The sequence below is a fragment of the Perissodus microlepis genome, chromosome 14 (assembly GCF_051167445.1).
Source record: "Perissodus microlepis isolate ML-2025 ecotype Zambia chromosome 14, ASM5116744v1, whole genome shotgun sequence".
Classification (NCBI taxonomy): Eukaryota; Metazoa; Chordata; class Actinopteri; order Cichliformes; family Cichlidae; genus Perissodus; species Perissodus microlepis.
Genome location: NC_140474.1, coordinates 12,407,818 through 12,651,610, shown reverse-complemented (window position 1 = coordinate 12,651,610; position 243,793 = coordinate 12,407,818). Strand labels below are relative to the sequence as shown.

The 243,793-nt window shown below is 39.1% G+C and overlaps 5 protein-coding genes across 9 annotated transcripts; 3 read left to right on the top strand and 2 right to left on the bottom strand.

The window, feature by feature from the left end:
• The first annotated feature begins 1,501 nt into the window (after positions 1 to 1,501).
• tmprss5 (transmembrane serine protease 5) lies at positions 1,502 to 10,661 on the top strand. Of its 2 annotated transcripts, XM_084950534.1 has the most exons (13): positions 1,502 to 1,646; positions 2,748 to 2,886; positions 3,229 to 3,309; positions 5,100 to 5,213; positions 7,151 to 7,286; positions 7,506 to 7,619; positions 7,727 to 7,770; positions 7,935 to 8,097; positions 8,232 to 8,416; positions 9,322 to 9,420; positions 9,552 to 9,694; positions 9,778 to 9,930; positions 10,456 to 10,661. In XM_084950534.1, exons 1-13 carry the CDS (start codon positions 1,644 to 1,646, stop codon positions 10,462 to 10,464), a joined length of 1,383 nt encoding a protein of 460 aa, XP_084806660.1. In that variant the 5' UTR covers positions 1,502 to 1,643; the 3' UTR covers positions 10,465 to 10,661. The 2 variants fall into 2 exon arrangements, with proteins under 2 accessions (XP_084806660.1, XP_084806661.1); XM_084950535.1 differs by lacking the exon at positions 3,229 to 3,309.
• A 52-nt stretch (positions 10,662 to 10,713) lies between these two features.
• On the top strand, positions 10,714 to 14,279 carry pih1d2 (PIH1 domain containing 2). The gene is made up of 5 exons (XM_084950537.1): positions 10,714 to 11,161; positions 12,742 to 12,868; positions 12,943 to 13,182; positions 13,324 to 13,595; positions 13,741 to 14,279. Exons 1-5 carry the CDS (start codon positions 10,979 to 10,981, stop codon positions 13,873 to 13,875), a joined length of 957 nt encoding a protein of 318 aa, XP_084806663.1. The 5' UTR covers positions 10,714 to 10,978; the 3' UTR covers positions 13,876 to 14,279.
• A 78-nt stretch (positions 14,280 to 14,357) lies between these two features.
• Positions 14,358 to 26,340, bottom strand: dixdc1a (DIX domain containing 1a). Of its 2 annotated transcripts, none has more exons than XM_084950533.1 (16): positions 26,094 to 26,340; positions 25,802 to 25,980; positions 22,049 to 22,206; positions 21,806 to 21,951; positions 18,174 to 18,263; positions 17,868 to 17,921; positions 17,717 to 17,767; positions 17,348 to 17,452; positions 17,173 to 17,226; positions 16,987 to 17,076; positions 16,254 to 16,331; positions 15,977 to 16,138; positions 15,778 to 15,844; positions 15,481 to 15,589; positions 15,195 to 15,303; positions 14,358 to 14,936 (listed from the first exon to the last, which is right to left on the bottom strand). In XM_084950533.1, exons 2-16 carry the CDS (start codon positions 25,822 to 25,824, stop codon positions 14,853 to 14,855), a joined length of 1,380 nt encoding a protein of 459 aa, XP_084806659.1. In that variant the 5' UTR covers positions 25,825 to 25,980; positions 26,094 to 26,340; the 3' UTR covers positions 14,358 to 14,852. The 2 variants fall into 2 exon arrangements, with proteins under 2 accessions (XP_084806659.1, XP_084806658.1); XM_084950532.1 differs by having other exon boundaries at positions 16,987 to 17,079; positions 26,094 to 26,338.
• A 5,713-nt stretch (positions 26,341 to 32,053) lies between these two features.
• nkapd1 (NKAP domain containing 1) lies at positions 32,054 to 41,076 on the top strand. Its single transcript, XM_084950014.1, has 6 exons — positions 32,054 to 32,164; positions 32,427 to 32,503; positions 33,053 to 33,141; positions 33,272 to 33,412; positions 33,536 to 33,589; positions 35,633 to 41,076. The coding sequence occupies exons 2-6, from the start codon at positions 32,435 to 32,437 to the stop codon at positions 36,084 to 36,086; spliced, it is 807 nt and encodes a 268-aa protein (XP_084806140.1). The 5' UTR covers positions 32,054 to 32,164; positions 32,427 to 32,434; the 3' UTR covers positions 36,087 to 41,076.
• Positions 41,077 to 41,626: 550 nt separating this feature from the next.
• Positions 41,627 to 179,521, bottom strand: lrfn1 (leucine rich repeat and fibronectin type III domain containing 1). Of its 3 annotated transcripts, XM_084950011.1 has the most exons (6): positions 179,028 to 179,521; positions 178,280 to 178,853; positions 112,022 to 112,073; positions 71,089 to 71,194; positions 46,908 to 48,303; positions 41,627 to 43,556 (listed from the first exon to the last, which is right to left on the bottom strand). In XM_084950011.1, exons 5-6 carry the CDS (start codon positions 48,281 to 48,283, stop codon positions 42,656 to 42,658), a joined length of 2,277 nt encoding a protein of 758 aa, XP_084806137.1. In that variant the 5' UTR covers positions 48,284 to 48,303; positions 71,089 to 71,194; positions 112,022 to 112,073; positions 178,280 to 178,853; positions 179,028 to 179,521; the 3' UTR covers positions 41,627 to 42,655. The 3 variants fall into 3 exon arrangements, with proteins under 3 accessions (XP_084806137.1, XP_084806136.1, XP_084806138.1); XM_084950010.1 differs by having other exon boundaries at positions 178,280 to 179,521; XM_084950012.1 differs by lacking the exon at positions 112,022 to 112,073 and having other exon boundaries at positions 178,280 to 179,521.
• Positions 179,522 to 243,793: the final 64,272 nt, after the last annotated feature.

Sequence of the window (243,793 nt, the reverse complement as noted above, 5' to 3'; positions counted from 1 at the left end):
CAATATCGCTCTAATTCACTTTTCTTCCCATCCCTTGAGCTACTGTAACAAGTGAATTTCCCCACTTTGGGATTAAATAAACTCTATGTGTCTATTACTTTCAAACATGGAAAAACAGAACAATGGAAAACTTCCATTAAATGATATGTTATATTGTTATATTAGGTTAGAAGAGAGTATAAAGAAAACCATAAAACACGTGGAGAATTTCTGCAAAATATGAAAGCAGAAGCTATTTTCGTACTGTAGCTAATTCATAGACTGCATATTGTAGCACCAGAAGAAGCAAAAAAACAAAAAGGAGGATGCATGCAAGAAAATAAAACACATAAACAAATGCAGGTGCATATCCCTGACTGAAAATGGCTTCATTCATCTTCGCAAACAGTTTCTCACAAGTGAATGGCAGCTATATAAATCACTGTTTACTCAGCTGTCTGAGAAAACAAATTTCACCAGAAGAGGGAGACATGAAATCCCTGTGAAAATGACCAAACAGCAGCTACGCTCTCCTCGCTCTTGTTTGAGTCTGCAATAGAACAATTCAGCTCAATGCTAATATCATCAAATATTATTAACCTCACAGCCCTACCAATATGAATTTCAGACGCGGTTCCATTACATGCAATTTACGGTGCTGCCGCTGTGCTCATTTCTCTGTGTTTGATTTCCAAATAATTCCTTATGACACCTGTTAGATGAGCCGAGTAGATGTGGGTCATCTTTTGGATTTGGCCTTGACAGTCAGACGAGGAGGAATTTTCTTCCTGGCAGTCGTTCGCTTCACCTGGACTCTAATCCCATACCATCCATATGACAGAAATAAGTAATCCTGTATCAAATGCTCTTTTAGCTACACAAGTCTAATTCACCGTATCCTCGGAATAGGAATTTAATGTCTCTTCAGGAAATGAATTAATGGCGGACTGTGAGCTCCTCTCCGAGAGAGTTCGAGATATTTTATCACCCTCTTCAAACAGTTCACGCCTTCTTCATCTCCGCTGTTAATTATTTCGTCTATTTTTGGAATAAACGAGTCATTGGGGTCACTTACAATCACCTAATAACACAAAGAAGATGTTTAAAATACAGAAAAACAAGGAAAAAAATTGACGGCGTGTCAGTTAAAAAGTGAAGAGAGAAGAGAAAGTCTAATCTGTCAGCAGGCAGACAGAACAGACTTCATTTTGTTCTTGAGTGCTGAGATGATAGCTTTGGATTTCAAATCATGCGGATTGACGTGATGTGAGACTTTTCAACAATCTCCAATAATGACCTTTTCTCAGAACCTACAAACTGCCAAGTAATAACGTGTCTCGGGTGAAAATAGACAATCTTTTGGCACAGGTGAAAAGTGTTACCTCGCATCTCGCTGGAGATGCTCCCCTCCTACAAAGACCCGTTTCAGCTTGCTTCCACAGGCCCCACGACCCCCACCTCCCCCGGACAAACAACAGCTTCATTCTGTGCCACCGCTGCTGACCTCATTGTCTCTTTGTGAAGGGAAAATCCAGAGTTGCATTCTGTTAAATGGCAAATGGTGCATCGACTGCAAGCGGGACAGACCTTTGCACCACGAGCGCAGGCTTACAGATGAACACGGACACTGCTGACTCTTCTGCAGGACCGTATGCAAGGAAAACATGGTAAGAAAAGGGGAACTCGACATTCACTACACCTTTCCTAATGTACGTCTAATGTATGCATGCCTGACAACAACATAACTGTTACCTCCTCTTTACACCTAGACCCTTCTCTTCAAACTACTCAAACAGCAGTTTGTCCCCTTCTAATGCTTCCTCTCTTTCGAAATAATGTGTCTGTTGACCTAATGCTGAGTGAAATTTCTCACACAGATACTTTCTGAAACCAGTCTTGTTTACTCATAGATTAGTCTAACTGAAATGACACCTTAGCCGCAGGTAAACATAAGCCCAACACTAACACCATGGTATCAATCAGGGGCATCAGTGGTAAAACGTCTGTTTGATCCAAACATTTTCTGCCGGGGTAAACGGAGCTGATCGTTGCTTGATAAAAGTTTTAATTTAACCAGAATTCACTGTGCCACAGTCATGCTTAAAATAGACAACGCTTCTTTGCACAGCACAGGCTTACCTAAATCTATATTTCTGAAACCGCCCCCAGTCCTGGACTACAAAAACTACATATCCAAAAATCACATGTTTAGCTTGCGTCAAACACCACAGTGTTACATGACAGCAGATGGTATGGGATTTATTTAGACTGACTGCGTGCTGTAATTGTATAATTCCAAGTCTGCATCTCACATTTATGGAGAGCTTTATTATAATTACTGCAGTGCTCTCAATATGTTGCTTTTAGAAGCAGATGCTACTTCCACAATCACACACAGACGCTCAGACATCAAAGTAATAAAGAAAATCTCTGAAAATACAAACAGAAAACACAGCCTCATATTATTAAGTGTAGTTCAATGCATAGAAAAATAACTTGAACGAGCTCATTATACTTTAATCACCCAGGAAGAAAGGTGACACGCACCTGTACAAATCTGACTCCATACATCTGGACCGGTCGGTGTTAAAAAAAAAAAAAACACCTGTCCCTTAATTAAACCTGACAGAGCGTGACAGGCAGACTCTTGCTGATGAGCGAATGGTCAGAACACAGTTTTTGTCCTGAGTAAGCAAACTTAGCAAAACTTTATGAAACAAGAATAGAATGGAAGTTGAGGTCTGACATGTCCACTGGGGTTCTTGCAGAGTCTTGATGGAGACACATTATCAGTGATTGAAAACCCAGTGGCTGTCAGTCATCCTTTTCACTCTGAGAAAACAGCAGGAGTTGCAGGGGCCAAAGGAGTGCAAGGCTGGTTAAAAGGATTTCAGTCTACTACTCAAGGTAAGCTCTAGCAGTGCACCGCCCGATGGGCATCAGACATCAGACTTCAATAACAATCTTGCTCCATTTGTGCAAAAAAGAAAAAAAAAAAACAACACTAACACGTTGCTTTAAATGGAATAATGAGACTTTGTACTGTTGCACAACATCTGCAATGCAGTGCCAAGATGTACAGCAGCGCTTTCTTGTGAAAGCTTAGCCTGTAGATTTAGTGTTGAATAAATCTAACTGTCTCTGTGCTGTGCATCTGTGTGCAATATCTAACGGCTGACATTTAACGGTTTCTCTCGGCTCCCATTGGAGCTCAACAAGCATTAACTCCAGTATTAACTGTTGCTTTAGCTCACAGGCTGGTGAGGCTGCTGGCAGCGGTGTGCGCAGTCGGACTTCTCGGAGGATTAGTTGTAGGTGTCTGGTTTCTAGGTGAGTCATTGTGTCTGTGAAAGAATCTCTAAATGAGCTCAGTAAGACACAGGAAGTGGAAATGAATGCGCAAACGGCCCAGTTTGAGATACTTAAACGCCTGTGAATCTTAAGGTCAATGTAAATTTAGACAGAGCTTATTGAATCCCATATTAGCATTTAAAAGGTTCAATTATTTTCTTGATACATATACAGCAGGAGCTGCTTGTCAAAGTTTTGAAAACTAGTTGGAATGCTGCAGTTTAAATTAGTACATGCCAGCATGTTTCAGAAAATTTGGGATCAGGCTGCATCATTTTTTTTGTGTTAACAACACCAAGGAGACCAATAGCTTTAGTCCTGGTACCTAAATGCTTTTCTAAGTGATTTAATTGGCTGACAAGTCTGCACTCATATCACAGAACCATGAGGTTATAATATGTGTAGAATGTGGGTTGGCATCGTCTTGCTGAAACACCCATAAATCTGACCTGAAAACCACATTGTTGCATTGTTATGCTGCATGACAGCATATGCTACTCTAAAACCTCTTCTCTGCATGCAGCAATAACGGTGCCTTTTACGCACGTCATGTCCACTAATGGATCCCCATACCATTACAGATGCTGGCATTTTAGCTGTGCATTGATGTGCATTGGTCCCTCTCCTCTTTAGCTCAGAGGAAAATGTTTTTTAGAAACAATCTCAGATTTTTAATTAGTCAGACTACAAAAGAGTTTTCCACAGAATTTGCCTCAGTCCATCTCGAATGAGCTCGGGCCCAGAGAACCGTGAGGCATTTCTTCATCTTTTAGCTTGCACTTGCGGATACCCGAGTGTTACTGAGCCCTTTCACTGATTTTTATTTTAACCAGCTTTTAATGCAGTTCAAGCAACTCAAGATTGTTTTTGTTTAACCCTTTTCCATACATTTATTTAGATTCTCTGAATATTATGTGCAGCAGATACCTCATTCCTTAAGTCCTTTGCAGTTTTAGACTGAGAATCATTACACTGAAGTTGTTGAACCATTTGCCCACAGAGTTGTGAACCCGTCTCTCTTCTTCTGAAAGAGTCAGCCTCTCTGGAATGCTCTTTTATCCCCAATCATGTTACTCATTAAACTAATCAGCTGTGAGATCTTCCTCTCAAGTTTTTTTTTTCTCATCTAGTCTTACACAACCTTTCCAGGGTTTTGTTGCTCTCATCAGAACTTTTAAAATCAAGTGAGAATATATTTTAAGAAAATATAAACTTTTCACATGTCTTTGTATAGCTAGTAGTTAAACACACATTTTTATTGTTTGGCAAATCATTGCATTAAAATGATATTTCCCTGATTCAGACTTCTGGTGTAAGTAAACTGATACTTTTTTTAATGGACTGTCAAACAATTTTAATGGACAACATGAAAAGTTGATTATTCATTAAATGGTTTGTGTTTTTGGAGCCTTACTATAATCACCAGCTAAAAATCAGGGCAATGTTGGGCTCAGCTGCCCCAATTTAGATTTTTTTATTCACTGCATTGAAGTCTCTCAAATTTGATGGAAACACGCGACAACATTCAAGTTAAGATAGAGAAAACGCATTTTGAAAAATGAATAATTTTTTTTAATTAGCTGTTTTCTAATTAGCTGGATTTGCAGATAGAAATGAACAATATTTAATGACATTTTATTGCTGTCCCAGACGCTGGTCTGTTTTGGGTTCTCATTCAGATAATCTGGTAATATTAGGAAAAATCAACAATGTTTTGCTGCCCATTTTGCAGCCTGATTAAAAGATTATCTCTTTTAATCCACTTTTAGTCAAACTTTTGCTGAGGCCATCGTCCTCCCAAAGTCCAGTGGGGCTCGGGGACACAAAGGAGACATCCTTCTGCAATGTGACGGAGGATATTTCCGTATCTGACTCGCGGAAAGGTCTGTGTGTACTCCCTCGTGGTAGCGTTTCTTTCACTGTTTTATGAATTATAATGCAGCACGTTAATGTGTGGCTGCTTAGCTTATTGTATGTACTTCATTATACCAGGTCATGGGTCACCTCTGAAGTGTTTCTTAATTGAATAGTAACAAAAATTAAAATTCAGCAGCTGCTACTTGTTGTCTTCTCTTCACTCCTGAGAGATGCCCATTGACCGACATGAAAACATCACACATAATGATCTGTTTCTACTGACTACATTAGCATAGATACTTGTGTTTTCCCTAATCAATTCCCACTCATACAGGGAGTGCAGAATTATTAGGCAAGTTGTATTTTTGAGGAATAATTTTATTATTGAACAACAACAATGTTCTCAATGAACCCAAAAAACTCATTAATATCAAAGCTGAATGTTTTTGGAAGTAGTTTTTAGTTTGTTTTTAGTTTTAGCTATTTTAGGGGGATATCTGTGTGTGCAGGTGACTATTACTGTGCATAATTATTAGGCAACTTAACAAAAAACAAATATATACCCATTTCAATTATTTAGTTTTACCAGTGAAACCAATATAACATCTCCACATTCACAAATATACATTTCTGACATTCAAAAACAAAACAAAAACAAATCAGCGACCAATATAGCCACCTTTCTTTGCAAGGACACTCAAAAGCCTGCCATCCATGGATTCTGTCAGTGTTTTGATCTGTTCACCATCAACATTGCGTGCAGCAGCAACCACAGCCTCCCAGACACTGTTCAGAGAGGTGTACTGTTTTCCCTCCTTGTAAATCACATTTGATGATGGACCACAGGTTCTCAATGGGGTTCAGATCAGGTGAACAAGGAGGCCATGTCATTAGTTTTTCTTCTTTTATACCCTTTCTTGCCAGCCACGCTGTGGAGTACTTGGACGCGTGTGATGGAGCATTGTCCTGCATGAAAATCATGTTTTTCTTGAAGGATGCAGACTTCTTCCTGTACCACTGCTTGAAGAAGGTGTCTTCCAGAAACTGGCAGTAGGACTGGGAGTTGAGCTTGACTCCATCCTCAACCCGAAAAGGCCCCACAAGCTCATCTTTGATGATACCAGCCCAAACCAGTACTCCACCTCCACCTTGCTGGCGTCTGAGTCGGACTGGAGCTCTCTGCCCTTTACCAATCCAGCCACGGGCCCATCCATCTGGCCCATCAAGACTCACTCTCATTTCATCAGTCCATAAAACCTTAGGAAAATCAGTCTTGAGATATTTCTTGGCCCAGTCTTGACGTTTCAGCTTGTGTGTCTTGTTCAGTGGTGGTCGTCTTTCAGCCTTTCTTACCTTGGCCATGTCTCTGAGTATTGCACACCTTGTGCTTTTGGGCACTCCAGTGATGTTGCAGCTCTGAAATATGGCCAAACTGGTGGCAAGTGGCATCTTGGCAGCTGCACGCTTGACTTTTCTCAGTTCATGGGCAGTTATTTTGCGCCTTGGTTTTTCCACACGCTTCTTGCGACCCTGTTGACTATTTTGAATGAAACGCTTGATTGTTCGATGATCACGCTTCAGAAGCTTTGCAATTTTGAGACTGCTGCATCCCTCTGCAAGATATCTCACTATTTTTGACTTTTCTGAGCCTGTCAAGTCCTTCTTTTGACCCATTTTGCCAAAGGAAAGGACATTGCCTAATAATTATGCACACCTGATATAGGGTGTTGATGTCATTAGACCACACCCCTTCTCATTACAGAGATGCACATCACCTAATATGCTTAACTGGTAGTAGGCTTTCGAGCCTATACAGCTTGGAGTAAGACAACATGCATGAAGAGGATGATGTGGACAAAGTACTCATTTGCCTAATAATTCTGCACTCCCTGTAGAAGAGGCTTGATCATAAACGTTGACTGAGAGCTTGTCTCTGGAGGGATTTTCAATCAATCAGGTTCAGTGTTTTACAGAATCAGTCCCGAGAACTCCCTCCTGGAGATCCAGCTGGGGAAGCTGCCCACCTGGCTTCCAGTGTGCTATGAGAGGTGGAACTCTTCGCTGGGAACACTGGTCTGCAGACAGCTGGGTTATCTGAGGTGATGCTTTTCCGCAGTCTGCGAGGATCACACGCTGCTTCTTTATAGCACCATTTAAAAAAGCTGAGAGCCCATTCTCTAACTTGGTTTAATTTTAGGTTGAAGGCTCGCCTTATTTATGATCTATTAATACCTCATTTACAATCTTGCTTCACACCTCATGAGACTAAATTATTGCAATACTCACTCCCACCCATTTTTCAAATGTTCCCTTACCAGACTGACCAAGCATAAAGGAGTGAACCTTACTGATATCGGGCCAAACTACACTGACGGCTTCATACAAATTACCTCAGAACAAAAGAGCAGCCTAGAAAATATGTGGCAGTTCAGGTAAGGCAATCTGTCAGAGGACATCACACTCATAATGGTGCAGGGAAAATTGCGTCCGCTAATACATTAATTATGCATCATTAGTTACCCAACTTATTTTCATTTAGGAGGAGTTGTATCACAGGGAAGGTTATCGCTTTGCAGTGTTTTGGTGAGCAAATTAAACTTAACTTTTAATTTGAGTTTGCGCCTCGCACAAAGGCCAGTAGTGTTTTTGTACAAAAGCTTTATATGGGAGCAGGATGAATGATGGCGTCTGCTGCTGCTCTTTCTGACCAACCCAATTCCGTTTCATTTTGATGAATGGATCTCTAGAGTGTGGCACACGAGCAAAGCTACCCAGGATAATCGGGGGCGTGGAGGCCACGCTGGGCAGGTGGCCCTGGCAGGTCAGCCTTTACTACAGCAACCGTCACACCTGCGGAGGCTCCATCATCACCAGTCAATGGGTAGTCACAGCTGCCCACTGTGTACACAAGTAAGACTGCTGACCTGACAAGTACTAAAGGTCAGAGGTTGGAGCCACGATGAAGGATAAAAATCAGTCATTAACAGCTGTACCGGTGTAGCAGTATCAGGATCTACTCTCTCTTTTCTTTTCCCAAATGTCAGCTACAGGCTACCTCAGATATCCAGCTGGGTGGTCTATGCTGGCATTGTGACTCGCAGCTCTGCTAAAACAGCTCAGCATGCAGGATACGCGGTGGAGAAGATCATCTACAACAAGAACTACAACCACAGGACCCACGACAGCGATATAGCACTGATGAAGCTGCGGACCCCGTTCAATTTCTCAGGTCAGTCTTATCGCAGCACTCTTAAAAAAAAAACCCACACACACACACACACAAAAAAAAGTACTTTGGCTTCAGTTTACCTTTTTACATGCTAATAACAATTTATCATAAACAATATAAGTGGTATTGCTAGTGATATACACTTCAAATGAAAAGGCTCCCAATATCTTTAACATCTCACAGAATCAGCTGTTCACACATAAGCTTACGGTCTCAGCAACAATTAAAGCACCGCCTCCAGATGTTTTGAGACATTGAAATTTATTCTCCTTCCTGGCTGCTGAGGGATCTTTAGGTCTGTCTTTGTCATTTTATTTCTTCTTTACCTTACAACATAAGGAGCCTTGAAATGACTATTGTTTTGAATTTACATAAATAAAAATGAACCGAATTACAGATGTAGCTTCCAAAGGACAGAATACATAAATAAGCAAAATACTGTACAGTGTAAAAAAAAACCCCAAAAAAACAAAAAACCAGGCCATCATATAGAATCCAATGAGAGAGACGCAGGGCTATTTTTGTACACGATGCATTTTATGTAGATTCGGTTATATTTAAGTTATTCTGTGAGTTTGTATGGCTGCTACCTTTTTGTTTGCTCTGATCTCAGTGGGAGACAACTTTCTTTATGTTGTATACAGGACCACAGTTGGCTTCTCTATCATAAAAGCTTCCTTGTTTTTCAGCTGTGATTTGATATGAGCGTAGAGACTAAAGAGAAAACAGCTTTCTTGTGATAAACACTGAAGTCTAAACGTGGTAAAAACCACCCTTCTCAGTGAAGGGTGGTTTTATAACACTCCTTAACATGACTTATGAATCCAACCATATTCGCAGTACAACTTAATGTCTCTTGTAACTATTTAAATGTATTAAGAGGCAAAATTCCTCCTTTTGACTAGACACAATCAGGCCCATCTGCCTGCCTCAGTACGACTATGACCTTCTAGGAGGAACACAATGCTGGATTTCTGGATGGGGATACACACAACCCGACGGGGGTAAGATGTTACTACACTGCTCTGCTCTTAAACAATGCATCTCTACTACAAATCTAATCCATACTCAGATGGTGACAGAGTGAGCCAAGTGTGTTAGTGGAGCAGTCCTAAATTGAAACTTTCACCCGTAGTTCATTCACCCGACACCCTGAAAGAGGCGCCAGTCCCAATAATAAGCACAAAGAAATGTAACAGCTCCTGCATGTACAATGGAGAGATCACAGCACGGATGCTATGTGCCGGCTACACAGAGGGAAAAGTGGACGCATGTCAGGTCAGAGGCTTGTTTTGACCACTAGATTTAGCTTCTCTTTTATGAGTAGATGCAGTGAACAGTGTTTGGGTCTACCTCTCCAGGGGGACAGTGGGGGCCCTCTGGTTTGCCAGGATGACAATGTATGGAGGCTGGTGGGAGTCGTCAGCTGGGGAACAGGCTGTGCTGAGCCCAATCATCCTGGAGTTTACACCAAAGTGGCCAAATTCTTGGGCTGGATCTACGAGATGATAGAGGTAAACAGCATTTTTAAATTCTACAGTGGACAATAACTAACTATTTACAGGACAGCACAGAGGTTTAGTATCATTCCATACTTCTTTATTGATCTCGATAGTTAAAAAATACATGCAAAACACATGATCGGCTTAATTATAATTTCATTATATATATATTTTTTTAAAGTTAGCTCCACTTTTGCCAGTTTTAAAACATTATGTAGAAAGAAATGCATCAAAGCAAGCCTGTGAAATAGGTCATTTGTTTTTGTAGAAGTACCCTGCTAGTAACAGCTCTTTGAACGGAGGATATTTACATATCATGGAATACTTTTTTTTTTTTTTTTTTTTACAGGGATAATACTTTTACTTATCTAAAATATTACAATAAATTCTTACATCACTACACTGCAGAAAGCGCTAATTAGATTCATCCATGCCGCTATTTGAATTTCTTTCTTTTTGTATTTTCAGCCGGATTGAGATGGAAACTGTAAAACAGAACAGTGATTTCTAATATTAATTCTTTCCTTATTTTTGCAGAATTACTGAGGAGGGCTCATGAAATACAACAAAAAGAAGGAAGCTTCTGATGAAACTGTTGGAAACGTTAGAAAACTACAGTTATACATGATACTTTTTATTTTACATGTCAGTTATATAATGTACACATAAAGACAGACTGAAAACATCAACATGCATTTTTACGTTATGTTTTTCATGTATTGAAAATAAATTATGCTTCTTATTGTCATGTGTGGTTTCTGAGCCGCAGTTCCGCATCTCACCGCCTGGTGGCAACAGTGTTATGTTTCTATGGCAACTGACAACATTGGCCTAGCTAGTGTTAGCGATTACAACTAATGAGCTACAGAACGTAATTAGTTGAGGGTTTTTTTTATTAATAATTGTGTGATACTGCTCCATATTTGTCGGCTATTTAAGGTGTTTCTATAACACATGCTCCTCTATAACACTGCTGACCGGCTGGTTTTCTGACGCACAAACTTTTTCTGCTAACTAGCTAGAGTTAGCTAGGTAATAAAAGTACGACAGTTACCTTAACATGTGCTCCACTGGCAGTACAGAGGATGTTTTGCAGCAGATGGGCAAACTGTGGTCCATGCTGGATGATCTCTCTGAAAATGACCCTGCAGCCTACCGTACGCTTATAGAGAAACAGATGAAGGAAGGAGCTGAATTCAGAGCGCCGCCCGAGCTGGACACCTGCCTCTGCACTGAAATACTGGTGAGTTTCATTCGTCAAGGCTCCTTCCTGTGTAGGCCCCAGTCCATACAGGTGTTACTCATCACATTCTTTGGTTCAGCTAGAAAGGAAGCCCACCTTTATTCCTCCAATCATAAATGAATACTCTAAATTCAAACATAAATTAGGGAAAGTTAACTGTCATATCAGAAAATGTAGGTAGGTAGGATACAACTCAGTACCCATCATCAAAAAAAAAAAAAAGATTCAGTGTCTCAGGTCCTGTCATTGGTACAAGAAATTACATTACATGAGAATTTGGATTTCGAACAGCACCTACTCCGCAAAAGGCTCACCCAAGTAATGCAGGCATCTGATGGTGGAGGAGGGGGACTGCCAGGAATCAACTAGATGTGCAACAGTAGTCCCCTAACCTCAACAAGGCCGGTGAATGATGCGGGAAGGCATAAAACAAAGAACAATCAAATGTAGTGAGCTATGGAATATGAAAACAAAACAGCCCACATATGATGTACTGCTCACTCCAGCAGTCTGTTACTTGTTTGCAACCCTCAAACACATCCTGGTGGGCTGCAAAAGCAGTCTAACACATGGAGGATATACTTGGTGACATAACCAACTAACTTGTCGGTAGCTATTAGTCAGGAGAGTATAGACGAACTGCAGCTCATTAGAAGTTAAAGCCACCTTTCTGCAACAAACAACCTTCATCTGGGAAGGTGAGAAATAGCATGTCAACCCCAAATTTCTGAAATACCTTTACACTTGAAATCAACCTGCACCCAGGTCTGGTTCTCTGGTCCAGTTGCTGCCAGTCTGTCTTCACTGTAGAACTGATTGTCCCTTGGGAGGATGCAATCAATAAGGCATATGACAAGAAGAAAGCGTGAGCAAGCTGAGGAAGAGGACCAAGGCTGGAAAGTGGAAGTCCGTTCAGTGTAAGTGGCCTGTAGGGGCTTTGCAGCCAGCTCCACAGTAAGACTGACGAAGGAAGTAGGCATCAGGTAGGGAAGCCTAGTACAAGTTAATCAAAAAGCTTGCCACTCTTGTCAAAAGAAAGTAGTCACAGGGGCTGGCTGAAGCAGAAGGAGACCGTGTGGCCTGCCAAATTACTGGTGGGTGCCATGTGAAATACACCCAGGTCTGATCACCCTGTGGTGGGTCTGCTTTGGCTGAGGGCATCTTGTGAGAAATTACGGAAATGCACTATGAAGCTGGGGTACAAAGCTGATGATGTGTCGCACTGACAGATACATACCCATATGGTCAGCAGCAAACACCCCATCTAGAAGGCTTCTCCAACCCACTCAGGTCTGTGTTATACTGATAGGGATTATAACTTCTAGTCCTATTAATTAGTATAGTCCATTACAAGCTGTGAAAGCTTTGTCATCAAATTTCTTGTTTTTATCCAACCAAGAGTAAAGTAATAACCTAAAATATTTCTGCTGAGGAGCTGTAAGCTGTTCTTGCTTTATATATCCTAAAATACACAGGCTTTTTCTTCACTCTGCAAAGATGCTAGACTTTTATCCACTTAGAACTTTGAAATTGAGTTTGTTTTGACAGATCCTTTTGACAGCACTGTGTTTCTGTGACAGAAACCAAAGAAAGGCCTGCTGTACATCAACATATGCGGCTGGAAACGTGTGCCTGCGCCTCAGGATCCCAGCAGGCCCCTACCAGTGTACACTGGAAAACTGGAAACAGGCACAAATGAAGATCAAGGTGTGTGTCAAGCTGCAGACCTACCATTTGTATTACATGACACAAGCAAGAAAGTCATACTTTTTCCTTTACAGGCTGGTATACTGTGCTGGATGTGGCATTAAATCCTGTGTTGCTGCAGGAAAGAAGGGAGAACAAAGCAGAGATTAACCAGGTCTATATGCTGGCCCTGAGCTTTGCCCAGAAGCAGCTTGGGATGACGTTATCACAGCAGTACAGAGTTGTCAACAGTAGCCCAAATAGTAGCCCAGATGAGTTGCACCGCCGGCTTGGATTTCAGAAGTTGTCCAGTGCCCCCAAACAACCCAACACAGGTAATGCAATAAGTCTGTCAACCCTGACAAGCTTTGATAAGCACTTTATGTTGAACCCATGCTCTTTACCCACTCTCCTTTCACCTCCTAAAACAATTTTCCTGATAATCCATAGTCCTTTTTTTTTTTTTTTTTTTACAGCCGGTCAGACACCAGCTGCCCTCCTGCAGCACATCTCCTCCCTACGATCAGAAAACCAAGAGGACTCTGCTCCTCAAATTATCTGTAGGCCTGCAGAGAAAATAAAGAAGGATTTGATCCAGGTCATCTCAGCCACTTCTGTAGAGCCTCAGAAGCCAGAGTATCGACTCGAGGTGAAGACCGATGCAGCAGGAGTTCCTGACAGCGTGGAACTGACGGTGGAGCTGCCAATGGTTTGTTCCATGTCAGAGTGCCAGCTGAGCATGTCCAAGGTTAGTGGTTACACACTCCCTTGAACAGTTATAACGAAGCACTTTAGAATCTAGTGTGTGTCAGTTTGTAGCTGGATGTCATAAGAAATACATAATCGACCTGTAGCGAGCCTTAGTAGCACACTGGATGTATTTTTCTCTGCAGGATGACGTCTTACTGGAGGTGGAGGATCTTTACTATTTGCTTGTGGACTTCCCAAAAACTGTAAACGAAGACACCGCGTCTGCCATCTTTAATAAGAAGAAACGAAGACTTACATTGAAAGTGAATGTCTTGTGATCATTTTCCTTAATTAAGAAACAAATGCGCAGTGTTTGTTAAGCTAGCTAAACACTGGCATTGAAAATGCCTCAAACAAAAACAACAAAACTCCTGTTGTGCAATGTACAAATTTAAAAAAAAAAAAGGGAAAAAAGCACTGAGAGCGCATTGTGCTGTGGAGGGACTCGTATTCTGCCTCAGAATTCAAGTTAACAAGTTAACTAACAATAAACAGCTTGCGTGTAAATTGATCCATTTCCAAGAGCAACATGTTTGTGAAACAAATATGTAACAGTGTCCCTTTGTGCTGTGTGGGCTGAGGCTCAGCAGCAAATTTAATTCTACCCCCCCCCAAAAAAAACAAAAAAATTAATTGACTTTAATGACAATCTGTGGATTTTGTTTATTAATGTGTGGGCGCGTGAGTGGAGGTGTTTAATGGCTACGAGCTGGTGTCATTACCGGATGCAGGGGGGAATAATTGACGACAAAACGAACCATGCAATAATTTATGTTTATTAAAACATCAAAATTGATGCAGAACAACAACATCAGTGTTTGGCAATCTGGAACACGTGGAAAATGTCAGTAAACACTTCTTTCTTTTTTTTTGAGGTTTGCATACTATGCACTGATTACAGCTTTTTAAAGCACAGCGTAGCTTGTTATTTCATATAAAGCTAACATTATTTTATTATTCAAGTATGACTTTACTGACCATTACGTGGTAGTCCCACAAACTTATTTATGAGCTGCAAACAATGTGCGACATGCGGTCCGTAAACGAAAAAAACATTGTATCCAAATGTTTAGATTCTTCATATGAAACATTCACTTTTAAAACATGGTTTTGTACCTTAATGGTGTTAGCTCCATTGGTCCCAGTTTTGTGTCGTAACACTATTCTTTCTTATGGCATCAGAAGTATTTTCAGTAGCTTCCTGGTCCAGTGGGAACAGCTGAGGTTTGTAGTGACGATCTCTAGTTTTTTGGCTCTATCTCCGCTCTCCGTGATCCTCCTCAACCCACGCAACAATCTTCCCCTCCCAGCCAGGGACAACGGCTCCATCCTGAAACACCTGAAAAGCCAGCATCCAGTGTTTACATATCTGAGAGACCCATATCTATACTATAAAAGGTTTGGATAGAAAGTAAAAATGAATACTTGAGGTTATCCAATTCTTTTGGATGGAAATAAGTCTCCCCATGGTGTTTTGAAGTGCACAGTAGGCACAGCTATTATTAGCATATCTTACTCTATAACTGCCGTTTTACATTTGCCAGCTGAAGCCCAATGTGAAGAGAAATAGGGGCTGTAATTTTACTCCCACGCCTACCTCCTCTTTCACTGTGCCAAACTCTGGGTCAAGGGCCTTGAAGTGGTATCTGAAACTGCCTTGTCTGTCTACAGCTGCCTTGAAGTCTCGCAGTGTCACCTCTCCCAGCCTGGAAGCACACATATATCCACACAGACGTTATGCTTTGGATAAACCAGCCCAGGCATCCATATGCGGCTATGGTCAACCGAAACCCAACTAACAATTTGCTTAGAAAATAAAGAATGCTCCAGTGAAGCAACACACAGCACTGTATCAAGCCACCATAAAGTGTTTATATACTCACCTTTTTGGGATGTTAATCAGAAATGGAGTGAGCGAGCGATCTGTGAAGTAGAGCACTTTAGTGGAGACGGCAGTATCCAGTCCTGGGCTGCTGTGTGAGTGCGCCATTTCTGCAAAAAAACCCAGCAAACATTGTTTTTCCACAACCAAAGTCTGAAAGGGTTCTAGCCTCACACTCAGTCATGCCCTCTCTTTGCAGCGCAGTGTAATTGAATGGCACAATTTGATTTAACAGCCAGTAGAGATGTTGTGGGGGATGACAAATCCTAAACAAAAACGAGCATTTTGTTTGTCTCACTCGAGCTCGGCGGCCAGGAGTCACGGTCTGTCGAGTTGGCTCTGCGTCCTGGCGATTTGAATTCCTCCTAGAAGAAGAACCAATTACTCATAGCAAACAGTCGGATGTTATCAGTTGCTGAGTCATCATTTAGCAAGTGACAGACGAGCTACTACATTTTAAAATTTCCTCTTTGAGTTGTGAGAGCGAGAGTGTGTACCCCTCTGTCCTGTCTTCGCTGGGTGTCCAGAGAGTGCAGTCTGTCCATGAGAGTGGCCACGCCCTGCTCCAGAGTGTCCAGGGTGTGATGTTGGGGGTCATGGCCGGAAAAACTGTCCCTCAAACTGCGAAGTGCTTCCCTGACGACCTGCAGCTCTTCACCCTGTGAAAAACAGTCCTCTGATACTTAAAAAGAATTGGAAAAAAAATCGAAATCATTTTGAACTATGGACATTTACAGACATTATTAGTTAATGAGCGAATTAAAGAGTGCATACTGGTGCGCTGTGCTGGAACACTGGAGGAGATGTCGAAGCCACTGAGTTACTGTACCCGCTGCCCTCGCTCCTGAACGCCTATCAGAGACAGAGACAGTATAGACCAAGGTGAAGAGTGTTCTGAATGAAAAGTGTGATAATATTTACAAAATGTGCTCAAACTGCAATACAAAGAGCAAACACTGGGCCTGTGTAGCTAAAAAAAAAACAGCCAGAAAGCTTATTCATCTAAATAAGAGCTTCACTTTTGTCCAAAAACTATAAAAAAAACAAACATCACAACCGTAGTGGGTGACATGTTTTTTTCCTATCATGATGAACACCGTGCACAGGAGTCTATTTTGAGTCGATTTCATATACAGCATCCTGCTGCAAGGGATACTCACCGGTGCAAAAAATATGTATTAATCTGCCACTGAAAATAGTCTCCAACAAATGCACCATTTACTCTGATCTGAGTAACAATTTATAAAGACCACACCGCTGAGATGTACTGGGAAATGTAATGTTTTCTTCAAGCATCCTGCTGCCTTAATATATTTATAGTTTTTGGTCTTATTGAGTAATGTTTCTCGTAAGAAGAAATATATGGGCTATCTTGCGGCAAGTACAATGTAATCACAGACCGATGTGCGATTAAAAAAAAACAAACAAACATTGGTGTTATATATGAGTCCTGCATTCAAACATATGTTATTTAGCACGTATATGTGAAACCTGTCATGCTGCATACCCGTCCCAGGCTGACTTCATGTGCCTTGTGCTGAGCTTCATCAAGCTTTTGCTGCTGCTGCTGCAGCATTCTGTCCTTCCTCCCGAGCTGCTGCTATTGTGACAAGACAGATGGATGGCACGAGGCTTTATTTGCATCTCTATGGCTAAAAGAATGCACTGACGTGTATGTAATAAAAGACAATACCTCATATTCGCTAAGTAATTTGTTCCTTTCACTCAGCTTGCGTTTGAGCTCTGCCTGCAAACAGTTATATCAAGGTGATACATGAGTGCTATAGTTCTCTTACTTAAACCTGCAGCCACGAGTCAAAGAGGTCGAATATTTCATCGTGTCAAAGGGAAATCATCACTTGTCTCACATTTTCCCCCTCCAGCTGATCTTTGGCCATGTTGCACCTCAGTAGTTCCTGCTTTAGCTGCAGCACAGCATCCTCCTGCACTGCCAAGCGCTGCTGCAGAGCATCCTAATGAGAAGCAGGAGGGAGATCAAAGAATTGTCCAGAAAAGACCTGAATACTAATGAACTGCATCCACCTGCCTCATCGACAGGATCCACCCAGCTCTAAACTTTTTTTGATCTTTGTAAAGAAATGATAAATGTATAATGTATGTGATAAAACTTATAGAATCATCAGTTTGGGAGGGCGCAATAGTCAAAAAGGTTAAATATAATCCTTTAATCCATTTTACTTCACAGATAAAGCCCAAAACTAGAGTAAGAGGTTTACCTTGATGGCCTGAATGTGACGTGTCTCCTGTTTGTGCCTCAGAAGTTCCCTCTAAGAGCCACACAAAGGAACAACAAAAACATTAGACAAAAGGACTCTGCCCCTAAGACAGCTCATCTATGTTAAACCTAATTACATTTACTTACTGTACCTTGAGATCAAGGGCTTCCTCCATGCTTTGGTCCAGACGACTGCGGATGAGAACCTTCAAAGGGAGAGGGTACAAGCAGGGTAATTAGAGAATGGAAAAATGTCAGAACGTATGAGGAGGCATTGGGCCTCCATGACAGTGCGCTGGCAGATCAGAGAGATTCATTTGTGCTCTATAGTGGCCACTCGTGAAACGAGTAATGGCTACAAACATCATCAGAACAGAAGGGCTGACACGGACACTTCAAGCTCGGTGGCGAGCAAGTGTTGTTTGTTTTCTCAAGTTAGCAGAGAGAGGGCACTGTACCAGCTGCTGCTCGGTGTTAGCCCGGTTATCTCCAAAGCTCACGGATCCATCCTGGTCTTCCTCAGGGAGGGAGCCATGGAGCAGCAGAGCCTAAAAACAAAAACACATACAGATCTGAAGAAAACTTGCAAGCAATGATAGTTGCGACGCATGATAGAGAAACCAGGTTTCTGTGGTTGTAAATGCCTCCGTTTTTGCACTGCAGCTAATAAAGTCAGTGAACTGAACCAAATTAAATTAAAATTACACTGACAAGTCTGTGTAAATATACAGACTGTAATGTAATATAGAGACTCTAAAAGTGAAAACATAAAGGCTATTACTGTAAAAGTCACCAAAACATCTATTTTTAATTTATGAACAGTATGTGGACGTGCTGTCGCTGCACCAATATTTGTAGCTGAATACTATAAATGACCCCAAACATACCAATTAAATACCATGTGCCAAACTTATTTATTTGCACAAATTAATGAAGCTGGCAAAGATTAGCAAATTTTGTAGGATTAGCTTTGTCTTTCATATTTTTATTCTTAATTATCCTAATAATCTGGGGCTCTCTTCCACACCGTGTCTTTGTTCTGTTTCCCTTACCTCACTCCCAAACGCTTGCAGCAGTCTGTCCCTCCCTGAGCCTGATTTTGACAGAGGTTTCTTCCAGTTGAAAAGGAGTTTTTGCTTCCCACTGTTGCCAAAGGGCTTGCTTATAGGGGGTTATCTCATGCTGGTTTTCTCTGTTTTCTTTGTATTATTGTAGGGTCTTTATCTTACAATGTAACGCTCCTTGAGGTGACTGCTGTTGTGATTTGGCGCTATATAAATGAAATTGAATTGAATTGAATGTATTGATGTCTGAATAAGACCCATTATACTGTAAGGATCTTGCTCATGGAAGGTATGTTGTAACATGGCAAAGACTCAATGCTTTTCACAACCTTCTGAAATTCAAATCAAGCATCAGAATTGGAAGAGAAAGGTCCTTTTATTGACTTTGAAAGTGACATGGTTGTTGTTGCCTGTCAGGCTAGTATTAAAACAAAAGTATGCAGAAGAGCATTCATAAATGCTCAACATGTTGAACCTTGAAGCAGATCAATTCATCATTCACAGAAGCACCAACATTAGACAATAGAAGATCTCAATGTCTGCTGCAACATTCAGACGGTAGGCTCACAATTTGGCATAAACAACATGAAAGCATTGGTCTATATTGCCTTGTATCAACAGTTCAGTCTGATGGTGGTGTATTGGTGTGAGGGATATTTTTGATGGCTGCACCCAGCTGTATAACGCGCCTCGTCACAGAGCTCAAATCATCCCAAACTGGTTTCTTGAACATAACAGTGTATTCACTGTACTCAGATGACCTCCACAGTCACCAAATCTCACTCCAATAAAGCACCTTTGTGATGCGGTGGACCAGATTTAAATTGTGTATGTGCAATTGAGAAATCTGCAGCAACTGTGTTATGGTATCACATCAATATGGACCAAAATCTCTGAGGAATGTTTCCAGCACCTTGTTGAATGTGTGCCATGAAGAATTAAGACAGTTCTGAATCTAAAAACCAGTACTACCAGGTATTAATGCCTAATAAAGTGGCAAGTGAGTTTATGTTTTATATGTATTATAAGCCTAACAAGCCTCATTTTATGATTTTCTTATAAAAGCGCCCCCTTTCACATTTTTTCATGCAACATAATTTTAATCATTTCATATAAATTATAATAGATCAGTGACTTATCCACAGTGCATTCTGCTATTCACCCTGTGACTACTGGGATAGGCTCCGACCCTTCTACGACCCCGATTGGATAAACGGAAGTAACAGAATGGACTCAAAGTATAAATCAGGTAAGAAATGTTTTCATCTTTGTCTGTTTATCTGTCAAAACACATGTTATTCTTTCTAGTGGATGGCTTTATCATGCTTAGTGTGTTACATCTGGTCTATCTGTTTGGGTTTCTTTTTAATTACTTCATTTAAAAATATATTTCCATTTTTAGCATGTAGCATTTGGATCTTGTCATTTCTTTTGTCATTTCTAAGTCTTTCCAAAATCTTGTAATCTTACTGACTGCTGGTGACACTCTGGTACAATTTTATTTAGCAATTTAACTTGGAAAGTGCTGTATAATTGCAAATTAACTAAATATGCCAGAATACATGTCTATAATTAACTAAACTGAGGCATGTATTTATTTCCAATCCTCTGATGAGATTTCAGTTATACAGTCTTCATTACATGCACTTGGTTTACAATGTGAACTCCCTCATGAACAGAGTGTAAGCAGATTATAAAACGTTGATATGACGACCTTTCTTTAGCAGTCCTTTGTCATCGATACTTTAGTAGGAATCTGTGGGGATCTAGTGAGTAAATAATGTTGATGTGCTGCAGAAAATAACAGTGTTTTCTTTTCAGATTAGATTCTTGCTTCAGTTCTTCAGTGCGCATAATAATACAAGAGTTTGGATCTTTTGAACTCCTTGAGAAGCCCGATTTCAAATGCACAATCTGCTGTGCCTTGTGAAAGCAAACCAGCTACCCCATACTGAACTACAGGTAGCTTTGGATTCGAAAACAACCAAGGTGTGATTAATGAAAGTGAAAGTGCAGACTTTCAGCTTTAATGCATGGGGTTTAACAAAAGTATTCCTTTTGTTAGCCATTTTTATACAAACTAACATAGTATTAAATATACACATTGATTTTAAAAATTACAGAAAATGTTTGCAGTCAGTGGCTCCCTGAAATTTAGAACCCATGCACACCACCAAGTGCTTTGTTTCATCCCTTGAGGTGCCCTGCAGGCCCTTTCTGCAGCCACCTTCAGCCGCTGCTTCAGTGTTTGGTGTTGCAGTCCATGTGCATCCCTTTTTTTTTTTTTAAAGAATGTACCAGATTGTTGGTTTGGCCACTGCTAGAATTTAGTCATCTCTTTGATAGTTTTATTTTGTTTTTGCATGTTTTACAACCTAATGATGGAGTCCTTCACTTTTATTAGCTAATCCTTTGGACCCCACATTGAGAGTTCCAGTGAAAAGCTCTAAATCAACTCCCAGTCTTTTTTCTGCTCAGTTTGTCATAAAATAACATCAGAACAGGCATCACTTAACCATGGAGCTGCTTGTCAGTTAATTATTTAACTACTTGTGAGCATCTGATAAGGCAAGATTACATAGAAAGCGGCTACAGACATGCAAACATTTTTTAAAAACTTACGCTAGCACTGGATGCTAACAATTTTTAAGGTTTCTTCAAACAGTTTAGTTGCATTAGGACCAACTACATGGTGATTTTTGTTTTTCACTATGGCTCTAATTTAACAACCCAGTGCCCTGATTTTATTGTAAGGACAGATAATAAATAGCCTCCTTTTTAAAATGTTTCAGTGACTCAAAACAGAGAAACAATAAAGTCAGCAAACAGAGGTATGGTGGGTTTACCTGCTGATAAAAACTGAGCTGAAAACGTTTACATGCCCTGACCAAACTTTCATCCTTCTTTCTCAGAATCTATTTTTTTACTACTTACTCCTTACTCTGTGAATTTGTTGCAAATAGGGCAGCGACCCTGTTGCTTATATCCCTTGGCCCAGAGCAGCAGTTTCTTTTGAAGTGCATTACCTGTAACCGGAACACCATCCTTCTAGCTTCTTGCATCTCCTTTTCCAGCTGCTCCTGATGGGCATCCAGCTGCTCCTCCCAGGACTTCTCTTCCTCCTGCACATCGTGCCCCAGGGAAGGACACAATCCACAGAGAGCCACCTCCTCTAAAAGCGGCAGAGGGACAGGGGAAATGAGGCAAGGCACCTTTTTTTTCACTGCATCATATCTGGCTCTACAAGAGTTGATGTGCAGCCAACCAACCTGTGACAGATTTCTTCTCTGTCAGCTCAGATTTGTCATCCTGAGGTTCCCCCTGGTTCTCAGGGTGATCATGGACTGTTTCTTCTTTAGGGGTGTCAGTGAGCTGGGTGATAACATACTCCTCTTTGGGGGAGTGAGCTGGGCTGGCTGAGCTGAGACTGAAACAGATGGTGGGCACAGGCAGGAATGAATATGCTTGTATGCTGCCAAATGAGCAGCAATAAAGAAACCTAACTACATAAAATGGCAATTTGAAATTTTAAAAATTCCCAGAGGAGCACAATAATGTAAATTAATCCCATTTGGGATAGATATTTTAACTAAATCCATTTTTGAACTCATAATGCCAATATGATGCATGATATTCCAAACAGCATTGTCTGCATCACGGGTTCACAGATTATTTTGTAGATAACAGAACTATTAGAAAAGGGGGAAAAAAGAAGAAAAGACTGAATGAACAGATTTTCAACTCATTCAAAAAATACACAGCAGGAGCAGGAATGCCTGCAAGACTGTCATTTTCTAACAGGAAATTCTTTACATATTTTGCTCCCCCTTCGGCCATAATTTCATAACATAGTGCTGGCATGGTTTCTGAACAGCTTGTTTCCTTGCAGTTTCATGAATATAGTGTTTTCTGAGAGCATCTCCAGCAGCCTGAGGTTCAGACCAGCTGTCATCTTCACTCTCCTGTGTTTGTGGACATTGGATACAGCTACTATGACCTGTGACCTATAGCATTATGCACAGTCCCTAACAGGGTAGTTTCCCTGTGTTTTTCCCTCTGAGTCTGCATGTGAAGACAAGCCTGCGACTGCATGAACAGATCTAAACGCTGTGCAAGCATGCCATAGAAAAGCATCACTACTCATCACCCTGCTCCCTAGGCTAACTAGCTGAGAATGAAGGAAAGAAAGCAAAGAATGTCCTGCTGAATTTGCTTCATATGTATGGTGGTAAGATTTTCTTATGTAATAGTTAACACTAGCTAATAGCACAGCAAAGTACTCTCTGAGGATTAAAGGACATATTCCTTTGATTAATCATAGTTAATGTCTGCTTATCAGCCACTGATCGAATCAGAAACACACCTCAAAGAATCTAATGTTAAGCAGACTTAGTGAAGCATTTCCACCATTATAGCATGCAAGTTAGCATGCTAATATTTGCATATGATGGGGCTGAGAGAAATGTCTTTCAGGTAAAGAGTCATGAACAAATGCACCAGACATGTAAATTTTGTCTTGATGATGGTGCTCGATCGGAAATCAGTGAATAGCAGAGTTGTTACAATCCAAATGTATAAGGGCATACACTCCACAGCTGCTTTATTAGGTATACATGTTCAGCTGCTTGATAATATAAATACATAATCAACCAACCACATGGCAGCAGCTCAGTAAATTAGGCATGTGTACAAGGTCATGCCTTGTATAAGGAGCATTAGGAAGCTGAGAAAAAAGATGATTTAAGTGATTTAAGTGGTTTGTTAGTGCCAAATGTGCTGGTCTGACTGTCTCAGAAACTGACAATCAACTGGGATTTTCCCACACATCTCTAGGGTTTATAGAGAATGGTCCAAAAAAGTGCAAATATCAGGTGAGCAGCAGTTCTCTGGGCAAAAATGCCCTGTTGGACATCTCCTCTGCCAGAGGTCAGAGGAGAATGGACAGACTGTTTCAAGCTGATAGGGGTGTCTGTAGCTCAGGAGGTAGAGCAGGTTGCCTACTAATGCTCAAGTCTGCAGGCCAAATATCCTTGGGCAAGGTCCTAACCCCAAATTGGTCTACAGTGCATCCATCTGAGTATAAATGTGTGAGAATGTTAGATAAGAAGCACTTACATTGAACGAGCACAGAAATTTAGTTTATAGGAAAGCAACAGTAACTCCTGTTACAACCAAAGTATGCAGAAGAGCATCTTTGAATGCACAACTTGTGAAACCTTGAAGCAGAACACCACACTAAATGCCACTTCTTTCAGGTTAGAACAGGAATCTGAGGCTGCTTTTTGCATAGGGTTACCAAAATTAGACAACAGAAGATTGAAAAAATGTTTTCTGGTCTGATGAGTCTCGATTTCTGCTTCTGGTAGATTTCTCCTTACCCATCTGACATTCAGATGGGTTGGGTCTCTTTGGTATAAATAACATGGAAGCATGGATCCAACCTGCTTTGTATAAATGGTTCAGACTGGTGGAAATATATTGGTTTGAGGAATGTTGGATCTCAATTCAATAGAGCACCACTGGGATGCTAAAATGGTTAAACATGGTTTAATGTATTATTCTTTTTATATATCAAACCATACTGAGAAACTTATGATTAGTTTCGTCTTTCCAACTTCCCAGAAAGAGTCTCTGCACTACTGTAGGTCACATAAAAACATGAACTAAGCCTCTTATCAGAAACTGCTGTAATTATCCTTAAGTGTTTTTCAAAAAGGGATCAAAGAAGCACCTCCTACTAATCTAGTCACTGCAGATAAGTACACTATCGGGATACCCTCTATCATTGTCTCTAAGAGTAGTTCAATAACACATTTATTGTAAATGCTCTTTGCCGATCTCTCGCTACAAGAGAACACGTACAATCCGACAGATTTGGAAGATATGGGTTTAGCAAAGATTAAGCATTGGGATTTGCAAAAGATGAGCTTCTGTGCAATAGATTAACATAATTTGATCAGCGGTGGTGGCCTGAGTGGGCCTCCATTTACTCCAATTTTTAGATACTTTGCTTTAGTATTTATACTTTTTTTGGCTACTTTGTATTCATAACTGCTACAAACTGCTAAAACTTATTATTTCTCAGTATTTATCCAACTGTTGCTTGTCATATTAGCTTTCGTAGATTAGTAGATTTAGTTGATAGCATTTTAATAGATTTTAGTCAGTGCAAGTACTTAGTCAATCCATCAAAGAAGGATTTTCTCTAAATGTTTCTTTGATTTTTTTAAAAGAAAGAAAACTTGTAAAACCAAACCTTTCACAAAAATTATCAGATGAAAAAAAGCCGTTGTGTCTTCTTTCTTTTTTTCACGTTCACCACTTTTAAAAAACCCTCAAATGCTGTGGTTCAGCGGTCAAGTCCAAACACCCATTTTGGGAACTACTAAATTATAGATGACAGTGTCTTAAATAATCCAAACTACTTTCACCTAATTTTTCTACAACAGTAAAGTGCAGCTTATTCATCTTTTATCCACTGTCATATCAGTGACAGTTTGTGTCATCATCAATCTTTTTGACTGATGTGTTCAGCACTGACCTTAAAGGACCGGTTAAATAAAGTAGGTCATTGTAAACATGGTGCAAAGTGTGTGAAAAAGAAGATAAAGTTATCAGATTAAAGTAAAGAATAATGTAAATCAGTCTAATCAATTTAAACTTATATCTGAATTGTGGCACGGCATACACAGAAATAGCTGTTAGAGAGAGGTTGCTAGGCAATAGCAGCTCGGCTCACACAGACACACACAGGGACACACCCACACCTACTGCACTGTAAACATCGAACAATAACCTGCACAGCTTGGCTTTCAAGATCAAGCTGTTCGGATGAAACGCAATTCCATGACTAAGACTGAGATTCACATGCGGATGAAGTGATAAATCTGTTTTATAGTGTTGTGATTGTAGACTTACATATACATATAGATATATATATATCTGCCACTGATGCATCCCTGCATTGTCAACAATAGCAGTAGCCTGAATTGCCGTACTGTTCATATTAAAATAGCACTTACCATTTCATCTGTTTGGCTCCCATGCTGGTGATTATAGGCTTAACCTCCCATACAGTCCGCGCCCCACATCTGGGTGATGCCCTGCGTCTCAGTCAGGACCATAGCCCAAACACAGCCAGAGGCAGCAGGGAGGGGAACAGCCCTGAAAGCCGCAAGCAGAGGAGTCTCCACGTCGCACACTGTGTTCAATCAGAAATAACAGCACGTTTAAATCCTCTCCAACAGCATATTCCTAAAACATAAAGCTCAAAATCCTAATCAAAAGCCCCCAAACCCTTCCCCTAAATCATACCAAGGCTCAGTCGTTGCTGGCAGGGAGAGATAGGGAGAGACAGACAGAGAGAGGATTGGAGCTCAGCAGCACCAGTGACTGAAATCTGCCTGGTTTCTCATTGCACTCGCCTTGTGGTGGAGCTCACCAGCTCCCATTCACGAACACAATGTTTTTTGTTCCTTACGGACAAGAACTGATGCAGCTCTTGTGCATCTTTTTCACCCTTTTTGCATTCATTCTCCTGTTCCCTCCCTCCCTCCCTCTCCTTCCCCTCTTTTCTCTTCTGCTTGGCCGAACTGGCTTTGTATCACTCCTTCCTTCGTTCGGTGAGAGAGAGGATGTCAGACATGGCTCTGTCTGGGTGTGTTCACCCTCCCCCGCTCCCTTATTCCTCCTCCCTGCTTTCCCTACAGCTCTCCCCTTTCAGAAGGAGGAAGAGGTGGGAGTTGTTCTCCTTCTCCTTTTCTCTCCATGTACTGCATATACCTGCAGCTAAAATGAGAAATGACATTCTGATTTTTAAAAACAGGAAAATTATCAGACTTTTGTTTGTTGATAAAACCACAGGCTTGTATAACAACATACCATACAGGCCAAGCCATTACCAGAGGGTAATTATATATTTACAGAGTCAGGGGAAATAGGGAGGTACTTAAGGAGAAAATGGTATTTATAGAGTGGACCCATCAGCCTGAAAAACCAGCTCTTCTCACTTCTGTGTCTTGTATGTACTGAAAAGCATTTCGATGCTAATGCGCTACAACATCAGAGGCATCAGATTAAACTCAAATTTTTAAAAAGTGTCAGCTTCGTAATTTGAACACCAGGCAGCAGAAACAAAAGAATTTCTTTGACATGTACAGCCAGTGTTAAGTATTCCTTTGAAAGGCGTTTTTGGCAGAGTACGCTGTCATTAAGTTGTTAGAAGTGTTGGCAGTGTCATCAGCAGGAAGAAAAAAAAAGCAACCAAAAAACGTGAAGTAGGTCTCAACGTGGCAGCTTGCAGTTCTGCCCATAACAAAATGACAGCGTCTTAAATTCCCTATGAGCACCATCGATGCATGCTTCAATGAGCTACTTTACTGTAGAGCCATGAATATGTATGTAACCCACCATACAAATGCCGCATTCGATTTATGCAGAGAAACAGCAGAGGCAAAAGCAAGCTGTCATGCCGACAGCTATTTGTGCTAAATCAAAATGAGAAAAATATTTAAATTTGTTGGGATACCTACAATAAGTGAAAAATGTTTGAATCACACACAAAATATATTTTTGTAATTTCAAAAATATAAAGTGTTATTAGTCCCACATTCCGTGTATTCCTTTATTACGACTGCCATGTGCGGTTATCTTTTTCTAGTGTATATTTGAAAAAAACCTTTTAATACTTTAGTAGCTTTTGAAAGAAGACCTATTTTGCTCATTTTCCAGCTCCATATTTTTGTTCTACTAGAGTAGCTTTGCACAATTTAGAGTTCAGAATAATCCCTATTTATCTGATACTGGGCTTTAGGGCAGCCCTCTTACTTTAAGGCTCATTATTTGGCATTTTGGAAACGTAATCAATCCACGGTATATAACAGAAAGTAAGGAAATGCATAATAGGTCACCTTTTAGAAGAATGTGATGCTCATACAAACTAAAGTTTGTTACACTCTCCGTTCCTAAAAGCATCTGCATGCAAGGAATGAGCAGATAAGGTGTCAGAAGCTTGTGAGAAACCACTTTATGGAGGTCACAAAAGGTCAAATTATGTATTTGTTCTTATTAAATACTGATGGGGTGGGGAGGTTAATATTTTCTTATAAGCCCTTTCAAAAGAAAATGTATTTTTCAACTCAACCCTATGTCTTCAAAAATAACTCCAATATACATTATTGAACAGTCCTTGACTCTTTGAAGATTTTACCCCTCCACGAACCATGAACACTGTTTACACATCCTCACAGCTCAAACATGACCACCAAGCCCTGCAAATCAAATTCTATCGTAATGACGCTCATAATAAGTCATCTGAACCTCACCTAATCGGCCAAAGCTACACAATCAAACATCAAATGAGCTTCGTGCTACAGGTCAGAAGGAAGGTCAGCGTCCACTTATGGGCTAATCAGTGGCTGTAATTTTGAATCTGCGCACGGTTTCCTTCACAGCAGCAATATGTGGACTAAATGAGACATCTCAGTGCATTTAAAATCAAGAGTCAGCAAAAACACCTAACGGCTGGATCATGTGGGATTTCATTCAAATCAGTCGTAGGCTGACATCTGTTTGTCTATCTTACAACAGTATTTGTTGTAAGACAGACAAACAGATGAATAAAATTCTGGTGAGCACTGTTTGGGTCTTTCAGTTATTTAAGATGCATTATTTGACCGTCCTCTACCTTGATTTTGCAAGCAGGAAGACTTCCTACCAGGTAAATAAAAAACACACTGAAAATCCACCCACACCCATCTATCCACAGGCTTAAATAACTAAATTCAAAAGTAGCTTTGTCAACAAGGATGAAAAAATGGAATTGTTTACAAATAATAATAATAACACTAGGAGGCTCCAATATTATGCAGAAAGTGCACTGATTAGTTTGGCGACTTCAATAACTTCATGGAAACCTTTTTCTTGAAACAGCCTTATAAGGTTGTTTGTGTTCCATCATGAGCTGATTCCTTTTTTTCTCGGCATTACTTTGAATATTTTTTCCCCAATATTGAAAAAACAAGGACAAACTCAGGTGCCCTAAAGGCAGACAATGATGATTTGGCAGAGCAAGACGTGACTGAGGGAAGTGTTTTTATCAGGCACTGTTGGATTCATGTACGGATGATATATAAACAACGACTTTGCTGTTCAAAGTGTGGTGCCAAAGTCATTCCACCACTGGGGATCCAGGCAATGAGAAGAAAGCCAGTTTGCCACAGAGACAGCATGCAGTCAGCCTATTTGTAAATCAAATGAGTTGCTAAAATAGAGCGTGCTTGCATGGTCACTATGGGTTTTTGTATCAAATTACTAACATACCTTAAACAAAAGTTATCTATGTTTTCCCCCCTTCATTTCAGTGACCTTCAAACAGATAACCATGAAGCTGATAAGAGTTTCCCCCTAGGATGTTGATGCATTTTTGTAGTCAATTTAGAAGGAAGTATTTTTGTTTGGGAGATAACATTGGAGAGCGAAAACAAAGCCAGCATCTTTTAGATTAAACCACTTGTGTACATATTGACTACATAACTGAAACCAATGTGAAAAATGATTTGCTCTTTAAATAAATAATTATTTAAAGAATATACACCAAGCATTCAAAATTTGTACTCAGCCAAGGCTGGACCCTTAAAAGTTGTTATCCTTGTAAAAAGGAAAAGTTTGGAAGGGTTTAACCTTCAAGTAGTTTTTAATTTGTGTTGCATTCAGTCAAGTGCAACTTCTAAATCTAAAGTAAACACCAAACACTTGGTTTTGAGACATCAGATGAACACAGATCTATAAATCAAACATTTCTATAAAATGTATTCATATAGGCAGCAGATGCTGCCCATATCATACCAATCAGGCATTAACAAAGATGACTGAAAAGCATGACCTCAGTTTAATTAAAGCAGTGACAGAAAAGCTGTCCAGAAACCACAGATGTTTAATTTGTAGATGAGAAACACTAATATGTACAGTTTTTTGATCAGTGTAGTTCAGTACTGTATCAATCTAAAGAAACATTTTGCATATTCATTTTGCACAAGTATTCGAAACTGATACTTGTACATTTGTAAGAGTTTGTGACTCACTGGTAAATGTAGACTAGTTTTCAGCACCTTTTTTCACTTTTCAAAGCATCACAGGTTGGATATTAAATTATTCTGACACAATTGTTTCAAATCTGGTTTGACTTGAACAAAGTCTAAAAGCCCTGCTTTTAGGTTTGAACAGGAGACCTTTTTTTGTCAAAGTGGTATTAAAGTGCAAGGTGCTCATTCATGTAAAAATGTAGCCTAGTTCATGTGCATTTCAGAGTTTGTCAGATATAGTGCACAAATTCACATAACACAATTCTTATGAACAATGTGTCATAATGATGATAGAATTTACTTTCTATCACCTTTATGGCCTTTATAGTAGTTTGATTTTTCTGCGCTATATCTTACAAACACCATAATTAGGTCTAATTGAATATGCAAGAAATACACTTTGATTCCCAAAATTTACTATACCCACTATGCAATGAGAGCAGCTTAATACATCCAACCAAGCAGATAACATCTACTAACTGAATGTGCCTTTGAAGTACTGGCTTACACACTGTGGCAGCATTTAAATTAGACATAAGGCTAATTTATTTGCAGAAAGTGATCCATCTTGTTTGAAAGTTGTGCAGGCCTTATATTGGTACAGAGACTTTAGGAAGATCCCAAGGGCCAAATGTACAACTTGGGGCTATGAAGTCTTCAGTGAAAACTGGGTTATGCAGAGTGTAGCTATTTTTATTCATTTATTTATTTGTTTATTTTTTTGGTCAGATACAGGTCAGTACAAAACATTAGTAGCCTGGCTATATATGTTCACATTTTCTAAAAAATAAGATATAGCCATCCTTAACATAAAATTAATCATTGCAATTGTAATTGCAATTACAATGACCTAAATAGGTGAACTGGCTTTTGAAAGTTAAACCAGCAGATATAACCTATACATTCTGCTTTGTCACATATTCTTGTTGCTTTGTTTTGTTGTCTGCACAACAAAGAATAAGTGGTAAGTTCTGCAGGAACAGTGGATGGTAACAATGATGGAATCACTACATCTTTCAGCTGCTCCCTTCAGGGGTCACGAGGGCTACCTCTATCCCATCTTTATCCCTAGCATCCTCTTCTGTCACACCAACCCTCTGCATGTCCTCCATCACTACATCCATGAATCCTCTCCTCCACGTGCCTGGCAGCCCCATCTTCAACTTCCTTTGTCCAATATAGCCACTATCACTCCTCTGCACATGTCCAAACTGTCTCAGCCTTGCTTCTAAAACTCCAAAGTGCTCAATATGAGCTGTCCCTCTGATTTACTCATTTCTAATCCTGTGCATCATTGTCACTACCAACAAAAATCTTAAATTCTTAAGCTCTCCCACTTCTTCCTCTTCTTCCTGTCTTTTTGTCAGTTCTATTGTCTCCAAACCATACAACACAGCAGGTCTCTCTGCGATCTTGTAAATCTTCACTCTGGCTGCTATCCTTCTGTCACAAACCACCCTGACACCCGTCTCCACCCAGTCCATCCTCGTTGCACTCTCTTTTTTACTTCTCTTGAAGATGGGGATGCACTGTCTGTTGCTTTGGATGCCTGACCCCAGGTATTTAAACTCATCCACCTTTGCTCCTTCCAAGTTCACCGTTACACCTGCAACTATTCTGTCTCACTTCTACTGAAATCCACTCTTATTCTCTTCGGTGCATACCTCCACCTTTTCAGGCTGTTTTCCACCTGCTCCATACGCTCACCACAGATTACAATGTCATCTGTGAGCATCACAGTCCACAGAGACTCCTGCCTGACCTCATCTGTCTGCCTGTCTATCAAAATGACAAGCAAGAAGGAGCTCAGAGGCAGTCCCTGATGTAATCCCACACTAACCTGAACCCATCTGTCACTTCTACTGTCTCGCTGTCCTCACAAATGACCTGCAACATGCTCACATACTTCCCTACTACTGTACCACTGTTCCTTTCTTGGCACCCAGTCATAAGCTTTTTCTAGAGCCACAAAGACAGTGCAAAGCAAAAAATCACAGATATGACATGGAAATATTTTAGGTATTGAAAGTACTCAGTGGGTGTGACCAGTCATACTCAGTACAAAAAATAACGTTTTATAAAGAAAATAATTCTTACTTTACTTAATTTTGCCGTTAATAAGTTGCAGTTCTCACCGTTTAGCAGCAGCTGCTGAGATGACTGACAAACACTTGGACCAATCACGGCTGAGTTCCTCAAAGTGCAATGACGTAGATTGCGCGACGCCATTACGTAACTTGGTAGAGCGGAAGCGCTAGTAGACGCTGTATTTTCTTCTTCTTGAATGGTGCTCTGTTTTGAAAGGTACAGTTTGGACATAATTTAAAAAAAATAAATCACAGTAAACGTGTAGTAATGCAGACACTTGTATACAGTTAAGCGAAGCCGAGGGGAGTGGACTTTAGAACATGTTTTGCTGTTTAAACATTATTCTTAAGCTATTAGCAACGAGCTAAGCTAACAGAGGATATTGAGTGTTCGAGGGATAACAGTTATTCAGATTATTGGTAGCCCTTCTCTTGCTTTCGGTTTCTACTGCCCATCACTTACATGTTTCTTATGTCAGGTATCATCATGTCAAAGCAGCCGTTGGGAAAAACGCTGCTGAGGAATGTAATCCGACACACGGATGCCCACAACAAGGTGCGTTTAGACTCAACAAGTGTTTGTAAGATGAAGGTGGAGGGTTTTTTTATGTGCACTAATCTACTGATTAATTACTTAAAGCTTAAAGTTGAGCTGAGTTGATGATTTGTTTAAATGAATGCATTGCTTCTGTTTGGTCCTTTAGGATTCCTTTCCACAACAATTTAGCAGGAAATGTTATAATTTTATGTATTTTATTCAGTTGTAGTCAGTTGTGTATAGACGCTGTCACAGTCTGTATGAGGTAGGACAAAATAACTGACTGTACACTGCAGCTATAGTTTATCTTTAACCTGTCTAGGAACAAAATTATAAAGCTTGTACGAGAGCGATACATCAAGCCCAGTCTCTGCTTGCTCAGATTAAACTCTTATACAGCAGGTATAAAATACCAAAACAAACCAACTATGTTGAAGTAGGTAGGTTAGCCCACTGATTGGCAGGATTTCTTCTTTACCCACACACAGGAAGGATAACATTTGTAAATATTTGTATCATGTGTACACTAATGCATCTCTGTGTTGTCTTTGTGTGCATCTTGTGCAGATCCAGGAGGAAATTGAAATGTGGAAAATGCGAGACTGGGAGATCCAAACATCCCAACAAAAAGATTTTTCAGATGCAGAGTTTGTGAGGTAAATACCTCAATTTAATTTGATCTACCTAAACACAAATGAAATCACAGCACTTTTGAATCTTTGTAATGCAGCTGTCATTTTGATTATACATTGACTTGATGATTTAAGGATAATGGTTGTATTTCAGAGGACATATGCACTGCGACCGAGTGTCAGATCAACGTAGAGACTTTAACCGAAGCAGAGAGCGTGCCTCAGAACATGATGACAGAGAGGCTCGATACTGGACTCGAAAACTGTATGAATTTGAGTCCAATGATCCTGACAGGTACTGTACAAAAAAACAAAACATAATGAAGTGGCTGTGGTCATGTTTCCAGTGTGTAATGGAAATGCTGGAGTGCTACATCAGATGAAGTAATATATGTGATTTCATATATTTCCATCACAGATGGGGACATAGTGGGTTCAAGGAGCTTTATCCCGAGGAGTTTGAAAGTGATGGGTAAGCAGAAATTTCATACATACCAAATGGGTTATTATATATTCAAATAGATATTCAGACTTTAAAAGGGCACTCATGCAATTTACCGCATTTCCATGGAGTTAACCTCCCAACCCTGAATCTTGTAGTAATGCAAGACCAACTGATACCAGGCTGAAGTCTGTTACATAATTTCATTGTTAACAAAGTAGCAGAAGTAAGAAGAGACTCTATTATGAGACTTGCCCCCTGCACTGAAAAAAGGGTACACCCATTAGATCAGGGGTGGGCAACTCCAGGCCTCGAGGGCCGGTGTTCTGGGAATCCATCCTACCTGGAAAAACATCCTACCCAATGTTTGCATGCGCACAAAACCAACGCCGAATTAACTTCTTTTTCTCTCACCCATCCGGAATACTTCTTATGGTTATGGTTATGGTTAGGGGTAGGCTTAGGTTTAGTCGCAACTCACCGTCAAATTATAATACGGGTAGGACGTTTTGTCAGAGTAGGATGGTTTCTCAGAACACCGGTGTCCCTGTAGGTTTTAGATGTGTCCTTGAACCAACACAGCTGATTTAAATGGCTAAATTAGCTCCTCAACATGTCCTGAAGTTCTCCAGAGGCCTGGTAACGAACTAATCATGTGATTCAGGTGTGTTGACCCAGGGTGAGATCTAAAACCTGCAGGACACCGGCCCTCGAGGCCTGGAATTGCCCACCCCTGCATTAGGTAGTTCATTAACTATTTCGATTTTATTAATTACCTCAACATTTGTAAAAATAATTGTAATTATGAGTTGTAAATAGTGTTAAAATCAGGTTCTGACTTTGATTCCAGCACTTTCCTATGCTACAGTATTGTTTGGTGTGTGATTTTTAGATGATGATAATGTGTCATTCTTAAAAAAAATTTGTGCATATAAATTACATGTTGTTGTCATGAAATTAAAACGTTTTTATGTGGTGTTACAGGTGCATAAACACTACAAATGAGTCATTTTGTCTGTTTTTAAGCAGTTGCTAGGCCATTATGATGGCATACCTCTGAAACAGATAATAGCCTTCGAGGACCTGAGCTGTAACTGTGCAAATTTTGATTGCTCCTGATTGTGTAAGAGGAGCTCACAAACAAAGATTTCATGTATTACTGTAAAATACTATATGCACCTGGTCAGATGATATTAGCATCCCAGCATCATTGTTTTTGGGATAAAATATTCCATCTAGTCATTTAACAAAGCTGGATATTTCAGGCAGAAATACTGTGACCATAGCTGTGCTAGATTTATGACATGCAAGCTTCATTTCATTTGTATTTGTAAAGATTTTACCCTGAACTGTCTGACCACTTTAGTTTGGTGAAGTATGTTGCTGATATTTGTACACTGGCATCAAGCACTTTTTAAACACTTGGTCTTCTAATTTTGTTGTTTAATAGTGGTTTCCAAACAGCTCATGGTTTTGCTGATATTTGTAGGAGTATTACTGGTAATAAATGAGGGGAAATGTGCAAGAAATAGTCAGATAAAGTATTTTTAAAAAGTTGAGAATTTGAAAATTATACAAATCCCTATAATTTACACCCATGTTGATATAGCTGAGTGAGGGGGCCCAGTGTAAATAGCTGCTGTGTAACTGTTCTCACCTGGGTGCAAATAGTCACTCTAGTAATAATGGGTTATTATCCAGATTTAATGGATGATGAACACACAGTATTTTAATCTTCACACAGCCTCAAACATTCACACCTCCATGATGTTAACATTCTGGTTATTAACGAGCTTCCTTGTTAATGAATCTCTACCGCTCATACTTTCTTTTAAAAACGAAGAGGTCTTCAAGTCAAAGCTGAAATAAACTCTAGGATTACATCGTAAACATTATGTTTCTAAGACTTTACAGAGAGCTTCTTTATAGTAAGCCACAGAAGAGATGGTTCTCTTTGCTTGACTGATCTCCACGTCAAAAACCAGTGTATTTCCCCTTTAAGCCATTAGATCATACTTCTATTCATACTAGTGGTGTCTTTATATTTATTCTTCTGACTTTGTTTTACTTTAGTGAAGAAAACAGTGCCAAAAAGAAGATGAGCCATCACAAAATGAAAAAGTCCAAGTCTGACACAGAGGCATGCTTACCAAAATGGTCCAAAAAATCCTCACGGAAGAAGAAGAAAAAAAAGAAGAAAGGTGAGGACGGAAAGCGTAAGAAAGTGGACAGTTCGAGCAGTGACTACAGCAGCGATGACAGCGGTGCTACAAAAGACAAGCAGAAGAGAAAAAGGACTAAAAGTCGACATAAAAACAAGAAAGCTTCAAAAGCCAGAGGAAAAGACGTGGACATCAGCACAGAGGACAGTAATGATCAGATAAAAAGGGAGAGGCTGTCACACAGTCGCAAAAAGCGAAAGCACGATTCGCACAAAGACTCCGACTCAGGGCCAAACTCAAAAAAGAAGAAGAGGAAAAACTGGAAAGCAATGGGTGAGGAGAGCTCGGACAGCTCTGCCGACTGAGGCGCGCTGCTAAAAACTGATGCACAGTTCAGGTAACGGCCACTGAAACTGCTACAGATTCCTTTGTTGTCCCCAACTCTGCTGAGGGCTTTTCACTGCAGGCATCTTCTAAATTGCACTTTGTTTAACATCAACAAACCTGTGGTTACGGGTCTCTCCCTGGGCGTCCTGCGTGGCAGAAGTTCATCACCTCTGCAGAGATTCGAAGCATACTGTACAGCAGTACAGACAGCAGGGAGCATGAAGAAGGATGATAGGGTAGCAACCATCTGTCTCAATAGGTATCCTGTGAGCTGCAGGCACATTGATTGATCGACTCACCTCTGACTGTCTGCCTCACATAGTGACCTTCTGTCCTCAGACGACCAGTGTTTTCATTTTATTTATAAGGAAATGCGATTTGAATAATTATTTCCAATGGAATATGTATTTTATTTTTTTCATGTTTTGCAATTTTCACTCTTTGTATAAAGCGTGTTGTCATAAAATAAACATCTATTTTGCATTTTTTTAAAAAATTATATTTAGTGTTTAAAATGGTGTATTATCTGTTTTTAAAAGAACAAGAAATGATCATCTCCGTATTTCTCTAAAACCTTTAATCCATTTAAACTAACAAGTACTGCCTATCCACTTAAAAGCTGACATGGTTCTGACAGTACAAGCCTAAAGGTTTATAGATCTGGGCAGAAAAGCGTGAGGGTATTTGTCTTTCTGTCTAACTTTTCTGGAAATGTTCACATTCTTTTCTTATTAGTTACAGCAAAAACTGTATCTGTGTGAATGATATTGTGGTGGGGTCATAAATATGCGATCCGGAGAGCAGTTCTAACTCAGGGTTTTAATAACATACACACTGATTGTCTTGCATCCACGAGGGTTTAAATGAGTTGTAACAGATACATTATTTATAATGCCGTGGGTGGTTCCTGTTCTTTTTTTTTTCTTCTTCTGAAAGTAAAGACCAGAATAAGGACATAAACCTTACACTTAAAAACGCATCAAGTTGGCCTCCCTCCCCACCCCAGCAATTTCCATATAGCACTTTATTTTCCTCTGTCACAGAGCTCCACTTTTATACTATTAAAAACACATCAGTGAGCCACACCGTCACTGGCAGACACCTCCTTTCATTGCACTGAACGCTGGCATCGTCGTTTATTCTGAATCATTCCCACATGCACTATTTTGCTGTAATAAATACTCATTAGATAAACAATTCGCTGCTGAAAATAGTCCCCAACATATATACTGCTTCCTCTGGTTTCAGTAACATTAGCAAAAACTCCACCGATGAATTGTTCTCAGAAAACGATTTACCGTTTTTAAAAAATGAAAATAAATTTTCATTATACAAGAGCTACAGATAAAGCAATAGAGGTTGTTGCCATGGGATCTGTAACAACAGCCTTAAATTAGGAAATTATTCTTTAACTTGAAGGCACGTGCATGTACGTATGTTGAATCTAAGCAGGCTGCAGTATAAAGGTAAGCACAACCATTGCTCTGTGTGCAACATGTTTGAAGCCCAAAACAGAAAAATAATGAGATGGCAGTGTAAAAGTAGCTGGCTTGTGTTAATAATTCTTACTTCAATACTTTGAAATAGCCGCTGGCATATATATATATATGTATATAAAATTTTTGCATTTCCGATGAAGAGGTCTTGTGATTCTCTTGATTTGTTGTGTTGTTTGTCAGGAGAGAAACAGGGTGGCTTGGTCTCCATGGACTAACATGGATCAAAGACCTCGCCACAGTCCTGTTGTTTTTTCATGATACCAAAGACAGATTTTCAGACACTGCTGCTGCTGATCAAAGTGAGTAAGTCTAGTGTTTGTAGAGCTACTTTTTGACTGCTATAGAAGTCTTGTCTGTGATACTGTTGAACACAGATTGTCCTGTGTGGTCTTATTGTTTCTGTAACGTTAAGACGGCACCTGAATGTAAAAGAAAAATGCAAAGATTAAAAAAGGACGACTCACTAATGCCGTACACAGCTGACACCACTTTCATACATCACTCCTGAAAACTACCGTTCTATCAACACCAGTCTGTGTCCAGACTGGTAAGAAAGAGTAAGCCTGTGCCATCTGTGTATTTATAGATAATCTGATGCCAAGGGAGATGTTGGTAAACTGTTTTGAAAGTGTGTGTACTGGAAAAGCCTGAAGCACTTCGCTGAGTCTGTGTCAATAGGCTAAGTGTTCTCTCTAAGCAGCAGAGAGTGAGCTGTGTTCGGCTTGGCTGCAACTGCCTGAATCTTGGAAATGGAAGAAAGCAAGTGAAATTCAGCAAGTCAAATCAGTTTTGACGGCGGTTTTTAAACACGTTGCCACGGTTTATAAGCATTTTGGCAAAAGGGCAGAATCCAAAAATGACTGTCTATTACAACCGAACATTTGCATGATAGTTAAGACAATCTGTTTTTAGAATGGGGGAAAAAAAAGCTTGTTTTTGCTGTTATCATTGTAATAATTATAGAAATTAATGTCAACCCTACGTTTTTTTTTTAAGTCAAATTTGTGCTGCTGCATGTTACTGCAGACCTCTGGATGGTTTAGTGTTTTGAAAATGATCAAAACCCTTGTGAAAACCTTTTAATTCATGCGAGTGGCATAATTCTAGATAGGACAAAGCTATTCTGTTAGTCCACTCCGGTCCAGAGATATCTTTATTGCCCCGATCCCCTGAACATGTGCAAACAGTGGAGACATAGCACCGAAAAAAGGACAGGGGCGAAAATAAGTATTTAGTTAAAACCACAAGTGGAGTTTCACATAAGAACACAAAAGCATGACTGCGGTCTTGAACAGAAATAGTGTAAATTAAAAAATATATAAATATGTACTAAACTATGCTAAGATTGGACTTTTCAAAAACACATATTATATGGTTTGAAAACGGAATGGGGAAACTATTAAATAAAAATAAACCTGGATCAAGTCTTGGTCTTTTTTTGCAGTTATTCAGAACTGCTGATGAGAAACAACCCACCCCCCTGGTGTTCACTAGTTTGACTGTCCAGGCCAATTTTTTAAAGGCAGGGTGATGTCTCAGCCTCATCCTCCTACCTAAGCAGATTTTTGTGTCGAATAGTGGTTACTGGTGTGAGCACACACACAAACACTTCTCCTGTTTAAAGAGCCGGCCGGCCTCGCAGCTCAAGACAGTTAAGCATCAGTAGTTACTGTAATAAGGAGATGGATTCAGCTCAAAAGGTTTGTGCACGACAAACTGACAGCTGAGCATTCACACCCCAAAAGTTAAATCCCCCTTCTTGAAGCTATGTAAAATGTGAATGTTTGCGCTGTAAATTGGTTAAGTGTGATGAGGAAGGATGAAGGGATGACCTCGTTCTCGGATTCAATCCTCTCCGTCACCGAGGATGCAAATAGGAGACTCGGGAGGATTGGAAAAACCCCCAGCGCGACTTATCTTTCTGCTCCATGTTTTATCTCTCTGCTGTCCACGCAGCTCGGTTTCATCTCAGCCTGTTCTGAGTAGCTGTAATCAGAGGGAGAGGGTGTTTACCATTTCAACAAGCAAATACCCCTCATCTGCTCTGATCATATCTTTTCCTGTTGTCCGATCTTTTTTCTTTTTTTTTGCCTGCTGTATCATGCATTTGTATGCACTACATAAACAACTGGTTTAAAATACAATATATTGCCGTTGTAAGCAGATGTTTTGACATTTCAGGTGTTTGTATAAATTCTTGGCATATCTAAATTTTTAATGTAACAGTTAATTATTATTACATATTTCACAATGGCACTTGGGTAATAGAAAAATCCGCTGATGTTTACCGGCAGTTTAAACCTGCCCGAGTGATTTTTTTTTAAATATGTATAAACACTTAATGAATTTTTCATAACTCAATTTGAGGATTTGTTAAACATATTTCATTAAATATGACTATAGTCTACTGCTGTCTTATTTTGTGTTACTGATTTTATGTTTGGTAAATGCATTGAGGAAATTAATGACTGGTTGTGCCACAATTTTCTCCAGCTAAACAAAAACAAAACTGAGGTAATAGTCTTTGGCGCCAAAGAAAAACGATTACAGGTCACCAGAGAACTTCAATCTATACATCTAAAAACCACAAACCAGGCGAGAAACTTGGGTGTAGTGGTGGATGCAGACCTAAACTTAGAAAAACACATTAAGACAATAACAAAATCAGCTTACTATCACCTCAAGAATATTTCAAGGATAAAAGATCTGATGTCTCAACAGGACCTGGAAAAACTAGTCCATGCATTCATCTTTAGTAGGCTTGACTACTGTAACAGCATCTTTACAGGTCTACCTAAAAAATCAGTCAGACAACTACAGCTCATTCAGAACTCTGCTGCTCGAGTCCTCACTAAGACCAAAAAAGTGGACCACATCAGTCCAGCTCTGAGGTCTTTACACTGGCTGCCTGTCCGTCAGAGGATAGACTTTAAAGTCCTGATGCTGGTCTATAAAGCTCTGAATGGTTTAGGACCAAAATACATCAGTGACCTCCTGACCCAGTATGAACCTTCCAGATCCCTCAGGTCATCTGGATCCGGTCTTTTATCAGTTCCCAGAGTCAGAACCAGACACGGAGAAGCTGCATTCAGCTTTTATGCTCCTTATATCTGGAACAAACTCCCAGAAAGCCTCAGATCAGCTGAAACACTCAGTTTATTTAAATCCAGGTTGAAGACTCACCTATTCTCAGCTGCATTTGAATAAAACACCAAATCCACACTTTTAAGCTTAAATTTCAAAACTTACATTTAACTACTGATTTTATCTACTGTTCTGATTTTATCTGTTTTGATTTTATATACTGTTTTGTTTGTTTGTTTGTTAATTAGTTAGTTTGTATGTTTGCTTGTTTTAATCAATTTTAAATCATGCTTTTTATTTGTTTTTGTTTCTAATGTCTCTGTAAAGCACTTTGAATCACCTTGTTGTTGAATTGTGCTATACAAATAAACTTGCCTTGCCTTGCCTTATGTTTCCACTCCAGCTATAGATGCTGATAATTACATTAACAAGCACTTAAAAGCGTCCTGATAACTGCTCACAACTGCATTATAATGATTTATTAAGTGATACGTACAGTACTGCTTTTACATGTTTGAAAGTAAATTCCCCTCCTGCTGTTTAATATATAAGTTAAAAACAGGATGCTACACAGGCCGTGTTCAAATGGTTATTAATATATCCTCACAGCAGTATGCAATTAATTAGGAACCTTGCAGAGCTTTGTTTCCCCCTAGTGGCACACCTCAGATCTTACACCCTTGATAATAACAGCTGGCTGCATTTGAATTCAGCACCACGTCCAGTTATCGTGTCCCCTCCTCGTCCCACTACCACTCTGCTCAGTGGTCATAGAGGAGCTTTCACAGAAGCCTTATAAATAGCACAGAGAAATCAAATATTTATCTTCTGAATTTGTGTGTCCCTTCCTGCAGTGGAGAGACACGCATACTCACGCACACAAACACACACGTGCACCCTTCTACTGCTGCAGCACAAGAAGGAAACGCCACTGATACAGTTAACCCACACAAAAAAATTTAATACCCTTCGTGAGGGAGTAGATGGTCCAAACCTTGACATACTAAATAGGGAGAGGTGTGATGACACAGGTTTTTAATGTAAAAACTTGCAGCCAACACCCAAATGCTTTGTAAAAAGTCATGTGACATATGACTTACTTACTTACATAGTTAGTACACATACACCAATGTTTTAATATACTTATATATGTCTTTTTTGTTTGTTGTCTTTTATCCAGACCAGCCAGATACAGTACCCATTAATATACAGTCACATCTGCAACAATACCGATTTTAATATCATACAGTCCGACCGTCAGAGAGGAATCCATGGCAGGTTTCCAGGTCCATCTTCTCTATGCAAACACACAAGAAATCAGCCATTGTAAAATTCCGCTCTCTTTTAATAATCATTATTGTATAGACTGGTGGTGATACTTGTCATTGTATCTCGTGTCTTCTGTGCAAAAGTTTTTTTTTTTGTTGGTTTTTTTAATTTTATGAACCCAAAACATGATTGACATAACAGGATACCTGGCTGTTCACTTTACAGTTATGATGAAGTTTTTTTTCTTTCTTCTTTTTTTTTTTTTTTTTTTTACAATTAAACAGTTACATCCTAACGCCACACCCCCTTGGCATATCACAGAAAAAGGAGAAAATTAAAAATCCAACACAATGCTTCCCGTTCTCAGTATTGGAAAGCAGTGGTAGAGAGGACGGTTTATGACTACAGTGAGCAGCATCCTCCATTCGTACATTTTTTTTTTTAGAATAAGGCACTGCTGCATAAAGAAAGGACATGGTCAACTGACTTCTGTGGGAGCATGACGGGGAGGCAGGATGAACGAGACCGTGTTCTTCTCCAGCAACTCGCAGAAAGCTCGTCTCAGTATGTGTGCTTGTGTTTATCTCTTGCTGTGTGCTGGGAAAGTGTGTCATATGGCATGTAGACATATTTGTGTTTTTACATGTGTGTGTTTGTATGTGGCTGAGCCATTTCTTTTGGCTACACTACTTTACTCAGACTGTGCTCTCTAGCATCCACTCAGTGCTGCTGAATGTAACTCTCCTGTTGGCGAGCGGCGAGGACTCCATGTTGAGCTGGTTGGTGGATTTGTGCCACCTCGTCCTCGCTCTGCGTGGGTAACTATGACTCTGAAAAATGGAGTAATCCCCGCCGTCAAACGAGAATCTGTGCCTAGTTCGTGCTAGCTCATTAGGGAGCAACCCCATGTTGGCCAGGGTACTCTTCTTGTCCTTGAGCCTGGGAGCCTCCTTGGTGCCAGCATTGGGGCCTATGAGACACAGGGACATGGTGGAGCCTGTCAGGCTATTGTCCATCTGCGTGTCGTCAGATGGGGGACCAGAGCGCTCTCCATCCAGGCTGGTTCTTCTCTTCATCTTGTCTACAGTCATGGGAGGCAGCTCCACCTCCAGTATGGCAGTTGTGGCTGCTGAATCCTCCTTTTTCTCACCGTCCACCCTCAGCACCAGTGCCATGCACTCTTTGGGTGCTAGGGCTTCATGCTGGCCTTCGTCAGAAGGTTGCTTGGAGGCAGAACGCTGGAGCCGGTGCTGGCTTCCATTGGTCTGGGAGTGCATGCTACAGCTGACCTTGGTCTTGCTGTCCTCCGGGCTGCTGTAGGCCTTGTAACGAATCATCAGGATGATGATGAACACTAACACCGAAGCAACAATTATACCACCAATAATGATGATCATAGTGCCTCCCAGGAACTGGCTGTGCATGAAACGGCACTGGCTGACCTCACTGGCTGTGTGGAACTGTACGCAGCCGACCACACGGGTAGCTGTTAACGAAGTGATGCCGTCATCGTAAACCGCCAGCACACAAAGGTCGTATTCCCGTCCTGCAGCCAGATCATTGATTAAGAAGTTCTTGCTGGTAGATGGGATCATTCTGCGGAGAAAAGAAACAGCGCAGTGGTGAAGATGTGGAGGAGTAATCTTAAGAATTACAACACCCACATGCAGTGATTTGCACAAGGTGTATTAAATCACACAGAGGTGTCAGTTCTGCATCAGAATAAGGTAACAGTGCCATTACCACAAACTTTAAATATCACTCTGGTAGACAGACATAAAAAACATCACACTTCAATACAGGTGACTTCTAAGTGCATATGTTGTATTATATTGTAAAAAGGCTGTGAGAAGTTGCTCGATTTGGTTTGTGTCTAACAAAGTGACAGCGAAGGTGATAAAAAAGGCAGGAGAGGCTCACTGTCTCGAGTATATGCCACAACAGCTGCAGGCTGGAGGACAAGTGACGCATGATGTGAAGACAGTTTGGATGTGTGAATACCTAAGGTCACAGTTTGTTGGCAACTGTAAGATTACACGACTCTAAGTACGAAGGAGAAAGGCATTGTCTTCAGGTCAACATTGGAGTTAATATAATTAGAAGCTTGTTCCTTTTCCCTAAGGGAAGACTTTGATGGTTATCATTTGTAGGTAATAATGTACCACCTAAAGACAAAACAACACTCAGCTCCATGCTAAAACGGGATGAGAAAATTATACAGGAGAGCAACTCATTATATCTGATAAAACCTAGAAAAAAAGAAAGAAAGAAAGTCAACCACTATTATTAACTTACTCTGTGAATACATAAATCCTGGGATGCTTTTCAGTAAAATAGATTCAGTTAATTTGTGTCACGTTTTGCATAATAAACACGTGAAACTTCAGATTCTCACACTTTAACAGTGTTTGCAAATGGTAATTTTTATCCATTATTCTAAAGAGTAAGCTCATCCAGTGTAACCATGCAAAACGTTTTAATTGCTGCAACTTTTTTATATTAATTTTTTAAACTAGTGGTATTTGGGAATTTTATCAGAATTCTGAAAAAATGATGAATCGCCCAAGAAATCTTAACGCTACTATGCTGAAACGTGGAAAACTTCTCCATGTACTGGTGCTTTATGCTTGAAATAAAATCAAGACCATCTGTAAGCAACAGTGATTCTCAAACAACTATTTTTATAGTTTACTTCAAATTTTAAACACTTTGTTGGAAGATAATAAGGTAGATTTCCTCAAGTGCTGTTCTGTCCTGGGATTCCTTACAAAAAAGAAAGGTAGAACTCCAAACTGAGTGTAAGGAGCTTGGAAAGAAAAGTGTCTGGACTTCTCTAGGTTTCCTTGAAGATGTTTCACCTCTCATCCGAGAAGCTTCTTCAGTTGTAAGAGCAATTGGTGGAGGTTCCCAGGTTTTAAGCCCTACGGGAGTGTCCCCAAGAGGGTCATGGACCCTCTATCCTCTACGTCTATGATCCTCTACCTAATCACACAAGCCAAGGTGTGAAAATGGGTGTGGGTCACAATCAGCCAAGGTTTGATTTCCTGAGGTTATGTGGCCCAGGGTGTGAGTGGGCGATAAGGCGTCTGGGAAGGGATCTTTCCGAGCTCCTTAGACTACAATGACCTGGATGACTGAGAACCCTCACAGACAACTCCAAACTGTTGACCATGAACATTATCCATATGTTCAATTTCAGATATCATGAATATTTTTTCTGTAATTAGTCAAATCTGGTTTGCAAACACCTATTGTTGCTAGACATACTTTCCATACTTTTTCTGGTCTTTTACATGAGCTCTTAATAAAACAGGGGGAAGAGAGGATTTGTGAGTTTATGCATAATTTTTCTTTTTGTGGATGGGTTCAAATTACCTCAAACTAGTGGACCAAAACAAACTCATTCATTGCAATCACTCCCCTGTACACAAAGCCATCTTGCTGACATTATTTATGATAATTGGCCACAACATCTCACAAACTGTCTGTGCTACAAATTAGAAACTTGGCAGAAAGCTGAATTTTTCACATTTTCAAAAAAACTGCTTTGATGGCATCACCACATGGTTAGTTACAAAGGGTAATCCTGCATAACCTACATGTACACACAAGATTTCGATTCCAAGTTGCTCAGCTAGTTAAGTCTTAAGCTTCTAGTTCCAGCAGCTACAAACAAGCTGCAAAAGATTTTAGCAGTTACATTTCATTTCAGTATCATATATCTAACACTTGTCATCTATACTCCAGTCCAAACTCTGCAAAATTCTTACATATACAACTGAGAAGTGTTAAATAAGTATCCCCCTGAAACCCACAGGTAGATTCTGGGGTGATGGATGGGTTGCAGGCGCTGTGGCACTGACAAAATTGTAGCAGCAGCTGCAGTTTATCTTATACTTTATAATGTAACTCACTGTTAACAATTTGCCTGCGCTGACAATGTTCTTTGTGTAACCAAGACACAACAAAAGCAAATGCAATAAAGTTTGAAATCATTTTCACATTTCATACACTCCACTTCATTCTGTTTACAGTTACCAGCTAATTATTTTTCACTTTAGATACAAAACAATATGAGTATCTAAAATATGATACACTGTTACAGACTTATGGATCTAAAGGTTTAGGCAGGGGGTATGACTAGCTCTATTTCAACTTTCTATAACATCTAAATATGCCATTCCATGTTATCACATCAGCTATGAGGTCAATAATGATATGAATGATATATAAACCGCTGACTTTTCTCATTTTTGGCTCATAAAAACAGCATAAAATCCCAAACTGCTTACAATGTTTTGAGGAAAAGCATATTAATCCTCTCATGACACCTCAGATGTATGCTGTTACTGTGGGCAGCCCTGAGGACTTTCATCTGTAAACAAATATTTTTGTAGTGCTCGTACTGGTACTTTTAACTTACAGTAAGTAAATGATCTGACTCCTTCCACCGCTATAACCAAGCCTATCATTAGACAACCACATGTAATCACACTTTGTGTTGCAACCAATTAATGCAGACACTTGCTAATGAAACAAACAGTTACATGCAGTGAAATAGTTAGCCTCAGTGTTATTGTTGTTGTCATATTATGTTTTAATGATGCTGAAAAGACTATTTAGTCCTTTAGGGTGCTGGGCTCATAAGCAGTTCAACTGCTTGAGTGCTCTGTCATAATGTAACAAGCAATTACAGAAAATATAAATATCTTAAGTGTACTGTACAATTTCGGCACAGTAAAATTTTCATTTATGTATAACTCTCTCTCCTGACTGCACTAGAGGAGTTGCTTGTTTTTGGACGCACTTAATCATTTTGCTTCCTTGGGATATGTCAATCTCCCATAATGGACAGCTGTGTCATTCAGCAGATGGTCAATCCAGATGTCTCACCTTTCCTCATATCCCTATCTACCCTCGTTCATCCATCCCGGCTTCATAGCTTACCTGTACACCAAAGTATCATCTGCTGTGCTGTTGTACTGAATCTGGTACATTCTGATGCCAGGGATATGGCGCTCAGATGGCCAGCGGATCACAGCGGAGGAGGAGGTCAGTTCAGTGACCATCACCCTTCTGTCCTGCTTGTCATAGCCCTTGGTGTCATTGCCAGATTTGGAGGAGGTGGTGATGTCTGAGAGTCCAGGGTCCTCACGCATGTGGCCTGTGTTGTTAACAAACAAGGGTAAGGGGATCATGTTGATCTCAACAGCAGCTGTAGCGATGCCTGCGGCATTGGATGCCACACAATTAAATGACCCACTGTCCTTCAGAGTGGTGATGAGAATATCAAGGGTGCCATTATCATACAAGACAGTGCGGGAATTGTTATGCACCAGCTTGCCGTCTGGTGACCGCCAGTGAATATCTGGTTCCGGATCACCCACAGCTTTGCATTTAAGAGTCACTCCTTGCCCTTCCATCACAAAAGGCTTACTGGTAAGATGTTTGGTGATTAGCGGTGGCTCACAGATAAACTCCTCCTCTTGAATAGACCAGAAGTATTTGTCCATGAGGTGCTCTGGGGAGGCACAGGTCTCCAAGTCATCCTCTCTTGTTAGCCTGCGCAGCCACAGCAGCTCACAGTTACAGTGTAGGGGGTTTCCCCCAAAACTCACGGTCAGAGTAGACGAGCTGGAGTCCTTGGCATCAGACAGGACCTGAGCGTGCTGGAACAGGCTGTCTGGCGGCAACTTCTGCAGCCTGTTAGAGGTCATGTCCAGGCGGACTAGCTTAGTGAGCAGTGTAAAGGTCCCTGCTCCAATGTGGTCAATTAGGTTGTGGTCCAGTGTGAGGGTGTTAATGTTGGTCATTTTGGCTATAGCTTCCCAGGGAAGGGTGCGCAGGTTGTTATTGGAAAGATCCAAGTCCTCTATTGTGGAAACAAACTCATCAAACGAGGTGGGGGCCACCTGGTGGATCTGGTTGTTTCCGAGGATGAGGTGCCGCAGGTTGACGAGGCCTTTAAAGTGTTCGCTTTTTATAGCACTGAGACGGTTTCCATCCATGTGGAGCGCCCGCAAGGCTCGCAGGCCGAGAAAGGCATGGGGTGTGATCTGACTGATGGTGTTGCGGGACAAAGTGAGGTGAACTAAACTAGTCATGTTGTAAAAGTCTTTCCTGCGGATGATGGTGATAAAGTTGTCAGTGAGTCGCAGCTCGACAGTCTTGCGGTCGATGGTGGGGGGCACGAACAACAGACCGGTTTTAGCACAGAGCAGAGTCAGAGTAGGGGAGAGGTGCTGGCAGATGCAGCGGCCGGGGCAGCTGTATCCCTTCACCAGGGCTGCAGACAGCAACATGCAAAGAACCAGCCGCTCCATTGTTGATCGGTTTCCAGATCCTGTGTGTGAGATAGACAAAGGGAAACAGGGGAAACAGAGTCAAAAAAACAGAAATCTTTGAATGAATAAATAGTACCAGGCTTTATGAGAGCCTGCTGCAAAAAACCCAGAGTCTGACCAAGGTTGCTGAGACTGCCAGCAAGGTATCAATCACAAAATGAAATGGAGCTTTTCTGAAATAATGGCACCTGGGATGATGAAAGGCTGCGCCAACCCTGTCAGAAGCCCGTGTCTCTGGAGCTTTTTAATGGAAATAACAGAATGGGTTTTTTTGTGCCACCAGGCTGCATCACCACTGGGCCATATAATTTCCTGAATGATCACAGGGCAGTTTTCCTGTATTAGGTAACCATGCCATATACATGTCCATCATGGAACAAGGCTTGTGTGTTTTTCTTGCTCTGAATTCCACATCAGGGAGGAGAATTAAAGGTAGAAAGGGCGCTTGTCAAGAGTACTCAATGTTTTCTGTAACCTTTTCATACTCTCTGCCCTCGCTATGCCTCTGAGATGTACAACAAAATTAGACAGAAACCTGTCATGTAAATTTTGGCAAGGAAAAATAAAACTGGAAAAAGTAGAAATGCAGCCTGTTTTCATTGTTCATCCGATGGAAACATTATTGAGTGATTCCCAGGTTTTGAGGATGTTCAGATTCTCTGATTCCCATTTAGAAATATTGATTTCAGTCTTTGAGAGAACACGCCTGTGGTGACAGGAGTAAAAAGAAGTCCTTGGCAGTAATAACCATAAAAAGCCCACTGGAGCACACTAGCTACGTACTGATTTTATATTGCCAGTGGTTTTACCCTTTTTGGCATTCATCTTGACTACTAATACCTTGCGTTTCACTGTTGATGAGAGCCTTTTAATGCTGCTAAAGTAGAGGGATGGCAACTCACTTTTCCCAGCAAGGTTTAGAGATTGACACATGGGTTACTGCAACCCAGCACTCTCCAAACCCACAGGGAAACGCTTCTTCCCAGCCAGATCCAGTGTGTCAATCAACAGCAATGTTTCTTTTTATTGGGTCCAGCATAATTATCTTAATTCATCCTAAAAAAGCTGGCTGTGGATTTTAAACACAAATGATGTCTCTTTTTTCACAATTTGTGATGCTTTATCCAATTTGTCACAGCTAATTTTAGAGTCCCTTTTTCTACATTCCACTATGTTGAGGTGGTGCTGACGGCCTTAACACCACAGATTTTTGTTCCCCCATTGTGCCCAAAGCAAAAGCATCTAGTGCTAACAGAACAAACAACCCTAAATTAAATTTGATTCATAATGCCTGCGGTGAAATTCACAGAATATTTTAAATGCCACATGTCAAATTTCATTAAAAAAAAGAAAGCAGAGTGTTCTTTCTCTACCTTTCAAGCTTTCCCTTACGCTTTACACAAACACTCCCTTTTTCTTAAAAGCGATCAAACCTGATCTGATGAGAGTTATGTTCTGATAGTTCTATGTAAATACTGATAGGAGTAAGAAATTGTGCGTGCAATGATGTCTTTTTACATCAACCTGTGGCACACTGGCCAGACACCAGCAGACATTCTCAGTTGCTTTTCCTTTTCGGTCTGTTGCACACGCACAGACACACGTGCACAGACACACGTGCACAGACACACGCGCACTGCTGGCCGGGTGGCTGGCAACTGTCTGACAGCGAACACGACACCTCGTTAACTATGAGAAAGTGCTGCACAATCAGAGCACTCATAAAATCTGGATTTGTGTGATGTCATTATCTGAGGGAAGTAGAACAGTTTGAAGCACAAGTTCAAACCAGTGGGATAGTTTATCAAAGATAAACTGTTGATCAAATTAACCCAGCAGTGACAGCTGTGCTGCTACTTTAGACTACATTTCAGTAGACCAGTAGACTGTATTTAAGTGAGATACTAAACCAAGACCTTTGGTCCATTTGTGTTTACACCTCCTTTTCTCGTTGCTTCGACTCTGCAGGCGTAGCTGTTACCTCTAATTCTAAGACAGAGTCGCTAAAGTACAGCACGCACACAGTTATTTTCTGCTATCTGTCACATTTATACTGAGGTTAGTCCGCATTCCTGGAGAAAAAACACACGTACTCTGTGTGGACATTTCCAAGTCTTCAAGAGAGAATTTATATAGTAATGTTCTTTTGTGCGACTCCCTCGTCTAAATTAATTCTCCAAATTTTCTCTTTTTAAGCACAGTGGGGAAAGCTGAAACTATGCAGTAGGTTACAACAGGGAACGCCGTGTAAATTCTTATGTGGGAGCTTGTCACACTCGTTTGTTAAATTTCAATATAGTGGTGACCTTGCTTGATTGTGTTAGTATTCAGATGCTAACTAGGCCACAAAGCTCACAGTTTCTCAGAGGACCATCTGTGTCTGAGCACTTCCTGCCACACCGTCGAGGATACTCTATTGATCTTTCAGCATCTCAGGGAGGGGGAAAACTTTGTTGCCACGGCAACTCTGGTGTAGAATGTAGGTCTTTGAATTGCATTAAGATGATGTTAAGCTGCCCGATAAGCGAGGCTTCGATCTTAATGGTTGCCGCTAAGAAGGTTGGACGGGACGTGAACAGATGTATGAATGGCAATGTAAATTGAAAGAAAAGGGCAGCTCTGCTTCGCATTTCTATCTTTGGTTTATTGCTTAATAAAAGTGCCGGTCACCAAATCGATATGCAGACAGCAGCAGAGAGCACAAGGTGAACCGGACTTTAGATTTGCTATGTCCAGCCATGATGCAATACAACCTTTCACAGCGAATTAGCTAGCTGTGTTACTAAGAAAAAGAAATTGAAGAGGCTATACTTTGAATTGGTAAAGGAAAATAAGGCTGCTGGACACCAAAACAAACACAATAAAAAGAGAGAATGTTATGTAATTGAATAAGCAGTTAACAAAAAAGTGTATAGCTCTAAAAAAAGAATAAAGAAAAATTAGACCACTCCCATTGCCTAAAATCCAGAAATCGTCTAAAATCCATAAAAAATGCCTTGACATTCATTGCCTTGGCCACAAATTTAAGCTACTACATGTCTAAATGGCAGGATTGTGGAAAACCAATCAGAGATCCTAACAGGGAACTACATGAAATACAGATAAAATTTTAGCCTGTGCTCAGAAATAACAATTTAAATGCATATCGAATACAGGAACCACTCAGAGAGCTTGGACCTCCACTAAGGCAGATCACTCTCTGAGCAGTATTTACTAAATGCTGTATTTTGTATACATTAATTGTTCTTTTTTAAAAACATACCTTAAAAAGTTTAGTAATAAATATCAAGTTGAAAATTTCTAATGACAAGTTTGGGGTTTTTTTGTACAGGAACATTGTACATGTATTCAAAATGTTATGTAATTAAATTATTATAATCTTACTGTAATATACATACTAAAGTCATAATGACATAAATGTTGCCAATACAAAGAGACTAGAATGTCCAAAATAATAACATGTGACCTTTTCTGACTTCCACTGATGGTAATGCGATGTTTAGAACCCCCATATATCATTCCCTATCATTCTACATAGCTTTATTATCACTTTGACCTTCAGATCTTTATATTTCACTTTCAATATGTTCACAATACACACCACACCAGGCTAGTTCTGAGGCTTTTTGTCACTTTTTCACCAATAAATTATTAAGTTACCCCTGAAGACCTCGGTGGTTGTAAGCCAAATTTGACTGGATTGTTAACACGACCCCACTCTACACCCCTACATACCAGAATTCACTCAAAACTTGAGAATGACACACGCTACTAAAAACACTACCTTCTTGGCAGAGGCAATAAATAATTTTGTTCTAATTTACATAAAATGTACAAGTTTTGTTTTAATCGTGACTGTGTTAAATTTTACATCTTAAAATACAGTGCACACCAGTTTTGAAGAAAATTCAGTACAGCCTAGTAGCCCTCCACACGGAGACTAATGACTGATGAATCATCTGTATTAGAGGTGTATTTGAGTGGGTGGTAAAAACAGGCATAAAAAACCCAACTTTATTTTAATGCTCGAGGATGTGTGAGATTACATTCTGCTTTGTTGATGACGCTCAAGCAGGAGGGACCTGTTTGCAACTTGTGTTGTTGCCAGCAGTGACAGCAGTTACCCAGGGAAAGCATTTCAGCATCAGGAAATCTGATGACTCCTCTAGGTGAAGATAAAGGGTTTTAATTTTATATCCTAAAATGCTTATGTAATGTTTTGACAGTTAATTCTGGTATTTTCTGCTTCAGATTTCAATGTATATAAAGATGTCATTAAACTATGAGTTTATTCAGAAGCATTATCAAACCACCAGTTTTTGCCTTTCATGTCGGTGGAGATGCTAATGACTGACCTGAGTGTTTTTAGGTTTCTTTTATCTTCTTGTGTAAGCATATATTCTGGGTCTGGGGGTGGGTAACCTGTGTAGCAGTGAGAAATGTTCTTTGTGATGGTTGTTGCTTCTTCATCCTGATTTGCAGGATGAAGAAGCAACAACATAAATTAATTGTCTGTCTTGAATAAAGCATATTGAGGTTCTACAGAGTGCATGTGGGCTGATTTTTCTCTTGCCGCTGGCACTACATTAAAGCAGATGGCAGCTGGGGTCAAATGGATTTGTCAGTTAATTGATTAGTCATCAAGTTTTTTGATCACTAAATTCTTTTTCTAAATTCAGTTATCAAATGATAATTATGAAAACTGTTTCCATCTTTCAAAAATAAGCAAAATGCAGTATATTTAACAAACTTGTTACCGTTTCATGTTCATATGTAACTTTTTCCCTTGATGTTTTTTCTTCCTGTTGGCTGCAAACCATTTCACAACAATTTTATTGTCCCTATAAAACTTAATGTGTCATTTTGGACCTTTTATCAAATTCATATTCATATACTAAGCGTGCATATGAATTATGTTTTTGCTTTTATTCTCCACTCTCAGCCTGTTAAACACCACCAGGGCTGCAGCTAAAAGACTAAAATCTGGTCATCAGTACGTCTAAATATTAATGTTACTGAAAATTAATCGGAATCTCTCAGATCCCCTCGTGTCCTGATGATTGAGTTATAATATTTATAATTCTGTGAATGGGTATAGCCGGTTTTCCTTCCTGGCTTCAAATAGGCAAGACTTTATAACTATAGTAGGCCTTTTACAGTTTTATCGACCAAAGCGATTCAAGCGCACACACATTTATATGGCACATACACATTAATGCAGCACTTCTAATGCTATACAACTGCAGGAAGCTTTTTCTATTACCGACACTCACACCGCTGATTTGTCTGTGAAACTCTCTTTCAGCCTGTATTATATGTTTAACCTCTTCATATTTTTATAATATCATAGTTCAACCTTTCTTTGTAAAAGCAGTCACTCTACTGTCAGTCGACTTGTTCATGTTTCTGACTGGTTATATCCTGTCACTGCCACCCCTTTCATGTGAACACGCTCATACCTAGATCGTGAAACCCTGAGTTAACTCACTGAATTGATAACAACCTCTGTGTGATGACTTAGCTTGAGTGCCAATGTTCGGCCCAGAGTAAGCAAATTATGGAAAGATATCCTGGGTATGCTGAACTTGCTTTGTAGTACAGGGTCATGTATGCATAGATAAACAGAAACACACTGAGAACACTGAATAACCAGCATGAAAACCCAGTGGCACAAAGAATTTAAAATTAAAGAATTAAATATATTAGAATTAAAGCAACCACAGACAGACATTCAGATCTGCACGAAGAATTCTGCAAATTTTTAGTTGTTAGATTTATATTAGAAGCAGCCAACCATCCATTCGCTTCCACTTATCCTTTTCAGGGTCGCAGGGGGTGCTGGAGCCTAACCCAGCTGTCTCAGGGCGAGAGGCAGGGTATATCCTGGAAAGATCGCCAGTCTGTTGCAGGGCTAACTCATAGACAGAGACAACCATTCGTGCTCACATTCACTTATGGCTTATGGTTTAAGACAACTGGTCTACTGCAAACACAGTAGAAGCAGTGGTTAAGGGTTTAACCACCTATCCAGCCACCCATTAAAAACATGGGACGTTTGGAAAGATGCTGTACCTGTACCTCTGTTCTGATCTTAATAACTCATACCTTACTGTAGCAAAAGTGAGCTATAAGGCTTTTCCCACCATTTGGGAATCACGAAGCTGTCATACTGTCTTGTTGCTGACCTGTAAATCTTATTGGACAGATTTAGTCTTATTGAGCTTGTTCTTATTAGCTAACAGACTAATAAAGACACCAGATAATAAAGCAGAAGGTCAGAATACATTCCACATATGAATGATAAAAAGAACCAGTGGTGTATCTATCCACATCAAATTGTCACATCTTCTGTTTATTTGTTATAAAAGTGAGTATAATTTTTGTACTCTACGCCTGTAAATGACACGTTTGTTTGACTCCCCTGACAGTTTTTGATCAATGTTCCTAAATATTTATAATTACTTACAACCTCAACAGCTATTTGTTGGCGTGCCCTACTCACTATAAGATCCAAAATAATTACCTTAATTATTTTGGCATTTAACTGAAGAAAATAGCATGACACTAAGTAACAAACTCAGCCAGATATGCACAATAATTAGTTTCATCTTCTGTGTTCACGCAAACAATCATTGTATCGCTGTAAACATCAGACATGCAAGTTAGCCTTGCATACAATAACATACATCTGTTACTGCCACTAAACAAATACACCCATCGTTATATATCATTCACAAGCAAGCATAATTCTGCACCAGGCACGCACACGTGAGTACACTACAACACACAGCCACCCACGCACAGTTACAGGACACTGCATTCAAAAACACAACTACATGTCTTCACATCCATGCATTTACACGTTAACACAAAGATCAGCATACTGAACAACAACAACAACAACGAAAAGCAGTAAGTGCTCAAGAGGAATAAAGAAAGAGGAGAAACGATTATCAACAAATGTGCCATTTTCAGCTTGGTTTTCTGGCTCAGACTAGTACTGGAGTAAATGTCGCTCTGTATGAACAACAGATAAAATCTGTTGCTTCTTAAAAATGCTCTAAATTCTTCACACATTCACATCACAGATCTGTTAAAGCCCAAATAGTGACATTTTCTTAAACATTCAGATGCTTGCTTAAAAAATGGCTAAAAATAAGAGTGCAGAGATTGCTGTGAAAATGAAGCAGAAATGAGGTAGAATCTTAAACAGCATCTCCTATTGATGACTGCGTAGCTCGTCCCCACTGCTGCCTACTTAATGCTTACACCCAGGTTTACATATTCAGTAAAACAGCTGCAAGGATCATAGTGCATCTTGGCAACTTTGAAGAAAGTCATAAAACTTGAAAACTGTGCTGTGAATCTTAATTTTAGCAGCCATGGGAGGAACAGTTTGCTTCTTCACCTGCTTGTATACACCCACATGTTGTATGTCCACGATAACACAGCTGGAAATTTTAATTAAGGACTTCCATGAATTCTCGTTACATTACATAAATTGCCAGAAAGAGGTACAGGCTTTAAGAACTCGGAGCTGTTAATAAATCACAGAACAGTCATATGAGGTGAACGCACCTTCTAGTTTCACGAAAATTTAATATACTGATCAAGTATAGCTCCAATAATACTTGTCCTCTGTGACTATAATGTAGGTTTTAACTACTAACATTAAATCTTGCAGAAACACGCTATTGCCTATTGGTTATATAGAATGTTCTGATGTTTTATAGCCGAAAAGATAAGAAAAATTGTATTAATCATCATTAAATTTGTTACTAAACCATTTAAATCTTTTTACGATGTTTCTGGGCAATTATGGTTGTAATTTTTCAGCATTTTGAAACATTTCCTAAAGGGCAAATCGGCTGTTAAGGTTGTATTTGTGGCAGCAGTGCATTTCAATAACAATAGTAGTTAGTTGTAGCATTTTTGTCAATGTGACATTGAAGCAACGGTATACAAACAATGCATTAGTGTGTCCTTACCTCAGAAAAACATTTGCCCAGAGACAGTGCATTGTAAGGACATTTCCTGGACATGACTTTGTCAGGAAACCGTAAATGCCAATTAGACGATATAGACAGTGAACTACTGGCTGACCTTGTGTGACTCTTGTCAGGATGCAGGCATAATTATTGACAGCCGGAGTTCATTGGTGCCAGCTCTGTCTCCACCAGTGGACGCCGAAACCGAGGCTGCGTAGCCCCGGGGATTTCTGGTCACATCTCATCAATGGGAGTGTGGGGGTTGTGGGTGTTGTCGCAAACAGGAGGAGCATTTGCATATTATAATTACGTCTGCACGCAGAAGCAGTTTTCTCAATTACATCCCATTTAAAACTTTCAATGAAGAAGAACTGAGAAGCACAAGCTACTGCAGCTTCATGAACTAATTGTAACCGCCTCCCTAAACAAGACAGCAAACATGATTATTACACCAGGAGTGAACAAGTATAGTCATAGATGCCACTTACTGATGGAACGCTTGGGTGATTGATTGTTACCCTTTACCTGCTACCTGTTCTTTTCAATTTGAATACCTCCCCTCAGAGATGTAATCAACTCTCAATAGCTGCTCCTGTAATTACAACATACTTTATTGATAATAAATATGCTTTAAAATATTAAACTTTCAAAGTTAAAAAGCAAAACAAAAAACAACTAATTATGAAAGTAGGTGGGGCATTATTTTTGACTGCAAATTGATAATAGCCTATATTTACATGTGAAAAGAGTAATCTAATGTATTGGAGGGGACGCCTTTTAATTATTGTTAATTAGGGTTTTAATTAATGTTTTCACATAATATCTACTTAAGTAATTTGTGGACAATCTCAGTGTAGCAGTAAACACTGAAAATCATTGTCAGGTTAGTAAAATTGTATTTTTTAACAGTAGTCTGTTAAAAAAGAGTAGAGTACAAAAGGGAAAAATGTTCATATTTACATTTCAGAAATGGAAATCAGTTTTTAATTTGACAATTTTGAAATAACTGATTGATTCAAATAGTTGATTAATTGCAATTTGGGATTATCCACAAATAATCTCCAAGTCCTCGTTAAGCATTTCTTTATATTAGAGAATCCCTCAAACAACCAAAGGGTAAGTGATCTCCAGTGACACGTTCCTGTGATCATGTCAGTTAAGTAGACCTTTACCGCAGCAGACATTTGATATTTCGACATTTGACCAGTCAAAGTAGAGAAAGCACAGGCTGTAATCATGAACCAGCAGGTGAAAAAAGCAGGACCTTCCTCAGTGGAATGCAACCAATCATTAACATGCTTGGGGTTATATTCTTTCACAGACCCAATAGTTGATCCATTTATCGAAGCTGGAGGTTCGATCCCCAGCTCCTTCAGTTTGCATGGCTGCTTGACATGCATCTTGGGCAATACCCTGCAAAACTACAATTCATCCCTCATGCCTCCAGCATTGTTTATGTGTGTGCGAGACAGATAAAACCTTAAAGTGCACAGAATAATGGCATGGGTGAATTGGTGAACCTGGCTTGTAAAAGTGCATCATCATTAATGAGAGAAAAGCATTACATAAATACTAAACAATCAATTTACTATAATAGATTTCTTCACAGAATGCTTAAATACATACTCGCTAATTATTTGACTACATGATGCATAATGAAATGATTAAATATGGTGCTGTTCTAGTCAATTCACTTTTTGTATGAAATGCTTTTTTGTACAAATTGACCCCCCCCCAAATAAAAAGCAAAAAATCCTGTGATTGCATCTGTTAGCTGTCATGACTAATAGAATAAACAGCGACAACTGATTGCCCTCTGATATAGAATGGCCACTTGCCTACTTTAGATGTAATGATGGGGAGATCTCACAGATCTTCACACCCAGATAAGAAGCCACGCTTTCTGTTCATGCTTTAGATTAGGAAAATGATGAACTGTTTGAAGCAGCAATACTAAGATACAAAAAAAAAATACTGTATTAAATGAAAGCTAAAATCCCAAGTACAAGTACATGAACGCAAACTATGTCATCAGTAAGTTATCATATATAGTACATTTGGTGCTTTAATTTAGTTTTGTTTGGTGTACTCAGAGTGACATAAAAGATATATGAACATACACACACCTTGTTACTATAGGGGCTCAGCCTACATTTGTTTCTGTTTTTTTAGGAGATAGCATGTCCTGACATCCACAAACAGCTTGACAATAAACAGAGTGGCTGTTACTCTTTTCTCCATGTTGCAGTTTCACTGACACCTTCCAAGAGATTTCTAAAGTATTTGTCAAGAAAAAGGTGGAGAAAAAGAAAGAGCACAGAGAAATATGCCATTATAAAAGCAGAAGCTGCTAGCAAGCAATAAGAGGACTGACTGAGAATCTGAACGACATCCATCTTATGGGATTTCTATATCTAGGCTTAGTTATTTTGAAATCCAACGTGGGTCAGTGACAAGCATTGGTGATTTACTAAAGCTCTACCAGCAAGGCTGTCTCTCTGATATGCATTTTCTGCATGTGGTGACAGGTTTATTTCCTCATTCGTGTGTGTTTGTTCCCCGCACTTGATTTTATTCCTATCTTGTTGTTCTTTAACATAGAAGCTCCATACCTTCTTCCTGCTGTGTAGAAGAGCTGAGCAGACCCTCTGAATTGGCCCCTTGTGATGCCACTTTGTGCTCGGGTGATGCAGAGGAATCCACACTTGATTTGAAATCCTCCTCCCAAGGCTGCTATATTGCATTGATCCTGCTCTGTATGTACCCTTGCAAGGTATTATGTATGCCTGTTATATGCTTTACTGCCACAGCAGACTCTTGCAAAAAGCCGATTTACACTCCGCAGAGAAAATGTACCAAATGGCTGAACTTAAACCTTTCGTGGTAGAAATAAACTCTATTCGTTTTGCAAAAAAGGTAGTCGTGCACAGATCTATCATTACATAAGCTATTTCACATATTGAAGCTGGATGTTCTATACTAAAAGAACCATTTCCGAATGAAATAATGGAAACCATCATTTAAACACATGCTAGAATCACAGAAAATTCCCTTAAATCAAATGTGGAGAGATCTGAACACTGTTAAAATACAAAAGTAACTCACATACACTGTCACAGCAGAGTGCCACTAAGGATAAAACTACTTCATTTTACAACACAGCTTGGGTCTTTGGGGGATGGAATTTTCTCCCAATTTTAAACATTCCAACAACTACTGGGTGGATTACCAAGAAGTTTTGTACTGACATTCATGGACAGGGGATGTTAATGATTTTGACTCCTCCCACAGAGACACCATAAGTTTGACATTTGTGGTTTTGAGCGACATGTTTCAAAAACGATTAGATGAATAACCATGAAATTCGCTACAGACATTAGTATACCTTCTGGAGGGACTGTAATGACTCTGGAGATGCTTTAATTCGACCCTAGTGAACTCATTTCAAATTTAGCATGACATTTCCATTAGCCTCTGCATTGCTTTGTTCTTTGTGTTAATTAGCAAATTGTGAGCATGCTAACATTAGCGCAATGCAGCCCAGTTCACACTTTAAGTCTAAGAGAGATTTTTGTTGCTTCTCAATTAGACTCCAGTAGATGTAGATGACCCCATTCATCACTTTTGCAAGTTGAATATTAAGTAAATTTCCACCGTGTACATTCCCCTTTCTGACTACAGTATAATTCAATTAACAAAAACAATCGAGATTTATTACCAACAGGATCCACCTGAATAAATCTACTGTAATAACTGGACGCAATAATCGGAAATTCATGCAGCTCTAATTGATATAGAGGACAGTGTCCCAAAATCACTCAGGGCTGTAATGAGTGTGTGCTAGACCTCGGCTGAGGCAGCTATGACTGCATGTCCCCACAAATAATGGACTGCGCATCTTCAGTTTGACACGCTTCCTAGAAAAGCCAGAGGAAAGCAGGTTTAGGCAGAACTTTTGTCAAATATATTGAAGGTATCACTAATCCTGTCGGTGTCAAATAAAACACCTTGCAGTGTCAATACACAGAGAGTGGCAGTTCACACAAGATGTGGATTTATCTGCTGTTGGCTTTGTGCCAAGAAAATAAGTTTAAGTGAACAATTGCTGCACTTACTACTGATCAGTCAATATGTCGCATTATAGGTTTGCTGAGACTCAGAGAAACGAAACAAAACAAAAGCAACCAACACCTGAATTCCATATATCGGCTCCTTTTTGCACTAGTATCACACGGCCATATGCACATTTGTGTATTTGCATGCTTTTCATCCTCCATATCTTTTCTGACTTTGTTTGGGGTTGGTTGCAGTGTGACAAAGTAGTGAAATGTTAATGCTTTTCTCTTATGTATTCCTCAAACTGAACAGTCATTTGTCCTCTCCGTTAGCTACAGCTAGAGGTTAACACAGTGCTACACTCTGTGTAAAGACTTCCAAGTAAAGTTTACATTTTCAAATGTAAACAGTTATGTAATTGCCACATAGACAACCTCAGAGTTTTTTGTGCTCACCCCCTGGGGCAGTTTAACATGTTATGCCTGGTTGCTAATACATCCTTTCTTTAATTATACAATCAAGTAAAAGAGACCTCTGGGAGGTTTTTTTAAACTGTGTGCACTCTAACACTTAGTTTACTTCCTTCCTACATAAAAAATGTGCAAAGATGAAGCAGAAAACTTAAAAACTTGCAACTCCCATGCTATATACAAGGATGGAGTACATATAAAATTCATCATTTATATACAGTCCATGAATGTAAGCCACAGAACGTACATGAATAGGCCAAACAGGTAAGAAACAGGTTGGGTCTTATACATTTTTTTCCTGTTGCAGTTTCCTGCCAGTTCACCACATTGTTTAATGCAACCAACAAATTCACAGAGAATGCTTTGACTTATGGGTTTGTCACAGAACACGAAACTTCTTTCAAACAAATAAAAAGTTGGAAAAGCATTATTTCTATCCTCAACATAAAGGCCAATTTAAACCTACAGTATGAGCTCCAGCAGGTAAAATTTAACAGAACAAGGAACAAGGTAATTTTTCTATTATTGATTCTGCACATTTAGATACACATTTTTAGCTACAGAATGGCAACAGCTTTCCTTTACTGGTATGCACAACAGAGCTGTGCCATAAATCATAGCCAACCTTCAATATGGACACAAGAAGCAGATTTCTGAATGTAAATCAAGCATACTCGCTTAATGCACGAAGCGTTTTCAAGACTCAGTGATGTTTTATAAAGTGATAAAATGCAGACATAGAAATGTGCATTTCTTACTCTGTGATTACCTTGTTATAAGTAAATTTCTATATAAATAAAGCTCTGTTATTTATTCATTATTTTGTGAAGTAACTATAGCAAACCATTAATGATACAACCTGAAGTTACAGAATAATAATTGAATGATTGATGGAGCTTGAAAATCAATGTTAATACAGTGAGTAAATTTTACCCATTGGCGGTTTAAGGTATACAGCAATCCCCGAACAAATGAGTTCACATGACAGTGACACAATGACAATAAATTATTTGCATTTTAATGCATTAGTAAAAGAATGAAAATAATTATGATCCATGCCAATCCTGTAAGTGTAGCCAGTGATTTAAGCAGGGGCAAGTCTGATGTGTATTCTCTGAGCAAGTCCTTGTTTGACTTTTTCCTCCAATTACATTTGTTTGAGTTAGATCAGGTCACTGTGTTTCATTCGTGACATATTAGAATAATTAGTAATAATATGAGTGAAATGTTTAGTATGATTGCAGACAAAGTCATGCTTCACTTTCTGAGTCCCTAATCAAAAACCTTTCGGGCCTGTTATTCGAGACTGAAAGGCATATTTAGTTCTTTCCTATCATTTACGTAATTATTTTTTATCTATATTCTTTTTTCATGGAAGTTCACAGAGTTAATGTGACTGAATCCCCGTATAACTGTCATTGACATTCTCTATAATGAAAAGCCACTGTTACATAAAACTGATTACCTGCTGTGTAAAATTGCCAATTTTTATAGACTTCCCAAAGGCAATTAAACTGATAAAAACTGTTCTTAAATTTGAACTTTAATTTTTACATTTTTTTACAATACAATTCACAATTAGCCACTAAGCTATACGTTCAATTTAACTTGTTTAATTTTTTTAACCTTCAAAATACACTCACGGCATTAGGTGCACTGTGCTAGTACCGGGTTAAACCTCCTTTTGCCTTGAGAACTGACTCAATTTTTTGTGGCATAGATTCAACAAGGTGGCATCAAACAGTTGCTGCAGATTTATCAGCTGCACAGCACCGATGTGAATATCACGTTCCAACACATCCCAAAGATGCTCTATTGGACTGAGACCGTGGTGACTGTGAAGACCATCTGAGTACATCGTCATGTTCAAGAAACCAATATGAGATGATTTGAGGTTTTCAATGTGGCAGTTATCCTGCTGGAAGCAGCCATCAGAAGATGGGTACACTGCGGTCATAAAGGGCTGGGCATGGTCAGCAATAACACTCGGGTAGGTTGTAGCATTTAAACGATGTTCAACTGCCACTAAAGGGCCCCAAGTGAGCCAAGAAAATATCCCCCACACTATTACACCACCAGCAGCAACTACCCGAATTGCTGATACAAGCCAGGATGGATCCATTCTTTCATGTTACTTATGGCCTATTCTGACACTTTTGTCTAAATGTTGCAGTAGAAATGGAGACTCATCAGACCAGGCAATGTTTTTCTAGTCTTCTAGATTTTGGTGTACCCTGGTTTCCTGTTCTTACCTGTTTAGAGTGGTCTTTGTGCTACTGTATCCCATCTGTTGCTCTTGTGCAAACCTTGGTTGTAATGAGTGGTTATTTGAGTTACTGTTGCCTTTGTATCAGCTCAAACCAGTCTGGCCAATCTCCTTTGACCTTGGGCATTAACAGAGCGACTTTCCCCCTACTGGATATTTTAATTTTTTGACCATCCCTGGAGATGGTTGTGTGGGAAAATCTCAGTAGATCACGAGTTTCTGAAATACTCAGGCCAGCCAGTCTGGCACCAAGAACCATACCACATTCAAAGTCACTTATATCACTTTTCTTCTTATTTGTGATGCTAGGTTTGAAATTCTATGGGTCATCATGTCCACATGCCTAAATGCATTGGAGTGCTGCCATGATACTGGCTGATTAGATACGTGCAGCTGAACAGTAGTTCCTAATGATTTGGGGATGATTGTTGATATTTCCTGTTAATATTACAAAATAGACTGATGGAAATAATTGTAAGGTACAGGAAGCATTACATACTGTACATGTAGTAACTTTGCCACCAGCTACAGTCAGTTCATTACTGGTCATTGCAGTTGTGGCTGTACCATAAGTAATTAGCTCACAACCTATTTGATGAAAGAGGAAATTGCCCTTTTTTCTGCCTCTAGTTAATTAGTAAAATTGATAAATTAGGTGCTGAACCAAATTGCAGTCCAAAAGCTATCACATTAGGAACAAATTAAGGCTGAGAAAGCAGGACATTGGGATGCATGGATTTTTTTTTTTGTTCCATTTTATCAGAAAAAATGTGCATTTACAATCCCACCGTAAGAAATTTTTACACATGAATAAGCCACTCTCCCAAATGGATGCTGAATAAACACCAATTTATTCTGAAAACCACAGCAAAACAAATGTAACAAAGAAGAAGAAAAAGCAAAAGGAAATTATGTAAACAAAGAAGCTGCCTTAGATTTATATTCTCATAGACGAATTTATGATCACATCCCAGGTTTGATGCATGATCTTAAAAATGTGTAGCTGTAAAAAATACGACACCATTAGTGAATGCGACTGAGGTAGTTCCCAACACTGCATTTCTATAATTTACTTCATGCACTAACACAGACTATAATCTTGGACAGCAGAGGCAACCTGCTCAATCCCATTATTGAACTTTAATATAGCTCCATCCATGCCAGTTGTCCATAATACTACACCCAAGCAAGCTTATTGTGCTGCCAGGTCCACTTATAACATCCCTGCCTCATGTGCAGCTCCTCCTCCTCCTTCTCACTCTCCTCTGCCTATGAGCCAATGCAAATTACAGTAACAGCTTGGACGTGAGTATAATCTCAAGTGGTGCGAGCTGGGCTCCATGGCAAGGCATGCAGGCAGATGGAAGCAGAGACTCTGCCAGGCCTCTTTAGGGGCTCCCACTCTCTCTCCAGCATGGTAGACAATGGAGGAGCTGTGGCTCGCAACCAGCTTCTCGTCTGCCACTATCACGCAGCCTCCTCCCATCCGCTGTATTTGGTAAATGATATGAAACGAAGGGGGACGCCTTGTTTAGACCAATGTGCAGATGGACAGCAAAACTGGCAACATTATATCACAAGCCACTTACGGTATGTAGCAGAGGGTAAAACTCAAGGAAAGATGTTCACATTTATGATGACAGAGAGGGAAAGGAGAGCATTAGGGTTTGTATCTTTGTCTGTTTCTGCACAGGAAGTGGCAGAGATCTTTCCCTTGAGCTGTCGTAGATATTTATAGATAGCACTTTAGATAAACAGCCTTATCCATTTGCATAAAAGATGTAACCAAAACAAAAAATTTAAAGAAAAGGCATTATTTTCCAATCAGCGCAGCGTATTATGTATAAAAGCAGTTCCAGTGAGAATGCCACAACTTCCCAAAGTTTCCTGGTGTGTAAATAGACATCTGTATAATAATATTTATATCATATATATATATATATATATATATATATATATATATATATATATATATATATATATACACACACACTCTAAAGCATAATTAACTTGAGCCTGGTTGAGATGTGTTTTGAGACCGAGTTCCCTCAAAGAAACCAATTTAACTTCAAAAAGGTTTTCCTAATACTTGAGCATGCCTCTGTCTGCATTACTGAACTTTTATCCACTGTTTCTAATTTCAGCATCTTCTGCCAAGAATGAACAGAAGAGTTTGTCTTGCTCCATTTCTCGTGATGCTCTGCTGATTTCCGCAACAGTGAAAGAAAAATCTTTCTTTTTTTCCATGAAAGAGAACCATGAAGAGAGAAATTGTCTGTAGTTACAGATACCTTTTTAGGTTAAGAGCCTGCCTGTTTGGATCCAGGCACTGCAAAAAGAGTTCCATCAAAGTGTAATGCACCTTTTATTTTGAATGAATGAGCTCCAGGGTTTACACTTGCATGACAACAGAGATCAGAGTTTCTCTTGTTTTGCTGCTCTGGGAGACAGGCTTGTTTATGCTCACAAACACTGATTGTGCTATTCTTGGCCATTAATGTAAATTGATTCTTCTACTCAGTTACGCTCCTTGTAATGAGCACGTTTATATGATAGGGTTGTACTTCCATGTCTCATTTAAAGATGCCTCTCGTTTTCTGATCACATAATAGCGCAAAGGAGGAAGCTTTAAGACAGACATATGTGCCTGCAGAAGCTCACAGAATGCCCTCTCTGCTGTATGCATGCATAACAACAAACAAAAGAACAAAAGAATCTGATGTATGAAGAAATCAATAGACTATGAATCAGCCGTGTGCCAAAATGAGGATGTTTAAGTGACTCAGTCTTCAATGTGTTTGCCAACCCTGACTGCATCTGCACTAACAAAAAGAGAAAGCGAAGCACAGAGAAAACACCAAGACGCTGAGCACAACTCCCCTGGAGCGACGCGTCTATTTTATCTGCCTTGTGCTCGCACGCATGCAGGTGTGTTTGATTTTTACTGTATTTTCTCTATTATTTTTTAAAAGAACAGCAACAAAAAAAGCTTCAGCTGCACCACCTCAAATTTCCCTTATAATTTCAAGATGTGCTTGACACAGGGTGTATGGCTTAATTTGTGCAAATGATTACAGATGCAGTAACAAGAATCAGGTGCAGAGGAGGATATCTCAGCATGGTAATATGTGCTGTAAACATTCAGAATACCCTGAGCTGCTACTTGACACTGCCTGTCACTGCTTTGAATGCTCAATATTCCAGGAAACACTCACTGCAAGCCTCACATTACCTTGAAAAGAGAAACAGACCACCAGACACAAGACAGGGAAGATGTGCACTGGAATTTTGAATATGGGATTCACTACCTACTTTCAGAACACTCAGTTTGTAGTGCCATAATTTTGTGCAAGCAGAGATGAGCTGGTGGGGAATCCTGTTGTTCCGCCTCTTAATGGCCTCAAACTTGACAACCGGGATTAAACTGCACTCAAAAGAGCAGCTGGGAGAAGATGTCAAAAGAAAACATACGGGCCAGATTACTGTACTTTTACAACACAAATTGCTTTTATTTGACAGGAAAGGGGTGAATTCAAATCTCTCAAAAAGGATTAATTAAACTATGGGAATTATTTGCTTTTTTTGGGACACAAAACAGAACAGGATGTCTGGCGGTGCACAAAATATGGAGAGTTATGCAGGGTGTCTGCTGTAGATGCTGCTTGTTAGGAGTACAACGCAGGGTGGGGGGTGGGGGCACTGAAGGGAACAGCACTTATGTTCAATTCTGTAACACAAGCTGGCTAATTGGCATTGCCATGCCATTCCCTTTGAACCCACGGAGGACAAGTGGGAGCCATTATATTTCTTTGTTCTCAGCACTGTGCGATACCCCCTGACCACTGAAACCACAGGAGTTCTGACCACAGAGGGTCAAAGGCAGGCAATATCATTCCACCTCCCTCTCCTCACCTTAATGAATTCCGCCAGGATCATAAACCAGACTTTCACCTAAAACTAGGCCCTCAGCAGAGTTCACTTACCGGCAGCAAGCCGGATCAGATATCATATGCCTTGATGTAGTTCTATGACATTTTCAGGATGAACACCTACTTGAGTCTACCAAACAGTTGCTAAGGGGATACTGGTACCTTCTGCACTTCAGATGCACACGATTATTTTCAAATGACTGCCCTCTGAACATGGAGCACACACCATTAACTCTATCCTCTTGTGTGTTGGGTTTTAATTAATAGTTTCATGCTATATAATGTACAGCCGTAACACGAAACTGTGTTCATGTCCTGCTGCAGCATTTTGAAGAGTTAGTTAGAGCTGCAGTCAATTACACTACGACTCCAGACAGAGCCTTCTTTTGTACTACACATGGGTCACATTATTTGAAATATTGGGCAGAGTTATATAAAGACCACAGAAACTGCTTTTAAGTCTCTGAGAGAATAATGATAATCGGCACAGCCCCACCCCATTCCAATTTCCATTTTATTTTCTTTCTAAACTAAATTTATACTATCATGTTTCCTTTCTGGCTAGACATATAGAATGTTTCTATCATAGCTAAAAATGGTACTTTGGCCATTAACCTCTTAAAACCTGTCAATTACTAAGTTTCTATTTAAGCTTTTATTTGCAATTTTCTAACTGCCATTAGCATGGAAAGACTGAATGACTTCCTAACTCTTAAAACTTTGCACTTCTTAGTATTCCAAGTCCAGACTTGTGAACAGTTAAAACACCCACTGTGCTTATCAGTTACATATGGCAGTTTAGCATTCAGACTCTGCGCTAACATGTACATTATATCCATTAATGTCAAATGTAGATCAATGCAAGCTCTACAGACTGTCTATAAACCTCCTACTGTGTGAAAAGGTTACTCACCAATTAGTAACTTTAACGCTCATCCTACTGTGCAGACCCCAGAGGTATACTTTTTTCATAGTAGTTTTATGCTACCATTTCAGGTTATGTGACTTTTGTGACTTCTGTGACTTTTTTCAATACATTTTTGCCATGAGCCCTGAATTAAAGTATCATATAATATCAAGAGGAATAGTGGTGCTCTGTCAGTCAATTTAAAGAAGAATGACTCCATTGCTGCATTCATCATCTGGACGATAACTCGCCAAAGTGGAAGTTATTAGAATATTGGTAGAACAGATCAGGGCCGTGCCCTGGTGATGCCACACATGAAAAAGGAGAGCTGATTCTGCCAGATTGTGAACCCCTTAATCCAAGCAGAAATGACCCTCCTGGGAGTGAGGGGAGCTCCACCCGCTGATGCAACTGTTTAATGCTTGAAAATGGTGTTACCTTTGCTCATGAACCACAGACAGGAAGGGCACAACTGTTTGTTGCTCCTGTCATAAGCCAGCATGCCCTGAGAATAGCATGAGGGAAATTGTGTGCTAGAACTGCCTTTAGTGTGTGTTTAGCTTTAATTGGTTTTAGTTGTTTCTTGTCCCTATACAACCACATTGAGAGCTTGGTTTGCACTGCCAATAATAATCTTCGCCAGGGCTGCCCTTAGTCATGATACTTTTCAGAACATTTATAGACAAATTTTCTAGCTACGGCAAATGGGTGGAGAGGATCTGGTAAGGTGGTCCCTGATTTCTGTGGATTTTATTATTAACTCTTCATTTATCCAGGTATAAATCTAATTGCGATTCAAATCTCATTTCCAAGAGAGACCTGGCAAAACCGCATCAGATGATGAGGTTTTCTTAGCTTCATCAGGTGGTGATCTCCAGCTTGCACTGAGTGTGAAGCATCTGGGATGAGTCTGGTCAGAATCTGGGTCGGAGATGAGTTGCTTCCCCAAGTGGAGGACTTTAAGTGTCTCGGGATCTTGTTGACGTGTAAGGAAAGTAGAGTAGAGTAGAGTGGGAGAATGACAGACAGATTGGTGCCTCATCTGTAGTGATTTAGAAGCTGTTCTGGTCTGATTTGGTGAACAGAGAGCTGGGCAAGAAAGCGAAGCTGTCGATTTACAAGTCGATCAGTGCTTCAGTCCTCGTTTTTGGTCACGAGCTAAGCTGTGAGCAGTGGCCAAAAGAATAAGATCGTGGATACCAGCGGCGGAAATGAGTTTCCTCCAACGCGTGTCTGGGCTCAGCCGTAGAGATAGGGTGTGGAGCTCAGTTATTCAGGAGGAGCTCAGATTAGAGCCACTATTGTTCTTCTTCAATAGGAGCCAGCTGAGGTGTTACGGCCATGTGACCAGGATGCCTCCTGGGTGAGGTGTTTTGGGCTTGTTTTGGGTCCCTGAGCAGACCCAGGACACACTGGAGGGATTACATCCCAAGGCTGCCTGGCGTTTTTTGTATTTATTTCGATATTTTGTATTGGGGTCAAAATGACTCCAATTGGCTTCATCAGAAAAATACATTAAGAGCTGAGACTACAATCAAAGTTTGGTAAATAGGCTTTCAGATAATAATGTGGCTTGTAGTTAAGATAAAAACTGTAAGTCGTATTAAAGAAAAGCATACATTTCGATTACAAATACACAAAATATTGTTAACTTTACAAAAATAATGCTAGACATTTTTAGATGACATTACATAAATAATAAAGCTCTCTCTGAGAACAAATATTTTTCTTTTATTATTATTTATTATTATAGCTGCTATATTTATACGCATGTTGAATATGCTGGATAAGAGCTTCTTGACTAAGCAATATTTATCCAGCAATCTTTTTACTTTCTCTCACACATTTCTGCACTGATGGCAACCCTGTAGACATTGCACTTGTTGTGTAAAGTGCAAAACCTACATTTCTTTATCATCATCATCACCTTTTTATCGTCATTCTCAAGTCCTCCAGCTAACCGACTGTACCGGCCGTTTGTTAGTGTCATCTACTAGGGCTGCACGATTTTGCATAAAATGAGACTCACGATTTTTTGCTTAGAATTGAGATCACGATTCTCTCACGATTTTCTTTTCCAATATAAATATTTATTGCACTTATTAACTGCACATCAACTTCGTAACAGCTGAGATTGAACATAAAAACAATAAATGTCTCACATTTTGTCGTTGCCGCAAAATGTTGTACTGCTTGTAATTCCGTCTCCACCGTTGCTCGACACTGCGTGTATAGAGCAGGTAGTGCAACATTTTTAAAATAGTTGCGGGACGGCACTGTGTAGCGTTTGTCTAGGATGTTGATCATTTTCCTAAGTCCCTTGTTTTGAACAGTGTTGATGGGAGCCATATCTTTGGTCAGGTGATAAGTAATAGCCTCCGTAATTTCTTTGTGCCTGCGGAAGTTCGACGGGTATGGGGAAGCGCTGTATAAGGTTCCCGTTATTGATGTTTGGGTGGTTGACCGGGACGGATTTTCTCCTGTCACTTTCTTGGCCTTTACAGCTTCGTCATCTCTCACGTGCTCTCCGTTGTTTTTCCCTGCCAGCTGACGTCTGTATCACGTGGTATAAGGCTCCGCCCTTGTCATTTGCTGAGCAGGAAGAGTGAGCGCTTGTTTTCATGCAGCTTATGTCCCGGATCAAAATGCGGTACAATCGTCATCTTTTTTTCTTTTTCTTTTTAAATCGTTGTCATTTCGAAATGAGATCGCACATAAGTATGAATTGAGATCGCGATTTTCTAACGATTAATTGTGCAGCCCTATCATCTACGTTAACAGGTCATGTTATTTAAAAAATGACCAGTCTGACCATTTTCTGGGAGAAGACAATTTTGTGTCGTTGCCCAAGTACACTGGAAATAGACAAATAAGATAAAGCCAAAAAAGAAGATTCAGAGTCAACAGACTCCATGCATATGGTTGTTGCCTAACTGTGTAAATCAAATGCTGCCGAACAGTAGGAGACAAGAGGAGAATAAATATTAATATTTTACTCAGTTATCCTCTGGCCCTGTAGTGCCACTGAATTTTCTGACATAGCACTCCCTTTAAATCTGCTGATGTATCACTGCTAACAACATTTTCAGCATAGTTAAAGCTGCTCCTACTAAGCAGGGAGCTGCTTTGAGTCAATATGCAGTGACTTGGAAAACATGGCAAACTCACCAGATATCAAGCCCTGGTCTCCATTACAGGTTCCACATCAGCATCCTGATCAGCTAACAGTCAGAGACTCAGGGCCGAGGCAGGCGACTCCCACGGGAAAACACCGCTGGGGAATAAGGAAGATGCTTTAGCATTTTGTTAGAATTAGGACACAATACAGCTGTAGGTGAGTTAGAAAGCTTTAGTAAAAAGCCTGCCAGAGAAGTGGTTGTTGTAACACATTTTGGAATGTTTATCATGTACTTCTAGACAATATTCCAGTGAAGGAGGCAATGTTTCTCAACACACTAGAGAGGCAGTCATACATTCATAATCTCATTGACTGAGCTTGCTCCTTTTTCCACTTGGCAGCTTTGGGTGCGATATGAACGCTGATCTGATTATGAAACAACAGGAAAGAAACATAAGCAGCAGAAAAAGGCACCAGAAAAACAGAGTTGGAGATACCATGACTATGAATGTGTGTCCTGTCATTAATATTTCACTGCATCATTGTAGCTCAAGGAGAACAAAGTGTAAAGGGGAGCATAATGAAAAATTTATCCTATTTTGACACAACTTGGAATTTATCTGTACTAAACACAGACTGGGTTCAGGATGAAAAAAATAAGGTGATAAATGCCTCCAAAAAAATTACTGGATGCTTAAATGCAAGGTTATTGCTGCACTCTGCAATATCTGATGAAGACGCATGGGGGTTTGTAACTCACTTAAGAGGCTATTTTTACCCAAACATTCACTTTTTTTTCCACACTGGAGAGAGATGAATACCAAGGTCACAGGCCTTCAGTTTCTCACTTGTCCCAAAAATTTAAAACAAGCTATGTGACATGTCACAGCTCTGCTTGCAGTACAGCGGCACGCAATCCAAGAGAGATTACCGTATCGCTCGCATTTGTCTGCAGCGAGCTTTCATGCATGAAAATACAGAACTCTCCACTCAGGTTTTTCTTCCAGCTTTACTGTACATCAATTTGTATTCAGGGGAGGACTTTAGACTTGTCACCTTCAGCTATTCATCCAGCCAATGAAGTATTTATGACGCAAGCTTTTGCTTTTTGATACGTCATTTCAATCCTCTTCCAACTCCAGTTCAAATAAGGCTGGATGTGTACTGTCATGTCAGAGTTCAAGAAATGAAGAAAAGAAATAAAGAGCGTAGGTGTCACACATTTCATAGGCTGTCATTCCAAGCATATTCTGTGCGGGGCGGTAACACGGGCCACTCCTCCCCCACTTCACAGCCAGTGTGTCAGAGAGTAATGTCACTGCAGTGACAGCGAGAAACCAATGGGACTCGTAAATTTGCTTTAAAAAATGTCTTTCATCAATGACTTTTCAATTTTATCCTCACTTTCAAGTATACCATCACCTGGCCCAGAATGAGAAGTCTAGTGTTGGAACACCCCAGCCTCACATTGTCTCCAACATGGCTCTTCTTCACTGTATCAAACACTCCACTCCACTGATCCATTTTCCTTTCACAGCTGCAACACTTTACCTCTCTGTTCCACTTTCTATTTGGCCCCAGGCCTTTATTTGGTCCAATGGGCATTCTCAGTCAAGTCATTATCCATCACTGTGATTCCTTCCTATCCGTGCAAGACAAAGACAGTTGGTAGGGAGACCGTTGTCCTCCTGTATTGCCAGCTTTACTACTTACAATACTCAAAATGGCAACAGGGGCAACTTAGACTTCCCTTTTTACCTCTTTGTGGTTATCACTCACTCACACAGAGATGACCCAATGTGAGTGGCATAAAAAACAAACTACCCCCCCCAAAAAAAAGGACATACATATACAAGAAGGATTGAAAAACCAACATTTAACCGCAAATTTTTTTTTAAAAAGAGCAGGCCTAATATGTACTGATGTGGAAGCATTAGTAAATATCAATAACCTTGCTAAGAAAATCTCAAAGGCAGGGCAGTAATATTTTATCAGACTATAAGCACGCATTATTTGGACCAAGATTTCAACTAAATAACAATTTTGCTTGGAGCTTTCCCTGGAAAACTCTACTTACAGCATTGAGGAAAAGCAGATCAAAGCCCATATTTTTAAAGTGTTTTAAGATTGAAATATAACAGAACTGTCATTTCATACTCTTTTCATTATATATTTACAAGACAATGCCAGAATTATCTCTCTACTGGATTAGAGATAATGCTTTTCTTCCCTCCTTTCCCAGACATCTGCTCTGCAAAAGCAACAAAAAGAAATCTCTGCAAAAAGCTGCAGGCATCTCCTTCCCTCAGATCCTGCTGACCATCCAGGGAGACAAAAACAAGCCTTATAGCTTCAATCAATTATACATTTGAGTGAATGCATTCATACTGAAGCTATTCACCTTTCCTTGCGCTCCATTCCGTGGATATAAACCGAAGTGATGACAATTTCAGAGCTTGCTGGCAGGTAAGCAAGGACCCACAGCAATTAATAGACCACAGCAGTATGGGGAATTAATTCCACCATAGCCTTGCAAGGAGTTTTGTGTGTGTGTGTGTGTGTGTATTTAGTACGAGCTTTAATTATTTCTAAATTGCCTGACTGGAGTAAAGATGTTGGTTCGAATTTAATTTTTCACCTCCTTTCACTAACTGCAGGAATCACAGCGCCCAAGAAAAAGACAAGCAGTACAGCAGCTGTAGCTTTAACATGCTTATTAAAGGACACTCTCAATGTCATCATGACTCAGCAGTGGGCTGACAAAACCACTCGTGCAGGAAACAACGATACTGTTTGGAGGTGTAGTGTAGCCCGACTGCTGTCATAACTGTGAGGTCAAACTTATCCTCAGCAGATCCATGAAACTGAATCCCATTAGACCATTTTCATTTTCCCCTGACTTTACAGTCATTTACTCCTCCTCATGTCAGCATTTTGATTAATGACGTGATTTACAAACAGGATCGTGTACACTATATGGCAAGGTATCAATCACAGAGCTATATGTATTCATGGATTTTCAACAGCTGTTTTGCTGCAGTCAAAGCCTAATTACATCTAACTAATGGGTGTGCATGAACAACAATGCCCTGAAACTGAACATATTGAACATGTGTCACTATGTGTAGACTTAATGTGTTTAAATGCATCAGATATATTCTGTTTATTCATTAGGTGCAAAATACCCAGAGTCATCTAGGGAAGAAACCACAAAAGCAAGGTGATTATTAAGGATGAACACCTGTTTTTATCTGAGTCATATCCACTAATCTAAAACACCATCAGACTTTAATGAATTTTACCATCCCACTTGCCTGACTCAAACTGAGCAGAGCTCTTTACTTGAAATAAGACAAAATAGTTGCCAGGAAAATTGCTTTAAGGAGCAGTTTGATTGAATAATTAGCTTTTCATTAGCTTCTACAAACCTTTGCCATAGGAGGTCAAGAAAAGATGAATTGCGTGTGTGTGTGTGCATTTCACAGCCAATCAATACCCCTGAACCTGAATAATGTTGGAGGGCGAGGTTACCAAGGAAGGTCAGCGGCAAAAAGTGCAGGTGGTGATCACAAAAATGCTTTCTCAGTGATAATTAAGGCTGGTTGTGTTATGGTTAGACTCCATCAGACAAGGCTCATGGATCACATAGTGAGGTCATCTGTAATGCAATAGCTGAAAATGGACAAACTTTTCAATGATGGGATGAAAGACTTTATCCCATCATGTCCACTGGTAAAAGTTCTATATTTATATGTATAATATATAAATGCCATCATTTACAGCTCTGCATATACACACATATATATAGCACCTTTAACCTTAACTTCGTTATATAAAATGCTTTACAAGATTACAGCACTGCCATGCAAGGTGCTTACCTGCCATCAGGGGCAACATGGAGTTCAATATCTTTCTCAAGGACACAACCCTGCAATTAGCAGACAACCTGCTCCAGTGCCTAAGCAACGGACCCCCATAGATTACAGGTCAGAACAAACTGTATGAGTCAATTTATATTACTATCTAACCTCAAATATAAAGGCTTAGATAATAAAATGCAGCTGGGGTTGTGACTATGTATAAAGGATACATGTGACATGACCCATTTTGGACTTGCATTTTGAATGTCAGCATTAGTGTTTTGGCACTTTAATGTCCAATCTTTGTAGCTAGAACTGACTGTATTTGGAGGAGAGTTTGGAATGCTACTTTATCAGAAAATGCTAGCAAGATGCATCTATAAATTGTAAGGGTGCCAAACAGAAACACACTTACCATGCAACTAGTGTTGCATGGTAAGTGTGTTTGGTAAACAGACCAATAAAGTAGTATTTCATTCGCCAAAACTGGTGAACTAACTTCTAGAATGGTTATACCACAGTGCAAGCCATAACATTTGTCAAACAATTTTATTAAAATGCTCCAAAATACTTGGCAAGTCACAAAAAAGCACTAAAAGGTGTGTGTCTGTGTGCGCAACATATTTTTTTCCACCACGAATATGTGAAAGCAATTGTGCAATGTTATTTTATTTTATTATCTTTTCAGTTCAATTTTCTCATTCCTATTTCTGTTTATGAACGTTCATGTAAAACAATAACAAAATTCTCTAAAATATACCAACTCCAGAAAAACAAAAGAGAAGTCAAGTTCCGTGACTATGGGGTGAAATGAGGACTAGCAGACGCCAATCAGCTACAGCTGCCTGTGTCCGAACACCTGCCAATCCAAGGGACCACGCCCCTAACTCCAGCATCCAGATGGATTAGTTGTGAAAAAAGAACAGTTGTGATGAAGGTGGAAACAGTATAGAAAAGCCAAACACCAAAATGTTTTTTCATTTTTTGTTTTTATCAATGCATAAACATCCTATTTAATGCTGTATAACTGAACATTTTAACATGGGCACACAGCCTCAACTGCCTACTAGAAAGAACTCAAGTTTATTCCACCTGGTCTAATTTTTCAAACCTGGAAATTGCCACTTGGCAGTGCGTAATGATAATTTTTGTCATTAATTAATTGCTTGAGTAATGTCTGTCAGGAAACTGCTCACATTTTGTGTCTAAGATCACACCTTCTAATTGCTCATTTGGCCATGAACACAGCTGAAAACTGGAACATAATTCATTTTCAAAGATATAACAAATAGTGACAATTAACACTGAACTTAGCATTAAATAATTAAATATTTTGTATAGTCAAATCAGATTAATGTGTATTATCTATTATCAGATATCTATTAACTGTTTCCCTTTAAGTTAAATCTTTTAATTCAAGGATTCAAGGGAAAGACATAATAAAAAGGTAGAGTACAAACAGACGTGCATAATGTATCGCCAAGTGCCGCACCTGTAAGAAAAACGAACATACAACACCTGGAACCCAAACAGAAAATGCACGGGTTCATAAATCAACAATCTTCTTGTGGCGTGTGTTTGTATGCGAGTGTGAGTGAGAGAAAGAGAGGAGTGTTGAGTGTGTGCGTGTGTGTCTTTGTCACGAAATGTACTTGAAAATGAGGATGGGAAGTCGTAATAATGCCCCCCAGGAGCCAGAGGCAGACAGAGATGGATTCAGGAAAACCAGGCCGTCCACAGCCCCCAAGAGTACTGAAGACCGAAGGCCATGCATCTCAGTGATATCTGTACACCCAACCCAGCAGGAGTACAAGGGAGGAAGGCCTTAGATGACCAGGGGGCAGCTGACCCCGCTAGAGGCCGGCCACTCAAGAACCGCTGCTACCCAGTAGAACCCCCCCGACACAGAAGAGGTCCAGGCCACCCAGACCACCAAGGGAGTGGGTCAATGAACATTTTAGCTTTTATGGATATCTCCTAGCCTTCTTTATTGTATTGAGCAGAGTCTGTTATTACAAATTCATCATCCTAATACCTAAACAACAAAATACATTGACTGACTACCAAAAAAAAACAAGATGAATGAGTGTTTGCAAAAATAACACGAGTGGTTCATTTTGCAATATCATAATGTGTCACTCACAGTGAGGCAATATAAAGACTTACAAATATAAAGACTGTGTGGAAACACTGGGTTTGCAGTAGTTACAGTATTTATTTTGATATTTATTTATGGTTTCTGTTTCTATGTGTTTTTAAATGTGTTTTTTTCATGGACATATGCTAAAAAGTTTGTTCAACATACCCAGGTTGTCTTTCTCTTATCCTGATTCACTTCCTCTAACACTGTCCATCAGAATAAACGGTCACACGAAGCTGGTTATCAACTAGCTAAGCGTCCCCGGGGTTTCCCCTGCACTAGAGATGACTGTTAATCGTTAGCTGGTGATTAAGTAAAATAAACATTTTAATTCCAGGTAATTATTTTATCACTGATTCTGCTCTCGGTGATAAAATGTGATGCAATAGGTCTATTTCTAAGGGGACAGCTGCACATTAGAGCTTTGAAACTTTAACCCGGATACATTTAAACATTAAAGCTTTCTGTCTCACAGCCAAAAAAGAAAATTACTGAAAATCACCTCAGTTTGACACAGAACAAAGTGAAATTCACTTGATTGATTGAAAAGGTATCCTTGGTATGTGTTCTGTGTTCTAGTAGCTCAATACCACCAGAGTAAAAGAGTCTTTGTAGCAGATTAGAATGACCTACAAGAACATTTTATACCTTTTCTAAAGATTACATGTAAAAACTGAATTCAATCTTAGTCGATACACAAACTCTATATCTGGTCAGCAAGTCCAGTGCAAATATTAATGTTAATAGAACAATAAAATTGTATAACTGTTTGCTGCCAACAGAAAAAAAGTAGAAATAGAAAAAAAAAGGAATATGTCAAAAAATAAGGAAGCTGTGTCTAAAAATCTATATTATTTATTACTGATGCTCACTGGGGAAACAAAGACATTAGATGCTATTAAAAAAAACTTTACACCCTCTTATTATTTGCACATTGATGTCTGGGGGAACAACTCTATTTTCTGGAAAACTGATTGTGCTCTTGGTTTGTTTCCACCTTCTTCTCCCACATTTGTATTTATCTCTGTCTCTTTCCCTGGTATTTTATCTGCACATCAAGTCTTTTGCCTTCTGTTCCCCTTTATTCCCTCCTGTCATCCACACTGGTTCCCTCTCTTTGTTCTCCTGGTTTGTTCTTTTTTTTCTTTTTTAAATCATCCATTTATTTTATTACTTTTTCCATCTTCCTTCTGTCTCCTGTGGTGTCAGTAACAGGATCCATTAAAAACATTGCTACCTGCGTGACATTGTATGGGTAGGTTTAGGAAAACATAATGGTTTGTTAAAAAAAAAGACCTTTTCACAACATTAACCACATGTTGGAAGGAAAACCTTTCCCATCTGCAACAACCTTCTTCTCCACGTTCTTTGTTGCCACGGTGACGAGTCCAGCCCTAGGTGGTGATGACACTACTGCCTTTCTGAAAAGGTCAGAATATTTAACATGCACTTACTCATGCGACCGCAAGAGGTGGTCCGTGTTGTCTATGGACATTTTATGGCCTTTCAAAAATCAACCTCTATTGTCCTACAGTGTCATTTTTATTTTCTATTATAGCAAGACTGATGTGTTAAGTTGTGTTATCAATCATGTGATTCACAGGAGAGGTTACAGCTGCTGGCAAAAAATAAACAATTGCCAGGTATCCACTTACAGAAGAACTTTTTATTTATTGAGTCTTTTTAGAAATGGGAAGTAGGTTGTGGCACACAGAAAAGAAAATCCCCACAGCTGTATATCTTGCTGCTTGAAATATACTCAATTTGTAAGTAAAGCTACAACAACTGATTATGAAATCATGACATGGATTCATTTCTTGTTCGTTTTATTCTTCTTGTTCATTGATTTCAGTTGATAGATTTATAAAGTGTGACTGTACTGAGTCATTTCTCTTAGGCCTAGCTGCATAAGAGATAAATACTAAAGCCACACTGACATCTCAGATCAAAACTACAGCCACACAGGATGTAAAACAGTAATACTTAGACCACATACAGATCTTATAATTGTGTTGAAAGGCTGTCTGTGAGATAATTTTGGCTGCAGAAACAGGAGAACACCCTCGGGAAGGATTGGACAAGTGATGGAGATACTAGCCAAAACTTGTAAAACCTCGTAGTAGGTCATCGCTTGCTAAACATCAAACATCCTCATATGATATTAATCCAAAGAAACTGGCAAATGATTAATCATTAAAGCTAAAGAATACAGCAAGCCAACCTAAATAATGAACCTTTGTATTTTGGTGTGGCTCCATTTTTATAGTAAAAGCCATTTTCAGCTACATGCAGCGCAATAATAACGTCCATTTCTGACCTTGTATTATAAAAAAATAATTGATCCTGTGGGAGACATAAAGTCTTTGCTGTACCTTTAACCGCATCACATAGTTATCATCAGGGCTGTCTAACACACAAACACAAAAATGCTGAGATTTGTTCTCATTTTGTTTATGTACAATGTTAAAGGGGACTCCAATGACTTGGTTTTGGCTACAGAGCACCATTTATAGAAATTATCAGAGTTCTTCATGTTCATGTCTATAAGGAGATGAGATCAATATAAATAGCATGAAAGACTCTCTTCAAACAGGTCTTCTCAAAGTAAAATCAACACTCTATTCTAAATTTTTCACTGTGTTGTGTTTTAGACCAGCGGTCTCCAACCTTTTTTGTGCCACGGACCGGTTTATGCCCGACAATATTTTCACGGACCGGCCTTTAAGGTGTCGCGGATAAATACAACAAAATAAAACTAGTACCGGTACCGAAAAAAAGAAGATTTATTCATAACACACGTGAAAAAACCCAGGAAAACCGAGTTAACAATAAAAACGATAACAAAATAACGCTGAAAACCGATAAAAACCCTGAAAACCATACATTCCAAACGACTCACGGACCGGTACCGGTCCGAGGCCCGGGGGTTGGGGACCGCTGTTTTAGACTAGCACTTTTTCTGTGAATATTCTAATGCCTAATATCAAGTCAGTCACCCGAGCCGAATGCAGTGAGGAAAAACCAGCTCATGATTGAAGGATGATGCAAAATCCTTGTGTGATTGTCCAAAAAGCAGCAGCAGTCTCATGCCATTAGCATGCAGTGTCATTTCAGGAATAGTGACACTTTGATCATTTTGTGCAGCCATAATAAGAAAGGACAGGTCTGATATACTAAATGAAGGTTTTACACCTACCTCTGGCCCATTGAGCTTTTACCTGAGAATGCAAATTGGCTTCATGAAAACCAAGTGATTTCATGGTTCACTGACTGCTACATAAGCATATGGTCTGCGGTCTCCAGGAAAATGTATTATAGAGAAAGAGGCGAATTACGTTAATCTGTAACTTCATTTTGTAATCATGCAGTTATAGTTCATGTACTTGTGCATCCACACTGCAGCGTCACAATTTCCCATTTTATAGTCTTTGGGGTCACTGAAAAAAGGGGGAAATTCATGCCACTTTTTCCCCACACAGCCACACTGTGCCATCAGTATTTACAGTTCGTGGAAAAGGCGAGGTTTTCTGCTCACAAATTCAAGCATGAAGATTACAACGGCTTAGCACGACAAGTATTAGCATATCCTGTTACATACAAGGCTCTAAGCGGGGTTACGAGAAAGTAATGGAGCCGCCTGTAGAAGGTGGAAATTTTATACATATTAGTGCATAAGAAACGTGCATTAGAAACACTGGCATCTGTGGAGCATAATCCCTCTGCAGAGATTGATCATTCTGAAGGATTTAGAGTCAGGAGATTTGATGACTGAAGTAGAAAAAGAAGAGATTTGATTCTTTTTAATATCCTCTCTCCTCCAATAAAGTGGGAGGGCCAAAGCATGTTACAGAGCCCTAAGTATGAATGTAATTTGCTAAATGAATGTGACAACCTGTCTGTAAACAAGAGCTGGGACTAACTATGAATCATACTACCGCACCAGATTTTTTTTTTCCTTATTTACCATCTGCAAATAATGTCAGAGTTGTGCCCAAGCGCTGTCAGAGCTGTCACTTTGTCAGGTTGTGGAGGTGGTGGTGCAGCAGTCACCAACAAAACAGGTTAAAAAAAAACAAGTGCTCTTCATTTCCTTCCCCTCACGAAAACATCCCAATTCTCTCTGCGGGGCTGGTAAACACTTGGACGTCTGTAATTTGTGTTTCATTCTTGAATTCATTTCTTACTGTAACAGGATTTGTCTGTCAAGACAAATGTCAGGATGAAGAGACTAAATAGGCGAGGAGATATTTGATAAGATCATTTCCAATATGTCAAAGGAAGGGAACTTATCTGATTTCCTCGGCTGGCTCTCATTTCACTGCTGCTGAATCACAAAAATTCAGTTATTTCATTTGTCTTATTGGTTATCCGACAATGCAAATTAAATTAACCAAGGAGCACAAGAAGAATACTGTGCAGGCTTATATTAGGAGCAGAGGTTCAGTTGTGCTGCTGCTAAACGTTTCCCTGTGTGGCACATTCATAGCCTTCTGCTTTTATTAGCAGTGATTTTCCTGTGTGTCCTTGTTCTGTTTGACGCCTACAACCTGACACTGAATTACAGGAGCCAAAGAGAAAGCTTAAAACTTACCTTTAGAAAAACATTATATAGTCAGAGCTAATGCAGCCAAATTCACATGGGGATGCAATCTTTAATCCACAATGTCATGTGTTATTAAATATAAATTTTGTTTTTAGCAATATGAACTTAATTAGTCGAGCCGATCAATGTCAATTTGCCGGTTCAGCAATTCGTCCAGTACTCTGAGTCCACGCTGCATCTCAACCAGTATTAAATTGACTGAAGTCAAGATTAAAGCCTTAAAATTTCAAGTACATCTCTCACAGGATAAATGTAAAAAACTATTTTGTTAATTTCTGAAACGCATATAGTTTCCATCACCTGTAGCTAAACTCTGTGATCGATGTTAATTACTGGATGTTACTAGGCTCACCTTTTCTTGTTAAAACAGTAAAGCCTCACGGGTATGCTCTACTGCTCTTGTAGTGCTACAAAATCTGCAGCCCAGATAGGTCTACTGATGTTTCTTTGCAAAACCAATGACTTACTTAATACTATTTTACTTCACATAAGGTTAGAAGGAGCTTCATCTCTTTTAACAGGGTTCATATTCAAGTTAATGTAGGTTATTTATCAAGAAAACTCCATTCTGGGTAAATAAAATCCTGCCTGGCGTGCTGCGTCTCTTTCAAATCTAGGAGCACGTACTCCTGATGAATTAGTGACACAGAACTTAAAATAAACTACTTCTTGGAAGATCTACAAACTCTCAAAGAACATCTTGGAAAAGGAAAAATTCTTCCCGGCTCCTTAAAACAATTACTGAGCCTAGATACTGCCAGCTTCAAAACATCAACTTTTAATCATATCTGAAGGTATGTACTCAAAGTGAAATACCCATGGCACCCCACTCCCTTCCACAATCTTGAACTACACAATCAAAGGAAGGGATTGCACCAAAATAGAGTTTAACTGCAGTACAACTTTCATGTACTTCACTGTAAACTTAAATTTTAAACCATTTATCAACGGTATTTACTGAGGGGGGAAAAATGCATTTTAAGGGCAACAGTCTTTTAAAAATAACTCATTTAACCTCTCAAACATGAAAGGAACTCGGAATTTCTCATCCTTCAAAACAAGACAACCGTCTCATCTCTACATCTCTAATTTGAACCGAACTGAAATGAGTCAAAATGAATTACCACTGCATTTAAGATCATGGATTTTCATTCTGTGCTTTAACTATTTAAACAAGAAACAGTACTTAATTTTTGTGTGTGAAAGTAAATGTTAAAGGCTATTTTAAAGAAAAGATCTTTGAAAAATACATTCAGTGTGAATGTTAGCAGCCCCGTCAACATGCTGCATGATATTCTGGGACTGCTTTGCTTTTGTTTCTGTGCACTTGGGCACATTTATTTCTGTATGTATTATTGATATGCTCGAAAGATAATGTTACAACAAAGTCTTCAGGATCCATCCAGCTCAGATGGATAGCTGTTTTTTTAGGATTCTCAGTGGCTCCTCTTGGTGCATTTTGACAGCTGTAAACATATGTATACCGCTGGCATGGCTGGGCCAGCCATTTATAATGGATATGGAGCCATGCGGCATGGAACAAGTCATTTCTAGTGTGATACTGGGACTCTATAAAATGTTAAAACGGCCTCTCCAAATATGCTCGGCAATTCCATATGTGAATCGCTCTTTGCCTGGCTTTCACAGATTGCACAATGCAATGAGAAAAGAAATATCTTCCTCAAACATATGTCACTTTGGACATCATGCAATCAGTCAGTATTTAATAGCCTGGACTAAGTCCTCTTCAAAACTTTGAAACTTGCAGCGCACCACTGATCACAATACACCGGATTTTATATATCTTACGAAAATGGCCGTTTCCACAAGGTGCTGCTTTCTGTGAATAATAATAACCAGGGAAGTTTAAACTGGGTTTTGAGATGCTTTCTATTAGGTGCCCTGGTTGCAGTTTGCTTTTGACTGCTCCGTTTGAGTCCTTTTTTGATCTCACTGAGGCGGTTGACACCACAGGCCAGGCCATCCCGCTTGAAAGCCTCGAAAAGGTGTTTATGTTGCAGTTACTGCCCTTCAAACAGATCAGACTATGACATGCTGATAGATTATTCCCTGCTGCTGATCTCAACTGTATGTCTCCTGCTTGGCGTTTCCCATGGATTGAATTAAACCCTTTTTTATCATTTCCCATTAATCAGTAATCAGTAAGTTTTTGCAATATGGCACTGACTATAATTATGTTATTTAGAGGAAATCGTCCATCAGTATATAATAAAAGCCAATACTGAATCCACTCAAACATAATCACTCAATTAAACTGTTGCAAATGAAGAAATGTGAAATAACTCTAACCCCTGACAATAGCTTCTATTTTTCAAGCCAAACTGATTTTGCACTGTACTTGGTACCATACTGCAAGGAACACTGCACGGTGATAATACTGCCACAATATATAATATCTGCACATCATCTGCAAACGGGATATCCATCTCCCCAGGTGAAACACCCACTACTTCCACCTATTAAAATCTCCATTTATTAGTAATAATAATAATAATAGTACAAATGTCCATATCCAGTCTGGGCTAAATTCTCTGTCAAATCATACCTGCAGATTCATTTACATGATTGGCTTGCAGTGAGCAAACTTTCAGCAAGTCAGTGATAATGAATATGAGATTGCTTAATTCCACCCACTTAGCTTTCTCATTCAACTAAAGCAAAAACAACCAAAAAACCCTCAAAACCTGTCACTTGGAAGTTCAGGTGTGTCCATCAGAATCTAGTTGTTTTTTCTTACCTAAATCTTTTTTACATTTTGATGTCAAAGAGAAAAACTTTCCTGTCTTGCTAAAATGATCCTGGCTTTAATTCCATCTCATTTCCACTTATTTGACTTTTATCTCCAGCATGAAATCTGCAGTCATGCTAAAAGCCAGAATCTTATTAGAAATAATTTGGTGTTTTTATAGTAGAACTTCTTCAGTTTTTCAACTAATTTGTGACTTTTTGCTCTATTGTCTGACAATGAAACTTTGTATGAGACTTTATGTGGGAGAAATTAACCTCTGCAACACATTTTTTTCCATCCTGGTTATCTGTAAATACTTCTCACTTATCTTGACTTGCTTTGACCTCATTTGAAATTATTTCTGCCTTTTTTACTTTTGCATATCTCTGACTACTTAATTGACTTAACTTAATTCCCATTATGATTTTTAGTATTAATTATACTGTGTTAGGGTTGTGATCCAAAGCACTGACGTGCAAAAAAAGACACTGTAAACAACTATTTGTTGTGTTCATTACTGCTTTTTTCCCCATTCATTATAGTGAAGAAATGCAAAGCATGATTTCACATAGCCTGTGCAGATATTTTTTTGTTTATTTAGTGTAATTGTCAAATCTGAAATGCTAAAATAAAGGACATTTTTTCTACTGCTTAGCCAAACTATTCTGTTCTTTTTTGTAAGTGGACTCGTTTATTTATATGTTAAACTGTTTTCTTGAATTATATCACCTGCTCACATTACATGTACATCACATGCTCAAACCTTCATATACTGTGGTGCAAAGATGGAAAATTGGACATCCCCCCTGTTCCGTCAGCAGTGTGCAAAAATCTTTAGCTATTCCTCATTTTTATAGATTTTGCTAAGAAAATGGGAAATGCATCCAGTGAGAGATGGTCCAGACATACATGGACATATAGTAAAGCAAAAACAGAGTTTGCACAGCTTTAATGAGCTTGAAAGTCAATATTTGGACAATTTTGGACACAGACTGACAAAGGCAAGCGTTCTTGTAATTTCTTTAAGCAGTCTTCAGGAATAGTTCTCCGGGCTTTCAAAGCTCTTGTTTGGACTTTTGCTGCTTTTTGTTCTATTCTCTGTCAAGATTATCTCACACTGCTTTAATAATGTTGAGGTCTGGGCTCTGGGATAGTCAATCCATGACTGATAGTGTTCCATTGTGTGTTTTTCTATCCAAGTATGCTTTTACTCCACTGGCAGTGTGTTTGGGAAAATGAAGCCATTGCCCATCTGAAGAAAACTAGACCCAAACCACGACACAGCATCCACACTGTCTGTAGAAACTCTCTCCAGACCTTCTCCAGACAAGATGTCAATGATTTGAACCAAAAATGTAAAAATTTCGATTCATCATTCGTTAAGAGCTGTTGCCACTGATCTTCAGCCTTTTCTCCCTGCTTTCCTTGAACTACATGAATCAACTGAAGGACAAGAGCTATCTCTTACTTCTGTGTCAGGTGTTTGCTTGCTTTTTTCAGAAGTACCTGACTCCGTGGTATAATTCTCAAACACGTACCCTAAAGCAGATGACTCGTAATCTGGAGAGGAAATGGCGTGTCACAAATTTAGAGGATCATCATTTAGCCTGGAGAAATAGTTTGCTGCTTTATAAGAAAGCCCTCCGCAAAGCCAGAACATCTTACTATTCATCACTGATTGAAGAAAATAAGAACAACCCCAGGTTTCTCTTCAGCACTGTAGCCAGGCTGACAAAGAGTCAGAGCTCTGTTGAGCCAACCATCCCTTTAACGTTAACTAGTAATGACTTCATGAACTTCTTCACAAATAAAATTTTTATCATTAGAGAAAAAATTACCAGTAATCATCCCACAGATGTAATATTATCTACAGCTACTCTTAGTACCATTGATGTTAAGTTAGACTCTTTTTCTCCAATTGATCTTTCTGAGTTAACTTCAATAATTACTTCCTCCAAACCATCAACGTGTCTTTTAGACCCCATTCCTACAAAACTGCTCAAAGAAGTCCTGCCATTGATTAATTCTTCGATCTTAAATATGATCAACCTATCTCTAATGGTCGGCTATGTACCACAGGCCTTCAAGCTGGCTGTGGTTAAACCTTTACTCAAAAAGCCATCTCTAGACCCAGCAGTCTTAGCTAATTATAGGCCAATCTCCAACCTTCCTTTCATATCAAAAATCCTTGAAAGAGTAGTTGTCAAACAGCTAACAGATCATCTGCAGAGGAATGGTTTATTTGAAGAGTTTCAGTCAGGTTTCAGAGCTCATCACAGCACAGAAACAACTTTAGTGAAGGTTACAAATGATCTTCTTATGGCCTCTGACAGTGGACTCATCTCTGTGCTTGTCCTGCTAGACCTCAGTGCAACGTTCGATACTGTCGACCATAATATCCTATTAGAGCGATTAGAACATGCTGTAGGTATTACAGGTACTGCACTGCAGTGGTTTGTATCATATCTATCTAATAGACTCCAATTTGTGCATGTAAATGGAGAGTCCTCTTCACACACTGAGGTTAATTATGGAGTTCCACAGGGTTCAGTGCTAGGACCAATTCTGTTTACATTATACATGCTTCCCTTAGGCAGCATCATTAGAAGACATAGCATACATTTTCACTGCTATGCAGATGACACCCAGCTCTATCTGTCCATGAAGCCAGATAACACACACCAATTAGTTAAACTGCAGGAATGTCTTAAAGACATAAAGACCTGGATGGCCGCTAACTTTCTGCTTCTTAATTCAGATAAAACTGAGGTTATTGTACTCGGCCCTGAAAATCTTAGAAATATGGTATCTAACCAGATTCATACTCTGGATGGCATTACCTTGGCCTCCAGTAACGCTGTGAGGAACCTTGGAGTCATTTTTGACCAGGACATGTCCTTCAACGCACATATTAAACAAATATGTAAGACTGCTTTCTTCCATTTGCGCAACATCTCTAAAATTAGAAATATCCTGTCTCAGAGTGACGCTGAAAAACTAGTTCATGCATTTATTACTTCCAGGCTGGACTACTGTAATTCATTATTATTAGGATGTCCAAAAAACTCACTGAAAAGCCTTCAGCTAATCCAAAATGCTGCAGCAAGAGTACTGACAGGGACTAGAAAGAGAGAGCATATTTCTCCTGTTTTGGCTTCCCTTCATTGGCTTCCTGTTAAATCCAGAATTGAATTCAAAATCCTGCTCCTCACATACAAGGTCTTAAATAATCAGGCCCCATCTTATCTTAATGACCTTGTAGTACCATATCACCCTATTAGAGCACTTCGCTCTCGCTCTGCAGGCCTACTTGTTGTTCCTAGAGTATTTAAAAGTAGAATGGGAGGCAGAGCCTTCAGTTTTCAGGCCCCTCTTCTGTGGAACCAGCTTCCAGTTTGGATTCGGGAGACAGAAACTATCTCTACTTTTAAGATTAGGCTTAAAACTTTCCTTTTTGCTAAAGCATATAGTTAGGGCTGGACCAGGTGACCCTGAATCCTCCCTTAGTTATGCTGCAATAGACGTAGGCTGCCGGGGGATTCCCAAGATGCATTGAGTTTTTCCTTTCCAGTCACCTTTCTCACTCACTATGTATTAATAGACCTCTCTGCATTGAATCATATCTGTTATTAACCTCTGTCTCTCTTCCACAGCATGTCTTTTATCCTGTCTTCCTTCTCTCACCCCAACCGGTCGCAGCAGATGGCCGCCCCTCCCTGAGCCTGGTTCTGCCGGAGGTTTCTTCCTGTTAAAAGGGAGTTTTTCCTTCCCACTGTCGCCAAAGTGCTTGCTCATAGGGGGTCATATGATTGTTGGGTTTTTCTCTGTATCTATGAAGCGCCTTGAGGCGACTTTTGTTGTGATTTGGCGCTATATAAATAAAATTGAATTGAATTGAATTGAATTGAATTTTTTATTTCCTATTTCTTAAGGACATGACTTTCAGATACTGTTCAGATACTGTCCTCTACTTGTGTGATTTCCTATATATTTTATCTTTTAAGGACACACTGCACACCATGCCAAAATAGGCCAAGTTTTCATATAGTGCCATAAGCATCACCTTGTTGGTGCACTTGGTGTTAGTGAATTTAATGATTCACATGTCAGTGTTAAGTGGTTTAAGAAACAAACAAATAAACCAAACCAAACCAAAAACCCAATTCCTCTAAAAATATAAGAAAGTCTGGCTCCCTGCAAGTAAAATGTAGAGGTGTAGCTCAAGACTTGTACTTGGAAATGGAAGAAATGGAAAAGTAAAAACAGAAGGCGGAATAGAGAATACATTTTCTATTCATATAACAAACACCTTTGTAATTATGTAGACACTTATAAATTGAACATCCTCTTATTTTGAAACTTTATAATTAGAAATGTATACACAGGACTCTAAATCTGGCATTTATGAATATCTGATGCCTTATGAGAGCATAAGTATATTAAAGTGGACCTTTTTCCCTCATTTTCAGACCTTTTTTCATTATTCTACTCTTGCAGACGATCATTTCATGATTCACACTTCCTTATATAGCTCATACTGGGTCAGGGTGCTTCTTTAGATTTGAACAAGTTGTTTTACCTCCTTTCACTTTAAGGCCACCTTCCTTCAACCCAACTTTCTTCAGACTGGGTGCCCTTCACAAACATAAACTTTAAATAACAGGTGAGCGGCTCTTGCCTCACTGGAATTATGTGCATATACACTGACCTCATTAATTGAATCACTGGCCATGTTTAAATGAATGTGTAAGTGCATAGAAATGACAGAAAATCTAAAAGGTATAGTAAATTCACTTTAATTACACAATACTATAAAAGTTACCTACTCATACTTTTTTTTTCATATCTTACTACTCGCAGACGCAACTATATAATACTAGGCTGACAGAGAGGTCTACACATAGATGAGAATGGCAAAGGCTAGCAATCATCCTGGGACAAAGTCAGAAAGTAATCGTCATCGTCACGAGTAAAATATGTGCATGGTGCAGTGAAGCATCTTGTACCTGCAGGTCACCTGCTATAATAGTTTTCAGGGCTAATTGAAGTTAACATTTCTGATACTGGTGAAGCTTTAACGCTCACGTTTGCTGTGCATCTCTGACGAAAGGTCAGCTCACTTCAATTTATTTGCCAAAAGGAGAAGGCATGGAGCAACAAGCAGAGGCTAAGAATATAATCTGAGCTCCACCCTGATGCTGAAACCTGGTTCTGCTCTGTAAGCAGCTTCACAATAAGCATGGGCAGCGGCGCGTGACTAATGATCAACGACAGTGACAAGGAAACTGCAATCATTACATAGAGACAAGTTTTGTGGACAAATATTTGGTTAGCACCAACAATGCTTATTGGGGTCATTTCAATTTCATCGTATTTCCAAAACACCTTTGGGTATTAATATGAAACCAATTCTCTTGTGGTGGTGGTGGTGGAGATGGGGGATCTTGAAGAAATTCAGGGCGACCATTTCTCATTTTGGATTCAAGAGAAAGAAAATTGCAGCCAGCCAGAATCAAAGTGGGAAAAGTGGTTAAAGGATTATTGATCGATTTATTTGGGCGAACATCTCCGTTTAAAGAGAGTGGACTTCACCTCAGTCTGTGTCTTTAAGTCCCCAGATGACTGCATGCACTCAGTGAACTATTAAATCGACAACCAACATTTAAAAACTGCTGGCCAGAACGCAGCCTGCCTTTTCATCGGTATATACACTTGTAATTCTCTAGTGTAGATGTGAGCAGCTAAATGACAAATACTGCGGCATATTATGTCTGAAGTAGAAGGGCCATAGTGTTTGTTTCATTACAGATGCAATTTTTCAGACTCCGAGCTGCTATTATGTTGTAATTCTGGTAAAAAATCATGAATTCAAATGAGGACTATTTTGTATTTAAAATCAAATTTATCACCCAGTATGCATGGCACTTCACAGAGATTTATTGCCTTTAGACCATACACACAGCAATTTTAAGCTTTGTAATCCATAGAAGATTTGGTTTATGATTTAATTTAAGTTTTAACTAAAGCTGTAATCCCACGGATTTCTTTCATGGTTGATTTTTCTTGCGCTATGTATTGAGATGCAAATACACATTAATAAAACAGCAAAACTGATAAGGCAGAAAACTGACCGATTAAGGAAATATGGAGCCCCTAAAGCCCTGGCATAAGGTAACGTAACAGTTTTTTTTTTCTTTCACACAAGTTGTTATCTTGTGCAAACAGCTTGTTTATCACGTGCGTGCATATCTTTTCCATCTCTTCCTATGTATTTTATAATTTACTATGGAATCACGTGTCTCAGAAAGGAGTATAAAAATTCTGACACTGAGACTAAAATTGCACCATGCTGCACTTTCATTGTTCCAGTTCTGCGATACCCACGTGGATCTGTCAAAGATGTAATGCTTAAAGACTGTTTAAGAGGCATGTAAACAGGAAATACATATTATTTTTAGTCATGATCCAATGATCTTGTTGTCACATTATTTTTGTATTCATCCATGCTAAAGATGAATTACATAGTATCTTTAAATGTAATACAGCGTGTACTCGACTGTCTTGGAGAACTGTTACACAGCTAGTCTCTAATAACATCAGATGCATACAGCAACATAGAAAAAAATTCATCTAATCAAGTTTTATTTTCCTCTCCGAATGTCAAACTACTAAATCACTTGCTTCATACACGGCAGGACTATATGAAGGACCGTGTAGTCTACAGCCTGCACAACCAATTATTCCAGTGGAATAATTGGTTGTGACATCAAAGGTTTCATTGTATTATATTTCCCAGGTGAAACTATGAGTTGATAAGGTGATAAACTGAGTTATTTCTATATAGTGGCCCTATAGAGTTTTTTGATAAAGTCTTGCGGTTACTTGTGGGACTTTGTGGTCTCCTTATACACAGAAATTTTTGGGGTTATAATGAGCACTGAGGGATTTTTTTTTATTTTTAAAATAACAAAAATATCTGTAAGATTTTGTCATGTGACACATGAACAATTTTCAGCTTTGAATTTTGGTCTTAGTTTAGATCTAACTCTAAATGGTTTTATAACTTTGGTCTCCACTGGCCATTGTTATGCCATTTTGTTGAATATATAATTCAGCAAGATTTAGCCTAGACTTCTGATGTTGTGCCTGGAATCATCTGGGAGTTACAGCTCCCAACACTCCTATTGGGACTACTTTGGCCTTTCCCTTCCAGATCTTGTCCAGTTGTTCATGCAGTCCCTAATATTTTTCAGTTTTCTCTTGCTCCTTCTTTCTAATGTTGCTGCACATTCTGCTCCTTGTAAAGCACCATTATGTCTGGTTGGTTGGCCAGCAGTTGCTTGTCTGTCTGGAACTTAAAGTCCCATTGGACCTAAGCCCCATTATTCTCAAATGCCTTCAAAGATGTCCCATTGGGAATTCTAATCCATATGAGGCACAGATATTCGCGTATACTGTTCTAGCCACTTGGCCATGCCTTTTAATGTACACAGTCCCAGCTTGCAGCTTACATCCTGCTACTATGTGCTGTACTGCCTTGGGGGCACCTTTGGACAGTCTTCAGCCTGGGTCCTGTCAGGTGAGAAAGAGACTACTCACTCTATGCTGTTGTATAGGGCCTAGTCTTGTGCTGCCATGTCTGTAACCAGGTCCACGTCAGATGTTGGGGAATCAGAAAGACAGTGAAATAAAATGTAGTCTCCAGTATGAAAGCGTGCGTTTTGCTGATAGGTCCATCCATCCATTAACATCTCCCAATGCAAACTGTCACTCTATTATAACATCACCTCAATCTCTCCCATTGCTCCCATTATAATTACTACAGTCTCAAGAGGAATTTGTAGCTTGAACGTAAACATATGTCTATTGAGTCACTTGCTGAAATGAGTGATGCCGTCTTTCTTCAGGAGAAGACAGCCTGGATGGATTACATGCATGCATTGTTTTCCTGTGAATCATTTGTGCGTGTGAAGACAATCTGTATTCAGCATGGGGAATAGCAGCCTCTACTATTACTAATAAAAATTACTATACAGGGAGTAATTATTGTATAGAAGGAGAATAAATGACTACTACTGGGGGGGGGGAAATGGAGTGTGATTACATATTTTACCTAAAGTATCAAAGTATGTCACAAGTGTCACAAAGTCTGCAGGATAGCCTCCGTTTTTTGGGCCAGAACTGATTGTGTGATAGGCCATTTTCCAGTGTTGTGAACATACATCTGCAGAAAGTGAGAGAGCCCTCAAACAGTGCAGACAGCTAGTCGTGGAGATGTGAGCGTTAAGACCCAAAGAAATGCTTCACAGAGAGAGCATTCAACCATCCTCCCTTTTCCTGGCAGTCACTACAGCAAACCTCACATCAGCATGAATGAAGGAACGGTAGTGAAGAAAAATGACATGCTGAGCTTTCTGGAAGGAGATGTCCTTCATGGGCTACAATACAGCAAATAGTATTATTATCTATGACCACTGCATTCTGTTATTCCTCTCTCATCCCCTTTCCTTTCTGCTAACACTGTGACGAAGAAGGAGCCATACTTCACCTTGTTATTTACATGTAGCTGCAATAATCCTGCATGCTCCTTCCCCTTCACATTCATTTTGATATTCTACAATATTTACGATTAGGGGCTTAGCAGCGCGTACACAGTGCAGGCAGAGAGTAATGAATAAATTAAGCATTAGAGCGAAGGAACAGATCTACTCAGAGGTCACATGTATTTTGCTGCCATTTTAAAACAGGCAGATCGCTGAGGAGCACGGAGGAAGAATACGTCCAGTCAGTTGCAGGTGAGCGGCTGTAAATGGGCGGCCGTCAAGGGAGCGCCTGAATAATTTATAGCTCCTCTTGTGCTGCACAAACAGAGGCGGCTTATTTCAAACAAAGAGAACATGATGTCTGTTATGAATTTCTGTTATGCTTTGTTTCGCCCTGTCAGGTTTGTACACTGCATTTTCATCTGCATCTGATTTCCTTTCATTCGATCTATCAAACTGCTGACATGCACTTGTAATTGATGCAGCTGCACATGCTTCCTAAGCAAAAAAAAGCTCGGTCAGGGTTTGGGTCGGAGAGCAAGAAAGCCGCATGTCAGGGTGCTCTTAATCTTTGATCCAATCTATCTCTCATTTTCCTGCAGCCTGAGACGTCAGTCTCCGGAGATGCCAGGTCTCACTGACACTATTCCCCTGAGAAACTCACAGCATGAACCGTTAAACATGGCGCTCTCGTAAGAAATCATACTGAGAGGCTGATTGCCATTTCTTATCAACTCCACCAGCATAGTTTAACACATTTATTAACTCTTCTGCATTCTCTGGCAAATCCTAAAAAATAAAGTCAAACAATTGAGATGTTTGCACAATGAAAGAAAAGTTCAAAATAATTTCTTTTTCCTACATCTTGCACTGAGTTTACCAACATATTGTGTTTCTCTGTAGCTTTGATCCCCCAATCCAAATTCTCTTAATGGCAACAATCTCAAGTTACTATCTGAGTTATTCTTGTTAGACAGTAAAGAGACAGATTGAAAGTAAGAAATAGGATTTATAAACAGCATTATACAAACAACAGCCTGCAAGCTAAAACTGCTTTTCTGTGTTGCTGCTATAACTATTGTTGTTGTTGTGGCTGTAGTGCCACTCACAAACAGCTATAATTCCTAAGTGCTTTGTGATGTCAAGTCTTGACTCACTGGATGTGTGCGCGCGCGTGCGTGTGTGTATAATTTCTTTAGTTGTTGTTTTTAGCTTCAGCTGTGCCTTCCTTTCAATGCTTTGACATTGTTTTGGCTTCTTGCTGTATTTGTGCTTGCTGCTTTCAAGGAAGAGCATCAGCCTGCATAGACTGCAAGTGACGATAATGTCACTGGCAGCAACTTATCCATTTACATTATATTGATTTCAATTTTAAAGAAAAGGATCAGACCTGTTATGCAGATTTGCCTTCTGCGTTTGAGGACGAGCTTTGCTTTTCTTCCCCTCCTTTCCATTCTGCAACTCCAAACAAACCCAAGTCTGCCTTGTCGCATGCATAAGGCTCCGCCATTATAGGGCATATCCCTCAACAGAAGGTACCCTCAATCTGTATCTGTTTGTCCTTTACTGTTGTCCTTTACTGACAAACGGTTTGGATTGTTTTGTATAATTTGCAAAAACAACTGACAGATCACCACTTTTGCAAGGATGGGAAAGGTCAGCAGAAATAATATACATCTCTTTAATTGATTTGCTAATTAGTTGCCAATTAAAGTGACCACATTCCTAATCATGTAAAACACTCTGTGGCCAATAAATACTTACTCAGCATCTGCTCTAGTTTTCCTGCTGCAACTTGCTGCTTCTTTTGAGCCTATTTTTAAAGGGAACATTTTAAAGGGGGCATGTAGTGTGTATTTCTAAGTCTACAATTCTGGGGCTCTCATGGCATATTTTTGCATTATTTACAGTTCATAAACTCAGGATTTGTATTATCTCTGTCTCTTTATTGAGCCCTTCAGGTCAGTTTCTATCTGAAAAATTATGTTTAAGGTCCTGTCTCTTAAATCCTTCCTCTCCATGAGCCCACTCTGTTCTGATTGGCAGGCTAAGAGAGGATGGCAATGGAAAGCTCACAAGACAAACAATAGTAGCTGGATTTTTTTTCTTTTTTTAAATACTCTTTACTCAAAATGTGAACGTCTTACATACATTCATATATGTTTTAACTGGAAAATGAGACACCAACAATGCACAGAGATATGGATAGAGACAGAAACATACAAACAGCTACTTGTGGGCATGTACCAACAATCTGACGTTGGATGGGTTGAGGTAGAGGTAATGTTGCAACAAGGGTGCCCTGAGCAGGCATGGCTTTTCATTCAAGACAGGTTTTGAAACAATGTTGCAGTATAACATAGAACTGACTTTGCAACACTCTATAAATCATAGAAATAGTGTCCCTGTGTATCTCTGCTCTGAGGGTACATATTGTCACACACAGCTGCACTATCAGACTAGCAAAGCCTGCAGCAGAAACAACCAATGCCACCAGGAATACAATTATAATTTGAATATAAAGTGTGTCAGTGATTATGTTTTTTAGCCTTGATGACCTAACTGCATGATTTCTTTTAAAACAATTATAGTAAACACACCGCTTTATTAGCCTTGCCAGTATCGGGTTAGATCTCTTTTTGCCTTCAGAACTGCCTGAAATCTGTGTGGCAAAGATTCAACAAGGTGAAGGAAGCACTCTTCAGAGAATTTGGTCCATATTGATATGATAGCATCACGCAGTTGATGCATATTTGTTGGCTTTACATCCAGGATGCAAATCTCCCTTTCAACCACATCCCATAGGCGCTCTATTGGACTGGATCTGATGATCATCGGAGGCCATCTGAGTATCTTTTGTGAAGAAAATAGTCCCCACACCATTACACCACCACCACCAACCTGAACTGGTGATATAAGGCACGATGGATCCATGCTTTCGTATTGCTTATAGTAAATTCTGGTGTACTACCTGAAGGTTGCAGCAAAATTCAAGACTCATTGAACCAAGCCATTTCAATCGCCTTTCTTCTCCATTCTGATGCTCAGTTTGTCTCTTGCTCTGCATGCTTAAAAGCTGACATGTAACCGGGTTATTGGATATTTGTATTAATGAGCATTTGAAGAGATGTACCTAATAAAGTTGAAATGACTGGTAGCAAACTAAACATTTTGTTTGTTTGTTTTGTTTGTTTTATGAAGATGGATGTGATATAGTCAGTGCCTTGTTACCACGTTTATATCTTACTGCACAGCAAATCCAGCATGTCCAAATTAACACTGTCAGATTTGATTTCAACACTATTAAAGTGTCTATATGGGTCCACACCAGAGAGTGTTAATTTAACTCTTTTTGGAGAGTTGGTACGTTAACTCTGATTTACTGTTAAACACCAAATCTGTCTGGAGTTGATAATTTAACACTTACTAATGCTAACTAGGTGTTAAGAGTTTATATATTAACTCTCAAAGAGTATTTTAGTTTAACTACGTAAGAGTTATCTTCTAATTAATTCTAAAAAGCAGGAATTTTACTGTTCTGAACTTCTAGAAATTTCTCTTGGAAAATAAACATTTACTAAAAAGACGCAATGGTTATTGAAAAACATTTATTCTGAACTGTGCACCACAATTTCAAAACATTTTCTGATAGATGTAACAGTGTACATGTTCTCACTTTCATTAGAATTTTGTTTATCAAAAGGTCTGACATAGGTGAGCTGGTAAATGCAAATAACAGCATTCTAATCACTTATTTCAATAAATACAAAATACAATATGCATGTCCTTCATTCATCACTTTGTGGAACTGCAACGCACGTCTGCTCTCCCCCATATTCCATCTTCACAAGCATATCCTATGTGGAGATTGAATAAAAATTAGTCGACACTAATTAATGGCACAAATAATCCAGTAATCAATTGCAGCACAGTAAAAAAAAAAAAAAAAAAGGAATCCTTTTTGAGCCATTACTTGTGTAAAGTATTTTCCCAAAAGACAAGGACACAGGCAACAGGTAATACTGAACTAAATGTAAAACCTCAACCTTTTTCATTTTTACCTAAACCGTGTGCACAAAACTCTGGAGGGATCTAAATGCTAACGTAGAACCCAGTCAGGACATCTGCTACTGCTGTTTGCTCGGGTTTTTTTTTTTTTTTTTTTTATGGGAGATCGTTTTCAGGCTTCAAGTAGCACCATTATACCAACATTTCACATTCTAGACATTGTTTTAGGTGTATTTGGCCAAAAATTTGACTGAAAATTCACATGCAAGCTTTTTTTCAAGGCTGTACTATTTGCCCGCAAACAATACCTTTCAGCTAGCTAAAACAGAATATTATGCTATCAGCGAGCAACATGGCTAATGCCTTTCACACAGCTTTGTCTCAACTCCAAAGAGCCACAAAAGTAAAAGCTAATAATAATAATTGAAACAATCTTTGAAAAAAATGACTTACCAAGCATGGCAAACAACTCCAATATGTAGAGCAAAGTGTTCTGAAAGGCTTCACTTCAGCTTCGATTGGAGCCTATGGTGCTGGGGGCGGAGTCTGTGAATTTACTCTATTGGTGTCATAGCCCCTGTAGGAGTTCAGAGTTAAGAGGTCAAGAGTTAATGTGTCCATTGTAACACCTCCAGATTTGACATAGAAACACTCATTTTTAACACTCGATTTTAACTACTATCATTTTACACCTCAGAGTTACATTAAAAGAATCTGACTCTACTTAGAGTAAAATTAACTCTACTTTTGCAAGAAGACTACTAACACCAAAACATTTAACACTTTTGAATTTGCTGTGTGCCATCTGAAGTCTTACATTTGCAGAGAGTTTCCTACAATTTAGGCCACGGAAACGTCCACTACAAATTGATACTAATTACATAAATAGACATAATAATAATAACTAATAACTTTAATAACTAGAAATCTCAATTTTTTTTATTTGAGATCTAGAGAAAAACAGTTATTACATCATTATTAAGTGTGTCCTTCCGATTACTTATATCACTAGTAGTTCAAAGTGTTTTACAGGTAGGAGAACTTACCAGAAATCTTCTCTGGATTTAGGTTACCTCAGTGTCTTTTGTGTCTTTGTATAATCTCAGACTGCATGTTGCTGACATCAGGGCACTGTGGGAGCTGTACCATCTGCTACAGGACTCCTTGTTCTTCTTGTCGTTAAAGATAGCTCTTTATGACTTTGTTTGGTTCTGTGTTTTGGCTCTTTGTCATGTTACACAATGAATCTGGGCTGTTGAGAAGTCTCCTTGATGGGTGTTTCATGATGAATAAGAGACTAAACAGCTCAAGTGCCTCAAAATTTTTGCACAATAGAGTAAAAAGATAATTACTGTCGTAGCTCCCTTTGCACTACAAAGCGCGCTACACTGTATGTTTCACTGAAAACTGTTTAAACTATCAAGTCTAAACTATCAATAGGCCCCGATATTCCATTCTCAGTCTCTTTTCGCAGTGTGCGCAGGCATCTGTAAGCCAGTGCCTGTTCTCACACATGAGAGTTAACATGTTGTCAGAAAGGTTTCTATATTTAGAGGCACCTCCCTGAGAGGTTGGCTAACTAAAGTTGAGAAAACACACACTTCAGTCGGAAGAGAATCAGCTGGGGCGAGCTCTCAAGTCACAGAACTCTGTTGGAATTTTTAAGTCAGATATTCACTTGTCACATTAAAACAATCAGACTCGGGCTGTGAGCAGCTGCTGATCCTCTGATAATACAGGCACGCAAGACAGTGAGAGAAAGCTTGTGTTTGGAAAATAAATATATAGAGCTAGCCTATAAATACTTGATATAGTCATGCAATAAATACTGAATATATTGAAAATATAAAAAAGTGACACCAAATTAGCCCAGCTATAATTCTTTATGTAGTCTTTTTATATTTGAAATGAAAAGAGAGATTTCTCTGTAGCTTGAATCAAAGATCCAGGAGGATTACATCCCATTTGTGGCTTGTCTTTGGGATCAGACATCAATTTGCTTCTGTGTATGATAGCAAGTCTTGCTACACCGCATATGTGGGCAGGGAATGAGAGGAATGTTTGCTCACCTCTCCATCATAATCTGTTGTTCATCAAAGAGATCTATTTTCTGCCCTCTTTGTACCTTTTCACCGGACGGCAAACTCTGACAAAGTGCCTGGGTCTGTGCTTTCTAATGATGATATATGAGAGTTATCCTGAGGATGTTGTCAGATCAGGGACTGTGCTGTGGGTGTAAACCTACGGGGTGAGATGAGGTAAAAAAAAGAGTCTTTCTTCTGTGATTCAAAAAGATTATCTGGTGATGGAGTGCTACTCTTGAGAACCTTGAGGTTCTTTAACTCTGTTAAATAGACCTTAACGTTGACTATTATTAACCCCATTTTCTAATGTGTTTATCTATAATTGAAACTATCACGACTATCACGGATCTAAGCTGTTCAATAAGATACTTGCTCCTTCAAGGGTCTTGATTCACAGATGGCTATATATATATATATATATATATATATATATGTATATACACACCTTTCTGTGATAAGATGAATATGTGTTGTAATGCTGTTTAGAAAAATTGCCAGAACCTGGGTTTTTGGTGGATTTTCAAATATCTATGTGGTGGCAGAAATGAGGATTAGTTTACAAATCTTTAAATACACACACTCCTTAAAATGGATCCCACTGCGTGTGAAATCTCGCTGTTGTTCAGCTTGTGCTGCTTTGACACAGTGCATTTTACAACAGCCATTTCTCAAACTGACACAGAATAAAGAAGGGTCGCGGCCTCCTTCTGTTTAATTATAGCAACTTGAGAAAAGCAGCAGAAGCCATTGAAACAGCTATTTGCAAGGAGGGAGCCCAATTTCAAAATGAGGCAGAAATCTATATTTTGGTGCATTGATATTTGGCGTGTTGAATGTGTTCTCATTTTGCAAAGCACTAGACTCATGGCAGCTGGTTTAGCTTTTTTTTTCTGATGTATGCTAACATGAGAAAAACAAACGTTTTTCTTTGGAAAGTTGCTAGGTTTTTACGGTTTAATCCAGTTCTTGTACCTGATTATTGTCAAAGGAATGGCTTTTGTTTGTTAAGCCACTTTACACTGGCCTATGAATCATTCAACCTTAAAAAAGCACCTAACTCAAGGGATGAACCATTGTTGTGTCTCTACACAATAAAACTAGAACTAGTTTTAAATTGTATCTTTAGATAATTTACTAGGTTGTTACTAGCAGTCAGTCACTAAACATATTCTCTTTAGAAGACTTTGTGAAAAATAAAACCACAGTGTGATTGAATTTTTTTTTTTTAAAGCCATCAAGGTGTTTCCCAATAAAACTTTTACCTGAAAACTTGGGATATCTTGGCATGGTCTGCTGTGTGTCCTTAGAAAAAAAACAAAACTAAGGAAACTGGTGAAATGAAGGAAAAAGGAGGAAGTGACAGGTCTGAAAACTGGACCACAGCAGATGAATAGTATCTGAAAGTCATGTTCTTACAAAATACAAAAATCCAAAAAATGCCTGATTCAGGACTTAAAAGACACTGCATATGTGGTCCTTCATTCATCTAGTATTCACTGTATTCTTGACAGGGTTTCAGTGGAGGGGTGGCTGTGAAGAAGCCATTTTTAAGAAAGAGAAACAGGGACAAAAGGCTGAGGTTTGCCAAGAACTAGACTGAAAATCAGTGGTAACAGGATTTATTGAGTGATGAATCAATCTTTTAAATTTTTGGCTCAAATTGCCACCAGCATATATGAAGGATGTCAGTAGAGAAGCGCAACAGTGTACAACCATCTGTAATACACTGAAGACTCGGTCATGGTTTGGGGATTTGTCAAAACTGATGGAATTAGGAGCATAGAGAAGTGCAGTCAGAGCCACCATGTAATACCATCTGGAAAATTTTTGAGCACCAGCTTTATTTTTTAATATGACCATAAATCAAACACACTGCCAGTGCAGTAAAATCATACCTGGAAAGACAAATACTTAATGGATTGCTATCAGCAATGGATTGGCCTCCCCAGAGCCCAGACCCCAATATTATTGAAGCAGTGTGTGACCATCTTGATGGAGAATGGAACAAAAAGGCAGCCAACATCCAAAGAACAGCTTTGAATGTCCTTCAAGAAGTCCGGAGAACTATTCCTGAAGACTTCTTAGAGAAATTACAAGAAAACTTGCCTAAGGGAGATCAGGCTGTGTTGAGGAATAAAGGTGATCATACATTAGAGTTGTTCTCTATTTTTGAAATTTGAATAAATCATTACACCTATTTCCCATTTTCCAAGGAAAATAGACAGAAATGAGGAGTGGATGAAGACTTTTGCACACTACATACCAAAACGTCTACATTGTTGATTTAAGTCCATCATCTATAAATACCTTGCTTAGGGCAGATTAATTAAATAAAGCACTTTGGAAATTATTTTATTCTTAATAGAAAACTCTGCGAATTTTTATAACCTGAGGTAATGCTTATGAAGCTTTTGTCAACTTAAGGGAAGGAGAACTGTTAAATAAGCATTTTACCAGCATCCCAAAGTATCAGCACTAATTAAAGTGCACAATGATTATTTATTTACACGCTTATTTCGTTTTCTGCAAACTTACATTTACAACTAATGTGTTCTTCACCAATAGTGCCCTTAAACTGTCAGCAAGCAGCTCAGTATCAGTGATTGCAGCGTGCACAGATAAACTTGATTTGTTTTAACTGTTGAATTGGCAAATCTGACGGATTTGATTCGCAATCTTCACTTCACTCTTGAAACACAAGTTTTTTTTCTTTTCTTTTATCTTTAAGTAAACCCAAAAAAACCATTACATCCGGTTTTCAACTTTTCAGAAATAATGGCTTTCAACACTATCATTATCCTCCATAGTTTGACTTGCTTTACCGTGCTTCTTGAAAGATTTGAGAAAAGAAGGAGAGTGCTGCTGATGTTTGTAATTTTCTTTTTTAAATTTCTAAAAGAAACAAAAAAACAACTAGACAAATCACACACATTTGCACTAACAATGACATATAGACCAATCAGACACAACATTATGATCACTGACAGGTGAAATGAATAACACTGATTATCCCTTCTTCATAGCACATGTGATTAGGGAACAAGAATCTCCAAAGCTGCAGCTCTTGTGGGGTGTTCCTGGTCTGCAGTGGTCAGTATCTATCAAAAGCGGTCCAAAGAAGCAACAGTGGTGAACCAACGCCAGGGTTATGGGCGGCCATGTTGTCCGAGCCAACAGGCTTTAATTGTTTCCATTGCTGAAAAAGTTAATGCTGGCTCTGATAGAAAGGTGTTAGAATTAGGGTTGCCACAAACGATTATTTTGATAGTCGACTAGTCACCGATTAATTTTGCGATTAGTCAACTAATCAGATCATGCATCCATTGGACGTAAAACGTACAGCTTATTGCACCAGCATGCATCTGCTCTTATATAACTATCATTAGCTTACAGCTTTAGATTAGATTAGATTAGATGAAACTTTATTAATCCCTCGGGTGGGTTCCTCCGGGAAATTCAGTTTCCAGTAGCAAAGCACCGAAAGAAGTTGCATGTTACAGATACATTAAGGGGAATGAGAGTAAGGATATAAGCATAAATACACCATATATACACATATACACATATATAGATACAGAATATACAATATGGATAAATAGGATTGCTCATTTGAGTGAGTATATTGCACAGTGGTTATTGCACAGTCAAATATAAGAAAAAAGACAAAACAAAAAACAAATATTGCAAATATTGCAAATATTGCACAGTGTAGAAAAGCACCTACAACTCAGTTGTTCCCGCCCTCCCTTGTCCCCCTGTTTCTCCTCCCTCTCCCCTCCAGTGAGGAGTTAAACAGTCTGATGGCGTGTGGGACAAAGGAGTTTTTAAGTCTGTTGGTTTTTGACTTGGGGAGAAGCAGCCTGTCGCTGAATAGGCTCCTCTGATTGTTTACGACCGTGTGCAGAGGATGCCCGGCATTGTTCATAATGTCCATCAGTTTCTTTAAGGTCCTCTTCTCTGCCACTGTCACCAGAGTGTCCAGCTTCATGCCGACCACAGAACCAGCCTTCCTGATTAGTTTCTCCAGTCTGGATGAGTCCCTCTTTGCTGTGCTGCTCCCCCAGCACACCACGCCATAGAAAAGGACTCCTGCGACCACTGACTGGTAAAACATCCTCAGGAGCTTCCTGCAGATGTTGAAAGACCTCAGCCTCCTGAGGAAGTACAGTCGGCTTTGGCCTTTTTTATACAGGTTCTGCGTGTTGCATGACCAGTCCAGTTTGTTGTCCACCCACAGCCCGAGGTACTTGTATGTGTTGACCACCTCCACCTCCTCTCCCTCTATCTGAACTGGCAGTGGACCTGGTCTGGACCTCCTGAAATCCACAACCAGTTCCTTGGTCTTTGAAGTGTTGAGTTGCAGGTGGTTTGTGTGACTCCATGTGACAAAGTTCCTCACCAGGCTCCTGTACTCCTCTTCCTGGTCATCCCAGATACACCCCATGATGGCCGTGTCGTCTGCAAACTTCTGAATGTGGCATAATTCAGAGTTATAGCAGAAGTCAGAGGTGTACAGGGTGAAGAGAAGTGGGGACAGCACAGTTCCCTGTGGTGCTCCTGTGCTGCTGACCACAGTGTCCGACGTGATGTCCTTCAGCCTGACGTACTGTGGCCTGTCGGTGAGGTAGTCGGAGATCCAAGCGACCAGGCAGGGGTCCACCTGCATCCTGTTTAGTTTCTCCTGGAGCAGACAGGGCCGGATTGTATTAAAGGCACTGGAAAAGTCAAGAAACAGGATCCTGACCATGCCTTTTCCCTTGTCCAGGTGTGAGTGGGCTCTGTGTAGGAGGTACAGGATGGCATCCTCCACACCGACATCTGCCTTGTAGGCGAACTGTAGTGGGTCCTGGGCATGTTGTACCTGTGGTCGGAGGAGGTTAAGGAAGAGCCGCTCTAGAGTCTTCATAAGATGTGACGTCAGTGCCACCGGTCGGAAGTCATTCAGCTCATTGGGCCGGTTCTTTTTGGGGACTGGGACGATGCAGGATGTCTTCCATAGGGCGGGCACTCTCCCCAGTCGCAGGCTGAGGTTGAAGACTCGTTGTAGCGGCTCCCCAAGTTCAGCAGCACATGCCTTTAGCATCCTAGGACACACCTTGTCTGGGCCTGCTGCCTTTCTGGGGCGAAGCTTCCTCAGTTGTCTCCTGACCTGATCCACTGTGACACTGGGAGATGATTGGAAGGGGGGGAGAGAGGCTGTCGTGCTGTTTAGAGAGGGGTTGGAGAAGGAGGAGGGGGGGGATGTCATAGTGTCAGGGAGGGGGGGAAGCGAGGGAGGTAGGAGAGTAGGGAGAGGGCTCTGTAGTAAAGGTGAGGGTGAGGGTGGGGGGGATGTGGGCTGGTCAAACCTGTTGAAGAAGTTGTTGAGTTCGTTTGCCTTCTCCACAGTCCCCCCCACTGTGCTTTTCTTGGTGTTGTGGCCTGTGATGGTTTTCACACCATTCCAGACCTCCCTCATATTGTTCCTCTCCAACTTCTGCTCCACCTTCCTCCTGTAGGTGTCCTTTGCTTCCCTCAGGCAGCGTTTCACCTCCCGCTGTGCTGCTTTCATCTCCTCCTTCACTTTGCTCCTGAAAGCTTTCTTCTTCATGTTGAGGACAGCTTTGACTTCCTGTGTTAACCACGGTTTGTTATTAGGATAACACCGTACTGTCTTAGCAGGGGCGACCGTGTCCACACAAAAGTTGAGGTAGTCCGTCAGACAGTATGTCGCCCCCTTTAAGTGTTTAAGGTATGTGCTAACTAAAAATAAAGACAAGATGGTAGTTTATTAAATTTTAATGAAATTTGCAGATTGTTTCGGTGAAGTTTAATAAACTCCTTGCTATCTAAAATATAACGGGACACCGGAGTATATTCTCGAGCATCTCACACTTCTGATAATCAGCTGTCTGCTTGACGTTTATTCAGCTGTGTAAAAACTATAACTTTAATCTCAGCCAAACCGATTTACTCAGGAACAAATAAAATACTAAAAAAGCCAAACAATAACATTTTTAAGTTATCTAAGTGACTTATATATCATGTTTAACCTGAGTAGCGAAAAGACGGCGGTGGGTTTGAAAACGATTTGCCGGGAGTCCGGTGTTCTCAAGGGCTCTAGTGAGCCTTGCCCCCGGCTAGCTATCAAGCTAGTGGGTAACAGACGTCTCTAGCAATTATTGTTTTTTTTAATGTCACAATTCCAACCCTGCTCCTTTACCCAGGCTTGGACCGGCAAAAGTGACCCAAAATAGGCACTCTGGTGGAGTTACTTTGTGTGTGTGTGTTTATAAGTAGTTTTAAACCTTGTGATCCACAAAACAGCATAAGAGTAAAAGAGTAAAAGAAGAACTGACTGCATTACAGCACCCGCTGCTTGTTGAGAGTAAAAGCGATACGCGCTTTCACGTCTTTTTTTAGCGACTTTTTTTTTGACAAAAAGTCGCTAAGGGGTCTGAAAACTCGCTAAATATAGCGACAAAGTCGCTAAGTTGGCAACACTGGCTGGGCTGCAATATGAATTCTGGGACAGAGCTGCTTCTTCTTCTTCGGGGTTTAACGGCAGCTGGCATCCTTGTACATGCAGTGCTGCCATCTTCTGTTTCAGTCCGCTATTACACTCTTAAATCCTACTACTTATTCCTGCGTCTTTTGTGATCTTACAAAGCTTCAAACAATGTGTCGACTATTAAATCAGTCGTCAACGATCTAGTCGACTAATTGTGGCAGCCCTAGTTAGAATAGACAGTGCATTGCAGTTTTTAGTGTATGGGGCTGCATAGTCACAGCAGCCATCTTGACCCTGTCCACCGCAAAAAACGGCAATAAACGGCAATAAACGGCAAGGGAGCATCAGAACTGGACCACAAAGCAATGGAAGAGGTTGGCCTGGAGTAATGAATTACTTGGATGGCTGGGGACGAGTGCAACTCTCACATTGGGAGCACATGGCACCCAGATGTACTATGTGAAGATGGCAAGCTGATGGAGGCAGTGTGATGTTTGAGCAATAATTGGCTATGGAAACCTTGGGTCCTGCCATCCATGTGGATTTTATGTTAACATGTACCACCTACCTAAGTACTGTCGCAGAACAACAGCAACACCCTTTCATGAAAACAATATTAGCTGATGGCTGTGGCCTCTTTCAGCACGATAATGTGCCCTGCCACAAAGGAAAAATGGTTCAGGAATCTCAATTTCAAAAATGATTTGGTTCTCAATTCAATCGAGCATCTGTGGGATGTGATGGACAAACAAGCCCAATCCATGTATTGCCACATCTATCTATCTATCTATCTATCTATCTATCTATCTATCTATCTATCTATCTATCTATCTATCTATCACACCAAATACATGAAGCCCACTATCTACAGTAATGAACTGGCCTTACTCTGTGCTGTGCTCTGTTCTTTTCAGTCTTTCTGTATAACAGCTTTTAGAGGTAAAATGAACCAAAGTACTGTAACCTGGATTGCACATGTAATAACATGTCAAAGGTGTCAAACTCATTTCCTGCACTCAGCTCGCTACCAAAGGAGACCAAAATCACCTCCCTGAGAAAATAAATCATAATCCGAGACCGTGTCGTCCACGTTGTTTTTAATTTACACCACTGAGTTAAATCTTCTATTTGACTGATGACTGAGAACCTTCACAGACAAATCTTCTCTTTGCTAAACTAATTCGAAGAACTCAATCAGCTCAACAGAGAATCGCAGATATTCTGCTCGTTTTAGAAAGTCCATAAGAAGCTCTACATCTTGTTTTATGTATTTCTAAGTGAATTCAATTGCTAATGCAAGTGTTTTGCCTTTAAAAGACTTTCTATTTCTATCCAAGTGCCAAATAAACTGATAGCTGCTTTCCTGTGCAGCGCTCCAACGAGACACTCCCTTTGTGCAGAATGTATCCTGCAGAACTGCCAGTTCAAAGGAAGAAAAAAATCAATGTCCTCTCAAAGTGCCACATTATATAAACCCCAGCAATCAGAAACATGATCAGATTCAATATTTGCACTGTTATGTGGCCATGTTCACTGACATATCATGATATGGTGCATTTGCAGTGTTGTTGTTGTCTTCGGACATTTCTTTTTTTTTTGCACTGTTGCATTACAGTATATGTGAAGCTTTTAGATTTGTTCCCCTTTTGTTTGAAAGTTTTAAACGTAGTAAGTGATTAAGAAATAAGATTTCTGTCAATGGAAAATTGTACTTAGTAGTCAGTATAATCTTTTAATGATATAAGTTTGCATATGGTAGAATACTGCATGTAATCATTTGTGTTTAGAAGTATATAGTTGGTGGCATATTGAAAGAATGTCTCATCCTAGGAGGTCTGTAACATTCCAGGGTGTTCTGGTGTTCACCCCCACATCCTAGGAGTATGGGAGAGGTCGTACCTTGTCTTATTGTTTCACGGTAGGATTGACTTCCAGTCCAGCAGGTTTAGGGAAGTCATTTATGGGGTCACACTCTGCCCCCCCCCCCCCCCCACACACACACACACATGTACACCTCCACATTTCAATGTATGGAACAAACGTTCACTGAAGCATATAAATAAAGACCAGGGCAGTACTCAGTGCTTAGTCTCTGAGCCTCACTCTTGGTGTGTGAGCTCAGGAGGCTGCCCTTGCTAGCAAGAAAATCTGTGTGTTTCTCCTCTCTGATTCTCTGCTGAAGAAGTGTTTTAGAATATATCTCTTAACAATTTCTAAATAGCTTAATACATAATAATTAGGGCTGGGCTATATCATACTGTTCACGGTAATACCGGTATAATGTCGGGCAACGATAAGAAAATGAAATATCGCGATAGAATATGGGTAAAACGCGCATGCGCAGCGCCTTTGTTTTCATACGCACATGGCGGAAAAAGCATGGCGGCGACGGAGAATGAGAAGGGCAAAAGTAGATCGTTGAATGAAACAGATGAACCAGAATTGGTTTGTAAAAATGCTGCAACTTCAGTGGTGCGGAACTGGTTTAGCTTTCATCCGTCAGATACACAACAAAGCACTATTTTTGGTAGAGCATGCTAGCGGGCCGTCATTATTACCGTGTTTTTTGGAAAATACGGCACACTTAAAATCACCTTTGATTTTTCTGACAATCGACAGTGCCCCTTATAATCCCGTGTGCCTTATGTATGAATTCTGGCTGTGTTTACTGACCTCGAAACTATTTTATGTCGTACATGGCGCTCGAAAATCTGTCAAATGTTTTAGTACGACTTTGCTAAGCTACGAACCCGCACCGCTTGATGGATTGTTGGAGCAATACGGCTATCGTAGGCAGGCACCTCGCGGAGTGATACGTACTGTGCTTCAACATAATATTACCGTACTGTGTGTGTGTGTAACCTCTTTTTAAGTTTTGTGGATATTACACATGGTTATGCTGAGGATATGTCGGCCAATTTCCACTGGAAATGCCTTTTGGTTAAACTGTCAGCAAGGAATTTGCATTTGCACTGTTAAATTTTTCTATAACTTTAATGCACATAAAAAACAGCTGCTTGTTTAAGTGAAAATACATTGATGGGGTTTTTTGCACTAATAAAGTTGTGGAGTTGTAAAGTACTTTGTCTAGTGTCAGTTATATCGTTATCGCAAATTTTCAAATGTATATCGTGATAAATATTTTTATATTTTTATATCATATCGCCCTGCTCTAATAATAATAATAGTGATGATGTGCTCTGTATATGTAGAAAGACACTAAATATCATGAAAGTCCATCCTCCCATTCTTTCCCAACAGACCAGAAAGTCTGCCTCTAAACCAACCAGTGAAGGCTGGCAGCAGGCTGTGACGTCAAAACCACATAAGCATAACCCCCACTAGAAGAGATCTGCCTGAGCAGGCACAGGCCCTCTGTTTTTTGACTGAGCAGCCACTGCTATTTCCTCACCAGAGTCGCTTTTTCAAGCTAAAATATCTCAATCAGGAGCAAAGAACACCAAATCTGTTGTTGGCTGTAAGAGTGAACACAAGAGTCTTCATGTACTCCCAGCATCTGAGAAACTAAATACAAGTGGATTACTTTTATTTTTATGGCAATGTGGTCTGCACCACAGTGGCAAAATCCTTATCTCACAGCCAAGAGATATTTCGAAATTGTAATGCTGAGGCACAGATAGAAATGCTGGAAACCTGGAAACCAAAAATTGTGTTTTTATCGTAGAGTTTTTTTTATTTCTTTCTCTCTGACTCTCTGTGCTTACACATAACTTATTTAAACACAGACAAATTCCTAATAAAGCCTTCCTTGTTTTTCCTTCCTGTGGCCAGACAACGGAATTAGTGAAAAGAAAAACATGACTAATGTGCTGCATGTGTGTACTACATGTTAACCAGCAGTCACTTACAAGCCATTTCCAAAGACGTTTTTTGGCAAAGTTACCCTGCACATGTTGTGAAACAACAAAATGTCTCAAACAGCTGCCATATCAGGTGAATGTGCTGCTTCTACCATTGGCTTATCCACTGTGTGACTGGCAGACCTGTGTGTGGCGGGTCTGCTGGATTTAAAGCTACAGACACTGAAACATCTCTTAGATCTTGACACTCTGTTTAGATTTAATAATATTCTGTATGACAACCAGAGCTGAAACTTGAAATACATGATCAAGGGACATTAACTTGTTAGAAAGGGTCACAGTCTGAACACTAAAGCTGTTTTCACACGTGCGCTGAAGTCTTGAACTTCACTAGACATCACCCAGAAAAGCGGCATGTGAGAACAAAAAATGTCAGAATCAATCTGTATAAAGTCCATGTGATGTCAGATTGAGCCCAAGTGTGAACAGAGTGAGTAATTGCCTAGAGATTTCACAAAGGTGAGTGTGCATTCTGATGACATTTCTATCATGTCACCTGCACTCTCTATCCTGGTGTCTCCCCTCCCCAAGCCCCTGCCTAAACCAAAGAGTATCTCCAGTAGTGTCAAACACACATGCTACGTGTGAAAGAGCAGCACTGGTCAGTGCGTCCCTGATCATTCAGACAGTTACGTGTGACATTTATGTGTGAAAACAGCTAAAAGCTGGTGCAGAAACCATCTTTTATAATAATAACCTTTTCGCATCTTATGACTCAAGCGGACTGCAAAGAAACAAAAAACTCTGCACCTCCTCTTTCTTTACAGGTTAAAGCCTGATACAGCAGCTTTTGCCCAAACATAGATCTTTTCAGACCAAACTGGGTGAGTAATACAAAGTGGAATGAAGAACAACATTCAGGGAAATAAGATGTGTGGGTGCAACGGGGTGAACAGATGACTTTCACCTAGGAGAGTGAGGTTCAATTTGAGTGAAGCTAAAAGTCAGCAGTGACTTGTTTTTGGCGCGTATGTGTGCGTGCTCATCTGGAGGGGGGCTTAGACGAGAGATATATTTAAATTCTGATGTGCGTTTTCTTTTTTTTTTTTTGCCCCTTCAAATTTCAACTTACTGAAAGGATCTGAAAACTCTCTCCACCACTGGTTAAAACCTCCTACAAGCCGAGAAGATCATGAAAATTTGATGACTGTAATAAATTACTCTAGAAGCTTTAGACCACAGATAAGACAGCACCACTCTCCTTAAGTACAGACCTACCAGGTGATTACTGTAAACACAGGAAAACTAATTTAGCAAGGGTGTATCCAGTCATATTACTTTGTTCTCAAATAATAACTTTTGTTTGTTATGGAAATGTTGACACACAACTACCACTGTAGTGGCTTTCATGACATTGATGAAGCTGTAAATAAAGAGCTTGAAAAGTCACAGCATGTCCATTCTTCCTGGAGCAAGAAAGACATTTTTACACTAGTCGCAATTAAAGCAAACGCGAAAACAATAGAAGAAAAAAATCTAAAGCGACGTCGCAGTAAGAAGCTTGCATATCCTTTGTTTTTTGGGGGGGTTTTTTTGCACAAAGGCATTTAGGAAAACTTGTCATTAGAAACATCCAGCTGCTCTATTTTCTGAGCGGTGATAATGTGCTCTCGTAAGACTTTTGACAAGAGGAAGCACACATGAGGCATGAGTTCATGCCGAGTTTATGTCATGTGAGAGTGCAGCAGCTGAAAAGCAGCTTCTATCTATCTGCAAACAGAAACACGAGGGCAACTTAGAATAACAGCGGTACATTATAGGTGTTCATCTACCAAGGATCCTGCTTAAGGTGTGATATATGCTTCATTGGAGGCTCACAAATAATTGACTCATTACATAATGGTGAAGACAACCTTCCTTCCCTTAGTCATTATTTACTGTATAAAGAAAATTCCTTTGAATATATATGACAAACCGCCAATTCCTGAGGAATCAATGTTGCACACATTCATAAGTTTATCAAACCATCCATTGTGTGTATTCTCAATCCGTATTCGTAGAAGCCCAGGGTGTTTTCTGCCGTTCATCAGAGAGGCTGTTTTCTCTATTGAGATAAGAAATTAAATCTGCAGGAGCGGAGGATGCTGGGTTTGCTGCAGGGTGGTGAAGCAGCAGCTCTGATAATGGAGCCGACTCCCATTGCGCAGGCTATGAGGCAAACAGCCGTGGCGCCAGCCCAACCCTGCCTATGTGAGAGGATAGTTAACAGAGTCACTCAGCTGAGGATCTCTCTCTCGTTCTCTCTCTGCCGCTCTCTCCTTTCTGTATGTGAACATGTGGTTAAAGCTGTATGTGACAAAGCGAAGGAAAAGTATGAGACGCTGTGCTTTTGAATTGCTCCGTTTCTCAATTCGAGCTAGTGTGGGAGAAAAAAGGAAATGAAAGAGTAAAACTGCAAGCTTCACCTTTGTGAAGGGAATATGCTCACATAACGTGTCAAACATATTGACCCTGAGCGATCGATCGAGTCAAAGGGTGACAATATTCCTTTAGCATATCGTTATCAAAGCCTCTTCCTTTCTGTCCGACTGCCACCATCACTTTCCTCTCACATTAACAGTCTGGATGTTTTGTAGAGTGTTATGCAAATGTAAAGCGGGTTTTAATTTCAATTTGGGAACTCACCAGAATACTGGGCTGTTTTGGATGCTCCTCACAGGGTTCAGTTCAAAGCAGCCTGTGGAGAGAAATAAACGGTCACACCTTAATGTGCAGGCACAAATAACATTGGGGGCCATACGGCAGCAGTTGTAATAGTGTCAGAATTGTAAAAAGGTTCAATTTATAGTTCAATCTTTGATTCCATCCCAGACTTAATACAAATGACTTGATATTTCTGTCTTGGTGGAACAAATAATTTTCTGCCAACAGAGCCTCTTACCCAGGTAGAATTTTCGAGAAGAAATATCGCTCTACTTGCCTCCTACTCTAAAGAAGATTTCCAGCTTTACATAGATAATTAATATTTTCTATATAATAATTAACCTTGGATTGTCATTACAGCTATTAAATAGGATGAATGGATTCAATAAATGCCGACTGCTGAATGCTGAATGTCGTTTCTGGAGGTTTTGCGACCTTCTTTTGTGCCATGCACTAAGTAACACACTGCATTATCGCTGCAAATTTTATTATTAAGATGTCACCCATAGAAAAATCGAGAGGTTCAGTAAAGGTAATAACTTTAATAGAATGATAAAGAAATACCGTAAGGTATTTTAATCCAATACAGCCTCCACACTGACCAAGCGATTAAAGATTATATTGCGGGCACAGAAACAATCTGTCCCAGCTCATTAATTACACCCGCCTTTTCAGTTAAACAGTTATTTAATGAATTAAATTAATCATCTAACTAATCATTTCATTAATTAACAACATCTGCACTGATTCTTCTGCACTGTCTCAAAGCTGTGAACCTTAAACCTCTTATTAGCAATACCAAACCTTTTACTACCTTTATGCTAAAAGGTCAAAGCAGGATCAAGTTTTTACAGATAGATGGCTTTAGCTTCCTCTCTCCAAATTTTTAATAAAAGACATTTTATGAATTCATGAAGATATTAGCTCATTTGGAATTTGATGGCAACACAAGGCTGGAAACGTAATTGGTATTGAACAGAAAAGACTTGAAAATCATTTAGCAAAGAATTAGGTTAATTGGCAACAGGTCAGTAACACCACTGGGTCTAGAATAGCATCTTAGAGAGTAAGAGTTTCTCAGAAGATGCACAAGATACCCAAATTTGCAAAAGACTGCATCTACAAATTACAGAATCATGTTTCTCAACGTAAAATTGCAAAGGCTGGGAATATCTCTCATACCTCTCTATGGTACATAACATCATCAAACAATTGAGATTATCTGGAGAAATCTCTGTGTGAAAGGGACAAGGCCAAAACTCAATATCAGAGGCCTGTGATCTTCAGGCCCTCAAGAGCCCCTGCATTAAAATCACTGTATGGGCTCAGGAACACTTCCAGAAGTGCAAGCTGAAGCTCTTTCACACAAAGAAGAAGCTATATGTGAAGATGGAACAGAAATGCCACCATTGTCTTTGGGCCACTGTTCATTTGAAATATGAGGCAATTGGAAAACTATGAACATGGGTAATCTGCATCCTCCAGACTACACAGAAAAGAGAAGAGGGACAATCTGTCTTGTTATCAGCATTTAGCTCGAAAGCCCAGGTTTCTGATGGTATGAGGATGCATTACTGCTTATAGAACTGGCAGCTTCACATCTGGAAAGACACCAATAACCTCCTAAGACCCGAACTCTTCCACGGCATGCATTTTTAATTTCTCTTTGATATTTGGGCTGATTGGGACCTGATGAATGTAGAAACAAAGAATAACCAGATTTTTTTTTTTTACCTGATTTTTGTTTTTAAGAAAAATGAGAGCCACATATGAGGATATTCGTTTAAAATTTTGATAGAACACTAGCAGTATAATGTCCTTGTAAGTGGATATCAGGCCCCTGTAGAGCAAAATTGAGTATTTTGGTCTAAATAACCCAAAATGTGATGTCCACATATGTGGACGCCAGGTCCTAGTAGGTTAATGCTAGAAGGTATATACAGGTTATAGGGCAACATATACAATGTCTTGCATATTTCAGCAAGTCAATGCTAAAGAACATACTGTAGCTATTGAAACAGCATGGCTTTATAACAGAAGACTCCCTGAACTGCTGACCTGGCCTGCCTGTACACATTTGGACCACCAGGAAGTGAAAATTACAGTAAAGAAGACCCAGGGCTGTTGCCAAAAAAACTTATTTCATTCTGATTTTCTTTAGATTTTACAAGCGTCCCAACTTGAGTTCATAGTACTGCATGCCAAAAATATTCCACTAGATATTTTTGATCCATCAACTTGTATTCAAGTGAGTAAAAATGTGTTGTTGTTGTTTTTTTAATTGACAACAACTAACTCACATCACCCACCATAAAAACCAATGGTAACATAATTTCAAGCTAAATTATGAACTGATTCTCTGCCTCTTGATTTGACAGCATACGTGACAAATGATCCTTTACTTCCTCCCTTCTACATTAAAGCACTGACTGGGTATAAACCCAGCATGTACCATCTAAGTTTGGTGTAAACACTTTCCCAAATACACAAAGAAAATGTCAAATCTCATTGAAGCCACTGCAGAAATGTAAATAGGTTAAAATTGTTCAAGGCAGCTTTCTTTCTGTCTCTCCCCAGTTCACTAAATGTGCATATGGAGCTATCATTTTTAATTGAAGCTTTAGGAGATGAAGGAAAAGAGGAACAGTTTTTCAGGAGTAATGACAACATAGAAATAGCTCTGATTCTCCTCTGTCAAATTTAATTGCCAAAACAGCCATCTTGATTAAAATCTCAACAGCCCTTTTTATCAGTCCCAGCCATGGCAGAGAAAGCGTGTTTGTCCAAGCAATAAATATTTACCAACCCAAACTCTCCATTCTACCAAGTGTAAACAAGGTAAGTCTCTACAAAAGACCCTGACATTGAGAGCAACCTTTAGAGGTTGTTCAGTAGCAATCAATTACATCAGATAGAGACATGCTCCCACTTCTTCTTCTGTGTCAAGTTTGCGGCTCACCTCCTGCCTACACGGGCTCTCTTAACGTGCACTGTGGGTGACATTCCAAACATTAGCTAAATCCAAAATCATCAAGTTTTATCTAATACAGCTTATTTTCTTTTACATTACATAATGTCAAAGAGCCAGCATTCCCTGACCTAAACAGCAATGTGAAAAGTACAATTTCATGGTTGCTGCTCTTCCCTGAGATCCCTATTCTATCTCTGTGTTCTTAAAGGACTAAAGATTTGACTAATACATACTGTACACACTCGAGCTGCAAATATCACCAGTGCTTTTCAAGACGGTTTAAGCCATCATAGTACATATTGTAAATGCACGCTACCTGCCCCTCCATCGACTCATCAAACTCCCACTCAGACACATCAAACACATCCAGTGCGTGCGCATCCGCGTCACTTGAGTGACATGCCGATTGGGTTTTGTGCGAGGATTTTCTACTCTGCATATGGCTGCTATTTCTCTAATTAAAAACACTGTAGAGGGATGTGTGACTTCCAGTGGCGAGGAGAAAGGTTGGATGCTCGAAAACAAAAGCAGTTTTGCTTCAAAACATCTTTCAGAGATCAGATGTCATTAGACTCATATACCGCCTCTAGCCAGTTCTTCAGTTGTGCCAAAACAGATGGTGTGTGTAGCTTTTAAAGCTCGACTCCTGTGGCTAAAAATATATAGGGCTCAGAGCTTGTTAATTCCCTTCAATCAATATATTTGCCTTTATTTTCTCTGTCGTTACAAAGAAAAGTAACTCATATTGATTATTATTTACCAGACTGAAATTTTTAATGATTTAATTCACCCAAATCTACATATCTTAAGTATTTTCTGTCATACAGTGAGAAGTAACATTTCATATGCTCACATTCACAATGCAGAACCACAAAAGATTTTTGCTACAATGACTAATTTAGCCAAATACCAGCTAATTCTAGTACTATAACTGCCTAATCAATTACCAGCAACACTATCTGCCATAAAAATAATAACATGACTCTAAATTCTATACATTTAAAGTCTTATATAATTGTTATACTGATGATTTCTATTTGACTGATGATTCATTAGATACTGCAGCAGTGAGTGTGGAGGTTTGCTTCTCCCTGCTTTTGTTAACCCAGCGTAGCAACCCAGGCTTTTCATCTGCAGCCATCCTCAAGGACAAACAGCTTTTTGTTCACCGCTTTTTGAGAACCTCAGCCGTTCAGTACACAGGGTGAGGCAGCCGTTTGGATAGAGGTAAGCTTGGATTTTAATCACGCCCCGCATATTGACAAAATGGAAGCTTTTAGATGACTACTCTAGTTTTATCCCCCCAAAATGATGTCACGTTACTGATGGCCATAGAAACTTTATCAGTCGAAGCACTCTGTAGAATTCCTAATGTGTTTTTCATTAGTAATAATCATGACTCAGCAGACTCTCAAACTGATGGCAGTAATAGCACCAGGACCACCTTTAGCAGCAATAACTTTAAGTAATCATTTTCTCTATGCCTTTATCAGTCTCTCACATCACTGTGCAGAAATTCTGGTCCACTCTTCTTTACAGCGTTGCTTGAGTTCAATGGAGGATTGCGGAAAGGTCGCTTATATACAGAGTTCACGGTCAACTCACGATATCCTCTGTGGCTACAAATCACACTCAAATCATCGCCCCTCCACCACCGTGCCTCCCAGTTAATGTGAGGCATCTCCATTTTGGTCTCATCTTTCTAAAGACGCTGTTTTGTGGTTTGTTCAAATGTAACTTTGTAAACCTAAGCCATGCTGCCATGTTTTTTCTTGTTTTGTTTTTTTAGAGAAAAGAGGTTTTCTCCCCAAGCCAGACTTGTTCAGTCATCTCTTTAATTCTGCTGTTATTAGCTTTAACATTTAGCATGCTAACTGAGGTCTGTAGTGTCTAAGATGTAGCGCTTTGGGTTTTTTTTTTCATTAGACCCACCATTAGATGGTCTGACCTACGGAATTGTGTTATTGTGTTACCACACATGCTCCTGACCTGCAAACTCCCAAAATTTCTGCTTGTGGTCACACAAAGTGGATTTGATAAGCAGTACATTGAAAGACCCTGGAATATTAAATCTCTATACCTCTGTCTAAAATATGTTTAAAAATAGCAAGTGAATAGAATACATACGTCTCTATTACTCTGCTTGACTTGCCAGAAGGTTAATGTAAATATTTTAAGGCCGTGGCCCAGGTTGCGATCACAAAAGCAAATCTAAAAACAAATAAAGAACCATATATACAAATTGGGGTTATGAACCTAACCAGTCAGATGAATTGTAAATAGTAAGAGGCATATGGAGGCCTAGGGAGTCTGAGCAAGAAGCGACATAATGAGAAGAAATGAGAAGAAAAAGGATGCAAAGATGCAAATACCCACGCCATTACAATGCATGCTAAAGTGATGGTTTGACTGCAGTGTTTTTCCTCTCTTGAGGATGTTAAATATGCTGTGATTTTTATCAGACACCAAACAGCCGTATTACACTGTTGCCTCAGCTGAGCACGATTTAGCAGACAGCATATGGCTCTCTTAGCATGCCCACAGTTGGCATACTGTCCATTACCAGTACCTCTAGGGCAGCCAATGTGACCTCTAGAGAGGAGAGCGCTCCCAGACAAAGGCAACAACCTAAGGCAAAGGTCAGCTGAGGGCTGAACTGCAAAGAGCGGGGACACATGAATGCGCAAATGCAAAAAATGTGCTTATGTTTTACGATAACATTTATCATGACTAGGATGTTGTGACTCCTTTGTTAGGAAGGAAATCTCTTTGTGGTGCAGACAGTGACCACTGAGACACTGAGCAATAATACAAGATGCCTGAGAGAATCACATCAAATAAGATACGCTCTAATAATTGCCATGGTTATGCAGCTATTTTTAATAAAAATGCACACAGTTACATTTGCAAGTCTATATTATCCTAAACAGTGTACTACATATATAAGTCAGTGAACCACAGAGAGCAAGGTGACTGAGTAGTACCCTTTAGTCATCTCATATGATAAACTATAAACAGAACACGGCTGTGCACAACTTGGCCAAAGAGGTCAGCAGGGTCAGCGGTGTGTCTTGGACATGCAAACTAAGAGCATGTGAAGAATCAGAGTTTCCCCTCAAATCTTGATGAGTCAGGATGGATCGTCTCCGTGGCTCATCATCTGATGCTACGGTAGTAAGCTCTTTCCCCCTCCCCTTTCCCCCTTGCGAACAGAAGCCTCTGACGATGTCCGTAATGCTATTTATACACTTAGGCACACTCAGCACATTTACCAGCATCACATAAATAATCAGCAGGTATGAGAGACAGCGTGCAAGAAGGATAGGTTTGCTATTGGTTACAACAACTTCTGGCTTCCTAATTTCACAGAGAAATGTACCAGGTGTGGAACAACACAGTTCTGGCTGCATCTCCCGGGTTATTTCATTCTGTGCTGATGTACTCGGCTCAAAACTGAAACTGAGGCTTTACTGCAGACATAAACAAGCAACTGTCTGTAATAATGGGCATTTTTAATGCAAAATCTTTAATGGGCATATAGATTCTTCTGAGCAGTATAATACGGTGCCAGAGAACTTAAACTCCATATCAGAAACATGTCAGGTTTCTTATGAATAGGACACTGCACAACTTTAAATTCTCTGCAGAGGTGTGCTGTAGCAACTGGCCACTTAGTTTTCTGAATAAAAAACAAGAATACGTCATTCATAAGCTAAAATAATTACCAGACCATAGCACTGCAAAACATTTTTGGTTTACTAGCTGATGAGCATGTTACAACACAAAATATTCATTGTTGACACAAAATATTCACACAAAGTTTTATATATATATATATATATATATACATGCATGTATGCACTATATGCACATGACAGTAATCGAGATAAAAACAGAAGCATGTTGTACCCAAAGTATTGCTTTTTTTCTCCTTTTTTGCTGTTACTGGTATTATTATTCAGCCCTGGACTTTGCATTAGTGGAACTGTTTTTTGTTTCTCTCTCTTTTTTTACCCTTAATTTGAAGGCAGACTGTATACAGAGTCCAGAAATGAAACCCCACGATTTTTTCTGCAAAAATGGCTGCAAATTTGAACACAACTGCAAACAAATGATGTAAACACAAATTGTGTCCAAAAATGCTATTGAATTTTTGGCCCCACAGTTAATTTGGCATTCTGGAATACAGTCTCTCTCGTTAGACTGCTTGCACTGACTGTCTAGTCGCCAGTACTACATAATCACGCCCTTCATTTACATCTCCTACTAATGTTTACAGAAAAATAAACACGGAAACATACAGATATACCGCTTCGGTAACAGAAGCTAATGTCTGCTGTGTTCATTCCATTTAAGGCAGCAGACTATTTACTCAAGGGGTTCAAGGAGAATCCAGACCAGCTTTCTTGTGAGAAAACTGTTCTGATGCAGGAGGGGCCAAGCCCCAAAGCACTAAAATACTGCACCCCAAACACGATTATCCAGCACTTTAAATATTCTTCCAAGGGTACATCATGTCCCTGTTTAAATTTGTGTGACAGAAAAATCCTTCCAGGCTTATATCGTGTTAGATGTGATTTTTCAAATTTAGACACACAGTAAGAATTGACAGTAAAATATACATTCACTGTGTTCATATGTTATCTAATTTAAAATGTTTGTAATTGAATTAAATGCTACTTGCTTGCCGCTCTTTCGGTGTCTGCATCAATTAAAAAAAACAACAAAAAACAGTAGTGTGTAAGTACAATACAGCCTTTTTCATAAAAATGCACATTCTGTTTTCCAGACTTTAATTAGAACTTTAGTACTGCAGGGTATGCTAGAAAAGTAGTTTTAAGAGATTAGCACAGAAGCAAAAACTCAAACAGAAAGAAGGTACGTGACAAAACCAGCCATCAAAGCAAACAGGTAATAACCAAAAGACAAACATGAACACAGAGAAAAGAAGAAGCACTAACACTAAACATGATAAGAGTGATGGGGGAACCGGAACGAGGAGACAAAACAGAGGAAGGAAAAGAAAGACTGGGGATCCTGGGAATAAAAAGAACACAAGAAATATCAACAAAATCAAAACAGGAACAAAACTCAATAATTACTAAACAAAAAGCTGGGACCATGATATGACCGAGCAGAGGGACTTGCTTAAGGTAACAATATCCACCCCCCACAATGCAAACTAGGTGAAATAAATGGAAAAGTCAAGCTGCATAGGTGCAACTCTCATTGTGAGGACAAAGGGAGCATTGTGGGACAGCAAAGTCCCCAAAACACATAAGGGGGGATTTTCTTTTTAAATCTCTAGCTTCTTTATTGTTGCACTGACATATGTCTATAAAACAGCTAAGGGGAGGAGAAGACTGATAAAAACCCATTAGTTAACTAAATGAGCACAATGAGCTATGCAGAAGTTGAGTAGTGGCTTCATGGAAGAGTTGGCTTGGACAGGAAAGGGAAAAACCACAGCTCGGTTCGGCTGCAGTGGACAGTTTTTCTTTATTTATTTTATTACTTGATTTCCTTGGACTACAAAGAAGCTTTTGTGTGTCATGACTTCTTTTTTTCCTACCACAGTAGAGTATAAGTTAAAGCAACAACAAGAGCACAAACATCAGAAAGTTACCAGTTGTTTCACATATTTCTGACACTGCCCCCCAGTAACACTAGACAGCTACAGTATGTAGACGTGTGTCTGCAAGGCTCTGCAAACACAGCTAGCACCAAGCTTATAGCACCAGTGCTGAGACTACACAGCATCATGCTGGAGGCTTGATGCACTGGCACTCCCAACGTGACGCTCCTCAACAACACCAGAGAAGCAGTGCTTATACTGTTTATACTGCTTATACTGGATATTTACAGTATAAAACCACCAATTCATCACATATACACGTAAACCCACATTATTACTCTGATTATTAAATGTCATAAGGATGGTGATTGATTTATTTACAAAGCTCATGTTAACACAAAGGATAAAACCGAAAAGTCAATAATAAAGAGAAATCATTGTTGAAATACAATTTAAAAAATTGTCATTTTTCAATGACTTGTGGATAATTTAACATTAAGCTTATAAATGTCACTTTGACTAATAAGTTACAGACTTATTAGTGGAGAATTGACCAGCAATACAATGTTTTCCTACAGTATACATGACACCTCGCTTTAGATTCAATCATGATCATAGCACCAACAGTTCTTACTAATGAACTGCATTTATGTGTAGTTTAGTGTGCGTGTGTGAGAGATACATGTTTTTTAATCCATGCGTATCGCTTGCAGCTGCTCAGTTTGTGTACTTTCTGGTAGAGCCTGGTGCCATGTCAGGTGGCTTGGTTTATTTATAAAGACAGCCACACAGATTCGACAGACTGTTTAATTTTACTTTGAAACTGTGCAGCACATATGTTACAGTAGTGACTACAGCCGTTACATGCACCACATTATGACTACAGCTATTTAATCAGCTGAAAGGGAAGACATTCACACATTTGATATGTCACTTTGCATGATGTTACAGGCAGGGGCGGAGCGTGGGGGTGGCTTACTGGGCTTAAGCCCGGGTTGTTTTGTCAGAAGCCCGGGGTCTTTTGGAGTGTAATTTTTTTATAGTTAGATGCCTGGCTGACAACTGTATAAAACAAAAAGTACACACAATATTCGAAGCACATAGTGCACACTGTGGGAATTTACGACTGTGCGTGAATCCCCCCTGATATTGGTATGATCCGAGCTCAGGCACTAAGCGACTGAGCGAGAGGGCGGGGCAGCTGCTGCCTGTGAGTGCGCTGTTGGAGAAACGGAGCCAGCCAGGAGAGCTTAAGTTTGACCAGAACCAAAGCAAATCATTCGTACCGTACAAATAATGTAAATATGACGGTGCATCACGAAAGATTGATATCAAACTGATCACTTGACCAATATTACGTTACTTGCTCTTCGAGTGAATCAACAAATGGCGAAATGAAAAGCCGAACAAATGCTATTTTTTTAGAGTCTTAGCTTACGTGTGTTTATTTCATATTTTCAGTTCTTACCCTCCCCGACTAAATCGGTTTCAGTTATGTACTGAAATATAAGAATGGACATTAGAGGGTTCTTTCAAAGAAAAAACTCAGGTAAATGTTATTTTATATATTATGCTTTGTATGTTGTTCAGTATATTTCTATGCAAAACAAGAGGGATTTCAGTACACAGCAGGATATTCACATTTGTAACCAGATATTTACACTTTAGGGAGAAAACATAAAACATTTTTACTGTACAACATCAATTTAGAGTAAACATGTGACATGTGAGACACACATGTTAGTCAAATGGTCGTTTACCAAAAGTATCACCGTATCATAGGTACTCATGTATCTCGTACCTAGTGTTTCTTTTTAGGTTTGCTATTTTTCAAATTCTACATTTATTAAGTTATGCAGGCTTGTTTGCACAACAAGGCTAAATAATTATATAAACTTTTCTCAATCTAAATAGTGGACTTTGGTAGAATTAAAAAATAAGTGTAGTGCAGGTCTATGATGATTTTTAGTGCTACTATCATCTAGTTCTGATTCTGGTTCTGTCTTGGTTAAATCCCAAGTAGTCCTGATTTTGAACTGTTGTAGTCCTGTTTTAATTCTGGATCAGTTCTGGGTCTGGTTGAATTGGGGTTTAGTCCTCGTGTCTTGATACAGCCCTGACCTTGTCTGCCTTGCTGCTTAATTAAAAAACTAGTTTAAGGTGTCCTGCACATGTGATATATATTTTTCCCTATATGAAGTCATTCTTTTTTGAACAAAACTCAAAACAGAGCCAATTAATCTTTCAGTCATTTCTACACCCCCCCCCCCCCCCCCAAAAAAAAAAAAAAAAAAAAATTCCACATGCATACTACCCTTTTGGGCTAAGCCCCAGGTGTTTCAAATGTCTGGCTCCGCCTCTGGTTACAGGTAAAATGAATCCATGATGTGTGTGTTTTCTACTGGTACTCGAATTAAAATTTCAAAGTGTTAGTGATGGAATGCATTTGCACTTTCATCCAAGCTGAACAACAAACAGGTTTCACTTCATGAGCTTTATTAACACATCTTCAGCTGTATCTATAATTTATGGCATGAACATGTCAAAACATGGGATGTGGAAGCCACAAAATGACCCCAACAAATATATATCTGGCACAAGCGTTAAACTATCATTTAATCATATGCATATCTGCCTATAAGGAAACAAAACTGTTACTTATGAACTGTTATTTACAAGGTTCCAGTAAAGAAAGAAGCAAAACAAAACAAAACAAAAGAGATAAAAGAAAAAACACAAGTTGTAAATTTTGCTGGGCAGAGGCCGCCAATTTGGTTGTCATTTAAGTTTGTGCCCATTCAGTAAAAGAAAAATACTAATGCAGTACTGTGCAAACGTCTTCGTTTTACCCTTTTGTTTCCAATGAGCTGACCTTCCAATAAGTTTTTAAAGTGGCTTTCAGCAAAAAATCTCCAGGTTTTGTGAAGGTCTTTTAAAGTTTTGATTGTTTTTTTAGAGGAATATTTTTGTGTGTGTTAAGCCACTTAACACTGACCTATGAATTATTCAAGCATTAAAAAAAAGCAGCTAATTTAAGGGATGAACCAGTGTTGTATCTGCACATAACAGACAATTTAGCAAAGAACCAATTCTGAATTGTATCTTTAGCCACTTTGTTACTAGCAGTCAGAAAACATATAATTTGGTCCCGGTTCTTTAGTTGAATCTCTGTAAAATACCAAAGATAACACACTTTTACAGGCGTAAAAACAGTATTTTTGCACCAAGTTGATTCCCAAAGAGTAAAAATCTGGCATATCTTAGCATGCTGTGCAGTGTATCCTTTAAAAATTGAGGACAATGGACATGTGTGGAACAAAAGACTGAGCGACAGAGCTAAAAAAAAGCCCCAAAAAACCTATCTATAGCAGATGCACAGTATCTGAAAGTCATGAAAAAATAAAATGGAAATACAGCAGAGACCTGACACAGGAACTGAGAGATACAACTCGCCTTTTACTTGAGCTGCTTAAAGAAATTACAAGAAAGAACCAAAAGAGTTTCATCTATGTTGAAGTATAAAGGCAATCAAAATAAAAAGCTTTTAAAAATTGTACAAACTCTTTTTTTTTTTTGCCTTGTATACATGCATTTCCATGTATGTTTGCATATGTATCAATAAATAACTGCAAGTATTTCCCATTTTCTCTAGCAAAATATAAATGAGGGTTGGCCCAAGACTTTTGCACTGTACTGTAAGGATGCGACTCTGATGACTCTTATAGCTTTGCCTGTGCAGAAAATGGAAAGTGAAAAGATTTCCTTTTAAGCCTGCAAGAGAGACAAAGTTAAAGGTATTTTGAGGATAATTTAAAATCCAAAAGTGTCAGCCACAAACCCACAGCTTATAATACCACAGTAAAGTACATGAGAGCTAAAACAGCACATGAAATTTTATTTTTAATTTCCTAAAATACACAAATTTGTGTGTAATAAAGTAACAAAATAAATTTGAAAAGGGTTGAACATAACTGCAACTGATCATTTAATATTAAAGGTTGAAGATGAAGTCATTTTCTTGCAATGTAGTTTGATCTTAACTTTTTTATTTGTTCTAATGTAGTGGGACGTATCATACGTTACTCACATTTTAACATGCTTTTAGAAGAATACAGACATACTAAGCTTCAGGAATAATCGCATAGAGAAATGGATATTTAGTTTATACTTTCCATATGTCTTATGTTCCAACATTCAACCTTCTCCTGATGACTAAACCTCTTTAAATCTTCAGATTCTGGCAATGAAATCTGAAGTCCATGTTAATGCAATGTAACATGAGATGACACAATGAAACTTTAATGAGTTCCACGAGAAACTGGCCTGCTGCTGCAGCAAATATTGACAGGGTATTATAAGAACATCCAAAAATATTTTTTGTTCAGCACAGAGTGTCATTTCTGATATGTTAGTCATGGGATTTAAAATTCTTGGCAATAAAATAAAGAAGCAAAAACAATGCCATTTCCAACATTTAGCAGCATCTGAATGTGTAAGAATTTGCCTCAACCTGCTTGTTTTGAAAAGTCATTGTTTTCATACTTCTCCCAGGCTGTCATAGTTAGCTGGACATGGACAGCCTTGCTTAGTCACTATGACAGAACATTGCTTCCATAAAGCATCAGAAGTGCTCCGCTTTGATCCACAGTTACAGTCTTATCTGAACTCAGACATCAAGTGTGCAAAGAGCACCATTGTTTGTTCAGGTCCTGTGATGTACTTGAGTGCTAGCTTTGCATGTCCTGTTATTTACTTCAGTATCTAAGGGCTCCATAAATGCCACAGCACTGGGCTGCAAAGAATAGGATGCAGCCTGAAATAGTATTTCATCAATAGTTTAGATTTGCTCTGCCATTACAGTGTCAGTGGATTTACAATTGATAATAATAGCAAACTGACAACTACACTGCAAACACTATGATCAGAAACAACAGTAAGCCTGAAAAACCATGGTACCTTATCCATTTATGTCAGGCTATTGACATCCTTGCAGATATTGAAAGGGATTATGTGACTTAAGTCTGCATGTTTTGCATGCCTGAAGAAGTGTTCTACTTGGATGGAAGCTGATCTTGCCATGCCAGTCAGCTCTGTCTGACTACTGACTTCCTCCTTCGCAGATAATCCCATGAAAAAGACAACTCTTTAATGCTTAACATCCTTAACACAGCTCTCTCAATTCCTTGAATCAAAATTAGCCACCATGCACACACAATCCATTTTGTGCCTCAACACAGACCTTTTCCACATGCCACTGAAGATGTGCCATGAACATGAATAAGGTTCAAAGTGACTGGTGCAAAAAGGCGTCACTGATAAGGCATGTGGCGATTTTGGGCATACATGACACATTGAGACTCAGTTTGTAGCGGATATCAAATTCATTCATCTTGAATTCAGCATTGGCATGTTATAAAATGAATTTATTTGCTATTTGTATTGTGTTAGATTCTATACAAATTTAGCTCAGGCTTCTCTTGGGCTTTGCTATAAAGAACTGCAGATTTCCATTAAGATTAAATGGACAATACTGTGGTGGGATGCCCACAAAAACAATATTTACTGTAGGGTTTTATAAAAAGACAATAACCAATTGATAGTAATGCTGTTTCTAGTACTATATGTACAACCAGACCTCCTGCTTTTACATACAGTGAATTATATTGAGTGAAGTCAATACAGAATTTAGCCTGATCCAGTTCTTTGATATAACATTATTACATGGTAAAGGGAAAACTCACGCTCTCAGTTATATTTTAAGTCCAGCATAAAATGTAAAGCTGGGTTTTTTCTCTGGACATCTGCGGCTGACAAAAATGAAAAAACAGAAGAAAAAGAAATATGGGCATGCATCTGCATGAATAAATGACATTACTGGCCAAATGCTCTCAACACCTCCCAACAGATTCTGAGAAGGAGCAGTGAAAGGCAGAGAAATATGACTGCAGTCAAACAGATTGTTTGCTAAGAAATTGCTAAGAAATGTCAATCAAAATACCCTCGAGTGCAGGTTGAGTCAGTGCGCCTACACACAGAACAAACTTCAAGAATGAAGAGAAACCCCAAAATATACCCTGTGCATGTCCACCTCTTAATTCTTCACTAAAGAAAATGATTTTCTGCCTGTTGTTTATGAGTTAACATTTATCAACATGCCAACACAAAAAAACATGTTATAAATAAATTATTTATAATAACATAAGGAGAAGAGGCATATGAAAAAAACTGAGACATAAGAAGCTATAGAAATTGTAGACAAATGAAGACAGATTTGCAAATGTTTCTAATTTGCTAATACATAAATGACAGATACAGGTTAAAACTGAAATTCAAAATGAACAAGTTCACATTATTTTGTTCCACATTTGACACTTTCTCCTGCATGCTAATGGGGGATGCTCAGGCTGACATACTTTAACTATCCAATCACTGTGCCAGGCATGTGTGTGTCTTTGTATGGTCAGTGTGAAAGATTACAATGACATTGCCTCTCAGAGAGCATTACTGTTATCTGAAGTCAGGGTTAAGCTTCATTTTTGGCTCAAGTCAGTGTCCAGGCTACAGAAACACATTTGCGTGTATTTATTCAAAAAGCTAACTAAATATTGCAGTTCAGTTGTGCAGTTAGCAGTTAGCAGTTATTGATTTGAAGAGTTGAAAAGTTGCTGGAACTGCAAAAGGGAATTACCACAAAACATTTCGCCACCAAGGAGAAGAAAAAGTACAACAAACAAAGATCAATGAAGCATGAAGGAAAAGTTTCGCTCTACTAAAAGTAAATTCGTTGCACATTGTAACTTCTGACTCCTCCATTGTAGGGGGAAAAGACCAATAACAACACTATCAGCTGTTCCACGTATTTTTGCCACCAAGTGGCAGTTGACAGCTACAACTTGGAGATGCAGTGGCGTTCCCTCAGGACAAAGCAAGGTAACCGCTGCTTGCCTAGTCAAATCTAAAAATAGACCTCTAATATTCTATACTAAAGCAGAAGCAGTCTATCACCTTTAAACTCAAATAGCATCCTGTCACAAAGCTTCTTCCCTTGGCCGCAGTTGGCTGGAATCTCCACTTGCTTTTGATCCCATTGGAGACTGTAGCATGTCTCTTTTTCATGGGTGTGTTCATCTACCTAGAGATTGTCCAGCTGAGAGACCAGTAGCTTTTACTGGTATTTATGCGAGCACATTGTAGATAACAGCTTTGAGATCAGGTACCATCTGGGCTTTGGGTGGCAACAGAGCAAGCAAGTAAACGGGCTTCTGTGATTTATCATCATAACAGATCATTTTCTTCTTGTTAACCACCTTGTCCAGGCTGCATGATGTAGTGAAGATAGAGTGCAGTGTAAAAAAGTTTTTAATAACTCCTTTAGCACATTTGTAAAGAAAACCTTGATGATGGAGAGTACACGTCAAATCCAATGTAATAAAACAAGCAAGTGAAACAGTTGTAGACTGCACTTTCAGATTAGCATCTATGAGAAATCATTTGTGGACCAAATGTACACAGTTCAACGAGCAGTTTTGCCAACATTCCTCCCTCATTTTTCATTCATATTTTTAGTCCCTCTGTAGATATTGATAGTTAACCATAAGCTAATATTAAATCATTTGTGGTAATATAGTGCTTGCCTTTCTGCATAAATCATCGAATACCACCATGTAGATGACATGTACCCCACCTTTACCAATCCCCAAGTTTCTAACTGAAGATTGAAAATATGTTCTTTACTCTTCATGGTTAGATGATTGCTGGTGCTCTGTGCTAATGTTTCCACTGTCTTGCCACTGAAATTTACTGGAATGACTTTGGGGACAATGAGCCCATCACAGAGAGACAGATCAATTCTGAAGCAGTCAAGCAACAATAAAAGAAAAAAGAAAAAACACAAAGCACAAAACAAATGAGAATTATTAAGAAATGTTCCACAGATTCAAGTTAGATGTAAGAACTGTGTCAGAGCCACAGTGGTCAGAAGAAACATGCGGGGATTAAATATGCATGTCTGTACACACAATGTTCCTGCAAATATACACATATTGCCTTATTTCAAGTATTAAAAAAGGATCTTACTTTAAAAAAAAAAACATATACATAGTGATAAAATTGTACAATCCCATAAGGAAAACCTGATGTACTGAGCAGCAGTGTTTAGTACTATCCATTTGGCTGTGGAGAAGGAAGACCACATGGACACTATCCTCAACTCTCACAAAATTTATCTAGATAATATTACAGTTCATCTTGTCTGATATATAGACTGGCTACAGATTACAGTGAAACACAGGGTCCTCTGCAACTTAATGGGTTCAGTTTCTTTCATGTACAGGGTTTTCTTAAATGTTATAACTGATACAAAAATAAGAACTGCATATTTTTAGTTACAGTTTAAAAACTAGAAGTCTGGAGTTCAAAGACGAAACAAGCCCAGTGCACTCGATCACACAGTTTCTTTTGATGCAAAGTTTCTAAAGTAGGTTAGCAAACATCTGAAAGTGGCTAGCTAACTGTTCACCTGGGAGCATAATCGCTCATGTAAAGAGAGATAAAACATAATCACAAGCAAATAATATCATTTATCTTCACGTGTAAATTCAACAACTTGAGTGTGTAGAAGTCATTGTCCAAGCGCACAAAGAAGCCATCACAAATGCAAGAGCGACCAGGTGGTGAGCGCTAGAGCCGATTCGTGCTGTTATAACAGTTTACAAAGTTCAAAGTTTTGAATTTGAATTTGGTTTGCCTGAGTCAATCTGAGGCTTCAGAATTTACTTTTGAATCCTCAGTTTCTCCACATTTAATATAATACAATGATAGTCAGTATTTATACTGCTACAAAGCAAAAAATTACTGTTCATAATTCATTTGGCAAACTTAATTTGTTTCCTCTGACCCTTGGTTTTCAGTTTTGATGGATAATAGGGCATATAATTGACATAAGTGCGAATGGCTGTTTCTCACTGTTTGCCTTGTGAGGGGCTGCCAATCTGTCCAGGTTTATGCTCTACTGCTCACCCAGTGTCTCTGTGATCCTTAAGTGAGTAAACAGTAAAAAAAAAAACAGGTAGACTGATAGCAGTTTAAAAAAAAAAAAAGGTGGATATGAGCGCTAATAGTTGTCTGACTGTGTGTTAGCCTTGTGATTGACAGCTACTATGACCCTGGTTGGACAAACAGTTAACGAAATAGTTGGATGGAGAGGTGTACAGATTGGTTGATGGATCAGTGTCATAACAGAACTCAAGTGACTTAGAGCAACAATCGTGATTAAATAATGTAATTGCACATTAAAAATAGCAGTAATGAATTAATAATTTAGAATGCCTTAATATTAAAAAGTGCAGAAATAGCCACAATGCTTTAAAATGTAATGCATAGTTTAAAAAAATCCCACTTGTATATTTTATAAAAAAACTGGAAACTGTGTGTTGGAAAAGGAGGAAACATTGATCAGAACACAGATGGTTAAGTTGAACATGTGTCTATCTTAACCCAGATTAGCAGCAACTGTTCCCCCTGCATTGCTGGAGGAGGCAGGTAATGCACTGTTGCACTGTGGAAGGCAGCGATGACATGGAAAGTAATGCATGTCTGAGCTGAATGCTGGTGACCTCCAAATGTCATTCAACTGCAGTGGATTTAGTACTCGTCTTAGGCTACTAGCAAGTTCCCTGAGAAATAAGGTTCTTCACTTCAGAACAAATCTCTAAGCCCCACGTTACACTGATAATTCAGACTTTGGTTTTGATTTGCAGCTGTAACTTGTGTAACCTGTTGTGAAAATGATTGAATAGAGTCATATTGTTACAAATTGTCTTATATAGTGCCTTAGAGAAAAAAATACCTCTACTTCCATTCAGAATGCTCTAAAAATAGATTAAAGCATTTAGATTTAGAGAAACTTTTGATTGTCATAAGCTTTTCTAAGATTAAACACTTTAAGATAACATTCTAACTCAAAAGTAGTTACTTGCTGCTATTTACAATTAATCTTAATTTGTATTTAACATCCACGGTTAATGTACCAGGTTGGCTATTTTGCATATATTAAATTCAAAATAATAGACACTGAATTAATTAATACATGTAATACTAGCAGACATGCCTAAAATAGCCATGCTTTTATTTGAAAAGGGAGTTGACTTTACGTTGAAATATGAATTTTGAAGAGCTTCCAAGCAGCTCTTTTGTCTTACCCGAAATAATGTAAACTCACAACATAGTCAAATAAAATAATCTTTGCTCTATTATTTTTCACCTAAAGCAATATAGTGACTGTTATTGCAGTAACATATTTTGGCATGATGCCTCGGGTTCCTGTTGTGTTTTAGTTATAGGTTGCATTAATAATATGCATTAGTCCCCTGAGTATTTTCCTCTGTTTCATCCTCCTGTTTTAAACTCTGTTAATGTCAGGGTCCCTGTGCCTACCTGGTCGGCTCAGTATGGCTACATATGTTTTTATTTTCATTTTTGTTCCTGCTCTCTCCCTTCCTCTCTCTCTCCCTCCTCCCTCTGCCTGGGCGGAGCTCACCTGTGGGCTCCTGCCCTTGGCCCACGCACCTGGTCGCAATCACGCACCTGTGGCTCATCACCTGAGAGTGTTCCAGCTCCTTTTTAAGATGGCAGCTCTGTGTTTCTCGTCGCTGGACCGTTGCCGACCCTCGTCAGTGTAACCCCAGCTCAGTTCATTCTAGAGTGTTTTTCAGCGATCTTCCTTTGTAATCCTTTCGTGTCTCTGTGTACAGATTCCCTGGACCAACCCTTGTGTTTCCCGAGCGATCGAGTGCGCGTGGAGTGTGAAGAGGAGCGTGAGGCGTGGATGGAGTGTGTGTGGACTTTCTGCGTTTTTCCCCATTTGTGTGTGGACCCCTGGAGCCTGGCTTTCCCCTCACCTTTATAAATAGATCACCTGGTGTTGCTGTAATAAAGACTCTTGTGTTTTCAAAACTTAGAACCTGCACGTGAGTCCGTGCAGTCCCGTTGTGACAGTTAAGATCACTCATGTTCAGTGTTTCTGTTTTGGTTGTCCCTGCATATTTATACTGACCATTCTTTGTCCTGTACTCGGTAGACCTGCTTTGCCTAAAATTAAATTAATAACAAATAAAAAACTATAAATAACATAAATAATACTGCGTTTGTATTGCACACGCGCACCCACAAATTATGCTATACTGCTTTTCGCTGCATATCTCCTGATACCAGCTAAATAAACAACTTGGTTTGATGCTTGACCCACATACACGTGACCACATAAGGGAAAAATGTGTACAGTATATGGCAACACCACATATTTTTCCCTTTCAAAAGCTCTTGTGAAATTTCTTTGGTTTTCCATGGTGTCACAATGTAAGCTAAGACTGATGCCACATGGCAACGGATTATCTCTCGATTTAGCTACGGTGTTGACATCTTTAGTGATGGTTTTTGCATCATTTCTTTTTTTATGCAAATGTGATGTCAGCATATGGAAGTGGTGACTAAAATACAGTATGTCTGTATTATAGCACCGGGGGGGAAAAGGCCATTCGAACACCCGGCAAAATATGTGCTAAGATAATGCAAATTCTCAAGCTGAGATGAATTTTCAGAATCAGTATGTATGTGCGACAAAGTGTATGAATCAAATGAGCTGCATATTTAGCAAGAAAAAAAAATGATTTCAATCCTCATGATAGTAAATGGCAATTAAGTTCACTTTGACTATAACAGCATTTGTCCTTACATAAATCATATCTCCTTCTAAATAAGGACTAAAGTACTCCTGAAAAAGCTTCAGGCATATTATTATAGAGGTCAAATGTGGTTAGTAACAGTTCACTGCTTTCCCACAAGTAATTCCCAACAACCATATGTTTTTTTTTTGCCTATTTCAGTTGCACACATTTCAAACTATGCCCTTGTATTATGCAGCATTTGACCACAAAGAACGTGAAAAAAGGGCGGTGAAAAAAAAAACAAAAACATTGTTGAACGTTAATGTCTCTGGGAGCAATGAAAGACAGAGCGATGAAACAGCTTACTAATGTCTTGTTGCACCATGAGAATGAGAAAGAGAAGAATGAAAGGGTTTTGTTCCGCCAAGGTCAATTATTCCACGTTGATTTTATTATGAAGTGGAAAAGAGCTTCATAATGGGATTGCTTAATAGCTGTATTTCAAAAGTTACTGGTGGGTACAACAATAATAACTGAGAACACATTGTATTTTAGGCGTAGGCATGGTCTAAACGCATTTTCTCTTTATTACCAAAATAAATAATTGTTGGACAAAGCATTATTTGCAGCATAGAACCAAAGTCATTGACAAAGCGTTAGGTTGCAATGAACTTGAGCTATGCCTGACAGCATCCATTATTTATGACACCATCCTACATACTCTAACAGACACATTAATTAACATGGTGTGTCATTTGTGCTTTATTTTGCTGAAGGCATCTTGACCGTGCCAGCAGAAAACAAGAAGTGCATGCACCAAGCTATTTATCATTAATTTCTTATCATTTACATTTAGGTTAGAGAGAGGAATCTAATTATGTAACTGAAGCAATATTTTATCCCTTAAGGGAATAACCAGTGAAATAAGACTCAAGCTTTAAAGCGAGATTTCAGATTGGTGTCACTCGAGTTAATCCCATTATAGGGGCAAACAGGAGCCAGGGTGAAGGGATATGTATACAGAGAAAATGGGATCAGTGTAGAGATTCACTCAACGCAGCTATGTAGGGGTGAACTCATGGTTTAATGGATTAAACCCAGTCGAGCCATGATGATTAACCTGACCCCCCTTGCTGGAGATCCCTCCCCCCTTACAACTCAAAGCTTGAGAAATACATTTCAAACACATTTCTCTATCTGCGGGTTTGGGGTGGGGATGGGGGGGGCTTGAATCAAAACTGTCCTGCAATCATGGGTACCAGACAAGGCCCTTGGACACCCATCTGTGAAAGGCAGATGACGGGGGAGTTTGACTCGTACAACACACCACGCCATGACTCACAGATGGGAGCCAGCTCAGGCAGGATTTGTCACCATAATGGGAATGTGTCTGTATATGTGTGCGTCTGTGTTTGTGTGTGTGCAAGCCTTGTGAGGGTGCCTGTGAGTACGTAAGTAAATGTGTGGCGAGACCATGGTGTTGACTTTCAGCGGAAAGGGGGTGAGTGGAGGAGAGGCGCTTTGACAAGTGTGTGATGCATGCTCCTGTGACGGCAGCAGCCATCAGAGAGCACTGGGCTGTCAGAGACTGATAACCCAGACAGGAGGAGTTTAGCAAGACCCTTGTCACTGGGCCTTATCCACAGTTCAGCAAGACTCTCAATACGTCGCCTTCCAAATGTGCTCCTGAACGCGATACTGCCTTTCTTTCTGCTTGTTTAGAGCTGAAATAATGTCTGAACGAGGTTGTACTTTTGACAAAATGTCGATGTCAGTAGAAGTTGAATACAACACTTTGTGAATGCATATGTTAATTGAAAGAAGCATTGTACTGGGAAAGTTACAGTCTCTTTCTGTCTCATTTCAAATGTACTGCATAGAACAGCTTAGTTAGCGAGCTCTAAAGTAGTTACTCCACACTATCTGCATGAATAAATCATTGTTGTGTGATTATACCTTATTTTCAGTTTCAATTTAGTATTTATGAGGTAAAACAGAGTTGCACACAGATGGATGTTCTTCTGGATGAGCTGAATTCTAGTACTAACAATTATCCCTCTGCTGTGACCACTGATGCTCATTACTGAGCAGGACCAGGTGTAATCTACTGTGTCAATCTTTTCCTTCATAACATATTTGCATGTGTGTAGGAAGAATACTTTTTTTTTTTTTTTTTTTACAAGTTTCATAAAAGCCCATTACTTACGTTGTGTTTCCTTTTAGGAATACCTGTAAAAGGAATGGTATTTATGTTACTAAGATAGTTACTTATTAAAAAAAGAAATAAAAATCACACATTCCAAACATTATTTTCCAGGTTTTATCAGTGATTTATTCAGATCAATGTTCTCAGCCATTTCACTTTCAGTGGACGAGAAAGAGCAAGCTCTTCTATTCACTGACTTACTCCGACAGAAATACCACGAACTTGCAGTCAAGTAGAGGAGCGCCGCACAGCTTTTAGTCTAACCCAGAGAGCACTGCTTGCTGCTCATGGGAATAGTAAAGATAAACAGTTAAATCTTCATATAATCATCATTATCTGTGCACAAAAGCAGTTCTGTGCAAGCATGGGCGATATTGTATCTTTACTGAATATTGTATCATGAAAGTAACCTGTAATGCATTTCAAAGAATATTAGGCTGAATAACATTTCAGAGAATATTTTTGCTTTGTGTGCACTATGGAGAATATTTTCCAATTCTTAGTAAATTATATGTATAGAATTACTGGGCCAGCTACACATTACACCTACAAGAGCTGCTCAGTAATGGAACCATGAAGCTCCCAGTACACAGTTTTGTCATGTGAAGGCTGTGTGCAGGCAGGAGTGGTGATATGCAGGACCCAAAGTGCAGACTCGGGAGACAAAACGTGAACTCAAAAAACAGCTTTAATGCTGAACTCAAAAAGTAACAAACTTCCAAATAAACTTACGCAGACAGACAGCACACACAGCAAGGTGAGGGTAGGTCGCAACACGGACAGATGAAAACACAGGGCTTATATACACAGAGGGAGCAATCGGGGAATGAGAGACAGGACTGAAACACAGCTGGGACAAATCAGGGCTGACGAGACAAAGGAAGCAAAACCAGACGCATTAACGTGAGACACGGACTTTCAAAGTAAAACAGGAAACATAACACAGAGATGCAGACTTGACACGGGAATAGAGCAGACGGGAGACAGCAACTATGGATCACAGACAGAAAACCAGAACACTAAAACTCTAACAAAACCCACACAGAGAACCTAAACTAAGAAGAATCCTATAAGCCACAAGGCAAAGCTAGAATATAATGAAATAAACAAAATCAAAGAACCAAAAACACAAAACACTGGGTCGACGACCCAGGCACCCTAACAAGTTTTTGTGCTGATGTTAACACCAAAGAAGGAACTCTGCAGTTATTAAGTGACTTAGTTACATTTCAACACTTCACTCTAAAACTCTACGAGGCCACTTTGTGGCTGAGTTGCTGTGGTTATTAATACCACTTACAGGTGATTATGGAATAACCAGGAGGGAAGAAGTTAAAAAATTGACTTGTTTCAAATGTGGCATCCTGTTACGTACCATACTTAAATTCAGAGGCATCTTTAAAACGACCCATTCGTTCCAAAGAGCTTTGAAAGGCAGAAGATATGGTGAAGCAATGTGGGAATGGCACTGAAACCACCAAATTCAGAGATTAATAAGTGTGTCCCAATACTTTTGTCCTATATCTTGGCACTACACTGGTAGCGCATTCAAGACTTGGTAAGCTGAAAATGTATTTCCTTTACAAAATACTATAAGATCTAACTTTGAAGATGAATGATTGAAGGGGAATGCTGATAGCTTTATGAATCTAAATGAAGCTCAGTGTTGAATGGCTGTGCATCCCACATGAACACAATGCATGACACAAGCATTGTGCTCAGACTAAACCTCTCATTTAATGGCATTAGCAATGCAACAATACAATGACTGAGAAAAAATGAAATTATGAATATGATTTCCATTGCTCACAAATAAGCCCGTGTAAGAAGTTGGTTTTACACGGAAAAAAAATAATGTGAGGTTGAAAAAGATGGAAAAACACATAGCATGCATGTAATGCCAAAATACTGTAGATGTGATTTAGAGTAAATTGGCTAAAACATGTAGAAACAGCAATGGTCCTTTACACGCTCAATTAGTCAAACTCTGCTAGGGCATATGAAAGCCAGTAAGTAATGCCTGAAAGGCCACAACCTGCCTGACCTGTGCATTAGAGTTATGATAATCTCAGCTGATCTCTAACATTTACAGTCATAACAAAGATTTACATTTAACTGCTTTAAGTTTTGGAAATGCTTACAATACAGCTGCAAAGAATATTTGTGAATAGCCCTGTTGTTCAGAGGTAATGTTGTACCGGTCTACGCAAAATACTAAAAAATTTATATAAACATATTCACTATTACATTTTGAAACCCACTGTAGTTATGCAAGAGTGTAGCAAGCAAACTGTTTTTGCTTGTTTGTTTGAATTTGCAGGTTGGATTTGCTCACATTACTACTGCATGAGCAACACTGAAAATAGTGAAACCGAGCAATATCAACTTGAGTTTTAAATAAATTAAAATTTATTTTTAAGGTTTTAAGATTTCAAGGATTGGTGTGTGTGTGTGTGTGTGTGTGTGTGTGTGTGTGTGTTGGGGGGGGGGGGAGGGGGGGGGGGGGGCACCTTTCCTAAGAGGGATTGCCAGTCCCCCATGAAGGTCTGTGGGTGCAGATGGGGAGACGAGATGCCCAGGCAGCAGTGGGCTTGTGGGCCTCAGGAGACCCTCACAGAAGCGATAGGGAAGCAGCAAAGGTAGATTTTGCTGACCAAAAGCTCATTTTCTATTATCCCGGCTCATAGGGAGGAATAGGTGTAGGAAGGAAGTACACTGATGTAAAGGAAAAAAGAAAAGAACAGAAAAAAGGCGGTGTCTTGGCTTTGTCTTAAGAATATAGTAAATTATTATTTAGTTTCACCAAAGAAAATCTAGACTGATGAAAATAATACCTATTTTTCAATCAACTGGATCTATCATGATTAAAGTGGATGTAATAAAAGTGCTGCCACTAACACAGGTGAAATATTGGTTAGATACCTGTCACTAAAAACCAGGTCAGGGTGAACAATGACACTTCTGATCTGCTCACACTCAAAGCCTCAAACACACAAAAACTGTTGGCTTTCCATTTACTGATTTTTTTGGCCATCCAATTGAAACAAAAGACAGCTAAACCAACGATCTCTTGGTCATGTTGTTATATAGTTTGAAACTGAATCCAAAGCTGATTTTAAATCTGAATAAAAGTTTTGGCAATGTAAACATTACCTTGCAGTCCTCATTGCAGTCAGTGAGTCCAACATTGTGAAAACATGGGGATATTTTCAAAAAATGTTCCCAGGTAATCTTCCTGCAGTCATTAGCAGCACAAGTAGCATCAGCAAAAGTCAGACTCTTGTTAGAGGAGAGCATATAAATCAGATAATTATATAAACAACCCTGAGACTACAGCCCTAAACACTCACTGTAATCAATACTATATAAAATTAAAATTGAAATAATGTCTCTATTTGTTCACATGATAGCAAGCTGTCATACAGGGGAGTTTCTCCTTGTAGACGATATGTAGATCACATCACTGTTTCTTGTTTTACTGTAGATCCTCACATAAAATTGTAGCCACAATATGCGAGAATTCAGATATGTTATAAACTTTTCAGTAAAAACAAAAAATTTATGTGCCTGCAGGGCATGGTGATAATGCTGCAGGAGTGCATCAAAGTAGAAAATGTCTGAGGACTTTTTCCACAGTGAAAATTAATACTGGAATCCATAATTCCAACTGTCAGGAAAACCACGGCTTTTGTTGCCTGTGAGGAGGCAAACCACAAACTTTTCAAGTCATTTCATTTCCTATTGAAAGGCATAAGTTGTCAAATCACTTCAAACTGTGATGTGCTGTGCAGGAATTAATTTAGAGCTTACAATGCAGGTATCATATCTAGAAACAAGGGTTCTGAAATGTTATTCTGACTCTGTTACTAATCTATTATTAACACAGTAAAACTTCTTCCACTGAAAGTCATATACCAAAGGATCCTAGCAATGCCTTTCTACAGATTGTCTTATGAATTTCTTTTTATTACAGTGCAGCGAGCTGCCTCCTAATAATGCCAAGTCTAAAAATATGAGATCTAAGGAAAACTTTAAATAAGCCTGGATACATAGCAGTGAAAACAGCTAGGAAAACACTCAAACCTAGCTTTAAGTAAAAAGCTTGTGTCAGATAATTACCAACCTACTTGCTAGTCACTAACAAACAAGTGTGCTCTGGAAAATACACTGCCATCATAAATGACAGTGTATTTTAAAGAGAGACACATTTTTCTTTACATAAAAGAATACCACAAAAAGCACTCAACATCAGAGTTAGATGTCAGAAAATATCTCACTGACTGAAAGTTTTTTAAAGCTTTATTCTACAAATCAACAAAATATAGTATTACAATATACACTCACCAGCCACTTCATTAGGATACGTGTTTTTAATTTCAAATATCTAATAAGCCAATGGAAGCAACTCAATGCAATTAGGCATGTATACTGCTGAAGTTCAAATCAAAGATCAGGATGGAGACGAAAGTGGAATTTTGAACATGACGTGGTTGTTGGTGAGAGATGGGGTGATCTCAGTATTTCAAAAACTGCTGAAGTATACTGCTGGGTTTACAGAGAATGGTCAGAAAAAAGAAGAGAAAATATCACATACGTGGCGGTCCCCTGGGTGAAAATACCTTGTTGATGCCAGACACCAGAGAATGACCAGACTGCTTCCAAGTGATAAGAAGCTCAAAAAACTACTCGTTGCAACCAAGGTATCCAGAAGACCATCTCTGAATGAACAACAATGAACCTTGAAGTAAATGGGCTACACCAACAAAAAAACCACATGGGGTGACGCTCCTGTCAGCTTAGGACAGGAAAATTAGGCTACAATTCTCACCAGAATTGGAAAACAGAGGATTGTGAAAACACTGCTGTTGCTGATGAGTGTACATTTCTGCTCTGACGGAGCATGGATCCATCCTGCCTTGTATCAACAGTTCAGGCGGTGGTATAATGGGGTGGCTGGTACTTTCTTGGCACACTTTGGGCCCCTCAGTACCAATTGAGCATAGTTTAAAACACCACAAATTACCTAAGTATTGTTGCTGAGCTTGTCCATCCCTTTATGCGCATCTTCTGATGAGTCTTTCCAGCAGAATAACATGTCATGTTACAAAGGTCAAATCATTTCAAACTGGTTTCTTGATCATGACAATGACTTCAATGTGCTCAAATGCCATCGACAGTGATCAGATCTCAATCTGATAGAGCATCTTTTTGATGTGGTGAGACAGGAGATTCACATCAAGAAAATGCAGCCGATAAATCTGCCATATGGACCAAATTCTTTAAGAACTGTTTCCAGCATGTTGTTGAAACTGTACCGTGAAGAATTAAGGAGCTGTGGGGGCAAAATGGGGTCAAACCTATTACCTGGAACATAAACCTTACAAAGTGGCCATGGATGCATGATTTTTTGAAACTCACTACACACTTTTTTTTTTTGACAGTTTGGAATTTATTGCTATAGGCACATTTGTCAACCGGGCATTGGACTGCCACGACCTCTGCCCCCTGACCGCACCAAACCCCTAGTGTTACGTAGCTCCTAGGATGATGCGGACATGCAAACCCTTCCACCAAGATAAGGTGGGCAAGTGGCAGAGGGACAGGCTCTGCTTTAGAAGACAGGGTGAGGAGCTTGGTCATTCACAGCTCAGAGTAGAGTCACTACTCGTCCACGTTAAAGGGGTCAGGTGACGTGTTTAAGGCATGTGACTAGCCCCCTGGATGAGAGGCAAGGTTTTTCAGGCTTGTCCTGCTGGGATGCGGCCCTGTCATGCTGGACACACTGGAGAGATCACATCTCTCTGCTCAAGATGAGCTAGAAGAGGTGGCTTGGGAGAATGAGGTCAAAGCATCGTCCCATTACCCATGGTGGAGGAGCAACAGAAATTGGATGGATTGATAGATGAATTTATTCTATAGACAAATGATTTATTTAACCTGGTAATTCATACATGCCTGTGTAATTTAATGAATTTCTTAGTGAGACTTGCATGTTAACTTAGATCACATGCTACAAATAAGCTCAAGTTCATTTTAAGTTTATTTTAAATGATGGTACAGTAGCAGCACTCTCCAAACAGCACTACAGTTATTTTACGTAGGAGAAAATTCACCCTACAATTGAAAAACATACATCATGTATTAGAGAGTGTATTGAATTGAAGTCAGATGACTAGGTAAAGCCAAATCTCTGAAAACATGCTGTTGTCTGACCCATGAGATGACCTGAACAGCATACAGAGTGAATTTTGTTGTTTTATTTACTCCACAGTCGAGCTGCTGCTGCTGTGATAAGTTCTCATGCCTGATAAATGACTGCATAGTTTGAATGGACTCAACACTTAATAAATCTTAACCGTTTCCTTGAAATCCAGGCAGTTTCACCAGACCATAAACATATTTCCACACAATGCCCTCCAAACTTCTGGAGAATGGCCAGCTTTGAGTATATTGTGTGTTTTGTTTGATGACTTTAATGCTCACCCTGAGTGCACACATCCCCTCCCACAACAATGCTGCACCTACATGCGCTGGATAAATGCCTAACTCTTTCAGCCCAGCTTCTCTGCATGTAGCTTAAAATTCTGTATACTTATAAAAATTAGAATAACTCATTAGGCGAGTGTAGGCAAAATGTCAATCTTGTACAAATCCACTCAGCTGATCAAAAAGAGGTATATGTGGTTTGTCAAATCCCCATGATATTGACTTTCATACTCGCTTCAATGTATGTTCTCAGTCAACACAGGGCCTCTGTGACGGGAACTAAAAAAGGATGAATGTTGGCATCTGTCTGCCATGGAATCGAGATTCTCTGCCACACTCCAACAGCAGTGTTAAAAAAACACGCTGCACGCTGAGAAATCAAACGAGCCCCATCTTTGACAATTTCTGCAGCAGATTCCACAGGAGCTGCTGCATATGCAAACAATGGCAGAATCCATAAATGATACACCTTGTATGTCTGAGAAAAGAGCAGTGTGGGTGTATCACTAATGGAGCACTCTTCTGACAGGGAGCTCTTTACAGTTGTCTTATGAAAGCAGGCTGCGTTTTCAGGTGAGGCGAGTAGAGTATTGTGGTTGCAGAAACACGAAAAGACGTGTGATTTTTATTCCAAGAATCACTCCTGTTAGTGTTCAGTACAGTGTGTCTGGTCTTTTGCTGTAGCGCCTACACAAAATTTTAAATTTTCTTCCATAGAAAAACAGTTACATGTTGGGCTAATCTGCATAATTCAGCAGCATCCACTTACCCAATTTCTTGAGGAAGTGTTATTTTGTCATCCCTTGTTTAACACCACACGCTGTCAGAGACAGATACTGCTCAGCTCAGCATAGTAAGTCACACTTTCCATGAGCTTAGTGGCTATAGTGATGACTATTGGTGTTGAATACAACCTAAACAAGAATCACAACATGGGAAAATTAGTCCCTTTTAACTGCCACTAAATAGATGCAAGTTATATGCTGATGAAGTAGTCGTGTTGTCCAAAGTCAAACTGAAAGAACTACAGTGTGACACACTGGCACACACCACAGACTGAGAAAGACAGCATGACGAACAAAACGAGACGGGCCACAAACAGCCCACTGGGAAAATTAGTCTACATATTTTTAAGAGAGCTGTGAGTTGAAATTTGCTACATGCTTTTAATTAATGACAAGGAGGAAGTGGAAGGGAGAGGACGGGGAAAGAGCGAGTACAGACAATCAACATAAATATCCTACAACGGGGTCTGAAGGGAACATAGCAGAAGGCATTGGACTGTCAGCTAAGGGCCTGATTGATGACAGCTCTGTAGTCTGGAGGTGGTTGTATTCGCAGTAATACAGCTTTCCCATCAGCCCCGAGCGTCTGAAAAGCAGATTACTCTTCTACAAATTCACTCATTATAAATCAAACAGGACACATTATCTCCAGGAATATCTGCGCTTTGTCTAAAACTCATGAACACTTTTTAAAGAAATATGTTAACCTGTATGAAAAATGTAACTGATGAATGTGCATATATTCAAGGCCAGAGGAACTGAAGCCCTGTACTTTGCAATACCACAGTATAAAAATGGCTATATTACTGTTATGTTAACTGATTATTACTTCATATTGAACACATAAACAACTCATCAGTGCCTTACTTAGTAATTGTCATATTTTCTGCTACTTCATTTTTGCAACAACTCAACATCATATAGAAAAAGGATAAGGAGCATAATATATTTTAGATATATAAAAAAATTCCTTCAGAGTAACTAGAAACTCTAGCTGTCAGTTTAAAATAGTGGAGCTAAAATTGGATTATACAATATATTCGGATATTTATCTGAAGCACCTAAATGCTTGTCTTTTGTTAAATCACACAACTGACAACATCAGTTTAAAGGGTTTACAATGATAGAAAAAGAACTATGAGCATAAAAATAGTAACACAGACGGCAGAATGCATACAGAGCATTCATCAGTTTTTTTCTTCTTTCAAAAAACAAGCCTAGACTAACGTCTGTGCTTCTAGAAACATTAAATTCCACAATATGGAAAACGCTTGCTGTGACAGAATCTTGGACGCCGGGGCATATTTTTAATCTCAGAACCGCCGCCTGTAATATTAAATGAATGTCATATGAATGCTGAAATTGTAGAGACTGCTAAATGACCGCCCCCCAAGCTATGCATCAGTGTGAGATGACATCTGCAACAGAATCATTTGTTTTTCAGCCGTGCAGCTGTCTGTGTTGATGGTAGTATGTGAGATTTGATTTGAAAGGGTTGTCTAAAATTTGGTTGAGACACACTAACGGAAGACAAAATGAATAAGACATTCATACATTTTTTGATGCATTTAACATTTATTTTAATTTTTCACACCTTGTCTTTTAGTTATAGAAATTTTTAAACATCATTTACTACATGCTGTCTGTCACACTGGAAAATGTGAATGTACGCATGTGTGATCCTTTCATTCTTAAATCCAACACACACACATCTCCTCCTTATTATCATGTGCAGATATGTGTCATGCACTTGGAAGTAAGGTGCCCACTGTATGTGCACAGGTATATATATATTTGCATAAGTTTGAGGTCTGGATAAAGATCCTAAAAGTGTCTCATTTCACCAAATCATAAAATAAAATCAAACTCCTGCATATTTTTTATTTTCATTCCATACTTTTTCATCGCTCTTAAGATAACATTCATCCTTTCTGTTTTCTAAAGAGATCCAAAAGTCAACACAACTTTAGCAAATCTCGCTGGCATTGTTCTGAAGTGGCTTCATAATAAAGGCTTCTAACTGTCTTCTAACAAATTCATTGCGAGAATCAAATGGAGGAAACGTTAAACTGACAATGGCTGCTTATAAAGGAAAATTAGCTTACTGCAAAACGGAGAGAAACGATGCCAAGGGCGATGTTACTTGTGTGACAAAATCACACAACATGCAGCGGGATGGATGAATATAGAAATTTAGCACTGAACTGTCGAGAATTAATGGATATAAATGAAGTTTTTACATCATCGCGCAAAATGTAAATAGAAACAGAAATGTGCAAATCTTATAAATCTATTTATAAGATGTTCTATTCTATGTTCTATTATTTTATTCACAATAGAACATATGTAAACATATCAAAGGTTTAAACTGAGAAAATGCACAATTTAAAAACACAACACAACAAAGCAAAAACATTCCATAAGCACTAATCCAACCCCACACAATCAAAGATACAGGCTTTTGAATTCAGGGCTGATCACCGGATAATCTCTTTCTTCAGGAAGAAGAATCATTTGAAATTATTCCAAAAATAATTCCAAATTTTAATTTGTCTGACGGCAGAAAAATCTGGATCTTATCCACATTTACCTTCTTTTGTACATTTGAGGACAGCATGGCGAATTGTGTTTACACACAATGATTTCTAGAAGTGTTCCTGAGCCTGTACTGTAGATGAGAAAATATTCAAAGTCTTTGCAATTTTATGTTGAGGAATATATTTCTGAAAATTTTCCATAGTTTATGTAGAAGCAGTTTTGTTTTTTTGCAGACTGTTGAACCTAAAGAGATGCTCTTTTTATACCCAATCATATTACTGACCAGTTGCCAATTAACCTGGTTAGTTGCAAAAAACTGATTTGTTTTAGCACCACTTACTGTTCCAGCCCTTCATTGCTCCCGTCCCAACTTTTTTTTTTCAGATGTGCTGTTGCCATCAAATGTTCAAAACTTCATGTTCTAATCACAAAAAAAAAGCACAGAATTCAGCAGTTTCCTTTTTTTCCTTTTTTAAGCGTACTGTACTTAGAGTTGGTCTCTGACAGAAAATCCTGATTAGCTGCTTTTGGAAAATCAAGTGAAGCAAAAAATGCAGAACAAAAAGTCAAAGGGGTGAATATATTTTTACATGCAACACATGCTGTGCTCACAGCACCGACTTTGACGTAGTTTTCCAAGGCGCTGACAGTTTTCTTCTCTCATGTGAAGTCACAAAACTTTCAGTTTAGTTTATTGTGAGCCAGATTTTTTTTAAATAGGGATTGTTGTTTTTGCCAATGCACAGGGGTGTCTGGTACATTTCCTCTCCATTAACAGTTGGTTCCTGTGCATGCACAATGAATTTCTTCCTTTTTCTTTATGGTTTATTTCCTCATCTTTATACCTTCTTTTTGTGTTATTCATACAAATTTTCACTTTTTTGGTATCATTCGTGTTTATTGGATTCATGGGACACAATTCAGCAATTAACTTGAATAAATGGTTTGCTGCTCTAATTAAGGAACAATAAATACCAGTATAAGAACTGCAGTGTTTTGCAGCTGCACGAAATTTCTTATAAAATGGCATATTTTGAAATTTTTACAACAAATTTGGTAAATAAGCCATTTTTGCACATAAGAGTGAAATCTTGTGTCAAAAAATAAAATATAACAATGCTGTGAGCGGTTTATTCAGTGCTTAATTTTTGATGATGTGTTGAAATAGTTAACACCAGTGTGTCTATGATAGATGCCTGTGGGGTCTTGTAGGATCTGAAAATAGGTGCTACACATAAAGTGTGTGAAACAGTGTGAGACTACAAACAGGTGTAGACTTTCCCTAGTTAGACATTCATTGCAGCCTAATTTAAATAGTGCATCCCAGCGTGCTCCCGCTTTGAACTTGCTCACATCTCGCAGTCACCAGGCACTGAAATGCGCTATTGTGTTTTGACACATTTCTCATGAGCAGCAGGTCCATATAATATTAAGTGGAAAATGCCGTCTTTATGCCAGTGGCTTCTTGTGGGAAAACGTGATGCATTTGGCCAGATGTGCTGTACATCATTCATTCATGTGGGACTAAATCATTTGAAAGCGACCTAATTGCTTGGAAACGCAACTCTCAGTGTATTTTTATTGTGTTTATTCAGTGATTTTGAAAAAGAACTGTGCATAGAAAACTGCTCAGTAATCGCATGTATTTAAAAGGTCTTTTCAGCATCCGCAAATTAGTGCAATTATTCAGTGTGAGTGGCGTGTTCAAATAAATGTTTTCATTGATTTTCTTATAAATACCTATAAAACAAATGCTGTTAATTAGGTGGTAAGTTTACTAACATATTAGGTAATGTTTGGTGAAAATAATTTGCCAGCACATCTAAAAACACAGCCGTTACAAAAGCCATCAAGTTCATGTTCTCATAGCTTTTGCTTCTTGTACTCTTACAATCTAGAAAAAAAGAGAAAATCCCTGCCATACCTAGTGCATTTTATTTGAGTTTTGGGGGATATTTTTATGATAAATATTGAGAAGATCAAAGTCACGTCAAACACGTAAGGCACACGTGGAATAGAGAAAGGAAACAGCAACCCACTCATACAAAACTGCGCAAGTACTTGGGATCAAGAAATATGTAAAGTCTCTAAATAAATTGTGTTTGTGTATCACTAATACATCTGACTTCTAATAAATCACTAATATCAAATTAAGTTTTTACTTTTGCAGCTTTACTGTGAACAAACAATGACTTTCTGACATGGCTTCAATTAAATTTAAGTATGTGTTCACAATCAGTAATAAAACCTTCATCATAAATTCATAAAATTTTATATGTGCCAGGCTCATCTCGTATCAGCTTTAATAACACAGAAAAAATCATTCACGATTAGTAAATATTACCAGTATTTCATCGCATGTTAACATTAAGAAAAAAACTACTTGCTAAACTTTATGCAGTTCATTTACAACTTGGAAACACTGGTTACTATAAAGTGCTTTTATGGAATTATTTTTAACAAACAACCCCCTAATTGAAAAATTGAACCTTTATTTATGCTTATTTTTATTACTAAACAGAAGAAGAGTTGTTAGCTGCCATTGTATTTATTATAATATTTTCCATTTCTCACTGTTAATATTTGAGTAAATCACAGCAGCAGTAGTTGGCCATTTGTGGAAATGCATGATAATAACAAAAACATTTTCAGCCTTTTTCTTTCTTTTTTTAAATCCCAGCAGAAAACTGACAAAAGATGCTGACTTGAAAGGTCAGAAGGCTGTGTCACCAGATAAGTGAAGTCTGTTACATCTTTGACTGCTATAAGTTTCTCCTTCTCTGTGCATCAACTCCTTCTGAAAAAAAAAGGTAAAGAATTTATGACAAGAACCCTCCTCAAGCTGAGAGATTTTGCTTGACGGCGATGGGAGATGTTGCCCCACTTTTTTGCTCAGCCCCTTTGGGAACGGTCCTCACTCTTCCCTCCTCGCCTGGTTGAAAACAGAGAGCTGGGCGCACTGAAACAACTGCACTAAATACAGCCCTCCAGTTACCATAGAAACCAGCACTGGTGCATCCCTGACTAGTCCTACTGTATTTCATTTTGCACTTGACCCAGAAAAACACTAGGAGGTTGATGTTTAGTTTCTTCCCAGTCAAAATTTCAAGAGCTTTGGTGATATAACAGGCGTGAACAAAGAGCTGTACTGGTAATGAGGAATAAACAGACACCAAATTCTGAAGGAGACAGACGGGAAAGATGCAGGGGTGTGAAAAGGATAGAGAGGTAAAAAAAAAAAAAAAAGTGTAAGTCATGACGCCAAAGACGCTTCAGGGAGAGTGAATTTACAGTGACAACAAACTTGGGTACCCCTGCAAGGCTGACCATAGCTAAACTGAACTGGACAGCAGATGATCATTTGAAATATATCAAGTCCTGCTTGTGCTGGCACCTTTCCTGAGATAAAGGATGACGCGACACGGATTTCTTTTTAAAGCAATAGCGTAGCAATGCTGTTCTTAAAGTTATATAATGCAAGGTGCTGCATTGCATCAAACACCATTGTTTTAAATATAGAACTAGCCATCAGTCTTTAAAAATTCAGGCATATATAACCATAAAATTTAACACACCTTAGAGTAGACCAAATCAGTTTTCAGGAGACAAGAGTCAAATATCACAAGGCTCACTTCTCAATTAAATACTTAATGATTCGCTCTCCTACTATAGGCCACTATAACATCCAGGCATTTCACAGAGTTAAGTCATTTTTACTGTGCTCTCAGCTCCACTGGGACATTATTATATTGCCAAATAGGTCAGATGCAACACATTTTACTGCAGCCAGGCTTTTACCTTCGAAACATGATAAAGCACATATATCATTACCACCATTTTAACAATACCCACAAGCGCCTTTAATCTATACACCAAGCACACATGGTTTCAAACTCAGCAACATTATAATAGCAGTAAGTGCTTTAGGAAGCTGATTTTTATTTTAAACAGGAACAATTAAAATGCACGATTCACCTACACATCACCTACAGAGCGACAGCATTTCAGCTATGACACCCTAAACACGTGCCGCCTCCCGCATCTATCGAGGCAACAGGTCACAACTGATCTATAAAGTCTTTACACTTCAAAGGAATTTCTGCTGCTAAAATCCAATTTTGTGGCTTGTGGTTTGTGCTTTGTACAGAAAAATGATATCAGTGAGGGCTTTTTATACAAAAAGAACTTTTGCAGTCAGCAGATAAAATAAAAACAAAATTTCAATAGGGCAATAAAGGGGAGACAAATGAGGAGGGGGAAAGGGGTGGGGGCTGCTGAATACATTTTCCACGAGAAATCTTTGAAAGCGAAAAACAATGGCTACATTTTATATAACAACAAGACGGTAAAGCCTCCATTTCATATGCATGCTGAAGTGCTGTGCTACTCAAAGTGTGTGGCAGAGAGCCAAGGCAGGTGGGGCGAGGATAACAAAAGGGAAAAATATTAGCTGAAAAACTAGTTCAATGAATAAAGTATTTTTAGGTAAGACAAACAATTATACTGACCTTTATTTTTACCGATATTTAACGCTTCTGCCTGCGTCTGAGGGAGGAAACACCGGAGTGAATGTGTGGTAATTGCAATGTTATGCTGCACGCGAGACTTTATTTGGATTGACCAAAAAACAGCAAGGAAGAAGAAACACCACAAAAATCATCATCAGTCTAAAGACTGTGCAATAAAATCACCCAGGAGATCACTGCTACTCATCTGAGGTTCTAAAACAGAAGTGGCACTCAAGTTTCATCTTACACTACTAATGTAATATAACACTAAAAGGAAGGTGAGATTAAAACTTCATAAGAATGCATTTGCCTCAAGAGTGTAAGCAAAATAAAAAATTACCTGCAAAATAACTTTAAGTGACATAACACATACATATATGTTATACATCATAATTAAAGAAATATGCAAATATTCACAACTATAACTACAATTTGTATTTCTGTTTGTGAAAAGCACTTACAAGCAATTTGTATGTGACTAGACTTCAATGGAAGATTGTTACAATGCTGATGCAATATGAAATATAAAAAGGAGATAAAACTACATAATATTAACAATGTCAGCCTGCAACTATTTTTATTAATTGTTCAACCGCTTTATAATAATTTCTAATAAAAAACAACAGATTGTAAAAAAGGCCCAACCCCAGGATGGAACCAGGTTATGCCACTTTTGCTTGCATGCCTTAAATTATTAATGACAATAGATTTTCCTTCGGTCAGATAACAAATCACTTTGTCCCCACATGACTCCATGGAGGCGTTGCATAGTCTCATTCTCCCCTCTTTAGGAACGGCAGAACAAAAGGGCAGCTACACAGAAGCAGCCATGTAACTGATACATATTCAGTGGACTCTTTTTGTGCTGTGCTGCCCTGCTGCCATTCTTGCTCGACAGCACCTTTAGTCACTGCTGAGGGAGAGGAGAGTACTTCTTATTCACCCACATGTTCATAGATATTCAGGGAGTTGACCCTCTGGTGCTCTAACCTTTAGCTTCCCACCACCTTGTTTTCATTTATGGGAAAAAGGAGGAAATAACTATTATTATACAAAGAATAGCATTCCTCATAGGTTTTTGCACTCCTAGTCCATTTTATTTTTAAATAGTCCTCTCCTCTGTTATTGTAATAGCCAATCCGACATTCAGCAGCATTGAAAGGAAGGCCAAACAAGCTAATGATTGAACAAATGCACTGGCAAATTGGACTAATTTTCTTATTGTATTTTTTTTCATTGAACAACGGTGCTCCATAATGATTGCCTGACACTGGGTAAGCACAGGGATACACGCTCCTGTTTTTGCCTAAAACAGTAATTTGAATGGCACTGGCGTATAAGCCAACGCTGCTGGATGGGGCTGGAGAAGTCCTCTGCAGTAAAGGCCTGACGGCATCATGTTACGCTCCTGGAAATCTTCTATTAAGTGTGAGTAGTATAGCACAAGACAACTGTGGGTTTTCTAAATGGCTTTCATGAGCATTGTAAAACAGAAAGCATACGAGTCATTGAGATGTTAAAAGGTGGTCACAGCGTGGGAGGGGCGTAGAAACAAAATTATAGGAGACAAGTGTACTTTCACAATGGATGAATTCTCCTAAACCATTTTTTAAAAAAATCACCACCTGCCAACTAAATGCCACAGAAAACGTAAGCACAACGAGGACCTTGATAGTATGTCAACCGGGAGAATGAAAACATGACTGCACTACAAATGTGAAGTGCCTTAAAGCAGAGTGGAGTAGAGGGAAAACTGAAATGGCTTCTCACACTTAATACGAAAGGCGAAAAATACACAAGAAAGTAAACAGACAACCCCAATACACATGTGGAAATATGGCAATTTGCATATTTTGTACTAAAGGGTGACAACTGCATTAAACTTAGATCCGATTATACGACAAGCTTCTTATTTCAGGTTTCGATTCAGTCAAAATCCTTCACAAATCACGTAATAAGAGAGCAGACAAGACACAGATTAAGTGAGGATTTTTAATCTAAACTCTGTAATGACAGGTCTTGAGAGATTGCTTGTAATGATTCTCTGAGCTGATCAGATAGTTAAAAGGATTTCATATAAGACTTGATCAACTAGGCAAACAATGCAGAGCAACGATTTAGAGATACACTAATGACTACCTTTGAAATGACTTTGTAGAAATCCTATTAAAACTAAAAAAGGATTCCCTCAGCTTTGAATGAGGTCAGATTTTTATTACCTGGAATCAATAATTATCTGCAATGCAAATTCCACTTTTCACATCCGCTACTATATGCAGCTGCTACAGTATTTTTTAATTTTTTTTTTGGCCTGTTTATGCTGTTCGAAAGCTGATATACTTAATCACATTGAGAAAAGTAAACATAGGCCGGTCATATGTTAAATATGGGTAATTTCAGCCCATTGCTAATTGGTTGCTAGGCATGTATAATTCAGCTTTTGTTGATATAAACAAAATATAATTGCTATTAAATTAAAATGATAGGATGCTTTCATAAGGTGCAGGAAGTGCATGAAAGCTAAAAACCGGTCACTTTAGCCCATTGGTAGGTGGTTGCCGGGCAACATGACAACATCAAAATATATTGTGCATAATATAAATTTTGCAGATATAAATTAGATGTTATTGCTGTGAATTTTAAATTATACTATACTTTCATAAAAAGTGATAACTGCTAGAAATAAGCCATTATAGTCGATTGCTAAGTGATGATGATAATATCGGATATGGATACAAACATGGGCATACGAGGCAGTTGTGTGCCAAACTTGGCTACTCAGCTCGCTTGCAGACAAATCTGAGAGGTGTACATAAAAAAAGGGATATTTATTCAGTATCCAACCAAATGTGAAATTTGGTCACTACATGAGTCATCGCGTCATTATTTCACACTCCTATCTGAATCCATTCTGTCACTATCAAGGCAATGAAATCATAATTGGTGACTGAAGAAATCACACCATCCATCCAATTCTAGTTATGCAAATCGGCCCAAAAAATCATTTAAAAAACATAATACAATAAAAGTATTCTAATCAAATTAATAAATCTTTCTCGATTGACTTGTAAAATCAGGGTTTAAAACAATCAATTTAACAACCAAAGACACATTTTTATTTTGTTCTTCCTAGTCATAAGGTAAAGCTCATTAACTAACAGTAAGCCACCTGATCTGACAAGACACATACAGCGATTATACAGTACACATTAATCTGTGGTTTAGATGAAAGCTGTTCATTGTTGGCTGCTCATGCAAAGCATATGGACTCGCAGCAGACACCATTAGCATGGGTGATTAACTGGCCAGGTTAAGCGCCTTGCACCAGAGGCACAGAAGAAACTATCCACCTCTTGGGATCGCGTTGCCTGTACCACAAATTACGTTATCTCCAAAATCAGTGGAGGAGGAGCATGGCAAATTTGGTCCTGGTGGCACATCGTGCATATTAGGCGATTGTGTTTGTGGCTACATGAATGAATGAGAGGGGGGAAAAAATGAGGACACGATCAAACCTCACTGGGGAGTAAAATGGAGGGAAATGTGTCACATCAGAGCGATGGAGAGATGCTGTGATGATTCCTTTCGGATTGAAACACACCCAACTCACATTCAAATTTAATGAGCACGTTGGGAAAAAAGTCATGGAGAGATTGGGGTGGTGGTAATAGGGTTGCAGCCCCAACCAATTAAAGCTACTTAAAGGAAATCAATTTGAATCACAAGTTCAAAGACATCTCAGTCAGTAGCTGACTGTGATCCTAAGTGAGTTGGCACTGGGGACTTCTCTTTTTGCATTGCGCATTTTTTCTTGTGAGTCTTCGAAACACGCTTACACACTGTCAGGTGACAGATGGCAGCTTCCTCGAGTTACCGCAGAGTGTGTATTCAAATTTTAGACTAATGACGTGTAATGTGCTATATTTTAGACTTTTCTCTTCCAAAACTGCATCAATGCCAAGCCAAATATGGAGATTTCCCATTTTCAAGGGTAGATTGGTCGGCAGAGCGCACTGCATTTACAGGTGACATGGTTACAGTGCTGCTAGAGTCCCGTCTCATCTCTAAGGGCGCAGAAACAATTTGGTGAAGCAATCCTGGGTAGATACTTTCACCATTAGATGGTCTCGTTCTTGCGTAGGTCCAGTCAGTAACTTTTAGTGCCACAAAGGTTTTGAGGACGGTGAAGTTTCACTGGAAAGTGAACTTCAGACTATTACTTTCACCTACTTGAACTTATGAAATCCCTTCCTTCCTCTTGAAGAAGTCGATTCTCATTTTCACTGAGAGAGTGAAAATGAGAATTCACTTCTACTGTATGCCACGCTGCTGTTGATGTAAAAGTGGCAGAGTTGTAAGCCTGTTGCCTCTGAACAATGGCGTGAGCAGCCCCTTCTCGCTCATGTTGTTCACCCGCTGATACACTGAAAATGATGAATCCTTCTGCAACCAAATCCAACCTGTTCTCAGAAACAGCAGGGGGATGAATATATTACAGCATGGCGATTCATTAGCTGAATGTCAACCACTATGTGTGCGCAGACAGGGCCTTGCCTTTTAACCATAGTTCACCACATGAAAGAGGACCCAGAGTTATACTTGAGTCATCCAGAAGATAATTTAATAACTTGCTACAATAGTACTGTGTATTTAGATAAAGAATATTCGCTGAAACTTAATCTGAGACACTTTGACCTCTATAAAGTGATGGGTTTTTTTGGTTTGTATTTTTTTTTTTTTTACTGTGATAGAATCTTTTTCATTTTCTTATCTGAATATGAGTGAGTAGGGGTTTATGAGCAGCCACCCTCTCATATTAGCTGGTCCAAGAATCAACAGACACCACAGATCCACAAGGATCTTTGCCAGTTTATTATGGACTGCAACCAGGAAAAGGGATTTTATGTGTTAAACAACTTAGAACACAACAAAGAACTATCATAAATAGCTACAGTATAAGGCTAACAGTCTTAACTTGATATCTATTGAGCAGCTGCTCCACAGATTTTAATTATATCACCTAGATTGGGTTGTACAGTCTATTTTTAATGTTGCCAAAGTTCTTAGGAATTACTCGCTTGTCGTATAACATGTAACATCTTTAAGGCTTGTCGATTGTTTTGTGCTAAAAATTTAATTTGAAAAAAAAAAAGAGACCAAAAATGCATATATGTACTGCTTATTGATCTAAAACAAGAATCAAGAGCACAAACAGGAACTAGAAAGACAGATGATGTTTTCTCCAATATTTGCTTCCCTTAGTTGGTTACCAGATTTGAATTTAAAATCATTCTTCTCACATAGAAAGTCCTGAATGATCAGTCTTCATCATATCTTAAAGACCTTATGGTGTCATTTAATCCTGAAAGAGCACTTTCAGAATTCACAAAGGAGAATGGGAGGTAGAGTACTCCGCTATCAGGACCCTCTCTTTTAGAACCAGTTCCCAGTTTGGATTCAGGACACCGGCATCCTGCCTACTTCTAAGATTAGGCTTAAAACTTTAATTTCTAATGAAGTTTACATTTAGGGCTGGATCAGGTGACCTTGAAGTATCCCTTAGTTATGCAGCAGGACTTCTAATGATGCACTGGCATTTCTCTCCGCTTATGCCATTACAGCACGTCATTAACGTTTGTCTTCTCTCTCCTAGGGTTTGTGTTTTGTCCTCATGCCTGATGATGTTTTTCTGCTCTTGCTGCTAAAAGAGAGTTCTTCCTCCCTACAATCACCGAGTACTTAGTCATGGGGATTCTCAGCTTGTTGAGCTTCTCTCTCTAATATTGTAAGGTCTTTAAATTTCAATACCCTGAGGTGACTGTTGTTGTAAACTGGCACTATATAAAGAAAACCGAACCGAATTCAATTTACTAGGGTATGTTATCCTCCGCATGTGTTCATTTGAAAGCTCTGAGCAGAGGTGTCAATGATCTGACAGTTTTGTTTAGGTCTTTCAGCTTCACATTTATCATAGATTTAAAATCAAATAGATACTTTTGTATTCTCTTTCCCAGCATGCCAAGCTCTTTTATACCTGTATTTGCTTAAAATTAGGTAAGAGAAGTGTCAGCTCTCTTGCACTGCTGTCTGCAAGACCACCTCCTTTGGACTTTCAGGGTCCAGTTATAAAATTCACACATTGCCGAACTCCCACAAACTTCCAACACGCTACTTTAAATTTAAACTACACAGTATAAACAAATACAGACCAGTCAAAAAGTCAAAACTATAATTTTATACACATTTATACACAAAAACCTGTGAATATCTCTACATATAACACAGTGACAGTGTTTCAGAGTCAGTAGCTCTCTGTAATAGCATTTATAACGATCTAAAAATATTCAACTAAGCCAAACTGTTAGGTTACTGGTGTAATATTTTCACATCAAATTTTTTTGATTGTGCTTTTTTGTGAAACGGTAATGTAATGTGTACATAGGGCTGTTCGATATAGTGATATATATCGGATGAAGATATAAAAACGTCTATCGTTTCCTATTACACTATCGTTTGTTTCGTGGTGTTGCAAAATAAACCGTTTACAGCAATATTTTTTCATGGTTTTGATGGCCACTGTAGTGGCTATATTAATTTCTTAAAGTTCTCTCTTTCTCTTATATTTAATACAACCACACTACTGTCGGACAAGCCACTGTTTTTACGTGTTGTCGTTAGCAACAATGATGGTAAAACCATCACGTGGCTCCGCTGTCCGCTTGTTTGTTTTCCACGTAAACCTTTCACAATAAAGCTCAAGATCCTGTTGAGACTTTTCAAAATAAACGGAATCACGTGAAAGAGTATGCAGAGAGTTTACAGATGGGAAGCGAAAAAGAGCCGTCAGGTGCTAAAAAATAAACCTTAGACTCAAACTGTGAAAGAAAACGGCGGCAGTTACAACTTATGTCTAAAAATGCATAGTTTCATGCATCGGTTAAAAGACTGGACTCCAGGTAAAGGGCGCCCAGCTGGAAACACTTCACACAAGCTGAGTTGTCCGAGATTCACAGAATTTACAGAAAATGTTACATTTTTGTGATTAATATAGTTGTCAGGACGATAAATGTCTTATATCGGGATATGAGATTTTGGTCATATCGCACAGCCCTATGTGTACATGTACTAAGTGTTGAGTGAGATGAATTTCTTCATTTGTTACAATATTTAACAAGCTAGCAGGAGTAAATGGAGTTTGCCCGATTGTCAAGACAAATTTTACAAAATTAAAAATTCAGTTTATTGTTCAAAGCACTTTAAGTACTTTGCGTCTATCCAAGATTAAAGGACCTAACACTTTCTGCTATGCAGGTCAGGCTGCTTCTTTTATTCACAGCCATTCTAAATTTTTTAAGGTTGCCAGATGTGATTTTTTTTTAATCCGCCTAGTAACATCAGCATTTACCCACTCATATGCTCCCATTAACACAGCTACCCTTTGTAATATCAGTGTCAATTTTTTTAATAAAACCTGTTAGCAAGGATCATAATACAGCTGCTCGTCTATTGCAATGAAAGCGTTCAGTGAGGAATTTTTCCTGGGCCCTTCAAGAGGATGAAGGTAAAAATATTAATTAATTAACTTTTTTTTTTTTTTTTGTGTCCCGTTTGGATCTTTAGCCATCAGAATTGTTGTCTTAAGGCCAAGAAAGATGCCAAGCGGATTTATTTTACCAAGTGGATCATCATGGCCTTGCCATATAGGTCCATTTGATTGACCTTTATTATAATTATGTATTTATTTTATTTTCGGTTGCTACAAACGGGACAGACGTGACTTGGGGATAGGACAGGGAGAAAGAATGAAAGAAAGAGAGGGAGAGAAAGAAAACCAAAGGGGAGAAGAGACGGTGAGAAGGGGGGGAAGAAAGGAAAAAACAAACAAACAAACAAACAAAACGCCTGGATCACCTGTATGGAGAAAAAAAACAGAAGAGAAAGCAAACAACAAAGAGCAACATAATAAAAACAGCACCATCACAATAAACTAGCTAGCAGTAGATAACAGTAGATACTAAATAATAAACGATATTGTGCAGCACGCAAGATAGACAGCGCACAATGTGCTTTGAGGCAGCAGCCAAGAAAGGTGTAGTCCGCGTCTGTGAACACCCGTGTGTACACCTGTGTGCATACCTGTGTGGATCAGCATGCTTGTATTCCAAAGGTTTCTCCATGTAACGATCTGCTAGGGAGTGTGGGGAGCCATAGCCCCGTCCACCAGGGTATGAAGCAGGTATGGAGGAGATCCTCCATACCTGCTTCCATACCATGTCACAGTATTATCTTTATCTGTCATGCACAGAGTATTTCACTGCAAACTTGGTACAGCCTGAAATTTTTGAGAAAAATCCCCAAGGCCAATTCATGCAGTAGAAAGATATGACCTCGGCATAGAAAAAGAAAGGCCAGAATTCAGTTTTTAATACTTAATTTTGAAGTCACTGCTGGTAAGTGATCTTCACGCTCTCTGCATACTAATTTGCACAGATGTCGTCCTTGAGAACCGTGTGATTAATAATGGATACAGTGTGACTATATGCCAATGGCTGGGCAGATCTGTAGAGCAGTGAACTGCAACACCGGGTTTGAAAATGTGCCTCTTTCCATCTCCACATCTCGAATAGAGTGTGTTTAAATTAACTGGGACAAATAAGAGTTAAATTCTCCACATTCAAAACTGATCCTTTCTCGTGCTTCTGCAGCAAGAGAATATGTCAAATCAGAGAAATTTGAACATGTAGTCAGAGCCTGCATCACAAACATCTACAGCACGTTTTTCTGAAACTGTTCCTAAGAATATGCATCTGTGAAATCTATTCATAAAAATATGGGCACCCTCAGTAAAATAAAATAAATGAAAAATCGTACCTTATTTACGCAGGGATATTTTCAGAAGGAATACAGTGGATTAATGCCACGGTAGATTTTCAGAGCATCAAAGCTCAGCTCAAAGGACTCCTTACCTTACTCTCATCCTATTTTAATAAAATGTAAATAAATAAATTAAAAAATTAAAGACCAGTCAAATTACTATTCAAATTCAGTCAAAAGCTCCCCTTGAGATGATGTGATATGCATGTGTTGCTAGACTACTATTACAACACTCAGCTCTTAATTCAGATACGTGCAGAAAAAAAAAAATTTGCATACCAAGCCAGTAACATCTGCGTCACTCCACCTTCCGATGCATCTTCATTGGAGGGTAAGACTGCACTCAAAAAACATTTTATTTTAGCCTGAGTGCAATGCAAGAGAAGTCAAGCCTGCAGAACACTGTTATTTAACACTATGTGTAAAACAAATACATTAACCAACTGTATTTGCTAGAGGCCCCTTTCACATCTCTTCAAAAGTTTAAACAGAAAGCAAGCAAGTTAAACATTCATTATCAAACAAAACTGAACCACTCTATTAAAATTTAGCAAAGAGATACCATATCTGGGCCAAAGAAGACACCAAAGTAGTCTTGTTAACTAACGGTTTAGTGCTGATGAAGGCACACTGTGCATTAAAACTTTAGCAATATAATAAACCCAGGGTTTTAAATGAATATAAGTGATCCAGTTCTTTCTTTGAGTTCAGTCTTTATGAAATGACCCAGGGATACACTTCTCTTTCTCTGCTACACTGGCTGGTTCTGTGAGGTGTCTGAAGCGCACCTCTTTATATTTCCTTCAAATCTTTTTCAGCCCTGTCATTAAACGAAGGCTCGAGTTTCTTTTTTGTTGCTCTATATGAACTACTTTGAAAATGGAAGAACAGATGGAGTTTTATTGCAATCCTAAAAAAAAACATATCAAGGGGAAATGGTGGATGAAGAAGTCTTTGCCTGAATTACAAGAGAGTCCATTTATTGGCACTTGCTTTACGAAGTACACTATAGTGACATGCACCATTTGCCCTAATGGTGGTAAAGTCTTAATTCTACATCTCCTGGAAATAGAAAGTTTGCTATTCTTGATCCGTTTAATAGGTAGTTGCGGACAAATTAGATCTGCAATAACATTAGAAATTCAAAATGTAGCTATTGCACAAGGTGGTTTTCATGGACAGTAACTAGGCCTCTGCTGCAGCACCTCGCAGGTCTGTGATACTCCTGGTAACCATTGGAAACAGTCCTCCAACCTGAAGGATGGGACCTGCCAATGATTCTCCCTTGTGCGCAAGCCACAAGACTCGCAGGCCGTGTTGATTTACTGACAAAAACAAGGTCCCCCTCTGAGTGAGCCAATGTTGGTGTGGAACACACCACTCAAACAGGATATTTCACTCTTTACTGGAGCTCATCTCTCAAAGGTAATGGCTTGGAAAATCTGAACTCTTTAAAAGGCAACAGGGACTATAAGACTATTATACATTTCTTATCCTACTGACATTGCCATCACAGCTTAGACAAGCTGATACAGGGTCACTAGATTATTACTTTCTCATAAGCAGTACAGTCAAAAACAGAGGTTTCATGTAGTTTCATGTAGTGGTTTCATGTAGTGATGTCTGCCAGTGAGCATGGCAGGCTGATACAATGTTAATCCCAACCACTACTCCTACAGGACCAAAATAATTTCAGGCTCTTATAGGATGTGGAAGTTGGAATCATTCCAGGAGTAGTGGGTGACAGTTCAGCCCTTTTGATTGGTACCTGGTATGTCTGTGGAATTTTAAATTTCAGAAAGCACCTCAATCCAATGGGTGATCAGGCCACAGCAAACCACCTATTAAAGAGTCTGAAAATGTATCCGTGTACCACAAGAACATATGGTCAATAGTTAGTGTACAAGACTTACCTCGCTAAGCCGGCTTATACTTTAGCTCATAGCACTCCTAAGCTCCTTAACGAGTAAGCTCAAATTGAGCTAATTATTCAGAGACAACCTCCGTCTCATGGAACGCAGCCAGGGATGAGAACCTAGCACCATAAATTTGGCAATTTGGCACTGCAACACATGGAAGCTGTGTAATTACCTAGTAAAGAAAAGCAAAAAAAACCTGCAGGAACATATTGTATGTACTCTATGGATTGCTCCCGACAAAAGTGTCAATATGCTTATTAGTCTACAGGTTGTCTCACATAGGGCTTTTGTCAATCACAATATTGTGTGTACTTAAACTGTCTTGTAACTATATCTTGATCCTTCAGTGATTTCTTGTATGTCTTCTAATTCAGAGCTGGCTTCTGTCTGCAAAGAGCTGACTCACACTGTTAATTGTTATTCATCTTAATATGGCTTCCCCGTGTGCTTTTGTCATTTTAATTTAGTTACTTCAAAGTCAAAACCTTCTTTGATTTTGCTGTTCAGTTATGTTGCTCACTCAAACCAGAAAATGGGTACGCTGTGCAAATCATTTTAGAGTTATTACGAGTTTGTGGAGAATGTAAATATGTTAGATAAAACAGTAATACACAATAACGAGCAAAACATGTTACTGGATTTTTTTTCTCAAAGTTTCGCATGTGTTGTGTTTATAATAAAATAAATAGTTGATCGAAATTCTCCTCGTCAGCTGAAATACACTTGCATCTAAGCTTCAAAATAACAAATGGGTCTGTAACAGCGTACCATCAGCAAAGATACCTCATTGCATTTATATTCTAAAGCCTGCTCGAGCTTCTTTTTCCTGGTACATCTGCATTGATTTTCCCATGTATGAAAAATGCTCGCTGAGCCACTTCATCACCTGCCATACTGACAACTTTATAATTTCATTTTGGTTATTAGCATATTACCTAAAACCTAATTTATGAAAGACTATTGGAGCACCTTTGAGGTTCACTGTTGCGCAAAGTAAACATAATTGTCTGTGTAAAATTCGACAGTAATCTAATGCAACACAACTGACAGAGTTACTAACAAAGACAAAATAATACAGGGAAGATAATCATGGATTTGAATAACAGTCAGGTAGACCTTTCTATTGGAATCATAATGAACTTCATCTGTACTCGTATTCTAACGTCGGGGCAGTAGGAAAGTGGTGAAAGCCGCAGTGCATGGGGTGTAAATTAGGTATAAGTAAGATACCACTTTGTATGAATATACATAATATGTATAAAAATTATGGTGATGCCAGCCAAATTAGATGTAAATACTATGCAAAAAACCAAAGAGTGACAAAAAAAAATCACCTTTCTCTGCTGTGCATCAGAACAGTGCATTCATTATATGCATTGTGTAAGACGATTCAGTTTTCTGAAGGCAAATGATGGTAATAATGTCTGAGCTGAGCTAAATTATGTACGACTCAAAACCGAAAAAAATTATTTCAAACATGATTTTGAAAGCTCTCCATCATTTCCTTCGTTTTTGCAGCTTTGAATTAGGCCTGAATATTACGAGACTTGCGTTCCTTTGGTTTAGTTTACAGGTTCCTGCACACACCTGCCTTCTGTCAGTAACAACATCAACATGCGGCAGATTTTACATCAACAAAATCACATTACATTACAAAGATATTTCAGACACTTTGTCTATTTAGATTCATATCCATCACACAACACCATCTGATCAGGCTCCAATTCATACTGCAGCACGGTAGCAACCCTAGATATAGACCCGGAGTCATATTCAGTAACAAGACGAACAAGGGGTCCCGCAGCAGATGGCATGGGCCTCGTGGAGCCCTGATATCGACAGCATGGAGACGGAACTGAGACAGATTTAATCCAGACAACTGTCACAATCTGTCGAAGATGCTTGGAACAACCTACCTGTCAAGTACGAGCGGGACGGAATATCCACGCGGCAATTGATCATATGGTTTCCTCTTGATACACATCATTAATACACTGGCACCAAATATTGAAAATAAATATATTTTTATTAAAAAATGCAGACTTTCTGACACCAGTTTGATTTAAAAGAGCCACTACTTAATGCCCCATGGTGGTGCCGCTGATAAAATGAATGCAGGAAGAAAATGGCAGACAGGCTATTAAATGCACTGTACTCTAATAAAATGTATTGATAATAAGACCAATAAACAAATACACACAGACATAGTGCAGTGACTACTCTTGGATGTTTTTTTAAAGTTCTGGTGCCTAAAATTTTGCCTAGCTGTTGAAGCTGTCCCACTCAACTGCTGAATTTCCAATACTGCTCAGTCTTAGTTTAACATTAACCAATTCATTAATCTATTCACAGTTCTTGAATTTTAAAAATATCAAGTTACCTAAATGAACAGTAAGGATGATGCAAGTGTTCACTGACTAAGCAGAAACATTATAGTGCGAGGCTGTGGGAGGGACCGTCAGTGCCACAGTAGAACTCTGTTTGTATCAAGTGATCTACAGCGTAATAGGCCTCGCTACCACACAAGGTATTTTACCTAGAGCCAAATCATTTGGAACCTATTAAGTGTGCTTGGATCAGAATGTGCTGTAGGCTCATCAGCCATATGTTAGGCCTCCGATTAGACGAGAACCATGCTGAGAGAAACAGTACCCCTCAAGTCAAACACAAGGGTGCATCTGTTTTGAGAAGACTTTTTTTATACCTTCAAGTCTCTTTATTGCATATTTAATTGAAAAGGATGGCTGATTTAAAGTGTCATGGTTTGCCAACGCATTACCTGCTTTGAAAGGCCTTACAGCGTTTGCTACAATAAGCCTTTTTTCCATATATGGTCAACTTCCACTTGCAACATTTTATGTTTAAAATATAGTGGAAAAGAATGGACAGAAAGAAAAGTATAAAAGATATACGTATCGCAGTGACTTTGCTGCACTCCAGCACACTATATGATGATTACATGACACACACTTTATCCAACTGAGCCACCAGGATGCCACGAATACCTAATAGGCTTGAGAGATGTTTGCAGCCATGGCAACAGAACAAATAAGACCAACATGTCTTATCAACAAGCTTACAAAGGAAGGGAAACGGAGAAGGTGAGCCACAATGCAACACAAGTGAAAAAGCAAATGGCATTGTCAACAAGCTCAAGTGATTGGGGAGTTTCAGGAAGGAAATCTGCTCAAAGCTCTGGCTTCTCACAATACAGGGAGTGCAGAATTATTAGGCAAGTTGTATTTTTGAGGAATAATTTTATTATTGAACAACAACCATGTTCTCAATGAACCCAAAAAACTCATTAATATCAAAGCTGAATGTTTTTGGAAGTAGTTTTTAGTTTGTTTTTAGTTTTAGCTATTTTAGGGGGATATCTGTGTGTGCAGGTGACTATTACTGTGCATAATTATTAGGCAACTTAACAAAAAACAAATATATACCCATTTCAATTATTTATTTTTACCAGTGAAACCAATATAACATCTCCACATTCACAAATATACATTTCTGACATTCAAAAACAAAACAAAAACAAATCAGCGACCAATATAGCCACCTTTCTTTGCAAGGACACTCAAAAGCCTGCCATCCATGGATTCTGTCAGTGTTTTGATCTGTTCACCATCAACATTGCGTGCAGCAGCAACCACAGCCTCCCAGACACTGTTCAGAGAGGTGTACTGTTTTCCCTCCTTGTAAATCTCACATTTGATGATGGACCACAGGTTCTCAATGGGGTTCAGATCAGGTGAACAAGGAGGCCATGTCATTAGTTTTTCTTCTTTTATACCCTTTCTTGCCAGCCACGCTGTGGAGTACTTGGACGCGTGTGATGGAGTATTGTCCTGCATGAAAATCATGTTTTTCTTGAAGGATGCAGACTTCTTCCTGTACCACTGCTTGAAGAAGGTGTCTTCCAGAAACTGGCAGTAGGACTGGGAGTTGAGCTTGACTCCATCCTCAACCCGAAAAGGCCCCACAAGCTCATCTTTGATGATACCAGCCCAAACCAGTACTCCACCTCCACCTTGCTGGCGTCTGAGTCGGACTGGAGTTCTCTGCCCTTTACCAATCCAGCCACGGGCCCATCCATCTGGCCCATCAAGACTCACTCTCATTTCATCAGTCCATAAAACCTTAGAAAAACCAGTCTTGAGATATTTCTTGGCCCAGTCTTGACGTTTCAGCTTGTGTGTCTTGTTCAGTGGTGGTCGTCTTTCAGCCTCTCTTACCTTGGCCATGTCTCTGAGTATTGCACACCTTGTGCTTTTGGGCACTCCAGTGATGTTGCAGCTCTGAAATATGGCCAAACTGGTGGCAAGTGGCATCTTGGCAGCTGCACGCTTGACTTTTCTCAGTTCATGGGCAGTTATTTTGCGCCTTGGTTTTTCCACACGCTTCTTGCGACCCTGTTGACTATTTTGAATGAAACGCTTGATTGTTCGATGATCACGCTTCAGAAGCTTTGCAATTTTGAGACTGCTGCATCCCTCTGCAAGATATCTCACTATTTTTGACTTTTCTGAGCCTGTCAAGTCCTTCTTTTGACCCATTTTGCCAAAGGAAAGGACGTTGCCTAATAATTATGCACACCTGATATAGGGTGTTGATGTCATTAGACCACACCCCTTCTCATTACAGAGATGCACATCACCTAATATGCTTAATTGGTAGTAGGCTTTCGAGCCTATACAGCTTGGAGTAAGACAACATGCATGAAGAGGATGATGTGGACAAAATACTCATTTGCCTAATAATTCTGCACTCCCTGTATTCCAATAGGAGTTTTGTAGTTTTTCAAGCAGACTAAAAAATATCTTTATCGGGTCACAGGTGAATTCTGTGGACATCAGCATTATAACCTCTACGATTTTTTTAATGTATGATTTCAAACTGAACTGGTGCTTATTTGTTACGATTACATGGAAAGCCACTGAAGGCTGTACAATGCACAGCTGATTTCACCGTCTAATATAATGAAGTCAGTTCCAACAGAGCTACACAAGTGACAGCCAGCTGCCAAGCATCTCACTTGTTCGGCTGTCTAATCTCAAAATTACTGACATGTCAAAATTCAAAGACTTTCACAGCAATAAAGATATTCATGAGGAATTCTGTAATTTCATGAGTGAACCTGACTGTTAAAGGTTTTAAGGTACTCCACATTCCAGATGAAGACACGGTGCTCTCAAATCTTCTCGGTAATGCGATACATGCGATTCATGTTTTTACACAATTAAGCTCAAGAGTATCTGCTAAAATTCAAACCAGCATTAGAACAGCGGTGAAAAAAAGCTGTAAGTGACTTTGACTGTGCAGTAACTGGTTTTTCCTATTTCGGAAACTGCTGCTCAGATGGGATTTTCACACACAGCCATCACAAGGTGTTGTGGGAACGGTGTAAAAAAGGGAAAAAACTGGTAAAAAAAAAAAAAAAAATGCAGTGTTGATGGCACAGGACATAAAAGAATGGCTAGGCTGTTTGGAGATCGAAAACCAACAGTAACTCAAATAACCAGTCACGGTATCCAGAGGAGCCTCTGTGTGAGTGCACAACATATCAAACCTTCGAGCAGATGGTCTTCAGCTGCAGAAAACTACACTGGGTACCATAACTGTCAGCTTAACACTGAGATTATGCTGTGTATAAGCAAAACAAAATTGGACAGTGGACAAAAAACTAAACAAATGTGATTCAGTATTCAGATGGTAAAGTTGGAATTTAGCTTAATCTAATATCTACCTTCTTGGCACACTTTGGGCCTCTTAGTGCAAACTAAGGATTGCTACCAAAGCCCCACATTAAACAGGAACAGAGCTAAATTATATAAAACCAGAGTAATGATAAGTTCTCACACTATCTGCTCTTCTCTTAATACCAGAAATATTAAGGCAACAGTTTTCCTATTTCATACTGCTAAGAAAATGGTATCTCACAGATTAGGACATTTAAGGGGAAACATTTTCTAATCAGTACTTTTAGCAGGATGGCACTCCTGTCACAAAGCTCACATTATCTCAGACTCCTCAATTTCAGTGTGTTCTTTGAGAAGTGCTTCTTCAGCGCCTTGCTGACTCTATAACACAATAATTTGAGATATTTCTAACGAGAAAAAAAAAAAGAGTAGAGAAACTTCAAATAAAAACTGGACAATGAGTATATATGTACTTTACGTTGTAATTCCATTTTGATCCCCTATTTAAACAAGAGTGTTAGAAAAATGCCCGTGTACTCTAAATACAGTCAAGTCAAGATACAATGGAAGTGCTTAACTGCTGAAAGTCTTATCACAGTCACTCAATCGACTTTTCCTCCCTAACCGTGGATCAAAGGGGTATCCATCTGCTATTACTGAGCGAATGCCATGAGCTCTTTCAGTTTGAGGATTTCTTAGACGTTATGTCTTTTTCATCCTGAAATGGAGCTTTATTTCCTCTGAGACATGCACTAAGCACAAAGCAGCACCCAATCATCCAGCAAAATAAACAAAGTATGAAACAAAGGAATGGGCATTTTAGCTTTCTCCTTCTGTCATATTAACATGCAGCATTTCACCACTTAGAAAATGCACTGGATTTGTGTCATATACAGAAGCTTTACCTGAGCAAGGGAAGGTTACAGAGGCCAAACCGAGACGACAGTTGTTGCTGATATTGACTCTTTTTTTTTTAGCTTAACCACTAAATATTCCCAAATCGAATTTTATTATTTTCTTTTTTTGTGTGTGATGTTGTTCCCTGTTTTTAATTGTGTAATTGTTGCAAATTCTGAGATACTTGCTGCTGCCTATCTTGGCCAGGCCTCCCTTGAAAAAGAGGTTTTTAATCTCAATGTGATCTTCCTGGTTAAATAAAGGTTAAATTAAAAAGGATGATTAATAAATAGATACACCAACAGCAACATAATCCTTAAATTCATGTGATATTACCTCTGTAAGACAATCTTTTTCTTGATATTCATGATCTTTCCAAAGCTATTAAAACTAGAGAGACAGATGTCTCAGTGTCTACTTTCCGAAGTTACAGCTATGATAATTAAGACTATACTGAAAAAGGAACTGAGCCGTTCCTTGGTTTGGCATAAGAACAAAGATTTCAAACCTATTTGCCATTAACAATAGATATTTGTATAACTTCTTGATATAAAAGAAGAAGAGTTTTTCAATAATCAGTAAAATAATTTTCAGCACCACATAAGCAACTTCTTATTAGAAAGATCTGGTTAATTTCTTTTGTGTTAGTAACTTCATTTAGAGCCAAAATGATTGACAAAGTTGATCAACTGGAAAAACAAGCTGACTAGAGCCTGAGTGTGATTTTTCCATGCACATTTTATAAGAACAAAGCAGCCCTCAGTCACTGACTGATCAATCAGCAATTGCTTTCAATATAGGGGAGGGACAAAAGGCCTCAAGTTTTGCTGAACAATGCATGATAAGAAGCATGCAAATACTCCACTCATATGTAAAAGGCTAAACAGTTATTTGCAATTTTTCTGCAAACATTTGAAAGGACTGTTTGTCTTTACAGTATATCATATCATGTTAAGCCAAGTACCTTGGAGAAAAGTCTCATTACTGTAGACTCCTGGAAGCTGATAAGTTATATTTTCTTTTCTTTATTTCGTCTTTCGTGTTGGGTGGGGGTTTTTGTTTGTTTGTTTGTTTGTTTGTTTTTGCTGTCCAGCTCGAAAAGACATTATTGTCTTGCAAGACAATAAATATATAAACCTATCGGCAGAAGAAAAGGATGATTTCGATGCTGCATCTTTTTTGACCAAACAAAAGCCCTGCATCCTTAGAAGATTGTCGATTTGTCTCACAGTTTGTTTGTACATAGTGTTCAGATCAGAGTAAAGAAATGACAACATAAGTTATTGAATAAAGTTTTCACTGAGGTCTCCTAAGCAAAACCACTCACTCTGCAGTAAAAAGTGTTCGGAAACTCTGAAGCATGCATTCATGCAGAATGGTGAACCTGAGGTCAAGTCTTTACAGTACAGTTCAAATATGGATGATAGGACTGTAGTCTTTAACCATTCATCCATTCAAAAATCCAGAAGAAGGCTGACACACTTTATAAATGTCCTACAGCACTCATCTTGGCCACCATAAATGGAGTCCTTTTAGTCAATAGACACCCAGCTAACAAAGACTACATCCAGTCATCATCTATCAAGTCCCACAACGGATAAAGTAGTTTGTCAAACCAATCTAATCAACTGATCTTGGTGAAACCCGTCTAAGGGCATCATCAATAACTGCATGCACGGATGGCTCCGAAAGACCTAAAGCACACAGCTACTGCCAGATGGAAGATAATCACTCTTGAACATTATCACTTTCCATTACTGGGCTGGTTTGTTTGGTATTTTTGCTACATAGTATATTGATGTCGTTATCAAACCATAAAGCTTTCATCGTGTTTCACGTCTCAGTGCCGCTCATATGAACATGATATACAGCTGACCTTCTACCGGGCACTGTTTACTCTGACACGAGTTCGGTTGGCATGTCTCAATGCATCTTGACAGACAGACAGGCTGAGGGTTGAGACTGTGATTCAACTGCTGTTTTTCGCCCAACAGTGAAGTTTGAGTTGGTGTAGCTTTTGTTTTTCCACTTCACATCTCATGTAAGTCAATGTCACCCACCTGCCCTGAGTGCAGGCCCTTACAAATGATTCCCTGCATCACAAAACACTGAATTGAGAAAATGGCATGCAAATGACCCATCCTTCAGCTGATACATCTTATGTAAGCATAAAAAAAATACACTACTAGTCCACTGGTAGTGCTATGATTTATCATGACTCCATGAATAAAAACATTAATATTTTAAGAAAGCAGGATTTGCGTGCAATATTGCCATTGATAAAAATCAGTCCCTGCACATATTTAGTGAAAGAAAAGCCTTTGTCTGACTACATCATTCATATTTATGACAACATCATCAGGTCAGATAAAGACAAGTGGCAGAGCCTGATCATCCCAGCACTGAGGTGACTACAAGTGTCCAAGCAATGTGCTGGATTAGCTAGATTCAACTCATTACCTTGAACAAATTTTAAGTTATATAGGCCACAACAGACATTCACACTTTATAGTTTAAAAAAAACAGTAAGTCAACTGGGGCTTTCCTAAAAACACTTTATGGACTCTGGAAATTTTAATTAAAGTCATTAATCCTGATCATGTTTTTATAACCACAACATCTTTGGACAAAATTACAATACATCGATTTTTTTCTGTCAAACAATGCAGTCTCCATCTTAGTAACAATCCCAACAACAATACTGCACATGTGCAAACACCCCCCGCTGCTTGCCACTCAATGAACGGGGTAGACCAACAACACCTCCAACTAAGCCATCAAATCGATATTGTTTGTCCCTGACACACGAAACAACCCAAATGTTCCTGAAGTGTTTCCCCCGGTAGCAGGTAGATGGGAAGAGGTGCCACAAGCATGCCACAATTTTGGTCAAAAAGACTATATTTTGAATCTTGTCTGTTAATGTTTCCTTTGACTGGCTCTTTACTATTGGTTAAGTTTTGTTGTCAACTGTTCTGATAACAGTTTGCCCCCAAAACACACTAGATTTACTGTTAAGAGCTTTAATGAAAAAAAAAAAAGAGATAAAAATAAGGTGAGCAAAGGTTAATAATAAAAGTTATTATATCCAGAGGTTATTTGAGCTGGGTGTTGTAGCTAGGCTGATGACTTCAAGGATCAAAAATAGTGAGAGTGATTGCCTTATCGTCCCTCGTTTGGCCATTATTGTTAATATAGTGAATATTGTTGTTATTTTTACATTCATAAATGTAATCAGCCTCACTCTGGTCTCATGTCAGTATTTCCACATTTAACCAACACTCATGTGTGGGAACTTGCACACGCGCACTAATTCATGCAACACTGCAACCTTTGAAATGAATGTGCACGTGCAGAGGCACTACTTTATCTCCTCTCCTAAACCCTTTTTTTTTTTCAATGGGCGTCTGTCTTTGTCAGTGAAAGATGTGCACTCTGTGTGTGAACAGTGAGGAATGGGGAGAAGCAGGTGAGCCATTTTACACACATTTAAAAACAAAGGGAGAAGTTCCTACAACTACAGGCCAGAGGAAAACAAGTTTTAAAAAACAACAACACAGCAACTGTTATGACTTGTTAGCTGTTCAGCTGATATCCCTCCACATATGGCCACTAATTACGATTTAATTACAGCTAAATAAGTCATTGCATGTGAACAAGGTTCTCCTGCTGATATGGCCTACCTTCTTTCTCTACATGAAAGTAGGAAAATATTCCTCAGTGTATGTGTGGGTTTCTCTCTCACCGGCATTAGTGAGACAGCACTGTTGTTGGGGTTTTTTTTGTATTTGGTCCATACAGCATGCATTATGGAGGGCAGTCAACACTACCTTAATGGGGTGTACATTTATCCTTCCCCTATTTGGCCCCAATGACAGTGGTATTGGTTATTGCCAGTAGGACAGGGTGATCGAATCTTTCAGATCTTATTCCTCCAAATAAGATATTGATAAATGGATGACAAGGCAGCGAGAGAAATAGGGCAGGGACACAGACCTCTTTTTGTTTCATAACTCAATATCAAAAGGTCACATATTCTTCCGGAACAACATAAATGTTGATTTTTACTATTTTTCAAACACGTCGTTGGCCTATTTGAAATAAGCTAGCAAAATATTAGGTTGAGCTTCATGTCAGTCTCCAATTCAGGTCAAAATTGCAGAACGCGAAAGCAATTACAATTAGTCAGCTTGATCATTTCCAATAAATAACATCATTAATGTCTGAGTGTATTTAAAATAATGCTGAATTTAAATGAATTTCCTTTAGATGTTTGTTTATTTTTAATGACTGGACTCCACTATTCTTACAGTCACATTCAGAGGATTATTCTTTAAAGCATAGATACTCTTTGGTTCAACGGGAGGCCTTTTTATGTGCAAATATTTTGCCTGTCACTGCTGCTTTTTGGTCTTACGCCAAAGAGCATCCTGGCATAAATTCTACTTTAACCCCTGACACCTATAATAAGTTGTCCTTCCACAAACCTTAAACACAAAGATTGTGCTGTTATAGGCTGTTCTAGACTATATTTGGCTGAGCTGCATTTTGTTTAACAGTAACTATGCAAAGGAAGTGTACACTTGAGCCACTTAAGATGAGGCTTTGTTCCAAAAGAAATAAAATTCTTTGAGGTACTCTTAGTGCCCTACTAAAGGATAGAAATGTCCTTGAAAAGGTTTTGACAGAAATACTCTTTGTTATTTTTTTTATTTTATTTTTTAATTTTCCACGAATGCAAGTTTTGGTTTTCCGAAAGATTACTCATCATTGTCTGGAAAATGGTGGATGGGATAAATATGACTATGGGATGAGTAAAACTTACTACTGTTGTGTTTATAGTCTCAAGAATCACTATCCAAAGTTAGTCGTGCCAATACGTACAAATAAACAAAAGCAGGCTAATACACTAGAGTGGCAGAGACGCCAAGGATAAATGGAAGAGTATCTAGACAACAGGCACAAACATTTCTAAACATTTTGGGGCATTTGGAGGAATTACTAAGCTTTATACAATCATCATATGGTTTAAATTCAAAGTAAAATACTAGGACCAAATAAATGGTCAAAGAACTCCCAAATTATACTCGGGAATGTGACAGGATGAGGTAAACTCAAAGAATCTGAAAGCCTACTAGAAAATGTTTGATTTTTGAGTGCAGTGTTGAGCCCTTTTCTGAAAATGAAATGATCAAAGAAAAAGGAGGTAGAGGATCTGTTCTCAGCTGCATAAAACAAAAATTAATTGTGAATGATGGTGGAACCGCTTCAGAAATATCTTCGAAAACAACCGGGGAAAAAAGGCTTTTCAGAAAAAAACTGTTTTGCACACTGTTTGTAAAATTTAAAATTGTGGCACTAGTGGGATTTAAAGTCACAGTTTGATATAAAGAGAACAAAACATCTTCTATTATTAAACAGAGTTAGGGTCAGCTGATATTGTTTTTGCATAAAATGATGGACAATGTGCGTTTTATGTATATTGTATTGTATGCTGTATATGTGTCAATTCTCAGTCACAAGTTTATGTTTTTATTCTTTAGCCTACATATATAACTTGCTTGAGTACTGCTTTAGTTTTACCTTGCTAGGCATGCCTAACATCTGCTCCTGACAAATAGCAGATAGCTGTAACCACAGAAAGACAGAATTGGTGCTGATTCACCCAACAAAGAAAAAAACCCTAGCACTATACCATGTAAATTACAATATGCTATTCTGTGCTACACACAGCAGGATCAATCATTCAGTACATGCAACACATGAATGCATGTGACACGTGAAGATTTAATGCTCTGCAGGCTTTAAATGGCCCACTAAACAGTCAGTTGGTTTCATGGGAAAAACTGGGTATCTTCCAGAGATAGAAAAATCAGTCACAAGAAAGAAGCACATGAGGATTACCAAAATTAAGTTGCTGAAAATAACTCTCTGTTGGAATCAGTACAGCAGCAAATGGTCTTGTAATTAACAGGTGAACTTCAGTGAATAATTTGGAAAGGATGGAAAGATCCCATAATGTTGGTTTGAGGAGTAGATGTCCTCGGCTAGAGTTCACACTCGGTGTCAGCAAGACACTGTTTAACTGTCCTTCTGCTCATGTATGTGCAACAATGTGATGATCAAAGTGTTATACTGCTTACTTGAAGAAAAGCAGGGCCAAATAAATCGACCACACTGCACAGAAACTTTAGAAAGCAGACTATGATAAATCTTTCTTTCACACATTCTTGACAGTTCTTTTTTAAAGGCACGTGAATAAATAAAAAAAGTCAGACATAAAAGCAGGTATTGTAAATATTTAACCTACAAACAACATAAGGAAACTCTCAGAAACCAATGATCAATAATTATTTGGGCAGCCTTGCTGTACATTCAATCTATTCTGCTGGGAATGCTCTCTGTATTTCAGAGTTATAAAGCTTTCAAGGTCCTCAAAGATTTAAACAGCAATAAGCTGCAGTTTTACACAAATATAGCGCACCACACCTTGAAAGAAACCTGCTACGTTGATTTTTTGTTTCACACAAAAAGCCCAAGGCGGTAAATTATCAGTTTGTGGATCGTGTGTGCATATTAAATAAATATCAAATAACACATTCACCAAAGAGTGCAGCAAAGTAAAACTTATTTCATGGAGTCAGGCTAAATTCGTGATGTTCTGCTGCTGCTGTTTCTTTGAGCTAATATAGTTTCCATCTTGTTTAAGCAGTGCTTTTGTGTGACGATCTCTTAGATGCAGCAATAGTCCTGTGAATTTCTGCTTGCAGACAACAAGACTAAGAAGAGATTTAGTTAAGGTGAGCTGGATTTTTCTGCTGTTGTTTGTCAGCTATTAAAGCATGAAATCAAGATGTGTGACCGTAAATCTCTCGAAACTCAGAAAGCACTTTAAGTATTAAAAAAGAAACTAGATTTATGCTATTTCTTATTTTGCACATCATCAAAGCGCATGAAGAGAACCTTATTCAGCACCCACATCTGTCCTGGAACAGCATGCAAAGAAACTTGGAAAAGACAACTAGAAGAAAATATGGTCAGTGACAAGATATTTTTCACAGAATCCTTGTTTTGTTGCACTGGCTCTTAACCGATCACTTCACTAGAACAGTTAATGCTTTTGTAGTGTTCCAGCCTTTAATAGGCAGCACAGCCACACATCTCCAGTGAGACTGGTGCAGGCTGATGAAGAGCACACCATACGACTTTCTGACAAACAAATCAATAAGTAAGCAGCGAATGATCTCTCATCACAGTGGCATATTCGGGAGGAGTAATTCATCTTTTTCCTAATGCATCATTGGTCAAGATTGAATAGTGCATTAAAGGCACTAAATTTTGGCCAGTGTTTCTGAGTTCAGAGGAGAAAGTCTTAACAGGACCAGCAAGACCTGTGTTAGTAGGCACAGCACAATAATATATTGTCCTTATGCATTATTTAATGGCACTGTGGGGATGATAGTGTTTGTGCACATTTCAAATTCTGTATGAGAGCATGGAGCTCCCTTAATTGGCTTGCTCAAGAGAGCCAAAGTGAAATGCTGTTCTAGTAGAAGATATTGATCAATAGGACCAGATGCAGCTGCTGAAACCATTATCTAAATCAATGTCACCTTCAGGTAAACAGCAAAATACTAGAAGCTGGAGGTTTGCTATTATTCTACACTTGTGCTTTTTTCTGGTTTACACAATGATATCACATTTCTTCATCTAAATGACCATTTAGAGGCTCTGACGCGCAGTGTCGAGTGCAACAGTTTAAGGCTGCCACATGTGGAAGGACGACTGCACAGCACTGTTTCTTGAGGGAGATAGATGTCACCAATAATATTCTGAGTCATCAGAAGGAACGGGCAACTGGCTGGTACTATGCAGTGATGCGCCTCTGCAGTTTAGATGCCATGTGCTCCATAGCAGGTTATAAGCATTTTCCCAATTGAATATTTGCGTCAGGGTTTGGCTGCTCCAGCCAGGTGGAACATACTATGCTTGGATTATAACTGCTGCATACCACTGGGATCAGCTTGACCATATTCATCCACAATATTCCTGAAGGAATTGGCTCTCTCACCACCTTATGAATTCTTTTATGAATCTGTATGCCTCTGCTAGACAGTTAGCCGCCCTCAAAATGACTATCCACTGCTTCCCTCTATATCACAACCCACAGTATCTTCTCCCTTGCACCTTGTTACTACATTTTGCATGTTACAGAGCACAAAGCAGGTCAGTCTTTAACAACCAGAGCTTCTTGTACCTACCCTTTTCATCAGTTATTTGTCAGAAAAAAACAACGGCAATGTTAACAAGTGCACTGCAGACACAGATTCACACTCCTTGACATTAAATGACAGCTCTTCTTATTGAGACTTACTACACAGATGCGAGAGGCTAAAAGCCTTCAGGGTAAAACGAGAATTGCCGCAATCATGACTTCCAAAGGTTACCAAGTCAGAATACAAATGCTCTTAAGAGATATCAAAAATGACCAAGTGCAAAAGCTACAAAGTCTTGCTACTCTGACTTCTGCACCTTTAAATTGTGCTTTTGAAATGCTTTAGCCAGTTGTCACCTGCTCTGCTTTTAAAGGCCTTTTTTTTTCAAATTCAATCTATTAACTTTTGATTGTGATGTATTTTTAGTCACACAACTAAAGTAAAAAAAAAATAATAATAACTTAGCAAATAAGAGACTATATGTGCTGCTTGTCCTTTTCACAATCACAGGGGACAGTAGCACATCCCAGCATGCAACAGCAGATTCACAGAGTACATTTTAGACAGGTCAAACGTCTAAGCTACTAAAGTCACATTCACCTTCAAACAGGCAGTGTTTAAATCTTGCTTCTTGCATGCAGACAAACCCAGGAGTTAGGACCTTCTTGTAGTGAAGGAACATCAGCTTTCTGCACAAAAACCTGTTTTGTGTCCTCAACACACTGCAGCATAATACACTGTGTGCTGATGAGCAAAAAGAAATAATGTCTACGGAATAAATTATACATCTAAAATAAGCACCAAAAGTTGTTTAACAACTTACTGCAGTGGGCATTAAGTTTAATATGTTTTTTTGCTCTTGTATTTTCTCCCTGTTGAAATCCATCATGCCGCAAAGTTCAAAAGTGTTTTATGCATCTCAAGGCCTGTATGTTATTTACCTGCGTTTCCTCCTTTGAGAGCCCCACTGCTTTTTTTGTCACTTTGTTACTCGCTCAAATATAAAATCCAAGAGCAGCTCTAGTTTAATTGCTTCAGTGCTTTGGTGGCTACTCCTTTGATCTTTGTGGCTAGTTGTAATTATGCCATTTCTCGAACCTTTTTCATGCGTCTTGAGTGCTAAATAACTTGACTTGCCTTGGGAGAAACATCTATCTCATTCTTTTGACCAATAACAACTTAATTGGTACTTTTCACTTTTCTTTACTGGTTCTTTTCTGCATGCAAAATGCAAACTTCAAGAAAAATGATCAAGAGGGTAGAGGAGTTTTCTCTAACTCTCTGACACCATTTATTTCTCTCAAGATATGCACAATATTATCCCCAAAAACTTTTCTTGCTCATTGTTTCCTTAAATAAAATGTTATGATACTGACATTTTTTTGTCGAAAAACATGTTAGTCGATGCTGGAATCAGCCCACAATATCATATGTCACCATGATACGGTACATAACTGTGGAAAGAAATGACTAAAAATCATGCCAAAAGTCACTATTTACACCACTATTTTAACTCTTAGATTGATAGCTTAGAGTATCTTGGAAAAAGTAATCTTTTCAGCAAATGTGTGCATTTTGAAAATGTCAAGCTGAGAACATGACTCACTGTAAAGGGCTATTTTAATATACCTTGTATAGAGAACAAATACATGTCTGCCCTATACAGTCTTTTATAGTCCTGAATACAGATCAATAGCTTGTGTTTGCTCTCATTCCTGCAGTGGCTGATAACCCACCACTGGTCCTGATTTCATAATGCTAACACATGACACCAGCACCATGAGCAGCTGCTGTAACACAATGCAACAGAATGGCAAGGCAGAGAGACCTCATTAATCTAACCTCTCAGCCTGCATATAGCAACCTAGAAAGCAAAATAGTAATAAAAAAAAAACTCAGCACACATGTCACTGTAACTTTCTTTTTATGGCATTACCTGCTGAGATATTAATTTGTTCTGCAGCAGTTTACTGCCCGCATTAGCATTGCTGAACATGGAAGTGTTGGCAATAATGCATGATAATGATAATGACCATCCTGTCTGATTTCATTAGGCAAACACATGACAGCAAATGCTCTGAGCTTCTGCTGTAACATCCTGCAACACGCTGACAAGTAAACTGACAAGACATGATCATCACCACTTACTGCAACGCACACAGCTAGTAAAAAAGGCATTTAACTACATAAGAACCCTGCTTCATGCACTGCTAATTCAAATCACAAATCCTATGAAGCTCAAGGGTATCAACCCTCCAAAGAAGAAACCTCATTAACCTCTGATAAAGGAGACTTCTCAAGTCTCTTATGTCAAAACTTGTATGATGCAAAGTTTTAACCAAACATCATTTCAATTTGCTTTTTGCCAAAAAACACAGGGTTAAATCTTTACTTCAAACTAAACAATAAGAGTGAGTCAAGCCCTTAAGACAGCTGTTTGTGCTCTTCTTACAATAAAAGCCTTACATGACAAATACAGTATAGTATTTTATTGCCTTTAGTCATCTGTCAGACTATGGTATAATTCCTTTATGACAACTGTTATTTTTTCACTTTACTGCAGTTGACAGCTGTGAAAAAGGTGGGTGCTCTGTCATGTAGGAACATACATGCTAAAGGAGGGTGTATACCATAGATACAGCTGGCAGTCAGTGTTTTGCAATAGCACTGCAAGCTGCAGTAACACTCACTGCCTGCCCTAATGTAGCCACACAGCTGTCCAATGTCTACATGTATCCCAGGGGAAGTCTTAGAAGGTATTGTGTGGATTAAGCAGGGCTATACGAGGAATGTTCACTTGACTTTAGTGAAAGATATTGACAATTTAACCCCACCTCAATCTAACTGATTTACAACCTCTATACCTCCATGCAGGCATCATGAGTTCTCATTTTTCCTGCAAGCTGTAACTGATGTCCTCTGAGTGATAAATAGATATTTCAGGGACAAATGCTGACCTCTGAAGCACTGTGCAAAAATTGGGATAGCCACTCCATTGAGTCTAACAAGTCAGTGATTATAAAGTAACTGGAAAATGATGAGAGGGGCTGAAAATTCCAGCTGCAACCATTATAGGCAGAATTCACTCACAGTGCCCATGAGATCATTAGAATGCTGCATCAGTGCTTCTGTATCCCTTCATCATTTCTAAACCTGATTAGCTGATTTGCCAAAACAAAGGTCAGGAGTAGAATAATATACAGTGCACACATCCTGAAAAGGCCTCTACTCATTATACAAATTCATCATCTGGCCGAATGTTTTTTAAACTTGCAAGTTAACAATACAGTTATAAGTTTCCTGATGGTTCAGGCTCTGTGGCTCCAGTGTAAGACGGTCCACTCTCTGAGCAATCAGTGCAATTTACCCTGATGGGAGAATTCCAGCAGCTGCTGCTAATTTATGAAAACTCTTGGTCTCTGAGTGGTGCTGATGCAGACACACCCGGGCCATTTCCACACGCGCTTCTGTCTGTGGGAATTCAACTCTTGTGTCACTGTTTAAGCGTCTTCATTGCAGTTAGGAGCTCTGTCAGCCCTATGACAGAGCTGTTGTGAGCCCATCGGACTCAGTCTATCAGATATATAACAGCACTAACAACCACGTGAGAACTGGATATCTCAAGTAACATGAAGACATCTCTGCCAGACAGGTTTATACCATATTATCCAGCAGATTACTGTGAATAGCCTTGAAAGACTTGCACATTATGCATCAAGATACATAAATGATTTGATAGATAGATAGATAGATACTGGAGGCCTATTATTCTATATTTAGTTTGCACAATCCATGCCGCACATCAGAGATCTGGACACCATTTAGCTCATCACATTGCACCCACGTATGTGTCACAGCTGCAAAAGTCTAATTTATATTTCTCACCAAGTCTGAGAGACTTACCAGAAGTGGAACTGGGACTAATATAGCAGAAGCCAAAGGCTTGATCCCAATGCACATGATTTCGCTGTCCACACACTTGTCTCAGCGGATAAATTCACAACGAAACTCGGATGGTGACGAGAGTTCATTTATTCCAAATTCAGGTGTAAAACCCTTCTTGTTACGCTGGTCAGGCTTGTGCTGCAAAAATCCAAGGGACCCAATGAGCGACAATCTGCTGCTTAAGTGTCATCAACAAGAGACAGTCCTTCCCAGTTACCTGCATCGGGATAAAACCCCACCTAAAATCCCAGTACGATCCGATTAGGGCTCGAAGGCAGGCAGAATATAATTAGGTTGAAATCTCTAAATCCAGAAGCTCAGGAGGGTCCGAGTGTTGCGTCCGAGCCGTCTTCAAATGGGTTAAAGCGTGAGTACGTGGTCGTAGCAGGTCCCCCGCATACGGGTTTGTAACGCGGAGGAACGATGGATTAAATTTCCAATAAATCTCACGCCTGTGATGAATTGCAGTACAGATGGTGTCGGGATGGAGAACTGCAGCACGGGGCTCTTTTTGAAGCGATAGGTTGTACTCCTGAAAAAAAAAAAGAAAAAAAGAAGCCTCACACGGTTGAAGGTTGGCGTCAAATTCGGGCTTCAAGTCAATCAAAAACAGCAAAGGTCGGAAAAGTCTCCACCAACACCGGGTTTCTGTTAATTACAGCACTACAGCGCACTTATCGTGCCTAATTTCTTGACATTTATTTACCTTCACTGTAGACGTTTGTTGCCATAACTTCCCCTATCTGAAGCGCAATGAAGGAATCCCACCCATGCACTGATACTGTTTTTTCTCGCTCTCTCTCTTTCTCCTCTAACACTATGCGTACCCATGCGAGCAATTAGTTTTCATACACGACTTGGTCCGTCCGCTCTTTCTACAAAGCAATGCGGTCGATTTCTTCGGGCTGGATGTGGCAGGAAATCTTGCTGTGTCCCAGAGAACAGGCAACCTTTGAAAATGCGCGTCTACTCTTCATGCAGGCGTCCACCTGCGTAACACGAGCCCGCTATAAAAGAATACATTTGGTCACGCCATGATGTCTGGAGCAGAGCAGAGCCAAGTGGCCAGTGGACAAATTCTTGATATCAGAGGAAACGACTGACACCTTTCATGGACAGTGCAGCACTGCAGCAATGTGATGTCATTTGAGCTCCAAACACTGGAGGCTTTTCTTTTTCTGTGGTGGTGAGGAGAAGCAAATGTTTCAACATGAAGGTGGCTTGAAATAGAGAGGGGGTGCTGTGGACTGTTTGTGATACTCCGGGATGGGCTGGTATCTCATGGTCCAGCACAACAAGATACTGCAACAGTGGACCGGAGGAGAGAGCCCTGAGGGAGGGGATTGAGGAGGTGTTGGATCATTGCTGCACTTAAAAAAAAAAAATCACACTCGCTCTCCTTATAGGCAGTAGGAGGTGTTCAGTGTCTTGCATTTGGGCTCTTAAGAATACTTCTAACCCTCTATACCTTTATTTTTTTTATTCGTATCCTTCTCAGTCTTGAACAGGCATGATAACAAGTAAAAACATGAATTCATTGACCGCCCACACACATGTCCCAGACAGCACCTACTGCTTTGCTTTCCAGTTGGGACAAACACCCCTCTTAGCCCAGATCAGCAGAAACTGGATATCCAGCCTATAGAAAAATAACATGAACATCCTCCCACCAGTAAAAAAACAATAGTTAATCCTCTCAGAGTTGCAAAAGAAAGCCAAAGACAGCCCATTCGACATAAAGCCATCATGTTTTCCAGTGTTCTTTTTTGTCCGTGTTCATCCCCCAAGAGCATTGTCTGCTTGCATGGAGGCTGCATGACATCATGAAACAAGGAATTACTGTAAGATGGACTTGGCAGTTCCTGTAAAATCCTATTGATTTAGCTGCAGGAGCATCACACGTGCTGCACAGACTTGGACACATTATACATTAAATGTTGGCTGTTAAATACCTGGCATTCAAGACCTCAGAGAAGGAGATTCACCTTTAAAGCAGATTTAAGTGTCTTCTGCAGGCTGAATTGATTAACCAAATAAAACTATCCCATCACATAAGAAAATTTAAGGTACAATGAAAGTATCTCACACAACAGGCCCCAAATGTACAACTATAATAATGTGGAAATGACAAGAAATAAAAGTATGAGAAAGAAAAGTACAATAAATAACAAGGTTAATTCTCACAGAGTACTAAAGACACCTGGAATGTCTTTAGCAATAGAACAGTGAATCTCCACACTTATTCTTTTTCTTGGCTTCAGCTGCACGTTTTATCATCTTTGTTTGGGTACTGCAACATGACAGGTGTCACAATTATCTGACTCAAAACAAGAGCATCAGCCTGTTTTAATTAAAGGGCAGTTCAAAATGGGTGGGACACCTCCAGGGTGTTTTATATGGAAGAGTGAGATGTAACACAAGCTCATTTTGGAAGACACTATACCTACAGGGTTGTTGTATTTGCTGCCTTCCCGATTTCTTTTTCTCTTTTTCTTTTTTTATATTTCTCATGTAAATGTTTCAGATATTTTAATATTACACTAAGATAACCTGAGTAAATATAAAATGCCGTTTTTAAACGATGATTTCCTGTATTAAGGAGAAAAAAATACCTTTCCAAACCTACCTGGCCCTATGTGAAAAAGCAACAGCTCTCCCTTTTTAAATCATGAATGAACTGCAATTAACCGCATTAGTTGAAAAGCTGAGTTCAGTTTCTCTAGCCATTCATAGGCCTGATTTCTTTCAGACCTGCGGAACAAAGAAATCACTTAAATAGACAAAGTGTCTGCCAAAGTGAATTAGGCTGAAATATCTCAAAAAGCAACACATTATGAAACAATCAATTAGAATCATTGACTTCTACCAGTCTGTTAAGGGTTGCAAAACTCCAGTGTACTACGGGCATTATCCACAAGTGGAGAAAACATAGAACAGGAGTGAACCTTCTCAAGAGGGGCTGGCCTACCAAAATTACTAACAAAAATCTTAAAAACATCTTACACAAGACTTTTGGGAAACTAGTCTATAGAGTGATGAGACAGAAGCTGAACTTCTTGGGAGGTTTGACTCCGGTTACAGCTAGCATAATATTAACAGAGCATTTCATAAAAAACAAAACATCATATACACAGTCAGACATGGTGGTGGTAGTGTGATGGTCCGGGGCTGGCTGCTTTGATGCTTCAGGAGCTGCAGGACTTACTGTAACTAATGGTACCGTGAATTCGGCTCAAGCGTAGAGTTGGTAACACTAAAGTATATTTGTTGATCTGAAATATCTAGAATCTGGCAAATATGAAAAAAAAAAAAACCCAAAACATTTGTCACAGTGCTGCATATAAGTGTAACTCAGTTAATATCAATAAAACAGTTATATTTGAAAGGTTGGAAACAATATGAACACATTTTCTCACACATCTTTAAACTAATTTTGTGCCCTCTGAACAGATGCCAGTCTTTCAGAATATCATTGTGTTTTAGTATGCGCTGGAGCATTTTGGTTTTATGATATGATTTCTCTCAGCTCTGTCTGAACGAGGTGGGTGAGTACATAAGACACAAGCAGCAAATACTGATGGAAACTGAAAAAGAGCCACAAAGGAAGACAATCTGCTATTTATATCAGGCTGCACTCCATGGGGCAAAGCTCACTCTTGCAGTAATGCACTCTAAAAGTGATTGATTAGTGTGTTATTGAGATATTGTCCATCTTAACGTTCCTCTCTTGCCAAAGTGATGAAATTACCGCACACTAGTCTGTGAAAGCATAATAGCAGATTAGGTCAGTGTGAGCCATCCACTCTAATCAGGAAACTTGACATTCCCTAAAATGGTAAACATGAGTGGGTGGTCTTCACTTAGATCCCGAATGTACCACCCAGCCACTAATACCCTTAGACAGCGTGCTTCATGACTTGGAATATTTTACTGAGGTTCTTTAATTTAGATTCAACCATACATGGTCTCTGTACGTGCACATCTGAAAATGTCATTTCCAACACAACACAGTTGCCCTTTGTTTGAACAAATTGTGCAGATCACTTTCCATATGGACAGTAAAACACTCACACTCACTAGCTGAGCCCAGAAAATCTAAAGTGTGATGCGCCATCAGTTTAGCACGTCGGAGAAATGTCGCGTGTGTATGTGTATCTGAAATTGGGAATAAAGTTGGTGCATTGACAGAGACAATAAAACTCTATCCTCTGGAACAGCAACATCATTACAGAGCAGTACATCCAGTGCAGATTAGAGCAGTCTTGTTTATACCACTGAATCACCCTGTACATTAGTGCCCTCGCTCACAGTGCAAAAAGTTCCTCTTAATGTGCTTTAAACCCTCCATCACATCATCAAAAGCGGAAACACTGTAGATGTGATTTCCACTATAAGGTCTCTAACAAGAGCAGTGCTTTGTTAGCATGGTATAAAAAAAGGAAAAAGAAAGGGAATAAAAAACAGACATCAGCAGGAGGCTGACTGTTACAGCAGATGTCACCCTGCTAGAATTACATAGATAATAGACACGAACAGGTGACAAATTAAAGGCAAAGCCAACATAGTCTGGCCAAGATATTTTCACAATCCGTGCTTTAATGATGGTAGTGGTGAGCGCAGCAACACATTCGTCTACAATCTATTGGTGTTCAACCTGGTTGTGATATCGTGGCTGTGAAGGCCATAGTATGTGATTTACATTATTTTCACACCAATCAAACCATTCAGTGAGCCCTCGTGCCCTGTGGGTGGTGAAACTGTCATCCTAGAAAAGAGTTCTCTCGTCAAGATGATCCATTATGACATAGAGGCGATCTCCAGAACAACCTTCTACTGCAGTGACTCTTCCCTCACAGATCCCTTCACTGTAGGGGTCAAGGGTTCAGATTTTTTTCTTTCAAAATTCCATCTATGTGGAGCTCTCAGCGCTCCTTTGTTTTATTCAAGCATGTTTATCCTCTGATCCACACACACACACACAAAAAGAAAGAAAATGATGCTTTAAAATACTCCTCTTTTCAGCTTCAGTAAAAAAATTTATGTATAGTGTATGTTACATAGAACATGTAACACAAACATCAGGCATCATCTGCATTTGCTGTTTGATCAGCGTGTAAATAACGGGTCATTCTCATAGCATCTGTGTCACAAATGACATAAACATTATACATTATTCAGGTTGCATAGCAAGTACAATCATGCTTTCATGTTTCGTACTGTACTGCATGTCAGCCTTGGCTTGCTCTACTTTAAATTAAACAAGAGCTGCTTTTGGCAGAAATGTTGAGGACTCTTAAGTGTGTTCGTGTGTGAGAAATCTTAAAGATAGACGTAGGCCATCTGGATAAGTGTGAGGTGCAGTTCACTCAGAAGCGGTCCTTCGGGTGGGTCTTTATGGCTGAAAATCTTAAAAGAATCCTGCTGCTCTTCAGAAACAAAAGACAAAGCTTTAAGATGAAAGAGTTTCACTTGTGAAGGCTTTCATCAGTGTTATATATATATATAATTAATTCCCAGGGACATGTAGAACAGCCACTTAGATGCAAGTATTCGAAAACATTAAAAATCATATCACCAAGTGTAATTAAGGATCTGACACAGTACCATATCAAAACAGCTAGAGGATATGCTTTATAATCAGGTCCCCCCACTTATTCATCTCAGGTTAAGACTTTTTAAAAAGGAAAGATCCAGGAGGTCATCCTCTTTCTTTTCTGATGAAATTTAAATCACTTCCTCCTAGACCAAGAGACACCTTCTCAGTGGCGAAAAATAAAGCAGACATGGGATGTCTGGCGTCTTTAAAGTGGCTTTCTACATGACTTTTGACACGCTCTTCCCTAATGGAGCTACTGCACTCAGTAATTCAGTTTTTTCAAAAAGCACTCTGTTTCTCTTTCCACAAGGATATGAAATCATCCATCACACATGTTGTTTTAGAGTTAATGAATCTCAGCACGCTTGCGGTCTCAGAAATGTTTTCCATATATTTTTTGTATATGGTCATTTTAAGGTGATAGACCTTTTGGATGTTGCTGAATATCAAATGTCTGTTATGATCCAGACAGATGTTTTTTGTCTCTCACTCTTTCTCCCCGTCTCCAGCTCGTCTCCTTTGCTGCTCCGAGGGGGAGTTTGGGCTGGTCACACCTTGGGCCCTGCACCTCTAGAGTCTGTCTGGAGTCTGGTTTTCCACTCTTCAGCCAGTGCACCTATTTGCTATTAGTTCATTACCTCCCTGTATGTAAGGACCAATTTGAGCCTTGGTAATCTCTGATGTTTGTTTCAATTCCTAGTTAAATATTTTTTCTGTCTTTCCCTCTCAAAATTTTTCCAAGCCAGCTGAAGCTCTCACCCAAAAGAAATAGTCACCTGCAATCCTACACTGATCTGTTCCTGCAGAAAGAAAATTTGTTTTCACTTACCTGAAACTCACCTGACTTCACTGCTTCCTTTACTTTCTGGAAAAACTCCAGCCTGCTACTGTCCTTGAAAAGGAATCAGGTAAGAACTCACATCAAAATCACAGCACAATATCCCTCACCACAACAAATCTGTTTCTTCTCTCTGAGATTCTTGTTTAGTGAATAGACATTCACCTTAGATTCTCCTGCCTCCAGACCCTTCCCCAATTGATCTGAATTTCATTAAAATAAACCTTTTCAAAACTGAGCCCTGTGGTCTCTGTCCTGTTTCTGAGTCCTTTGAAAAGAGTTTCCAGTATTTGTAATGACAGAACAATCTGGCCAAATGGACCCTTTAGACCCAGCAGCTATCCATGCAGCATTATTTAATCAAGACTTGTTACTCGGCCAACATGATCAAGCCCTCCACTCTTTTGTAGAGCAGAAACAAGTTACCTATCAATGCCTTGATCAGATGTGTAGCACGATTCAGTCAATTCACACAGGGTTATCTCAGGCTTCTGTAACAGAACTAGCTGCCTGGTCATCAAGTCCAAAGACTCCTGTAATGTCCCCAACATTCTCCGATGCAGTCTTCCACTCACAGGAAAGGGAACTTTATGCTCCACTGCTCACTAGTCTTTAGTCCCTCTATTCCATTCCTTTCCTGATGACTCCTCGAAAACATCTTGCCTACAAGGATAGAACTGTTTCTTCAAAAATCTCGAGACGTATATATTTGCTAAGTTTATTGAGGAGTTTAAAAGAATTTGTGACCACCCCTCTGTCAGGAGGACACTGCCCATTGTCTCCTGAATTGAAAGCAAAGCAATAAAAGCGTTGCAGAATTTGTAACAGAATTCCAAACTTTGTTAAGGAGACTGGGTGGAATTCCAAAGCCATACAAGGGGTCTTCCTTCACTTATTAAATGATTAAATAAACAGTAAGTTGGTTTCCTGTGATGAGCCAATGTAGTTTTAAGTCTTTGTGTCCCTAGCTATTGAAGTTGATAACTGGTTTAGTTAATTTAATAGAGAAAAGAATTAGAAGATCTGACAAATTTCTACACAAAGCTTTCCATCCTCTTCTGCAGCTTGTTCTGTCCCGTGCTTCAGGATCTGCTACTTCATGATTTTTTGAGAAAAGTCCAGGTGAGTTCATTCAGCTGAGCACTCAATGGTCAGCCCTTGCTTTCATTACTGAACAAACAGAATGGAAACAAGTACCTTGAGTTTTATATATTTTATGCACCAAAGACTCCCATTATCTTAGGCTATCTGTGGCTAGAAAAATACATTCTTCACGTCAACTAGTATGAGAAACAAATAGAGTTGGAGTTTGTTCTGCCTATCTGTATTATTGTAGGGCCTTTACTTTACATTATAAAGCATTTTGAGCCAACTGCTGTTGTGATTTGTTGCTATCTAAAAAGAATTAATTGAATTGTATTGTTTGCAATCATCCATAATACCTGCTAATATTTCACCTGAAAACCTCGGTCCTCAAAGAATATCAAGATCTGCAACGAACTTCCAGCAAGGACAAAGCACTCTCTCCCCCTCCTCATTGACCTTATGACTGCAAGGCATCGGCCTTCATCGTGGAGCTTTGGTACCTACCAGCCATCTTTATAACCTGTCTCATCCAAAAAGAGAAGCAATGGAAAAATACATCTGTGATTCTTTGGCAGCTTGAATTATATGTCTGTCCTTTAGTAGGAAGTGGTTTCTTCTTTTTTGATAAGAGAAATAAAACTCTCATACCCTGCACTGATTACCATGACTTTAATAAAACAAATGCTGAATTAATCAGCTCAGCATTTGAAGCACTCTGTGGAGTCACTAATTTAATGAAGTTAGAGCTACATAATGCTTACAATACATTCAATAGTGAGCAGATAGAAATCGATCAGTAGAAGATAAAAGCAGAAGAATGACCAACTCCTACCTCCAAAAAACAACTGTAACAGAATTTGTTCATTTTTACTGAAGATTAATCAGGAACTAGAGTCACATTGATAATCACCAGAAGGTGCAGCTTTCTTGGAATTAAAACACAGATTCACCCCAGCACCTGTTCAACCTGATCCTAAACTACAGTTCAGTGTGGAGGTGGAGGCCTCTGACTAAGGAGTGGAGCAGTCCTCTCTCAGTGGTCAAATTGTAAGTTACGTCCCTGTGCTTTTTCTAGCGTCTAACTATCACTGAGCAGAAGTACCATGAGCTGCTGGCAGTGAGTTAGCCTTAGAGGAGTGGAAGCATTGATTGGAGGAAGCTGAGCAGCTGTTTAATGTGTGGACTAATCATAAAAATCTTTCCCACCTGCAATCAACCAGATGATATCATTCTATACAGGAAATATAATCTTTTCTCCGAGACAATCCTACCATCTTTCTGTGTTGTTGGTAACCTGGTATTGGAAATAAAAGGATGTTGTTCGTCAAGCACTGCAAAATAAACTAGACCCTGACAATGGCCTCCCTAACCAACCGCATGACCTTCCTCTAAAAACACAGGTAATCCATTGGGCCCACACCACCAAGTTTACCTGCCACCCTCTTTTCCAAGATGTTTCTTTTGATAACCCATATTAGATAAGGATGTTAAGGAACATATGGCTGGATGCGCCATCTGTGCCAGAAATAACAGTAGAGTCCAGTCCTTGCCATGGTTTCCTCAACCTTTACCTGTACCTAATAGAAAAAATATTGCTTCTGTGGGAAAAGACAGTCATTCTCACAATCATCAACATACTCTCTAAGTCAGCTTCTTTTGTCGCTTCAGAAATGCCAACCTCCTGGTTCAGCATGTTTGTTGCATGGTATTGCAGAAGATCTAGTTTCTGATAGAGGAACATAATCATAAAGGAATTTTAGACTCCAGATTCCTTTCTCAAACTGTATTATTGCCTTAAATCCTACTTTTGGAGTTCAGTGACCTCCTCTGCCACCAGACTTTCATCGTTTAAAGCCTACCTGGGCCACGGGTCTCCTCTGTTCTCTTCCCTTGAAGCAGAAATGGTTGAGCCCTCTGAGCAACATGGCCTAAAGCGCTGCTACAGAATATGGAAACAGACCAAGGCTGCCCTGCAGGACACAATCACTGCCTAACAGACCAGAGGACTCCAGCCTGATGCTATTCTCCAGGTCAGAAAGTCTGGTTATCTTCTATAGACATTCCTTTGAAATAAGTTTCCAAGAAATTGGCTCCTAGATACACTGATCTCTATGAAATTGGCCCGATCACCTCCACCTGCTTAGTTCAGGTGTGTCAATGAGAGGGAGGGCATGGGTGGCTTGCTCCTTCATCCCAAATCCCTCGGTCACCTCTGGGGCCCCGACTAGGGTATTGATCAGTTTCTTCTTTGTGGAGTTTGGACCAGTGATCCCTGTTCTGTTTTTTACTCCTTGCCAGATTTTCATATTATTAGTAATTGTAATCAGGCTCTCTGGCATTTGCTCGATCTCTAGTGAAACCTTTATTTTGTCGTTGCCACATTTCTCTCTTTGTCTCTCAGTTCTTCTCTGAGTCAGCTGAAGCTCTCTCCCAGAAGAAATACTCCACTGAATTCCTGACATGCTCTGTTCCTGTGGAAAGAAGAATTATTTTCACTTACCTGAAACTCACCTGCCTGCCCACCCTCTGCCGCTCTCTTTACTTCCTACACAAATTACTCCCTGATATTTCTTCCTCCCTCCTCCATCTGTTCTGAAAAGACTCAAATATGAACTCACAGAGCAATATTGGTTTCAACTCTGGCCAAAACCAATCTTTCTCCTCTCTGGCAGAAGTCTGCTTCTGTTCAGTGAACAGACACTCGCCTGAGATTCTCCTAACTCCAGGCTCTGCCCCTGCTGATCTGAAATCCTGTAAAATAAACATTTTAAAAACTAAGCACTGTGGGTCGTGCTTCAGAGTCCTTTGAAAAAAATTATCATTATTGGTTATGACAGTGTCAAATTACAACATAACTGAAAGCTGAATATGAGCAGTTTAGACATTAAAGCCTCGTCTTTTGTTATTCAGCAGCAGCTGCAATGTCTTCTTCTTCTTCTTCTTCTTCTTTTGATGTTGAGCGTAGGAGGGGCTGCAAGATTGGGACGAGTGGGATTGTTTAGGGGTTTTTTGAACATAAAGATAAACATAAGTTCATACTGATTGTTTAGAGCAAACAAAACTTGTAAAAGTAAAGTTATACACAGACAAACAAAACCCACACTTTCAGTAACAACAATCTGAATACTTAGTATCAGTCTGTACCACTGAGATCAACATGTGCATCAATGACCTGTGACCCTCTATCCCTTTGGATAATAAGTGCAAAAAAGTGTTTCAATTTAAAGCACCAGTCATTTAATAATCAGTCTTTCGGGAAAGGCAGAAACAGCTGAAATCACAACACAGGTATATTATTGGTTGTCATGATGTTCATAAGCAGATGCTTATTGACACATCCAGGTGTCAAATTAGCATTTATTATGACCATTAACCCATTCTTGGAGAATATAATAAATATATTTCACTCTGAAGTTGCAAACTGTTGTGCTGCTATTCACAGGGTGGTTACTAGATCTTCCATTTGTTTCGGAGCAGATGTTTTATAATGGGGTTTTCAAAGCTTTCTTTTTTTGCTCGAAAACATGATGCCTCCTGCTGTATCTAGAAACAAAGCTGATGAGAAAGATGACAGCAAACCACAACATTAAAGTTATGGGCAGCAAAACCAAAACAATGAGCAGAGGGAAACTTCAAAGTGGGGTGACAGTTCTCTGTGGGTTTCACATTAACAAGAATCACTGCGAAATAAAACTACTGGTTAATTCTGTTTTAAGTGCTTATTTTGAAACATATCTACTCAAAACAAATCAGGCCAGAAAGTCAAAACTATAAAACACTGGATTTTTGATAAATATTCTAGTTGTTCAGGACAAACTGACTGTGTATATAAGAAAGATTGGTTTCATTTTGAAACTTCTGAATGCAGCATTATGGTTGTTGCCATCTAGATTTTTTGAATGTAAAAATTACTATATTTGGTAAAAGGGTAGAATAGACATTACCACCCAAGGCCCCAGTCAGACAGGACAAGAGCAGCGGTCCCCAACCCCCGGGCCTCGGACCGGTACCGGTCCGTGAGTCATATGGTACCAGGCCCCGAGAGTTGAGGCTCAGGTGTGAAATGTATGGTTTTCAGGGTTTTTATCGTTTTTTAGCGTTATTTTGTTATCGTTTTTATCGTTAACTCGGTTTTCCTGGGACTTTTCACTTGTGTTATGAATAAATCTTCTTTTTTTTGATACCGGTACTAGTTTTATTTTGTTGTATTTATCCGCGACACCTTAAAGGCCGGTCCGTGAAAATATTGTCGGGCATAAACCGGTCCGTGGCACAAAAAAGGTTGGGGACCGCTGGACTAAAGACTATTCATTGCCCCCAGTGGTTGCTAGAGGTGGCTGAAGGCTGCTGGAGGCTACTGGTTGTTGCTGGGTGAAATCGGTTGCAAAGAGAATGCTGCACCAACAACCTTGTTGTGATTGAATGGCAAAGCTTTTACTCTGAAGGCAAATGATCCCCTTTTCTAGTTTGCATTGCACTCTTTATCAGAATCAGAATACTTTATTAATCCCTAAGGAAATTATGTGGTCAAAGTTGCTCCAAGACAATAATAGTAACAGACTGAACTAAATGAATTAATACAATAAACATGACCCTCAAACTTCTCGCCGGCTGGTCCAGATGGGCATAGACACAATTGAGCAGGTAGATGATGGCGTCCTCAGCTCTGAGGTGGGATTGGTAAGCAATCTGAAGGGGATCCTGATGTGGCCTAACAATAGGTCTGAGATGGTCAAGGATGAGTCTTTCCAGGGTCTTCAAGACGTTGGAAGTCAGTGCCACAGGCCTGTAATCCTGGAGGCCACTGAGATATGATGTCTTCCACAGCACTGGGACCCTCTCCAGACTCAGACTCAACATGAACAGTTTATTAAAGACTCCACAAAGCTGTTGGGGAACAGGTCTTCAGGACATGGGGACTCACCCTGTCTGGGCCAGCAGACTTGCCTGAGTGGATGATTCTATTTTGTCTTTGAACCTGGTCACGAGCAGAGATGGACAGTAACACGTTACTATAATCTGATTACTTTTTTTGAGTAACGAGTAAAGTAAGGGATTTTTTTGCGAGAGTGTCTCATGACAACGACGTAAGCGAGTCATGACTGAAAGGGATAGGTGAGGGAGGGTGTTAGGACTCTGTGAACCTCACGGTAAGGCCATTATTGGGCTTACTGAGTGTCTCCAGTGTCCCACACAGGAGGCAATGGTGCAATGTGGAGAGGGGAGGCAGAGTGGTGTGGATGTGGATTGCAGGCTGCCTACAGTAAGTCAGTAGGGGAGTGAGCATTCACTGCAGTGTCAAATCTGTTGAAAAACACATTTAATCCATTAGCTCTGTCCTCACCGCCCCCAGGTGCTCTGCTGCTGGATGGCCTGAATCCAGAGATTGTCTTGATACCACTCCACACCTCTTCCATGCTGTTCTGCTGGAGTTTCTACTCTAGCTTTCTCCTGTAATTGTCCTTAGACTATCAGATCTTGCCCTTCAATAACACCAGAACCATTCTCACTTCCGGAAGAGGAGGCCTTCTTCCGCTCTGAAGCCCTCTTCTTGTCATTGAGGAGTGCTATGATGTTCTTAGGCTACGTCCACACTAGCCCGGATAGATTTGAAAACGGCGTTTTTGTCTGAAAACACTCCGCGTCCACACTAGCGTTTTTAGTCGTTTTCAAAGAGTTGCATGTCCACACTAAAACGACCGAAAACGACGTTGCAGTTCCTTGCATGCGTTAAACGCAGGACGACTCGACTACCAAAATTGTGAGCAAACAAAGCAACTGCTGTCCGATGCCGTCCGCCATCTTGGTTTAAGTGGCCACATGACTGCATCATATGATCAACATGCGTCATCGTTTTCGAAAGTCTGCGTTTTCGAGTGTCCACACTGCGAAGGGACAGCTCAGTTTTGAAATGTATGCGTTTTCGAGAGCGTTTTCAAAACGCGGCGTTTTTCCTTGGGGAAAACGCTGTCTCAGTGTGGACGGGAGGTGAAAAAAGGGAGAGAAAACGATGCGTTTTCAAACGAAAACACATTAGTGTGGACGTAGCCTTAGTCACCCACGGCTTGTTATTGGCAGTCCGAGCTGGGACACTGGAGTCACTCAGTAAGCCCATTGATGGCCTTGCTGTGAGGGTCACAGAGTGTCTCTCAGTCTGTCATCTCTATAGTTCTGCTAAGGCCTCCTCCGACCACCTCCTAATACATCTAGTGGTCACAGACTCCCTCTTCAGTGAGGAGGAACTGTATGGGTCCTTGACATTAGCATAGACTAACTCTAAAATTCTCTTTCCCCTTGTGGGACGGACCACATACTGTGTGAAAGTTGGCGGTATAGTTTCCAAGGTGACATGGTTGAAGTCACTCGAGAGAGCAATGAAGGCACTCTGGTGCTGAGTCTGTAACTGGTCTGTGGCAGAGTGGAGAATGTCATATGCAGCTGTGGCGTTAGCAGAGGTAGGAACTTAAACAGCCACCAAGATTACATTGGTAAATTCCCTGGGCAAATAATACAGCCTGAGTCCAACAGCAGACGCTCTATGATTGTAATAGGAACAGGGTTACACCATACTGCCAAACCTTGACTCTTTTGAGTACCTTTGTGTGATTCACTATTCAAAAAACCTTTTAAGCTTACTTTCTTTTGGATGCCTGACCTTCACAAATAGGTCTGAACAACAGGTGGGGAGCTACTGCCCTCACAATGTGGTAATCTCAGACAAAGCAATGAATTGAAACTGAAACGAAGTGTTTAGCCCAGTCTTAGTTTTAATATGCCATATTAAGCCTGCCATATAAATATATATATGTCATATAAATGTATACAGAAAAAAAGCGTCAAGGGCACTGACTTGCTCTTGGAGACAGCCTCAAGTGGCCATTCAAGGAACCGCAGATTTCCCATTTTCAGGCTGGCTTTATTTTTCAGCCCTGGGGGAGCTAAAACCTATAATATTTGTACCTTATATAGATTCTTTACCATAAGATGTGTGTACATGCTGTGGGTAAGGTGACCATAATTTTTAACTGTTACCCCTAGGGATGGGTATTGATAAGATTTTCACGATTCCGATTCCATTTTCGATTCTGTTTAACGATTCGATTCTTTATCGATTCTCTTATCGATTCTTTTTATAAAAGGAGAACACTAAGGTCGATTAGCTTAGAGCTTTGTTTTATATCTTCTCTTTGAACAAGATAGAAATTTAGGAGTAACATGGCCTTACAAACCCAACAGTGAGATCTTAAGAGATCCAGCCTACGGCTCTTCAATGGGTGTCACAGGGTCCCCAGGAAAAAAATTGTAAATGTAAAATAATAAAATAAATATTCTTCTGTAGCAATAACAAATTATAACATAAATTATTCTGTAGCAATTACACAAGAATATCCAGTAATGTCCCTGCCTACAATTAAACACATTCACTTACTGAAAATCGGGGGCATCTGCTGTGGCAAATGGGTGCAAGCCTTTTACCACAAACTTAGTCACTGTTCGGTGACATTCGTCTATCCTGGCCTGAAAGGAGACGCTACCGGTAGACTGCAGCGACAACTGCCAGCATCTGAGCCAGCCAGACTCTGTCTGTCTCTCTCATCATGGTCGCCTAAATGCACAGTAATGGCAGGTTTTGTAATAAGGCAGATCGCGCTAACATAATATGCACTGTTAGTTGATTATTTACCTTCCGCATTAACGGGAGAGGACGTGCAAACGTTACCGCTGCTGCTGGGTTGAGATTCACGAGTCCGGAGCGGAATTAAAAACACGACATTCATTTAAGGTCATCGCGTGTTTTGTGAGCAAATGCTTTTGCATATTCGTAGTGTTTCCTCCCTTAAATGAAATATCTACTTTGCAAGTATTGCAAGCTGCCCAGTTGTCATCCGTTCTCGTAAAGTATAACCAAACTTTTGAGCGTTTGAGCCGCTTACGCGCCGTGTTTCCTGCCAGGTAAATGACACTCCGCAACGTGGTGACGTCATTCGGGGCGACTGGAATCGATAAGGGAATCGTTTGTAAAAATGTCAAACAATTCCAAGGAATTGAAACAGTGGGAACCGGTTCTCAACAAGAACCGGTTTTCGATACCCATCCCTAGTTACCCCTGATGGAGTTTCCCCAGCCCTGCCGAGAGCAATTTGAAAACCCATATTTCTTAGTGTTTGTATATGCATTCAGACAGAATTAATTCAACAAAAATCCAGACGGGTACACAGCAAAACATTTCTTCCTTTATACTCTCAGTGTATGTTTTTTCTTCTTTTTTTTCGAAACAATCTATTTTTACATTATGTACTAATTTTGTCTCAAATTGATCCAAAGTGATTTTGTCTGTGAGGTAAGCAGCGAGAAAAATGAGAATTGCTATCTCAGGAAGACAAAAAAAAAATCTTAGCAGCAGATTTTTCAAGGTGCCATGGCAACAGAACATTCAAAGAATTTTGATGAGAACAGCAGGCAAAGAGAGGCTGATTACAAGGGAGACAATTTATTACTTCAACAGCAAGGGCAACACAGTCTGATTGCGCACACATACACAATCACTGTGTTGTTTTCTTCATCTGAACCACAGTGAAAAAAATACTGCTTTTCTGCCCCATCGTGACCCTTCAGTCAGAGGATGAGAGAGTGCGGTCATAGTGCTTTGGCATGGAGATGAAGGGCTCAGGCTAGAGCCTGGTAGGCAGAGACTCTTTTAACCTGAAAAAAAGTCCATTTTAAATCACACAAGAGGAAGAGGCAATCAACACAGCGCTGCAGCTGTCTATCTTAGGTGGCTATTCTCACTTCCCAATCTCACTCTCCGGTGCTCAGCAAACAGACCGTCATCCTGACAAACATAATCACTCAGCACAGATTCGGTGAGCATCTGTCAGTGGGAAATAATGTGGAAAAAACTCCAGGTGAACACCCTTTTGTGCTGAATACACAACTCAGAGCCACAAATAACCTTAGGTTATGACTATTATGTAAAAGTCCCAGTCATCAGGAACTTTGACAGAAAGCTCTGCATAGACACAATATTCCACAAATATGTGCTCATACACTTAATTTGCAAACTAGCAAACTCAAAGGGAATCACTGATGCCACATGGATTGAATGAATATTTATGTTGGATGTTTTACATGAAAATGTGGAGTGGGATAAAGATTTAATGTCACTCAAGTTTGAACAGGTAATTGAAAATCCTTAAAAGTCGTATTCTGACACTCAGCCTGACGAAACCTGCAAAGCCATCACAAGTTCACTTAATGTGTTTTCTTTATCCAAGTGACATTCGGTGCCATTTTGGAAATGTGCACATTGTCTGAGAATTTTAATAATGTCTGACATCTTAATTAGGTTTTAAAAGATATAATCACAAAGTCTGTAAGGTGCTGTAAGCGCTGCTGACAAGTTGCAGAGTACATCAAGGTCTCTAATATAAAGCACCTATTACTGTGCTGAACCGCAGACAGGACTTACTAAGAAATTAGTCATAAGTATTGTGTCATTGTTGCTAGAGTTATAGTTGCCATCAATGTAAAGTCTAGTGTATGTCTAAAGCATTCAAGCATTTCTTCTCTAAATCAAGAAGTAATCTCATCAAAATACCAGCATCCAATCACATTGAAATCTCCCCGCAGCTGAAATGAATTGAGTTTTGTGAAAGGACATCTGACTAGATGGCTCTGGAGGTTGCCATTGTGTGATTTCATGTAAGTGAGTTTCAAGGCTCCACACTCTGCTTTTGTGCTGTAGAACAGACGAGTGTTGGGGTGGTGTGGGTATATGGAATAGAGGCTACCAAGTTTAAGATAAAAGGAGGATGCTGGCTAACACACGGAGGATGGGTGGCAGTGACTAAAGGCCCTACCTGAGCATAGCGGCGCCTCAGAGCAACACTCATCTCCTCTTCTCAGGCCAGCTCTGATAGAGTGCGTTATCGGTACAGACAGGCAGGCTAAATCAGTGGTTGAGAAAAGGTTAAATCTACTGGTCTGTTTCTTTTCCCATGAAGGCAGGCAGGTGAATGTCAAAGCTGCCTGAATCACAGGGGAACGCTCCAGGGCGGAGGGCGAGTCAACCCCCAGGTAAGGCTGTGATTTATGCATTACTTGTGTTCAATGGTGCAACACTGTATTATATCGAGCAGTTTATTGATGAGCAGTGTGTCATCTTTGGAGGCCACTTGGGTTCCTTGTACTTTTACGCTCTGGTTATAAAAGCAGATAATTATTTTTTCAAGCTGGATTTGATTAAGTTAGGATTAGTTAGGATTCAGGAGACAGACACCCTCTCTACCTTTGAGATAAGGATTAAAACTTTTGATAAAGCATATAGTTAAGCTTGGATCAGGTTACTCTGAATCCTCCCTTAGGTATGCTGCAATAGGCCTAGGCTGCTGGAAGCTTCTCATGATGCTTTTCTTATTCATTCACAGTTTTTCACTGTCTTTGTGTTTGCACACCACTTTGCATTTAATCATTAGTTATTAGTAATCTCTGGCTCTCTTCTACGGTGTGTCTTTTATCCTATCTTCCTCCCCTCAGCCCCGGCTGGCAGATGGCTGCCCCTCCCTGAACCTGGTTCTACCTGAGGTTTCTTCCTGTTAAAAGGGTGTTTTTCCTTTACACTGTTATCAAGTGCTTGCTCACATAGGGTCATCTGATTGTTGGGGTTTTCTCTATATTCTTTTAGGGTCTTTAACTTACAATATAAAGCCCTTTGAGGCGACTGTCGTCATGTTTTGGCATATGCTACCTACACTCACACTGCATTCTATCATTCAGTGCAAGCAAAACGAGGGCTGTGATATTTGACTCCCATCACACCACACTAACAGGCTGTCCAACTAAATAGTAAGATAGAGTCTGGAGAGCAAATATTTTCTCTCTTTTTCTAAGAGTTGACATGTGTTGATGCTAGGAAACAAGACAGTAGTGCATTGTGACATGTCAAGAAGGTGTTGTGTGCAGGTTTACAGTGAAGACCCACCGGACACAAAAAAAACCCATCACTTTCACCACTTGCTTTCTTTGGCTCTGTGAGCCTGTCAGCAATTGCAAGACAGCAAGTAGCTTCTTTGTTAGAAAAAAAACTATGTAACTATGCCATCAACAACTTTTTTGTAACACCTTGTAAAGGCTGAACTATCTGACTCACCTTCACATCACTTTCTCTTTGATGTTTTTTCAACAAATCACTGCAGAGCCCCCAGTGATTAAGTCTCAGGTTACCTGCTTCCTTACACTGGATGGACGAGATTCAGTACTGCAGAATATTAAGAGCTAAAATTCACTTACTTTTGTGTTGAATTCAAAGTGCCTTCAACAATACACAGAAAACAGAGTCAGTATTTTTGATTCTTTGTGTACTTTCAAGGACACAAAATGCCCACTACTATGAAGATTTTGCAACCAAGATTTTGCATCTAAATGCACTGCTTACCTCTCTGGCAGCCTAGAATTTATACTGTAGGATTTTATTACTGAGCTCATTTGACTTGGCTCTAGTATGTTTTCCCCTACTGACAGATAAGCTACAATATTTGCCTTTAGGCTCTTTACTCATTTCTGCTCACATGTTTTCTATAGGCTCAATAGAGCAATCGAGTTGTAAATACACAGTGTCTTGAATCTCCTGGGGGTAAATCTGGGACTATGCAAGATTCCATTAGTGCCCAGGACTCCTCCACCTCCACTGTAATGATTTTACCCTTCTCCCCTCAGTCCCCTGTGGCAAACCGTGAGGACCTGACCCTTTGAAAAGCACTCTTCCCCACCTGACCATCCAGGTTAGGAGATGTTGGGGAGACTCCACTAAGGCGAGGCTTTAGACTTTGGCAGGATCAGCCCCTGGGGTTTGGGGGACTGGTGCCAGCCAGCTGTCTGCTACCTGGAGTCACCTTTAGAACTTAAGCTTGAATTAGATAATGCTGCCGTGGACGATGTCCTGCATGGTTCATCTTCCCAAGAAGCCAGGCCAATTTGGCTATTGAGAAGCTGCCCCCACTTTGAACCTAAAGTAATCACATTCAAAATGTGGAGCAAAGAGTAGGTTGTTGTGTGGGACAGTTGGGGATATGTTACTCCTGCAGAGACATTCTATATCCAACTTAAAAATAAGCTGTAGAGGTTACAAGTTTGGCATTTAGCAGTTAAAAGACAAGTCTTTTTATTTTTAAGAAACCTTTCTCCAACTCCCTCGCTACATAAATACAAAGGGCATCAAGAGAAACCAAAGTTTATTGTTATGGTCCCAAGCAATATTCTTCTTATTCCCATAACTGTTAAAACTAATATTAACTGTTATTTCAGCTGCTGTGATCTTTGATGCACCTCTCTTTTGAGTCACACGTTTCCTTATATATCACATCTTCGTTGCCACTTTCCCTCAGCTTCACACAGTAGTTTCACAGTATTTTCCCTTCCTTCTTGGTGGTTTCAATCATATTCCATCAACATCTGCATATCTTGTGACACTGTGGTGACTCACAGTTTTCTGTGTTACATGTAGTGTAGGTGGTAATACAGGTCACAATTTAACCTGACCCATGATGACAGGCTTTCCCACTTTCTTCACGGCCACTGGTGACAGCAAGACTTTAGAAAAGTGGGATACTACATTTCTCCCATACTAGCTTCTATTTGTTGGCTTCATGTTAAATCCAGAATGGGATTTAATTCAGTTCAATTACATTTTATTTGTATAGCGCCAAATCACAACAACAGTCGCCTCAAGTTGCTTTATATTGTAAGGTAGACCCTACATTAATACACACAGAAAAACAACAACAACAATCATATGACCCTGTATGAGCAAGCACTTTGGCGACACTGGGAAGGAAAAACTCCCTTTTAACAGGAATAAACCTCCTGCAGAACCAGACTCAGGGAGGGGCGGCTATCTGCTACGACCGGTTGGGGTGAGAGAAGGAAGACATGCTGTGGAAGAGAGACAGAGACTAATTACAAGTGTGATTCAGCAGAGAGGTCTATTAACACATGCTGAGTGAGAAAGGTGACGGAAAAAAGGAAATACTCAGTGCATCATGGGGATCCCCCAGCAGTCTCCTCCTATTGCAGCATAACTAAGGGAGGATTCAGGGTCACCTATCCAGCCCTAACTATATGCTTTAGCAAAAAAGGAAGGTTTTAAGCCTAATCAACATGAGGCAGAACCTTCATGTTTCAGGCTCCTGTTCTGTGGAACCAGCTCCCAGTTTGAATTCAGGAGACAGACACCCTCTCTACTTTTAAGATTAGACTTAGGGCTGGATCAGGTGACCCTGAACCCTCTCCTAGTTAAGTTGCAATAGACTAGGCTGCTTGGAGCTTCCTATAATGCGTGGACCTTTTCTTCTTACGTACCTCTTTTTTCTCACTACGTGTTCATACACCACTCTGCATCTAATCATTAATCATTATTAAACTGTACTTTTTGTGTTATCTGTTTTCTGTTTCCCCTCACCGCGCCAGATGCCTGCCCCTGCCTGTGGCTAGTTTTGCTGGAGGTTTCTTCTTCTAAAAGGGAGTTTTTCCATCCCACTGTTGCCAATTGCTTGCTTATAGGGGTCGTCTGATTGTTGGGTTTTCTATCTAATATTGTAGTGTCTTTACAAGTGTCTTTATAAAGCACCTTGAGGTGACTGTTGTGATTTAGTACCATATAAGTAAAACCGAATTGATCTGAAGAACTGAAGTCCACTGATAACCCTACTTGGACCTCAGGTGAGAGAGACACTTCCTTTTGGATGAAAGAATTTACTCTGGCCACTGAGAAAGAAACAAGTAATTCGAGCAGAAACGTCCACCATCTCCTGAATACCTCAGACTTCCAGTAAAGCTGGGTCAAGCCCACATGCAGAAGTTGTCTGATGACTATGCATTCACTGGATGTATAAATGATGGACTGGAGGAAGAAAACGGATCAACAGATCAGTGAATCTGTTGCAGAATACAAAAGAGTGGTGTAGCAATCTTATTCCTTCCTTGTGAAATCACCACCATCTCCCTGGCCTTTGTCACATTCAGCAACAGATTCACTGGATGTATAAATGATGGACTGGAGGAAGAAAACGGATCAACAGATCAGTGAATCTGTTGCTGAATGTGACAAAGGCCAGGGAGATGGTGGTGATTTCACAAGGAAGGAATAAGATTGCTACACCACTCTTTTGTATTCTGAGCATCAAGCAGAAGTGCAAGTACCTGGGCACCCACACTGAAAAAAACATACTGAACTGGAAGACCAATACTGAGGATGTCAGAAGGAGATGAGCAGGCTTTTTTCCCCGAGGAAGCTGGGATACTTGTGCAGTAGGATGTTGAAAATATTTTACTAGTCTGTTGTGGGAGTCTGCTGGGGGAGCAGCATCACAGATGGAATAAAGTGATCGAGAGGGCTGGCTCTGTAATTGGCTGCAAAGCATACACCTTTGAAGCTGCGGTACAGGGGAGGATACCGAACATACTGTTGTCCATTATGGATAATTCTAAACACCCTCTCCACTCCCTCCTAGACAGGAAGCAAAACACTTTGTCTGACAGACTGATCCTGTGTTGCTGTCACAAGGACTGCTACAAGAAATCTCTCCTGCCTACAGCAGTTATGCTTTACAACTTCGCACCTCTATCTGACAGAGAACTCTTGGCTTTATAGACTTCTGCATCAAACAAACTCTGCTCTATTTGCTCAACTTGGTGCTTTTTTATTTTGTTATTGACTGTGTTTATTTTTCTATTCTGTACAAAGAGATGTTTTATTTTGTGGGCTTTTTATTGAGCGGTTTTACTATATTGAGATGTTTTATTTTATTTTATTACTGAGTGTTTTGTTTGTTTTGTTTTTGAGGTAACACAAAAATAATTTTTAGTTATGGAGGATATACATTATTTAGAACAGCAGTCTAATAAGGAGACACCAAAACCCTCAACAGGACACCTATGCAGTTCACTTGATAGAGCATATGCCCCTTGTACTGAAAGCTCAAGTCTTTACTGTAGAGCTCTGGGTTTGAGGTCACTCCAGGACACTTATGTCATTCACTCTCTCTTCCCCCTCTTCCCTGTCCGATCAAATGAAGGCTTAAAAAGCCAAAAATCCCTGAGCACACAAACTCTTTTTAATATTATTCCTTTCAACCTCACTCTTCTTCCTCACAGGGCATGCTTTTGTTTGGTATCTTACAACTTATGCAAAATGTAAGTTTGAGAGCAGCTGTTCGGGCTCCATACTTGTCATTTTATATTGGAATATCGAACGTTGTGAGTGAAGCAACTCTCTTTGTTCCACCTTTATCCATAAACCCCTCAGTTGGACAATAATGCTTCAGGTTAAACAGCTGTTGTTGCTCTTTCTACAGAGGAATCAAGTATGTAAACAGGAAGAGAGAGTGAGAGTAAGTGAGAGAGAAAGAGAGAGAGACAGAGGGGTGGAGTCGAGCCTTGGGCACCCACAGCACTGCAACTTCAATAGATAACACTAAGTATGCTCCGGGTGTTTCACCCCCAAAGCACTTTTTCTTCCTCCTTCCTGCCACTGTCATTTTAACCAGACTTGTGATAGAGCCCGTTTGCTGTGATACCCCATTAATTTCCCCAGTGACTGATCATTCAATATTCAGTGCCTAGTGTTATGCAGCCCCTGCTGTGGATCAAGCTACTAAGGCTGTTTTCCCCCTGACCAATATCATCAGAGCTCAAAACAATCTCTGTGAGGGGATCATGAGATCAAACTAAGGCCAGAAAAATAACCTTGTTTCAAAAAAAAAAAAAAAAAAATCTGTATCTCTTTGAGTTGTCAGTCTGGTTGTAAATATGTCTGTTCTACATTAATATACATTGGGAAAAATGTGACAGCGTTACTGGATAAAATATAGACAGGCTGCGATCCATTTTAATGAGCTGATCTTTCTCATTGTGTGTTTAGCAATGACATCTTTATGATGCACAAAATGTTCTTTCAAAATGCTCCTTATGCAAGAGAAAGCACACGCAGACACTGGTGTATCAATCCAAATACCAAAAATGAAGTGCATAAGTGCTATTAAAATTCAATTTTAATTTTAATTAAATAAAAGCAAAAGAAAACAGTCAAATAAAGTACAGGCACAAATAGCAAGGTTTTACACAGAAGGTGAGTTTAAGTTACTGGCTACACATGTCATGTTGGGCTGCATTCAGAAAAAAAAAGAAAATAAATATTAGCCAAACTGTAGCTCTGTAGAACAAAGAGTGAATACCAACAAGGACTCATGCTTGTTAGTGCCTTTATTGTATACATTCATTGGTAATGGAGTCAGTCTAAAGCATGAGGGGGAAGATCAGTTGGTGTTTAATCCTGTCTTGGTATAACTGCGTAACTGCAATGGGACTCTTTTGAGCAAATAACTCTGGCAATGATGATTGAGAGACTGAAATCTCTTTATGCACCATCACAGCGTTAGAAATGTTTAAAATGTTCACAAATGCATTGATAGGAAAAAAGAAACGCCTAAAAGCTACATGTGATCTGATATATGTCACGTATATATGCTGCCAAGCTTCTGTGGGAAATATGATCACAGTGTGGAGTGTTATTATTCTAGTCCATGAAGTGCTGTGTCCTTAGTGTTTATATGTGGGTGGTTGTACCAACACAGCTGCTTAAAAATGTCCATTATTTTTAAGTGTTTATTAAAATAAATAAATAAAAATCTTCCAAAGACATTACAGCATCAGCTGCTTCCAAACAACATCTGTTTCTGCTCATATGTCAAAACCCTCTGGGAATCACAAATCATATTCATTTGGAGCACAGGGGAAGACGGCGATATTGATGAAGCAACAGCATGCAAACGATATCAGACACAGAGTCTAGTTTACCCAAACACGATGCATAGCTTAACTTTTTGATTAGAAAGTAGTTCGGCTTCTTCATATCAGTGATTTATACGACTTTAAAAGCATTTCATAAATAATGTCATCCTCTAAATGGGAACGACAAGTCAGAAAATGGTTCTTGTTCAGGAGTGCATGCGTTAACAACTTCTTCTTCTTCTTTTTAATTTGAAGACCTTTTGGTAGCTTGATAACAAGACTGCACATATCAGTCTAAAAATCCCTGCGTGCTAACCAATCACTGGAGACTAGTGTATTTGCCTAAATTTCCACTGATTTTACGTCAGCGTTGATGCATACTCATTCCAACAAACTGGTTTTGCCAGGGTTTTAAACGAAGAGTTGAGTGAAGTAAAACAGTTTAGCGTTTTCCTCTATTTAGCAGCTATGCCTCATGGGCGAGAAAAACAAACAAACACTGGTCACTTAAAATATCCCAGTTGACTGACTAATTGTCAGTTCTCCCGCTGCACTCGCTGCACAGAAAAGTCTCTTTAAAAAATCAGCAGATTTAAAGGTCTGGACCTGGGCAAGGTCTTGATTATGTGTTTGCAGTTTCAAGTAGATTGGTTTGGACAAGGCGTTGGGTAAATTCTGCTTGTTTTACACATTATAAAGTCTATACTAGCTGTTTTAAACAAGATCCTCTTTGAATTGAACATTTTAAAGTCTTGTCACAGTATTGCTTTAAGGGCCTTGAATGAATTTACCCAACATATATCATTAATTTGCCTGAGCGTCAAGCACAGTTTAATTAATGAGAAAGTCATCTGAAGCACGTTAGTTTTTACTTCACAGTAAAACTACACAGTATCGTACTTTTTTCTCTCTGTGCCGCGAGGCCACTGATGATACTCCCAGACCTGAGACAATAATTTTGCTGTGTGAAGCGCTCTCTCTGCAGAGCGCTTCACACAGCAAAATTATTGGCTCAAGGTCTGACTCGTGCAGGGCTATCATCAATTCCGTGTGTTATCTTGACGAACTTAGGGATTCTTTTCGAGCTTTTATCATGCATGGAATATTGCTGGCACGAAAGGTGTTTACTTCAAGTGACAAAAGAGAGAGCTCGGTGGCTGAAATGAGAAATTCTGAAGGGGAAACTGCAGATAGAGAGTGTTAAAAAATATGCCTGTAAAGTATCTGTAGTGCAGAGTGAGTGAAGAGATGTTTGAGCTCTAACCTTGGAAAAACTACAACTTATCCTGATGTTGAAATTGAATCTAATTAATATTACATCAGGTATATGATGAACTAAGAACATTTGTACAAGTTACCCTAATGTGTCGCATTTGGTTTAGTTTGAGAAATTCAGTTGTGTGATCTTGTCTGGATCCAGCAACTTTTTCCTTGATTCTGCAACAGTTACTCATCCTTTTTGCTAACCGAGTTGTTCAGACTGTCTTGGATGTGTGGAAGACTCTTGGCAGCAGCCACTTCAACTTCAAGCAGAACTGAACGCACCAGAGCGCTTCAGAGTTAGTGAGTGATTAGGACCAGTTACTGGAGAGCAGCCAAGATTAGAGTCATTGGAAGGGCAGGTAGGGCGTAAATCGCCTGTGTTCGATTCAGACTACTCATCATTCTCAACCCCTCGCATTAACTGATTTTTCCATTCGCTCATTGGCGATGGCCAACATGAATGAAACAATCTCAAATTCAGTACAATTTCTGAATTGCTATCTCATTTAGCCACCGACTAACCTGTACTCACAGTGCTCCAGTGTACGACAGCAGATGAAACCGAGAACATTCATGCAATGGCACAGCATCAGCTTAAAAACAGGAAAAACAACATAATGCTTCAGGATTGGTGTTAAAAGAATAGTTTTGAAAAATATGCTTGATTTGCCTCTTTTGAATGAGTTTTGAATATCACTCTTTGTTCAGCAAAATTGATATGGCTCTTTGAGAGATTTAGCTTAACTTAGAATCTGTGGGAAGCTTGTCAATTCTGCACTATATTATTGTAACACTCGCTGAAAATATCTTGCAATGTGATTTAGAAGGCATGAACACTTTTTGAACATTCAATTTTCTGTTTCACTCTGACATTCACATCTGAAAAGCAATTGCTGCAGCGCAATCAAGAGACAATGCCAAGAGGCTCTGCCAAGTTAACATACAGCAGGAGCCAGTCACTTTGACAGGTATTCCTCTAAATTAATATGAGAGGAAACATTTAAGTTTTATGTAAAACCCCTGGAGGGGAAAAATTAAAATTAATTATGGAAATAAATAGCAACGGTTATAACTAGTGTTTGGGTATAAGATATAACTGGGGGTGACTAACCCTGACAGAAAAAGACAGCTTTTCAAACTAAGTGCTTAATCTGCAATAACATTAACTGAAACAGAAAAAAAAATGCTTCCTGCATTATTATGACTTGCAATCGGCAACATTTGTGAAGCTATATTTAATTCAGCAGTCAAACAAACGAATGATAGCACCCGCAACTGGTAGTGGGCAAATAAACGAAATGGGACACCTCTAGTAGGGCAAGATGACATAAAATTAATACTTCATCTGCCTACACATGAATTTTTGTTAGGAAGTAAATAACAGCCAAGGAACCTAAACAAATGCCAAGATGTGGGTAAAAATATCTTCTTATTTAAATGCTTAATGCGGATTTAAAAACAAATACTGTATCAACAACGCTGCAGCTGAACAACATTCTTCCGGTGTGATCAAGTTATATATGTATTTAGAAAAATAAAAGCTAATCTAAGAAAATGTACACTTCCTAGGACTTTTTTTCATGTTTTGGTAACTAGTATTTCATGATATGGTCAAATGTGTGTATATATATATATATAAAGTTGGTCTTAGGATGTTGTTTGGGATTTGTTTTTAGGCTTTTCTGAGAAATCCTAATCCATCCACTAGTTTAAAAATAGGATGGCATCCTACTTGCAACTAAGGAAGGAGGTCCCTACGCTCTGAACTGGCTTAACTGCTCTCATGAGTGAAGGTTTGCAAATTCGTGCCATCTATTTTATAAATGTACACAGGTTGCCAACACATTGTAATTAATCCAAGTCTGTGCCAATGAGCATAACTTGTCAGTAAGTAACTGGTTGCCAACTGATTGTATTCTGGTTATTTAAAACCAAGGTAACCAAGGTTTCACCCATGCTATTCTGCTGTTAAATCACCATTATGTAGCAACTACACATTACCTAAAGAGAGTGCTACTGTGATTGACTATGTGCACGTTAGCATATGCTACTTCCGGTGCGGAAACTCCTGTGGGGAGCTTTGTTTCCGGTGTCCTATTCGCGCCCTGTTTACGGTCCAAAACAAGTTAAGCAAATGAATGAATCAAGCGGCGATTTACATTTCTATAGATGTCTTGGGCATTTACCCAATATATCTGTAAATGATGTTCATCGACTTGTCGATATTTTTCCCCCGCGCCTCAGGGCAAAAGAGAAAATGGATTCAAATGTTATATTTCTCAGCTGTCCCTCGTTTATCGCGGGTGTTACGTTCTAAAAATAACCAGCGATAGGTGAAATCAAGTAGCCAATTTTATTTTTTGACGGTGCAAAACGTTTCGTGGACATACAGTACTGCACTTCAGAGTCACACTGCTAGCATCGATGCAGCGATTCTGTACTGTACAGGAGAGACGTCACGGAGGAGATCGTCTGCAGCGATCAGGAGGCAGGACACAATGTGACGTAAAAAAAAGCATGCAAACTTGCACTAAAAAATCCGCGAAACAGCGAGGTGAAAGGTGAACCGCGTTATAGCGAGGGACCGCTGTAATTTTGAAGGTAAGTCACATCATTTATTTTTTGTGTGGCTTTTTTCACGGTTTGTTAACATGCTGTGTAGGTGTGTACTGATATCGACATAACGGGGAAACATCTGGTTTGACTATTCTTCACCTGTAGTTTGAATGCTGAACATTTGCCTGTTTAAATCATAAGACCAGTCACTATACAGAGATGTGCTTCTGAATGTGGACGATGTGTCTTCTGCTGCAGTAATGCAGTTCTGCTTGTGTTGAGTGATGTAAACAACTGATCGATCATTAGATTTTTTTATGACACAACAGCGGTGAGTGTTCCCACCTTCTCCTCTTTGTAACTTAACGCGATCTTTCCGTTTTCGAGTTTTGGACATGATTTTGGAGTATATCTTCACAGTAGCGATTGACTGCAAAGTAAAGCTACCGGAAATGCACAACCCCACATCCGGTCTCAAACCAGGAAGTTAGCATTGTCTCGTGCACATAGTCAATTGTTACAACTAAGGAGGACCAGAAGCTACATTTTCCATCTTTTTTAGCAGACAAAGTATTGAATGTGGTGAAATACTTAGGTCATATGTTAAGAAGTTATCTTATATTTGTGATGATGATGATGATGAAATGAAGCGACAGTGCTGTAAGTTGTACATGCAAGTGAATATGTCGGCATATAAGAGTTAAAGTGGCCCATTTTCAAGCCTATTGGACCTCTTTTTATACAGCTCATTTGTGGGTTAATTAGAGTAAAGCCATAAAGAAAAAAATGCAGGTGGCTTTTCAGGATGCATTAAGAGTTTTCCTTAGACATCCAAGATGGACATTTGCAAATCCAATGCTTGTCATGAGTAATGTTCCAACTTTTCATCTCTTATCGATGAACTATGTGTACAAATTTATGTGCTATTTGAATGTGGTAATCTTGTCAGAAATAAAGAAAAAGAAGACAAGAGGTTGATGTAAATCTCTACTGGGAATTTCTGTGTATTTAGACAAAAACAGATTTGCGATTGTTTTTCTGATTTATCGTAAATACATTGGTGTTCTTTTCCCCAACTTAAACCCATTCAACTGCAAACTCACAGACTGATAGCATACTGACTTTGTCTTGTTTTTATCATTGCTTTGATGGCGACTGTTCCCCAGCAACCATTTCAAAGACAACAAGATCACAAGTTCATTGCAGACAGTCACAGCAATTTTGATTGTGCCACTGTCTTCAATCACTCTTTTCCATAGTGTGTTTATAACTTTTTGTGGTTAGGAAATCAGGCCATTTTCAGTTTCGTCATAATACCCTGTACACAAAGATTTGTAAAGCTCCCATTCCGAGTTTAATGTGGAGGAGCTACACCGTGTCCCCAACCCCCTTCATGACCTTCTGGAAGAAATGTGACATTAAAAATGTTTCCTTTAACTGAAACACCAACTTTGAGCAAGGCCTTATCGCCAGACATCTGTGGCTGACTTCATATATTCTTTTGTGTCTGGATGAGAGCAAATCTCTGCAATGTAGTGGAAAGCATTCCCAGAGGAGTGAAGGCTGCTGTAGGGCCATGTTATTACCCAGAGTTTCAGAAAGAGATGTTCAAAGGAAGGTGTGTGCGCACTTTTAGCTATTAAGTGTGTACTCTAGCAGTGTCCCTTATGTTCATTTATTCCCACAAGGCAGGCTTTGCATGTTAATAATAGTATTTTTTTTTAACCCAAATATGGCAACAGATACATAAAATCAAAAATCCCAAAATACACATGAGAGAATATGTTAGTTTCAGTCATTTAATACCTGTGTTGTAACAAAAGTTATACACCTCATTTAGATCAGCGGTCCCCAACCTTTTTTGCGCCACGGACCGGTTTATGCCCGACAATATTTTCACGGACCGGCCTTTAAGGTGTCGCGGATAAATACAACAAAATAAAACTAGTACCGGTACCGAAAAAAGGGAAGATTTATTCATAACACACGTGAAAAGACCCAGGAAAACCGAGTAAACGATAACAAAATAACGCTGAAAACCGATAAAAACCCTGAAAACTATACATTTCACACCTGAGCCTCAACACTCGCGGCCCGGTACCAAACGACTCACGGACCGGTACCGGTCCGAGGCCCAGGGGTTGGGGACCGGTGATTTAGATTATCCCAACGAAGCTCTGCATGAATCCAAATCTGAGAAACTGTGAGATAGTCAAGGTTATTAATTTGGCAGTTTCTGAACTGGTGGTAAATTGGCAGCGTTTTCTCTTAGACACAGATATTTCTGTAACAGTACTGCCAAGAATCTTAGAAATATGGCACTGCATCGTACTGTCAATGAATTCCCTGCAAAGACAAGCAAAAAATCCTTGAGTTGTTCTTTTTTCCCAGTTTCCAGTATTACCTAAACTGTTGCTTTCGTGTTATCCAAGGACTGCAGGAGAGAGCAGGGTTGTTTCCAGAGCATTCACTGAGTATAACGTTATCATTTAGTTTTTTTTAATTATATCAACAAAATGGAAATAAAATGTCTTCATATGTTATTCAAACATTTTAGCTTGTAAGAGTCTTCAGAGAGGTGATTCTGTGGTAAGTGGAGCATAATTACTTCCAATTTGCAGCTTGGAGTTTTATGAACTGAACATGATTCAGATGAGTATGCAGTTAGCGCTCAAACACTCTCTGCTCCCATCACTTTTCAGACTTTAGAAAAAAACACTCAAAGAAAAAAAAAAAGGAGGATCTTTTTCAGATCGGTACATTTCAGTTACTCAGTTATGGCAATAAATCCAATTTATCTCTAATAAGTGGACCTCTTTAGCATTTTCATGAATCTGAAAGTATCTTTTGAGACATAATAAACGTATCATTTCTCATAATTTAGAATAGTTGATGAAATCCCACGTACACGCTGTTTTTAAAAAATATTTGATACTCTTCAGAGGTTGATCTGTGACTGAAACTGGATGTTGATACTTACTGAACCTCTGGAGTGAAAAGCTTTCGTCATCTTGTCAAGAAGAATACAGATTTTTACAGGACTGAAGAGACAAAACTGGCAATGCAATGTGTCTACTCTCTATGCAAATCAGAGTTTAATAAAAGATACTAGATAAGTATTTATTGTCATTGTCAGAGAACAATGAAATTACTGAAAGCTAAATAATGTATCTCATATGACAGGTTCATTCATGAAAATGTAGAGCACAGCACCTTACATAGTTCAGACTGATTTTTTTTTTATTTGACCTTTCATCAGTTCTCAATTATCACCATAACTAAAAAACGGATGATTTAACAGTTTACAGTTAGTTCCATAAGTTTATGGACAATGATGCAAAGTTTGTAAAATTGTCTCTGTACTCAAAACCCCCCCAATAATAATAATAATAATAATAATAATAATAATAATAATAATAATAATAATAATAAGAAGAAGAAGAAGAAGAAGAAGAAGAAGAAGAAGAAAAAAAAATCAGTTTTAATTCAAGTTTCTAACAGGACTATTCTTAAAACTGTTAGTTTTGAACCCCTGATCATAATTCCTGCTCAGACAATTGATTTACAAGCAGTTTCATGGCCAGGTGAGTTTTGTTACCTTGTTATTCCACGACAACCTAACCAGATAAAAGATATGAAGTTGTTTATAAGTGTTGAACTTATATTTAGAAGCATTTCACTGGAACTCTCAGTATGAAGTCGAAAGAGATGCCAGTGTAAGTGAACGGGGCATAATTACACTAAATAAATAAATAACTAAATCTACTATAGAAAATAGTAAAAAAAATCCTTTAAGATTGGCCAAAACCAACCAGCTCAGAAACATCACACGGCCTGGAAAACCACAGAAGACAACTAAAATGCTTAATGAGTGAATTATTTCTATGTTTTAAAAAAAAGAAGAATACAGAAAATAAATAAAAGAAACACATTCACAACATCTACCAAGTAGGGGTATATTATCATTGCCAGAGTCTACAATCAAGCGATGTCCTCATGAATGTAAATGGGTTTACCAAGGTTTAACACTGGTTGGTTTAACCACTGGTTGCACATAAGAACAGGAAGGCCCGATTAGAAAGCCTGAGAAAATGGAAAAGAGCCTTTTCATTTCATTTTACCCGCTTTTGTAAAGCAAACCTTAAAATGCCTGAATCATAAAATGAATTGTACCAGATCTAGCTGCTCGCTAATTTTTATCCACAGTTCCTGGGCAGGTCAAATAACAGTTAGAAATACATAAAAACACATCATCAACAAACAAATTCAACTAATACAAATGCAGTTAATAATAACAGGCCAAACACCCCAGCTAAATTATTTTAAAAGCCCTAACACAGTATCCAAATCTCAAACATCTGTTACTATTGCACATAAATATTAATAAAAACATTAAAACAATATCTAAATCTAAAAGAACCAAGAGAATTGAAAACATAATGTTGACAAATTAGATTTTTTTACAATCCATATTTTAACATAATGTAAAAAAGAGTGGAAATGTATGCAAGTTTTCAAACGTACTGGAAGCTTATAGCATTCCCTGATAGCTTTTAAAGAAAAGGCAGATTGAGAGAAAGTGGAGTTCCTTGTAAGAATGTAACAGTCCCCTCGAGCTGCTGATCTCAAAGCTTTGCTTGTGTTTTCTGTGCAGAGCTGAAAACAAACTTTGATGGGAAATGGGGTTACAATGTTATGAACAATTTCAAAAATAAGTCACACATCAAGATTGAGATTTAAATTCTCAAAGCTTAAAACACTATATTTACTAAGGATGTTGCAGTGATGAAAATACATTGGTTTCCTCCCTTGGGAGGTCTCTCTTGGGAGAGATTTATCTTGAACAATAGAGGGAAACACATCATATAAAATAACACATACATAAAAACACTCATTTAGAATTTCACCAAATAAAATTGATACCTATTTAACTTACAGTTTGATACTCTGTAAATTTTCTTGAGGGCACTGACTTATTAGAAAGTAGGAGATTTTTGCCCTTAGTAATTTTCAGACCCGGTTTTATCACTGACCCCTCAAATATCTCCTGGAGGGGACCATCCCAACTATCTGTCTTGCCGTTTAATCAAATTTTGAACTTGGGATCTTAGCCTGACAGAGCAGTTGCAAAACCATGTAGTGATACCATAACTGATAACAGATTCAGTAGTGACCCTACTAAATAGTAACACGATGCATTTATCCAACTTCATCAATATTGTTTATTTTATGACCAGAACATTTCTAGAAAAAAGTCTTTGGATAGAAACTAAAATCAACTTCTACCAGAATGATGTGAAGATAAAAGGAGGGGGAAAGGAACAGAGTATGATCCAAAGCATACTACATCATCTGTCAAATACACTGTTATGGCATGGTCATGTATGGCTGCTAATAGAACTGGGTCACTGGTGTTTATTGATGGTGTGACTGCTGATAGATGCAGCATGATGAATTCTGAAGACTGCAGGGCTATGCTTTCTGCACAGATGCATTTAAATGTTGCAAAACTGATGAGACAGCACTTCACAGAGCAAATGGATAATGACCCAAAGCAATCCAAGAGTTTCTCAAGTCAAAGAAATGGGTTACTCTTCAATGGCCAAGTCACTCACCTGATCTCAACTCAATAGAGCATGTTCTTTTAGTTACTGAAGGAAAACAGGAACACCAATAAACAAGCAACAACTGTGGGTGGCTGCAGTAAAGGCCCAGCAGACCATTTCAAGGGAGGAAACTCATTTGGTGATGCTCCATGTCTTGAGGCAAAACTCTCTGATTACCCATGGATCTGGTTAAAATATTAAAGCAGAGTTTACAAAGTACAAATTAAAAACAGAAACAAAAACCAAAAGAAAAACATTTGAAATATAAGCTATTGGTTGACATTTCACAAATTACTGTGTACAAGTAACAGTAAAAGGTTACATCTGTTGGATTTCTACCTTACATATTCGGCAGCAGGTGTAAAAGACCATGTTTACAGAGGGTTTTAACCTTAGCAATAAGATGTACTTTTAGAAATACCAAGTGATATGTGGGATATAGCGTAAGCATGGTTTTTGTGGTTATGCATTGTTTATGCATCGAGCCCCCGGAGTGCAGTATACCGGGGAAGTAAAAATATATATAAGCTTGGAGAAATATTTCTCAGCTCGATTACACGCACTTGAGCACTGGTTGGACATGATGGTTTCCACTTGAAACAAGTAGCATTAAATAAGACGTGTTACGTAAAGACAAGAGGCTTGTGCGTGCAGATTTGACAGCCTCCCCTGAAACTGCATCATCAACTACACTGTAAAAAGGGTAAAATGTCAGCCTATAGATGTCTGGTTTAACCCTTTAAAGCCGGTCGGAGCGGACACGCTCCATTTTGCGTAACTATTTTTAAATCCCGGTAGCACTGCAACCACATAAGCTAGCGCAATAATTTTTTTTGCATATGAAACCGGAGGAGTTGTACTTACATCTTATGCCATCAGCTTGTCCTCGGTCACAGTTTCCTTCCACATACAGCTTTGCAAAAACTGCATAAAAAGCACTTGCAGCAACAAAAACATAATATTCCAGAAACACGCTTTACCGATCCGATCAGCTGTTTGTAACACTTCCTACGTCCATCAGCGTGAACTATCACATGTCCGGCATGACCTGCCCGAAACCGGAAGTGACGTCATTTTGCGGAAATGTAGGTTTTTTTTACCATCGTGGCCTTATGAGCCTATACTTGTGTTTTTAAAAGTTATGTTTGACTTTATGACTTTCTGTGTCGTTTCTGGGATGCTGAGGACTCATATTGCACTGCTGGAAATATTTTATTTTGATGCATATGCTGTTATTTTGCAAATTTGCACTATAATATATTTTTTTGTTTTTCCTGCAGTATATGAAAATTGGTGTATCTCAAAAATAAAACTATGAAGACACTTAAAATAAATTTCCTTTGGTGGGAAACTAGTTTGTGCAACTTTTTTGTATTTACAGTTTTGAGGGATAAGCCTCTTAAATTTCTCTAACTAGAAATATATGTTAAAAAATCAAAAACGATTTTAAATTTTTTTGTAGTTTATTGCACTTTTTTGCAATTTATGTAATTACTATGCACTTAATGCATACATATTATTAAAATTTGGGCTATAATGGTTGTATTGATGTATAGCAACTTGAAATGCTCCAAAAAATGGCTCCACAGCATGTAAAAATATACTATAAGCTCTGGCGGACTTGGTTCTATGGTAGGTCTTAAAGGGTTAACTGACTATCCAGCCCAAGTCTTCTGAGAACAGCATAGTAACATTTGTTAGCGGCACTACTCTCTAAAACTGGCTCTGCCTTGCAGGTGACCTTCCCAGGTCTATTTTTGTCAGGTAATGACTATCATTATGAATGCATTTGCTTTACATTGCTTGTGCTGCAGCGGCCGTGCTCAGGTACAGACATTTAGACTGCAACAGTGGTACAGTGCTGATCACAGTGAATCTGACCAGCATCTGTAGAAAAGCTGATGGATTGTCAGGTTTCCGAAATCCTCGTTCAGAGAAGAGGTGGAGGTGCCGCTGCCCTATCAGAGTGTGCTTCAACGCCTCCAGCTCCCTCTTGATTGCCTGACATTCTTTATCAACAGTCAAGTAATTCTGTTCCCTTGGCAACAGTTTCCTGCTGATACAAAGGATCAGGTATCACCTTGAAAGTTTAAGAGTGTGGTTGGCAGCCTTGGTGTTTTCATTTGCGTGCAGCTGCACCATCACTTTCAAGAGGAAACTATAGCTTAGCTGTCAGGTTTAGGCTTTTATTTTCATCCCCTCCCTGCACTGCCCTGCATTCAGGTCATGATATTCATCTATTAACTAATCTTTACCACCTCTGACCAGTCACTGCGCTGCTAAAAATCTTCTGCACAGGGTTTTTTTTTTAATGTGCTACATCTGTTCTTCTTCTGGGAAAGGTCTCTGCTCTTAAAAAGGGTTATAGTGTAACTGCAATCTAATTTATCTTTTTAAAAATACAGGAAAGATGACCAAGATTAGGCTCTCGCATAGAGCCTGGGTTTAACATTTCAGACCAGCATATAGATGATGCATTCACACAAAAACAATCATGCTTATCTTTCACTGAACATGTTTTATTGGCTAGCAAAACAACCTTATTAGAGTGAAGTAGAAATGAAAAATAAGAAAGATATGATAAAGCCATCTATTTCACAGAGCTTTAATATTGTTATGTTGCTGTTTCTTCTGTGTACACAAACCTATGCAAATGTGTGCAATTTTCCATCTAAACACTAAATGTAATTTTTTTTTTACTATGCTATACCCTTTTTTTAAAAGTCTCACACAGGATCCATTGTATCAAGTTTTGAGAGTAGAGCCAAAGGAAGATGAGAGGACAGAGTTGAACAAAAGATGAGCTTTATTGTAAAGCTGATGGCTTTACAATAAAGCCCCCCCCCCCCCCAAAAGAACACACTCTCTTCCAGACACTCTAAACCAAGGCACAATGTACATTCCAAATTCCTTTAATTTTAAATATGTTTATATTGTCTATTCTGTAAAATAGTCAGATGTCTATTCATATTAATGTACAGAATTCACCTGCTTGCTGCTACTACTGCACATTCACCCAATGTATATACTATTTATATATATATATATATATATATAATGTTCTTCCTCTACCCCCCCCCCCCCCCCCCCCCCCCCCCATTTTTGCACATGTCGAGGAGCGTGTCAGGCTACATTTCACTGTGTGTTATACTTGTATAACTATGCATGTGACAAATAAAGAACCTTGAACCTTGAACAACCTAAAAACAAGAGAGTTCACACAAGAAACACAGCAGGGAAGCATCAGACAATCTGACAAATAACACGGGAGAGACAGTCAAAATAGAGTTAAAATACACATACATAGACAGGCTAATCAAGGGAATAAGACACAGCTGGGGAAATGAAGCACAAGTGAAACTAATAAGAGCAGCCCCACAAGGGAAGTAACTAAAACTAAAACACAGGAGACAAAATGACTACCAAAATAAAACATAAAATAAAAAAACAACATGTGAAACAGGGATGAATAGGCAAGAACGTCACAGGATGAATAACTCTAAAGGACCACACAGAGGGAACAGTGAGGAACAAATAAGCTCTATAACTACTAACAGAGAATATAATAACATCAGAAGAGGAACACAATACCAATGAAAAAACATGGACTTACACAACAAACAACACTAAGAACCACAAAGCCTGAATAAAGAATAGAAATCAAAACCCAAAGAATAAACACAATTCCTAAATTTCAAACAGTAATAAAACCCTGAATCCAAAGCCCCGGATCAGGACACATTATTCTAAATGTACATAGGGTGAAAACCTCCCTTGCTTCCTTCTTTCTTCACCTATCCGATAAGCATCTTGATTTCACATTGAGTGAAATTGAACTGCTCTTTGCTGTTATTTTTATTACTATGTTTAACAACCTGTGGTGAAAAAAGCATTTTTATACTAACAATGAACCGCCAGACACCGCAGAACATCCGAAGAGGTCCCATGTCCATGAGTGGAAAAAAGACTAAGGAAGGAATATGTCTAAGAAATGAATGTGAACAATGTTTTTTTTTTTCATCTGGCCACTAATATTTGATGACTATGAGGATATTTTGCAAAATCTAATATAACAGTGTTGTTAACCCTTTGACTTGGCCCTAACCAAACAAACAAGTGGAAATCATCTGCACAGCATTTCTTTCCTCTCTATCTGTATTTCCTCTACACTTGTTGAAATTGTGCGTGTTCTGGGGCATATATATATTATGTTCTGGTTACTGCTCGACGAAAAGAAAAAGCAAAAAGGAAAAAAAAAAATCATCCTCATTCACAGCCGGATGAGTGAATCTTACCTGTCAATCACAAGTCATTCAAAGTCTCATAAAAAATGTTTGCATCTGCTTTGAAGTTTGATTTTAAAAAGATTAAAATCCGCTTTGCACAAAAGCTTTCACTATTTACATATGTCAACTCGTTCAGTCTGTGCTTTCTTGCATTTATACTGTAATTAGAGAAATAAAAACATGCAACTCAATCTGTCAATCTCAAGCAGAGAGCATTAATTCAGCAATCTGCAAATGAATATTATTGTAGTGTTTCTGTCAGTAATTCTGGCAGATAATTGAGGATATGAAACATGTCATTTGTTACATGCGCTTCAGTTAGATTCAATTGAAACTTAAGTTTGTGTGTAAACATATGCACTGCAATTCTGTGAAAAGGCAACGGGGAAAAAAATGAAGTCAGAGAGAGGCATTGATTTTTTTCATCTCTCCAGCCTCTTGTTGTTCTGTATCTGACCTGCAAACACACACACACACACAATTCACCCTATTAGTCTCAAGTTTTCCCTATCTGCTTCCTTTGTCAACTCATATATCCCTGTGTGTTACATCTCCTACTGTACTGTAGTAGCAACACTTTCTTACTGTAGGTCCCTTATGAAAAGGTTTATCCAGTGCCCAAGGTTTTCTCATGTCAAAGGTTAGCATGTGCTAGATATTACATAGGGAGGCAAACACTACAAATGAAAAAAGGAACAACAAAGGAAAGATTTGAACATCAAAACTGGTTCACATGGCTGGCTGATCATCATGGGTCAGAGGGTTTGTAATATTCACTTATACGCTTGCACTTCAGGTGCATTCATGTGCAAAGAGTGAGCAGTGAAAAGTCTGCAGTATCTGTCAAAATACACTGAATGTGAAGAGACGTGCAGCCATATTTGGGGCTTTGTGGGCTTTTTAAACAGCTCAAGTTAATCCAGGACATTTCAGTTTATTTGTAAAAAATATCCCACATAAAAGGCTAGGTAAATGCAGATGCATTTTCTTTACACTGCCCAAATGACAATGACTACACTTGGGTGCAATTTTTTTTCTCTTCAAAAATACTACCAGCTACATTTGCCACCATTATATATGTATATTTTTCTAATAACGCTATTAGATGTTTGGTTGCTATCTTGCTGTTGTCTTACTAGTCAAATACCAATTTACATAGACTATTTTTTCAGAGCCGGCCTGAGGCATAAGCAGCTGCTTGGGGCCCCACACCAGCAGGGGGGCTACAAGAGCACTTGAAATTTCACCTAGGACAGGTTGATAAAAATCTATTTTTGTTTGTGTGATACAACTACCAATTATATCCTGATAAACATGTTGAAAAATTGATAATTTAATAGTGCTGTTTTAAAGATTTTTCACTGCTGATGTGAGAGCTGTGGTAACATTCATGCCAGCTGTAACTGTTTAGATCACAATAAGTATTTAATTGACCTTGAATGAGCCTTCAGTTCAGCCTAGGTATAGTGAGCTGAAGCTATGCTGTATGTAAACCATAAGCATTATGGTTGATAACCTACCTTTAGGTCACCAGTCAGTTAACAGCTTATAACACATGTGGTCTTCACTTCTGCATTATGTTCCTAAACATTTTAATGTATTATAATTTTGAAAAACTTCATTAGATAGTTAGAATGTAAAGGTTTTCTTCTGGGTAAAATAAATGTTACTAATAATGTAACCATGGTTTTCTGATGGGAATAATCTAATAAGGTACCCTTCAGTCCTCGACCTATGACAAGTGGAATGATATCTAAGTTGTGAGTAGCATTGTGTCATTATGAAACAGAACTTCTGTTTTTATAGACTTGATAACAGCTTTACATGATCCACATTCCTATTTTGAATCTCGTTTTCTTGTTTTGTTTGGTTTATTTAAGTGGGTAAAATAAACTCATGCTATCTCATTAACTGTTTCCCCAGGAGCACTGCAGAAATCTTTTCAAAGACTGGCAACAACATCTGCCCATGACGCTTCCCAACTTTTAATATGACATGACAGATTAAAAGTGCTCTTCATATTTCTGAAAATGAAGAGCACTTTCCTAATGAATATTTTGCGTTTTAATTATTTTTTTGTTTTCCTATTTAAGTTTCTATTTAATTGATTTAATTTTTTCTGGTTTTACATTTGCATTGGCAGCACTGTTAGCACTGATTAGCACTGTTGCCCCACAGCAAGAAGGTTGTTTGATTTCACCACCTGGCCATGGCCTTTTTGTGTGGAGTTTGCATGTTCTCCCCATGTTTTGCGTGGGTTCTCTATGGGTGTCCTCCCACAGTCCAAAAGACCTTCAGTTAGTGGGGTTAGGTTAATTGGTCATTTTAAAATGAAATATTTGCAGATTATAATATACATCTAGCAAAGATTTTAGCTAAAGTTATCCGACTGTGATCGAGAATAAAGGACGTGAAGACAAAAATAGCCTTACAGAAGTAGTCATGGGTACAGAGTAGGATGAGTTGGTAAAGCCATGTCAGTCATGTGGTCACACACTGGCACCAGTAAACATAATATAATATAGAACTGTATAGATTATTAATGCATACTGTATGTGCAAATCATATAACTGGAGTATAGCAGGCCCTACAGACACCCTCGAGTTAGTCTGTGAATACAGAGTGGATTATATGTGTCATGCGGTGTGAAATGGTTGCAAATGTGAGCTGAGATGGGTCACTGTGAGGACCAGCATGAGCAAAAGCCCTTGAAATGCTTGAAAATATCATTCCCACTATTGCTGAGATTTGTCAAGACAGCATTGATTCGAACTGTGGAAGGAAGGGTGACATGCACAACATGCTGAAACAAGCATCTTCTGAGCCCAGAGCAGCAGCACCAATATTTCATCCTGATCTCTTTCCAATAGGTGGCTGCAACCACAAACATGGGCACACCTGATTTACTGCTGCTTAAAAATGTAATTATAAGTCTTGACAAATATAACCCCTCTCATGTCTTATCAATAGGTCGGTGAGTGTGTTTCGGGTAAGACTCCTTCGTAGATGGTGCAAATTTCTATTCTTTATGTACTTCCACTGAAGGTGTCACATTGATTATTGTGCAAGTAATCAGCAGTCTTGGCAGTGTGATTAGTGCAGACAAACCTCAATGCGTTGCTGCAACACTGCCTTCATTATTTCTGTGTGTCACAGTGGAGAACCCACAAACAAAGCAAGTCTGAGCACAGAGTTGTTATAATGATGCGGTTTAGTTTATCAAATGATGTCACTGTGGTGTTGTCACAAATATAGCCTCTGTGGATCCTAGAAATAAGCCAGCAGCCCCTTGCCAAATGCTCCCTAATGAACTGTGCAGTATTTCTTGTGCAAGTATAGCATGGCATACACAAACTTGGGTATATAAAGCACGCATATTAGCTTTTAATAACTGCACTTGCACTATATGCAAAAATGAGAGAAAACTGAAAAATAATAAAGGGGAAGGTATGTTTTCTTTGCTCATAGGACAATATTATCTATGTTATTGTGTAAAAGATATTTATCCATACTGTCTAAATTCAGGCATTCCTTTGTACTATGGGTTTATCCTGCAAAAAGAAATAGTTCATTATTATTTAATGTAGAAACTGCACTGCAATATTATCATCAATTTATACAAGGCTCAAGTGATATTCACAGTTTGTAAGCATATTCCTTTTCTTAGACCCAGTGGATTGATATGCATGATCAAGGCAATTAAATAGGAATTTGTGGACAATTAAATTAAATGGCACTAATTGCTTCAATCATCACCTTACCATTCATTTATTACACAGCACCACAGCCAGGAATATATTCATCTTCTGTTAAGGGTCCAACGGCAGCATGAAATTTCCATTAGCAGTGTCTCTGAGCCACAAAATCTGTATTTTCAATGCTGACTGTTTGCTTTTCTTTGTGTGCATCGCTTTCTCCTGTCTGCCAAATATGAAGTTAATATTCAGAGAAGGATTCAAGATTAGGAGCACAGACTTTATCACTATTTTTTTAGCTGTTAATTTTTTTAAGAGTTAGGTGGTACACTCACTAGGGTTTCCAGCAGAAACCGAGCTACATTCTCTAGCATATTTTTGTTGGTAGATTACATCACAAACAAGAGTCAAACTCATTTACAAGTGTGTATCAAGTAGTGTTTTGCCCTGGAGGTTAATGTTTTATCCTATAACGGTATTGATTCTTGTTACAACATGAGCAGATATAGTCTGTTTCAGTAGAAGCATATCTCTATATACAGTATAAACACTGTAGGAAATCCTTTCATCCACACTGGAAACAGATTTTATGTATTGTTACTACTCTTAAACCACAAAACATTACTACTTACTTCTATGCAAGCCATTACTTAACATTTATACTTAGACAATAAAAACACGAGTTTGTCTAATTTAACTAGATTTCATAGACAAACACTGTAACATATGTATGCACAGACATTTAAAACGAGGTATGGCCTTGACATGGACATGATGCAAGAAGTCATCTGTGTCCACATGGACTGCATAAGTGTCCAGATCTGTTGGTGAGGAATTTCTCTCCATTGCTGGATGGGTGCAGGGTGCATTTGTGAGTGGTCATCAGCTGTGGCTAATTATGATGTACCAGCATAACAGATGTACTAGGACTAAATACTGGTCAAGAAAGTGTCTGGATATGATTCTGATCCAGGCCTGCGCTACTCTGGCAGTGTGTTGGTGGGGGTTGTCCTACTAAAACAGCCATGGGTGGGGTGCTGTTGCAACAGTGGGATAAGTACAGGTCGGAGCACCTCTACTGTCCAGTGATCTTTTCCACCAAGACCAGTCAGATCAGAGATGGTACTCTCATGAAGACGCGAGGATAAAGCAATATCCCAGACACGCCTGCCAGCATCCAGCATGCCTCAGTCAACTTTAGTTAGTCACAGTATGTTACACTAATGACAATGTTGTGCAGACTGTTTTTTTGTGTTCTGAGACCAATGCTTTGAGAACGCAATAAACTGAACCAATTCTGAGGTGTACAAGTAAGTTCATTTGTCTTTGGTAAATGAATTACCAATCCTGCCAGTCACTGAAACCAATCAACTTGAGCAAAGATATTTAGGTTTTCTAAGAAAGTAAAATTATGTACTGAGAAACGGTTTTAAAGCAGAGATGGAAAATGTGTTTTACAAGATAAAACTTGTTTCTTTTTTTTGTGATGAGTGTAGGTTTCCACTGATTTTTGTAAATTGCATGAAAAGGTTAGATAGTCATCACTGACATCAACAAGGCATCAGTGCAGCTGTGTTTGGAATTGATTTTTACTTTAAATTATTATCTCCATTGTAGAGACAATTCATGAGCTAATTCAAACTGATATGTAATGCTATTGTGGGTAACGTAAACATGAGAGGATCTTTAGAGCATTGGGCAGCTATTACTGATATATATTCCTGGATAAACTGAGGATATTTTCACCCACAATGATGTGCAAAGAATTCCAGTTAAAATCACAATTAAATGAAAGCATGTTCAAGGTAAATGAAATTGTAACAATTAAAATTGAAGCTACATTTACAAATAATCCCATCAAGTCATTCAAATCTTTGCTTTATTGTGAAAGTCTCTCTGGTATGAACCACACAGTTTGAGCAACCTTGAGTGACATGTGTTGGCTTTTGCATTGCCATTGGATTTTCAAGTGCATATACACGAACACCACTCAGCCACAATATTAAAGCCATGGCAGGAGAAGTGAATGACACTGATTTATCTAGTTACAGTGCAATGTTTTACTGTAAAACCTTGGGTCCTGGCTTTTACTTTGACACTTGCTCCCCATACTGCAAAAGCAGCTCAGAATGGCTTGACGATCACAATGACGGCCTAAGGAATTTATCTGGCCTCCAAACTCCCCAGATCCCAATCCAACTGAATATCTGCAGGATGAGCAAGAATAAGCTGGATAAACCAAAGCCATAACCCACAAAGCCCAGGACCCAAAGGATCCATTGCTAGTATTGCAGTTCCAGACATTGCAAGATACTCTCATGTTCGTGGGTTGAAGGACAGGAAGTGTGTTGGCACCATGACTGGAACCTACATAAAATAGGTGAGCGGTAACTAAATGCAAATATACAGAGTAAGAGACTTTTTTTCTTTAAATTTGAAACACATTTTCTACTGTATTTCAGTATAAAAATTACAGAATGTTCATTTAAGGAGTGTGTGTGTGTGTGTGTGTGTGTGTGTGTGTGTGTGTGTGTGTGTGTGTGTGTGTGTGTGTTTCTGGAAAGTGTTTTGCATAAGTAATATAATTGTAAATTTTTCACTAAACTTGGTGATAAGCATGTGGCAAGAGAACATTCAACCATGTCAGCTACATTTTCACTGCATGCTGCACTGAACCCAGTTAGCCCATGTCAAAAATTTGAGCACTCAGGCGAGCCACCAACACACAAACAGCACACTCCCGGCTGCTGTGGATGACAACTTAATGAAACCCACCTGGCGGTGATGAGGGCAGCCTGACCCCCTCTTTGATGAATCAAGTGCCTCAGCTCTTGCAAAGAGTTTAAAGTTAGCATTACCTCTGCCTGCAATTCCAATTTTTACTTTACCTACACTGTCAGCATTTGAAGTTAAACTTAATGTGCTCTTTATTATTATCCTCATCCTTTCATTTATCACTCATTTGATTTAGTTATTTCTTTTTATGTCATCCCTAAAATATAAATGAAATACTTTGCAAGGGCGTCATGGTCCAGCAGTCCTGTGGATTGCAGCTCCAATTCCCATGGCACATCCTGTCTGTTATCACAGCAGACATTAATCCCCTGAATTTCAGGGTCTCAAAATTCGACTTGGACAAATGAAAGAATAGATGATAAGGATGTCCTGTGAGAGTGCTGCTTACTCCTGAGTCCTGCTTCACTCGTTGCTTTTTTAACTTCACTAAAGCAAATGTTGGCCTGAACCGATTAGGAAAAATTGGTTATCTGGGAGTGGGGTGGGTGGGGGGTCAGTTTGGGCTATCTCTGAACTTCCCTTGTCAGTCAACTGCAGCCCAAGTCAGAAAAAGGGATAATACGTAAATTTATCCCAAATAAGTACATTTTGTCATTTATGATGAGGATATGGCATATGTTAGGTTTGAACTTCTGAAATGTGAAAGAAATGTGCTTATTTTCTGTGTAAACTCACTGAACATTTTATTTGGTGCATCTGTTCAAGTGCTCATTAATGCAAATATCTAATCAGGCAGTCACATAGCAACAACTCAGTGCATTTAGGCATGAATGTAAGTCAAGATGACCCACTGAAGTTCAAACCGAGCCACAAGAAATGTGATTTAAGTGACACTGAATGTAGCATTGGTGCCAGACCTACTGGCCTGACTATTTCAGAAACTGCTGATCTATTAGAATTTTCCACAACCATCTCTGGGGTGTACAGGGTGGTCTGAAAAAGAGAAAATATCTGGTGGGTGACAGGTGAAAATGCCTTGTTGATGCTAGAGAACAGAGAAGCATGGCTTCAAGTGGTTATCTTGACTATAACCAGTTGTTAAAACCAAAATATATATGCAGAAGAGCATATATCTGAAAACTCAACATATTGAACCTACAGCAGCAGAATACCACACCAGGTGCCAGACCTGTCAGCTAAGAACAGAAACAACTTTGATTCGCACAAGCTAATCAAAGCTGGACAGCAGAAAATTAGAAAAAAGTTCCCTGTTTTCATGAGTCTTAATTTGTGCTGCAACATTCGGATGAAATGGTCACAATGTATCATAAACAACACACAAGCATGGCTTGATCCCGCTATGTATTAATGGTTCAGGCTGTAGGTGGTGATGTAAAAGTGTGGGGGATGTTTTCTTACCATGCTTTAAGCTCCCTAGTCGCCCTAGCCTGAATATTGTTGTCCATCCCTTTATGACCACTGTTTACCCATCTTCTAATGTCAGTGACAATGGTTAATCCTCTCAAAGTTCAAATCATCTCAAACTGGCTTCTTGAACATTATGCTGAGTTCACTACTCAAATGGATTCCACAGCCACCAGAACTCAAAATGCTCTGGAGCAAATGTGTGATGCTATCATGTCAATATGATAGTATCACACATACCGTATGAGGAATGTTCCGGCACTTTGTTAAATCTATAGCATGAAGAATTAAGGAAATTCTGAAGATATAAAGATGTAGGATAATGATGCCTATGTAATTTTGTAAATTCAGTGCTGTATCTTCTAAGAATGCTGGAGACACCAACTTATTTCAAAATAACAAAAACATTAAACTTTTACATTTTTCAGCGATGCTTTGCATGGATGTTCTATCGTTCCTCTTATTGCTGGTAATCGTCACTGTCTAGTTCTTCACATGGTAAAGCTTATGACACCAAGTTCAGTTTTGTGTTCAGTTTGCTGCCCGTGCAAAAGTGATTTTAAGCAATACACAATGGTTTCCCACAATCATACAGAGACAGCTCCAAATGGTAATGTGATGTAACCATTTGAAAATTTTAGCACTTAGAAATTGTGTGATGTCATATCAGTGAATTGCACATAGCATATTCATGTTTACTCGTTTATTCTGCCTGAGAATGAGAATGAGAACGGCAAATAGCTTTTAAATTGAGGAGTCTCTTGCTTTATTCTCTGCAATGAGTTCCCATTGCCGGTGTATAAGAGACAAATTTGTGGCTCGGTGATGACTGACTGTTTTGTTTGAGACAAACATATAAAAACAACAGGTGACTAATGCAGCTCACGGTGGCCCGTAATTTACAGAAACAAGATTACTTTTCCATTGCAGACCTGAAAAGGTTACATTCCTATAATGATGCTAAATACTATAATGATGTTGTTTTGGTTAGCTTTTTTGGCTAGACAGCCCAATGTCTTACAAAGCCTGCGGCTCTCTGATAGCAGTGTTCTAGATCACTGAGCAGCTGCAATCCTGGATGTGTGTCTGTTCCGAAAGAGAGAAAAATATTGCCTACATTATTAAATTTGTCATCTAAGAAACTTTGCACAATAGGCTAATTCATGTGTGTTTGCTCTATAGGAAAATGCTATTATTGTTGATTGATTGGTAAAAGCAGTTAAACATTCAAACCCTCTGCTTATGTTCTCTGGGTATTCACCTACTTTATATATATTTTGTAACTCTCTTCAATACATTACAGGTGATACAGCACAAACTTAGTCAAAGTGCCAAAAACAGATATGTCAGTTCTTTCTATGGCTGACCATGACTGTCTTTCCATATGTTATCATAAGTTTTGGTCTAATAAGCATGAGTTTTCTTGTTTAAACATCCAGGCGGTCACATGACAAATCATTACAGTTTTTTTTATCAAACAAAGAAAATCTCGCCTGAAATCATTTGCACTCTTCAACTAATTGATTGGTTGTGGAGCAAAGCACCTCAACAAAGAACTTCCACAGAAAGTAAAGTAGGCACATAACCGCTGAGCCAGTCAGTATGCATTTATCTATTTTTATAATGGTGAAAATGTGAGGTGTTTTTTCACAGGTAGGCATAGAAAAGTGACAAAAGCATAGCCATCTGCATGTGATCTTAAGAACCACACAAAATAACATTTTAAAATGCGACTTGACACTAGAACACAAGACCGCAATATGAATGGCTACAGCTGACAGGTAAGGGTCAGCACAGCACTGCTAGCAATAAAACACTTAATACAACAAAATACTGTTCACGAAGGAGGAATAAGGTCAGAGCATTCACAGTACAGCATCTGCTCCTTTTTGAAAAGGAGGATTTGGTTTCATGTGTTCAACTCTGACATGTTGAATTCATTTTCGGTTCTTTCATCTGTCTTCAAATCTCAGAATCTTTTTTTTCCTGTGTCAAATCCCCTAAAGTGGATTTATTTTCCACAGGAAAAGAGATCCGCCATCACTGCCACCTCCTCATCAATACCCCTCTTTTACAATTTGGTTTTTTAAAATTTTATACAATTACAATTTTTTTGTACCTGTGTGGAGGCAGCACTACGCTGTCAGGTTCCATGAACTATCACTATGAATCACTACAGCATACAGACACTAGTTTCCTCACTACCCTTTCACACGAAGCTGAAGGACAAACTCTCCACACAGAAGCAACTCCCATCCACCTCCAGAACAAACACATATAATAATTGGTCCACTTGCAGATAATAATGCTGCACCACTTTATTGATAGGAGACAAATTCCAATATTCAGTCAAATGAAGCTTACCAATAACAGCAATTTCTGTTCAGCTTTTCCTGTAGGTTGAGCTACAATAAGTCTGTACATTTTCTGTTGTGTCACCCAGGGTCCCTTCACCTTTTTCTAAGTGAATAACTCAGTTCTACACTACAAAGGTCACTTAGGCTACGAGAGCATAACTATTGCATCTCAGATAATAAGGACTGCAAAATATGATTTTTTTCTTCATGGCTAGATTTTTGTTCTTATTTCTCATTTAGTTCAGCGAGGCCTTGCTGCAGGGTCAGGCTTTTTCGCTCAAGGACACTCAAGCAAAGCAAAGCAGATGCTCACCAACTTCACCATGGGCATACACACAGACAGCATGAGCATTTGAAGGACATTCGTGTATGTATTATGTATGCATGTACTACTCTACTGCCCACGAGGCAAGTGTCACAAATGCTTTACTGGCTTATAACCACTGTACACACACATGATTTCAAGGCAAGTTTTCTCTAATTCTCGATGAGCCGTCAAGCCCAATTACCATTGTGTCGTGTATCAGTTAAAAATTGGCCGCTTAGATCTTGAATTTCTTGGCAGGATCCCGATGTCAGTTAGTGAAAGAACTCTGACAGGTCTGGAAGAGCTCCCTGACTCACAACAGTCCTAATCCGTGGCCTGGGGGGAGCCAGGGCAAGGATGAAGGGGGTTTTGGAGATAAGATTTGTTGAACGGATGCTTGAATGAACTTCAGAGTAAAGTCACAAATACTGGTAATATACCAAGCAGTTGTTTTGCTGCATGCAGTATGTCATAGCTCTGTGGCCATCACTGCAAATCTATTTCCTTCAATTTGTCAGAAGGGCTTCTCTGTGTCAGGACTTCCCCTCATAACTGAGGACAGCCTAGTTATGAGAGAGGCCTGGACAGCTGCAGTGAAACAGTTCTAATGCTTACACCCCTCTGCTTAAGACAGAATAATCACTGCCAAACAATTTCCTCCCCCCACTCCCTCTCCCACTCTCTGAGTTGCTTCAGGGGGTTGGTGTGTCATGCCCAGCATAAATAGAAAGCAGCATTTCCATCTGTCTGGTAAACAAGCTGGCTTAGCTGTCACCTCAGTTCACCCATTTTGGATATTTCCCATAGATGAGGACTTTCAATGCTCCACTGCACAAAGGCAGTTACATACGGGTGACAAAATAAAAGGAGAAAAAAACACCAAAAAGTGTTCAAAGCAACCAGTCTCTCTGGAAGAAAATATTCCCAGGGGACTTCATTGTTTTAAAATATTGCCTCCCTTTGTTTTATCTTTGTTTTAATGTAGCACATTCACAAAAAATAGGCAAAACCTCTGTTTTACTCAGATTTGGCGGCATAATTGGTCATAAGTTCACCTCGTGACCAGAAATGCGTTTGAATGTATGTTTAAGTGCAGCATATTTATTTTTTAGGATGTATGTGGAGGATGAGCACAGGTATAAATGAGTTTAGCTCTGAGGTTTTCTTTGTTTCCTCAGGCCAATATACCATCTCCGACTACCTGGTAACTTCTGGTCACCTGCTAACCATCAGTCACAAAGGAAAAATGTGTATTCCTCAACTGGTTGGCGAGGTGGAGGTTCATGGGTGTCCCAGAGTGATATCAGTTTCAAAGCAGGTGCTGCACCATCTCCTTTTAAATGCTTTGGTTGGTCGCACATTGTCCCTGTCTCCCATACTTTGCATGAAAAACAGTGATTTGTCTGCAAACACAAACCAAATACTGTAAAAGCAGTAGTTAACCTCGAAAAACCACAATACAAAGCAGAGATGGACAATGTTCAGCTTCAAAACAAAAGTTGTTTATTTGAAACATGCTAGTGGCTGCAGTAAGATGTAACTTGAAACAGACTCTGTTTCACTGCAGAATACATGAGGATTTGCAGACAAGTTGCCATCTTCCATACAAACTACAGGAAATCACAGCAAGGAGCATGTGGTGGGATGCGGTCTGCATCTCAGCTGCAGAGGAGGGGTGATGCAGTGGAGGCTGTCGCAGCAGCTGGAGACAGTTGTCTAATCATGCCTTTCCTATTTCAGTAACCGGTCAGGGGAGGAGACCTGAATAAATAAAGTGAATAAAGTGAAAGCCGCCCCGCAAGAACAGTGTCTGGTGTCTGTCGTACTTGGGCTGACAACAACAGCAAACAGATTACAGAGGCTTTCAGTGCACCATCATATACCAGTTTATCCTAGAGACTGATAGCAACCTCCAGCATCCATTTAAGACAAGTCGGGGAATATACATTTTTCCCTATTGACTGGTTGTTGTCAAGTGATCACCTACTAGTCTCTAACCCTGTGTCACTGGGAACTTAGGCAAATTAAAGTAAAGGCATCCATCTTTTTATTACCGTTAATATTCTGTCACATAACTGCTGAATCTGTTGAAAGACAGCTAAACATCTTACCATATGCTGCCAGTCACGTCATCAATCTCATCCTTTTTCCATTTTGCTCATAGGTAACCTGCACTTTTAGCACAAGTTGTTGTAGATGTTCCCATTTTGTGCTTGTCCTTTGCAAATTATCTAAGGTGTTGGATAGAACAGGATGTTGGCATTAAGCATCCGGAACTCTACCAGAGCAACAAAACGCTTTGACCACTTCATTCCACCATTGCCAGGAGCACTGTCTAACATGTTGATTCGAATCTCCTATAAGTGTTCAGTTAGACTTGGATCTGACTGCAAGTGTCATAAAAATCACACCCATGGCCAATGGATCGGAGCATTGTCATTCTAGAAGCGACCACTCCCGTCAGCATAGAAATGCATGCTCTTAAGGGCTCAGACCATGCAAACCAGCAAAATGCCCCTTAGCATAACAGAGATGCTCCTCTTACTGCAAAGATCAAGGCTTTGGGTTTCTTTTATAATTTGTTGCTTCTCTGTGTCAAAGCATGCTGTAATGTCGATTTAATCAAAGAGCAACTGCTATGTTCATATATGAATTTTAATGGAGGCGAGCACACAGTTAAGTAAAGTGGCCTTGTAAAAACTATTCCTTTTGCTTCAGCTGAATCTTTGATAGACAGGAAATGTATTAACATAATACAAATACTCTGAATCACTTTTATCTTACATGTTTACTGCAGCTTGAAAAGCTTTAAGCTTTTATTCAGTGCATGAGCTGTTCATATGTGAATTATAAGTTCAGTTTACAAATTGTCAGAGATTTATAGTTTTTGACTAAGAGGATAATTTCCTACCTTACTTTACCTTTCTGAACTCCTTCACTGAATTAACCTAGCATCATGGGTCATATGCTTAAAAAGATTAAAATGACCTGTAACTTTCACTTTTACTCAAGTAAAGATGAAAAGGCACAAACTAGTATAAAAATAAAATCCACTCTTTTATTATAGTAAAAAACCAACATCAATAAAGACAAACTTTAAACTTTATCTCAAGCTAAATTCTAATTCTAATGAATGTGCACATGTACAAATCAAGTTCATTTTGCTGTTTGCAAGTTCATCTGTTTCTATTGTATTTGAAGACTATTTGAACACATCAAAACAGGAAAACAAATATAGTCGGGGTTAGAGCGGGATTGTGCAGGCGTGGCAAAGCTAAGATCAGTTGTACAGGAAGGGGAAAAATAGCTTTTAAGTCACAATAATTTCTGTGATAATTTGTGATCAGCTGAACTGGGCTGCTGCTCTTTGTGGACTTAGAATTCAACAAATACAAGCAGATGTTGCATGAGCAATCATGGCTGAGGTCAGCTTAATCATGACTAGATTATACAAAACAAAAAGTATCAAAGGTGGAAATTTGATGAATGGTACATTGGCTTAAATTTGTGTCTGTTACACTGTTACATTGACCATGTACATGCACAACTGCTCTGCACCAGTCCAACGTGCTGCATTACTGTAAATTTCACTACAGTACTGTAAACTAATGAGCTTTACAGGTTAACTAGCAAAACTGTAAAGGCTGCACTAAACTGGCTGATATTTTAATGCAACATTTGAATAACAAAATGTTTCAGGAAAAGGGAGGAATGTGAAGCACTGCCAAGAAAACCTGGCAACACTTCACGAATGCATACAATGTATGTTAAAACAACAACACTCTAACATTACATTGCATGTAAGCTTTAAGTCTGCTATTTATTGGATGTCACTGAGCACTCCTTACCTTTAAAAAATAATCTCTCCTGTCCTATCTTTCTTATATCTCTCTCCACCTCTGAGTGGAGTTATAACACTTTCCCCCCCCCTGCCTTGGGAAATACACAGAAACTGTATGTTTGCTGGGATTTGATGAGCTGTTAAACATTGGATTTAATATTACTTGCCACTTTAAAAATGTTACTCCCTATATACTTCCTTCTCTTCTGTTGCATTAGCTAAACGCTGAGATACTGCAACTGCAGCATATTATCATTGTCAACAAGCTGGATACAGCAACAGGATTGTCTTTTATGTGTCAATGTTTTCTCCATTTAAGGTCAAATTGGTTTGAAGCCTGGAAGGTGCACAGTGATGTGAAATAATAACTTAACTCACCGTAATGAGCTGTTTTGAAATTGTGCAGCAAGCAGTAGAAAGTAAACGTATCTGTGAAAAAATCCAGGAAGCAAAGATCAGAAAAATAAATACTCAAGCAAAGCAAGGATAGAAAGACTTTTCAGCTTAAACAGAGTAGTGAAGTACAAACACCTCTACTCTGAGGTCCATCACTGTACCAACACTACCACATTTTTTTGTTACAGCAGTGCTACAGCAAAACTTTAATGTGAACCGCAGACGTTTACATGAAGGCATGGAGAATAAGTGACCACTGCTGCAAATGTTTAAGGCTGAGCAAATTAAAAATAATTTATATTATGTTTGATTTGGTCATTAATCATAGTGTGGCTGTCCTGTGAGGACCAAATATCTCTGAAAACAGTTTTTAATGACCTCATAAAATCAGTCCTATGCCTTGACTAGAAACGTAGAATAAAATATCTAAAATAAGTAAAAAGAAAAAATTAAAAGCCATTAAAAAAATTATTAAATGACCAGTTTGTGACACAGTTAACTGTCAAAATCTACAGGGGGTTTAAAAATATTAATGAGAAATTAAGGTTGTGTATTGTCAGAACAGCTGGTTAAACTTAATACATTTGGTCCGCTGGGTAATTTCTCATGTATCCAAATCAGAAAAGCTTGTTTAGAGTCCCTCCGGGTACTTTGAGTATCCAGTTTCCTCTTAAAGTCATCCCATATAGACATGTATGTTAGGTTAAATGGCGAGTCTAAATTTACCATAGGTGTGAATGTGAGTGTGAATGGTCTGTCACTCTGTGTTAGCCCATGTGATAGACTAACAACCCGTCCAGGGTGTGTCCGGCCACCATCCCTATGACAGCTGGGGCATCACTGGACAGACTGGGTAGAATAGGCTCTAACCACACCATGACCCCAGATTTGGAAAAGCAGGAGAGGATGGATGGACAGCTGTATGGATAGATATTATTAATAGTATGTTATAGTATGTAGTGCATATTATATAATATAACTATTTACTAAGTATATATGAGAATAGAACTGTACACAACAATGAACACCAGCTTTTTAAAGTCATCAAGCAGGAAGTCTGTGTACAGAGAATTTAAAATAAAAATGGCACAGTAAGAAGACCTGCAAATTAGATCACACAATATCACAATTACCACAAGTCGAGGGTTCATTATAACTAGATGTAGTCTAATTTCTGTGGCCTCTTTTTCTCACAATCCTTTTAGCTTTTGGTCTTGTCTTAATACATGATTATGAAATTGTAGCTTAGTAGCTTTCCAGTTGAGATGGGAGCCAGCTGTAGTTATGCAACTTTAACCAAGTAACACTAATGAGGTAAAATAACCACTGGATTTGAGTACTTGTTAGTAATTATTGACAGTGGCAGTTTTATTAATGCTTTGCATTAACAGTAACTCATTAAAACCATACAGAACAATTATAACAATTAAAAACTCCAAGTGTTTCACTTTGTACTGTATTGTTCTTCTAAACTAATACTCCTTTACTGAATAAAGTTTTATTTACCTGCTCAATCCCAGATGTTGTGGTGACCGGTCCAGACCACAAACATTGCAGGATTTTCAAACACATATTTGCCCATAAACCTGGTGTCGAATCTGTAATCAACAATTTTATTTAATCCTGCAATCCTACGAGCATTCACCACAAGACTCATACATAATTCTGCACTCTGCTTGCGCGCACACACACAGGACAAACATACACAATTATAAACACAGACAGACACACGGCTTTTGCCTCCTGTCAAACCAGTATACAGCTTAATAAACACGGCGCAAATAGGCACTGATAGCAGCAACAAGAGCAGTAAAAACCGACAGCTGTGTTGATCTCTCCATCAGGGGGAATAGAAATGACTCTGCTGCATATCACACTGTTCTCTTTACACAACTTATTAACCAAAGTAATCACTTTACAATGCTGCAGGTAATCAGTGCAGACAGGATCATATGGTCACCCATTTCCGATACTGTCTGCTGGGACATGACCTGAATTCTGAAACTGTCACCATCATTGTAATGCCTTTACAAAGCAAAGCACCGCAAAGCAACCGTTTGCTTTCCGGATACCAATGATGTAATGCAAACAGGAACTGGTTTAATTTTGTGATTTGGAAAAAGCAACATGTTGTGCATTTGATGAGTTGATGCCAGAATAATTTTTGTAGCGTGAAATCAAATCTTTATCTCATTACAGAGGCTTTATTTAAAGATGCTTTGTTGCATATCCAGTCTTTCAAATGAAGTCATTCTTTGAAATTCCTTTTGTGTTTAAAACAAAGAAAAGGAAGAGAAAAAGACTCCAAAGACTAACTTTTCAGATACCAAAAGTCAACAAGAGAATTTTAATGGGTTAAATAATGTGACCAAACACATACAGTATGAATTTAAAAGTTTACCATGGTGACTTTACTGTTATCAGTTTCAGATATTCACTGCAGTAGAGTTCAGTAATTATGAGGTAAATGCAAGGCTGAAACTGGGTCAGAGACATCTTGGTACCTTGTCTTTTTTGATCAAAGATGTTATATCCTGTCAGACAGGAATATGTAGTCTCACACTGATCAGTGAGGAAGGAACCGGCATAGGAAGAGTGCTACATTCCACCCAAATAGAAGATTTGTGGTGGCTGCAGATAAGGTGTCAGCCAACCGAAAACAACACACTCAATTTTGTTTTTCCTGGTGGCCCGTATCTTCTGATAGATACGATTTAGCACCACTTCTGTTAACATCACATTTATTTATCCATTGACCTTTCTTAAGGCAAGGATAACTTCTTGAAAACAACTTTTGTTCCTGCTGCTGTAAATGATTCCAGATGCTGTGCCGTGTAATCCATTAACTGGATCTAGCAGTAAATGGCTCGTGCAGACATCCCATCAGCCCGAACCTAAAGTGAAACCTATGGCCCTGTCAGTGTCAGACACTGACTCCAGTCAAACTGAAGATGTAAACATATCCTCTCTATATTTTTTAACTGTTCCAAACGGAAAATGGCTTCTAGGTCATTTCCCTCTGAATGTGGAATGAGATGACAGAATTTATGAAGCAATGCGCTTTGATCTTGGTGTGTTGTCCCCATTTTACAGGAAACACCTGCCTCAAACACATTTAGGGAGATTAGGAGTGAGCTTGTTATCTTTCCACACCACGTTTGTGTCTTTTACAGGACTGGAATTTCAATGCAGGACCAGACACTGTGAAACTGTTTCCACAACCAGCAGAACACAGACGTCGTTCATGTGTTGCTGAAATGTAGTTCAGCCATATCAAGGGCCTGCTCGCATTGATAAACTGCAGCGATGAGATAAAGTGCCGCTGAATGCTTAAAGACCAACAGGTCAGCAGTAGTTAAAGCTTAATTAAAAAGCTCTATTATGTTTAATCCAACAGAAACCCAAGACAACTCAACCTTGACGTATTAAAAAGCATTTTCTAGCTAGGACCATAGATTTTTATGCAATTACATGTGGAGCATTTTTTAAATTCAGCTTCTAGCAGCAATGTCTCACCTAAACATATTAAAGCACATCATTTTCATCTTTCATCTGCACGATTTTCATCTTTAAGAGATTCCTTGAACTCGCAAGATAACTGTGGAAAAGAGTATTACCCCGTCACAATCATAAAGTTTGCATTGAATAATTACTTAGCGCTCGCAACATATCTTATTGATGTGAAGAAGATATAAATCCCAAACCAAATTTCAGAGAGTTGGATAGTGATCTCATCATCAGGGAAAGGCAATGGCAGAGATTGATTGTGCTACATCTTTTACAAAAAAAAAGAAGGAAAAAAATCTCTAGGCAGCCCACGTTGTGGGTTTCTCATGGAAAAATCATTGTTTTCTCTGAAAATAATACATCCGTCTGTGGCTGTGTTTGCTCGAGGCTAGTGTGTATCAGCCAACAATCTTTGAAGTGTGTGGTGACATTTTATGGTGAAGGTTTGACAGTGTAATGTAGTTAAACTACTGCGAAAGTGCTGACCTCTAAAGCACATTACATGTTTGTTAGTTCTATCTCGCAGTGGCTCTTATGTAAATATCTAGGTTAGGATTTTAAGCATCCAAGTACCAATATCAGTACTACCTATAGGTATCAATAATCACTGGTACTCTTATTGATTTTCTTCCTTAATTCATAATAAAATTTGACTAACAGAAAAACTGCAAAATGGTCAACTATTGTTACTGAAAATGTTGTTGACGAGGAAATAGTTAATTTATAATTAAGTGTGAAAGATCTACTAGTACCTGGCAACGTGTGATTTGTACAGAAAAACCAACATACCTATATGAAAATGCATAGTGTAGAGGCTTCTAAATAAAGAATATGAGAGGTAAAGTATTTGAATTACTGTGTTTATCTCATACATTTACTGTTGAACGTTGACAGCCAGAAGACAATAGTAGCATCAGTGCTTAAACTGCACTGTGTGTATTACCTTTTTCTTTTGACCCATTGCAGCCACAGTAAAGAGTAGACAGAAAAGTGCAAAGAGAGTGACACACAAGAAATGGTCCAGGGTGGAGAACTGAGGATGGCATCTGTAGGATGAGTCAGGTGTGCCAACTTTTTCACTACTACGTCCTAACCAGTAGGGGTGCAACGATACACAAAATTCATGGTTCAGTTCAGTTCGATACTTTGGTGTCACGGTTCGATATTTTTTCGATACAAAAAAATGTTCATGCCTTTTTAATTTGTCATTTATTAAAATTATATGTTTTAACTTAAAAGTACAGTTTTTAAATTTAATGTTGCTGAAACAACAAAATAATAAAATAAAATAAATCTATCTGATCGAGAAATCACTCAAGAGAGTTTATTACAGAGAAATGGCTCTTTCCAAAATAAAAGCTATACTATACGCTTCTTCTGGGCTATATTCTCAGCAACATATTAAACATTTCAGGTCCCCATAAGGAGAATCATGTGCTAACGGCTGTCTAAATGACTTGGGTAAAGTTTGTAGCATGCGTGCTTGTTGTTTTTGTCTGCTTCCACTTGTCTTTGCACTAGGATGATGTTGGTGTAAATGTGCAGTCATATTCGTTCTGTTTCCACTAGTGCTGCGTTAATCTCGTTAAAATGACATTAACGCCATAACGCCGCAAATCTCCGTTTACAAGTTACCGCAGATCGCCCCGTGTGTGGGGCTGGACGGCGTCAACACGTTAACAAGCTAACTGCGCTAACGCACTAGTTCCCACCAATTGAGCATTGCGTGGCACATCCAACATACTGTTTTACTTTTGTCCATGATGCGCTAACCATCAGGATCATGCTTCACATGAAAACCTCTGAATGAGGGTGGGGGAGGTTCAGTTTTGGGTAGCGTTGAGGCAGTTGCCATGTTGCAACGAGCTTAGCTTCTGTCTTGCTAGCTTGCGCTGCGCTCAGTGGATCTGCACTCGACAGTGCAGCCTAGGCGGAGTAGTCGAACGCAGATCCACTGAGCGCTCAACACAGACAGCATCGTCAGAAGAAAAGTTGATAAAATAAATAAAAATTGTATTGTTCGATACATATGCGTACGGAACCGAAAGCACTGTATCGAACGGTTCAATATCAATAAGAGTATTGTTGCACCCCTACTAACCAGCATGAGCTGTGTTTGATTGTTTTAGCATTGTTACAGTTAGCTGTGTTAGCATTTTAACTTGTACAATGAGTCTGTAGCCCAGCAAATATAAACATGATCATGACATAGTTATGCAACACTATAAGAAGCGAATATGTATTCATGAGCAGTTTAAACATTGTATTAAACATTGACATAGATGATACTGATGGCAGTACTGAATGCTCCTGAGCTTACTGGTGGTCTTTTTCTGATCACTTCAGTAATAGTCCAATTTAAAATCATCCTAACTACTCATCAACACACACCAGATAAACTTCCAATCATTACAACCATTCAGATTGTGAGTCAAAACAGGCAAAATCAAAACAAAGGCAAACAAGCAGCTATCACATTTCTGCATCTGTCTGTCTTATCTGTCTGTCTTATCTGTGTCTTCCCTCTACAGTGATGTTAACAGCATCTTTCTGGATGATGCCAGTGGTTAAGGCACATCAGCCAACTAGGCCCATTGCTTTGTAGATCACATTTGATTTTCACTGCTGATAGTGGATGCGGCAATTTACGCCACTGCTCATTCAAGTAGATGGAGATCAAAGAACCTTGTTCTGCCCCACATCTCATTCTCATCTCTGGTTTCATCAGATCAGCAACAGGACTTCTTATAGAGGCTTCAGACGTACCCACTGAATCACGAGGGTCAGAATCCATCCCTGCAGAGCAAATGTGTACAGAAAGTCTTAAGTTTAACAGCAGTGCTCCAGAAATTTGCATTCATTTTCATGTTTATCTAGCATGTCAGAATGAGCACTTCCAACCTTTCCTGATGAGATTGAAAATGCAGAGTGACGCACTATTTTCCAGCCCAGACCTACAAAAGAAAGGTTCAGTGATTGTTATCATTTTCAGGCGTTACTGAGCCGTATGAATAATTGCATCACTCTACACAGACAGAAAAAAACAGACATTCAAAGTATGGCTATGGACATTATTTGGTCTTAAAGATCAGTTTGGCTGACAACTAATGCATTGCAAATCCTCAGGGCAAAAGACATTTTCAATATAATCTTGCCTTCATGTATCATTTATGAATAACATCAGTTTGTTTGTGAATAAATTGGTATACCATAAGAAATTTCTGCCAATTTGTTTTGCATTAGTATAGCAGCCAATTCATTATAAGAGTTTTTATCTATCCAGCCGCACTGTAAAAACGATTACACCAAATAGGTTTAAATCAGTATTTAGAGCACAATGTCAACAAAAACAAAACTCCATTATTGTGATGTATTTTCAAATTACTCTTTACTAGAATAATCTTTAAACATTACAGCTTTGGCCAGATAGCATTCTTTCATGTTTAATCAGGCATTATGAGTACTTGTGGAATATCCTTTTTCTCAACCGCTTTTATTCATCCTACATTTACACACATGGTCTTTGCACCAGCGCAGTGGGCTGAGGTGGTTGGTGTCCTAGCATGGAACAAGACTGAATGTTTGTGTCACCAATTTGGTCATTGTTTCAAAATCAACACTATCTTCTTTATATAATGTAGCCACAATACAGTGAATGAGGCCACATTTCAAACTAGCAGTTTGAAGACACAGAGCCTTCAAACTACATGTGGTATCACTGAACCAAAATCTGAAAATTGTAATAGTTTCTTCTTTTTAATAATTTAAATGAAAAAACAAAACTTTCACATTTTAAATTGTATATTCATTACATGTTTAGTGAACTGTTGGAAGCCTTTTTCGTTTCAATATCAGTGATTATGGCTTATAAATGACATCACTCTTTCAGAGTTATCAGAATATTTACCAAGATTGATTTAAAAGTCCAAGGACTTTGAAATGTCTTCCTTGAAGACCTCTCATCACCACGCTTTTCTTTCCAAGCTCCTTAGACTACAATGACCTGGATGACATCGATTTATAGAGGACTTACAAAACAGAAATATTCAACTGCTGAAAAGCGTGTTCATTTATATATTCTTGATTTGTGCACGTGTGCACAGTAATGTTGGAACACGAAGGGGCAATACCCAAACTGTTCCCCGCAAAGTTGGGAGCAAAACACTGTCCAAAATGTCTCGGTATGGTGAAGCATTAAGCCCACACCTCCCTCCACCAAACTTTACAAAAGTCACATAAGTACCAGCAACCACCAAAGTCGTCCATCAGATTGCCAGACGGAGAAGTGTGATTCATCACTCCAGAGAACACGTCTCCACTGCCCTACAGTCAAGTGGAGGCGTGCATTACACCACAGCATCGAACACTTTGCATTGCGCTTGGTGATTGTCATGCCATGGAAACCCACTCCATGAAGCTCTCTACGCACTTTACTTGAACTGATCTCCCACATGAGGTTTGGAGGTCTGTAGCTATTGACCCTACAGAAAGTTGGTGACCTCTGTAGACAATGTGCCACAGCATACATTGATCCCACTTGCCTACCACTTCATGGTTAAGATATTGTCATTCCCAACCACTTCCACTTTGTTATAATACAACTAACAGATGACTTTGGAATATTTAATAGTGAGAAATTTTCACCAGTGGTGTTCTTGCACAGGTGGCATCATATTACAGTACCACGCTGGAATTCACTGAGCTCCTGAGAGCGACCCACTCTTTCACAAGTGTTTTTAGAAGCAGTCTGCATGTGTGAAGTGGAATGGAAAACCTGAATTCAGTGATTTGGATGGGTGACTGAATACTTATACCATGAAATATATAAATAATAACTACAGACATGTCAGCTTGTTTTGAGCCAAAGTTTAAACAACAGCAACAGAAACCTTTCTCCAAGAGAAAAGCACTGCATTAAGCCCAGACTAAAACCAGCAAAACATTTATTCTGGAAAACACTTTGCATTGTTACTCCAAGAACTGCACTTAAAACAACTCATTCATTGTGTGCAATTCTGACACACACTAAACGATAACAAGCATACTCAAAGCCTGTTGCCCAAAGCTGCACAATGTTTTGAGGTAACATATCTCTCAGTTTCAAAACCGTAGCAATATATCATGCACCATTTTCATTTTTCAACATGCTACTCGTGACGCAACACTAATCGCGTGTTGCACGGTTGTCCAGTCACTGCTTCAGATAAATATTTCTTAAATCTTTAAAATAAATTTTCCCAACTGGGATCTAATTCTCTGTCTTGCATCAAAGGAACTCTGAGAGATACACAGTAATATTCTTCCACTTACTGTGATTATTTCGTTACGCAACCAGAGAACAAAAACAAATGGTCATCTATGCCAGAATTCATAGAAGTATCACTAAATCCACATTCACATTAACAACATAAGGCCAAAGAGCCAAAAAAACGGATGCTCAACATTAGCCTAATTACTGAAAGTAATGCTTCTGGTGACTGCTCATATAATTTATTAATAACTGTAAAAATATGCAGATGAATATTCATAAATGCCTTTGTGATGAAACACTAATAACATCTGTTAAATCTTTTACAGTCTAGCTCTGTTCTTTACAGCAGATGCTCAAGCAGTTTTGTCAGCAAAGCACACCTCAAAAAATAAACAGATGTGCGAAATGTGTGTGCTTTATCTGGCTTTCAGTAGGAGACCTTATAGAAAGCAGAGATGGCACCAGACAATGTGCTGCCAGAGTGTCAATAGACAGCAGAAAAGCTCCAAACTACCATGCACTAAGGCAATTCACAGAGTGGTGATAAAGGCATCATGATTTAGCTCCTCATTAGCACACATACGCACTCACCAACAGCTCAGCACATGAAAACAGTTGCGCATAGCCGTTCTTCGGCATTACTTTATTGGAAAAATTGCATCCTAAACAGACAGTATCAAGCGTGCATTTTTTATCTCTTTAATTGCACTTGTTTATGGCGGGTTATAGGACTATTACTCAAGTTTTTGCAACACCAAATAGAAATACACTTTAAAAAATGCCGCAATTTAAAAAAAAAAAAAAACAAAAAACATCTAAGAGAAATTCAGTTCATACCAGCAAAAATAACAGCAAACATTACCTCGGTGATTAAAGCTGATACAGTTGCAATATGAAGCAAAAGCATTTCTTTTCTACCTCCACTGACTTAAACATATGTTTTAACCAAGATACAAAATCTTCCCTCTTGCTCTTCTTTTAAACAACATCCTAATGAAGACTGAAGGCTGTGTACTTAAAACTTGGCATGACGGGAACAAAACAAAAGTGACAGAAAGATTTATCTGTTTTTCGGTTTTAAATCAAGAAGAAAAGCCTGTATTTGACTTTCAGGTCTTTTTCTCAACTTTTTCAGAGGTGTCATATACAGCTCAACCTTTTCAAATGTCAGGTGTGTCCTGAAGGCCACAGCTAAAGAAGAATTCCATGGCAGCACTCATTTCTGATACACAATGTCTGCCTCTGATTCTTGTGACTGAAACAGAAAGAGCTTGCAAAGCTTAAGTATAATTTTTATTATCATGCTTTCTACAAGGAAATGTCATTCCAATCAGCAATTTTGTTACTTTAGTTTTTGTGCAAAGATAATTAATCCATTTTCACTTGGAAACATTCCTCAGAGATTTTGGTCCATTTTGTCATGATAGCATTGCACACTTGCTGCACATACAAGATATAAATCTTCTGCTCCTCCAGATGCCACCACATGACCTTGGGATTGTGATCAGGTGACTGAGTCCATTTAAGTACACTGAACTCATTCACATGTTTAATGAACCAGTTTGAGTTGACTGAAGCTTTGTGACATTGTGCATTATACTGCTGCAAGCAGGAATCTGAAAATCGGTACACTGTGGTCATTAGAGATGAACATGGCAATTAGACCAAGCAATGCTTTTTAGTCTTTCATTGTCAAGATATGGTTTGACTGTGCAAACTCTAACCTCAGATTCCAGTCTTACTACCTTAATGTGGTCTTCTGCTGCTGCTTGCTTCTGAGATTCTCTTCTGATTACCTTGGTTGTAATAAGTAGTTTTTTGAGTTACTGTTGCTTTCCTATCAACTCAAAGGAATCAAACCATTATCCTCTGACCTCTGACCTCAAGGTGTTTTCATGCTCACTGGATATATTCTCTTTCCTGGATTATTCCCCGTAAACACCACATACAGTCATGTCTGGTACCAACAACAACGTCATTTAAATCACCTTCTTTGCCCATTCTGATACTTGATTTGAACTTCAGCAGGTCATATTTACCATGTTTACGTGCCTATAAACCTCGAGCTGCTGCTGACTATAGATTTGTGTCGACAAGCAGCTGGACCTTGAGTGTAAGTATCCTGAAGGCCATGGTTACAGAAGAATTGTGTAGCAGCGCAATCATCTGAGTATTGTCCCTCTCTGGGTTGCCTTAAAAAATATTGATTCTAGTGAATTTAAAAATAATTTAAATTCTACTTACCAAATAAAATCTACTCTTATGATACAATGATGTCTGTGAAGGATGGAAACTACAACACTTGGGTTATTGACTTATCCACAAACCAAGGCTTTTTAAAAAAAATAATTTTTCAACAAGGCATTCTGTACTAGACCTCTCATGTGCACAACCTTGAATTATGCTGTCAACAAGCTAGTGTTTGAGGTCAGTGAAAATCCTGTATTACACTGTCCTGTCATAACACCTGCTAGAGGGCATGTTACAGCTGCAGTGCCCAGAGACTGCACGCCACATTATAAAGCTGGATACAAAGTAGCTGAATGAAGGGGGAGGTCCATGTGGTGAACTGTAGAACATGTGTCATAACTGATTTTCTTTCTTCGTCCGTTTGGTTATCCTTGTCCAAAAGCTGTCAATGATGTGCGGGCCAGAGCTTATCCAGACCCATATCTAAGAGCCAGCCACTGCAACAGGGCTTATGGAGATAGTCAAGGGTCTTGACTCACTAACACCAGCTAGACTTGCCTTATCAGGCACTGCAGATGCTGCCATGAAAAGTGATCAGTCCTCCTTTAGGATACTTACTAGGTTTTAAAGGGTGATGCAGTAATGAGAAACTAGACAGGAAGCATTTAATTTACTGTACAGGTTTTCCTGCCAGCAAGAGAAAAATGAGCACGGCCTGGTTAACCTCAGTGATTTGGTACAAGGCTGGAGTTTGAATTATGCATTTTGTGCAGTTTGGTAATAAAACAAGGGATTAATATGTTTTAACATATAACAGAATAACTAGATGGGGCACATGTATTTTACTATACAGTGTACAATAAAGATAATTTTTCAATTAAACACATCTTGGTCGAACTGTACAATTAAAAGCGGAATTCCTGATGCATGTATACATTTATTTAAATCACACCGTCAGCTGGCTTTCCACATAGGCTATAGTTTGTGTAGATAACTAATGGATATTCATAATTCCATTTGCCACTGTCTACGCTGCAACCCTGCTAATAATAATTCAACTGCAATTATGATAAAATGGCTTCATGTGCTTAAAAATGCCTTGTTGATATGCACAGTAATGAGCCTCTGCATTTATGGAGAAGAATTGATAATAGCTGTTTTTGATCAGCGTCGGAGGCAAAGGTACGTGGAGATTTTCAGGAGCATAATTCAAATCATAAACCTGCAGCTTTTTCATTGTTGCTGTTGTTGCTGATGCAAGGGCCAATTATCATACCCAACTATCAAATTACAAATAGCATTAGCATCCTGTCTACGTCGCCTTTGTTATTCTGTTGCCATTGTGCAGTCTCCACAGTATAACTTGCAATTATTTATATTAAACTTTGTTGCAACTTGGCTCAGAAGGTACAAAAGACTGACTCGGGACCCCGAAGTAAGAAAATGTGGTATTTGGATACCTCCTGTTTCGATGAGATTGTCATCAAAGCAAATGAGCTCAGCATGTGGACTCGTGTGTTAAAAGATACTTGACACTGGTGGTTTCTGGCTTTTTAACTATAAAAGGTCATAAGTGTTTGAAGGAAAGTGCAGTTTCTTGCTCTTTGATTCTGTTGATCCTGCACAGTTGTTGGTTTTTCTTGCTATAACACTAATAAGTAGAAAGATTTCAGTCTATTTTAGTTCACTTAATAATTAAAGAAACTTTAAAAGAAACCCAATTACAAAGTGTTAAAGGGTTTTGAATCGTG

What these genes read in the sequence shown, in the direction of transcription:
- nkapd1 (XM_084950014.1), top strand. Translation starts at nt 32,435, where the DNA reads ATGTCAAAGCAGCCGTTGGGAAAAACGCTGCTGAGGAATGTAATCCGA. An exon ending in ACACGGATGCCCACAACAAG is followed by an intron (nt 32,504 to 33,052) that starts GTGCGTTTAGAC and finishes CATCTTGTGCAG; the next exon opens with ATCCAGGAGGAAATTGAAAT. An exon ending in TCAGATGCAGAGTTTGTGAG is followed by an intron (nt 33,142 to 33,271) that starts GTAAATACCTCA and finishes GTTGTATTTCAG; the next exon opens with AGGACATATGCACTGCGACC.
- lrfn1 (XM_084950010.1), bottom strand. Translation starts at nt 48,283, where the DNA reads ATGGAGCGGCTGGTTCTTTGCATGTTGCTGTCTGCAGCCCTGGTGAAG. An exon ending in GATGATACTTTGGTGTACAG is followed by an intron (nt 43,557 to 46,907) that starts GTAAGCTATGAA and finishes TTTTCTCCGCAG; the next exon opens with AATGATCCCATCTACCAGCA.
- dixdc1a (XM_084950532.1), bottom strand. Translation starts at nt 25,824, where the DNA reads ATGGGAGCCAAACAGATGAAATG. An exon ending in AGGAAGCCCTTGATCTCAAG is followed by an intron (nt 17,768 to 17,867) that starts GTACAGTAAGTA and finishes TGTGGCTCTTAG; the next exon opens with AGGGAACTTCTGAGGCACAA. An exon ending in CTCCTGGCCGCCGAGCTCGA is followed by an intron (nt 15,590 to 15,777) that starts GTGAGACAAACA and finishes GTTTTTTTGCAG; the next exon opens with AAATGGCGCACTCACACAGC.
- pih1d2 (XM_084950537.1), top strand. Translation starts at nt 10,979, where the DNA reads ATGTGCTCCACTGGCAGTACAGAGGATGTTTTGCAGCAGATGGGCAAA. An exon ending in AGGCACAAATGAAGATCAAG is followed by an intron (nt 12,869 to 12,942) that starts GTGTGTGTCAAG and finishes TTTCCTTTACAG; the next exon opens with GCTGGTATACTGTGCTGGAT. An exon ending in GCCAGCTGAGCATGTCCAAG is followed by an intron (nt 13,596 to 13,740) that starts GTTAGTGGTTAC and finishes TTTTCTCTGCAG; the next exon opens with GATGACGTCTTACTGGAGGT.
- tmprss5 (XM_084950534.1), top strand. An exon ending in TGTAGGTGTCTGGTTTCTAG is followed by an intron (nt 3,310 to 5,099) that starts GTGAGTCATTGT and finishes ATCCACTTTTAG; the next exon opens with TCAAACTTTTGCTGAGGCCA. An exon ending in CGTATCTGACTCGCGGAAAG is followed by an intron (nt 5,214 to 7,150) that starts GTCTGTGTGTAC and finishes AATCAGGTTCAG; the next exon opens with TGTTTTACAGAATCAGTCCC.